The sequence below is a fragment of the Streptopelia decaocto genome (assembly GCF_964273445.1).
Source record: "Streptopelia decaocto genome assembly, chromosome: 8".
NCBI lineage: Eukaryota > Metazoa > Chordata > Aves > Columbiformes > Columbidae > Streptopelia > Streptopelia decaocto.
The window spans coordinates 7,481,156-7,725,475 of NC_138662.1; the positions used below are offsets into that span (position 1 = coordinate 7,481,156).

Below are 244,320 nucleotides of genomic sequence, written 5' to 3' on the forward strand. Positions count from 1 at the left end.
ACGGCCCCCAACGCCTTGTGTCTGCAGGATCCCAAACGACCCCCCCCGTGCCTCCCTCCGGTCCCCGCTTCCCCCCCCGCAGCTGCATGCCTGCAGGGCCGGCTCTGCCCGCGGCTGCCGCCGGCGCCCCGTGCGCCCTGTGCCCCCGCACTGTATCTCTGGCAAATAAAGACCCCGCTGAGGACAAACTGAGACAGCACCAGCGCCGCCTGCCCTGTCTCTCTGTAGGGCCTCGTGTGCCGGCAGCTGCCTCGCACGCCGGTGGCACATGGCGCAGCTCTCGCCAGGGCTGAGCGAGGCGGGGCGGCCCGGCCTTGCTGGAGCCGACATTACTGCCCAGGCGGTGCGGGCAGCGGGGTCCTGCGGCAGCTCGTCCCGCCAGGAAGGTACTTGGCAGCCCGGCCGCCATCGTTAGGCTTCAGGGTACACGGGTGCGGCGGGCGGCAGGACCCGGGGGCGCGGCCCCGCCCAAGGACACGCCCCCCGGGGCCCGGCCCCTGCTCCTGGCTATAGAGCCGAAGCGCGGGTCCCAGCGCTCGCCTAGTGAGGTCACTTCCGGAGCGGGCCGGAAGCGGCAGGCGGGCGGCCGGGTTTGAATCGCACGGCGCCGCGCGGTGGCCCTGTCCCGGCCCGGGCTCTGGTCCCGGTCCGCTCGCCATGCCCATCCGCGCGCACTGCACCATCTGCTCCGACTTCTTCGACAACGAGCGGGACGTGGCGGCCGTGCCGTGCGGGCACACCTTCCACCGCGCCTGGTGAGCGGCCGCCGCCTCCCAGGGCAGCGGGGCGGGCGGGGACTCGGGACGGGCCCGGCGGCCGTTGGTTGGGGCAGAGGGAGCAGCGCCGTAGGGCTGCGGGGTCCCACAGCGGGGCGAGGCGGTGCCGGCGCCCGCAGCCGTCCCGGGCGGCAGCCCCCTCCCCGGCGGCTCTGCCCTGGCTGTGCCCGTGCCCTCTGGGCCCCGCTCGGGCCCGGTCCCTGAGGAGTCGCCTCCTCCCCACCACCTGCAGAGCCCCCGCCCACGGTGGCAGCGATTCCCCCTCGAGCGGGGTTACTGGAGCTGCCACTCTGCTACCTGTGGCCCCCTCCCTGCGGTCCCTCCCCGCTCCGGTGCTGGCGGTTCGTCCCTGCATAGGGTGTTTGTCTGGAAGCATCGGGGCTGAGTTATGAGTGGAGCCCCCCATGCAGTTTCATGCTTTTTGCTGGAGCTGTTTAGCAAGTGTTCGTGCTGGAAGGAAATTGTTCTGAGGAAATCAGTCCTGTGCAGGGGGAGGGGGCTGGCATTTGCCTGTTTCCTTGGCCATCTCCCTTGGAGACGGGCCACCACTGGCTGGTGCCATGGTCACCCCTGAGCCAGTGGCAGAGATGGGACTTGCTGCCCTCTGACAGCAGTGGAGGAGGCAGAGCTTGCATGGGTAACCTGCCAGCTCCAGACTGCTGCCCTGCTCCAAAAATAAACGGTGCTGAGTGTGATGTGATGGTTTAGTTGAAAAATGCATTAGTAGCTCCCCTGGGGAGCCCGACAGGTTTCATTCATCATCTCAGAGCAGAGACTGGCCCGATGTCACTCACGCTGCAGGGCGGTTTGGTGTCGATGGCACCCGTTGGAGCTGACCAGACCGGGGAGCTCTCAACTGTTGCATCCTGATATAGCAGCTCTTGTGCTGCTCGGCATGTGGATCCGTTCACTTCTGTGAAGCTACAGTTGTTCAAAGACTCTCTCAGGGACATCTGAGCTTTGTAAAAAGTCTGCCCTGGTGAAGATAAGCTGGCACGCTAAATTCAGCTGGGAATTGTCTTGGAGGCGAAGGTAGAGTGCATGCGCTGGAATGCGGTGTTCCCGTTAGCTGCAGCTCTGGACTAAATGTTTGTGTTTCTGTTTTAAGTTGGTAAGAAGGATTTACTGTAGTTTTTCTTTTCCTTTCTCAGTCTCTTCCAGTGGTTTGATACAGCACCAAGCCGGACTTGCCCACAATGCAGAATCCAGGTAAAACCATAAACTCTGTGCACCTCTGTGTTTCTGTGGTGTGATGGTCTGCTCAGGCGCACTGAGGAACTGTGGTCTGGGCCTGTGGTGACACAAGGAAAAGGTTCATGGTGTGAAGTGAGATAACTTTCCCCGAAAATACGTCTCCAATGGCTTAGAGGGTGCACTCCCCTCCCTTCAGCCACCCCTCTGATCAGAGGGCTGGTCTGAGGGCACCCTGTTGCTGTCTGTGTTGTAGTTCCTCTAGAAAGGGTCTCTGCTTTCTGTGGCTTTTATTTAGGCTGGGTAAGTGTTGACATACTGATAGAAAGGACTGGAAGAGATTAATCGGGACACCAGACTTGTGTTTCTGGAGTATCCTGCTGCTCGCCATCAGGAAGCCTCCCGCTCTGCTGCACATGGGCCTTATAATGGAGTCCTTGCTTTGCAGCGCGCAGCCCTTCATTGCGAAAAGCAAAGGCTGGGGAGGGAAGGATGTGCCCATCTGCTGAGATGGAAAGCCAAGGCTTGGTGATCCAGTGGCCTGAACTTCTTTAAAGTCCTTTGTGTCACCAGCCTTGATGCCAGCAATAGGTCTTGGTGAGTGGCAGCTGCAGGAGATGTTGCCTTATGCTCAGATGTAGGTTTTTAGCCAGCTGCAGCTTGGACTTGTTCTGTGTTCATGCGTTTTTCTTCCTGTCAAGGTCTTGGCCCTTGTTCCTTTCCTGACTTGTTGATTCCCTCTGTTCTTCGCTACCTCTTACCTCTCTGGGTTACCATGGAGTTATCGCGAAATAACATCTTATGTAGCAGTAACTATGCAATTAGCTGGTGTCATGACTGTATATAATACTTAAAACACAAAGCTGTAGCTGCATGGGGGAGGTGTGGAGAGCTATCAAATTCAATTACAGCACCTTCTGCCTGCAGAAAGCAGCACGTACTTCTGTCTTAGGATCTGGCATCGTGTTAGCTCAGCGTCAGCTGCTCCGGCCTTGGCTGCCAGAGAACAGACTGCGCTTGATTCAGAAATGCCTGAATCCTTCTGCTGCAGCTCAGGAGCTTGGCTGGAGCTGCGGTCCTGAAACTCAGTGGGGGGTCTGCTGCTGAGCCAAAGCAGGGCATCACCACTAATGGCCTCAAGTGTGTGATCTGACTTGCCTTTTGTGGTTTTGTGACAAGGTGGTACCTTCTTCCCCTCCGTCTGTCATCTGTAGCTGCTGTGTTTCCATATCTGTGCCCACCAACCTCTTCTGTCTCCTGTGTTTAGGTCAGCAAAAGACACATCATCAACAAGCTGTTTTTTGATGTGGCACTGGAGGAGCAGACAGCACCAGATGCAGAGACCTTGCAGGTAATGTGACTGGGTGGTTCTTCTGTTGTGTGGTGCTTCAGCATCTTGGAAGCGTGGCCTGGGCTACCAGTTCTCTGCCAGCAGCTGCTTCCTGAGCTGGTGCTTGCTGCGCTGTGCTCATCATTCAGACCTGAAGCATATCAGTGTCTCCTGCCTGTCGCTGTTCTCTCTCTTGGTCCTGGCCCACTCTCACCTCTGTGACAAGGAAGTCTCCGTGTGGTGGGTTAGTTTCCCCTGACCAAATCTTGTGTGGTGACTTAAGAGGACACCTCTATTTCACTGCTCTTCTGGTTCTCACCTTGCCTGGAAACCACCTGAACCAGCATCAAATAAACAACCAACTGTTGCCTCTCCCTTGAGCCTTAAAGCCTTGGGGAAAATCCCAAATGCAATGAATTGCTGCCAGCGTCTGTGGCTGGGTTGTGTGTGAGCCCTGCAAACCCCTTGGGAAAGGAGGGTTGTTGGAGGAAGCACCACCTCCTCACTTCTGTGCAGGCAGGTTTGCACGTACGGTAAGGAAACGGGGCAGGGTGGTGATAAAATCTTGGTTTCCCAAGCGAAAAGAGGACAGGGACTGTCTGAAGCTGCACCAGTGGGGGTGGACAGTGCGGAGGCTGTGTCCTCGGGGTGGACTGGGCTCAACCTGCTGTGCTGGGTGATGTTCTCCAAGTGCCACCTTTAAGTGCAGAGAGCTGGGGGTACGCAGGGATGAATGCAGAGTGGCTGTTCCATGTTCTCCTCCTTTGGTTAGTGCAAATGAAGCACAGCTCCTTATGTCTTGGAGTTGTCTGTTCCAAAAAAAAGTAATGGGTTGACCTTGGTATAATGGGATGCTTGTACCCTCTTGTGTTTAGAATCAGCATGTGCAGTGATTACCATAATTAGCAGTTGCCATGACAATGCTATATGTATATCCCATGTTTTTAAAATAAAGCCAGCCAGACTATAATGTCAGTAGCACTGTCATTCTTGAAGACTGCTAATAAAGAAACCAAAGGCCAAAGTATGCATGCTGGGGAAATGCAAAAGCATCTCTGGGCACTTGAAGCTGTGTACCCCAGAAGCACAGCAATGGCTGGAGCGGATAAACGTTGCTTTTAGTGCATATTCAGGTCTGTTCTCACAAGTGTAAATAGATGAGTGAATCAGAAATAGGTTGACGGGAGAAAATTGCCCCAGAAAAAACTTTCTGTTCCCTCTTCCCCCACCCCAGGACCCGAGCTGGCTTCCCCCAGCCTCCCCCTCCAGGCAGGCTGTGCTGGTGAGCTGATCCCTTGCTCAAGGGCCGGATTGTGGAGCCGCTCCTGCACATCAGGCTTGATGGTAACTCATCATGCTCCTGCAGAGTTTGTTGTATGGTTGTCTGAACATCTAGCCCTGAGAATGCAGCTTTTCTAATGCTGTGGTCACTATCTAAGGGGAAAAACTCAAATATTTTTTGTATAGATTAGCGCACTTTGTAAGGGTATTTACTGCCACACGCACTGATTCAGGTTGCTGCTGGGCTGATGCTGTTTTGTCACCAGTCACACACATGTTGTGTGCTGCCTTGTTTCTGGAGAACATGGGTGCGCATCATAGGTGGGATTTAATTTCCATCTAGACTGGAGTTCTGTCTGCAATGGAGTTTCTGGTTCTGGCCTGGGCAGCAGTTCAGCAAAGCAAACATGCAGTGGGCCATTCCCGGTCTCTTTAGAACCTGAGAAAAGAGTTGGTGACATCCTCAGCCAGAAGTGACTTCACCTGAAAAAGCCCCCGAATCCAGGGTTTGTTGCCAAACCCTGCCTGTACCTCTGAGATCCTGGGCGTCACGTGGCACTTGGCTCCGCAATCAGCTGGAGCTGTGTCTGTGCAGATGTCCTGAAGTGAGTGTTTGGCCTCCTGCCTTGGAAAGGTCAGGCTGGGGCAAAAGGATGTGCTTTGTGGTGCTGGAAAGCAAGAGTGCGTAGCTGTGGTCTGCTTGTCATCTTGGCGAGACAAATTTGGGGTACCTCTCTGAGAACCAGGCTTCTGTGCCCAGTTCTAAGTTGTGGGAAGAGCTTCCTCAGAATCCAAAACCTCTTCCTGGGGCTGTAGAACTATCTGAATTATCTTTTGGATAATAATTGTCTTTGGCACTATCCCTCACTCTTGCTTTTGCTCCTAAGTGTTCGCAGTCAAAGGGGCATTGGGGCTGCTTTGTGTCCCACCACACTGGGCATCGGTTTTGACTAAAACACTGGAGGGAACTCAGTTCCCTGGAGCAGCTGCAGAGCACAGGCTGAATGCTGTGACATGTCCAAGCGTTCCTGGGTGCTGAGCTTGGGTTATCCTGGATTGCTCTTAAAGGTCATCCTCAGCAATCAGAACAGTCTCCATGTGGCTGTTCCCAGAGCAGGAAAACTGTGAGTTTTGGGGTGAGGCTGTCTGGAACCTGACACTTCCAGCTGTTTGTGATCTTCGGAATGGAGAGTCCTTATTCCAAAGGAGACTAGGAGACTTTGGCTTGTTCAGCTTAGCAAAAAGGAGGCAGGAGGAGGAGGAGGATTCCTGCCTGTAAACCTGCTGAGGAGGGTAGGAACCTGGGAGGACAGCTGTCTGTGGTCCAGATAAACTCCTTTGATCTTGGGAAAATGTGGTCTTCTAACTCAGGCTGGCAGAGAGTGAAAATTTGGGGCAGCCTTTGGGAGCCGTGCTGGAGGATGAGGGATTTCAGATTAAGTTGATGAATGAGGTAATGTTACATAGATGCCCGTGGTAGCCCAGGATTTCTTTGCTTTCATGCTAATTAGCACATCTGGTGAGCTCACTAATCGTTCCTGAATAGGACTCTGATGCAAACACTCCAGAATAGTTCCTGCAGCAGAGTTAATTCCATGTCAGGCCTCCAGCTGTTGTGCCCCCGGGGGCAAATCCAAGTCCGCTCTGCTAGGCTTTGCATTTTGTCTCTTCTGCTTACTGAGCTTTACATCCCGTATTCTCTTTCATGCCTTTATTGTCACAAGCAGAGCCTCACTCTGCTCCCATCAGCTCCATGGTCACTGTCAGTGCTATTCTCAGCTCTGATTTGCATGTTATGTTCCGGGTTGCACAGATTTGTGTGCTCTGCTTCAGTACAGTGTTGGCATTTTATTGTGGTTTTATTCCACTGCAGTTCCTGCCTGACTCGTTACGTGCTTTCCTCTGCAGTTCTCTAACACAGTTTAAGTCATCTTCTGTTGACTCTTTCCTGCATATATTTCTCCCTCTATTTAAATATATATATATACACACACACATATTTATTGCCCTTTTTTGTAACCGTTCCGTACTCCCTTTGGCTATTTGCCAGTATTCATAAGTCACATCACTTAATTATCTATAATTCAAGCTATGGGGCATTTGCTGCTTCTTTCTGGTCCTTAAGGAAGGTGTTAGAAACATCTGACCTTCCCAGACCCTCGTGGCATCCAGGAGATTTTATGTGCCCTTAGGTTGGTTCAGGTTGGTTTATCACCGATCTGTTTATGACCATTCGACTGAGCTGTTACTCATATCAGCATCCTGAACTGCAGTGACTGTAGCGTCCATCAGAGTGCCAGCTGGTGCCTTTGCTAGTACACTTCCTTACCTTTTTCAGGCACTTGGACCTGCCCACCTGTCTCCCACCTGCACCCAAATAAAGTTCACTTCAGTTCAAAGCAACCCTCAGTCCCGTTAGTCTGGCAACATCCCTGCCTTATTGCCTTGTTTAGGTAAAACGTTATAAAAATTGTTCCTGTCTGATTTCCTGTGTTTCCCTGAGAGCCTTCCAAAATTATTCAGCTAAAACAAGATGACTGACAGTGTGAGAAACACAAGGTTGACAAGGCTAAGACGAAACTGGGATCTTCTCTTCTCCCCTGAAGGATGCCAGTTGGAGGTGCTCTTTGCATTCCCACTGATAGTACTTGCTTGTAACTTGGTTCTTGCTGTTACTGTGGGCCCTTCTTAGCACCTGGCCAGTGCAAATGTCCTTCTGAGAAACTTCTCAGCTCCTTTTAAGACCTGGTGAAAGCTCCCGCAGGGCATTTCCTAATGGCGTTTTCTGTGTTGTGTTTCAGAATGAACTGGACAAGGTGAAGGCTCAGCTCTCTGTGAAAGGTGAGTTCCAGCTGCCAGTGGGGGGTCAGCAGGTCCTGGGCTCTGCCTGTGCCAGGCTGCTCGGCTGGGCTTCAGGAGCCCTGCACAGAGCCCAGCCCTTGCTGGAGCCCAGCCCTTGCTGGAGCCAAAGGCGTGATGCCGGCTGCAAACTCTTGTGCTGGAGCAGCTTTTTCTGAGGTGAAACCACCTAAAGCTGTACAAAGCTTGAGTGACAGAACCAGAACCTGCAGCCTGGCCTAGCTCTGCTGTAGCTGGGGAGCTCACTGCAAGTTTAGAGACATATATGCGATTTTTTTTTTCTGCCCCTCTTCCTAATTGCAAGCTACAAAAGTGCAGAGCACAGCTATATCTGGAGCAGGCTTGCTGAAAGCAAAACCCTTGGTTTGCTTACTGGGAAACTCACAGCTGCACATGGCAAAGGCTCATTCCTTCTGACAGATGAGGGCGTAAAAGCAGTGCCCAAAAGCAGCAGTGGGGAGACTTTGGATTTGTTTGGCTGTTGCAGTGCCACATGTGCGCGCGAAGAGCAGACCGAGTTCAGAGTATGCGCACTTCCATTTTCCCATCTTTAATTTTAGAGGATGTTTGAGGGAGGCAGGAAAAGCAAAAGCCCTGGAGACTTGTCGATGGGTTTTAAGCATCGTCTGTAGGCAGCCTGTCATCAGAACATGAGTCATGAGCAGCGAAAGGAAAATGTCAGTCTGAGTGACAGAAATCCAAAGACACACTAGCAGAAGGGGGAAAAGAAATTCTTTAAAGAATGCTGGGGGCTCGCCCACGCCCTGAGAGTCGTCTTTCCTCTGCTTTCCCTGCGTGCACGAGACAGACATGAATAGCCAGGAGATTGAGGATTCAGTAGTTAGCTTGAGAGCAGAATTGGATGGTCTGCATGTCTCTATTCTGAGGTGTGTTCTCTTGCCAGCTTGGTTGAGTTTAGTGACTTGGTAGAGAGCCAAATCTTCTGGGAAAGGTGGCTGGGACTCTTGCTAGGATGTTATCCAAGAAAAACTGCTTGAAGGCCTGCTCAGCTTCTCAGCTGCTGGTGAGTAGAGGTTGGATTTGACATCCCCTGTCCCATTCTCTTTCCATAGAAATGAGTAGCTCCTTCCCACCTCCTGCCTCCTTTGCTGTGGGCACTCTGCTCTCTGGTGGTTCTTGTGTATAAATTCTTCACTTGAGGATGTGCTCTGTGCTGTAGAGGAGCTGTGTAATTACCAGTCTCTGAGCAGCTTTCAAATGCCTCTGGAGGTGCAGAGCTGCGATCAGCCCCAGCAGGCACTGTGGGAGGCACTGAATGAGCTGCAAACTCATTCCTGCAGCACGGGGAGGTTTGACTTCTGCCATCTGCCTCTGGGCAGCTGGGAACGGAGGAGGGGGAAGCCCTGACTCTTTTGGTGGCTGTGGAGTCCCTGCAAACGCAGGGGAACGTCTCCAGGGTGTGCTGCCTCTGGTGAAGAAGGGTTATTCAGATCGATGGAGAAAAAAAATGCTTTGCTAAGAAAGAAGTATATCTCTGTTTCCCTTGCCACCTGTGTGCTTCTGCTGGGATCTGCTCTTCTTCCCCAGTCCCACGTGGCTGTTTTACTGGCTGATCGAGCAGCAAAGCTGCACTTCAGGTAGTGCTTCCTTGGGACGTGCTGGCACAGTTTGAAAATGGGTGGTTTGCAAGGAGGAACAGCTTTTTGGAAAGGCCTTGACTGGTTCTCTGCTATCATCAGGCTGGAGCCATGGACAATTTTAGCAAAGATGCTGAGCTGAAGACTTCACCCTGCTCTCAGCAGGGTTAGGCTGAGGAGTTATTGCTTTCCCTCATTGCTCAACTGCTTTGAGCTTTCCAGTAATGCTGGCTGTTCCCTGCTTAGGTCTGTCAGCTCCTGATGCTGATGGTTGCTTTATGAGCTGTTCTTCCCTTGCCTCAACAAAACAAATTGAAATCTGGTGCTGTTTTCCATCACCTTCTCTCCGGTGGTCAGAGGCATGTGCTTGGTTCCTGGTTTGCCTGTGTGCAGAGGAACAGCAGGACTCCAAGTTTTGTGACCTGCAAAAAGTGGGTGCTCTGGGGAATCTACGTAAGCTGTCGTGTGTTCTGCAAAGCCCCCACCTGAGCTCTGCTTTGCTGCCTCTTGCTGTAGGTGCAGCAGCGAGGTGGGTCACTGTACGCAGCCGCCCAAAGGGCTTCCCTGCACATCAGGCTTCATGGGGAGAGCATGGGCTGGGGGCTCAGCTCTCCAGCTCTGCATGAGCTTGGTGTAACCAGAGAGAAACGTTTTCCTTGTGCCAGCCTGGCTTTGAGAGCAGGCAAGAGTTAAGATGCATCAGCTTAGTGTTAGCAGGGCTGGCACTGGAAAGCTATTAAAGGGAACTTTTTATCTTTAGTAAAGAAAATCTTGAAGCCTGCTGGCACTGGGAGAAGCAGTTGCTCAGCACAGACTCTGGTGCAGACAGCACTCGGGGAAATGGCTCCATGGGAACAACCAGCTCCGGCAGCCTGGAGCCCGAGACTGCAAGCAGTGGCTATTTGTTGTGCTTCTGCTGCGATGGGGCAGCTGAAGTCTGGGTTGCTGGGCCATGACCTTTTTTTTGTTCTCTTTTCCAGAGAAAGAAAAGCGGGAATGCCAGGCCATTGTGGATGGGCTGAGGGACACTCTGGATGTGCGCAATGCCACCATAGAGTCGCTCCAGAAGGTGCTGGGAGAGACAGAGATGCTGTGCTCCTCCCTCAAGGTACCCTTCCCATCCCCAGCAGGACTTCAGCACCAACTGTTGCACAGTTTTGTTGAAGGTCTCTGCAAGCCTTGCTAATAAAGAGATTGTGCTGGTGGGATTTTGGATCTGGTGCCTCGAGCCTCGTGTCTCCTCGATCTCCATGTGACAGGAGGGCAGTGAAGCTGGGTTTTCATTTTGGGTTTATTCGTCTGAAGCAAATGGTGTTGCTGGTCTCAAGGTCCTGAGCACGCTCCACTGGGGGGTGATTTGGAGGCAGAAAAGCCAGGCTTGTGGCTCACATACAAGTGGTTTATGCTGAAGGCAGAGGTGGCCATGAGGGGGAGAGATGCCAGCCCAGCCTGGGGGCTGCTGGCCAAGCCTCGCTAGTGAAGCGGCAGTGCTGATCATAAAGGTAACAGCACGAACCGAGAGCAGGAACTGGCCCCAGCGCCCCATTGCCGAAACACTGGCTCCCTGCGGTAGAATGTTCTTCTGAAATGGGTTTAGGCCAGACGGGATTCAAGGAAAATTAGTTCCTTAGTTAGATTGGAGGAGAAATCAAACTGAAATATATGGAGGGGGAGTTGCAAGCTTCAGCTGAGTGGGATTTGATCCAGCTAACTCTCCTGTCTCTGTTCTGTTGCCAGGGTTTTCCTTCGGTTAGGTTAGTAATGTGTGAAGTCCAGGGATCAAATATTCCTGTTGTGTTTCAGCACACAGTGACTCAGGGTGTAGTCACGTACTGAGCGTAAACAGCAAGTGGAAGAGGGGAAGAGCAGGAGCTGCTTTGTTGAGATGTCCTGTAGTGAGCAGAGTGACTGTGCCTGGGCGGTGGGCTGGGCAGTCCCTGCTGTGTGCTGGTGACACACCTGTCACAGGAAGATGGGTCCAGGCGGGGGGTTGTGGGCTGCAGGCTGAAAAGTGGGGAAGGGATCATCTGCCTTTCGCAAGGTCTCTGTTCCATGGAGTATGGGAGAATCATAGAATAGTTTGGGTTGAAGGGACCTTCCAAGCTTATCCAGTCCAACCCCTGCCATGAGCAGGGACATCTTCACCCAGATAGGGCTGCTCAGAGCCCCATCCAGCCTGGCCTGGGATGTCTCCAGGGATGGGGCATCCACCACCTCTCTGGGCAACCTGGGCCAGGCTCTCACCACCCTCAGTGTAAAAAAATTTCTTCCTCATGACCAGCCTGAATCTCCCTTTCTTTAGTTTAAAACCATCACCCCTTGTCCTGTTACAACAGGCCCTGCTCAGAAGTGTGTCCCCATCTTTCTTATAGGCTCCTTTTAAACACTAAAAGGTGGTAATAGCCTAAACTACATCGTGTTCCTTGACCTGCAAGGCCAGGTGGCCCCATGAGAGCTTGTAGATAGGTTGTGGGGTTGTCCTTCTGTGTGTCACCTGCTGCTGTCTCTTCCTGAAAGGAACCAGTCTGGGAGGTCTGCCTGACACCAGCAATGTGCTGCTGTCACAAGGCAGAAGGAAAGATATAGTAAGGAATTAATGCCGGACAGGCCTTGCTGTGAGCCAGTACAACTTAACTTTGCCTGCCCACAGGATTATATCTAACCTGCTTGGGTGTAAAGGCAGCTTGGGCCATGCCAGAGATGTTCTGGGTGTACCAGGCAGGGTACTTCTGATGCTCCCTACTCCTGCGGAAACAATTGTGATGGTGGAAGCTGGTGCTTGCTGCTCAACTCAGCTTTTCTGTGCTTGGCTTCCCTGCCTTGGTATCTCAGGAGGAGGCTCTGTGCTTATCTTGCCAGTTGCAAAACCCTCCATATATGCTTAAGTCCTTTTAATGAAAGCTGGGCAGAAGGGTTAGGGACCTCTAGGTGTCTTTTCTGTGGTGTACAGGGTTTCCCAGCTGAATGCCAAGCACTGTCTTATGCTGCGTCATTAAAGATTAAAGCACTAAACGTCTGCAGTGAAAACAGAGGCTTAGCTGTCTGTGACACCAGTCAAGCCCACAGACTGTGAGCCGTTCCCATCTTCTGCTCGCACCATCAGCTGCTGCTGAACCTTCGTGTTAGAGTTTGCTGCCTTTCAGGCTCTCTGAGGCCGGGTACTCTACTCCAGCCCGGCACAAAATGCTGCTGTGGGGACCTGAAGTGTCGAGAGCTCTGGTTAGCAAGAGCTAAAGATGAGCTCTGCTTAAGTGGGAGTAACACGTGAGCCTGCAATGTTGTCCCTCTGCAAAGCCCCAGCAGTTTCACACGTTTGGTTTCTGTGGCAGGAAGTGGATAAAATCCTTTAACTTCTGTGTGGAAGAGAGATTTCCGAGGCGATGGCCCTTGGCCAGGCCTCTCCCTGGGGTCAGCACTGTGCTGAAACCAGGCCCAGAGCCTTCCGAAGGTGCTGTGTGAGGCACACGCAAACCTACAAAACACAGGTGCATTGGAATGGTGCTGATTGGGACCAGCTTTCCTTTATTCTGCCACACTGCAGATCAGTGCTTTCTCAGCCCAGTCGAGGTTCTCTGTCACTGCTGCCTGCTACTGGGGAGCCTGGAAAGATGAGAGAAGTGCCCGGGTGGGTGTCTGGTCTCCCAGAAGAGACCTACTCAGCATTCCTATTTATTTAAGCAGCTAATAGCAAGGAGAACTGGGAGGCTAAAGCAGAGGGATCAGCTGTATGTAGAGGAGAGAGCAATTTCAAGGTTTGCTTGCTGGGGACTCCTTTGCTTGTTGAAAAACTGTCGCTGTGGTCAGGGTGCTGCACAGCCCCCAGCCACTCTCAGCAGCAAGGAGGCTGTGATTCCGTTTCAGTGCCAGACTCATGATGCGATTAGCACTGAGACCCTGCTGCGCTTGCAGGGAGCAGAGCTTGGGGTGCAGTGGGGAGGGAGCTAAACTTGCTGTAATCCTGGGCTGCTGAGGTGGTGATAGCGTTAAGAGCCAGTGTATGCTCCCAGCTGCCCGCAGTGCGCATAAGCCAGGATGTTTCTCTAACAATCCCTGGAGCCTTCCTAACGGTCTGCATATGCTTGCTTCTCTGCAGAAGCAGATGAAATTCCTGGAGCAGCAGCAGGAGGATAACAGAAGTTCAAAGGAGGAGGCCCGCCGCCTGCGGAACAAGCTGAGAAGCATGGAGCGGTGAGACCCTGGGCCTTGTGGGCTGGGCTGTGTGCCTCTCCCCACGTCGGAGGGGGGTGGTCCTGCAGTGTCAAGCCCCACACGCTGGGTCATCTTACCCCATAAGGTTGGAAACTGCTGCATTAGCAGGGCTGTCCTTGCCTGTCCGTGCTATTGCCCTGCCATGTTTCCAGACGCTGCTCTAGGGAGAGCAGCTTAGGGAAGCAGCAGTAAGGTATGCTGCTGTGTGCACGCTGGCCTCCTCTCTGATGCTTTGAGTGTGGCTACGGGTCATTCCTGTTATTAGGGGATGCTGGGGCAGAATCCCAGCCCAGGAACAGTCACTATAGGGCCCAAGATGTTCACCTCACGTGCAGTACATGTGTACAGCTGCCCCTTCACTGTCCATGTAGCTCTACTCTTCCCTAGAAAAAGCCCTGCTTGTGGCAGGGCAGTTGTCTCTCTGTTTCCCCACACAACATCCAGCATGCCTGCAGCAGAATCTTTGTCTGCACCAGCTCCTTGGGGGGAAGTGGAGCTCCAGGCTCTTACCTAGCTCTGTTTGTGACTCATGAACTGAGGATACTTTTTTTTTTTTTGTGCAGGATTGAGCTGTTGCTTCAGAGCCAGCGCCCTGAAGTGGAGGAGATGATCAGAGAGATGGGAGTCGGGCAAGCAGCAGTGGAACAGCTTGCGATCTATTGTGTGTCGCTGAAAAAGTAGGTGCTGCGGGCCTGGCACAGCTGGCTCATGCTGTCCTGGGGTCCCCAGGGAGAACCCTCTGCCGAGGACCAGCAGGCGCATGGGCTCTGTGGAGCTCTCACCGCCTGCTTGGGCCTCTGCCGGGTTTTGCCTGACAGATCCTGGGGACCTAGATTGGAGCCTGTCACACTGAACTGTTCCTCTTGTCACTGGTGACATGCGTGTCACCATGGGAACTATCTCCGGAGCTGTCAGTGCACCTATGAGGTGATGATTATTATTCCCTCCCTTCTCTTCTTGTGCCTGAGGGGAAATGAAGGAATGAGGGGCTCCAGGTCATACCCTCTGCTCCATCGCTCTGCAGCTGCAGCCTTGGGCATTCTCTGGCATGGCCAATCTGCAGCACTGCCCTCCCCTACCTGGGAATCCATCTGATCCTGCTGGGCAAGGCCACAGCTTCTGTGAGGCTGGTCTGATGGCAGCTGAATAATTGCAGCTTCAATACAAAGCTGTAATGAGGCGAGTGTCCCTGCGGTGTAATTGGGAATGAATGTGCATGGCCAATAGTGTGAAGTCTGAAAAGTCACTTAAGCAAAGCTGCCAGCATGGAGGCTGCCCTGTTGTCTGTCTGTCTTTTCCATTAGCAACTGGAACGTCTCTAGATCTGGTTTCCATTTTGCTGGTGGATTCTATTTGTGCCCTGTTCTCAGACATGGTATCCCTTGTGGTATTTTTTCTCCCCCATGGTTTAGCGCAATGTTTGACACACTTGGTCCGTGTTGGTACACTCAGCTCTGTTCCTTGAAGAGCTTTGTGTCTCCTGTTTGTGGTTTTTTTTGTGTTTTTTTTTTTTGTTTTGTTTTCTGGTGGCTCTGCAGTTGTAGAGCTTCAAATTAAGGGTCTTGCCTTGTCTCTGAGTTGTTCTGGCTCAATCCTTCTGCAAACAACCCGACTCCTCTGGTCTCTTTGCAGGGAATATGAAAACTTGAAGGAGGCTCGGAAGATCTCTGGTGAGATGACAGAGAAGCTGAAGAAGGAGCTGTTGTCTGTCAATAACAAGGTAAAGGGAGAATGCAACTTGTCAGGGTGACATCTGGTCTGTAGGTCCCTGTCAATAACTGTGCCTCAGGCTGTCTGCAGTGACTCCTCCCATGATGAGCGGTGGGTGGTGTGGGTGGTGTGGAGGTGTCAGGCTGGGGTTTCTGGGTCAGTCTGTGGTGCTGCGGTGAGTACAGCCTCTGGGGACGCTGGTGGGGCAGCATGTGCCGAGCCAGCCGCAGTTCGTCAGGGAGCCGGGACTGGAAGGCAGGAGCAGGCAGGTGCTCTACCACTTCCACTGGCTTCTGGAAGCAGCACTGCCTTCATCCTGCCACACTGCCGAGTGTGAGCTGCCAGCCCCTCCTGCTGCAGAATCAAGCCCCTAGGAAATGTGCTAAGGGGTTTGGAGCCAGCTCCAGTTGAGCGGCGCTTAGCCTTGGCCTGGTACAACTGAGTCACACCCATCCTTGTGCCTTCAGCCAACTCAGCTGGGCCAGGGCTCCTGCATGATGCTGTGCCGAGGCAGGCGATGTTCCCAAAGTGTGGTGAGGATGTGCAGGTGGCTCTGCACAGAGCCTGCCTGGGCTGGTCCCAACCTGGCACAGAGCTGGGAGGTACAGACATGGCTCTAGTGCTGTGCTCCAGCTGCTCTAGCCCTGCCTGGCCTCGGTTAGCTCATGTCAGGAGGCACTTTCTGTCAGTTCTAGTACCTAGTCCCCATGAGAAGTGTGTATGTGTAACTCGCTCTCCAAGCCGCAGGGGTTCACTGGGGCATCCCTGTGTCCAGGTTCACAAAGTGGGAGACTGTGGGTGGATTTAGCCTCTTTTTGTTACTTGACCATAGCTTGGCCATAGCTCCCTCAAATGGAGAAGGAGGTTCTGGGATTGCTTTGCTGCTCTCCAAGGCAGTTAACCCCCTGCACGAGGTGCTGTTGCTGGAACCAGCCTGAGGCCATGCCCAGCTGCAATCACCAGTTTGTGTCCGGAGGATGCGAGTCAGTGCACTCGGGCTGTGGGCTCAGCTGACGAGAGCTGACTGTACCGATACGCTGTGGGCTGGCCCAGACTCCTGCACCACAAACGTCTCTGATGTGGTAGCGGTCCACTCCTTGACCCCTGCTCCTGGCGTGCTTCCCCTTGTGAATCAGGCCTGTCCCTGTGCCAGCACTGCTGATGCACAACCAGCCTCCGGCCTGTGGTTTGGAGTTCCTGCACTCTGGTGCGTCCAAAGTCCTGCAGGAATTCAGAATGCAGCCACCAAGTGTTCGAGCAGGGAAAAGCTGCCATCATCAAGCATAGATGCTCAGGAAATGCTACAGCAGGAAGATTTGTGTTGGGTGAGCAGCCCTGGAGATCCCTCTGCAGGCAGCTGGAGGAAATGGGCAGGTATTTGGTTGCTCTGAGAGAGGAGAGGTTGGTCAGACAGGAAAATTGAGACCCTAAACAGAGGCAAGCAGCTTGTGCTGCAGCCCATTCTGCTCTCCCTGGGGATCTCTGCCCTCCCTGAGCTCTGTGTTGTAACTGGCACTCTGCTGTTTGGGGGGGTTCATTCTGCAGCTCCAGAAAACCGCTTCAGAATTGGAGAAGACAGAGGAGGAGTTAAAAAGCACCCAGAAGGATCTGAAAAATGCGGACAAGGAGATCTTGGTGAGAACGTTGTTCCTCAGTCTGCAGTAACTGGCAGCTGGCCACAGCCTGCTGCTGCAAAGCCAGGGGTTCTGCTGGCTTCTGCTCACTGACTGGCTTACCCAGCCCACCTCACCTCTCCAACTTGCTCCACCTGATGCTGATTTACAGAAAAGGGGCAAAGTATCTGCAACTAAATATTTCCTTATCTTGCTGTCTGCTTTCCCTTTTCCCTCCAGAGTTTGAAGAAGAAGATAGACATCCTGCAGGACACTCTGAAGGTCCCATCTGTAACCAGAGAGACACTCAGTCGGCTGGTGTTTGAAAGGTTAGTGACATGCATCCTCAAAGGCCAAGGATGGAGATGGCAAGTCCAAAGTAGGAGCTTTGCGGGGGAAGCAGAGACATGCTCATCTGGCAGGCATCGCAGTAGCATGGTCATTTTACTCCTTGTATTCTATTTTGTGAGATTTTTTTTTTATTGATTGGTTGGGTTTTTTTTTTGTTGCTGACAAGGTGGTGGTTGGTTTAGTTAGAAAAAGTGTGTGTTTTGGAGGGTTTGGGTCAAGATGGGATGGAAGAACAGACTAGGTTTTGACAAACTCTTTGTCACTGTGTCCTGCCAGAGAAATATCCCTAAAGCTGCTCCTCTGATTGCCTCAGAGTTGGCCTTCCAGTGAGCATGTCCTGGTGTATGGGCATCAGGGATCTTAGCCAGGCAGAAGAACCCAGCCTGAAAAATGGCATCTTTTACATTTTTATCGAGCCATTCCTTGCGAGGAACCTGTGCTGTTACCCCAGTACAGCAAACTGGGTCGTGTACACAGAGCAGCAGCATGCCAGGGCATTGTTCTGGATGCTGCTGTTGTAGCACAGGCCGTTTGAGGGTGAACAGCAGTTTGGGACACTGACTGTAAACTCTGGGATTCAGATTGTCTTTTCTTTGACCTGTAAGCAGAATGGGGCTCTGATCCTGGTCCCACTGCTGTCTCACAACTCAAATCGCGCAGCTCTGTCTTCCTCTCACCTGCTGGGTGGCAGGTGGTGGCCTCCCGATGGCTGATGCTTTGCCTGGCCTTGCAGCCCTGCTCCCGTGGAACTGCGGCAACCAAAGCTCCATCGCCCGGCCCACAGTGATGAGATCAATCTAGATGCTACTTTTGATGTGGACACCCCTGAACATCAGCCCTGCAGATGTCTCTGCAGCCCTGCAAAAAGGCCGAAGCTGGATAAAAAAACGTGAGTTTTTCCTCATCTTTCTGCTTCTAAAGGAGATCAAAGTCTCGCTTCTTTGGAAGCTGCTGTGTGACATCAGACGGCTCTCCAGCTGCCTGATGTCGTGCTGCAAGTTTTGTCATCATTTGCTTGGCCTTGTCTGTCCTTGCCAGCTCCACTCAAACAATAAATCTCTGCTGATTTGCTCCTTGGGCTTCTTACAGGCCTCCTGTGGTAAATCTGGCGAAGAAAGTTCTGAAGGAAACAATGGAGGTAAAAGGGCTAATCTCGATTTCTGCATCACCTCTTTGATTCTGCTGTTAATAAGCCTGGGACAAAGGACCCATTTTCTCTGTGTTGGAGGTGCTGTGACTATAGACTGGCCCATCTACAGAACTGCAGTACATTCTTCAAAGTTCTTTGCTAAACAGTCTCCTAGAAACACTGAATTGCTGCCTCAGGCCTCCTGGAGCCGGGCAGGAGAGGGAGTGTGGGGACACATGTCCTGTTTATCCTGCCTTGGGTGCTTGGCAAACACATGGAGCTGACCCCAGGGGCTGGGGGGTGAGCTGGGGTCTATTCTCCCAGCCTTGCTGGGTGCAATGTCCTACCTCCCAGGGTGGGAGGCTGGAAGCTGCTGTTCTCTGGCCTGACATGAGATCAGCAGTAACCATTACCCTAAATAGCTGTCTGTGTTATTAGTGCTCCCTCTATGTGGACTAAATTCAGCAGATCATGCTGGTTAAAGGGCTTTTCTCATTATTTTGTGGGACAGAACTGGGCAGATGATCTGGAGGATGATGCTCTTAAAGGACTCCTGCCAGGATTCATCAGGAACTCTGTTATCTCCAAGAAGCCATCTTCGGGCAGCTTGCTGGCTCCCCCCAAGAACACAGGCACTGTAAGTGTGACCATCCAGTTGGTGAGCGTGTTGAGGGCTGGCACTGCACACCGCTGTCCTGAAGTGACCCTGCAGGAGGAAGCAAATGAGGCTTTTACCTTGCCACGTAGCAGTGTGTGGAAAATAAATCTTGGAACATGACCTGGCTACTTCCCAGTCCCGCAGAGCTCCAGGGATGACAGATGCTCATTCCCTTTTTGGCAGCAGACTAAATGGCCATCCATGTCGCATTCCTCCATCTCCTTGGAGCTTTGGGTGTTTTCCTCTTGTTCCTCAATCCCAGTGATAAAACGCTAAGCCCTTCTGCTCCATGGAAGGCCTGCTTACTTCAGAAAGTGCCCAAGATACCCCAACTTTGCTAGTATCCTTGGGTCTGCCTTTTTCTGAAAGTGAGGGCTTAGTACAAGTACAGAGTGTTTCCAGGTGCTTGTAACCCCTCTCCAGAAGCTGTGGCCTGCAAGGCTGCCGCTTCCCCATAACCAGCATGAGGAGACATAGCCAAGGCTCTGTGCTGCTGCTCCAGACTCATTTCTTTCTCTCTTCTAGGTGAGGATGGGGTATGATGGCTTGGGCGGCAGAACAAAGTTCATACAGCCTGTATCCTTTCCTGCAGCTCACATGGCAGTACTGATGCTGTGGGTCCTCTTTCGTCTTGGCCATCTTGGGGAGTCCTTCTCTGCAGCCAACAAAAAATGGGCTGGGATCCTAATGTAACCATCAGATTTCTCTCTATCTGGCTCTGAACAAGCCTGAGCCCAGCGAAGGCTTCAAGGACCTGAACTTGCTGAGAGCATTATCAGAGGTGGCTCACTTAGGGGAGCACATCAACTGGAAACCAGTACCCTTTGCAGGGACTGCCCGTGCCCTTGGGAGCAGCAGCGCAGCCTCCTGGCCCTGTGCCTGCCAGCCCCTGCAGCCGAAGGCCCCATTCCTGCAGGAGGCTGCTGCTCTGCTGTGCCTGTGCTGGTGGGCAGCCCTGCGGTGGGCGAGGAACTGAGGGCTGAGCTCGCCCAGCGCAGAGGGAGCTGCTCGATTCCTGCTCCTCACACTGAAACAGTGTCCTCTCCCCACAGAGGCTGCTTCTCACCCGCCTTCCCTGGGCGGGACTGTCAGAGGGATGTGCGCTGCACGTGTGGCTCTAGCACTGCTCTAGCTCCTGGTGCTGCTTTTGAGGTGTTTTTTGCACTTTTTCTAGAAACCAGGAGGCTGAAGCAGAGAAGAAACAATCAGCTGGAATGTGTGACTTGCTGGGAAGCTCTGGGCTGCTGCTTCCATGGCCTCATTGTGGCAGGGTGGAGGTATCCAGTGGCAGGGAGATGCCTGAACCAGATCTCTGGGGCCAGATGTGCCCGTGCTGCCAGCCTGAGGGGACTGGAAGGGTAGACGGCTGTCCCAGGGCTGCCTGGCACATGGCTGGTAGAGGAGCAGCTTGTTTCTCTAATCCTGAGCGCTGCAGCATGCTAGTTTGTGTCATGCTGCAGCTCTGCTGCCCTGGCCTGCACCTGCTGGGCAATGCTGCAGCAGGCAGCTGGTTCAGACCTGTTACAGTTCAGTCATGTTTAGTTTCTGGGACTTCTGTGTCTCTGAAGGTTTATTCAATGCCATGTGAGTTAAAGAGGACTTGTTGCTCCCAGGGCTCTTCCCTGGGGGTTGCTCTGCCTTGGGAGGCTGCAGGCTCAGGCTGCCGTGCCTTTCCCTGACTGGTATCCTTGCTCACACACGCCAGGTGCATCTTGAAGCGCTGGTAGATGCTTAAATGCTGTTTTGTGTGCAAGGAGTATCACAGAAGTGGGAAGCATTCCTTGACTCATGGGCAGGAGCCATGTCTGAGCTCTGCTGTGAGCTGGGAGACAAAGCCCAGCCTGTCCTGCAGGGAGTTTTAATTTGGGTGCAGGTGCATGGCCGGGGCCCAGGGCTGTGGGCCAGGTCAGTCTGCAGCAGGTATTGGATCACTTGCGTCGCCACGGCCTTGGTCTATAAATTCCTTGACAGTTTTACCTCCAGACAAACCTGGCAGAAATCCGCCCGTTAGCAGTGAGGAACAAGAAGAAGGTCTCCAGGCCTGTGTCTGCAGCTCCCTCCGCATCGTCCTCCAGCAGCAGCCAGGCCAGACTGGACAGTTTCCTGCAGTAAGAGCACCTGGGAGCGGCTGGGCAGCGGCTGCAGGGCTGAGCGCGGAGCCCAGAGCCTGGCATGGGGCAACGCGCAACCACCGCTGTGCAGGGGCTGTTTACAAAGCACTGATGCTGTGTTGTAGGAGAGATGAGCTGCCCTGGGGAGAATCCTGGCCCTGCAGCAAGCTGACAGGAGACCAAGCCTCTGCCTAATGCTTGGACCAATTTACCCCCCTCGTTTTACTCCTCCTTTCTCCTATTTTCATGCAGAATAAACAGGTTTTTCGCACCTTCTGGCATGCTCACAGCTGTGCAGTTGCTGTTGGGCTCTCTGACGTGCAGTTCTACCTGATTTCTTGGATGCAGCTGTGAGCTGGAGATGCAGGAAGGGGATCTGGGATCTCAGTCTGGAGCAAGAGCCCAGAGAAGGGACCTGGACCAGCTCTACACCTGGTGTGAATAGTTCCAAGAAAGTTTCCTGGAGGAAGATGCGCAGAGGAGAGAGCAGTGCTGGCCTGCATTGCTGCAGGGTGGTTGTATATTCATCATCAAATTGAACACCTTGCCTCTGTAGGCCTGTGTGGGCTGGGGAGACCCACACCAAACCTGGGGGATGTTCTGCCTTGCCCTGGTTTGGGCCATGAAGATAACTGCAGTTTTGCAGCCTGGACACTGAAATCGCTGACCTGGCAAAGAAGGTGTTGGGGGTGACTCCCTGCCCTGCTTGGAAACAGGGAGATGTCACTTCTGTTCTTGGCATGTGTTGGTGTGGAGCTTGTTTGTATGGATTTCTACTTCTTTTTAATGAGATTGTAGGTGTTTTGTTCTTTTGTAACTTGCCTGCCTAGTGATCTGAGGGTTTGGAAGGGCCTGAAGAAGTGCTGGAGAATTACTTCCATCGGGGGAGGGGGATACTGGGGCTGAACCTGTCTGGGGTTCTTCAGCTGGAGATGTGGGACAGGAGGTCTCCTCTCGCCCCATGGCTGAAGTGGAGCTGTTCAAGCTGCAAGGAGCAGACTTGAGTGAGGTACCTTGCTACCAAACTTCGTACTGTACAGATTTGTGATGTTTCCAACTTCCAGCTGCTTCAGGCTGGAAGCCTCAGTACCTGGGTTGGCTAAAAACATGTCTTTAGGGAATAAAACATGCTGCTGTGCACACTTGTTAGCACAACTGGTTCCTGAGCATTTTTCTTCCTACAGTGGCTCGAGGTGGAAGGCTGAGCTCAGATGCTGAGCGTGGGGTGACGTATATGCCTGACCCTCCAGAAACCTTTGGTACGAGCTCTGGGGAAGCAGGTCCTGCTGCAGGGAAGGGCTGCAGTGGGGTGAAGCCGTGATGTAAACGATGCTGAACCCGGGGGCAAGGGCAATGCCTGCAGAACATGAGCTGCGTCTCGTCTGCAGCACTTGGGGCTGGCTGCTGGATGACAAGGAATGGGTGGAGAGTCCAGAGGAGCATGAGAAGGAGGTTCTGAGGGCTGGGAAATGGGGAGACTTTAACAGAGTTAATTGTGGAGAAGCCTGGGAGAGGCTCTGCAGGGAGCATGTTACTGACCCGCTTACGTGGTGCCGTTGTCCCTTCCCAGTAGGTACCTTGTGTGTGTAAAAAGGGCAGATGTTCTCTGGATCTCTTTGGCCAGAAGCAAGTTCAGGGAGACCCTTCTGAGAATGCAGTATAGATGATCCGTGTGGGGGACTGGTGAGGGACATGGGCTTCTGTGCTGGAGAGCTGGTGATGGATGGGACCCATGAAGGCAGAGCTGGTCCCAGCCTGCGGTGGAGGGATGGAGAAGGGTTTTGGGGCTGTCCTGCCCCAGTCCTGGTTGGGACACCTGTTGGAGCCAGGGGGAAGGTATTTGCTCAATGCAGCCTGGTCCCCTGCTCAGCAACAGCCCTGCACCTGGGGTCCTACCTGCCCGTGAAGCTCAGCATAGCCAGTGTCCCCTTCCCACAGGGACAGCAGCGCCTGCCTGGGCTGGCATCTTCATGTTCAGCTTCTGCTGGGTCTGTTGCCCCCTGTTATTTAATCTGATTTATTTTAAAATATAAACTTATCCTGGGCCAAAAAGTTATCCTGCTCAAACTCTGCTCAGCAAAGGACCTTTGTTTCAGTGTCCCTTGCTGTTGGCTCTGCCCGCTGTGTGCGAGGGTGGTGATATCCTCCATCTCCCACCATCTCCTGAGCTGCTGTCACCTGAGCTGCTCTTCTGGGTTTCGGCAACAAGGTGAGTTGAAGGCCAGGGCTTGTGCCAGGCTGGACTGTGAGCTGGAGTCTGCTGCTGGCTGTGCAAACTGCTCCTGAGCGTGCGGTGGGTGTTCTGAGTCTGCTGTGCTTGGGAGAAAAACAAACATCTGTTCTGACCATCTCGCCTGTCCTGCTCCCCTTCCATCCATTCCTGCGTTCTCCACCTTTCTGTGCACTTGCTGCTTTTGGAAGTTGCTCCTGTTGTGGTTTTGTTCTGTTTTATTGCACTTATACAGTGCCCCTGCCCAGAACTGCAGCCTTTTTGCTCTTGTTTGGTGGTGGTTTCAGCTCCTCAGAAGCTGCTTTCCCCTGTGTTACACATTATCCCCCCTCTGCCCTGGAGCAGGACCCCAGTGCCCCAGCACGGCTGCTCCCTGGGCTGACATCGGTGGGAAGGGGCAGAGGGGCCGTGTCGTGGGGCAGCTGCAGCTGGTTCCTGTTTCTGTGCAACCAGAGGTGAGACGGGACCCAGTGTCACATTTATTTTAGGATTTAGCATGTGTGTGTGTTGACTCACAGCCAACAAAACGCAGCTGCTGGTGTTGGGTGTCGGGGTAGCTCCCGGGGGATCCTGTCTCTGCCCCCTCCGGGCCTTTTCCTGGCTGTGGGGTGACCTCCAGTGGGAGCTTGTGCTGCTATTAACAGGAGCTTTAATTAGTGCCTTCTCTCATTAAGTACAGGTGATGTGTAGTTGAGCTGTAATTGCATCTGTGCACTCTGACATCATCAGGCTGCCGGTGACCTCATGTGGAGGAGGCACGTCTGTTGGCCGAGCGCTGTGTGACCTAATGGGGACGGGAGGTGCTGGTTGGCTGGGCTCTCTGTGACCTTCCCTGGGGAAGCTGGGTGGTCATTGGCTGAGCCTGCACCTTAGGGAGAGCCTGTGAGCCCATTGGTTGGGCCCTGTGACATCACGGTAAAGAAATGATAGTCACTGGCTGAGCGCTGTGTGACGTTGTGGGTCTGTCACCTCATCTGAGAGCCTGTGACCTCACACCAGAGCCTGTGTGCTAACCCACCGGGCACTGTGTGACCTCACAGGGAGCTGCGTGCACAGTGCCTGGCTGTGAGTGACCTGCAAGGACAATGCGTGACCTCATGAGCTAGCAGGGTGCTCATTGGCCAGCAGTGTGTGATATCACAGGGCTGCCTGTGACCTCCTAGGGAGCAGGACATCCATTGGCTGGCAAGGTGTGGCATCCCAAGGCAGTTCATGACTTCAGAAGGGTGTGGGACATTCATTGGCTGGCAGGGTGTGATGTCCTGAGGCTGCCCATGACCTCATGGGGGAGGAAGGAGCTCATTGGCTGTCAGACTGTGAGCACCCAGGCAGGGCGTGACGTCCTGCAGCAGCATGTGCTCATTGGTTGTCAGGGTGTAACCTCATGCAGAAGCAGATGCTGATTGGCTGTCATGGTGTGACCTCACGGGAGACTGGATGCTCATTGGCTGTCAGGATTTGAGCTCGCGGGGCGCCGCCTGGCGGACGCGGAGGTTGCAAAGCGCGGATTGGCCGGTGGGCTCGGCGGGGCGGGGCCATCCAGCGCGCCCGCCGCCGTCTCGCGCTGCCATTGGCTGCTCCTGCGCACGCCCGCGGGGCGGAGGGCACGTGCCGCCCGCACCAGGCCGGGGCGGGTGGGGAGGGGGGACGATGGAGGGCGGGGCAGCGGGCGGCGATTGGCTGGGCGGCGCGCGTGCCCGCGGCTCGAGCGGGCGGGTGCGGGGGGCGGCGCATGCGCGGGGCCGGCGGGGCAGGCGGCGATGGCGGCGCGGGGCTGATGGCGGCGGAGGCGGCGCTGCGCTGAGGGAGCGGTCCCGCCCGGCCCGCCATGGGCAACGAGGCCAGCCTGGAGGGCGGCGGCGACGACGGGCAGCTGCCGCCCGCCGCCGCCGCCGCCGCTGCCGCCGGGGCCCCGCCGCCGCCCGCCGCCTCCAAGCCGCCTTCAGCACCGGGCGGCGGCGGACAGCTCCCGGGCAGCGCGCCCGGGCCCGGGCCCAGGTCAGAGCGCGGGGCGCGGTGGGAGCAGCGGCGGGTGCGGGGGCAGATGGGCTTCGGGGCGGGGGTGCGGGCAGAGCCGGGTGCTGGTGCGTTGGGCGCGGGGGTCCGGGTACAACAGGCGCGTGCAGGGTTTTGGGGGGCAGGCAGGAGCTGCCGGTGTGCGGGCAGGGAGGGGCTGCAAGGGGTGCGAACTGTGGGGGACCACGGTGCGGCAGTTTGGGGTGCGGGCAGACACGGGGGGTAGACGGAGGCACACAAGGCATGTCACTGCTGGGGGTGCAGTCCCAGGGCAGGGAGCAGCTCAGAAACATCAATGGGTGCTGGGGGAAGGCAGGGGTGTGGTTTAGGGTGAGATAGGGACAGCATACCCTCGGCGGGCAGCACAGAAAAGGGGGTGCTGCCTGGTGGGTGAGGGTCCAGCAGTGAGGGCTGGGGCCGCACAGGGTGACTGGGGTCTGGAGGAGGGAGGATGTCTTTTGGGGTTAAGGAGCCTCGGCCATGCACAGCAGGAGCGGGAGGAGGGGAGATCCTGGTTGGGGATGGGGCCCAGAGGATAGTGAGGAGCAGCCAGGGCTTGGAGGAGATTTTGGGATGCAGCCTGGAGGAAAAGGGGGGTGCAGAAGAGGGTGACCGGGGCTCTGGATCTGCAGGGCTGTGATGAATGGCGGGTGGTAAGCGGAAAGCTGGGGAGCAGGCTGGGGGTCTGGTCAGGGTGGGAGGACGGTGCCCAGTGGCACTGGGGTCTGCGGGCATCCTGACCGTGGCCACCCCAACTGGAGCCAGCACCAATGGGAATGGCCATTATGTAACAGGAGGGACGTGCAGCCCTGCTAGGAGTCACCGGTGCAAAACCTTGCGGGGAACCACGCTGAGCTGCGCTCCCTCTGCCAGGCAGCACCAGCCAGCAGGGAGCTGCTTCAGGAGCAGGCGTGGGGTTGGAGATATTCCTTTAAAAAAAGCTGATCCGAAAATATCACCCCATCTGGAAAAATAAATGCAAGGAGCACAAAGTTGCACCAATGGATGCGGGGGACTCAGTGGCAGCTTGCCCACGGCGTGCGGCTGAGGCGGCAGTGTTTCGGACTCTCCACCTCGCCCGTGCAGCGATGAGCTCTGCTTGTGTTGTTGGTCGCGTTACTTCCAACAGAGAAAACGTGAGCAGGAACCTGGACGGGAGGCTGCGGTCTCGCCTGGCGGTGCTTTCCTCTAGGTCCCAGCCAGCCAGCTGCAATCGCTGCTTGCAGGCTGCCCATTAGCGTCCAGATGGGATTCAGGGACCCTACAGGGCATCTGAGCTGCTGACAGGCTTTTCTTTTGTAAAACCTCTGTTAGCTTTTACGTAGAGAGTGTGAAAAAATACCCCTGAGTAAAATCATGCCTGTTTTCCTTTATGTTTTTCCAGTTCCCCTTGCTCAAGAGTCACTGACCCCTCCGCTTTAGAATCTGCCAGTGGGAACTTGTTCGTAGGTTGCTCCTAACAATTTAAATTAAATACCCACATGGCTATTTAGGCTGGCTTAACAAGATCAGCTGATGGAGCTGTGCAGATCTGCTGCCTGTCTCTGTTTTGATGCTGCCACGGGGCTCTCCCGTTGCTTCCCCAGGTCTGGGTTTGCTGCCGGATCCTGGGGCTGGGGATCCCGGGGGCTGTGGGGATCCTGGAGCACATGAGGCGGGCAGGATGGAGCAACACAGCCCTGCAGTGCTGCCCATCCTCGCTCCTCCTGCCAGAAACGCTGCGTTGATGTGTCAGGCCGTGCCCAAGCCCTCGCACACTGAGCTGATGCTCCTGCCCCTCCTGGGGAGCTGATTCTGGGGAGCTGCCCTCCCTTGCAATTAATTAATGCAATTAAAGAGCTGGGCCACACGGGGCTCTGCGGGCTGACGGCACAGGCTGCCGCGGAGCGATGGTGGAATGGGGAAGGTGCTGATCTGTACTGGTGTTTAAGAAATGAGTGTAGGAGGAGTGTGGGGGGCTGAGATAACGTTTAGGGATTTTAATTCAAGGTAAAAAAGTGGAAATGAAGGAAAAAAACGGGCCTCAAGAAGAAAGTCGTCTTTGTGAGATCCAGGAGTGGGCACATAAGATAGACCAGATGTTGTAAAAGGTTTAGCAAAGCGCGGCTTGTGCTGACTGAGCAGCGGGTGTGTGGTGCAAAAGTACGGCTCCAGAAATCCCATATAGCAAGGCAAGAAGAAGTGAATTTCTCTCATTACTTGGACAGGTTAGTTTTGTTTTTTTCTCTGAATTAAGTAACCTAAATCTGCATGCAAGTCAATGAAATCCATAGTAATATTACTTATCTGTGTAATTTTTCACAGCTTGCTCTGTGTCATAAGATATTTAGACTATTGCCCTGTGTATGAGGTACACTGGATTTTGGGGTCTTGTGTTTAAGTTCATAATAATTGTGTTCAAGAAACTGTGCATGCACTGTGGAGACTTTAGAGAGTAAAAAACGTCTTGTAAAAGTAGCATCTTCTCACCAGGTTGTGATATCTCCTGATATTTATGAACTTTGTTTTTCTGCTGGCTGCTTTGTGCGAGGTGCGGCGGTGCGGGAGGAAGGAGGTGTGTGCGGTGCTGGCCTTCTGGCAGGTGCAGCTCTGAAAAAGGCCAAGGTGGTGTGGGCCTGCACCGGGCGAGATGTTTTCAGTGCAGGTGGGAAGATCTTAGCCTGTGCACGGTGCTGCCCAAATCCTGGCTGGGAGGGCCGTGCCTGGCTCTGGTACCTGGGCAGGGTGATGCTGTCAGGGCGGGAGGGAAGGGTTGCTCCCATCTGCCTGGACAAAGGGACCCATTGTCACCTGAGAGGAGAGAAAATATGGAGTGTTGTTAACCTGTAGGATCAAAGGAACAGAAATTGGTTGTGGATGTGTTCGGACTGAAACTTTCCAGCTGCCTGACAGTGTGGTTCTGGTTCGCTCCTCCAAAAAGAAGGGACAGAAGGGACAAGATAATTTTAGGGTCCAGCTTGATGGACTGGTGAAAAGGGTTTGGATGGCAGAGAGGAGATGATGCCAAGTTTAGAAACGTAGCTTCGGGCACAGAGCTTTAGGTGGCTGGTTTTCCTGGTATCCTGAAGAGAGACTTTATTGCTGTTTTTGATCACATTTGTCTGTACCTGATTTATGGCCGATTCATTCAGGTTTTCGTTCTGTCTGCTGCTCAGCTGTGGAGCTCCTAGAAGGCTTTTTTTGATGCCTGGATGCATGAGCTAAAGCTGAAGGACAGCAGAGGCGAAGAGGGTCTGTCTCCTGGGGGGCATTGAGTATCAGCCACGAATGCCTGGGCTGTCGGTGGGAGCCGTGGTGCGTTTGGTGTGGCTGTTCCTCGCAGCCTGGGAGACACACATTGCAAACAGCTGGGCTGGCTGCAGGGCTCCGGGGCCAGGAGAAAGCTTTCTCCCATGGCACCCTGGCAGAGGCCACTGGGACCTTTGCTTTTTGTGCTAAACAAGCCACTTTAGTCAATACCCCTGAATTTCTCAAGCCTCCAGGTCAGCACGCTATGAGCTGGAGTGACCACGATGGGAAGATTCCAGCACTGAGTGGTAGCAGCTCCCACCTGTGCTGTGAGTGCTTCTCTGAAACCTTCACTTGGCTTGGGACGGCAAGTCAAGTGTCCGTCCTGTTTACCCTGCTGTACATTTAGCATCAGTCTGTCTGGCAGTCAGAGAAATCGGAGGATATGAAAGAGCGTAGTAGAAAGAGGACTGAAAGAAGCACACCTCCAAATTAGAGAAAATAGCTCAAGTTTGGAAAAAATGTTAATAGTTCAGATGCTCTATTCTGCCCTTTTGATAGCTCACTTGTGTTTACTGGGTATTGGCCTGTTTTCTTGCCATAAGCACCACAGCAATAATATTATAGGTAATAAGTATATACATAAAGTAACTTAAAAAAAAATTTGCCCATTTCTTTTTAAATAGGCACTTTCCACCAGATTGCAGAAATGAGCAGTCAATGTCCATTTTCTTATGACTGTGCCAGAAATAAAGCCATAAAATGAGACTGTGTGATGGAAAAATAGCCTATACACAGGGCTCACAGCTGCGTAGAAACCAAGCTCCAGAAGCCAAGCTCTGTATTTGTTTCCATGCACTGCCATCCCCAAAGAGACTGAGCAGGACTGTGCGGAGACGGTGGTGCCATCAGAGTCATCACTGGGAAACCTTTTCCTCAAATATTAAAATAGCTTTTTCTTGGCCTTTTGCTGAATCGCAAAGCTTGCCACGCACCTGTGCTTAGTAAACATTGGTTTATTTACTATAAGACATTTGGAGGGTCAGAGGGAGCTGAGGCTGGGTTTAAGTGAGGAGGGAAAGAACAGGTATGCAACATTTCGAGCTCATAAAACCTGTGTGAGCAAAATAAAAGGTAAAAGGAGGAGTACAAAATGGCTTACTTGACAGATCAAGTCAAAATATTTGCTGTGTTAGATATCCCACTGGGCTTCAGTTCGTCTTCCTCTCCCGTGATGGGCAGGCGCTGTCAGCTGCAAAGTGTCTTCCCTTTAGCAAGAGGTATTTTCCATACTTTTGATGGCTATGACAGCAGCCGTTAGGCCACTGAATTTAGACAGCACGATTCTGGGTGCTTAAGTAACTCCTAAACCTCTTCTGTGAACACGCTCATCAATATTCTAAATGTTTGGCATCAAATATTAATGCCTTTATTTCCAAAACAAATACACAGATTTGCAATCCGCTGCAGAGGTTGGGGTTTCTCGCTGCTGAAACCAGCCTGGATGCTGTGCTGACTTCTTGCCTCTTTACTGTGCGCGTTTGCTGCGAGGGGCTCCTGGATGTGCTGATGCCATCCATTCCACTCAGGAATAAAAATGTAGAAGATTTTGGAGGGGTTGGTTTGCTTTGCTCTGTTGGCTCGTGCTGTTGGAAGGTTTGGAGTAGTCTCTAGCTCCTTCCCGTGTGGTTTGCAGCTGTGGCAGGGACATTTTTGTGCGCTACAGGCCCGAGAGCTGGTGCTCGGCCTCTTCTGCTGATGCTCAGCAATGCCACAGCTCTGGTGACCGCGTCCGCGGGGACCGATGGGTCCCTGCACGCCACAGGTCCTGCTGGTGCTGCATGCCTCTCCAGCATGCCTGAGAAAAGCCGTTTCTTTGCTCTGCGAACTGAGCATGGATTTGATGCTTTCCATCATGTTCCCAATTATTGCAAACAGGTATTCAGTGCTGTGGTATATTCCTGCAGTTTATACTGGTTTGGGGAATACTCGATATGCATCTGGACGTGTACCCACCAGAACAGACCCGCCTGCCTGTCGGTGCAGCCCTTGTCGCCAACTCCCTGGCCTGACAGCACGATGGCACACCGTCGGCCGAGGGTGTTTTTCTAGTAATCCTGTTGCAAGACCAGACTCATGTCCGATGGAACAACCTATCCTTGGTACCATCTCAAGGCATATCAGGGATAAGAGGGTCACTAGGGGCAGTCAACATGGCTTCACCAAGGGGAAGTCGTGCTTGACCAACCTCATTGACTCTTATGAGGACATAACAAGATGGAAGGATGATGGCAGAGCGGTGGATGTGGTCTACCTTGACTTGAGTAAGGCATTTGACACAGTCTCCCACAGCATCCTTACAGCTAAACTGAAGGAGTGCGGTCTGGATGACCAGGTAGTGAGGTGGACTGCGAACTGGCTGAAGGGAAGAAGCCAGAGGGTCATGGTCAGTGGCACGGAGTCTAGTTGGAGGCCTGTATCTAGTGGAGTGCCTCAGGGGTCAGTACTGGGGCCGGTATTATTCAATATATTCATCAGTGATTTGGACGAGAGAATAGAGTGTACTATCAGCAAGTTTGCTGATGACACCAAGCTGGGAGGAGTGGCTGACACGCCAGAAGGCTGTGCTGCCATCCAGAGACCTGGACAGGCTGGAGAGTTGGGCAGGGAGAAATTTAATTAAATATAACAAGGGCAAGTGTAGAGTCTTGCATCTGGGTAAGAACAACCCCAGCTTCCATTATAAATTGGGGAATGACCTATTAGAGAGCAGCGTAGGGGAAAGGGACCTGGGGGTCCTGATGGACAGCAGGATGACCATGAGCCAGCACAGTGCCCTTGTGGCCAGGAAGGCCAATGGCATCCTGGGGTGTATTAGAAGGGGGGTGGTCAGTAGGTCCAGAGAGGTCCTCCTTCCCCTCTGCTCTGCCCTGGTGAGACCACATCTGGAATATTGTGTCCAGTTGTGGCCCCTCAGTTCCAAAAGGACAGGGAACTGCTGGAGAGAGTCCAGCGCAGGGCAACAAAGATGATTAAGCGAGTGGAGCATCTCCCTATGAGGAAAGACTGAGGGAGCTGAGGCTCTTTAGCCTGGAGGAGACTGAGGGGTGACCTCATTAATGTTTACAGATATATAAAGAGTGAGTGTCAGGAGGATGGAGCCAGGCTCTTCTCGGTGACAACCAATGATAGGACAAGGGGTAATGTGTTCAAACTGGAACACAAGAGGTTCTGCTTAAATTTGAGAAGAAACTTCTTCTCAGTGAGGGTAACAGACACTGGAACAGGCTGCCCAGTGGGGTTGTGGAGTCTCCTTCTCTGGAGACATTCAAAACCTGCCTGGACACCTTCCTGTGTAACCTCATCTGGGTGTTCCTGCTCCGGCAGGGGGATTGGACTGGATGATCTTCTGAGGTCCCTTCCAATCCCTAACATTCTGTGGTTCTGGCATACAAGATGCACCTTCAGAAGGAGGGGACAGGCAGTCAGGGTGCAAAAGCATTTCCTAGAGCCAGGTAGCTCAGTTTGGACAAACAGGCTACACAGCAATGGCGTTCTGTTTTTTGCTAAATGTGGAAATAAGATGATCACATCATCTCTGCTTATGAGAGCTGCTGCTCCTGGATGCTGTTTGGGGTTTTTTATGGCTGGTGAGTGACAGCAAGTGCCGATGGTCATCCCGGTCCCACACATCATAAACTGTTATGAGTGTTGCACGTATTTTCTTTGGATTGAGATGGTTGCTGTTGAGCCATCAATGTGTTTTCAAATGTCTGTTTGAATGACAGATTTGTTATTTTTGCATCAGTCCATGGGCACGACTGTTCTTATGAACAGGTTTTTTTTGTCTTTTCTAGTGCCTGGAGGTGCTGAGCTTCAGCGTGACCCCGAAGCGCTGCTGTGCAGCCTGTCAGTCATGGTGGGCATGCCGTACCGTTTCTCGTGTCACTGACACTGAAAAGTTTTTATAAATGTAGTGAGCTGGCTCCTTCTGAGAACACCCAGCTCCTCCAACGAGCTGTTTAGGAGCCTACAAGGAGGAGTGGTTTCATTGCATCCTATAGACACTGGGCTGTGATTTATAGTGAGGGTGGAAGGTGTGTTTCTGGGGGGCTCCTCACCCCTGCTCTGCTCATATTTAATGTTAAAGATGACTTAACTGTGCTGGTGATGGCATCTCGCTGACTCTTGGCCTCTTTATAGCTTAGTGCTGTGGGTTTGATACCGAGATAGACCTGAGCCCCATAACAGACTGGATGGGGCAGGAGACAGCAGCTCCCTGCCCAGGCTGAACTCCTCAGGGGCAGAGGAACATCATCCACCAAGGCAAGAAAAGCTGCTGCTGAATGCAGTTTTATTGTTTTTCCTCTCTTTGTAAAGTGACATAGTTTGGCTTAAGACAAAAAGTGACAGCGTGCCATCCAGCCTAACTTCTGGCACTGGCTGGTAAGGATGGTCACGATGGCTAACAAAGGTAAAATGAAATCTGGAGTTTAGAGGTCCAAGCTGGCCAAATGGCAACGAGATGTATAAACAGTGAGCACAAATAAGAGTAGCAGCAGTTTACCAGAGGGTGTGATGGGATATATGCTTACATGAAGCTTAAATAAAAGCTTCACCTCCTAAAATATTTCGTCTCCCTCAGCCCAAAACTGTAGTTTCTGTGAGGTACAGCAGATTAGCTGTTCATACTGGTTTATTCCCTCTGAAGATGTGATTAAGCAGCTTGGTGCGTTCTCTTTTGTCAAGAATGATTTAGTTGTGTTTTTAGGTCATTGTCTATAGCGGGAAAACACGAGTATAATTAATGCAGTAAAGTGTATTAGGCATCTTCTAAAAAGAGCTACAGCAAAAAAACCCTTCTCCTGCCCCGTCTGTTTCTTGACTATCAGAGACCCTAGACCTTTCTCCTGTCCCTGTCCTCAGTGTCCCCTGCAGCAGCAATCCTGCTTGAAAACCTGTTGCTCCCAGGTGGCCTCAGCAGCCTGATCTTGTCTTCCTCTTGCTCCCTGACATGAGGAAGAGCCTTTACGTCAGAGCAACCGAGTCGAACATCTCCACTTGGACACCATCGGTGCCTGTCCAAGAGCCAGGTGACTGTAATGGCGTGTGTAGGGTGCCAGTGGGCAAAGGGAGGAGCACAGGAGCGGAGGAGACCTCGGGGCCATTACCCACTCATAGACAGCATTCGTCACCCCATCGTATAGTCCCGCTATCAAGGTAACGACTAAGATCTTAAATGAGATACTCTCCTATGCAAAGCCAAAATGGATTTGCCTGTGGTACTCCACATGTTTGAGACATGCAGATGTAGTTTAACTTCCATATGTCTTCTGAGGGACAACAGCATCTTTCAGCCCGGGTGTGTTCGCAAACTTGGACTTGGGCCATCCTGTCCAGCTGGTTTTGCAGCAGGGAGCAGTGGTGTCTGGGATGTTCACCCATTTCTGCTTCTGCAGCCAGATGATGGGGCACATTGCATGGCTGGGACACAGCAGGGGCATGTGGGTCAGGACTTGAAGCTGAGCCTTTGGAGATGATGTGGTGGTCCTATGCTTGGCCACCATGCTCCTCTCCTCTGTGTTTGCAGCCAGGCGGCGGGTGGTACAGGAGGGAAGGAAGGGACTTCTCATGGACACCAAGTCTTCTCACTGCAGCACAGTTACACAGTGACTGCCCGAGTTGCAGCAAGCTCTGCCCAGGCTCTTGTGACCCATGAGAAGCTCTTTCCTTCCTCCCTGAAGACTGTTGAGGCCATCCCTGTGTTTCTCAGTGTTCTCTCGTTCTCTGTGAACGGCTTCTGTGCTGGGTTGTGACTCCTGCTTGGGATGTACTGCAGCTTCACCCCCACCCTGTGAGGTGCAGGCTGCCATCTCCAGCCTGTCCCACCTGCAGCCATCCAGACTTGCACTTTCTGAGCATGCTTGTCTGCTCCCCATGAGAACAGTATCTCCTGCACTCTTCTTGGAGGGTTTCCCCTATTTTTGATGGTTATAATACAATCTAGAGCAGGCAGATGCTGCGTGGCTCAAAGGGAAGATGCATCCATGCTGCTTGAGAAATGCTGCTGAATTCTGAGCAGGTGTGACTGACCATTCTTCTCTTGTCTCTGGGACCTGCTGGGGGCCATGGTTTCTCAGACGTGACAAAGCAGTTTCCCACACAGCTTTCAGGTGAGGATTTGACAGCTCCTCTGAAGGCCACAGAAAAAAAAAATCACCTCGGACCAAAATGTTGCCCGGTGCCGATGTGACAAAGTTCTGTGTTGACGTGCCCTCCTCTGCCCGCCCCAGAGGCACACGTATCTGTGCAGGTATTACAGGGCAGGGAGACTTTCAGAGGCCAAACGTCAATAACCGAGAGTAGCTTTTGAACCTTTTTTCTTTCTTTTTTTTTCTTCTTCCCTGCCAGTGTACTATTGCATTTTAGCCTGTTTTGATTCTTTCCTGGCAGTGGGGCTCACAGGTTTCTCCAGTTGCCGAGAGGGACGTAAGGCTGATGCTGAGCTCTGAGCCTGGCTCCAGCGGACATTGCTTTGTAGGTCCAGTGCTCTTCTGAGGACCATGGCATCATAAATGTGTGGATTTATTTTGGAATTTGGCTTTATTGATGGATTTTGAGCTCTGTTAGGAGTCGCTTGGAGTACACGACCTCTTCTGACATGGTCTCAGGGTGCTCCATCCTCAGAAGTTGTACGTGAGCAGGAAGGTAATGTTAGACGTGTCTTCTTCAGCTATTAAATGAATTCAGAGGGGTCCTGCCCTTCTCCCCAGCCCAGCTGACACCCAAATGGGTCTACCATGGACTCCCCAGTATGAGAAAGAGTCTGTCGGTAGCTTGCGCCCTTCCTTCCTCAGTCTAGATGTGAGGAGTACAAAGAGATTTTGCCATATTTAATGTCTGCAAAAGGATGAATTTGTGTGTGGGAATTACTTTCAAAGACTGACATGTTGTAGCTGTTAACTGCTTTTTAAATTTTTTTAACCAGAAAAAAAACAGATTGCAGCCTGGGAAAACAGCATGTTGGGTTTTTTTTTTCTTTGATCTAAAGAAAACATTTCAGTTATAGATATGTGAAGTTATGAGTTATAAAATAGGAACAGTTGAAATTTGGAAACGTGTAAGTTCTTAAGGGACTTGGTAATTTGCCTTGCTCTTGTGAAAAAAAGCAAATCAGCTGAAAATACAAAGCTTGTGAAAGGCTTGGGGAAAATGCAATGCTGAACTACGTCTTTTTGCACGTTGATTCCAAACTGTACTTTTTCCTTTGATAAAACATGAAATTACTTTTAATTTATTTTGTTCCAATCCTGGTTACATAAACTATTATTTGATCGTACAGCTGGACTGAAAAACTGTAGGAGGTCTCACATTTAGGATTTTGCTGCCTCTTTCTCATTAAGCCTACAGACTGATTTCTTTAAATGCACCTATTAATCTTCTTGGGGAGACAAATTGTTGTTTCGTTTGGTTTCTTCTTTCTTTTTTTTTTTCTTTTTAGAACACTAACCTCCCAGTTAAGTGCCAGGGTGAACCCTGATGGTTTGAAGCCTTTCCAGGTACGTCTGTGCTGCAGTTGGGCCACACGATGCTGACACGTCTTGTCCTGGCCAGGCTGGGTTTGGCTGAATTAGCTTAAACACCCGAGGTGGTCCCAGCCTAAATCGTTCTCGTTGTGCTCAGTAAAGACCTCCAAGTCTACAGGATGGAGCAATACATTTTTTTCCATTTTAGTTTTGCAGTTTGCTTTTTCAGTAGCTTGCCCATGGTAACTGCTGTTGTGTTATTGACTCCTGGTTCGGGACTTGTTGTGGGGCTCCAAGTTTGGGACCATTAATGTGGTCCTTGTAGGGCCAGCAGTAGTATGCAGTGAACCATGTGTTGTCCTTGGAGCACGCAGATCTTCCCCATATTTCCTCTGAGGTGCATCAGCCGTGTTGTCCTCTGCCCACTGACAGTAAGCCACCATATTTTGGGTTTCCTTTGACCTGTTCCCAGCAAGTTTCACCGAACAGACCAGGTAGGTTTTGGTAGCTATCCTTTGGACTGCTACCCTTGAGGACCTTCTCTGCTCTCCTCTGCTCCCCTGCTGGGAATGGCTTGGAGGAGGGTGAGGAAACCGCTGCCAGGATGCTTCCAAAACACATCCCTGGGCTGCGTCTGCTCCAAAATGAACCTGCGAGATGTCTGCAGCAGATAGTGCCGGAGCACATTGTACCGGGGCTTTCCGTAAATGCTCCCGGCGCCGATGTACGTGAGGAGCAATGCGGATTCTGCTGACACGGCTGTACATCACTCCATGCTCCTCGGGGTCTGCCCCGGCTGTCCCTCGGTATTTAGGGCAGCACTGTACTCCCAAGGAGTGGAAATTTCCAAGCCTTCTCTTTTTCCCCACCTGTCTGCAGGTCATTGTGGAATTTTGCTTGGGAATCCTGTAGCTGGGGGTGAAAGAGGTTGTTTCCATTGATAGGGAGCAGTGCTGGTCCTGAAGGGCACCCAGCCTGGCCCCCTCCCTCTGCTGAGGTCCCACTGCCTGGGGTTGGGCACTAGAGGGGACATCTGGTCCCTTACTGTCCTTTGAACCTGTTTTGGGGGTGGTTTGCAGAGCTGGTAAAGCCCGTTTACCACTTTATTATATGAGGTTTTGTCTGGTTACATGACAACTATGACAGACCATCAGTTCTTGTTTGAGTGGAGAAGACAGTCCATATTACTATGTTAAATGCCGTTGGTTACCTTAACCTGGCAAAAATAAGGCATCTAGAAACATAACTCTGGGAGAGAACTGTAAACCACTCTGTGAAATATCTCCTTAGACGTCCCTTTTATACTTCATTTTATCTGCCTTTCTCATCTTGGAGTGCCTCCTGGCTGCCCTGGTTAATGGGTTAGGATATGGTTCCTGTTGGCTGTACAACTCGGTTTCATCCAATGCATGTCAGTAGTTACCAATATAATTTTAATTTATTATTAACTAACTCGGTTTCATCCAATGCATGTCAGTAGTTACCAATATAATTTTAATTTATTATTAACTAAAAATACAGTCCCAGACACTCTGGATTAACAAATTATTGTGCCTTTCTTTTTTCTTTGAAATGTGCAAACAAAATCAGCTAGCTGCTTTGGGGAGTTATGAGAAACGCTTTCTACTTATCAACATATCTAAAATGTGGCTCACTTATCAAGTCGGCTTCTCAGCCTTAAATTTTACCTGCTTCCATTTCTGCCAAGTCAAACCTTTCAATGGAACCTCGAGGACAGATACATCAAATATGCAGATGCATCAGTCTCTTTGGGGACAAATGTTCTGGTTTGAGGTATGTGTGGCAGGGAAACGCGCACAGGGACAAGGCGCCTCAGAGAATTGCAGACGCTGGAGAAGTGTTTTCCTTTGATCCTATACAGAATTTGGCAGGGGAATTTCAGACTCTCCTGTTTCAAAAGTACATTTAAACTGAACAGCTTGAAATATTGAAGTTGATGTTGTCTCTTACTGTATTGGTAATGTATTATTCTTTGGGTTGGCTTTATCTTTCCTGTTGTGAATAAGAAGTTTTACACGCAAAAACGTTTATTAATTCTGAGTTTGGTTTGCTGTTTGCATTTGGGCTTCTGATTCACATCTCTGAAACCCAGGAAATACAAATCTAAGACACACACACAACTATATTCAGCCTGTCCTGGCAGGGCAGTTGTTTGGCAGCCCCAGGCGCTTGCAACCACGGTCTTGTCTCTAATAACAGATGTTATCGGACCATATGTGCTGGTATGGAGAACGTCAGGGATGGAGAAGCTTCTGCAGCTGAGAAGTGTTTCCCACCAATGCAACCTGATGTGAAATTTTCATCCAGGGGTATCTGGCCATGTTGGACACCATGAGGGTGGGGAAGCACTGGAACAGCTGCCCAGAGATGCTGTGGATGCCCCATCCCTGAAGTGTTCAAGGGCAGGTTGGACAGGGATTTGAGCAGCCTGGTCTAGTGGAAGGTGTCCCTGCCCATGGCAGAGGGTGAAACTGGGTAGAACTATGAATGTCTCCTCCTTGCAGGAAAGTGTGGCCTCATCAGTTTTACTGTGTACCCCTCTACGTGCGCAGTACTTGGAGCTCCTCGGGGAGGACGTGAGTTGATCCCTCTTTCCTCAGGCCCTGTCCAGATGATCTTCTCTTGATTCCTCTTCTACACCTTAGATGTCAGCTCTCCTGCCAATCTGAGGCGACAACAGAAAAAAAATTAAGGACCTAAATGGCTTGTGGAAGAGTTAGACGGACAATTATGGGATGGCCCAAATGCTGTGAGGTGAAAGGACACAATTGCAGGATGGATAAAAATGCTACAATTTTTCACACGTGCAAAAAAGAAAAATCCATGAGGTCTCATGTTTCATTTACCCAAGCTCAAAGAGGGTGCAGAGCCAGGATTTTTCTGTTGCTGCAGTCACCAGGAGCTGTTTGTCTCTCTGCAGTGTGGTTGTCTGATTTCCTCTCCTGGAAATTGCAGTTTTAACTGAGTTTTTCTTTCCTTTTTCTAAAAATACAAGCTGGTTTCTTTCTGGTATGTCATTACCGCCTCATTTTTAACAACACTTCTCTTTCTGATGGATCTTCCTATTTTTTATGCCTGGAATGAACGTTGTTCCTTGTTCCGGGCTGAGTTTGGTTGACTCAAGCTGTCACGGAGATGGATAATGATATATTTTTTTTGCATCAGCTTTTAATTTTGAAGCATGGGTGGAACTCATCCAAAAAAGGGGCCATGCAGTTTTCCCAGCTTCTTAATGGTCAGAAGCAAATTTCTTGCGGCCAGGGGTTTCGTAGGAGCACAGGGGTCCGCCAGTGGTGTGGACAGAACTGTGAATGCTGTCCTGGTGGAGCCAGACCCCTGGGGTTGACCCCCTTTACCCACCAGCCCAAACCACCCTCAGTGTTGGGGCACTCACCCGCAGCTGCAGAAACCCCTCCGGCTCCTGGACCAAATCAAGCCTAAAACTCAAAAGGGAGCCTTGCAAAACCAGACCTTTGTGCCACTTGCCATGGGGGAAAAAAGCCAGAAGCGAGTCAAGGGAACGGGCTGCCTCTGCTCTTCTCTTTGATTTGCTTTCCAGAATGCATTTTTTCCCAAAATAACTTAATTGTCTGGATTTTTTTTTGTAGATCATTCTATATTTGTAGATGAGCATTACATTGACATTTTCTGGGGACTTTCCAAAATGGCTTGAAGAATTCTTTGCTGAGTGGCAGTACCTCATTTAGAGCCCATCACCATGGTTGTCTTCTCTTCTGTGCGTTATTCCACATTCCTTGACCTTGGATTCCACCTGCTGGAGCATTTTGAGGCACCCATTTCAGGAGCGCCTTCTCAAGCTCTTTGCATTCGGTTTTAGCTTTGAATGCTCTGAATAAATTAGCATGTCTCAGCAAACTTGTCCCTTGATTATTCCCCTCCTTCCCAGGCCATTTATGAACATATCGCATGGCAGGGTCCTGCAACTCTGCTTGTGAAAACCTCTATCCTCGGTGTCCGCAATTGTGGTCAGCTATTAACCCACAAGAAGGTTTCCCCTTATTTTACCACCTTTTACTTATTTTTTTCCTTCTTTCTTTCTAGCTTTTTATCTGAACATTTGTCCTCCTGAGGCAATTTTTCAGACTAATCCTGTATATGAAACAGTTGTGGTATGGGAACCTTCATCAGTTTCTCCATAGCAAACAGCATGGCAAAGGCTGGATTTATCTTTTCTTTTACAGTCTTGCGTTCCTTAAATATTTATGTTGCATTTCAATTTTCTTTCAGTTTTCCAGATTCCTTGGCAGATTGCCTATTTCTAAAGTTTTAGATTTTCTTTTTTTTCCCAATTTATGAATTGTTCTTTAAGGGATTTCTTTGTATGCTTTATTAAGTTTTTGAATTTAATTTGCCAAAATATGCTGGGTTTTTGTTGTGTTTTTTCCTCATCTAGATACAATTTTTATGTTTTAAAGGTTTTCCTTTTACTCCTGTAGCCTTATTTGCGCCACTCTTTAATTATATTACCTTGTTATGGCCACGTCTTAAACCTTTTATTGATAGTGTACATTGTGCTGGAGGCCCTAATGTGCTAACAGATGCCATGGAAATTTCCCTTTCTTACCCTTCCATCTGCTGCTTTTAATTTCTCTTTATCAAAATTTCTCACTTTTACTGATTTCTTTTTCCCCCACCCTCCCCATTAAATCTGAGCAGTGTAGTAGTCATGTGTATTTGTGTCTTTTTTCCAGTCCTGCAAACAGATTGAAGCTGAGTCTCTTATGGTCACCGTTACAGAAAGTTTCTATCGTCAGTTTTGGCACCTGGGAGCAGGCGCTGTGCCTGTCACAGGACTCTCTAGAGGGACTTTTAAAATTATAGATCTACAAAATAAGCGTTCGTGAACCATGCGCCATAAAAATTCCTTTGCTTGATGCCGTGGTTTATCTTGTGGCTTTGTTGGCATTTCATAAGTACAGTACAGTAATTCATGCTTTACTGGGGTAAAGGTCTTTAGTTAAATGTGACCACGGCAATCAGCAATTTTACTGCTTAATTGCTAAAGCTCGGTTATAAGATGTAAGTGGAGGGAGGTGGAGGGGAGAGGTTGCTCCTTGGCTGGGGTACTTTACCCATCATACTTGTCCTTTCTGGTGCCTGCATTATTTTCAAGACTGTCACAACCCTTTATAAAGTATATGATGTTTAACGTACATAAATGACTCGTTCACAGCAGTCACTTGGGCTGGGGAAGAACATGGAGGCCACACATCGAATAGGTGGGTAGAAACCTGATTCAAGAGATGGTTCCAGCTCACCCCTCCCTGGGACTTCTGGGGACCTTTATCCCCATTTCAGCTGCCCTTTCACTACGTGCTCCTGGTGTCGGTTGCAGGGCTGTATCTCGGTGGCAGGGCTCTTCATCATTTAGATCATAGAATGATTTCAAAGCTCATCCAGTCCAACCCCCGCCATGAGCAGGGCCATCTTCACCCAGATCAGGTTTCTCAGAGCCCCGTCCAGCCTGGCCTGCGATGCCTCCAGGGATGGGGCATCCACCACCTGGGCAACCTGGGCCAGGGTCTCACCACTCTCGCAGAGCTTCCAAGTCCTGCAGTGAGGAGGAGAGAATCTCTGCAGGCAACTTCACCGTCCTGCCTGCAGCATCCCCCAGGCACGGCCACCCCCAGCGCTCATCTCAGTTAACGTGGAGTTTGGTGCACTCGGCGCAGGGACACTTAATGACCCCGCAGCCAGGCAGACTGCTGAGCATCCCCCTTTCGGCAGCATCCTGGGGGACAGCAGAGGGGGTGCTGGTGCCTCCCCTCCTTCCCCCTCTCCTTGATGGCCCCGAGGCTGCTCTTCCCCTGCACTCATGGTCCAAAGCTGACCTACCAACCGCACCCGTGCGCTGGAAGAGCTACTGTTCCTCCTTGCTTCATATCTTCCAGGTACTTCCTCAGTGCCCAAAGAGATGCAGGCACTGGATCAGAAATCCAGTGGACATTTCTAATAGCTCGGCGTTCACCTCGGGGATGGCGTGTCTGCAGGCGCAGTGGAGTTGGGCTCCTGCTTCGCATCTGCATCCCGGCTCTCAGCATCTTGCCGTACTGCTCCTCGTACGCCATGCAGCTAATTGCATCACGATCTAGAAGCAGCTCCTGCTCTCTCTCTGGAAGATTTACATGTAGTTTTCTGCTGTAGCAGAGGAAATAGATTTTCCTTGACACCAAGGCAGAATGGATATCAGACACCCCACTTATCCTCGAGAGATTTTAATGCTTTGAAGTTCAAGATTGTAAATGTTCTCAGCGACAGTTAAATCACTTGAAAAGGAGACACGTTCAAATCTTTCAACCTTCAGTGTGCCTGCTCCTGTAAAGCTATCTCAGAAGAAATCTTTTGATATATATTGGACTGAGATAATCACCTGCAGGTTCTTCTGTCATGCCAGCTGCTGGAGGCTCTGAGGGGCTTGGCCAAGATCCTGACAGCAGTGGGTGCACATTTTGGGCATTGGCAGCTGAAAGAGCATCTCCCCAGGGCAACACGTGGGGGTCTGCAGGTCACTCAGTGACTTTCTGGCCTGTCAAGGCTTGTGGGAGGGGGGCAAAAGTCTCCCCTGACTCCAGTTCAGGTCTTGGGCTTCAGAGGGGCTGCTCTGGACCCTATGGGGACCAGTTGCAGATGTTCACCATGGTCTCCATAGGGTGACCAGTAGATGTCAGACCTTGGGATTCTCTGGGGAGAAGTTTGGGGTTGCTGGGCTGGTGGGTGTGAGCGGCCCTTGCTCTGGTTTTATGGCACAAAGCACCTGAAGGGAAATTGTTCTTAACTCTACTAGGGCCAAGTTAGGTGCAAATTAAGTATTTATTTGCCATATGGCAAAATTAGAATAGAATAGAATAGAATAGAATAGAATAGAATAGAATAGAATAGAATAGAATAGAATAGAATAGAATAGAATAGAATAGAATAGAATAGAATAGAATAGAATAGAATAGAATAGTTTGTTTGGAAGGGACCTGCAACAATCATCTATTCCAAACGTAACTGATCATGATTCACGAACACTTACAGAAAGGCAGTGTACAGGAATGTAAATAAGCAAGTAAATGCTTATTTAGAGCTTAAATCAGTCATAAATCCTGCTTTCGGTACATGGGATTCATCTAATAAGATGGCAGATGCTTCTTGACAACCTTGCTTCATACAGCAGCGTGAGTGACATTGGTGGGTTATCCTGTTGCTGATTCTCGGTTGAACCATGCGTGATGTTAATAAGATGGAAAATAACTGGTTTGTGGTGGACTGAGGCTCTTCCTAATCTTGCCTTTGCAGAATAATGAGTCATGCCCCTATAGTGTGGATGTAAACTGGAAAATGTCTGGTCCTTGTTATGTTTCCATGAATTGTGTAGACCTCTGCATTTTAAACGAAGGAGAAGCTGGCAGCAGTGCCCAGTGTGTTATCTTCTGCAAAACCAGGGGCCAGAGGAAGAATCCGGCAGACCGTGTGTCCCAGTGCTGCCTGCCCCATGGCAGCGCCGTGCTGGGATGCGGTTCCTCAGGGGAAGGTCATTTGGCAGGTACGTTAAGGGCAAGTGGCTTATGCCACTGCCTGCATGGTAGCTCCCCGTTCAACTCCAGCCCCAGGGGGGTTTAGCAGGGAGGCAGAGGACTTGAGGGTGTCACGTTCCTCTGTATTTATGAGAACAGGTATGTGGGTGGAGGTTAGGGGCCCAAATGATTGCCCAGGAGCTCCAGCATTCCATTCAGCATCAGGAGATGGGTGTTAGGGACACCTCGGTCATGGGAAAAATGCCTGACAGAAGTTGCATCTTATTTGATGGGTGGGGATAGAGCAGCCTTGGAGCAAAAGCTGCGGGAGAATGGGGTTTTTCCACTGCTCACAAAAGCGAGGCATTAACCACCGCGGCCATTCACGAGAGTGCTTGTGTTGGCATCTAACAAAATGCTCCCTGACAGTTTCTAGTCACCATTTCATATTTTCTGTTTTGTTTTCAGCTGTGTGACATTTGCTGTTTTTAAACCATCCAGTACACACATTTCCAGCACGAACTTCTTCCTGCATGGACAGAAATGTAATTAAGTCGAGGGCACTTGTATTTAAGCAGGTGCTGATTTTTAATTCTGTAACTGTTTCCTTTTTAGTCAAAGCAGAATCCAATACAGGATTCCCTGTGTAGCACGTTTAGAGCTACGAAGCTGCCACTGATAAAACTCCCAAGCTGGGTGAATGTTTCAGTAGGAGATTTTCAGAGCACGTAGCTGAAACCGGAGGCCCTCCCCATCAGACACATCTTTTTCTGTTTATTTATTAAAAGGTTGCATGTCCTATTTTCTAGCCTGACTTGCTGATAGGCAGCATATACCAGCTAATGTTTGATATTATCCCATGCAGTTCCTATGCTGACCCACAAGCATTAGGAATTATGATTTTCTGAGTCAAAGCCAGTGCCATTTTGACATAGAGTGCAGCTCCCCTTTTCCTTAGCTACCTCTTTTCTTCTAAATAGGTTATATTCAGTGATTCTTAAAATCAGTCATGTGGATGTTCACATCAGGTTTCAGTCGAACCAAGTAGGTCAAATCTCTGCTCGTAGCTGAGCAGCTCTAATTCTTGTTCGTTAACCCAGCCTCCCTCTTTTGGGTGTGAGCATCTACACATCTTCTGTCTTTTTGTGCTTTCTCTTGATTTATTTGCTTCTCATACACTTGGTTTTACTGCAGGTAATCAGGCATTTGTTTTCCCTTATTTTTTCTACTAATAGAAAAGACTTGCTTGTCCCCATTTTGCTTATTTTTGATATGGATGTGAAGCTACGAGCTCCCTTCCATGGACAAATCCAGCTCTTCTCTGTGAAGCCTGAGCAGGGCATGTTCTGTGTGAAATGATGGCAATGGTGCCATTTGTTTTCATGTTCTTTTTATACACTATAATGTAGTAATTAGATCAGTTGCCCAGCGAGCAGAAGACCCATTTAAATATCCACCAGGCAGAGAAAGGGATGCAATCCTTGTTTCCCAGCTGCATAAATGGGCTGCAGCTCCCGAAGGATTTACTTGGCTCAGAGATGCCAAGCCCCCCGTGGATGTGAGTGCTGCCAGGGTTTGGTGACAGCTGAGCACATGGATGTGGCTGCCGTGTTCAAGGGGGCAACGTGAAATTAGGAGAAAACCATTAAATTAGGAGAAAACCAATGCACATGCGCTCTTGAACTTCTCCACAAACTGTGCCTGAACAAGACCGAGTTACCAGCCATGTGTGTAGATTTTGCATAATGTCATTATTATTTGTTTTATAGCAAAGATTTTAATGGTGTTGGCATTTACCTTGTGATGGTTATTGCTTCCCAGTTAGCATTGTGTATGAAAAGGGACCCGTTGACACCTCTTGGGATGCTGGCTCCAAGCTTGTCTGTAAAATTTAGTGGCACCAATGAACTTACCTGAGTTAAATTAGAGCAATTCCCTTCCGCAGGCACTGCCTTCACCTGGGAATTCCCAAGTAAAAAGGCCGTACCAGCTTACTGGAGCAGGATTGTAAACCAATACTCTGTCACTGTATCACTTTCATCTCTCCTGAAGCTGCCGGCATCTTTTCACTGATACAGCCATGCCATCAGAAGTTAGGTTTAGGACAAACCATCTTTTTCTGAAATTAAACATTAACCAACAGTCTAACATTTGTTTTGGCTGTAAATAGGATTCTGTTTTTAAAGCCTTTCCAATTCCTGTTATTTTAAAGAAGAAAAAATGTTTACAGAAGGGAAAAAAGTCAGACATAAAAAATCCAAAGTGCTGGTGACACCTTACACTGCTGAGCTTGATTTTGAGGAGAATGGCTTTGACCCTTGGTTTTCATTATGCTGTTCATTCTTCTGATCATCTCAGTCAGTTGTTCTCCCAGCCTGCCACGACGTTGGCACCAGCCCTAAATAGAAAGGCTGGTTTCATATCTGTGCTTGTTCCCGGGTGGAACACGGGAAGTTCTGTGCTTTTTTAATCAGGAGAACTGTCTGACAGAGAAGTGGACCTGGGTACAGATTAATCTGTCAGGGTGATTTTTAGCTCTGGGGTACGTGGCAAACAACCTTTGCAGTTCAGCCTTCTCCCTTGCCCGGAGCTGAGGGTTAATTTTTGTGGGTGTTTTGCAATTCTTCATGTCGGAGACAGGCAGACGCTTCTTTCACTGAACCAACCAGTCTGGCTGTGGTGAGGTTTGATGCTGTGTCAGCTTCATGGTGGAAAATTGAGGGAGTTCTGGAAAGCAAGAAGAAAGCCATCGTTTTTCAATTTAAAAATAAAATAAATAAGGAAGCAAATGGCAACCTGCCGGTGGTTGTGGGCAGATTAATAGAACTGCCTGTCTGACCTTGTCTCGATAAAGCCTTAATAGACAGAATATAATAAATGGCAACCTCAACGGTATAATTGTTAATGAGCTTAGTCAAATGCACTCAATATTCTTTACTTGGACAATATTATAACTCTCTTGGTATCTGTGAGAATGCTGCTGAATTTGGACCTGCGGAGGTGTTTGAGCAATTTCACAATTACGGTGGTGCAAAGTCAATAAGGCAGGTAAAATCCTGCCTTATTAAGATATCCCAATTTGATTGTTAATGAGTGACCTAGTGGCACTGGGAGGAATGCCTTTGGAACTGGTTAGCAGCCCAGTGCTAGTTAATATTTTTATCAGTGATGAAGAGGGCTGTAGTGAAAAACTGGGACGAGATGGAGTTTGGACTTGAGTAACAACAACGAAAGGGTTTGTAGATGGGTACGAGACATGAACATTGGAGCATCCTGGTAAAGCAAGCCACAAGCGTGGGCCTGCATCTGACTCAACATGACTGTTCTCATGTTCTTTCCTGGGGCAGCTCTCTTGTATTTAGTTACCGCATTTGACAGGCCAGATGATTCCTTCTGGGCTTAAAATTTCATGGACACATTCAACTGGTGCAAGTGAGAGACAGCCTAGCCCGTGTCATGGGGCAGCTGAGGCATCTCGGATAATTATAAAATGAATAAACGCGTTAAAAAAGAGTGAAACTGCTGCTGGGAGCGGGATGGAGATGGTGCACGGCGTTCCTTTGCACCTGAAAAGGTGAAGGAAGGCAGGAAGAAGCTCCATCCTGGGCTGGAAAAATTCACTCTTTGTATAAGAAAGGTACTTAAGCCAGGCTGCTAGTACAACTGATACCAGCTGTAAAAATAAGTGATAGCTACTAATATACTACTGAACACTTCTGCTGCAGGTAGCTGCTCTATGTTTTTTCCATTTTTCACTGAGCTGGAAAGTGAAACTGGGGTTTCATGCTATTTCTGTGGTCAGACCTGGTCAGAATTCCTACTTGGCAGTAAACATTTTTTATTGGTATCAAATAGGAAAAAAATAAATTGAATTTTGAAATTTGCAGTGGAACAGCCATTCTTCTATTCCAAACAACAGTTATTTGACCATATATACATGAATTTCTTCAAATAATGTTATTTCAATGTTACATAATACACCATTAGGATAGTGTGTTTGCTAGAACATGAATACCGTTTCCATAAGAATTAAATTTAAGGAGAGAAAGTGCATTTTGCTTTCCGACAGTACTTTCTCCCGCTGTCTAGGACTGTGCTCTCCCATCTGCACGAGCTACGATGCCGCACGTTTTACGGGGCAGCAGCTTTGCAGCCCTCTGCATCCAGGGGCAAATCCCGATTCCAGCTCAGGGGTGTCAGTGCCCACGATGGGGGAGCAGCACGTGCAAACAGCCCCGGTTGCAGGTGTCTGGCTGCAGGGCCAGGTGCAGTTTGCTCTTTAGTCTGGAACAGATCGGTTACTCCCTTATTGCTTTGCTTTATTATTATTGTGCGATGCCTCCTTCGGAGAAGTGGGTTTCAATTTGCAGCTGAACAGTATTCCCAAAGTGCTATTTTAATATTTATTTTCGTCTGGCTTACTATTACTGTGGCAACATGCACTTTGAATTTCATTAGTTTTATGCATTTACGTTCCCTTTTTAAACCTTCGTAAGGTCAGACCCTGCTTGGGTAAATCAACAATTTATTAAATTTGAGATTCTGAGTAATTTTTTCCTTAAACAGCTGTAGATCACAGGTAATGGGGGCATTAGGGCTTCTGCCTTTTTGAGAAATATTTGTGGGCCTTTCTGATAAACAGGTGCACCAGATTATTCTGTAATTAGATAAACATCTTGCGTGGCAGATCCGTTCTCCTGCACTCACGGTCTGTCAGCAGCACGTCGTGGGGTACCTGCGCTGCAGTACTGCGGGGGGTGGGCCGGGCAGGATCTCGTGCTCTGCAGCACAAGAACTCAAAGCTCTGGCAGCCGTGGCTGCTCCAGAGCTCCCTGGAGCACTCGACCCTCTCCTTGAGCGCTGGGGGGGCCGGGATCACATGCTGCAGGGTGCTGAGCATCCCACACGGGCTCCAGGACGGCTGCTGAGCAGCAGCAGGTGCAATGCCAACCCCAGGGGTCCTCCTTCTGCAGAGCTGAGGTTTCACAGGCAGGTTTCGTAGCCTCATCCTGGTGACCTGACGCATCCCAGCTGGTTTTCTGCCCAGTGAAGATTCGCATCACCCAGAAGAGTGTTCAGCTGGGGCCAGCCACCCCACACAAGCCCCTGTTCCCCACAGTTCTCCTTTTAGTAATGATTCCTAAAGCAAACCTGATGTCCTCTCTCTTAATTTCCCACTGCTGTGGCCTCCGGGAAACCAGCCCTCAGTTGCTTTCACCTGTGACTCGCTCAGGGGCAGCTTGACAGTCGGAAAGTATAAGTAGTTGTGCTGCCTCCTTTGAGAGGGCTCCTCCTTCAGCAGACAGGGCTCCTTGCTGCCTTTTTGTTTCACAGCAACTCATAAAAGGAGGTGATAAGAAGACGGTTTAGCACACGTGGGCTGTCTCCCTGCAGAAAGGGCCCTACAGCCTGCAGCCCAGGGTTGCTGCTGCCTCTTGGAGTGCTGGTTTGTACTGGAGAAGTGCTGACGGGGAGCCCATGGCTGGCAGGACACTGGGCTGCTCCAGACTCCTCATTCACGTTTTCTGTATGACTTTCTGACTAAAGTTCAACTCGGAAAATGCTGAATAATTCAATTACATCTCTGCTGCTGGCTTATATAAGAGGAAGCTGAAATTGTGCCTTGTTTCATAAGGTAAAGTGTATCTTTCTGCTGATCTGAACAGCTTTTCTGGTTTGCAGCGTGGCTTTACTGTGTCTCCTTGGCTAAGCTGGGGCTTCAGGGGTGAAGAGGGACCTTAACATACTTTCTGCATTGACTGGTGTCATTTGAATGTACTAAATCTGGCTTATTCTGTATATTTTTTTATGGTGTTTCAGCACGCTAAGGAGACCAGAGCAGCTGGATCAGGCTGGGGCCCAGCGGTCACCATCCCCCTCCCTCGCCCAGACTGCACCCAGCACCCAGAGCCCCAGGGAGATGAGGGGCCGGGGCCAGCCTGGAGCGGCGGCAGAGGGACCACGAAGGATGCTGCAGGTGGACAGCAGGAGCCAGGGCTCGGGAAGGTCTCCCTCGGTGTCACCGGACCGGGGCAGCACCCCTACCTCTCCCTACTCGCTACCGCAGATCGCCCCCCTCCCCAGCAGCACGCTCTGCCCCATCTGCAAGACGACAGAGCTCACCTCCTCCCCTGGCCAGCCCAACTTCAACGCCTGCACCCAGTGTCACAGCAAGGTCTGCAACCAGTGTGGCTTCAACCCCAACCCGCACCTCACCCAGGTAACGCCTCCTCTTCCTCAAGCAGCCTTCCTGGACGGTTCGGGTCGGTGGTGGGGTGACCACCACCAAGGTTTATAGGGAGTGGTTGTTGCTTTCTCCAAGCACAGAAGTTGCACCTTTGCCCTTGGCAGCTGCATTGGCCAAGAGCAAGGGCTCTTCTGGTTAATCATGGGATAATTGTGATAATGTGAGCTATAATGAAGTGAGAGAAGTAAATTAGTTAAAGGGAAATGGTAGACCACCAGAGAGGTTTAGTCTCTGTTGCTGGGACCCCAGGATGCTTGGCTGAGGTGACTTCTACATACACAAAACTGCTGTGATGTTGAAGGACTAAACAACATGAGGGGAGCAGAGGGGTTGCTGGCAACTCTGAGGTGTTGAGCATCTTAAACCTGACTCATCCCAGGGGATGATGTTTTGGTGGCAGATGAATTTCAGACAGCACTGGGCTTGGTGGCAGGAGAACTGTGAGGATCTGTGTGTGAGATGGTGGCTCACCGGGGAGCGATTCGCACTGTGCGGGGTGTGTGATGTGGATGGGCTGGGCTCCTGGGGGCGGATCTGGCAGTGAGGAGGGTGCTGGGGCTGGCTGGGGTGCAGGGCTCCCCGTGCCCATCTGTCAGGTCTGAGACTTCCACGCAGGGTGGGAAGGGACACGGATGCTGCTTTTGTACCTTAGTAAAGAGCTACTTACCTCTGCAAAGATCAGCATAAAGTATCAGATCTTAATAAAGGGCCCTGAGGTGGGAATTTGGGCTCCTGCAAGGAAATGCTATGGGTCGCTTTTCTGTTTCACTTTTTAATTGATTTGCTAAACGTTTATTTTGTTGGCCAAGCCTTACATTGAAAGTTGACCAACTACTCTGAATAGTAGCAGTTAAACAGCAAATAAACAAACAAAAATGCACCAGTTGCTCAGGTTCTGGTCAGTTGGGACCTGTCTCCTCTGCCTGCGGTGTCCCCTGCCCCGAGTCTCTCTTGCAGATACCTACATTAAAATGTGTGTGTGCACAGAGTCTCTGCTTTGCATCTCTAGGTGTTCTCTTTGTATCTCTAGGCATATATGTGCTCTGAAATGTGATTGACTGCGGAGCATTTTTAAACATTAAATCAAAAAAATTGAAACTGGGATGAAAGAGATATGTTGTGGTTTTTTTTTTTTTTTTCTGAGCTTAATATACATTTCAACACCCAGCACCCTTATGACTTGTAAGTAGGTCACTGAGGGAGGTGGGGATGAGAACAGTTGTCCAAGATCGCTGTTTGCAGCGTGTTGGCAGCCGGTGTGACGGGCGGGCTGGGGAGCAGCGGGGGTTGCTGCCGCCATGAGGTGTGACTGGCTTTCCTCAGCAAAATCCCGGTGCTGCTTCTCTAGAGCTCTGTGAAAAGGCGTCTGCAGCAGCCTGGTGGGGCTAAAAAGGGTTCATGGGAGGCAGCTTGGAGGTTGGTCACTTTCTTGGTGGTAGGATCCAGGTTGGGAAGGACCTCCAGAGGTCCCCTAGTCCAGCTCAAAGCAGAGATCAGGTGTGGGAGCTCTGGGCTTTCTCCTCTTGGTTCTCAAACTGCCAAGGATGGACCTACTTGGTCCCACCTGCTCCACTGCTTGTCCATCCTCATCCATCCAGTCTGGTCCCTCAAACCCATGGTGTGCTGCAGGGTGGCTGCACAGTGTTGCCAAAGGGGTGGTTTGTGGGGTTATATTTTCCATTTGCATTTTCTTATGAATATATTTTCATGTGAATAGTTGATATTTCTACTTTTGCACTGCAGTAGATACAGACTCGTAACTTCTCTTTCTGCTTTCAAGGCTTTCTAGCAGGGTTAAATCACAAAAAAAAAAATCACGTTTTCTAAGAAAACCAAACCCAAGAAAACCAAAATTGTGTTTTACTTGGTACCTCCTCTCCTGGGCAGTCTGTGGGACTGCCAGAGACCGCATGTGTGGTGAGGTGTGAGCTCCGGTACTTGTCTGGCATAACACAGCCATGTGCATTGACTTCCAATACCCTTTTGGGAGCCCGGGGTTTATATAAGCTTGATGCTTCTGATACATGTATGTACTTTTAATATATATATTATAGAATAGCTTTTAAAATAAACAATTTTTATATATCTAAATAAAATAAGAACAGGCTTAGTGTATGAGCTGTAGTTCATCACGCTCCATCCTGCCACTTACAAGTAGCAAAAGCAGATTTTTCCGAGGAGGGTTAACCGTACTCCCTAACAAAACACCCTGACTTGATAATTAGGTGATACCTTCTGCTCAGAAGCATATATATTCCTTTGAAAAATTATTTATCTTTGTCTTATATTTATTTTATTCTTTTTCATGTGGGTTTGATGATCATTTTATCTTAAAGGCAAGTAATGAATTTCTATCATGACAAAGCATTTAGCCTCTATGGCATCTTGAGTAGATCGCTTGTTGAGAGGAAAAGAAAAAAAGAAACTTTTTTTTTTTTTACTTGCTGTCTTTTTATTCCTTTGAGCACCAGCTCATTCTTGTTTCACAAGACTGGGCAAACAGAAGTTCCTGTCTGATGTCGGCGTCACTCAATATTTTACATGTAGATAATCATATTCTTCTCTCTGTTCATCTCCACGCTCTGAAATAACCACTGTCATCGTTTTCAATTTGGTCGTGTGCTGGCAGGCCGGTTTTCTCGTTCATTCACTTATTCCTGAAGGTCAGTGCTCTTGCCATAGATGGTTATTTTAAGCAAGAGGAAATGTGCAGCAGGGAGCTGTAATGGCACCATTAAAGACAAGAAGTTATGAAATAGCATGGTAAAATCTAACAGTTCGCTTATGCTCCTATGCAGGAAATGGGATTTTTGAATGGAGATGTGTTATTTTAAATGCAAAACTGCAGCCTTAACGTTCTAGTAGGATTTTTAATTTCTCATTAAAACTTTTTTTCTAGTTTTCATCTGTGTTGTCTTTGAGGGGTTTTTTGGGCAGCTTGTTCTGCAGGACCGTACCAGCAATTCTGTCATCTCCTCTGGGGGGAAAATAGCTCAGTTTCAAGCCAGTACAATAGGTTTAGAAAATCCTCTTTTTGTACATCTTTCACTTTGTAATGCTGCTCCTGTGGCTTTCGCCTGACTGATCCTGCAGCATGTTCATCTGATTGGATTTGCTGTGTTTGGTATCACAAGGAGCAACCTGCAGGCAGCCTTTCTGTTCTTGGCGGATTTGAAGTGCCACTGCACATGGCTAATGTGAGAAATTAATTTCTTCTTCAGTGTCCTCTTAAAATTTTGGGGGCTTCTTTTAATTCGTTTCCTCCCCATCCTAAGTGCTAAACCTAAAAAATTTAGAACTTGGTTTTGATTTTGATCAAGAGCACTGGTACAGCATTAGAATATGTGCTTTAGTTAGTGCTGAAATGAAACTCAAAGTGTCTGGCTGCCTATAGGTTTGCTTGGAACTGTCTGGGGGTTATATAAAAACCTTTGCATTCTTCCTTACCTTTTTGTTGTGCTTTTTTTCAATTTGAAATTGTGTTCATCAGATGCAGTTTCATAAGTAGTCAGACGCATGCAATAGAGATTTTTTCCCCCCACAACCCTGAATAAAAGGAGCATATTTATACAAAATTACTTTCTTTTTGAAGTCCCTGCTTTTGTCCCCAAGCCATTTTGAATGTATTTGCTATATTTATGAATGTATGAAGTGGTAATACTTGTTAAACTTCATTTCTGGTCCATGTTTTTAGCTCTTCTTAGGGCGACTGAGGACATTATTTGTACTTTCTTGCATTATGAATATCGCGTAATATGAAAAGATTAAATATTTTAAATATCTGATAATAAATCTGTTGTCTACGAGCTCTGTGCCATGTGAGATCATCACCAACATTTGATCAGACCTTCAGCAAGTGAAACGTAAAAAGTCTCAGGAAAGATTAAAAACTTGCTGGTTGGTTTCCCAACAGCTGTCAGGGTGGTTTGTCAGGAGAGGAAAAAGATCTCTTGGCAGCTCTTCAGTTATCTGTAGCAGGAGGATATATCCACTAAAGGAATCTCAAGTTTTTAGGTAAATTCTTAAATTTTATAAATGGAAAATAGGCCATCAGCTGAGGAGACGAGAGTGAAGTAGTATGAATGAACAGTATGGGGCCATATTTGTCCTCTCGTAATGTAACAGTAGATAGTTTTCTGCTCAATACTGTAAGAAAATCCAGGTAAAGTGGAACGAAGGAGTTCAGGGCAGCCGAGGGGTGACCGGTGCTCAGCAGAGCATCTGCGGGAGGAGCAGGGCAGGGGTGGCCTCTGTCCAAGCCTTCTCCAGCCCATCTCCACCAGCATCGCCTCATTCTGTTAGCAAATGACTTTAAAAAAAGACTGGATGTCCTGGGAATTGTGGAGTTGTTCGTATGCTGCTTTTCCCGAGAGCCCATTTCTCATGTGGTTCATTGTTTCAGTTTTATTTCTTGCAGTGTGTTAGTGTCCGATTTTCAGTAAAACCTGCTATTTCTGTGAATTAACAGCCCAGTCTGAAGTATTTATGCCTCAGGAGGCTTTGGCTTGACGAGTGACCGCTGGTTCAGTGGCCCCACGAGCAAAGGGCTGTGCTTAGGGGTGCCAGAGGGGTTGTTAGTTCTACATTAAAACCATGGCCATTATTAATACAGTAAATCTCCAGTCTTCTTCTTTCATCCCTCACCTCCTGCCTGTTGTTCACTGAACATCCAAACGTTTACAGGTTTCTGATGTCTTCTGTGTAAGTGAGGGCAAAATCCCTGTTGACATGAGCTGTTTCACCCCAGGTCTAATCGGTGCCAAAACAGTTTTGGGGGGAGTTGCTGGGCTCAGCTCCCTGTGGTCTGGGTAGCCCTGAAGTCATTGGAGCACGACTGTAATTTATGTTTCTGTAATTTATGTGGCTCAAAGCCATGTTTTACAGTATGTTGTGTGCTGACAGGCTGCCCTGTTGTTCCTGGGTGCTGATGTGGTGGTTTCTGGGACTCTGTGTCCAGCAAGCTCGGGGGCCATCAAGGGTGAGCATGGTGTGAAAAAGGGTGAATATACTGCTTGCCAATAGATAATTAAACATGATTTTTATGAGACATTTAATCTTCCCTGCCTTTTTAAACAACTAAAGCAGTCCTTCTCCTCCCTGGCTCTTCACTGAGAAGCTGTGGGGTGATGCTGGTGTGGTGTCTCCTAAATTTCCAAGGTTTCTCTGGATGCAGCAGCTCCAAGGTTGGTTTAGTGCTTTGCAGCGGGTCTGACGGCAGAGGAGGAGCCATGAAATTACATTTACGTGGTCTCTTCTCTTGCTGAATGGCAAACCTAACAAGGTTTCCTCCTGCCCTTGGGACCTCGTTGGCTATTCATTTTCCTGGCCGTGAAGCAACCTCCAGCCTCAGCTCCTGGCAGACGTGCAGCATCACATCTCAAAGACGTGTCATCGTGCTTGTGCAGAAATGCAAGGCTATGTTTAGATATTGTAGTTCCCTCTCCCCTTAAAGAATGAGTGCTGGATCTCAAAAAGCAGATCCTATAGTGGGATAATTTTTAACAATAAGTGTTTCTCTGGTCTGGCATCCCCTGTGGATTTTTCCCCCCAGGTGTCATGCTTGTGGTGGCTGTGCAAGACGAGCGGGTAGCTGGGGAGGTAGGGCTGTGGGGCTGGCTCTGTAAGCAGCGGTTCTCTCTGCTGTGCAGCTTTCAGCAGGTTCGGGAGCATGTATTTTCCTCCTGTGATCAAGTCAAAACCCAGGACGCCTCTGGGCAGGCAGGATTAGTGTGCTGCCGTGGTGTTAGACAGCTCTTTGCGTCTGTGTGTGCCAATGTTGCACCCTGCATCCATCAAGACCCCGGAGCTGCTGAGTCAAGTTGCCCATTTCAGGATGATTTGTCTTTCGAGATCATCCTTCTTCATGATATAGCTATAAAAATAAATCTGTTGTTAGCGTTACGTTGCAGATCCGGGAGAAATTTTCCATTGGATCAGGCTGCGCAATGGGAGAGAAACGCAAGTTTTATTCCAGTTCACGGTTTGTTTTTAGCAGAGCTTCAGCCAGCAGTGACCTGCATGCGCAGCGTGTGATGCTGTTCGCAGGAGCTCAGCACAGCTGCTGATTTATCATGAGGATGCTGCGACTGGGGCTGCCTCTGCCCTGCGCAGCGCCCTCGGCGCAGGGACGCTTGTCCCGGGCTGTGACCATGGGGCAGCTCCTGTCCCCAGGTTTGGGGCTGGCATGCAGCAGGGGCTGCCCAGGACCAGTGCTTCAGCAGGGGTGTGCCTGCCTGGAGCAGCCTTCCTGCTCCCTTCGAGAGCACCTTGTGCTGTGAGCATGCTGGAAAAGATAGGTGCTAAAAATATGCTTTTTGTGATTGCAGTGGATATTCTGTATATTTTTATGATGAGAAAATATTGATAGGAACCGATGTATCGCCGTGGGCCAACAGATTGCATGTCTGTATGTGTATTTCCTGCATTTTAGCCTTTCCTCACCATTACTCTTTGCCTTTTAATATCCTTATCCCTATACTGTGTATCCCAGCCCTTGTTTCATCCTGTGTCTGCAGGGAAGGATACTTCTACTTTCTCTTGGGTGGACTGTTTATTTCTGCTCTATCTTTTTTCAATAGTATGATTAGCACTGAATAAAGCATCTAATATGAAGCTAGAGAGTAGTATACTTGCTGAGGCTTTCTACATATAAGTGGCTTGCTTGCCTTTTCAGCCCCCTACTACAGCCCAAGCAGGGGCTTCTCTCAGCCTTCTGCAGCGACATGAGACTTGTCTGTTGGACAGATCGCAATTTAAGTTAGAGCCAACAACAACAAAAAAAAGCTTGTGAGTAATTCTGGCTGTTCCTCCCGGTATGCCGCCTTTCTCTGCGCTCCGTGTGCATGATTCAAATAATGCAAAATTCACTTGCGGAAAATGTCAAAAAAATATCCTGGCTAAACAGTTCCCGGTGACTGACAGGGCTGGTGTTGCTCATGGTGGCTCCCTGTGCTGACGGATGGCTCCGATGAGCCGCGGCAGCAGGGACCTGACTGTGGGGACGCATTAGCGTCCACAGTGACGTCTTAAATTGTTCGGAAGGGATGTGAGAGTGTGGCTTCCCACACACCAGAGTGATGCTGTGGTGGAGAGGGGTGAAAAAAACAACTGCAAGTAAGGATGAATGCTCCTGAGGGATGGGAAGCCGCCTGCTTTCTTCTTGGCATCTTCTGTCACTTGATAAATACCATGACCAGTGAGCTGCACACAGAGCCACCACCGCCCTGTGCTGTCCTCCCTTTGGTACATGGAGTGACAACAAGCTGTTTGCTTGGATGGGACATGCTTTTCCTCCAGCTCTCAGCTCGCCTATCACTATAATTAAAAAGAAAAGCAAGCCAAGGACAGGAAACTGCTGTCCAGCTCTCCAAAGCAGAGTGGGGTTCCAAGTCAGAGGCTCCCCGTGTTTTTGAAAGCTTGGCTGTGGCTGCTGCTTGCTTTCTGTTCCCTCCTCTGGACGTCCCTGGGCAGAGGAATAAGATAATTTACAGCCTGTGGTGCTGGATGGAGCTATTCTGCTCATGTGGATGCTGCTCAAGGTTTTCCTACCTGTCGAGCACGTGAAATCTCGCACGTGATTAAGTGTCCTTCTGGATCCTGCTCACTGCATACAAAATATCCCAAAGCACAGCCGTTGTGCAGGGCTTTATAGTCCTCACTTTATGGTCCTGTTCGCAATGGGTGCCTGGTGGTAAAACGCTGCTTTTGGGGAGCGGTTGCGAGGAAACTTCAAGTGCTTTCAGTGCCTCAATGGGGATTGAATTAATTCCAGCTGAATTAATTCCTATTTACCATCTTGCTACAAGCAGCAGGGAGCAGGGTGGTTATAATGGGGGGCGTCAGATGCTCCCCTGTGGCAGAGCTCTGGAGCAGGAGGAGATGCCTTGGCTGGTAACGATGGATGAGGCTTGTCTGGTCCTTAAAGACAGCAGTGCTTCGCAGAGTTGCTGACATCTCAGCAGTGTGTCTTTTGGCCTGAATTTTATCCCATCACTGTTGCATGGCCTCCTATCACCAGAAACCCAACTTGCTTCTTCCTAACATGGCCATGGCCACGTTTAGGTACTGAGAGGGATTTACGTAGTGTGGCAGACTGAAAAGTATCAGATTTCTGAAAACAGCCCTGTGAATGCAGTAAGGTGTTTGTGGGACAGCAGTTTTTGCCTGCTGAGGTGTTCTTCACCACCTTAATTCCAGCTCATACAGCCTTGCTCCTGGACCTCACCCTCCTGTTGTACCCAGCGCCTCATCTCAGAGATGTAATATGGACCTGTGCTCCTGGAAAGCTCTTATCTGAGGGAGTGTGGAGCTAATTGGACTGTGAAATCGAGTTATTTTAACTCTGATTGAAATGCTGTTTTATCTGGGCTGTGTAGCTTTTTATCATGAACAGCTGAAGGGTGGGATGTTTCAGTTCTGGAGTCTGTTCGTGGTGTGAATAGGCTGTGCTGTTGGCTTGGTGTCCTGCCCCAGGTGACATCAAAGCCAAGGGGCTGGAATGGCTCAACAGGGAAAGATGTGGTCTGAGTGTGGAGCAGACTATGTGGCAGGTCTGTGGGTTTAAAGGTTTGTCAAAATGAGTTAAGGCATAGATATAACATGGACATAACATGACACTAAAAGAGCTGAAAGTCAGTTTTGAAGACTGAAGGGCCAGTGTGTCCTTCCCTTGCCCCTTGCCCACTTTGCCCACCTCCTGCATCTTAACTGAGCCTCAACTGCTTGTGCAGCAGCCCTGCTGCCCAGCCATGGCTCACAAACCCCTTCAAGATGGGAAGAAGACTTAACAATGACTTTTTGCTCCCTCCCCACCTGCTCTGTCACCCCCTGGCTGTGTCTGAGCCATGGGGTTATACTGGCCAGACCCTTGAGCTGGAGAGGCCCGAGCTGTGGGCAGGACAGACATGTCTGTCAGTCCTGTAGAGAAGTTTTGGTGCCCACCTACCCCCAGCCACCCTCTCGCCATTCTAATGAGCATGGTACAGTATTCCTGTTAGATGGAAACAGAAGCACAACCGCTCGGGCTCGTACGTTTGGCAAAGCCTAGATTATTCTGAATCATCCCACATCCTTATCAGAGCGCTGCAGACGGCGCTTGCATCAGTCACAGCGCAGGCTGGCCGCATCGGTGGCAGCACTCGGCCCGTTTTAATTGCCACAAGCTAGCAGCTATTTGAACCCCTGTCCCCAAAGAGCAAAAGAGCTTGTCACTGCGCGTAACTCAGCAAGAAGCGCAGGCTCAGCAAGTGTTCCCTAATAAACACCCGATAAGGATGCAAATGTATAGGGGCACGTGTATAGTGCAGCAACCAGCTGGATGTGCCAGAGTGGGGACACTGCTGGGCTTGGCTCCAGGGTTGGGAACTCCCCTTGGGATTTTAGTTTAAGGGTTTTTTTGCCTCTCTTAATTGTAAAATACGCCACTGCCTGGAGACACAGGCAAGGGGTGAGCTGCAGGGTTGAGCTGCTGTAAGGGAAGCTGGAAAGTCCATGTCCCTGCAGCTCCTCGGGTGAGTTTTTCCTCCAAAACCAGCTTCATGGTGGTGCTGGGTGAGGCATTTGTTCTGCTCAGCCCTTCTTGTGCTGTCAGACGTTCTGCATGTTCTTTCTTCCCTGGGAGACAACCCATGTTTCTCCTGATCAGCCGAAAGGCACTGCTGCTCCTTCCCACTGTGGACAGACTATGATGCCTGGTAGATAAAATACCAGGTCTAGTGGAAAGGTCTGGCTAAAAAATAGTGGTCTGTGCTAAAATTACCCCGAGGACAAGTTGAATTACCTGAATTTCTGGATTCCTCAGGAACAATGAGCATGCTTATTGTGGGGAGAGGCTTGTGCTTGGGCACATGTGCCTCCCTTTTGCCTGCAATGGGCAGTGTGTACTCTACATATTGTGAAACCTTTTAAGCTTTGAGAAGCAAATACCCTTGGTGTTTGGCGGAGCACACTGTGCTAATGCAGGACCAGTGGTGCTGGGGCAGAGGAGGGGTCCATCCCTAAAGGTGAAGCACAGTTAGTTTATGAGTTCTCATACCCAGACATGCTGCTTTCATCTGGTCTTGAGCAACCTGCCCAAAGGACTTTAGTCAGACTAGGACATGAATCCTGATGCTTGGGGTTTTTTTTTTTTGTTTGTTTGGTTTTTGGTGTGGTTTTCTTTCTGTGTGTGTGTGTCTTTCCTCTGAGTCCCAAGTCAATACTGAGATGTGGGGCCAGCCCAGCTGATGCCCTGAAATTTGTTTTTACAAACTCTACCTTATGTTCTGACCTGCCATATTAATTTTCCAAATGATATGATTGTGGCTTTCAAATTGGAGAGCGCTTTGAGAAACATCACCAAGCAGGCACGCTGCTGCTGCCATCTGTCTTTGAGCTGCTTCTGAGATCCCATTACTAGCTCTCAGCAGACGATCGTTATTGCTTTATTGAATTAAGAAGAAAAAAAGCCAAGTGACTTCTGAAATTTTGTTTTCCGTAACTAATTCCAGGTGCTGAATTCTCGTTGACACCTAGGGGATGTGTTGAAATAATGCCTTATGCAGATCTTGGTTGTAAAGTTTTCACGGGTCTGCCAAGAAAAGCCCCATGATCTGATAGTTTGAAGAATGTATTATCTGGAGGGCTTCAAGCAGCCCCATGACCCCTGCATGAAGTAGTCTCAGAGCTGTGCCATCCCAACCAAGAGCCAACATTTGGCGCTATATTACTCTATGTAAAAAGTGAAGGCTTCATTGCCCTCCTGATGGGTTTGGCTAGCTCAGGCTGTTGTTCCAAGTCCCCCATCTTCTCCAGCTGACCACTTTTCCCGTGTCCCCCTGGGAAGTGCAGGTCCTAGTACAGCAAGGCCCTCTCCCTGGGTGAGTAGGTTGCTGTTCACCAACGAGCAGCATCCCCCAAGGTGCTGTTGTCCATGTACCATGTGCCATTTTACAACCCAACACCTGCTGCACACTGTGGTTCAGACCCGCTGCTTCTCCTCCTTCCACAGAGTGCCTGGAGCCAGCCCAGGCTTGGGGGTTCACACCAACAGATGAGTCTGTGGGCAGGTAAAAGCTTATGGGAAGGTGGTATTTATTCAGATGCAAAATGTTTCCTCCTCCTGATGCACAGGTCCTGCTGCTTCCCTCTTGCCAGCCAATCCATCCCTTTTCTGCCCAATTTAAGGCAGTTTGGGCCTGATTGCTCACGGTCAGCGCAGCTCCCACTGCTCAGCTGGAGGTTTTGCTGCACAGCACTCGAAAATCAGGAGCAAGACCTCCTGATTGCACTGGAGTCTCCTGGGTTTGAAGCTGGGGCAGAGTGACAGGATTTATTGTTTCTCTCCAAAAGCAGTTTCTAATTGACATTGGAGCAAATCAAAGAGGGGGTGAAATCAGCTTGAACTGCGTGGTTTTCTCCTCCGTGGTGTTCTGTCTGTGGGGATGGACATGCTGCGGTGCCGGTCCCCCGGACCAGCGTGCTCTGTGGCGGCAGCATTGGCGGACAGGACCCAGCGTGGAGGTGCTGGAGGCGTTTGGCACCTGCAGACAATGTATTGAGCTGTAGGGCTCGAGTAAGAAATGCTTTTATAGAAACTGTGTGCCTTCTCAAAAATATCCTGCCAGAGGCATAGGGTGGCTGCCTGGAGGTAGCTCTGTCACAGCTGTGATGCTTTAATCGAAAATACACTATTTACAAGTAAGAGAAGCTTTTTTTTTTCTTTGCCTGACAAGTTAGTTTGAGATTTCATTAAACACTGGCCCGTTCCTGCAGACAGAGTTGTCACCTGTGATGGTGTGGACGGATGCCCTCGTCAAGGAGCTCTTAAATACTTTGTTCAAATGGACTACCTGATTTATTCCTGTGGTATTTATTGCTTGGGTTGCATGCACCAGTGTCTGATACATCTCCATCTCTCTTGCCATCTTCTCTTTGCAGCCACCGGTGCAAGAGACATTTCTGTAGCTAATTGCTGTCTCGGCAAGGGCGACACTCCCTGTGTACTATGGGGTACGACAGCCAGCTGTGTGGGCAATAAGGGGCTAAAGGCAACCTTAAAATAGCAGTTGGCAGTGGCGTGTTTGCACAAAAAGGGTTCTTGTCAGAGAATTCTTGCATGGTGGGCCTTGTGGGGTTGTGGTTTTTTTTTTTTTTTTTTTGGTAGGGGCTTTTGTGTTGACTCAAAGCTGCTGTCATTTGGAGATATTTCAAAGAAAAGCTAAGCAGCTCAACAATGTAGAGGAATAATTTGCTTCTGCAGTATTTTTTGTATTAACTGAGCAATTTCTATCTGAAATTTTTTCTCTTCTGTAATGGTTTCTAGTTTTGCAACCAAGGACTCAGCCCCTTGTTTGAGCAGAATGAAACCAGCTTTCATGGTGACCTTGCCCAAGACTTGAAATTGGGCTGAGAGGTCCTGGGCCAGTTGCTCTATGATGACCCTTTGGACCCCATCAGGAGGGCTCTCCTGATTGGGTATCTTCAGATTTTGGCTCGGGTGATGATAGTAAGAGGCAGCCTTGCTGACAGCAGGACCCCTTCTGATGATGTCTTTCTGGGTCCACCAGTTTAGATCTCTGTGGCAATAATGACTTCAGATCAGCAAGCAAAAAATCCTGATTTTAATCTTACTTTGTATTTGTCCATGTTAGTAATTTTTTTTGAAGACACGTTGATTGCTGTTGTAGACTGGCTTGCAATTAAGTGTCCCCTGCTTAGAGGTTACATAATGGCTATAAAAACTCCATTAACAGTGGTACAGCTTTACAGTTGTCTGTTCAAATTCTAATTGTTTACAGATTTTTGTGTTGGAATTGATGTTTTACTTAGTAGATGATGACTTCAAGCTGAGTCCAGGTGTGTTGGGATGGGGATAGGAATTCCAACACAGAAAGATTCAGATTGGATATTAGGAAAAATTTCTTCACTGAAAGGATTGAACAGGCTGCCCAGGGAGGTGGTGGAGTCACCACCCCTGGAGGGGTTTAAAAGACATGTAGATTGTGGCACTTAGGGACATGATTTAGTGCCAGCATTAGGTTAACAGTTGGACTCGATCTTGAGGGTCTCTTCCAACCAAAATGATTCTATTATTCTAAAGCCTATTCTAATCTACTAAAATAGGTATTAATAGCTGGTAACTGAACAGACTGTTTCTGGTGTTCATAGCCCACATTTGTAGGACCATTTCAGGCTGCCTGAGCAGCTCCTAAAAATGCACAGAAACTGTACCTGGAAATGCAGAAAACCATTATTTGTGTCTAAAAGACATGGAGCCCCAAGGGGAGATCAAGACCAAGAGTCATGCAGCATGAAGGTGGTGGCTGGCCACCTCTAAGAGACAGTTTACGCATTGTGGCCTTGATGCTGGGACATGCTTGCCTGGGCACAGGCTGGTTTTAATGGACAAAATTGCTGCTGTTCAGTGTTTGTGTTCTGTAGAATGGCAGGTAACGCATTTGGACTGCAAGGAAGATTGAGGTTAATATTTTGGGAACATTTTCTAGTCGTTAGGGTGGTTAAGCCAAAGCCCCTTCCCCCTTTTGCTGCCCAGCCTGTAAATCCACAACTGGTGGGAAGTTTTAAAGACCAAATTAGACAAACACCTGCCAGCAGCCACGCAGGCTGGTTTGGTCCTGCCTGGGGGCAAGGGCAGAGCCAAAGCCTTCCAGAGGCCCTTGCGGCTCGCTCTTCTTGCTGCTGCTGAACACCAGGGTGAAATCCCGAAGCCTTTAATGTGGGTATGTCGGAACAAAGCAGTGGCATAAATAAAAATCAGATGCAGGAGCATCTACTGGAAAGAGCAGGGCAGGGAAGGGCAGCATTAGGTGCCCAGGCTGGAGGGAACCCACCCAGTGCCTCTCATCTGCATCTCTGAGAGTCATAAAGATGCTTAAAGTTTATTTTATGGCACTGAGCCCCGTGAGAAAGAATTCTGTGTGTGTTTGGGGTTGCTGGAGGTGGTTCCTGCCCATCGATGTGTGGTTGGTACAACAGGTTTCCCAGAGCAGTGCTTGGTGCTGTGGTTCGTTACCCCTCGGCATGGGAAGGGGCTGCCTGGGATGGCTTTGTTGTGGGTTTAGGATTAACCCTCCTTCTGGACACCTTCCGGGTCCCTTTCCTACCCCAGTGTGGTGAGTCCTGGCTGGACGGGACTTTCCATCCCACCACAATGCTCCTTCCCTTGCCGTGCTGGCCCTGCAGACCTCCATCCTCAGTGCCCTGTGTCCTGCTGGGCTTCGCTGCGGCTCTTAAACTCCATCGTGATGACTTGATGGGATTCCTGGGGAATCCAGTGCAGTCAGCTCCTGAGGAGGGACACCCAGCAACGTGTCTCAGGATTGTGGCATCTGCTCACTTCTCCTTTGCTGCAGCCATAGATTGGTGTTTCATAGATTGTGTGGCTAGCTGGATTATAAATTATTCATGGGAGGGAACTTATCGTGTTTATCTGGAATAATTGGGCAATTAAATCTGCTTAGGTATGTAAAAAGATTGTGCAATGGCTTGTCTATATTCAGGCCTTAAATTCTACAAGAGCATTTATTACATATTTAATCCAGAATTAAAAAAAAAAAAAGACAGAAAATACATTCTGCTTGGATGCATTGATCCACTCCAATGTGTTCATTTGCAGAAGTTGTTCATTCCAGTGGCTTCACTCATAAATACATATTGGACCAGGATAAATGAGACCAAACTTGGCTCCTTCAGTCTGGAGAAAACATGAAGCTATTACACCTGGCCTGTGACTGTCTCTGAAAATACTGAGAGTTATTTATGTTAGCACCAGGATTGTCTTTATTGTTTGAAAACTTCTGTCCTAGCTGTTTTCTACTGGGTCAGAGGATTGTGATCCTCTATACCCTGACTGCTGCTGTGCCATACTCTGATGTTGGTGCTGCCACAGAAATGCAAAGTTTGGGGCATAAAGGGACCTTTGGATATTCCAGGCTGTTTAGTTGAGTCCCTGAGCTGCAGCTGGTATCTCTTATAGCTGTAATTGTCTGGGAGGGTTCCCAAAGGAGCCAGAAAGTCATGGGCCAGGCTGCATCGGGGCCCTCTTGTAACTGAATAAATGTGGTGCCATGCAGTAAATGAATGATGATTTTATTCTGTGTTGCTGATAGGAAACTGGGCTGCTTTTCAATTAATCTGTTACAAGTCTATTTATCAAAAGCAGTCTATGCTTTTTATAGCATTATAGCTTTGAATTGCATCTCTGCTGTATGCGGTGGCCACTTTGCACCCAGAGAAACCCCACGGCCTCATGTATTTCTCTGCCTTGAGCAGGAGGTAGTGGTGAATGGAAAGTTTTGAGCTCCCCTGCTCCCTCCCAGGCTTCTATTTTAGTCCTACAGAAGACAATAAGTGAGCAGGACCGGAGGCTCCTGTTACTTGGGACGTCTGTCCTTCGGCAGCAGCAAAAGGCAAAGCGAGGCATCCGGCTGTCCTTGCCCGAGAGGGCTCCTGGGGATGTCCCACGTCACGGAGCAGGAGGGACCTGGGGCTGCACTTAAAGCACATTGGCATGCAAAGCTCGAGAGGTTAAAACCTTTGGGGAGCTCTTTGGTCCCCCTGATGAAGCCCAAGGGACAGCACCCTGAGCGTGTGCAGCCGTCCAAGCCTTTCATGTGCCTCTGCGGCCGGGGAACAAAGACTGTCTAAACAGGAGCTAGTCAGGCAGCAAATTGCACAAGAAACCTTCCCTAATGAACTGGAAGGACTTGTCCCTTCGCCTGGGGCGGCAGCGCTGCTTAGCTAGGCACTGCCTAGCTTTGGCGAGGGGGACCCGCTCTCCGGGGGGGCAGAGGAGCAGCACTGGGTCTGTCACTGGAGAGGTTTCCTCCTGCCCATCCATTTCCCTCTGCCAGCACGGGCGAGCGGTGAAGGAGGGGATCCTTGTGCTTCCCGAGGAGCTGACAGCTCGATTGGCACCGTGGCCATGCAGGATGCCATGGGGGAATCGCTGTCCCAGGGGTGACGGCAGACCAAGGTTAGTGGCAAAGCTCTGCAGCGTGCAGTTATTTTCTTGGAACATTTGCTGCATCTCTGTCGGTGGCTGCATGGTGTGGGTAAAGATCATCCCAATAGTGGGGTGCAGGAGCTGGAGGCTGCCTTGAAAACCCAGAGCATCTGCAGAGCCTCGGGTGGGTTAATGCCTCCTGACACGCTTTGGGGAGAGGAGATGACCTGCTCCAGCAGCCTGTGGTTAGTTGGGGGAGTGCTAACTAGAGAGAAGGAAACTGGTTAAGAAGTGACTAATAGGATGAAATGGCACTGTCTTATTCCACAGCTCGATTCTCTGAACAAACATGGTTTCCCATCTGTTGTTTGCGGTGAAAGGAGATGAGTTTGGGGGTTGGTTCTTCTCGCTCGCCAGCAAACGAGCAAGTTGATTATTTTCTGGCAAGAGTTAGCAGGATGATTACTGATGGCTTCGGTGGTTTCCCCTCCTGGGCAGAGTGCTAAGGGCTAGATTCTATTTGTATTGAGATGTTTGAAGATAAAGATGAGCATAAGGTGGCCTTTCTCAGAAGTGCCTCATTGACCAGTTCCCTTGTCAATTAAGTGCCAAATCCTCCTAATTGCACAGTCCCTCCGGAGCCCTGGGTTGTCCTCGAACTGTGCTTTAGATTTGGACCAGGAAGCTTCAGCCCACGCTCACAGCGTGTTTGCATCCGCCTCCTCTCCACCTGGGTGCAGGCATCAATTTTGGTGATGTCTTGACGAGCAGCATGGCCACGGACAGCTCCTGCACCCTGAGCTGCTCCTGCTCCTATGGAGGTGCCTTGGGAGATGATGTCTGTTCTCTGATCAGACCCTGGCCGTGCACCACATTGCAGCTTCCACAGGATACTGTGCAGGCTTTTCCTTGCATCTCCACGCCGGCTTTGTGCTGATCCCAACCACTGCGGCTGCTTTTCCTGCCCCCAGCACTTTCCTGTGTTGCTACAGGAGAAAACAGCAGTGGTTCTGCTTTAAAAAACAACCCAAACACTTCAGAATAAGGCATATATTTGCTGTACGCTCCACCAACTGGTCTGAGATGGTGTGGGAAGCCTTCTCCAGGTGGTACTCTTCCAGGATCTGCTGAGCTCTCCCTGCTCTCCTGCAACCGTTCCCAGCTCCCGCCGCGGTTGCTGTTCCCTCTGTTCTCTAGCTGGGGGCTGCCTTCTGGCACCGCCTCTGCTCTTGGATCGGGATGTGGCTTTAATTGCGGGGTACGTGTCTGTGGCAGATTTCAGCGTGACGATGTGAAAGGCAAGATGCACCCCCCGGAGAGCTCCTCAGGAGCAGATCTGGGAGGCACGGAGGGGAAGGGATGTTTCGCTGACTGGCTGATTTCACGAGATGATGGTTCTTTGTCTGAGTGGTTGAAGGCGCCTAAGGACACTGGCAGGCAGGTCATGGGCAGCTCTGCGGAGAGGCCAGGCTGCTGCACGGCTCCTCCAGGGTAAGCCAGTCGCACCCATTAATGAAACCCTTCTTCATCCAGTCAGCCTCTTGGCACGGAGCCTCTCTATGAGCTGATTAACGCAGTACTTCGGTTACTCAACTACAGCTTTGGGTATTTTTGTACTCGTTTAGTTCAGTCTGTACTGGTGGCTGCAAAAGGCAGAGGAGGGAGCTGTGACCATGGCCTTGGGGTGCATCTGCTGGGGGTTGACTTCATGAGGGGTGGCTCTGGGGCAGACCCCCTCTCGGAGTCAAAGAGTTCCTGCTGAGGGTTTGCTGTCTTGCTCTTCCCAAATGTGTTTTCTTCCAAGATCTCCAGTTTTGCAGAATATGAAATATGCATTTTAGGCAACTTGGAGGAAACCCACACTCCTTTTCTCTTCTGATTTCCCGTGAACTTGTCTTCTGTTTTTTCAGCTTGCTGTGCACCCTGTTTTCTCATGCCAGAGGAGGAGGATGGGTTGTATCTTCTGCTGAACAAAGCTCATTTGCTCTGTTCTGTTCAAAGTGGTCTACCTAGGATGAGATTGACCATGCTTGACTTGAGATGACCTGGGACCTGTTTTTCCCAGCCCAAAATAATCACCAAAACCAAGTCAGATGAACTGTTCTCCTGAAGTGCTGAATGACCTCCATATGTGAGGCAGGGTCTCATAGCTGGCAAGGTGGGATGGCTTTGACTGCCGTGAGGTGTTGTAAATGGGCAGAGCTGATGAAGAACCATTCAGTCTAAAGTCTTAAAAATGATTATCTAGTGCTCTCCTGTTCTTTTCAGTTTTTTTATTTTCATGTAGTAGGATAACATCCTGGGTGGCCTCCAAATGGCCCAAAATAACCAACCCTCAGCAAAACCAAAATTATTCTTCCTTATAATCCTAATTGTTGGCTTGAAGAGACCTCACACGCTCAGTTAAGAAGTCTTTCTGCTTACAGCTCATTTTAAAGTTTTTCCTGTCTACTGCGAAGGCTGAACTCTATACTTAGCTTACTTTGAGAGCTGTATTGTCTTACCTCAGGAGAACAAAACAGCCTGCACATTACCAGCACTCCCTTGCATCTCCTGGTAACAAATCCAGGGGACGGACTGTTTCCACATATTTCCTAAAATAGGTGGCGTTAGAATAACTTCAGAAGCCTTCTAAGCTCAAGCTGTCTCTGTTGTTTCAGATCATTTTTATCTGGGTGCTTTTCATGGTGGTTTTCTCAAGGGGTCGATAAGCTGCGGTGCACAGGGATGCTTTTTGTCCCCGCCACACGCCCGTGCAAACCCCTGCTCTCTGCAGAGAGTCAGGATCTGACCCGCCATGCATGTGCCCGCCTGTAATTCTTCTCGCTGCTTAGAGGGATTTCACAGGAATGCTCTGGAGTGTTGCAGGGGGCTGTGGTGGGAAGGGGGAGGCTGGTGGTACTGGTTGCATTGGGTACAGTGTACGGGCCTGGGGCAGCTCGGGTCTTGAGTGCCGGCATACCATGTGTCAGTAAAGACAGGATGATCCAAACACCCTATAGATGAAAAGCCTGCAAGCTTTACCTCCCTGAGTCTTCTGCTGAGCCCAACAGCATGTGTATAATTTGCTTTAATGGTTAGAAACATCTGCTGTTAAAAGTGATGCTTAATATATTTGGCTTCCATTTCCAGTCATTAGTTCTTTTTATGCCTTTTTCTGCCTAATTAAGAACCTTTTAGTACCTGATATTGTTTCCCCGAATCGTAATCAAGTCACTTCTTAATCTTCTCTTTGATAAACGAAGAAGATCAACCCAGTTAATTCTCTCATTTCAGACATTTTTCTGCATCCCTAGCATCACTCTTACAGATCCGGTCTATATCTCCCACAGTGTTTTACTAATCTCCTTAAAATGCCAGTGTGGAACCGTGGAGGGGTCTGGAAGGAGTCCCTGGGCGCTGGAAGGAGGGGGCTGAGCCACCTCCTCACTCCCACCTCCAGCTCCGGAGCGAGCGCAGCTTTGCCAGGCAGCAGAGACTCGTCTTCATCGGTACTCATCATTTTACCGAAATCTGCCGTGTGTGAGTGGTGTTAGCCACAGTGAGATACTGAAGTTGTGGTGAATCCTCGTTGTCTTCCAGCTCAGACAGGTAACTAGTCTGAAATCCATTTAGCATATTCACTATTCATATTTTATAGTGTGCGCTTTTTTTTTTTGTCAGCATGTCATGCGTTACTAGGTCAAAACACCTTTCCGACATCAAGGATATTGCTTCTGTGCATTACTAATATCAAATGTGCAGAGAATAAAATCAGGTTTGCTTGGTGTGACCTATTTTCCCTAAAACCACGTTAACTGGCGTGTATGCGTGCCCTTCAGTTCTCTGCTGCCAGAATCCAGCGCTGTCTTTCTGTTTTGGACAGATGTCTGGCTCTGCCCTTCAGGCCGTACCTCTGCCTTCTTGGCTATAGAAGCAGAAGACTTCAAGTCTTCTAAAATTTCCTCTTAAAAATGAACATCAGCATGCAGCAGTTTTCTTAGCTTTCTTGGATCTCTTGGATGCAAAATTGCTCAGATCTGCCAAATTTAAATATCTTCTGGTGCTGGTAGATGTTGCTGAATGTTCTTCTCAATTGCTAATAAGTTGGAAATGCTTCATCCTCGTAATGAGTGTTATCCTGCTTCTTCCCAACTGTTCGATGACAGTAATTACAGCACATTCACCATATCTGTCTCATTAACAGCTTCACCATCTCCACCCAGCGATGGACCCATGTCCTTTCTAGGGTGGCCTTTGTCCCAAATGCCCTCAATCGATCCTTCTTACTGCTTCTGAGAAACTTCTTCCTGAAGTTCCTTTGTTTTTCGTGTGGGTTTAAGCATTTTGAGCCTCCTTGGTTGACATCGGTTTGCTGAGCTCTGTTTTTTGAATTTATATTTCTGATGGTGCCTTCTGGTTTGCACAGCAGCCACCTTCACTTTTAGCCAGTCTCATTTGCTCTTCATTGAGGCACCAGTTTGGTTTCAGACTTATTGTCCACGTCCCCATTTTTTTTGTATTTTTCAGTATTTCCTCCAGTCAGATTCCCAGGGCTGAAGGCAATTAGCATGCTCGAGCAGCCAGTCTCAGGGTATTAAAGAGAACGCAGCTTTACCCCAGCATTCCCACAAGGTGAGCTGGAACTAGAATTTTCAATAATCAGGGTTTTTTCTCTTCTTACTGATGGACATTTCATTTTGCTAGTTACCCAGACTGTTAGCTGTGCTGAGAAAAACAAATTATTCTTTTCCCATTCTTGCCCCTATTTCTGTTCTGTTTTCTGAGCATTTTCCCGCTGTATGGTGAATCTGCAGGCAAGCAGAGGAGCATTTAGAGGATGGTGACACAAGCCAACTGAATAGTCCTCTGTTTCCTGTATTTCTGCGTCTTATTTTCCCAGTTCTCCACCAAATAAAAACTTTCAGGGGTTGGATTAGTAAAGATTTATGCCCAGGCTTTTCCATCCTCCTTTCTCTTTCCTGGGGGAAGGATCTTTGGCAGGATGACTTGACCCCTCCTCTTTACTGTGTTCCCTCCAGGATCCTTTAAGTTGTCTTTGATCTGTGTAATCCACGCATTGTGTCATCAGTTGCATCAGCAGAGGCTGGTCAGGCAATTTGTGATAATCCCAACTATTAATAAATTTACATTTCAAATGCTTGCTTGGGTAGCAGCCCCGCTGTATTCCTTGCAGCTCTCTCCTGCTCCTCAGCACAGTCATTTCTCAGTTGTTCCTCAACAAGACACCAAGAGCAATTTGATGGTTTCCATCCCACCTGAAAGCCCTCTGGCTTTTTTCTGTCTCGGTCGCATAAGCCATGTTTATTGTGGAGAGTGAGAAACCTTCGATGACCACGTTGCTCTCCAGCCCCTGAGCTTGGGAAGATTCTGGTGGGCTTGTCCATGAGTTGTGTGCAGTTTCCATGGCCACAGCACCTGGGGCTGGTACCTCTGGGTGCCCAAGGAGCCGTTCTCCTGCAAAGCCAGAGCTGTTGAGTATTCACCAGCAGTGCCCACTTCTCGTTAAAGCTGGCAAACAGTCAGGGGTGATCAATTGAATTCCCTCAATATTTTGCTTGATTGCTTTAAAATTTATGCAGGAGAGTGGCAAAGTATTTTTCCCAGTCCAGAAAATAAGCTAAATCTTGTGCCAGGCTGCAATAAACACAGACTGCACAAAAACAGGAGTGTGGAGCGTGTTCTTTGCTACGTATATGGTGGTTGTGGTCCCCTAAAATCTAGATGGAAACAGCCCCCACGTGGGTCTTGGAATATCTCCTCTTCCCCTGATTTCTACCTCACTGGAGGGTCTTAAATTGTGGGTAAGGAGATTATACAGAGAAGGAAGATTTGTATTTCTTGAATACTGGGAACTTTGTGGGGAGAGGTAACCTGAATAGAAGGGATTGGTTCTCCCTTAATCGGAGCTGATGGGGACGGCAGGCAAAGCTGATGGGATTTTGGGAGACGCTCTCCTGAAATAGAATAGTGGGAAGAAATTCTAGGAGGTGTGAAAGCAAAAATAATGCAAGGAATTCTGTATGTCAGAAGACAGACAGCAAGACCATAACAAATTAAAAACTAAAGCATTATTTCAGGAGCTAAATATAACATGGCTCATTTGGAGCAGCTTGGAGAACCAACAATGTAATGCAAAATTTCTGGGAAAAAAATCAAGGCTGTTTTTCACTGGGCTCCGAGTGAAATACTGGAGCAGAGGCTGGTGGGGGATAGTGGTGTGGGAGCTCGGCACACACAGCAAAGGCTGAGAAAAAGACAGAGCTGATGCGCAACAAGGCTTGTGAGGTGATGGGAAGAACTTTGCTGGAGATGAAGGCAACATGGAGCTCTCTGCAACCTGGCGGGGCACACAGGGGCTGGGCAGGTGCCCTTTGGTTTTAATCCATCTTTCCTAGTTGATCTGAATTTCCTCTGTTTCAATGAGTTTATTATTTGATGGCTTTATGAGCATGCTCCTGGGGAGGAGACCTGTGCGGAGGGGTTCAGGGCACATCGGTCTCCCTTCCCGGCACTCACCATCCTGTCTCATCAGAGGAGCTGCCAAAACACCCAACTGCATCTCTGCCAACAGCTCCTGTGAGGCAAAAAAAGGTTAAAATGTGCCTGTGGTTGCAGTATAGGGGTAAAAACACAGCGGGCAGGTTATGAGTCAGTTGTGCAGAACCAAAAGGCCAGGCAGACCTGGAGACATGGGGCTGGGCAAGGAGACGGGGCAGTCGATGTCTCTGCGGTGGGATTATGTCGAGTCTCAGACGTGATCTGTAACACTGGGGTAAGGAAACAGCTCCAGCAATGAAAGGCAGGAAAATCTGCATCTCATGCAGCCCCAGGAGGGTGCAGGGGCTGGGAGCTGTTGGGTGCTCTGGGTCTGCTTGTCCTGGATGCTGCTCTGGTTTCTGGCATCGCTCTGGTTCTTTTTGCCACCTTAGTTGCTGGTCCTGGAGAAATCTTTTGCAGGCAGACCTGGCTGTCCTGCTGGCTGGGCTATATATTAATATTTGTACAGCTGCTGAGCATCCTGGGGATTCCTTGTATGGGAAGATACACAGCTTTCATACAGCCTCTTTAATTAACTTAATTCAGACATTAATATGTCACAGGTAACATCTCTCAAGGGAAGAAGTCTTTCATTTATCATCACTTAGCTAGGGAGCATTGTATTTTTCATTTGCATTCAAAAGTTCATAGTGTCGAGAGTGAAAATTACCTGTTTACTCCCTGGTCGGCACTTTGCCTGCCCAGCAGCGCAGATGCATTGTACAAGGAGAACCCGCCCCACACTGTCCCTTATGGGCTGCAGAGCCAAATTTTCGGGTGGGATATCACAGCCACCGCACTGATTCCCAAAAAACCATCTCTGCCAGCCCCAGGGAAACATTGGGCATCTGATGGTGTTTTTTCCCCGGGAAGTACCCGGTGGCAGCGTGCTGGCACTGGGGAGCATCGCAGTTGTACGCAGGCATTATAGCAGCATCTCTCTGTGGAGTGGCCCCTCCTGCCAGCCTTCTGCTCCTGTCTGAGGGGCCTTGGCTCTGGTCACCAAGCAGGAGCACAAAGAAATGTGCTTTAGGGAGATGGTGGAGCTGGGAGCCCTTGGAAAGACCCTTCTGCCCTGGGGGAGGCGCGAAACGGGCTGGCTGACAGCAGAGCCTCGTGGCAGCAGGAGCTTCACAGCAGAAGCCTTGGGAGCAAAGCAAAGCTAATTAAAGCTTTTGGACTGACGTGTTGTGCCGTGGCTACCTGTGACAGACAGGGGGGGTCTGTTTGCCATGACTGTGAGATATTTTTCATGAAGAATGTGGTGCTGAAATGTGTTTTTTCAGGGGTTGGTGAATTGTTGCTCTAGCTATGTGGGGTTTGTTTAGGGGAACTTAAGGGTGTGCTGGGGCTGCTGGCCATAGCCTGCCCACCACTCACTACCCATGTCCTCTCCTTGTCTCGCAGGTACAGGAATGGTTGTGCTTGAACTGCCAGATGCAGCGGGCGCTGGGGATGGACATGACCACCGCTCCTCGCTCCAAGAGCCAGCAGCAGCTCCACTCCCCTTCACCGTCCCCCTCCCACTCCCCGGCCAAGCACCCACCGGGTGCGGATAAAACCCCTCCAGCTGCCCGTGCCCAGCCTCCCGAGCAACCCAAACCTCACGCCGCCACGCCGCAGAGGGAACCGCATGGCCAAGGCCAGCTGAAACCTCAGGAGGTGGCCAGGTCCTCCCCGCAGCATCAGCAAGCCAAGCCTTCCTCCTCTGAGCAGAAAAAGACGGTGGGAGACCCTGGGGTGAAGCCTGCCGCCCCGGCCTCCGGTGCTGGAGCACAGGAGCAAGCCCAGGAGGGACTCACGGGGAAGCTCTTTGGCTTTGGGGCATCCCTCCTGACCCAGGCGAGCACGCTCATGTCGGTCCAGCCAGAGGCCCCACCTCCGAGCCAGCAGTCTCCTGGCAAAGTGCCTCCAAAAATTGTCTTCAGCGATGCCAGCAAAGAAGCTGGTCCCAAAGCTGCGGGGGCTCAGGGCCGGGCCGGTGCTGCGCCGACGGCAAAGCCGGGCAAGCCGGAGCAGGGTGTCAAGCCAAAGGAAGTGCCGAAAGTGAAGGTCTCATGCCCCCTCTGCAAGGCGGAGATCAACGTGGGCTCTGGTGAGCCCCCCAACTACAACACCTGCACGAGCTGCCGGCAGCAAGTCTGCAACATGTGTGGCTTCAACCCCACGCCTCACCTGGTGGAGGTAAGGGGGCTGGCGGGGGCAGGCGCCTTCTGAACTGGGGTTTGGAGCTTCCTCCTTGCTTAAAATGGAGAAAAGATGGTGCATTTTCCTTCAAAGGAAAAGCCTGTAAGAAGCTGCTGAAGCCTGGTCTCTGCCAGGTGAAGCCAGAGTGTTGGAGGTTGTGGTCCTTCATCTCTTGAAGGAGATGGATTTCGTATCTATACACTGATTTCATGCTAGTTTCACAAGAGGAGTGGAGCGAGGGGTGGCCATTGTTTGGAGCACCCCCAGCAGTGCCTGCTGCTCCACAGAGGTGTCCAAGGAGTCAGTGGGCAGGGTGAGGAAATAGAAACAGGTCGTGTAGGTGCCAGAGTTACCAACAAGCATCCTCCTCCTGGTGCTGCAGAGGGACACCTGGCCAGGCCTGGGAGGAGGCTGGTGGAGAGTGTTCTGCAGCTCCTGCATCCTTGGGTGGTGAGGCTGTCAGGGAGCTGACATGGAGTGGGAAGGTGGCAGGACCTCAACAAGAGGATTTCAAGTCAGCTAAGGGCACATGATGTCCTATTGGATTTTGCTGCCCTCCCCGGATGGAAGGACCCTGTGCCATGGTGCCTGGGACAGGACCGGGGAGTGGCTGAGCGGAGGGGGGATGTGGACATACCCAGGGTGTCATTCTGATGTGAATTGGCTGGGGATGGTGCAGCCTGCTGAGATGGAGTGAAAGGAGAAGAGAAGGAGGCTGAGATGGTCTCTGAATTGTGATGCCCGCCCAGATGATCTTCCCAAGCACTAAAAAGGCACCTTATCCAGCTCCAGCCACTGATGCCTGGAGAAGAGAGGGGTGCAAATGGGGCTCAGCTGGAGCATCATCCTACTCCCCCTTGCTAGGCAGAGAGGGAGATCTTCCACACTTTAGACAGGTTAAAGTCTAGACCCTCAGTCCCTCCTCTCAGGTGATTTGAGACCATTATGAGAGGCTGCACAGGGCTTTTTTCTGAAAGTGCTGCATCTCGCAGCCAGTAAGGCACAAAACCAAAATCATCAGCACAAGGAAAAGTTAATGGGAACTTTAAATGACCAGAAGTAGGATTGCTAATCTTGGCTCTGTTCCACAGTAGGTAATTACATTTTATGTCCCTAGCTCCTCCCTGCAGTTTCAATTACACCCAGTAATTTTCTCCTCTTCCTGAAGCTGCTGCTGTTTGTGACAGAGGAGAGCCGCTTTCCCGGCATGGTACACAGCGTGTGCGGAGGTGTAAAGCTGTCAGATGGCCACCTCCTTGTACATAATGCTGGTTTTGACTGAAATGCTCTGCTTGTTGCTCCTACCGCTGCCTCCTTCCCACACTGAGGGCTTGGGTGAGAAGAGAAGGTGTCCAGGGGTTGTGTGGTCCCTTGGGTAGGGCTGAAGCCCCATGTTGTCCTGTCCTTGGGCAATGATGTGTTTCCAGGCTTCAGAAACCTCATGGGTTGATGTAATGGCTTTAATGTGCTCCCCTTGGCACCTGCCTGTTAATTAATTAATTAGAGAATTAATTTGGGGTCAGGTTGTGCCTGATAACATGGTACTCTCTGCAGGTTCCATGGAAAGGTGACCTCTCCCCAGTGCTTGTCTCTAGGGTCGCTATCTGACACCTCGGATTAAAATTCAGATTTTGAAGGCTGGACTCTGTCTTGGCTCCCTCATCTCTTGAGTAAATGCTTTTAGACACCCTTGGCAAACTCACCCTTGCACCTGTGTCCATCTTAGGGTTTCTTGCTGCTGCTCAGCACTGTGATATCCATGTGCTTTAACACGGAGTGAAGCCCCACAGTGAGGTCTCACCTGGGCTTTGTGATGTCTTGGTTTTTGTTTCCCTTTGCAGAGAGTCATTATGCAGCTCAGAATGGATGCCTTGGCTTACGGGGTTTATTTCCGTAAGAGTTGAGGAAGAAATGCAGCACCTGAGCTGTGAATGTTCTTGATGGAAAATTTCTGAGGAAAGAGAAACATTGCAAGATCTGTTATTGCATTCAGGCTTTAGGTTTGCTTGATTTGAGAAAATTGCTCTGTGGTCTGATCCTCTTTTTGCCCACAGCTCACACAAGCTTGTTCCAAGCCCTGAGATTCACACAAATACCAGAACTTGCTCTTTGAAGTAGTGAGGCTTGATCCATTAATTGCTTTGTGAATTAGGCCCTTGACTGCTAACTGCCCTGGGAAGCTGTGTGTGAGCTGATGAGGAGATGTGAGCTGAGGTCAGGTGCGTGCAGAGGAGTTCGAGCTGGGGGGAGAGAGGCAGCATCCTCAGCACGGAACGCTGGAGCCTGGGCAAAACCTCCAGCCCGGCTTCAAACAGCCCGAGTTGCAGGGAGGGAGAGAGCATGGGCCACTGTGGCCTGGTTTTGGGAGGAAGGATGGAATTTTGCAGCAAAACAGCGCTAAAAGAATCTGTTTTCTGCAAATAGAGTTGTCATCACTGTGAGCAGCGGTAGCTTTGTCATGGTGTTGGAGGTGGGTTGCATGTGATTATAGTTTCACAGTAAAACTGTGTAACCATCTTGGGAGGGAAAGAAGCCCTAAATAATGTTCACATGCTCATATAGGATATGTATTTTCACTAACTAGGTCATCTTCACTGCCAGAAGCACTCATGGACTTGTGCTGAGGGAGACTGCTCTCACTGTGCTGGTGTGGGCTGTCACAGCTCAGTGGGAAACATCACCCGAACCAAGGCTGGTCCTTGTTGGGGGGCTGTGTGATCCCAGTAATGCAATGGGAGCCAGTGGCCACACTGGCAGCACCGCTTCCCCGGGGGAGCTCAAGCTTCTTGGTGGCATCATGCAAAATGCTGTGGGTGAAGGGCAACCTAACTCTCACTGACCCTGATCCTTCAGCATGGGCTCACCTCCAAATTCATCACGGCTGTTGAGGAATCATCCCTGCAAGTGGCTAAGGTGGATCTTGGAGGGAGTGTGTGGCCAGAGCAGGTCTTTGGGAAGGGGAGCTGCATGCTTGGAGAGACCTTGTGAGATGCATTAGCCTGCGGATGGAGGTGAGACCACGTCAGGGTGTTGCATGCTGCTGGAAGCAGAGCTCCTGCTGCACATCCATGTGTGCTTCTGCTGCGTGCGTGGGCCACCAGTGGGACGTGGCAGGTCCCAACTAGTTGGACACATGGAGGGGCACATCAAGAGGGGCAACTGGTCAAATCTCTGGGCTGCTCTCAGCAGCAAGGGGGTGTGGGAGATGTTGCTGTCTGGCAATTGCTGTTATGAAATAGGGAGAAGAAAACTGAGTGAAATGCAGGAAGTGGGGAGGGCTTTTACCCCTATCTACAGCCCTCTAAAGCTTCTGATTTCCCTGGAAAGATGCAATATTACTTACTCATGGTATTTTCGTCCCCCTCCCACTCCTGATCTAAAGATGGAGTTGGAGGCTCCAGGTCCTTGTCATCCCATCCCACCTTCTGCAACCACCTGGGGAGGCATCCAAGGAGCTACCTCCTCCCCAGCGCTTCATTCAGCCGAGCGCACTCAAACCTAGCAAAAGAGAAGAAAATACTAAAAGAGCTTCTTTTTCTGTGGACTCAAACAGCTGAGTTGTGTAGGTGCCAAGCCAGCAAAGGCAAAGGTGACTTACAGTTCCCTCGTTGTCTGTGCGCTCCCGTGGGCTGAGCACTTGGGTGCTCTGGTCCAGCTGAAGGTTGCTCCTAGAGCATCCCACCTGCAAGCAGCTGGGTGGTGCCTCCAAGCCCAGAGATCCAGGAGATCCATCAGCCGAGCTGGCTTTCCTTTAGCCCTGGGTCTCGGAGAGCTTCTGGGCATGGTCAGAAGATGGTGGTGAGGACTGGGAGCCTAGGACACTTGAAGAGTTCAGGTACAAGCATGGCATTTTGGCAGCACATCCCAGGAGAAGCACATGGGCTGTGGTAGCCCATGGCTCTGAAGGTTGTGAATGACTAGCAGAGAGGAAGCCCAAAAGTGTGCATGACCTCCACTTCTCTTGCTTGCCTGCCACGGTACACGTTACCCAGCTTTAAATAAGTTGTTTATGTGAATTGCCAGAACAGAAGTACAGGTGCCCGGAGCTTCCTCCCACCTCATCACACCTCCTCCAGGAGCCAGCTCCTGGGAACAGCACCATGAGCTGTTCCTACCAAGTCAGAGCTGGTGCTTTGGGGCTCTCCCAAATTCCCTGCAGCCTCAGCCTGGTGACATGCAGGCAGGGAAGAGGTTTCCATCAAGGTGCTGAGCGGTCTTACCTGGGGTGTAAGGAATCACAGCTGTTCACAGCCTGGTTTGCCAAAGGATCAAATGATCCGGCAAGAGCTGGCTTGGATTGTGATTGCCCTGCTCTGCACCATGCTCTCCCAGTAACCTTGATGGCCCCAGGGGTTTTGTATTGAGGCAGGAATGAACTATGCATGTTGTGTTACTAAATAAGCATGGCGGGATGCCCCTTTGCCGAATTAACTAGCCTGAAACAGGAGCTGTCATGAGTTTCATTGAAGAATGCTGCTGATCCCTGAGTGCCAGGTCCTGACCCCCAATGGGTGCCTCACCCTCTGGAGGGTCCTCTTACTGGTTTTTGATACCTACCAAACTGCATCCAGACCACAGAATTGCATTTTTTTTTTCTGTGTTATAAAAACCGTACTTTTTACAATGCTTGTGTTGTCGTGGACATGCTGTGTCTCACTGGTCAATGCTATTAGGTTCCTTTTTATGTGCCTATGAAGTATGTATATGTTATAACACGTGCATTGTCCTGCATGTGATATCACAAGTCAAGATGCAGGGGCAGCATGTGCTTGGGTCTTTCATGGAATGTGTTTCCCTTCCACTGCTCCCCTTGTACCTGCAGCCGGGTGCAAACACAGAGCTTGTGAATCGCTGTATCAAATACTTTCCAGAAAACACTGAGCTTCTCTTTCCGTCGTGGTCCAAGTTGTGCTGCTGGGCAAAACTGTGCCCTGAGCAGAACATCTCCTCGGGGCACGGTGCAGTGTGAGGTGCTGACGCCGCGGATGGGCTGATCCTGCCCTACTTGCAGGAGCCACTGCGGCAGCTCCTGTTCTCGGCTGCGGGGAGGGACGCCTGCGGAAAAGGGAGGTCAGTGAAATGGATAAAAACTCCGGCAGCCAAAGGATGGATTAGAGAAAGGGGGTGCCAAGGAAAGGGTTTGTGCTGAAATCGTTTTGGTGGTGGCACGTAAATTTCATAGAAGGGGCTAAAGCAAGCAGGGAGGAGCACTGGGCTCCTGCCCTCGCTGCCGTGGGAGCTGGTATCCACTAGCCCGTGTTGGACCTCTGGTGCACCATGTCCCCCAGCCCCTTTCCTGGGGTCTGTGCACTCCCTGGGGATGTAATTAGTCAGTAGCTGCTGTTCGCAAAGAGGATTAGCTGGGGTGAGAGCGTGCCGCCAGCTCAGTGCTGTCCCGGGCTGGCGTCTGGGGCCGTGCATGGCTCCCGGGCACCCCCACCTCCTTGCGGGGGCAAAGGTGGGATGGAGGTGCTGTAAGAAAAACCTTCATCCTGAGGTGCAGGCAGAGCCCGTGTTGGGGATCCGGCAGCTCGCTGCCCCCGAGAGCCCTGTGTCCTTCCTCCACATGATGCTTTGTGTGTGAAACCCTTCTCAAAGAGCCGCCTGCCTGCGGTGACAGGGCGGATGGGTGACAAGTGGAGACGGATGCTTAAAGTTTGCAGGCATTATTTTTCCTTAGGAATCCAGGTCCTCCTATTCCTACTGGGCTCAGAGGGCCAAAGGGTACTGATGGACATGCTCTGCAGCCTCTGGTGTAGCAGGCAGCAGCTGTTGTCGGTCACCCCTTTGACATTGTTTTTCCTGAAAACCAGAGTCCTGCAACGATGACTGGCAGGGTCCTCAGGGCTCAACTGGATGCTGACGACTGGGTCCCCTCTTGGGGGACAGGAGGAGGAGCGAGGTGCCACACTGAAGGGTGGGCAGGGTGTTGGACCCTGGAGTTTCCTGCAGGAGGAAGAGGGAGCTGGACATGAGAGCCATGGAGTGCAGCAATTGCTGGGTTTCTCCTGAATTTTTGTGTAGAAATCGTGACTTTTAAAAAATACCCCAACCCCAGGGGCATAAATATTCAGGTCAGTCACATAAACTTAAGTCAAACCAAGCGCGCTGCTAATGACAGGACGAGATGGAGTCAGCTTCGCCGCCATGAGCCCTCAAATCCCTTTATGGGATGGTAATTAACAGCTTGCTGTGACTCAGGAGTTTTCTGTGCTGCTTAACCCACTGTAATTAAGCCAGCTTCTGTGGCTGGGCTGGGCGATGCTGGGCTCCCTGCAGGCTCCCCTGTGAGCCCGGGGGCTGAAGTGGGGCTGGGGGTCAGGGTGATGTGTAACCTGGCAGATGAGTCTGAGACAAGCACGGTCCCATCAGATGGGGATGACACACAGTGCCCACAGGTGTCCCACCATTGCAGTCTGTGTTTCTGTGGCTATTGCAGCCCCTCCAGACCCTGCTGCTGTTTTTTCTGCAGAACACCGTTAGATTTTACCTCTGCAGACTCTTGTCTTCTGCTGCTTGTGTCTTTTGAGGTTCTAGGACTACTCCAAATGCTGGGGTTTGCCTTGCTGAGCCTGCTTTCAGCTTCCGGCTACTTAGAAAATTATGTTAAGAACTACTGTTTGTTTCTTTAATCAGGAAAAAAAAAAAAAAAAAGAAACAACAACAACAAACCACAAAAAACCACAAAGCTCCAGACTCCTTTCCTCCTTTAGATGCAATTATATTATTAGTAGACAAATGTCAGCCCTATGTGAACCCTGCTGATTAATTATTTTGGAGGAAGCCAATGCCCATGCCTGCAGATTGTTTTCAATGGTTCATAAAACCAAACTATAAATTCAGGGGGTGACAGTGGCTGAGCGAGGTAGGGGATTTCTGCCTTCCTCGCTTCTAAATGAAGATGTATTTGAAGTGAACGGTGCTTCCCCGATGCCAGGCTGGTTTTCCGGAGCATATTTGCTGTGCCCTAGGACTTGGAGCTGCTGCCTGTTGTGTTGCTGTGCTCCTGGGCTGGCAAGCTGCCTGGGCCGGCAGTGCCAAGGTGACAACAGCCGGGGTCACCGAGACCCCCAGGCCAGTGTTCTGCTAGAGACCATGTCTTGCCAGGAGCTGTAGCAGCATCGCCCACCACTGTTAGCAGCGACAGGAGCCCAGGGAAGGGAGGCTCTGCCCGTTCCTGCCGTGGTTCGGGCTGGAGCGCTGCTGGTATTGCATTAGGCAGCGGCGTGCATTTAGTTCTGCAGTAATTGATGGCGAAACGTCATCTGTACAATATTGATAATACTGTTTCCTAGAAAGCATCAAGGAATAGTTTAGTGAAATGCTTTTTGCCCATATAATGTGGATAGGTCTTCACGCCAGCTCCTGTTCCCTGTTAAGCTTTGATTGCTTTTCCCAGCAGACACTTATTTCAGTACGTGTTGCAAATCTGAATCTGACTGCTGATGGTGTTCTGTCCCTGAAACTTCCATGGCACAGACTCATCCTTCAGAAACCTGCCCGAGACGTCCTCGAGGAGATGGAGGGGACTGTGACCTTGCAGCAGGGCTGTGGAGAGACATACAGGGCTATCGCTGTGAGAGGATTTGATATTCCCACGAGTCGGGTGCTGTGAATATTAAAATTCAACAACCTGGGAAGGGCCTGAGTAACTTTCCATCTCCCAGCAGAGGTTTCATAGTTCAAAGCCACTCTGGGAAAGACTGAGAAAAGATCAATAACTGCCCTAATGCACCTTGTTAGGGACTTTCTTGACCTTGAGAAGCTTTGAAAAGAGCCACTGTTGTACATATGAAAGGCTGAAGGCAGCAAAAATAGGTGAAGTAGGAGCATGGAGAGGAAGTAGGACAAACCAAAGCTGCTGTAGTGCTCTATGGATATCAGAGGGGGTTTTATAAATATGTGCTGGAGAGCAAACAAACCCAGTTCATTCACAAAATTTGGGTGTACCTGGTTCTAGCACAGGATTTTCTGCCTTTGCTCTTTGAGTCAGACCCTTTGGTTTTTGAGTCCCTCAAGGAGACCCATGGGTCTCTGCTGATTTGGGCAGTGTCACTGAAGCCCCCTGCTGTACCAGCCTGCGAGTCGTCTTTGGAACTTGTCAGATGAGCCCCACTCACAGGGAGCTGGTGCAGACCTTGGCAGACACCTTGTTCAGGAGCTGGCAGGGGGGCAAAGTGAAGGGTCCCCATGGCATCCTCCTGAAGGTGTGCCAGGTACAGCAAAGAGCCTGGGATGCTGGAGGAAAGCAGGGTAGGAGGAATATGACATTAGAGGGGAGGCCTGGGGACTTTCAACGGGACAGAGAGATCCTGGACCCTCACTCCTGCTCCTGTTGCATCTTGCATGGAATGATCAGTGGCTAAGGAAGTTCTGGAGCAGTTTCCAGTGCAGGGACCAGCACCCAATCAGCAGGTCATCACCATCTGGCAGAGGTAGTGGTGGGATACAAAGATGATGAGGGATCTGGAGCATCTTTCTTATGAGACAGAGAGAGCTCGGTCTGTTCAGCCTGGAGAAGAGAAGGCTGAGGGGGAATCTCATCAATGTTTATAAATATCTCAGGGTGGGTGTTAAGAGGATGAGACCAGACTTTTCAGTGATGCCCAACAATAGGATAAGGGGCAACGGGCACAGGAGGTTCCCTCTGCATATGATGAAAAACTTCTTTCCTTTGAGGGTAGCAGAGCCCTGGAAGTGGCTGCCCAGAGAGCTTGTGGAGTCTCCTTCTCTGGAGACATTCAAAACCTGTCTGGACAAGATCCTGTGTGATCTGCTCTGGTGAACCTGCTTTAGCAGGTATGTTGGACTGGATGATCTCCAGAGGTTCCTTCCAGCCCCAACCATTCTGTGATTCTGTGTGGGATCAGAGGAATCTGAGCTGGGGATGCTCCGTGGCCTCCAAACATACTATGTAGGATGACAGACTGCTGCTCAGCTTGGCAGGATGACTTGTTGGGGACTGGTGTTGGACACAGTAGCCTTGACTCTCGAATCCAGGCTGCTCTGTGAGGTGCGTGGGCTCCTGTGTCACCAGCAGCCCCTGCCCTGGAGATGGAGAACATCTCCCTATGGCAGATACAAGTCTTACCAAAACAAGAAGGTCAGAGGGGACCTTTGGAGCAATGTGCTCTGAGCAGCACCATGGGGACAGACAGTGGATGCACACGGTTTCTGGGCAGGTACCAGCAGCAGACAGAGAGGCTGGTGGGACTGTATCAATCAGTTTCAGTCTGAAGGTGCAGTGAGCAGAGAGAGAAATGGCTCTTTTTGTTGGAGATGGTGAGAGGATTCAGATGCTCAGCTCCTATTCCCACCCCCTGGGAGGTGGCACAGATTATCCTGATGTGCGCACAGGCCATTATACAACCTGGAGCTTGCTGCTTCCTTTTTCTTCTTATAATGCGCCATGTTAGTGCTCTATTTGGGAATGTGTTGGGACACTTAATCGAGCATTTAATTGACTTTGTAACACTGGCTTTCTGAGTGGGTTGAGGGGGAGGCAGAAGAGATGCTTGGTTTTCCAGCTGCAATGGGAACATCTTGGGCTGACTTTGTTGGTGTTGATCTGCCTTCCAAAGCAGCAGTTTCTCCTGGCAATCCCAGTGGTCTTTTGCAGTTCTGTCCCACAGTCTTTAGTATCTGTAAAGGTCCATGGAACAAAATTAGAATGAGGAGAGAGTGAGACCACTGTCAGTGAAGTGTGTGAACGTGCAAGGGAAGAAGCCAGCGACGGTGCTAATGATGGCATTACCAGCTGGATTTGCACGTGTTGGGCATGGGCATCAGTAGTTCAGGCCAGGCTCTTGTATCCATTTCCACATCAGAGCTGTTGCTGGTAAAGCCCAAGGTCAGGGCAGGCCTGTGGGGGTAGTGCAGCCTCCTGGCGTTGGAGACACATTGGTCCTGGGCTGCTAAAGCAAGTGCAAACTTGCATGGTGGTCAGGTTTGCAGCCTTCTCCAAGGGCCAACAGGACCCAAAAGGCAGTTTTATGGTATTTTTGGTTCAGCATTCAGTCCTTGCCATGTGCTGGGATGCTGTGCTGGTTGTCTCTTGCTACTTAGTTGAAAGGGAGATATTTCACAGGGGTGGTTGGATTTCTGGAGGTGTGAGATCCTCGCAGAACCAGGTGCCCACATGACACCTCAGGGCAGGTGATGGCTGGCAAAACTGTGGATGCTAGAAAATGTATTATTTTCTAATTTATTTAGACTTATTTTCTGCTTTCCCAAAGGAAATTCTTGGGTTGACACCTGGGAACCTGCACCCCACTGTGCAGAGGAGTTGGGTACCAAACCTTTACAGGCATTTTGCCCCCCCAGGGGCTTCAGCTGCTTCTCTTTCTGTTTAAAAACCTTTGCACACCTGCTGTCAGGGCATCCGGGCTATTCGATCTCGTGGACCCTGACTTCCTCCGTGTGTGTTTTATCCACAGAGTAGAAGAGGAAAAGACACATCCCTGCATTTTCCACTCCCTGTTCATTTCCCAGCTTTCGGTGAACCTGTTCAGTGCAGAACATGATCTCTGCCCCTGCTATTTAAACTGAAACAGCTTTGTTTTCCCATGTTGCTGCTTATTGTTGTTGTTGTTGGTTTGGTTTTGTTTTGTTTCTGTCGCATGTGAGCAGTGGCAGCTGCTCTGCTGGGCAGAGCAAAAGCCATACTGCAGCTTCCTTGCTGCTAAGACAGGATTTCTTATAATGCCTGATGCTTCCATAGTCTCATTTTTCACATCAGGCTGGAAACCAGCTCCTTTCCAATAATCAGAAGTGTAGGAGGGATTAGTGAGGAGGCGCAGTTATTAATGTAAGTGATTGTAATTATAAGAAAAAGCATTAACATAGATGCTTGTCCTTGATCCTACACTGATCGCACTCTTTTGCATCTTTGATTTTTATCCCATTTCTGCTCTCATGAGTGAGTGGAAAGGCTTGTCCGGTGCTTGGGCTGCTGCTTGTTGACATTGTTGGTGATCTGTGAGCTGGTGCCTGTGTTCGGGGCCAGGGGAGCCCCCATCTCTCCTCCTGCATCTGCCTTTGCTCCCTGTTATTTCTGGCACCACAAAGTCTGACCTGCAAAACATTGGTGACAACTCTGCTGCAGTGTCCAGGTGAGGGGGGTGCTCCCTGTCCCCACCATCCATCCCGCACCGCGTGGCCATGACAGAGTTTGGGGGGCCCTGGGGGTGCGAAGCCGGTGCCTGCAATGGCCTCGTGTCCCACCTCCCCCAGGGTCAAGATGTGACTTTGTGGGGGCAGGCAGCCGCTTTCCTTCCTACCCGCTCACCCTGCTCCTGCTCTGGCCTTACCCATAAGTAAATGAGGTTAGCCCAGGATGCACTGCAGAAGGGTCTGATCACGTAGGCAATATTTAGAAGCCCTGGGGAATAAAACACTCCATCAAATTGTGATCACTCCCTGAGAAAGTGGGGAATTTGTAGAAAGCGTCCCTTGAGGAGCTCACCAAGCAGGGCAGGGTGCCAGGGGCCACGCTGGGGACGGCTCCAGGGCTGTGTCTGCTTTCTAAGGATATTGATTGCTCTAATAGAAAATGTATTTCTCTCTAAAAATTTTCCCATTGTGCAAACACCAGCACCAAAGAGCAGAAAATAATGACCCTGGGGACAGCTTCTGCCGTCCTGTTTGGCTCCTCTTAGGCTTGCCAGCTGTATCATGTGCTACCATAGGTACATTTGGGTAATATCCTCCTGTGGGGTCTGGTGCATCACAGGCTGTTGGTGAAACAGTTCAAGGTTTTGTTGCATCCAGATTATCTGTAGAGTTATTTGGTGATTTGCTAGGATCATTTCTGAAGAATTCCTTGGTTTTAGCCCATTATCCTTTTCTCCCTAGTTCAGCTGGATCTGGCTGTAGGTGGGAAATGTCTCCGTCCCCCAGCACGGGCACGGAGGGAATGCCGGCGCCTTGCCCTGTCCCATGTTCCCCCACACATCTGCTTGGGGACAGTCACCTCCAGCATCGGGGGTGACAATGGGGGTGCTGCCTGCAAGTGGCATCAGTGTGGGTGCTCTGTCACCCAGTTAATTTTCATTTTAAATCCCTCAAATTTTAACAGTGATCCCAGCCAGGCATAAGAAACTGGATGAGAAATGGGCCACAAAATGTTAGTTTAAAGGGGAGTGTAGCTGCGGTTTTGCCGTGCCCTCTGGAGACTGTGAGTGGGAGCTGACGTGCCTGTCCTCTTGGAAGAGGACATCCAAAATTATTTATTGTTTTTACTTCACCAAGGGTTTCTAAATATGTTGCTTGAAATGGCACCTAGAGAAGTGAGATCTTCTAGAAAGGATGCAAAAGTAAGCAAGCCGCTAAAGGGAATGCTGTCACATTCTCTCTGCATTAAAGAGCCCTCCTTTTGGGTGGGTAAGAGGTTGGTTTATGTCCCTGGTGGTCCATAGTCTCCTGCTCTCCCTGGTGTGGTCCCAGCAGAACATGAACACCCTTCTCTGCCAGCACCAGCTGCCACGGGAGCTGCGGTTCCCGGGGAGCCCAGAGCTGATGTGCCCCTGCCCGCGCCTCGGGGAGCGAGGGACAGACCAGCTTGCAAAGCTCTGCCTGGGGAGCCTCCTGCGCTGGCGGGAGGGAATAAGGAACTTATTGTTAAAAAATGGCCCAAATTCTCTGTATAGCAGAAAGAAATTGGTGGGGGTTGGGGGGGAGGAGCAGATGTGTAGCCCGGTGCTTGACTCGCCACCCAGAAGAAATGCTTTTCCCTGCTGATGCTATTCCTAGAGCTGAAATTAAAAGCTGTTTAGGAGCTCCTGGAAACGATTCCCCAACAAAGCAAACTGTTTCAGCTAATTAAGAACCTGATGCAAAAGCCTCAGGTAATACTTTGTAACTTAAACAACTTTCTGGGGTGTTTGGAAGAGAAAGAATTACAAAGGCGCAGCTGCTGGCATTGTATTTTCTCTGTCGATGGAGGCAGAGACCTGGGGGATGTGGCTGGGGTTATTGCAGGCTCCCCTTCCCTGCCCTGTGGTGCCTCATCCCACTGGTCACGGTGAACATGACACCGGCTGAAGGTGACAGCAGAGTGGCTTGGGCTTCACGGCTTTTGTCAGGTCCCGTGTGGGTGGCGTCTGCCTTGCAAAGCCCTTGACATCACGTCCCGAGCAGCCATGTTAGGGGGTACAGTCTCTGGGGGACAAGGGGGCTGTGCTGGCACTGGGCACGGGGCTGCACAGGGCAGGTGGGGCATAAACCGTCTTCTCAACACGCCCTGGAGCCCCAGGTCAGGACTAAGCGCTGCTGGACCCATCCCTGCCTGCTGCTGCCGTGGTCCCTATCTCTGCAGGGCATCAGGGAGGAGGGAAAGCCAGGGTGCTCTGCAGAGGATCCCCTGCATTTCAGGCAGGGAAGATCCTGGGCAGCAGCCCTGAGAGATGTTCAGGCTCAGCCATGCAGAAACCTACAGTGGTGTCAGGGCAGGGGACAGTCCCAGCTGCCCCAGCCCTGCCGGCAGGAGCTGCTAGAGCCGAGGCAGCTTCTCGTGAGGGCTGAAAGCCTCTGCCAGGGCTCTGCCTCCATTTGCTGAGGATTATCTCTGTTCTGTTTGTGCCTCACCAAGGCCATGCTGACCCAATGCCAGCTGTCCCTGCCAAGTGGTGCTTGGGCACCAAGACAGGCTTCTCCCCACCTCTGCTCCCGATGGTTGCAGGTCCCCCACCAGTAAACCCTTGAGCTGTCTCAAAGCTCATCCTGGTTATGACCATCAAAATGCACCAAACCCTCACAGCAGAGCATGGGGCTTTATTGCAAAAGCTTTCACTTCGATTCTGCTTTGCCTCCTTATCTTCCCACTGCCATCTGCTCTGCCTGCTAAAATAAGGAGCGTGCTGAGGACGAGGTGTGCTGTGCGCGGGGGGACCCTCCGCTGGGCATCTTCTGCTGTGGTCTGGGGGAAGCTGCTGCAGCCAGGGGTAGGATTTGTCTGCTCTGGTTTTTGGTGTCTGTACCAGGCTGAGCTGGCAGTGGGGGCACCTGTCCACGGTGATGGAGAGAGCGGTACCCACATCGGGTGGCTCCTTGCAGGGGACTTGGCTCCCCACCCTGGGGATGCTCATCTCACTCCTGAAGCAGGTGATGATTTGATGAGACCAGCTGCCCAAATTTTAGCCAGTGAAATGAAATAAAGCTTAAGAGACCTTAAGTGGAGAAGGGCCAAGTCCTGCATGCCTTTCTTGTCCCTCAGTGCTCTGTCCCTGGCGCTCTTTGCAGAGGAGTGACCATGGACAGGACCTTCACCACCTTCTTCCTTGGTGTGATGAAGCATCTCAAAGGGAGATTTTTCTGAGGGCCCCTTTGCACCCAACAGAGCAAATGCCCAGGACAGGTGGTCGGTGCCCTGCAGCAGAAGTGGCACAGCAGAGCAGGGCCCTGTGTTCACTTTTACATTTCTCACAACACAAAACTAGAAAGAAAAGCAAGGCTGGGAAGTGGGGAGATGTTTTGCAGAGTTAGCTTGGGGACTTCATTGCCCCAAGTTACTTGAAGCAAACAGTACAGCAAAATGCTGGAGCCCAGAGGGAGGATTTGGGGAAAGTGGAGACACCTTTGGGAGTGATAAGAAGGCTTCTTTAATTCAGAGATCTGCTTTGGGATCTTCAGATGGCATCTTTGAATGCTTTGTGTTTTCCCATCCCACAGCTAGAGGCTTTCGGCCATTGTTTGTGCTGTGACTTGCAGGTAACTAACAGGCAGATCTCTGACATGAGTTTGGTGGGTGTTTTTTTTTGTTAGGATATTTTAAATTGAAGCACAAAGAGCACTTGGTTCCCAAGCCTGTTGAAGCAGAAAAGCATCAATTTCATTGGTGTTTGGTTGACTCGGAGAACAAATACTCTCAAAAAAACCCCTCTAGTTTGGCAAAGAAATGAGGTATTGTGTTGGTAAAAACCCCTGAACGCGTGACCATGGGTGTCAGGACAGGACCTGTGGGTTTGACTGTGGCTGTGTCCTGACTGGGGCCGCGTCTGGGATGAGTGTGGCGGGGGGGCAGGGGGGCTGCGGCGGATCCCAGGCACTGCTGGGAGCAAACACCCTCGCGTCTGCAAAGGAGCTGTGAAATTCCCAGCTTTACATAATTTCCTGATTTACTCGGAGTTGTTAAGCATGACCAACAGTCATCTGCTTGCCGAGAGCAAATAGGACATCAGGAAAAGAAGAGCAAACTGGAGCTAGGCAGCAGTATTTTTAACAGATCGGGGGTTTTCTTCAGGCTGGAAGTCAGATGAGTGTTGCCAGCCTTCAGAGGGGCAGGTTTCCTTCGGGACTGGCCCGGAACTACTCTTAAAGCAGAGCTTTTTAAATTACTTAAAGGGTTTGCATGGGGTGGTTCCTCCTGAGGCTTCAGAGAGCGAAGAGGTCCCACATGCATCCATCTGTCTTTGCAAAAAGGGCAGCTGGGAAAGGAAACGCCTTCAGAGATCCATATTTAACTCAGCAAAGATCCATGTGATTATTTTTCTTTAAAGCAACCATTTTATGTGGACTTCACCATTTCATTTCATTTTGGCTTCTCAGCTTCATTCTTGCTGCGTTTACTCTTGAGATGCAAAATCTCAGTTCTTCCACCCCGGTGCCTGTAGCCAGTTCCCATCTCCTGGCTGTGGAGAGACCTGTCACCACTGGTGGGAACATCTTTCCAGGTTGGGGTCACCATCAAATCACCACCCGGCAGCTGGGGGACTATCAGCTCTTTTAAAAATAAGTTTAAGTTAAAAGGGTTTTGAAAATAAACTTAAGTTTTATAACAGGTCTTAAAGATGATGAAAATTATATTGGACCTGCCAAGCCACATGCCACCTCTGTAGGCAACTCATGGGTTCTCCAAGTGTGCCCTTATGGCCCAGATTTTAGGAGTTTGATGGAGTCAGGAGTCTCATGGGATGAGCACAGGGAGGGGGACGCTCTCCAGACAGGGAGGTCTGGGAGCTGCTGGGTTTACTGTGGGCACAAGGTGAGGGGACGGAAGAGTGCAAGGCACGAGCGTGGAAAGATGCTGATGGTTATAATTAGGGAGTAAAATGGCTCATCTGTCTCTGTTGTAACAACCTGTGTTTCTAGAATGTTTCTCAGCCTTTTCCTGTAATAGTTTATTGACCTGCACAGGAGAATGAAAGATTATGAGAGTTAATTTTTCAGGCTTATCACTTGATTTATTCTATAAAGGTAGTTCATTTAATTAAAATATTTCTGCTGCTGAAATCAGGACTGATAATCTTGAAGCCTGGAACAGGGTATATGGGCTTGTTTTGAAGCAACAGTCATTGAATGGGGTCAGACAGCATTGCCCACAGAAACCAAAGTTTCCAGTTCTCTAGGAACACATGTATTTCAGGGCAAAAATCCTGGCAGAGGCCATAGACATAGGAACAGAACAGGATGGAGAAAGAGAGAAGGGGAAGGGGCTGAGATCAGTGGGGTCACAAGGTACCTGAGATGCCTGCAGGTGTCTATGCATCACTTGACTGCTCTCCACCCAAAGGTGAAGCCCTCGGCCTTTGGCATCTTATTTTCCAAGTGCTGAACAGCCCTGAAAGCCGTGAGGTGACCTCCCGCTTGCTGGCAGGGCCTAGAAGAGCTGAGGACAACTGCCAGCAGATGTCCCCTCTGGTGGGGCATCTACCCAACATGCAAGGGCCATGGGAAGGCAGATTGGGTAGGTCTCAGCAGTGGAGCCCTGGGTACCCTCAGCCATTTCCACATGGGGTTTTCAGTCTCTGCTTATGTAGGGTTGTCTCCCGGGAAAGTATTATAATTCTTTTTAAAGTTTTGGAAGCATTATATAACTGTGCAGGTACTGCTGGACATCAGTTTGGGATGTCCTCAGCTTCCAAGCTGTACAGCAGTTGGCTCCCCAAGGTGCTTTGAAAATAATCCATCATGATAATGAAATAGATTCAAACCCTATTTGCTGCTGCTGGACTGGTTTGGAGATGAGGGGACTGGGGACTGAGCAGCTCGTAATGGGAAGGAAGCTGGAGCTCTTGAAGATGCAGATTTTCTTCTGGTTTGGAAGCGAGTGGCTGCTGCCTGATAGACACCCAGGACTCTTTGCAATTTAAAATAGAGCAATCAGACAGCTTGAATCTGCTTTTATCAGATGCAGAAAATTGCTAGTTGATATTTTAGTCAACACTCTAGTGCCTATGAAAAATGAAGGTTTTGATTAAATAAAACTTTTCTGATAAACTTAGCTTTTCTTGGATTTTCTTCTGTTGCAAAAATTAATACAATGTTATATTTGTTTTCTGTAAAGTTTGGCCAGGTTTCTCTTAGCAAACATTATTTTGCTGCGAACTTGAATCTTCTATATACGAGTTCAAACGGTTCCTGAAGAGACATGGTTATTTGATCAAACATATGTGAAATAGCAGCACGGCTATGAGAAACACTTTGTGTCTGCACTGTGCCCATGCACCAAGGGGAGTTGGGATCCGTGATTACCCAGGTCTGGACTGTGCTGGACCCGACATGCACCTCCTGGGCTTTCTTGCAGGATTATTATCATGCAGCTGGCGTTCGGAGATCCTCTTGCTGCTGTTAACCTTGGCTGAGAAATACATCCCGATAATGGGGATTGTTACAGATAAGGCTGGCTGGCAGGCTGATAAATCTCGTTAAGGAGTACTACATCACAGAGTAAATTACAATGCACGGCTGGATCGATTCAAACAAAAATGAACAATATATTACTTCTTTATCGGTAGGGGAAAAACAGGCTCCTGCTGCTGTGCCGTTGGGTTTTGGTGCTGGATGCGGAGCTGGGTGTGATGTTAGCACAGGGCTGGCTGAGAAGATGCGGTTTCTCAGCGGGTGCATCCTGGCAGTGCTGGAGCAGGGACCCGGAGGGGTCCTTGGGGAGGGTGAACTGGGAGCGACTGGTGTGTCTGTGGGCGAGAGGGGCCAGGGAGCCAGGGGACAATGGCAGACAAGAGCCATGTCCTCTCTTCTGCGTGGTTACATGATGGTCATCGCAGACTGGTCTGTAACGACTGTAAATGACCCAGACAGCTTTATAAACGTCATGTTGGAGCAAAATGGGGAAGTGGGAGATAGTCTTCCTTGGGACAGCCATAGCTAATCTTTGAAAACCAGACCAAACCCTCTGCTGCTTTAATACTCTTGGCTGGATTTTATTGTGAAGAGAAAATCTTCTTAATTCTTCATCCATTTGGATCCAGTCTCTCGGAACTGAGCTGGTAGTTAATTTAGCTTTTCTCCAAGATAAAACAGAGAGAAATAGTAAGGCTCAGTGAAAAGGAAAACAAAAAGCACTTTCAGCATCTGAGACTTGCTCTCTTGTTCCTCTTATTTTCTTACTCTTTGTGATTTTCCTTTTCCTTAAATATGCAGCACTGTGCTCACGTTTCCTCCCGCAATGGCACCCTCAGGTGCCCAGCGTGGGCGGGTTGTTTCTTCCACTTTTGGAATAGATGCTCCATCTCAAGCCTGTCGTAGGCCAGAGGCAGCTTTGTCTCCACCTTCTCACTGGAGAAGGGGTCATCGGGTAATGGTCAAGGTGGCAGAAGATGCGTAGTGGTGTCCAGTAGCCAAGGAAAAAAAGGGAGCACATCCAGATTGGAAATAGCAAGAAATGAGTATCAAAACTGCTGCCCAGCAGTGGGGACCATGTGAAGTAAGAGTGTCTTTTATCTGAACCAAAGTGCAGAGGGGATGAGCTGGTGCACGTGGTGGTGGGTGAACTTGGCGGGTCAGAGTGAGGATGGGCATTTCTGGTGGTCACATCTGGCCCCGAAACTAGGCTTGTCTTCTCCAAATAGTAGCACAGAGGATGTCCCATGTCCTACCTAAGAGTGCTTGGCTTCCATGTGTCAACTCCATGTGTCACCTTCATGACATGTCAAGGCAAACCTGCTTGTGTTCATCTCCACCGGCATTGCCATGCTGGGAGCTGGCGTCCCTGCCTCCCGTCCCTGATGGCAGCTGGTGCGTCGCTGGATGTCTGTGTCACTGCAGAGGTGTGGCAGGGACACGGATGCTCCGCAGGCCGTTTCCAGGGTGATGGATGCTCACCCGCAGCGCTGGACATCAGTCCCGTGGCTTGGACAAAAACCCAAAGCATCCAAGTGCTCTCCTCAATATCCTACTGATTTTTTAAAATGTTTCTATCTAATGAACTGGAAGGAAATATGTTGAGTGGGGAGGGATGTCTATATATACTCTGCAAAAGCACCAGTTTCCAAATTTTGGACAGCTGTGTACCCTTTTTTAGCAGCCCCTTCACACAGCCCACACAGCACCCAGGCTCTCACAATCGGGTTGGTTTGGAAATACGCTTTCTTGATTGCAAAATAGTTTCAATCTTTTAACTTAGAAACATTCTTGCCATTTGAAAAGATCCTTTTTTTTTTTTTTTAAGCTCCAAAAATACAGAAGGTTCTTCCTGCCGCAGCAGCTGCCCTGATTTTGGAGGTGGTGCAAGGTGGGCAGGGATGAGCTGGGGGGTCTGGCTGGTGGCTATGGCCGCACAGGGGGCATTATTCTGGGGTCCCAGCTGGACCCTCCGAACTGGTCACCCGGTTGGCCCCTTGGCATTCAAGTCAGGTGTTTGAAGGCAAGCTTGTTTCCCAGCTCTGGTGAATAAAATCGTTTGGGCGTGACAGTGAAATAACAATATGGAAAAGCGGTCTAAGCTTGAGTGTAACCCCACAATTCCTAATAAGGTGGGAGAGATGCTGGCCTTTTCTTCTAGCCTCCATCAAGCCAGTTTTGGGCAGGAGCCTTGCTGGAGGCCCTGGCACAGCCCAGGGGGCAGAGCAGAGCAACACATGTCCCTTTCCGTGGGTCAGCACACCAAAAAGCCCATCGGTTCTCTGCAGATCTCTGTTTCTGCCGCAGCTGGGGCTGCCCAGGACGACCATGCCCGACCCTGGGGCACAGCTGCTGGGTTTGCAGTGGGCGAGAAGTCACAGGTGGCCCAGGCTGGCCGTGCTGGTGGAAACCGCATCTGCAGCTCTTCACAGCCGCATTCTCCCCGCTGGGCTGTTCGCCGGCCATCGGCTCTGCAGTGGAATAAGCTGACTTGGCAAGAGCACAGCAATTCCTCGAAGGCGAGCGGAGGGGAGCGTCACTATGACTCGTCAGTCAAAGACTTTCAGCTGGAATAATCCTCCGCTGCAGTGTTGGACTGTAGGCTCGGGGGCTGTTTTCTCTGGCCTCTGGGCTGTGTCACGGAGGGCTGATGCATCCCTGCTGTGGCCAGTAGCAAGGGAGGAGAAAAATCAGCATCTCCCCTGTGGCTGTGGTGGAGCCGGGGCTGGGAGCTGCTGCTGCCCGCGTCCTTCCCTCCCGGCACGGCTGATGGCAGCCCCAGCGCTCAGCCACCGTCTGCAGCTCCTCCCACCTTCTCTTTCTGTGTGTTTTTTCCAGCCGGGAGAGGTCCCAGCACAGAGAAGGAAGAGGGATGAAGCAGAGCAGATGGGAGGCAGAGAACAAGCCCTGCAAGGCAGAGCTCATCCCAGTGAGCTCTTTACTCTGCGCTGCTTTTAATCACATTATTGAGGTGTGAAGGCCACCGATACATCACACGTATCTAAAATAGAGCTGGGGAGGGACTGTCGGCTCCATCAGCCTGAGAGAGGCCACAGGAACAGAATAGGCTGAAGCACATCACTGGGTTACTTAGTCAAATGCTAAATTTAGCAAGGTATTGAAATAACTGTGGTGGTTTTCAGCTGGGCTAATCTCTGAACCGTGGTTGCACTATACTTGCCTGGTTGATGGTAATGAAGTCAATTAGTGTGGAGCAGGCGGCCAAGGAATCTCAGCTGTCTGTGGGAAGCACGTGTGGTCCTTTCCCTGGGGACGGTGCTGGGAGTTGCGGCGTCACATCAGGCAGTGCCGGCTCTTTGCTGCCCGCACCAGCCCCACTGGGCAGCCCCTCTGGAGAACAGGAGGCTGAGGGGAGACCTTCTCACTGTCTACAACTGCCTGAAAGGAGGTTATAGTATAGAAGGCGTTGGTCTCTTCTCCCAAGTAACAAATGACAGGACGAGAGGAAATGGCCTCAAGTTGCACCAGGGGACGTTTAGATTGGATATGAGAAAAATTTTCTTCACCACAAGGGCTGTCAAGCGTTGGAACAATCTGCCCAGAGAAGTGGTTGAGTCACCATCCCTGGAGGGGTTTAACAGACGTGGAGATGAGGTTCTTAGGGACATGGTTTAGTGGTGGACTTGGCAGTGTTGGGTTAATGGTTGGACTCAATTACCTTAAGGGTCTTTTCCAACTAAAATGATTTTATTATTATTTATATATATATATATACATACATAAATTTCAGAAGCAGCACGCATATGCTGGCATAAATGCAGTTAGCAAGTGCAGGTGCAGGCAGCTCTGCATCTAGCTTGAGTGGAATTTTGAGGATGTTCTTAGGGAAAAAAAAGGCACAATCAGGGCACTTCCTGCTCTGCCTGATCTCTGCCTGTCCCCAGGGCTGCTTCTGCCTGCCCTGGTCTCCCTTGGTCCCCTCCTGGCACTGGGACCACCCGAAACCTCTCTGGCCTCTCCCCACCGCAGGCACAGCTTCGACAAGCATCTCCTGCATTTGTTCCATCTCGCCTCCCGATCTCTGGCGCTTCCACTGTCGCGATGCATTTCCTCGTCCTCATCTCGAATCCCATCCCTGCCTCAGCGCCTGGAGAGATAAGGGCTGGGGAGGAAGTAAAACCAGGCCTGTGGTTATTTGCTGATGGCACACGAGGTTGCAAACGTGCTTTGCAAGCTTGCTGTGGTCGGGACTGTGATGTGCGTCGTCCCTTCTGTAGGTGAGCATCCTGGAGAAGCACTGGTTGTTGGGTTCAGCACACATGCCCTCGTCCCCCCCAAAACAGCAGTGGCTCGGTGGAAGGGGTTTGGCAGAGATGTGTGGTGCCTCCAGCTGTGGGGAGGTGGTCTGGAGGGGCCGGGAGAGCTCAGCTGAGGGAATGGGCGACACCGAGGGTGAGTGAGCAGCAGCCAGCGCTCAGGCAGTGGCATCCAAAAGGAATGAGCCCCGGGGAGCCTGCTGCCAGCCAGACCCCAGGCACTGCCCGAGATGGCTCTGAAACTGCCCCGGCATCCAGTGATCAAGCATGACTCAGTCCTTTTCCTTTAAAACTGTGCTGAAAGCCATCCCCAGTACAGACAGAGCTGGGGTGTTTGTAGCAGGAGGATGCTAAGTGCTTGGGAAGTGGGATCACACAGTGAGATGCTCCCATTGCTGCTGCGGGAGAGTGCGGGGAAGGTGGCTGGATGTCAGGAACACTCCAAAACAGGAGGTTTCCTTCAAGCAGGACTGAGAGGAGTGCTTGAGAAGTGATTTTTTTGAGGTTCTTGTTGTTAATTTGGATCTTGATTCAAATACCAGAAGTGTTTTCCATATTTTCCAGGCACCCATCTGTCACAGTGATGAGCCATGCACAGTACTTGTCAGCAAATAAATGAAATATTCTTGTGAGATTCAACGCATTTAATGCTGGGAAATGAGATCTGGCTTGTGAGATACTTATACCTCATGCTGCTTATCTAATTTTGCACAGATTTTTGTCCTGGTATTTTAATAGATATCATTTAAATTTTGTAAAATAATGCCACAGAACATAAATAACTGGGTGGAGTCCTAGGGTTGATATTGCAGGGAGCAGTTTGCATTGGGATGAAGACCACGGCTGTGCATCTGCCAGAAACCTGAGAGGTTACATCGAGGTCCTTGGGGGTGATGGGGACAGCGGGACTGGCAGCCAGGAGCTAACTGGGGAAGCTGGGAAGCCTCTGGCACCACTGTCTCCCACCAAGGCTCTCAGACCTCCGAGCTGCTGAACAGGAGGTTCATGTGCAACCACGATGCTGAAGCTCGCTGGCTCTGTCACTTAAAAAAAACCCAGCGGTGCTGGGGGATTCAGCATTTAATTAACTTGCCAAGCGGTAACGGTGACCAAAATTATGCTGGAAGACTTCTATTTTAGTTAATTACAGTTCTGTTGTTGCCCATTAGTAAATTAAAACAATTGCAGGGTAAATCCCAGCGGAGGCTGGCGAGCGCGGCTGTGGCCACCTGCCAGTGGATGCCAGAGCTCGGGGGGAGCCCGGCGCACCCCCCATGCACACAGACCCCAATGCTCGCCAACCTCACACCACATCCCCACATGTCACCCTGCGGGCCAGGCTGTGGCAAACCCTCCCTGGCCTAGGAGGCAGCACAGGCAGCCGTCGGCACAGAGCCTGCCGGCATCGTGGCCGCATCCTGTGTTTCCCCACACCGCTCACGTGGTGCGCAATTAATAACCGGAATAGTTGTTCCCGCACTGTTGCGATGCCTGGAACGCAGCCACTCACTCTCGGTCACTGGCCAGGGCTGCCCTGCCCCCGGGCTCCCTCCTGCCCCCAACAGAGCTCTTTTCTCTTGCTGGAAACCTGCTTTTCCCATAGCTCTGCAAATCCCAGTGGTTTGGGGGCATGGAAGGCTGGGAGCCCAGGGGTCAGGATGGTGACCGCCCAGGGGTGTAGGCTGGCTGGTTTCCTGCGCTCCCTGCCCTGCCAGTGCCTCGACATTGAAGACAGCATCTCAGGAATGGTTTAGTTTCATCCCTCTCTTTAATCATTGATGCTTTCCTTTGCCTGCAGCCCCCTCTGCATCCCAGCGGTGCTGCCCGTGCGCTGCTGGGCTTCCCAGTGCGCCAGTCTTCATGGGCCCCAGCTCCCATCACCTGTCCTTTACGTGGTTAAAGCCCCTGTGCCTGCACCGCAGTGCAGCAAACATAGGCGTCGAGCAAGCCCCCATCCCGTCCTGATCGAGACCGTGGTTTCCAGCATCTCAAAGCACAGGGACTCAGACAGGCGCTGCTGTGCCTTTGCTATAAGCTCCTTACCCACTTACTGCCCTGGTGAGGGGCACACCGACTTCCTGGCCATCCAACCGTTTGGACATGCAAAGCACTAAATACAGCCTAATTATTATTATCTTCATGGGATCTGGTTAATCTGGATGGGGATTTACAAGCTGTTAGCAAATCAGCTGGTCGTCACATGTTTGCATTTTTCTCAGGGGTGGCTTAATCCTGTTGGCCGCGTTGGCTGGGAAATGCCCAGGACCAAGTTACACGTCTGGAGGAGCTGCTCCCATGCCGGCCTGTCTGGGAGGCAGCAGAGGGGCTGCAGGAGAACCAAACACTAAGCTGAAAACGCTGCAGGACAGTGGGAGAGGATGGGTCATTTGTCACCGACGGAGCCTGGAACACTGGTGCAGGGCTGTGAGGTGCCTTGGACGCAGCGCCTGTGCTGAGCCCCAGGGTTTTAGCATCCAGCAGTGTGACAGTGTCAGTGCTAGGTGTTGGTTGGGCTGCAGAGGGCTCTTAAAGATGGGGACTGAGCACTTGGAGAGGTTTGCCAGGGATGTTCCTGCTGGGTACAGGTGGCCTTTCCTGCCTTCATCTCCCTGCAGCTGCCACGGGCAGATTTCACACCTTCCTCTGGGGGTGCAGGAGCTGGGCAGCTTGGAGCTCCTGCTGCTGGAGATGGTCACTGCAGCCAGCGCCGGGACGTGGCGGCAAACACTGCGATGGCGAACGCAGCTCCAGCACAGCCCATGCTCGCAGCATACACAGGGCTCTGCACGGTGCTGCTGCCGAGGCCGGGGGCTCTCCCACAGCTCGGGACAGAAAACCTTCCCCTGTTTTTTTGCCATCCGAGGCTGTAACCGCGTAGTGATGTTCTGTGGAGGTGCACAGGGTGTTGGACTGTTGGGAGGGTCTCCCCAGCATGGGACACCCCCAGGGTGCTGAAAGAAAAGCCCGACAGAGAAAATGCAAACTCAACATGTGGCAGTTTCTTGTCTGGGGTGTCTCCTGGGGCTTGGCCGGCACCTCTCTCAGCTTGGGAAGGCCGAGGGCCAGCTCCACCTGCCACATTCCCCGGTTCCTGCCTCCCCTCTGTGCCCCAGCCTTTCTGCAGGCTGTGAAGGACAAAGGCTATCTCAGAGCAGAGCTCCACAATCTTTTTGGCAGGGCTATTTTTACCAGAGATCGTTCCTTTCTCCCCTTCCCGGTGCAGTCCCATGAAGAGTGGAGCCATCACGTCTGCGAGAGCAGGGTGACACTGGAGTGGGTGACACCAGGGCAGCTGCCCAGCGGAACGGCTGCGGAGCCATGGGCAGGACTATCCCGAGGAAGGATGCTCAGACCGATCTGTAGAGCTATAGACGCCCATGGCTGGGGAGGGGCTGCTGGGGGAATGAGGGGTCTCCAGTCCAGTCTGCCATGCAGGACAGAGGAGCCATCAACACAAGGGACTTGGTCTAGCAAAGTCTTGAACCCTCTCCAAGGACAGAGACCACATGGTGACTGTCCTGGGCTGCACCACTGCCTCAGCCAAGGGGCTTTTCCTGATGTCCGCCCTGACCCTCTGATCATGCAAAGCCTGTATATCTGGACAAAGGACTGGATGATCTAGGAGCTAACACCTTTTGCAGGTGCCTTGCCATGGTGGTTGTCCCAGAGGGCAATGGCCAGAGTGTATGTGACTCCTGCCTCTCCATGGGCACAAGAGCCACCTCTTCAGATGGGACCTGACTGGCACTCAGTTTCCACACTTGGTGGCCAGCCTTGGCCTTCCATGGTCATCGTTGGCTTGTATTTGGCCCCAGTGGGGCAAAAGAGTCTGTGCCCATCCCCTTGTCCAGAGCTCCCAGCCACCATGGTCTGGCAGAGTGCGACAGCACAGGCATGGTCAGTGCCCCATCCAGGGAGTGTGTTGAGGGCCTGGACAGGGCCAGACAGGTTGTTTTGTGGGGACAGACGTTTTAGCACAGTCTGTAGTGATAGGACAAGGGGTGATGGTTTTAAACTAAAGGAGAGGCGATCAAGGCTGGACATGAGGAAGAAATTATTTACACTGACGGTGGTGAAATCCTGGCCCAGGTTGCCCAGAGCGGTGATGGATGCCCCATCCCTGGAGACATCCCAGGCCAGGCTGGATGCCTCCCCCTCAATGCCAGTGTTGGGAGAGAGCTCTGGTGAAGAAAAATGGGATTCCTCAAAGAAAAATGAAAGGCCGCGTGTTTCCATGAGGCAGAGATTCAATTTGTGTCATGCAATCACATTTCCCTCTGCAGTCTGAAATAATTACGGATTGGAGCGGGGCGAGGAGGTCTGATTCAGAGACACGGGGACAAGAACGAGTTCTGAAATAAAAAAAGACAAATGCAATCATTACAATACAATAGGCTGCACTTGCCCCTTAATTAGACTTTCTCTTTGATTAAGCAGTAATTAAATATTACCGTGCTGAAAGGGATTTTTTTTAATGCCCCTAGTATATTCCTAAGATGTTTGTGTGGGACCGGGGGCTGCTGTGGGGTGGTGGGAGGATGCTGCACGTGTGCCCCTTCCCTGCAGGAGAAGCATCTCTGCCCCTCGCTCCCCAGCCAGCGTGGGCTGGTGGCAGCTCCTGGCTCAGGTGGCTGCAGGAGTGAAGTACTGTCCATGGGGACACCCACTGCTCCTGGCCACCGCCAGCTGCAAAACATCGCCAGCATCTCCTCAAAACAGGGGGACTTCTGATTGCGGGTGCCAAGCCCATTGTGCTGCCGCCATCTCACAGGTGGGGTTTTTAGAGCCGTAGAGTAGAATCATGGAATCATTTAGGTTGGAGAAGACCCTTAAGGTAATCAAGTCCAACTGTTAACCTGACACCACCAAGTCCACCACTAACCCATGTCCCCAGGAACCTCATCTCCACATCTGTTCTACCCCTCCAGGGGCTGTGACTCCACCACTGCCCTGGGCAGCCTGTTCCAATGCCTGACAATCCTTTCCAGGAAGAAATTGTTCTTAATAACTGATCTAAATCTGCCGTGGTGTAACTTGAGGCCTTTTCCTTGAGACCATTTTGGTGAACCTCATCTTCTCCATGGAGACCATGACCTCTGTGGCTCCAGGAGACAGGGCTGGCTTGCAGCTCCAATCCCAGGCTGGTCCAGCTGAAGACCAAGCCCATGTCTCTAACAGCATGACAGCTCCTTGGGGCCAGCTGCCCCCTGAGATTGGCCACCCTGAGCTCCAGGAGCAACGGATCAGCAAAGAAGTCTGGGGAAAAGGAGTTGGAGCATAGCAGACTGTCAGCAGCAAAACTAAAAAGATTTAAGTTTATGAAACATCAAAAGGGAAGGAAATGTCAGGCCCCTATTCCTGGACATTCCTGGGTGGGTAAAAATAGCCCTTACATGACCCGGGGGGGGGAAAGTGCTTCAGATCTAATGCAGAGCCCCCGCCGCAGCCCCGCGGGCTCTCTGCCACTCACCGCCCCGCGTGCAAGCGGCTTTTTCCAGGTCATAAAACGATGGCTCTTGCTGAGAATTTCACTAGACAAGATTGTCTTGTTCTTTTCCTGCACAGCGTGTACTTTGAGTAATATCTTTGGGAAATTTTTGCGTACTTGTGTACCCAGTATTTTCTGATAACCTAGAAAAAAAGATCCTTAAGTATTATGATTATGCTATTAAACCTTTATTGTATTGAGGAAAGAGAAGCTGTGTGGAGCCAAAAAAGTGTTAAGCTACAGTAGCAATCTGCCTTCATTGTTTGATTTCATTTAAAATTGAAATATTGGCAAGACTGGAGATGAAGAGAGCTGGTGATACTGAGGTGTCATGGGGGAGAGTGTGAAATCCCTGTGCCATAGCCATCATCCCTCTGGCTGAACATCACCGAGGCCTGGACAGGGGTAGGTCTGAGCTGGACGGTTAGTCTCTTCTAGATGGTTTGTATGATTCAGCTGCAATGCTGCACACCCCTCCACAGCCCATGCCAGCGTTATGACACTTGCCTGCTCACCGCCCGGCATCGCCGAAGCCAGTTATCTGCTTTATGTGGGCTGAGTCCTTTGCGCCATCACTGCGTGTCCCATCAGCAGATCTCAATGACACCCCCACCGGGCCAAATCTCATGGAGTTTGAAGAGAACTTTCCTTTCTCTGTTTTGCAGAAAAATGAATGGCTGTGCTTGAACTGCCAAACTCAGCGCCTGCTCGAAGGCAGCCTTGGTGACCCAGCCCCCATGCCTCTGCCTGCCCCAAAGCAACCACCCCCCGGCTCCCCCCGGCACCAGCCGCCAGCTGCCAGCCAGCACCAGAGAGCACCGGCACCCGCCGAACCGGCGGCACCCCCGGAGCGGCAGCCCTCACCTGCGCGGAGCCTGCGGGCTGCTGAACCCAGCCGGGCCCCCAGCCCTGCCCCGCCGGAGAAGAAGCCCCCGGCACCGTCAGAGGAAAAAGCGCTGCCCAAAGCTGCTCCGAAACCTTCCAGAGCTCCCGAGAGCACCGCCACACCAAAGGGGAAGAGCGAGACCCCCAAAGCGGAGGGGGAGAGCAAGGAAAGCCGGGCACTCCCTGAGGCACCGCGGGCGAAGGAGCAAGAGGTGAGTTCTGGGGGCGCGTGTCCCCGTGTCCCCGCCCGAGCAGCCCTGGGGCTGTGTGTCCCCAGGGCTGGTGCAGTGCTGAGCCCTGTCTGCGCCAACAGCGATGCTCAGATGGGGGGTTGTTCCGAGTCGGAGCAGAAACCGTGTCCTGGAGGCCGCTTGCCACAGGAAAGGGTGAGCTGCAAACTGCTGTCTCAGCAGTTTCACACTGCTCGGGAACTTCTACAGCAGCATGCTGGAGTTTGCCTGCTCTTTATTAGGATTAGATCAATTTGGGCATAATGCGATAGTTCATGTAATCTTTAGCCTTTGGATTTGTTTTAAATAATATAAGGGCAGCTGAATTTGTTGTTAAATGGAAAACTCATTTCAGAACATGTTGTGTTGCAGCAGTTGGCATTTTTCAAGCTCCTCATCCCACCATTTTTAAAATTCAGTATGGTTTGGGCAAACATTTGGCTGCACTAGGATAGTTTTCCCCTAAGAGCAACCATCCCAGCAGCAGCCAACAACCCCCCTTTGGGCAGGGGACATGGCAGGAGGCCCCCACCAGCTGGGGGGCAGCTGCCCCTGGGGAAGAGGCTGTTCTATCCTTGTCTGCTGGCACTTCCGAAATCAAATAAGGTCCCTGGTGGCTCCCTGGGGTGACAGGTCCTGCCCGTCTCATCAGAGCAAAGTGTGACAGGGCTTTCCCCAGGGCTCGGAAGCTTGCCCCCACCCTGCCTAATTGTAACATCAATTAAAAGGGCCTGTTTATTTCTGCTGGCATCTAAGGAGGGTCCTGGGGGCTGCCCTGCTTCTGAAGGCAGGCCTGTCAGTCAGGGAAATTAAAGCTCGTTAAAGATCCCCACAGTTGCAGCTGCTGAAGCTCATGTTCCCTCAGTGCCACTGTGCCAGCCTGGCCAGGTGCAGGGGTGCAAGGGCTGCCCGCTCCCCAGAACCCTCCCCAGTTACCAGTGCCTGGGCTTGTCCTGGTGCAGGTAGCTGCCTGGGATGAGCGACAGCTCTGCCTGTGCTCCCCTGCCCCAGCAAAGGGCACACAGCCATCGGTACCCCAGCTTAACGACAGGGCTCAGCCACCTCGAGTCTCTGAGTAGTGAGTAGTAAAAAAATGGATATTGCCATTAGACAGCCTTCTCCTGCTAGCTGCTGGAGAGATAAGGCTGACAGGGCCCAGTTTTTTAAACATATTGATGAGTCCCACAATGCCTGCACCCTGGGGACATTTGCTGTGCCATCCCCTGCACGCAGAGCGCCCCATCACCTGCCTTCGTTAGCGCACAGACAAATTGCTGACAAGCCATTGGGAGTTACACGGGGCAGCCCCCAGCCTCCCAACGCCGCCCAGACCTTCTGCGTGCTCCCCAGGGGAGGATTAGGTGGGGGAGCAGGGGTAGCAGCTCCGAAGCCGCGCAGGTCTGACACTGTGCTCTGCCCTGCCCACAGGAGGGGAGCAAGCCGTACCCCCCGGACCTGTCCCGCAGCCCCCAGAGCCTCAGTGACACCGGCTACTCCTCTGATGGCATCTCCAGCTCGCACAGCGAGATCACCGGCCTGGTGCAGCAGGAGGAGGAGAAGCTGAGTGGCACTGGGCTGGCCGGGCAGAGCCCCCCCAGCCCCTCCGAGCTCACCAAGCTGGAGAGCAGCATGCGGCCCCTCCTGGAAGGCCGGGGTCCCCCACCGGAGCCCGCTGAGCACGGCAAGGGTGGCCCGGAGCCACGGGAGGAGCAGCGGCAGCGGCCACGATACCTCTCCATCACCCCTGAAGCCTTTGACTCGGATGAGGAGCTGGAGGACATCTTGGAGGAAGATGAGGACTCACTGGAGTGGGAGAACCAGCGGGAGCGGCGGGAGAGCACGGAGTCCTCGGATGAGTTTGGCAGCAAGCTACGGCATGACTACGTGGAGGACAGCAGCGAGGGGGGCTTCTCTCCGGTGCCCCCCCGGCCCAAGGGCCGGGAGGCAGAGGTGAGCGATGAGGAGTTCATGCGGAGGCAGATCATGGAGATGAGTGCAGAGGAGGACAACCTCGAGGAGGAGGAGGAGGAAGGCTACGGGCGTGCCAAGTACAGCATCCCCAAAGCCGGGCAGAAGGCTGAGGCAGAGAAAGGCAAAGAGCCAGCGTCGGCCAAGCGGCGCCTGCCACACAGCCCTGGCAGCCTCTACAAGGAGGAGAGGAAGGAGCTGGAGGTGGCAGAGGGCGACGACCTGAACACGGCCCAAGGCGGACTGCGTCGCTTCAAGACCATCGAGCTGAACAGCACAACTGGCTATGGCCGGGAGATGGAGATGGGGCAGGAGGCAGACGCCAGCCTGGACCGGGAGCCCGAGCTGGAGATGGAGAGCCTGACGGGCTCCCCCGAGGAACGCTCCCGCGGCGAGTACTCCTCCACCCTGCCCGCCACAACGCCCAGCTACACCTCAGGCACCTCGCCCACCTCCATTTCCTCCCTGGAGGAGGACAGTGACAGCAGCCCCAGCCGCCGGCAGCGGCTGGAGGAGGTGAAGCAGCAGAGGAAGGCTCGCCACCGCTCACATGGCCCCTTGCTGCCCACCATCGAGGACTCATCGGAGGAGGAGGAGCTGCGGGAGGAAGAGGAGCTGCTGCGGGAGCAGGAGAAGATGCGGGAGGTGGAGCAGCAGCGCATCCGGAGCACGGCGCGCAAGACCAAGCGTGACAAGGAGGAGCTGAGGGCCCAGCGGAGGAGGGAGCGCTCCAAAACCCCCCCCAGCAACCTCTCCCCCATCGAGGACGCTTCCCCCACCGAGGAGCTGCGGCAGGCGGCAGAGATGGAGGAGCTGCACCGCTCCTCCTGCTCCGAGTACTCGCCCTCCATTGACTCAGAGGCCGAGAGCTTCGAGGCTGTGGCCTCCAAGCTGTACAAGTCGGGCAGTGAGTACAACCTGCCCACCTTCATGTCGCTGTACTCCCCGACAGAGAAGGGGGAGAGCGGCCCCACCCAGCCCGCCAGCAAGCCCCTCAAAAGCGCCGAGGAAGCCTATGAGGAAATGATGAGGAAGGCAGAGATGATGCAGAAGCAGCAGGTCCAGCAGGCCCAGCCAGCTGTTTCCTATGGCAGCGCCTACCAGCAGGTCGGCTACCGCGGCAGCGAGGGCCAGAACGGCTTTGAGTACCAGTACGGTGAGGAGTACCAGTATGAGGGCGGTCCCGCGCGCCCCTCCCAGCCCAGCTACCCCAGCCCCCTGCCAAAGGCAGAAGCCGTGTATGAGGAGATCCTGCAGACCTCACAGAGCATCTCCAGGATGCGCAGGTCCTCCTCCTTTGACCTGGCCCTGGAACAGGGAGAGAAGGTGAAGGGGCAGGAGGAGGCGTACCAGGAGAAGCACTTCCTCAATGCCGAGAGCGCCTATGCTGACCTACTAAAGCAGAACGGGGGTCCCCTCACCCCCGGCACCAGCCCCACACAGCTCTCTGCTCCTGTCTCCTTCGCCACCTCTGACAGCAGCACAGGCAAGGCCATTCCCGATGTTCGGGTAACCCAGCATTTTGCGAAAGAGGGGCAAGACCCAGCCAAGCTCCAGAGCTCCCCGGCAGTGCCCAGCTTGGCATCCAAGGCTGCCACCACTCCTTACACCTACGGCAAAGTTACCAGCACGGTGACAACAGCGGCGGGTGGCCCTGGGAGCACATTGCAGAGCTATGGCTCCCCAGCTCCAGAGGCCCCATCTGTAGCCAGCAGAAGCTACAGCCCAGTGAAGAGCACAGTCAGCTATGGCTCACAGACAGAGGACCCTGGCAGAAGCAAGGCGTCGGTGGAGATCAGCGTGCAGACAGCCAGGGAGAAGCTCCCGGCCACGAGCGACAGCAAGCCCCCACCGCCCAAGATGCACCCCTTCTTCAAGAGCTCCAGCACTCCACTCTCACCCACCTCCCCCACGCAGAGTCCCACCCGTGCCGCCAAGGCCACTGCAGAGTTTTCCACGCAGACACAGAGCCCCCTCCTCCCCTATGAGGGTCCCACTGCCGCAGCTGCCAGCCCTGCCACCTCCTCCCCCATGGTGGCGCAGGGGACACAGACACCGCACCGGGCAGGCTCACCACGCCTGGCCCGGCAGCCCTCCTCACAGGATTCCCCCTTCATGGTGATCACGCTGGCAGCTGACGCAGCCAGCCAAACCAAGCCAGCCAGCTCCAGCTCCTTGACGTCCCCCACCTCATCCCCCACCAGGACGAGCCGGCAGCTGCCAGCACATGGCTACAGCCCGGCACCGGAGCAGCCGCTGGGAGCCTACGTCAGGGCACAGCCGGTGAAGGAGCAGGCCCAGAAGACGCCTGCTGTGACTTCAGCCGCTGACAGCATCGCAGGGCTGTACGGCTGGGGAGCACTCCCTGCGGAAAACATCTCCCTGTGCCGCATCTCCTCCATCCCCGGCACATCCCGGGTTGAGCCAGGGCCCAAGGCATCGGGCACTAATGCCGTGGACTTACGGACTGCGCTGAAGTCCGCCCCCATCATCATCACGGACCAAGGCATGGATCTCACCTCCTTGGCCACCGAGGCCAGGAAGTACTGCCTGACCTTGGATCACATCCCCAGCCGGCAGTCCACGGCCATCCAGCCCCTGATCATCAACCTCAATGCCCAGGAACAGCCCCACGCCATCATTGCAGCAGCCAGCACCGCCGGCCTGGCCATCGCCTCCCCCATGCTCCTCTCACAGTCCAAGCAGCCCGTGGTGTATGGAGACCCTTTCCAGAGCCGGGTGGACTTCGGGCAGGGCACTGGGAGCCCGGTGTGCTTGGCGCAGGTGAAGCAGGTGGAGCAGGGTGTCCAGACGGCCGCTGTCAGAGCCAGCGGGGTGGCCGGCAGCAAGCCTGAGCCCGCTGCTGCCCCGCAGACCAAGTTTGCAAGATACGGGGTGCCAGGCCAGGTGGTGAAGAAGGACATGCTTATCACACAGAGCAGCGGGGCGCAGAATGTCGGCGGCCTCCCGCAGCCCTTCCCACCAGAGTCAGGCTCAGAGCTGTACCGGGCGGTGCCAGTGGAGCTGAAGAGCCAGAGCCCGCTCCTTGCCATGGGCAGCAAGAAGTCCCAGGTGATGATGGTGCAGATGGAGGAAGCGGCAGCCAGCCCTGTGACCAAAGTGCTGAAGGAGGAGCTGCCAGCTAATGTGCTGGACCTGACAGGTGTGAAGCCGGAGAGCCAGGTGGCCTGTTGTGACATGGTCTACAAGTTCCCCTTTGGTGGCAGCTGCACCGGTGCTTTTAACCCCACCTCCAAGATGCCGGAGAAGAAAGCTGGGGAAGCGGTGGTGCCCGGCCTGAAAGCCAGTGTTCCCCTCTACGGCAGCAGAGAGCCGGAGCTGCCAGAGACCTTCCCCTACCGGGAGCAGCCAGCCCCGGCACCCGCGCTCTATGAGGAGCAGAAGTTTTACCCCACTGGCACCTTCGGACGCCTCTACTCCTCCATGTCCGACACGAACCTCTCTGAAATCGGGATGAGCTACTACCCCACGAAGGGGGATCAGCCCTTCCCCTCCCCGGCACGTGACGCTGCTGTGGACCTCAGCACTATGAAGCATTCCTACAGCGTGGGCTTCGCCGAGGGGGGTTACCTGGGCCAGGGGCTGCAGTATGGCTCCTTCTCCGACCTCCGCCAGCCAGGGGAGCTGCTGGGCCACTCGCTCCCCATGCGGAGGTACAGTTCGGTCTCCAATATCTACTCCGACTACCGCTTCTCGCCCCGGGGGGACCTGGCCAGCTTCCAGGAGTCCAGCCTGGCCCACTACAGTGCTACCACCGCGCGCGAGATCAGCCGCATGTGCGCTGCCCTCAACTCCATGGACCAGTACGGGGGCCGGCATGCCAACGGCCCCGACCTGCTGCCCTACGGCCCCAGTGCTGGGCCAGGGGGTGCGGGGGGGCTGGCAGCTCAGCAGCAGGGCCCCGCGCCCCCTAAACCCAGCAGGGTGTACAACCCCTCCTTCCCCGAGGCACAGCAGGGCTTCGGCAACCTGGTGCAGTACAACGTCCCTGGCGTCCGCCTGGGCACTGTCCGGCAGATGTTCCCTTCCACCGCCACCGTGCGAGCTGCCGACGGGATGATCTACTCCACCATCAACACGCCCATCGCCTCCACGCTGCCCATCACCACCCAGCCGGCCTCAGTGCTGCGGCCCATGCTGCGCGGGCTCTACAGACCCTATGGCCCGGGCAGTGTGGCGGCGGTGCCGCTGGCCAGCCTGGCCCGGCTGCCGCTTATCTCCCCCCGCGTCCCGCTGGCAGCACAGGGCCTCTACCGCTACCCGGCCCCCAGCCGGCCGGCGGCCTCGCTGATGGAGACACCCGTCTACCTGGGCAAGCCTGTCAGCACAGCACCAGCAGGCACCAGCCCTGCTACCAAAGCCCCCACTGCCCCCTCCAGCGGCTTGCAGAGAGCGGAGCCGGCAGGGGCTGCTCCCCGCGCTGAGGGTCCGGCAGCACCGGTGGCCGGCAAGGAGGGTGGGCAGGTGACCACAGCAGCCAAGGCAGCGGTGGATGGGGCTCAGAGAGAGGAGCGGGAGCGGGAGGAGGAGCGGCAACGCAAGCAGCAGGAGCATGTGCTGCAGCTGGAGCGGGAGCGCGTGGAGCTGGAGAAGCTGCGGCAGCTGCGGCTGCAGGAGGAGCTGGAGCGGGAACGCGCGGAGCTGCAGCGGCACCGGGAAAAGGAGCAGCTGCTGGTGCAGCGGGAGCTGCAGGAGCTGCAGTGCATCAAGCAGCAGGTGCTGCAGCAGCAGCAGGAGGAGCGGCACGCGCAGCTGGCGCTGCAGCGGGAGCAGCTCGCCCAGCAGCGCCTGCAGCTCGAGCACATCCACCAGCTCCAGCACCAGCTGCAGCAGCAACTGGAGGAGCAGAAGCGCCAGAAAAGCGTCTTCCCAGCTGAGCCCACTGCCCGCCCGCCCGAGGGGCCCGTCGAGCTGCCACGGGGCCCACCGCACAACGGGCAGGCATGGCCCCCGCCGGGACAGGCACTGCCAGAGGGAGCCACTGGCCCCCGTTACCCCACGCCGCAGCGGCCCCTCAGCAGCTCGGCCTCAGACATGTCGCTGCAGGCCGAGGAGTCCTGGGAGCCCAGCCGGGGCATGAAGAAGAGGAACTCAATGCCACGGCTGCGGGATGCTTATGAGAAGGATGCGGCACGGGAGGCCTTTGCGGCGAGGAAGACGGCAGACAGCAGCGTGCAGACGGATGAGGAGGACGGTGAGGAGCGGTACCTGCTGTCACGGCGGCGGCGGGTGCGGCGCAGTGCTGACTGCAGCGTGCAGACAGACGAGGAGGACAGCGGGGAGTGGGAGCAGCCTGTGCGGCGCCGGCGCTCCCGGCCATCGCGGCACACCGAGGCCGGTACTGAGGGCAAGACGGAGGGGACGGCCCGCGGCACAGCCAGTGTGGGCATCCAGACCATCAGCGACTGCTCAGTGCAGACAGAGCCTGACCAGCTCCTCCGCGTCTCCCCCTCCATCCACATCACCACCCATGACCCCCGGGTGGAGATCGTCAAGTACATCTCAGCCCCGGAGAAGACGCAGCGAGGCGAGAGCCTGGCCTGCCAGACGGAGCCGGAGCCGGCCCCCCAGCCCGGCGTGGTGGTCCCCCAGCTGACTGTGCCCACCACCATCCCCCCCTACTCCACCAACATCCAGATGGTGGGTACGGGCCCCCTGGACCCCCATGCTGTCCGGCAGCAAACCCTGGGCAAGTTCGAGAAGAAGAAGCCAGATCCCCTGGAAATCGGCTACCAGTCCCATCTGCCGGCCGAGTCCCTCTCCCAGCTGGTGACCCGCCAGCCGCCCCGCTCTCCTCAGGTCCTCTATTCGCCCGTCTCCCCCCTGTCCCCCCACCGTCTCCTGGAGTCCTCCTTTGCCACCAGTGAGCGGCTGAACAAGGCTCACGTGCCCCCACAGAAGCACTTCACCGACTCGGCCCAGCGCCAGCAGACGCTGCCGCGCCCCATCAAGACCATGCAGCGCTCCCTCTCCGACCCCAAGCCCATCAGCCCCACCGCTGAGGAGGCCGGCAAGGACAGGTTCTCCCTCTACCAGCACCCGCTGCTTCCCAGCACCCAGGTATGTCAGTGCAGAGAACAACTTTTCCCTTGGCGAACAGCTCCAGGAGGCACCTCGGGACATTTCAGTTTCATTAGCGCTGCAGCAATTGATATTTTAAAAAGCTGGCTTCCCACAGCAGCCAGCAGGCACAGGAGCGGCAGCCGGAGGGAGGCCCTGGAGCTCCACCAGCTGCAGGACCTGCTGCTGGGTGGCAGGATCGGGGCTGTCCCTTGTCCCCTGCCCCAGCCGCGTTCCCCTCCTCTCCCGAGGCGCAGCTGCTGCGCACGGCTCTCTTTTGGCTTACGGCAGCTCTCACTCCACCTTTGTCCCCACGCATCAAAGTTGCCTTTGGCTGCCAAATGCCCCACAAAGAGCCCTGGGGCAATTGTTGGGGCAGCAGCAGCCCCGGCTGCTCCCCCGAGCCCTGCCGCTGAGTGCCTGAGGACGCAGAGCAGTTTTTGTGGCAGGCGGCAGCACGCACGTGGCCAACCCGGCGCTTGGCTGGCTTCCACCCCGGTAATTACTCACGGAAAGCGCCCTGCCTGTTACTTCCATCCTATTTATTGCGCTTTTACATAAATGCCACTTCCCTGGTGCATGGGGGAACATGTGCACAGGGGGCTGTCTCGTTGCAGCCCCGGGGCACAGGAGAAGCTCCGCGATGCTCAGGGGGGACATGAGGGGACACCCATTCTCAGCCCTGACCAGGTTTTCTTGGCTTTGCAGGTTGGGGGGCTGCAGTCAAGCCCGCTGGCGCGCAAGGTGAAGCGGACGCTGCCCAGCCCACCGCCTGAGGAGCCCCACGTCCCCCTGGCCAGCCCGGCCACCCCCCAGCTCTACCTGAGCAGCCTGGCCCCCAAGGCCACAGCGCCGGTCACCAAGGCCAGCCTGCTGAAGGAGCTGGACCGCGACCTGAAGCTGGTGGAGCATGAGGCCACCAAGCTGCGGAAGAAGCAGGCAGAGCTGGACGAGGAGGAGAAGGAGATCGATGCCAAGCTGAAGTACCTGGAGCTGGGCATCACCCAGCGCAAGGAGTCGCTGCTGAAGGACCGGGGGGGTGGGCGGGACCACCCCTACCTGCGTGGCCCCGGGGACCGCCGCGACTACCTGTCCGACAGCGACCTACACAGCTTGCGCCTCGCCGCCTACGACAGCACTGCCCTGCGCCCCGCGCCCACCGGCCAGTACCCTGACTTTGCCGCCCCTGTTGCCTCCTATGGCGCCTACCCGTACCCTGCTCCCCCTGGCCCCCCCGCCTTCCCACCACCACGCCTACAGCCCCCACAATACCCCGCGGCCAGCACCACACAGGATGGCTTGCCAGCGGCCCCGCTGCCCACCTTTGCTTCTCCCGGCGCCTTCCCGGCCCCTGGTGCCACGTACCCGGAGCTGGGCACACCAAGCCAGCCAGGCTACCGGCCCCAAAACCCCTATCAAACCCCCAGCGCCTTCGCCGGGGTGGCCGCTGTGCCAGCAACACAGCCCTCCCTCTTCCAGAGCCTGGCCGAGGTCACTGGCGGGCACCAGAAGCCACGGCAGACCTCGCTTGCTGACCTGGAGCAGAAGATCCCCACCAACTACGAGGTTATCGGCACGGCCACCAGCTCCTCTGCCGTCCCCGACGTCACCTTCAGTGCCACGACAGCGAGTGGTGGCTACGAGCAGTACAAGGTACCCGAGGCCCGGCCAGCCGAGAGAGCTGGTGCAGCACAGGGCCCCTCGGCCAGCTTCTCATCCGAGTCCCTCTACACCAGCCTGGAGCAGAACATCCCCCGGAACTACGTGATGATCGAGGACATCAGCGAGCTCACCAAGGAGAGCCCAGCAGTGGAGGGGCAGAAAGCAGAGCCGGTGAGCACAGGCACTGACAGCCGCCATGGCAGAGAGAAGAGCGATTTGGGGGATGCTGAGGGCTCCAGCCGGCCCTGCTGCTATGCCAAAGCTGAGGAGGAGTCTGAGGAGGATGTCTACGACCACCACGGCCCGGACCACCGAGGGAAGAACAGCTACCACCGGGGCACTGAGAGCAATGGCCGGGTGTTGGGGAGCTCTGCTGGCTCGTCCTACTACTATGGGGACAGCGAGTACCGGCACTCCTCACGGGCTGACAAGCACAGCTCCAGTGCAGCACTGCCAAAGCATTCCTCCAAGAACCTGGCACCTGCTGTTGTCTCCTCGAAGCGCAGCAAGCACAGGAAGCAAGGCATGGAGCAAAAGATCTCCAAGTTTTCTCCCATCGAAGAAGCCAAAGATGTGGAGTCAGACCTGGCCTCCTACGCAGTGACAACCTCGGTCGGTGGGAGCAATGTGGCCTCCAGGGCCAAGAAGCTGCAGGAGGAGATCACCTATGGCCTGAAGAAGAATGTCTACGAGCAGCAGAAGTACTACGGCGTCTCCAACCGGGATCTGGTGGACGAGGAGGAGCGGGTCTACTCTGCCGGCAGCAGAACCCGCTCCTCCAGCTACGGGGTGGAAAAGCCCTCTGGCCGGGAGGCGGGCAGCCGGAGCAAGTCCTATGAGCGGGAGGGCATGGAGCGCTCCCAGAAAGGCGGCTCCAAGCCCTCGTCCCTCAGCATGAGCCAGAGTCGGGGGCGGGCGCCCATCCGCACGCAGCCCTCGGAGGAGGAGAGTCCTGTCAGCCCCCTGGGGAAGACAGTGGGGGGGTCACGCAGTGTGGGAGGGCCCGGCTCCCAGTCGGCAGGGGATCCCTGCTCCCAGTTCTGCTCCAGCCACTCGTTGCCTGATGTGCAAGAGCACATCAAAGATGTGCCAAGGAGTCACTCGTACAAGCACGAGGAGGGCTACGGCATGGACGATGCCCATTGCGTTGTCTCGGACAGCGAAGGTAACGGCTCCCCGTGGTGAGCACCCCAGAGCATGGCGCTTCCCCGGGGCATGCCCCTCCGCTCGTACGCAGAGACACTCTCACCGCCTCAGTTTGCTTGACATGTGCCTTCCTCCCCCTGCCCTGGGTGTTCGGTGTTAGCCGGTCCCGTGCTGTGTCCCTTCCCCAGCGGCGCGGGCTGTCCCCCACTCGCATGTCCGCTGCTTGCCTCTCCCACCTCATTGCATGGCTTCACCCGGGGGGCCTCAAGTGAGAGACTGACTGTGGTTTGTTTTTGGTTTCCGAAGCCTATCATTTGGGTCAGGAGGAGACAGACTGGTTTGATAAGCCCAGGGAGGCACGGGCGGAGAGGGCCAGGCACTATGGCGGCCATTCTTCTTCGCAGAAGAGACCCCCGGTTAAGCACACCTACCATGACTACGACGAGCCCCCCGACGAGGACCCGTGGCAGCACGACGACTACCCCCAGCACCGTGAGCACCGGCACCATGGAGAGTACGGGCGCCATGCCAGCACATCCCGGCATGCCGGCGACGAGCCCCCACGGCGCTCGGGCAAGCAGCACCCGCGGGAACCAGGCCGCCATGAGCCCCGTGGCCATGGGCCATCAGCCGCCCCCAAGAAGGCGCAGCAGCCTGAACCCCGCGTGCCTGCACCCTACGGCCCAGGCTCTGCTGAGTACGCCCCACCATCCCGCCCCGCTGCACACCACCATGGCGCCGAGACCCCCAAAGCGCAGAAGCCCCCCCAGCCACATGGGCCGGCCACCCCAGCACCGAAGCCAGAGCCTGTCGCACACCCGCAGCAGCCGGCAGGCAGGCAGCAGCAGGCAGGGCAGCAGCCAGCCGGCAGGCAGCAGCCGGCAGCACGGCAGGCTGCCCAGCCGGGGAGCTCGGCACAGCCTGAGGCCCGGGGTAGGACCCAGGGACCCCCATCGTCCCGGCCACCGCAGCAGCAGCAGCCGGGGCCAGCCCAGGCGGTGGGGAAGGCGCCGGCCACGCTCCATGCACAGCCGGGTGGGCACACAGCACCGGCGGTAAGTACGGGCTTGGCAGGGAAAGGGGTGGGGGGAGGAACCATGGGGCAAGGTGGATCTCACTTGTCTGCCCACCCCTGCATGCTGCGGGAGCAGCCATCCCCTTGAGGGAATGTGGGGGGGACATCCCTGTGCCCTGGATCCCTCCCTGCTGCTTTTGGGGCTGCGGGGCCATTTTCCTACAGCATTTGGGGGTTTTGGTGTCACCTCCCAGCCCAGGTCCCCCCAGAGGCTGCTCTGCTGGGTGGGTGAGCCCTGAGAGCTGTTTTCTTCATTCCAGCCAAAAGCGGAGCAGACAGACACATCCAAACCTGCAGCGAAAGTGCCACAGCAGCCGGGGAGAGCGCCCATGGCACAGCCCCTGGGAGCAGCAGGTCAGTGGGCCCAGGGACATAGTGCCATCCTCCCCCGTGCCAGCTGCCTGGCACCCCAGGGACTCAGCTGAAGCCCCCGCCAGGCCCATTCCTGCTAATGGTGGCTTCCTTCATCCTGCAGCAGACAGCAAGGCTGGTCCAAGGGCAGCCGGGCTGCGTGGTCCTGCCGGCCCGGCAACAGGACAGCCCGGAACGGAAGGAGAGAGCGTTTTCTCCAAAATCCTGCCAGGGGGGGCAGCAGAACAAGCAGGCAAACTGACTGAAGGTGAGGGCTGCTCCCAGGGACTGGGACAGCTCAGTGATGCTCTCCTGCACTCAGATGGGGTTGGGTGCCGCAGGGGTGGCCAGGTGCAGATGGCAGGATGTGGCGCTCCTGCAGTTTGGGGCAAATGCAGCGGTTTGGGAGATGGGGAGGTGGGGGGCCAGCGTGGCTGCTCCACGCTGATGCCTTTCTCACTTCCCTGCAGCGGTGTCGGCTTTCGGCAAGAAGTTCACTTCGTTCTGGTGAGAGAACGGCACAAGGTGAGTGCAGCCAGCACCAGGTGCTGCGCCAGGGGCTCTTCCCGCACTGGCTGCAGCTGACACCCTCCCACTCCCTCCTGCTGCAGGAGTTTGGGAAGCAAGTGGAGACTGAGTCGTTGCCGTGGAAAAACCTATGAAGACGCCAGTGAATTCAGCACACGGCGCCGGACTCTGGGTATAACAGTGAGTGTCGTAGGGCAGGGCCACATACTGGTCCCCTCCATCGCACCGATCCCCTCCATCACATGAGTCCCCTCTGCTGTGCCATCCCTGGGCTCCCATGGCACCCCTGTCCCCCCTGGCACCTGCTGAGCCCAGTTCTGCCTCACTCCCAGCCCCCGGGGCAAGAAGGACACAGTGCAGCCCCATCGCCTTCATGCTGTCCGTCCCCATCCTCTTCATGCTGTCCCCATCCTCATCCCCAAGTGCCAGCCCCAAGCCAAGGCATGGGGGCTCAGCCTTGTTCCCTGGTCCCGGCAGCACTGCGTGGGCTGATGCCATGTGGAGGCTGGTGCAGACCCTGGGTTTGCAGGGAAGGTTTGGGCGGCCCCAGCTCTGCTCCAGGAACCCGTCCAGCGCGGGGGCGGGCAGCAGCTGCTCCCCCAGCAGCACATCTTGGCTCGCCGCCACCCATTCGCTCGGGCTGGCACTGCCGCTCGGCAGGGTCCCCTCCGTGGAGGCATCACTGCTCGGACTAATGCCTGTCTCTGTCTCTCACAAGCTTTTGAAAGCAGGGCGATCCCTGGATGCTGGACCAAACGGCGGCCGAATGGGGGCCCGGCGGATGCCCTGGGGTGGGTGCCCCCCACGCCTGCAAGCAGCTCCGGCACGGCACGCGGCAAGCCCCAGCACCGGGTGGGCGGTGCACCTTCTGCCCCATGGCCGCCCCGAGGGGATGGGCCTGATCTGGGCAATCGGGTCAGGCCTCGTAGGTGGGCTGTGGCCCTTTCTCAAGATTATACACAGAGTTGCTCCTTCCAAACTCCAGCTCTGGTCTCTTCATAGGTTTTCCCCGCCCCAAGCTGAGGGCTGGGTGCTGTGGGCACCGCTTCTCCTTCCCAGCCCCATCCACCCCATGGGGTCGTCCCTGCGCCCCCTGCACTGCGGCCCGCTCCCGGCCCCCTGGGGAGCCCCGGAGCGCGTCAGCTAGGACCTAACACTGTTTCACCACTGAAATACGAGGCCATAGGACTCTGACAGGCGGCACGGCCGGCCTTTGCCGACGCGGCCATGTGTCCCGGCCCACGGCGCTGCCCCAAAGCCATTGGAAGCATCGAACGGGCCGCGCTCGGCCTCGCCACGCAGCCAGCGCGCCCGCCGCCGGGCACCCCTTTTCTTTCAAGAACAGCCTTAATCATCCCATTTTGATTTCTGTGTATACCTCATCCACACCGGGGGGGACACGGGGTGTCGTCAGGGGGGTCCTTTTTTCACAGTTTCTCTGGGTTTATTTTATTTTGCTTTCGGGGCTTTTCTTTTTTTACCTTTATACCAAATCCTCTTTCCTCTTTGCTTTGTGCGATGAGTTAGCACACGGGCTGTCGTCTGTAGAAGCAATAGAGTGCAGGAGGCTACAAAAGAGCACAAATCCCGTGGAACAAGATCAGGAGAGCTTTGCCTCCGGCAGAATCCTTCCTCTTACTGTGCAATCCAAGTCCTTCTCAAGCCATTTTGCGGGGACGGCCAGCGCGGTGGCCAAAGCCCACTCGCCCTGCCAGGAAGGAGTTCCTGGGGGGGAGGCAGCCCGAGGAGGGGGCTTGCCAGCGTACAGCCGTGTGCCTCCCACGCTCTGCCGCCTCCCCGCGCCGGCAGCACCCCCCTGGTGCCCCCTGCGGCGGGTGGCAGCTGCCCCCTCGCCCGCCTGATGTTCTATGCAAGGAAATACCACGACTCCAGAACAAGACCTGTGAATAGCTACTCAGTTCAGTGTCGCGCCTAAGGGTTTCATCGCAAAGTGTGCTGCCGAGCGACCCGAGAACTACTCTTTATCCACCACCCGTGCGTATGAATTCGTGGCATGTTCGACCCACGGAGGGCCACTTTGCCAAAGGGCAGCCCTAGTGCCCGTGACCGTCTGTCCCGTCGTAAAGCATGGCTTGCAACTTCTCTGCACGGTTCCACCCGCCTTTCAGTGCTTGCTGTTCTTTGCCTGGACTTTTCTTTTTTTCTTTTCCATCAGTCCATTGCTGTACTGAAAGCTCTTTGCAGATTTGTGCACTTGTTATCGAGGACCCGGTCGCCGTGGGAAGCCCACGCTCCGTGGCAGGTCCCTCGCGGGGGGCTCTGCCTGTGCCCAAGGCGGGGAGGGCTGGGGGGAGCGCAGTGCTCCCGTGGGGCAGCCCCACCGCGGAGAGCCCTGGCCCGCGCACACCTGCCGCCTCTCCCACGGATGACAAGTGCATAGCCCACGGGTGCCTCCTCCGGGCCCCCGGCCCCCGCCACTCCTCGCGCTGTAAATACTTGTACAGTGTGTAAATCGCAGGCGGGACCGAGAGCCCCGCTGGGGCCTGTCTCGCATCCGCCACCTCGCCTCTGTGCCCGCCGGGACCGGGGGCGTGTGGCCCACCTTGTGGGGCCGGGCCCCCAGCCCGAACTGTGGCAGTGCTGGCCGGGGCCGGAGGGCGCAAAGGCGAAGGGCTGAGCGCGGCCGGGCGCCGTGTCCAGCGGTCAGCGCGATGCCGGGTGCGCTCCCTCCGAACATTGTGACGGTGTGCGTGTCTGCTGTGCTCTGTGCCACCCGTAGTGACCCCGTACCGTGCCGTACCGTGCCGTACCGTGCCGTACCGTGCCGCCCCCGCCGCTGTGTCGTGACTCCCTCCCAGAAGCTGCCCCCTCACCAGGTGTTTCTGTGGGAACAGAATAAAAAGGACTTGACACAAACCACGGACTGGCCCCGATTCCTGCCTGCGGCAAGGGGGCGGGACCCAGACCCCCGGCATGAGGGGGATGTCCGGGCTGCGAGCCCCGTGGGGCTGGTCGGCACCAAGTGCTGGTGGGCTCTGCCGCCCACACCCGGCGGCTCTGTGAGCTCCGATACCCCCGGCCTGTGTACGGAGCCACCGCGCTGCAGCCACCTGCCCGGGAAACCGCTCCGGAGCGGCCCAGAGGCTGCGGTGCCGCACCCTGGCTCCGGGCTACCGCTCCAAACGGGGCCGCGGATGAACCGGTGTCTCGGCTGGGCCGAGCCGAGCCGAGCCGTCCTCCAGCGGCGCCACCCGCGCCCACCAGGGGGCGCCGCAACTCGGTCGGGGGGCCGAGCGTCGCAGCCAATGGGAGGCGCCGCAAGCCGCCGGGCCCGCCCCTCCTTCCCGGAAGTGCCGGCGCTGGCCACACCGCCCCCGCCGCCACGACATGGAGCCGCCGGTGAGAGGCTGAGGGAGAGCGGGGGTGCCCTGGCGTCACTGTTCCCGGTGCCCGCCCCGGGAGCACCGTCCGGGCACCACCCTTGCCCTGGCCCTGCACCCCGATACCCTGTAGCTGCCCCCGGCACCTTCCCAATCCCCCCGGTGCCCTGGTGACTGCCCCAGCTCCGCGCCCCGGTGCTGCCCCAGTGCCCTCGTACGTCCCCGGTACCCCAGTAACTGCCCCCAGTGCCCCCTCTGATTCCCGCCATGTGCCCTGGTGCGCCGCTAACTGCCCCCTGTGCCCCGCTGCTCCCCGGTTCCTGCCCCACCGCCGCCGCAGCCACCCCGGCGGGTTCCGCAGGTGCCGACGAGCACGGAGGAGATGGCGGAGCTTTACCGGGAACTGAGCCGGCACCCGACGCTCAGCGCCGCCTGCATCGGCCCCGACGTCACCACCCAGTACGGGGGCAAGTACTGCAGCCTCTACACCGGTACGGATGGGGTGTCTCTCCGGGGGGGTCTGTGCCCGCCTGCGGGGACACAGCGCGTGTCCTCACCCAGCTCCTCTCAGAGTGGTCACAGCGGGACCTGGCGCGGGCCGAGAACGTCAAGTTTTGCCGCCAGTACCTGATCTTCCACGACGGGGCCTCTGTCGTCTACTCGGGGCCCGCCGGCACCTGTTCTGAGATCAAGGATGAGTGAGTCTGGTCCTGTCCCCATGCCAGCATCCCCTTGGTGTGCTGGTGGCGGGGGCTGACGGGCACCCACCCTCCTGCAGGCTGCTGAGCCGGGAGTCCCCCAGCGGGGCGCTGAAGGCTGTCCTGCGCAAGGTCCCCAGCAAGGAGAAGGAGAAGCAGTTTCTGGAGGTGAGGGGGGGCCTGGGTGCTTTCTGGGACTCACAGCCAGGTCCACACTGTAGCTCGTGGCCGCCCCGGCATCTCTGTCCCCAGGTCTGGGATCAGAACCGCAAGGTGAAGAGCATCGATCTGACGGTGCTGGACAAGCATGGCAGTGTCTATGATGATGGTGAGGGGCCGGGGGATGCTGGGGGGGATGTGGGGTCTTGGGGAGACAGGGAGCCGGTGCCTGACCCTCTGCTGCAGACCAATTTGGCTGCCTGGCCTGGTCACACTCGGAGACCCACCTGCTCTACGTGGCGGAGAAGAAGCGTCCCAAGGCCGAGTCGTTCTTCCAGAGCAAAGCCCCAGAGCTGAGCACCTCTGATGAGGACACAGGGTACCCCAAGAAGGAGGATGTGCCCCTCAAGGTGGGGTTTCCCCTCCCTGAGCCAGTGGGGGCCAGCAGGAGTGGCCATGGGGCTGACAGAATTGTGCCACAGGGCGAGCTTTTTATGTACCATGAGGACTGGGGGGAGACACTGACCACCCGCAGCGTGCCCGTCCTCTGTGTCCTGGACATCGAGAGCAGCAACATCTCGGTGCTGGAGGGCGTCCCAGAGCACCTCTCCCCTGGCCAGGTCACAACAGGGTGCCCTGGGGAACCAAAACAGGGAGGTTTTGGGGGTCAGTGGCAGGGTGAGCTGCTCACTCCCCTCCACCCCGCAGGCTTTCTGGTCCCCTGGTGACACTGGCGTGGTGTTCGTGGGCTGGTGGCACAAGCCCTTCCGCCTGGGGCTGCGGCACTGCACCAACCGCCGGTGAGTCCCTGAGGGGCACCCGACAGCCCAGTCCATCCCCCTGGCCCTGCTGTGACACCTGTCTCTGTCCCCAGCTCAGCGCTCTTCTACGTGGACCTGACGGGCGGGAGATGCGGTGAGTGACACGTATCCTGGTCCTGCCAGCAGCCCAGATCCACACAGCCCCTCACCGTCCCCTCATGCCCCTGCAGAGCTGCTCTCTGAGGACACCAGGGCTGTGTGGTCCCCACGGCTCAGCCCCGACCGCTGCCGCATCGTCTACCTGGAGAACGAGGCCCTAGGTCCCCACCAGCAGTGCAGCCGCCTCCGCATGGTGAGCAGCACCAGGGGGCACTGGGGAGGTGGTGGGGTGTCCGTGCTGGGTTGGGGGCTTGGAGGAGGGCGGTGGTGCCCCCTCCCCAGGCTGCAATGGGGGCTGAGACTCTGCAAAACTCACCTTGTGAATGTCTCCCGCAGTACGACTGGTACACCAAGCACACCAGCATGGTGCTGGAGGTCGTGCCACGGCAGACATGGGGTGAGTACAGCCTTGGGGGTGGTGAGGGGTGCACAGAGCAGTGCTGAGCACCCCCACTCTCATTACAGGCTCTTTCCCGGGCATCTACTGCAGCGCTCTGCCAGGGTTGTGCTGGGCAGCTGACAGCTGCAGGCTGGTGCTGGACACGGCCCAGCGCAGCCAGCAGGTGAGGGCTGCCATGCTGGGATGGCAGGAGGGCACGTGGGGGGACCGAGCTGTGTCAGGACTCTGCTGGACTCTGTCCTTATGCCCCTAGGATGTGTTCGTGGTGGACACGGTGACGGGTGCCACGACCTCGCTGACGGCCGGTGAGTGGCAGGTCATCAGGGCCATGGCAGTGTTGGTGCTGGCAAGGGGATCAGGCCTGGAGGTCTGACCCCCCTTCTTCCCCAGATGCTCCCCAGGGAAGCTGGTCTGTCCTCACCATCGACCGGGACCTCTTGGTGGCCAGGTTCTCCACCCCGAGCTGCCCCCCTACACTGGTAAGGTGTCGCCTCCCTCCCCAGTGCCCACCAGTCCCTCGGTGCTGGAACTGACCCTTGTACCCACGCAGAAAGTGGCCGTCCTGCCCAGCGCTGGCCAGGAGGCACAGGTGCGGTGGGTCTGCCTGCAGGATGCGCCCCCTGTGCCCGGCATCAGCTGGAGCATCCGCACCCTGCGGCCCCCGCTGGAGCAGGAGCACCCCCAGTACGGTGAGTGCCGGGGGGGCAGCCTGGGCTCTGCTGCCCCTGCTGAGCTCTGACCCCCCCACCCCACCTTTGCAGGGGGCCTGGACTTTGATGCCATCCTGCTGTGCCCAAGCGAGAGCCTCACCTCCCAGAAGCCCCCCTTGGTTGTGATGCCCCATGGTAAGAGCTTGTCCCTGCCCCAACGTAGCCCCTGCCCTGGCTAGGCAGCATCACCCCCCCTTTACCTTTGCCCTTCGCAGGGGGTCCCCACTCCGTCTTCACAGCTGGGTGGATGCTGTACCCGGCAGCGCTGTGCCGCTTGGGCTTCGCTGTGCTGCTGGGTGAGTGGCACCAGGGCCCGGGCACTGCTGGGTGTGCAGTGCCTGTGGTGGGGCCATGGTGGGGGAAGGAAGGCTCTCATGCTGCCCCCCTGCAGTGAATTACCGTGGCTCACTGGGCTTTGGCCAGGACAGCGTGGCCTCCCTGCCGGGCAACGTGGGCACGCAGGATGTGTGCGATGTGCAGGTATGGCCATGGCATGTGGTCCTGACCCCAGGGTGCCTCATGCTCCTGTGGGTGCCCCAAGGAGGGAAAGTGGGGCCAACCTGACTCAGCGGGTGTCCCCCCCACCATGGCGGCAGTTCTGCGTGGAGCGGGTGCTGCAGGAGGAGCCGCTGGATGCCGGCCGGGTGGCACTGGTGGGCGGCTCGCATGGGGGCTTCCTGGCTTGCCACCTCCTTGGCCAATACCCCAACACCTACCATGCCTGCGTGGTCCGCAACCCTGTGGTGAACATTGCCTCCATGGTGGCCACCACTGACATCCCTGACTGGTGAGTACCCTTGTCACCATGCCCCCACCACCCTAACCCCACACGAACCCCCGTACCTCTTGCCTGCAGGTGCCTGACAGAGACAGGGCTATCCTATGCACCCGACGCCCTGCCAGACCCAGCCCAGTGGACGGACATGCTGCTCAAGTCACCCATGCGCTATGTTGACCAGGTACGGCCCTGTCCTTGTCCCTCTCCCTGCTGGCAGTGCCAGCGCTGAGGCTCTGCTGCTCCCGCAGGTCCGTGCGCCTGTGCTGCTGATGCTGGGGGAGGACGACCGGCGTGTGCCTCCCAAGCAGGGGCTGGAGTATTACCGTGCCCTCAAGGCCCGAGGGATCCCCACCCGGTGAGTGGGTTGCTGGGTGCCCGGGTTGGGGGCATGGGCACAGCACTAAGCCCTCTGTCCCCTCCAGGCTGCTCTGGTACCCGGGAAACAACCATGCGCTGGCCGGTGTCGAGGCCGAAGCTGACGGCTTTATGAACATGGTGCTGTGGCTGCTCAAGCACCTGCAGTGCTAATGTGCCCCCATTGCTGCTGCCCCCCAATAAACAGTGTAGCTCAGCATCCTGGTGTCTCCCGTAGTGGTGTCAGTGCCAGTGCCACCTCCGCTCCCAGTGCACCTGGGGCTCACAGCCAGCGGACCCGTCTCCCGTGGGACTCGGCGCCAGGGCTGCAGTGTGCCACGGCGGAGGGTGGGACCTCCCAGCGGCTGCGGGGAGGGCAGGCAGCGCCGGGCAGGCCCCTGACGCCAGCTGCTCGCACATGCCTTGGCAGCTTGCTGTGCTGCCAAGCAGCCAGTGCCAGCGGCCCAGCACGGTGGAGCAAGGCCCCATGGATTCGGCAACTGAGCAGGGTGCGAAGGTGGGCAGGGGAGCCTGAGGGGCTGTGTGGATGGGTGCAGCCACCTTTCGGAGGTGGGTGTAGGCAGAGGGGTGAGCTTTCCCCCCACCAGCGTGCCTCTGCCCCTGCCCAGGTGGCCGGCAGCCCTGCTACCTGCTGCTGGGAGCTGAGACAGTTCCCAGCTGTCACCCATACCACCTTTGGCACTGCCACAGGGGGACAGACATCCTGCTCTGCACCGGTGAGTGGTGGGCACAGCAACTTGGTGCTCTCTGCCAGCAGATGCGGTGCAGGCAGCTGGTGATGGTGAGTAAGCAGCTAGAGCGGTTGTATTGCTAGCTTGGGTTAAACCACGACAGCGGGTCAGCACTCTGCACTGGCCTTTGGTTCTGCTTGATTTCCACCACATACAGAATGGCTGAAAAGCCAGAGCTGCTCGTTTTCTACCCCAGCAGCCAGGGAGCCTCTGAGCCTTTCTGCTTTTTTCCTCTCTTTTCTCTCTCTGGGATCAGCTTTGGCACCAGGTACTGTTTTCCTGGGACTGGCTGCTCAGTGGTAGACAGAGTTGGTGAGGAATTGCCTTGACTATTTTTTATTTCCTCTTACATATATATTTACTAGTAGTGTTTTTTATTTTATCTCAATCCAAGTTTCTGCCTTCCCTTTTGATTCTCTCCCCTGTTGGGGGTGGATGAGGGAAGGGGTGAGTGAGCGGCGATAGCGGTTGTATTGCTGGCTCAGGTTAAACCATGACAGCGATCAACACTCTGCACTGGCCTTTGGTTCTGCTTGATTTCCACCACGTACAGAAGGGGCTGCTCCGGCCAGCTGCAGCTGCAGCCGCTGCGCTGGGCTGGGACAGCCTGTGCCTGCAAAGCCTGCAGAGCTGGGCATCAACAGGGCCAGCACAACTAAAAAACATCCCTGGAGAGTGACACAGAGGCCAGGGTGGGCACAAGGCTGCTGGCAAGGGCCTCCTGCGCCCTGTCTGCATGGCCAGGGACAAGGCCCCGTGCTGGTGACCTTCATGCACAAATGCTTCTGCACACACGGCCCTTCAAGGGCTCCAGCAGTGGTGATGGCCTGGTGGCTTTTTCCCAAACTTCTGACCACACAGGAGGGTGGATGTTGAAATGCTGATCACCTGTAAAGGGAAAAGAGGTGTATCTGCTCAGGAGGTACAGAAACTTGGAGCATTTGGCCTTTCCCAAACTGGGAGCGGCATTTGCAAGAGCAGCTACAGCCTCCTTCTGAGTGCCAAAAATGTTAAGGGTCAGGTCCGTGTGCCCGTGGCACACCTAAGCAATGCACACTGGGGGATAACAGAGCCCCCGTGCTCCAGCGGTTCTCCATGAGCACCCTCAGAGCCGTCCCCGTGCAGCCTCGGCCCAGCCATGAGGTCACAGTGGGGCTGTGAGGTCACAGAGCCACACGGTGCCGCGGCAGCCATATGAACGGACCGCGCAGCTCCCCACCCTCACTGCAGCAGCAGCAGCGGCAGCAGCGGCAGCGAAAGCAGCAGCGGCAGCAGCGGCAGCGAAAGCAGTGTGGTGCGAGCGCGGGTGCCATGGCCCTCGCCCAGCGCCTTCTCCCCCTCCTCCTCCTCTGGGTGGCCCTGCATGCCAGGACTGCCCAGGCTGCTCCGTGGCGAGCGCGGGGAGCGGGTAAGTGGGTGGCACTGGTGCAGCCTTTCACGGCCAGCAGGCTCCTCTCCCCAAGAAGAGGGCAGGATAGCTTTTCCTCCAGGGCTCTGCGAGGGTTTCCTCTGTGTGTTGATCCTTCTGCTCCTTGAGGAGTGTTGCACGTGGCCTGGGGAGAGTGTTTGCAGAGCTGCCAGGAGCCAGCCAAGAGGTCACCAGGCCCCTCTGCAGCTTTAGGAAGCTCGACCTATGTCTGGCTCCCGTGTAGTTACCTGAGCCCTTCCAGTGCCCGTGGTTCACTAAGGCAGCAAGTGGATGCAACCTTGTCACAGGAAGATATCCATCTGTGCTTGCTTCTAGATGGGGGTGGTGGCCCTGATCAATCCTCTCGTCTGGCTGTTGGCTTGGAGCCCTTGGGTCGTCCTGGTCGTAAGTTCTCAACGTCCCTTTCCTTGAAGGAAGAAACGTTGATAGTGTTTCAGTGGGGGGAAGGAGCGTTTCCCTTTTAATCTTGTCTCCGTGGGTAAGGCAAGTCGCTCTTTCTGTGACCAAAGCAGAGACATAGAGGAGAGCAGAACGGGACCGGGCCGGGCTCAGGGCTGTGTCCCGGGGCGCTTTCCCTTGGGAAAGTGTCTTTGCCAGCCCCTCAGAGCCTGAGCTGCTGCCGGTGCCAGCTGCCAAGCCAGCGGCTTGTTGGGGTTGAGGTAGAGCAGCTGTGAGCTCCAGGGAGTCCTTTCTCCCGGCAGCTCCACGCGTGGTTCGTTTGTCCCAGTACGGTGCCGCTGCAGGCACGTGGTAACTCTTTGCCGCATGTTCCGAGTGGGAGGGAGGGACGAGTGCCGTGGAGAAATCCCCGCTTTGATGTTGCACTCCCTGCCGCTCCGAGCTGAAGAAGTGACTTGCACTGTGTCACGGAGCTGTTCTGTCCTGCGCTTGTTTGCAGCCGTGCCTGTCGGCCAAGGTGATCCAGGTTCCCGTCCGGGTTCCAGGATGGAGGCTTTGGGAGATGCCGTGGGTACGTCATGGCTTTTTCCTCCCTTTTGAGCTGCCAGCTCCAAGCCCAAGGGTCCTCCAGCTGGACACCTCTCGGGTGTGGGGACAGAGACCTGCACGTGTGTGCCCTCTCCTCACTGCAGCTGCGATTCGGTTCTGCTGATGCAGATCACTGTAGATGACAGAGGCTTCTTTGGGTGTTTGGTTACAGATGTGCCCGTAGGAAGGACTTTTCCAGCTCCTCGCCTGGATGCTGGGCCACAGCCTGGCTGGCGTCGCAGGGGTGAGTAGTCTGTCTCTGCTAACCTCACAAGTTGTCCGTTGTTTTTGCGTAATGTCTTGACATAAAATTAAACCTCATACTTTCTGTTAAGGTCTTCCAAGACCAGAATATCAAGCTGAAGGAGGAAAAAAGCCCCCAAAGGCATCTGAATTCAGGAAGCAAATTCTGAAGAAATGGCAGGGAGGACGCGGTGGGTCTATTTCACTCCGCATTAGACATGAGACAGGACAGCCAAGGGATGCAGACACACATCTGGACACGCTGTGTCCCGCACAGTGGGAAGGGGCTGGTCAGAGCCCCGCAGTGATGCTGGCTTTCACTCCTTGCAGGCTCTGGCGAGACACAGAGATGGTGCAGAGCCTCTGCTGCCAGCTGTGGTTCCAGCCAAGAGCCAGGGGCAGCTGCTGCCCCCGTTTCACCATTAGGGCTCAGAGCTGGTTTGTGCAGGTGTCAGGACACAGATTGGAGGGCCTGGTGTGTGCTGAACTTGTGTTCAGCTCACATGTAGCACTGCTTCCCACAGGGCCGGATCAAGGCGGGATCAAGGTCCCAAGTAATGCTGGTTGCCCTTTCCTGTGCTGGGAATCGGGTGGAGATGCTGATTCCGCTGCCTTTTTGGATTGAGCTCAGTTTCCTGTCTGCAGGCCGATAGCGGGGCTGGGACGAATGCGGCCATGGCTGGTGCTCAGGGGGAAGGGCGTGAGGGCCTTGCGGAGGAGCCTTCTCAGAAGGGCTGTTTCCCTGGCTGCAGCTTCTCCCTGTCCGCCCTGCAGGAGGCATTTAGCGTCACTTGCCAGTTTGCCCGAGATGCACTGCGTGCAGTGGGAACCAGGAGGTCGTCTGCAATTTCCTGGTCTCCCAGCAGGTCAGGCGTGGCTGTTTGCAGTGGTGACGAGGCGCAGTCCTGAAAGCCCAGGCCTTGTTTCTGTTACTTTTTGGTGCCTTTGAGAAGTGTTGCCTCCCACAGATGCCATCTCCCTGATGGGAAGGCTTCCATCTGATCCAGCTGTCGCCCTTTTTTTCTCAAGATACGGACCGCAAGGCTGTGCAGAAGGAGGCGTTTCCAGAAGGAAGCAGCCGCTCACTGCCAGTCCCTGGTGGAAAACTGGAGGGGATGCGGGACACCGGCCGGCCAGGTAACTGCTGTCCCGTGATCAGCCGGTGTCACCCATCGGGACTGGGCTGTGGCAGCAGGCTCTTCCCCCAGTGCCTGCTCTTGCACGTCACGTCAGCAGCCAAAGCTGAAAGTGTTTTGAGTTGGGGGCATCTGGGCCCCATTCCAGAGATGGTGGGAAATGGGACCCTCTTACAAATGTAGCTCCCGCTGTAGCTGCAGCCCAGATCTTGCCGTGAGTCCCCAGAGGCACAAGAGCAGCACAGAGCGGGATCCTTCCCGTGAGCTGGGTCCAGAGTGATGCTCTGACTGCCAGACTGGGCTTAGAGGGAACCTGCATCCTCTGTGCCCGAGCTGTGCTGATGCTTGACCTGTCGTCTCTGGATTTTGGCAGTGCCGCCCAAGCCAGGAGAAGTCCACCGCAGCGGAGTATATGAATTTTTTCAAACGGACTCAGGTACTGATCAGTCCCACTGGGGGTCCCTAAAGGAGACATGTCCTGAAACCTGGGAGCACCTGCAGCAGTGCCCATTCCGGAGAAATGGCAGAAGGGGAGAGCGAGGCTCAAGTGTCTGCTGAAGGCCTGACTCCGTCCCCTCGGGTGGGGGTGGCACTCCCTGCTGCAGGGACGGGCTTTGTCCGCGTCCCCTGAAGGAGCGAACGGCGAAGCTGCTGCGCTCCACCCCGTGCTGTCCTTGTGGCCCTCTGAGTTTTGTCGGTGGGACACCCTGTCCCAAAGGGTGGGATGGTGCCTCCAGGCACCAGCACTGGGGGCAACAGAGAACTTGCTGGCTATATCAAAGGTGCTGCAGGCTTACCAGTGGTGCACAGAACAGACTAAAGTCCAGAATTGCTCCCGCAGATGCGACCGACAAGAGACGCGCAGGTGTTTCCGAAGTCCAGGGGAAAGCAGATGTTTCCAATTCTCAAGAGGACGAACTTCCTCTCTGCCCCCAAGATGTGCGAAAGAGCTGTATGATAAACACAGCACTAACCATCACTTTAGTGCCACTTGGAATAGGATTGGCAGTGGTGGCCTTCCTGTTCTGGCGGCGGAGGAAGGCAAAAAAGTGAGTTATTGATTCCCCATCACCCCAACTGCTTCCTTAGGTAGCTGTTTGTAGCCACCAAGCCTTTCTGGTCAGGCTGCTGTGAAGGGGCGAGTTAGTGGTTGGCCAAAGAGTTCTGCTGATGTTCGCGCTGCTGTTGGGTGCCTGAATTGGCCTCTTAATTCCTGGGCCACCTCCTCGGAGCCTGTTCTGGCTGGAGCCAGAGTGAGCTCCGTCTGACCCCGCCTGGCCAAGAGCAGCCCCAGGAGCGACAGGCACAGGCAAAGCCAGGGCAGGACGAGAAGGAGCGGGGATGAGATAGCCCTAGAAGGCGAGATGCGCACTGTCACGGCTCCTGAGGGGGATCCTGCCCGGAGGAATCCCCCTGCTCGGCGGTGCCCTGAGGTGCAGGTGTCCACCTCGGCCAAGGGGAGCCAGCAGCTCAGCCGTGGTGTGAGCCGCGCCAGCTCTGGGCCGTGCTGCGGAGGAGAGTCCCTGTGTCCCGCCTGCAGCTCAGGCCTCAGCAGGCTCCATGGCTCCATCCACAGAGAGCAGGACGGAGCTTTTGGAGCCGATGAGGAATCCGGAGGCCGCTCCCCACGCCTGGACCGCTGGGACACTGGCCCGGACAGCTGGCATTGCGAGGAAGACATCCACGAGAGCTGGATCCCACCCCAGGAGCCGCCACTCCCGCCTCCCAAACCATCACGCCCGCGGAGCCCACGGCCCCCACGGCCCCCCAGCCCGGTGACCCCGATGAGGAGGGACCAGCACGGCGGCTACTGGCCCCAGGCTGAAGAAGACTTTGAGCGCCCGGCCTCCCCACGGCCCCCCCGGCCCCCGCGTCCTCCCAGCCCGGCCGTGGCCACCCCACCGAGGATGACCCGTCAAAGTGGCTTCCGGCCCCCAAGCAGACAGGACTTCCAGCGCCCACCAACACCACGGTCTCCTCAGCCCCCGAGCCGGTCTCCTCAGCCCCCGAGCCGGACTCCGTATCCCCCGAGCCGGTCTCCGCTACCGCCAAGCCGGCCCCCACGTCCTCCGAGCCGGTCCCTGCATCCCCCGAGCCAGTCCCCGCGTCCTCCCAGCCGATCCCAGCTCGCCATGATGCAGCAGGACCCACGAGGTGGCAACCGGCACCCGCCACCCCCTCGTCCCCCACCACCCCAGCCCTTCGGCAGGGGCTGAAGGAGCCCTCCAGGGCAGCGCTTGGGGTGCAATGGCAGAGCCCCCACCAATTGATTTGGGGATCAGCCCTTTCTATCCAAATAAAGAGGGACTGAGCTGTCACACAAGTGTCCGAGTGCTACCAACAGCAAACCCCGCCAGGCACCAGCGCTGGCTGATCTCCAGGCCCAGGCACAGCCCTGGCTGCCCACGGCGTGGGCAGGAGCCAGGCACGGGGCTCCCCCCACCAGCGGCGGGGCCCAGAGGGGCTGGGTGAGCCCCGGCATGGCCAGCAACAGACAGAGACGCCAACCTGAGCGGCGCACGGTGCGGGAGGCGGTGCTGGGCGCCTGGTCTGGGCAGTCACACGGCCTGCGGAAGGTCCGTGGGGTGAGGGAACGTTTGTTGCAGTGGCGTCCTCTGGCCGTGGACGTCCTCCAGTGGGATACCCAGCAAAAGAGGGAAGGCATCAAGAGCACCTCCAGGAACACAAGCCTGATAAGCAGCTGTACTGGAGGCATAGCAAAGGTCCTCCCTGGTTACATTTTATTGTGGTTTGATCACAATACATGACCATCTCTTGCTTACAGAGATTCTTTATACTGTTAGATTTCCCAGGGCACTGTTGTTGACTGAGTCAGTTTTAAATCTTCTTAATGAGGTGAATGTTTTGTAATTTAAGTGAAAACTACTTCTGTACTTGTTTAGAAGAGCTCCCCTCAGTGCTAATGTTACACAGTGTTCTAAATTCATTAGACACTTGGATGCTTCCAAATACCATGTGGATTGGGTCAACTCTCTACAGCTACCCGAAAGGAGGTTGTAGCATGGAAGGTGTTGGTCTCTTCTCCCAAGTAACAAATGACAGGGTGAGAGAAAATGGCCTCAAGTTGCACCAGGGAAGGTTCAGACTGGATGTGAGAAAACATTTCTTCCTGGAAAGGGCTGTTGGGCATTGGAACAGGCTGCCCACGGCAGTGGTGGAGTCACCAGCACTGGGGGGGTTTGAATAGCACACAGATGAGGCTCTTAGGGACATGGTTTAGTGCCGGATTTAGGTTATGGTTGGACTTGATCTTAAAGATCTGCTTCAACCTAAATGATTCTATGAAAACAAAATTAAAAGAAAAATTAATAATCTAAAAATCTAATAAAGGGAGAGTCCACAGGAGTACCTGCAGGGTCTCTGAAAATGGGGGAGGTGCAACCCCCCCTCTAGATCCTGTTCCCCAGCCTCAGGTGGTCCCTCCTCCCATCCGCATCAGTTGAGGTACTCAGAGGGTAAAATTCTTGCCCCAGGGCTACAGACATATCCCTGCTGCCACTCCCGGTACCTGTTACATATTCATTATTTTCTCCCGCCCAGCCTACTCATTAAACATATCACTATGGCTGTGCCTCATGTGATTCGTTGTTGCGCTACAGCCGATACTGAACACGCTCGCTTCCCGCCACGATGTATCGTTTTTCCCGCCAGGAGCACTGTATCCGTGCAGCTCCTTATGCGCCTGCGCTGAGCTCTGCTGCTGGGCAGAGGAGTTCTTGTTACAGAGCAGCAGGGGAGAGTCTGCGGAGGTTTTAGCCAACAGACAGAAAGCAATATCTTGAAACAAAGCCATTACTAATAAAATGAAGTAAGAACAAACCAATCAGCAGTGTGAATCGTGACATCGCTTTTTTTTTTTAAAGATGCTATAATTATTAATTGAAAGAGCATTACCAAAACAGGTGCATTGTCAGTGGCAAGCGTCAACCCCACCAGACACCGACACTGGCTGATCTCCAGGCCCGGGCACAGCCCTGGCTGCCCACGGCGTGGGCAGGAGCCAGGCACGGGGCTCCCCCCACCAGCGGCGGGGCCCAGAGGGGCTGGGTGAGCCCCGGCATGGCCAGCAACAGACAGAGACGCCAACCTGAGCGGCGCATGGTGCGGGAGGCGGTGCTGGGCGCCTGGTCTGGGCAGTCACACGGCCTGCGGAAGGTCCGTGGGGTGAGGGAACGTTTGTTGCAGTGGCGTCCTCTGGCCATGGACGTCCTCCAGTGGGATACCCAGCAAAAGAGGGAAGGCATCAAGAGCACCTCCAGGAACACAAGCCTGACAAGCAGATGCACTGGAGGCACAACAAAGGTCTTCCCTGGTTAATGGGCCCTTGATGGGCCTTAATTCATGGCCATGACCAGCTGGGGGTGCTGCAAAGTATGGACCCCATTGTGGGTGGGCGCTGATGCCCCCTGTTAAGATGCTCCCTGAGCGAGGTTTTTACTGTGCACACAACCTGGGAAGAGGAGGTCAGTGTGCCCAGGACTTCAAACCTCCATCAGAGTGGGTAGGCTGTCCTGGCTGGGAAGGGGCTGCTCCGGCCAGCTGCAGCTGCAGCCGCTGCGGTGGGCTGGGACAGCCTGTGCCTGCAAAGCCTGCAGAGCTGGGCATCAACAGGGCCAGCACAACTAAAAAACATCCCTGGAGAGTGACACAGAAGCCAGGGTGGGCACAAGACTGCTGGCAAGGGCCTCCTGCGCCCTGTCTGCATGGCCAGGGACAAGGCCCCGTGCTGGTGACCTTCATGCACAAATGCTTCTGCACACACGGCCCTTCAAGGGCTCCAGCAGTGGTGATGGGCTGGTGGCTTTTTCCCAAACTTCTGACCACACAGGAGGGTGGATGTTGAAATGCTGATCACCTGTAAAGGGAAAAAAGGTGTATCTTCTCAGGAGGTACAGAAACTTGGAGCATTTGGCCTTTCCCAAACTGGGAGCGGCATTTGCAAGAGCAGCTACAGCCTCCTTCTGAGTGCCAAAAATGTTAAGGGTCAGGTCCGTGTGCCCGTGGCACACCTAAGCAATGCACACTGGGGGATAACAGAGCCCCCGTGCTCCAGCGGTTCTCCATGAGCACCCTCAGAGCCGTCCCCGTGCAGCCTCGGCCCAGCCATGAGGTCACAGTGGGGCTGTGAGGTCACAGAGCCACACGGTGCCGCGGCAGCCATATGAACGGACCGCGCAGCTCCCCACCCTCACTGCAGCAGCAGCAGCGGCAGCAGCGGCAGCGAAAGCAGCAGCGGCAGCAGCGGCAGCGAAAGCAGTGTGGTGCGAGCGCGGGTGCCATGGCCCTCGCCCAGCGCCTTCTCCCCCTCCTCCTCCTCTGGGTGGCCCTGCATGCCAGGACTGCCCAGGCTGCTCCGTGGCGAGCGCGGGGAGCGGGTAAGTGGGTGGCACTGGTGCAGCCTTTCACGGCCAGCAGGCTCCTCTCCCCAAGAAGAGGGCAGGATAGCTTTTCCTCCAGGGCTCTGCGAGGGTTTCCTCTGTGTGTTGATCCTTCTGCTCCTTGAGGAGTGTTGCACGTGGCCTGGGGAGAGTGTTTGCAGAGCTGCCAGGAGCCAGCCAAAGGTCACCGGGCCCCTCTGCAGCTTTAGGAAGCTCGACCTATGTCTGGCTCCCGTGTAGTTACCTGAGCCCCTTCCAGTGCCCGTGGTTCACTAAGGCAGCAAGTGGATGCAACCTTGTCACAGGAAGATATCCATCTGTGCTTGCTTCTAGATGGGGGTGGTGGCCCTGATCAATCCTCTCATCTGGCTGTTGGCTTGGAGCCCTTGGGTCGTCCTGGTCGTAAGTTCTCAGCGTCCCTTTCCTTGAAGGAAGAAACGTTGATAATGTTTCAGTGGGGGGAAGGAGCGTTTCCCTTTTAATCTTGTCTCCGTGGGTAAGGCAAGTCGCTCTTTCTGTGACCAAAGCAGAGACATAGAGGAGAGCAGAGCGGGACCGGGCCGGGCTCAGGGATGTGTCCCGGGGCGCTTTCCCTTGGGAAAGTGTCTTTGCCAGCCCCTCAGAGCCTGAGCTGCTGCTGGTGCCAGCTGCCAAGCCAGCGGCTTGTTGGGGTTGAGGTAGAGCAGCTGTGAGCTCCAGGGAGTCCTTTCTCCCGGCAGCTCCACGCGTGGTTCGTTTGTCCCAGTACGGTGCCGCTGCAGGCACGTGGTAACTCTTTGACGCATGTCCCGAGTGGGAGGGAGGGACGAGTGCCGTGGAGAAATCCCCGCTTTGATGTTGCACTCCCTGCCGCTCCGAGCTGAAGAAGTGACTTGCACTGTGTCACGGAGCTGTTCTGTCCTGCGCTTGTTTGCAGCCGTGCCTGTCGGCCAAGGTGATCCAGGTTCCCGTCCGGGTTCCAGGATGGAGGCTTTGGGAGATGCCGTGGGTACGTCATGGCTTTTTCCTCCCTTTTGAGCTGCCAGCTCCAAGCCCAAGGGTCCTCCAGCTGGACACCTCTCGGGTGTGGGGACGGAGACCTGCACGTGTGTGCCCTCTCCTCACTGCAGCTGCGATTCGGTTCAGCTGATGCAGATCACTGTAGATGACAGAGGCTTCTTTGGGTGTTTGGTTACAGATGTGCCCGTAGGAAGGACTTTTCCAGCTCCTCGCCTGGATGCTGGGCCACAGCCTGGCTGGCGTCGCAGGGGTGAGTAGTCTGTCTCTGCTGACCTCACAAGCTGTCCGTTGTTTTTGCGTAATGTCTTGACATAAAATTGAACCTCATACTTTCTGTTAAGGTCTTCCAAGACCAGAGTATCAAGCTGAAGGAGGAAAAAAGCCCCCAAAGGCATCTGAATTCAGGAAGCAAATTCTGAAGAAATGGCAGGGAGGACGCGGTGGGTCTATTTCACTCCGCATTAGACATGAGACAGGACAGCCAAGGGATGCAGACACACATCTGGACACGCTGTGGCCCGCACAGTGGGAAGGGGCTGGTCAGAGCCCCGCAGTGATGCTGGCTTTCACTCCTTGCAGGCTCTGGCGAGACACAGAGATGGTGCAGAGCCTCTGCTGCCAGCTGTGGTTCCAGCCAAGAGCCAGGGGCAGCTGCTGCCCCCGTTTCACCATTAGGGCTCAGAGCTGGTTTGTGCAGGTGTCAGGACACAGATTGGAGGGCCTGGTGTGTGCTGAACTTGTGTTCAGCTCACATGCAGCACTGCTTGCCCACAGGGTCGGTTCAAGGCGGGACTGAGGTTCCAAGGCTGTTTGGAGTGGTGACGAGGCGCAGTCCTGAAAGCCCAGGCCTTGTTTCTATTCCTTTTTGGTGCCTTTGAGAAGTGTTGCCTCCCACAGATGCCATCTCCCTGATGGGAAGGCTTCCATCTGATCCAGCTGTCCCCCTTTCTTTCTCAAGATACGGACCGCAAGGCTGTGCAGAAGGAGGCGTTTCCAGAAGGAAGCAGCCGCTCACTGCCAGTCCCTGGTGGAAAACTGGAGGGGATGCGGGACACCGGCCGGCCAGGTAACTGCTGTCCCGTGATCAGCCGGTGTCACCCATCGGGACTGGGCTGTGGCAGCAGGCTCTTCCCCCAGTGCCCACTCTTGCACGTCACGTCAGCAGCCAAAGCTGAAAGTGTTTTGAGTTGGGGGCATCTGGGCCCCATTCCAGAGATGGTGGGAAATGGGACTCTCTTACGAATGTAGCTCCCGCTGTAGCTGCAGCCCAGATCTTGCCGTGAGTCCCCAGAGGCACAAGAGCAGCACAGAGCGGGATCCTTCCCGTGAGCTGGGTCCAGAGTGATGCTCTGACTGCCAGGCTGGGCTTAGAGGGAACCTGCATCCTCTGTGCCCGAGCTGTGCTGATGCTTGACCTGTCGTCTCTGGATTTTGGCAGTGCCGCCCAAGCCAGGAGAAGTCCACCGCAGCGGAGTTTATGAATTTTTTCAAACGGACTCAGGTACTGATCAGTCCCACTGGGGGTCCCTAAAGGAGACATGTCCTGAAATCTGGGAGCACCTGCAGCAGTGCCCATTCCGGAGAAAAGGCTGAAGGGGAGAGCGAGGCTCAAGTGTCTGCTGAAGGCCTGACTCCGTCCCCTCGGGTGGGGGTGGCACTCCCTGCTGCAGGGACGGGCTTTGTCCGCGTCCCCTGAAGGAGCGAACGGCGAAGCTGCTGCGCTCCACCCCGTGCTGTCCTTGTGGCCCTCTGAGTTTTGTCGGTGGGACACCCTGTCCCAAAGGGTGGGATGGTGCCTCCAGGCACCAGCACTGGGGGCAACAGAGAACTTGCTGGCTATATCAAAGGTGCTGCAGGCTTACCAGTGGTGCACAGAACAGACTAAAGTCCAGAATTGCTCCCGCAGATGCGACCGACAAGAGACGTGCAGGTGTTTCCGAAGTCCAGGGGAAAGCAGATGTTTCCAATTCTCAAGAGGACGAACTTCCTCTCTGCCCCCAAGATGTGCGAAAGAGCTGTATGATAAACACAGCACTAACCATCACTTTAGTGCCACTTGGAATAGGATTGGCAGTGGTGGCCTTCCTGTTCTGGCGGCGGAGGAAGGCAAAAAAGTGAGTTATTGATTTCCCATCACCCCAACTGCTTCCTTAGGTAGCTGTTTGTAGCCACCAAGCCTTTCTGGTCAGGCTGCTGTGAAGGGGCGAGTTAGTGGTTGGCCAAAGAGTTCTGCTGAGGTTCGCGCTGCTGTTGGGTGCCTGAATTGGCCTCTTAATTCCTGGGCCACCTCCTCGGGAGCCTGTTCTGGCTGGATTCAGAGTGAGCTCCGGCTGACCCCGCCTGGCCAAGAGCAGCCCCAGGAGCAACAGGCACAGGCAAAGCCAGGGCAGGACGAGAAGGAGCAGGGCTGAGATCGCCCTAGAAGGCGAGATGCGCACTGTCACGGCTCCTGAGGGGGATCCTGCCCGGAGGAATCCCCCTGCTCGGCGGTGCCCTGAGGTGCAGGTGTCCACCTCGGCCAAGGGGAGCCAGCAGCTCAGCCGTGGTGTGAGCCGCGCCAGCTCTGGGCCGTGCTGCGGAGGAGAGTCCCTGTATCCCGCCTGCAGCTCGGGCCTCAGCAGGCTCCATGGCTCCATCCACAGAGAGCAGGACGGAGCTTTTGGAGCTCATGAGGAATCTGGAGGCCGCTCCCCACGCCTGGACCGCTGGGACACTGGCCCGGACAGCTGGCATTGCGAGGAAGACATCCACGAGAGCTGGATCCCACCCCAGGAGCCGCCACTCCCGCCTCCCAAACCATCACGCCCGCGGAGCCCACGGCCCCCACGGCCCCCCAGCCCGGTGACCCCGATGAGGAGGGACCAGCACGGCGGCTACTGGCCCCAGGCCGAAGAAGACTTTGAGCGCCCGGCCTCCCCACGGCCCCCCCGGCCCCCGCGTCCTCCCAGCCCGGCCGTGGCCACCCCACCGAGGATGACCCGTCAAAGTGGCTTCCGGCCCCCAAGCAGACAGGACTTCCAGCGCCCACCGACACCACGGTCTCCTCAGCCCCCGAGCCGGTCTCCTCAGCCGCCGAGCCGGCCCCCACGTCCTCCGAGCCGGTCCCCACATCCCCCGAGCCAGTCCCCCCGTTCCCCTGGCCGGTCCCAGCTCGCCATGATGCAGCAGGACCCATGAGGTGGCAACCGGCACCCGCCACCCCCTCGTCCCCCACCACCCCAGCCCTTCGGCAGGGGCTGAAGGAGCCCCCCAGGGCAGCGCTTGGGGTGCAATGGCAGAGCCCCCACCAATTGATTTGGGGATCAGCCCTTTCTATCCAAATAAAGAGGGACTGAGCTGTCACACAAGTGTCCGAGTGCTACCAACAGCAAACCCCGCCAGGCACCAGCGCTGGCTGATCTCCAGGCCCAGGCACAGCCCTGGCTGCCCACGGCGTGGGCAGGAGCCAGGCACGGGGCTCCCCCCACCAGCGGCGGGGCCCAGAGGGGCTGGGTGAGCCCCGGCATGGCCAGCAACAGACAGAGACGCCAACCTGAGCGGCGCACGGTGCGGGAGGCGGTGATGGGCGCCTGGTCTGGGCAGTCACACGGCCTGCGGAGGGTCCGTGGGGTGAGGGAACGTTTGTTGCAGTGGCGTCCTCTGGCCATGGACGTCTTCCAGTGGGATACCCAGCAAAAGAGGGAAGGCATCAAGAGCACCTCCAGGAGCAGAAGCCTGAAAAGTGGATGCACTGGGGGCATAACAAAGGTCATCCCTGGTTAATGGGTCCTTGATGGGCCCTAATTGATGGCCATGACCAGCTAGGGAGGCAGCAAAGTATCTCCACATGTGGGTGCTGAGTCCCCTGTTAAGATGATCCCTGAGCAAGGTTTTTACTGTCTTGGGATTAACCAAGTGGTGATCACCCCCTGCTCTATCAGCAAGTGGACGGACTGGCTGAGCCATTCCTAAGAGTTGTGCTGTGCTGCAAGGCTGTGCCCTCTGGTCGGGGAAGCAAGACACACGTTTACAAACAAGGCCATTCATTAGCACCAATAAGGCAGTTTTGGGGGGTACAACAGTAAGCACGTGGCCTTTTAGACTAAAAGGAGGCCGGGCCTGATGTTCGTTCTGAGGCCTTTGCTTAGATCATGGTTGCTATTGCCAACAGCATGTGAAAGTGTTGAAGGCTTCAACGCGTCTCCCCGAGCAGCGTGGATGATGTTTTTTTCTCCAGTGCTTTGCCAGGATTTCCTCTGTGTGCGAAAGCTCTCCTGGTCAGAAAGCCCCGAGGCGCCGTATGTCGGTCCATCCACTCCTCGAGGGGTGTTGCACACGGCTGGGAAGAGTGTCTGCAGAGCTGCCAGGAGCCAGCCAGGAGGTCACCAGGCATGTCTGCTGTTCATAACACTGGTGCTCTAAATCACCAGGGCAAAGGAGAGCACACAAGGAAATTATCCCCTGCTCGCCTTGCTCTTAGGTGCCATCCTGGGCTTCTCCCAGAGGCCAGGCACCCTAGGCTAGACCAGCCTTTGGTTAGATGCAATCCACCTGTTGAGACAACAGCAGGACTGGGGGCTTTTTCCCCTTGGGTGTCACAGACTCCTTGACGTCTGTCTAACTTTCAGTGTCTGACTTTAGACGTTTGAGCTACACCAGCTGGGGTGCTGCACAAACATTGGGAGGTTTTTCCTGTAAGGCTGTGGTCTCCTCCTAACACAGACACATAAAACAATCATAAGCTTTGCACCCTTGGAGGGTGCAGTGAGGACAAAGGAGGGCTCAAAGAACTGTGCTGAATATAGCTATTAGCCTTGTAGGTGTCTGTGCTGGTTTGACTGAAAATGACTTAATTTTCTTCATGCAGTTAGAAACCCTTCTTTCTCATAGATGGCATGGTCCTTATTTGGACTTAGTTTGAGAAGAAGATGATAACACCCTCTCACAGAGTTAATGTTTTCAATTGCTCTGGTCTGAGAGGCAAGGACACTCTGAGGGCTCTGCCCACAGGTGTGAGGCATCGAGGAAGGGGGGAATGGATGGGGCAGAGCTTGGCTGACACCCAGACTGATCAGTGAGAGTATTGCATCCCATTAGCGTCATGCTTCATATATAAGGAAAGTCGGGACCTTCCAGGTGGTTTGCATGGTCTCTGTCGCTCTCTCAGGTGTTCTCACTCTTGCTTGCTCTGGGGCACAGCCAGGGGAGTTTTTGGTGTGGGACGTTTAGCTTGGCTTTTTGCCATTTTGCAGAAGCCTCTGAGCCTTTCTGCTTTCTTCTTCTCTTTTCTCTCTCTGGGATCACCTTTGGCACCAGGTACTGTTTTCCTGGGACTGGCTGCTCAGTGGTAGACAGAGTTGGTGAGGAATCGCCTTGACTATTTTTTATTTCTTCTTATATATATTTATTAGTAGTGTTTTTTGTTTTATCTCAATCCAAGTTTCTGCCTTCCCTTTTGATTCCCCTGTTAGGGGTCGATGAGGGAAGGAGTGAGTGAGCGGCTATAGCAGTTGTATTGCTGGCTCAGGTTAAACCACAAGAGCGGGTCAGCACTCTGCACTGGCCCTTGGTTCTGCTTGATTTCCACCACATACAGAACGGCCAAAAAGCCAGAGCTGCTCGTTTTCTAGCCCAGCAGCCAGAGAGCCCCTGGTGGCTGGGAAGGGGCTGCTCCGGCCAACTGCAGCTGCAGCCGCTGCGGTGGGCTGGGACAGCCTGTGCCTGCAAAGCCTGCGGAGCTGGGCATCAACAGGGCCAGCACAACTAAAAAACATCCCTGGAGAGTGACACAGAGGTCAGGGTGGGCACAAGGCTGCTGGCAAGGGCCTCCTGCAGCCAGTCTGCATGGCCAGGGACAAGGCCCCGTGCTGGTGACCTTTATGCACAAATGCTTCTGCACACACGGCCCTTCAAGGGCTCCAGCAGTGGTGATGGGCTGGTGGCTTTTTCCCAAACTTCTGACCACACAGGAGGGTGGATGTTGAAATGCTGATCACTTGTAAAGGGAAAAGAGGTGTATCTGCTCAGGAGGTACAGAAACTTGGAGCATTTGGCCTTTCCCAAACTGGGAGCGGCATTTGCAAGAGCAGCTACAGCCTCCTTCTGAGTGCCAAAAATGTTAAGGGTCAGGTCCGTGTGCCCGTGGCACACCTAAGCAATGCACACTGGGGGATAACAGAGCCCCCGTGCTCCAGCGGTTCTCCATGAGCACCCTCAGAGCCGTCCCCGTGCAGCCTCGGCCCAGCCATGAGGTCACAGTGGGGCTGTGAGGTCACAGAGCCACACGGTGCCGCGGCAGCCATATGAACGGACCGCGCAGCTCCCCACCCTCACTGCAGCAGCAGCAGCGGCAGCAGCGGCAGCGAAAGCAGCAGCGGCAGCAGCGGCAGCGAAAGCAGTGTGGTGCGAGCGCGGGTGCCATGGCCCTCGCCCAGCGCCTTCTCCCCCTCCTCCTCCTCTGGGTGGCCCTGCATGCCAGGACTGCCCAGGCTGCTCCGTGGCGAGCGCGGGGAGCGGGTAAGTGGGTGGCACTGGTGCAGCCTTTCACGGCCAGCAGGCTCCTCTCCCCAAGAAGAGGGCAGGATAGCTTTTCCTCCAGGGCTCTGCGAGGGTTTCCTCTGTGTGTTGATCCTTCTGCTCCTTGAGGAGTGTTGCACGTGGCCTGGGGAGAGTGTTTGCAGAGCTGCCAGGAGCCAGCCAAGAGGTCACCGGCCCCTCTGCAGCTTTAGGAAGCTCGACCTCCGTCTGGCTCCCGTGTAGTTACCTGAGCCCTTCCAGTGCCCGTGGTTCACTAAGGCAGCAAGTGGATGCAACCTTGTCACAGGAAGATATCCATCTGTGCTTGCTTCTAGATGGGGGTGGTGGCCCTGATCAATCCTCTCGTCTGGCTGTTGGCTTGGAGCCCTTGGGTCGTCCTGGTCGTAAGTTCTCAACGTCCCTTTCCTTGAAGGAAGAAACGTTGATAGTGTTTCAGTGGGGGGAAGGAGCGTTTCCCTTTTAATCTTGTCTCCGTGGGTAAGGCAAGTGGCTCCTTCTGTGACCAAAGCAGAGACATAGAGGAGAGCAGAGCGGGACCGGGCCGGGCTCAGGGATGTGTCCCGGGGCGCTTTCCCTTGGGAAAGTGTCTTTGCCAGCCCCTCAGAGCCTGAGCTGCTGCCGGTGCCAGCTGCCAAGCCAGCGGCTTGTTTTGGTTGAGTTAGAGCAGCTGTGAGCTCCAGGGAGTCCTTTCTCCCGGCAGCTCCACGCGTGGTTCGTTTGTCCCAGTACGGTGCCACTGCAGGCACGTGGTAACTCTTTGACGCATGTTCCGAGTGGGAGGGAGGGACGAGTGCCGTGGAGAAATCCCCGCTTTGATGTTGCACTCCCTGCCGCTCCGAGCTGAAGAAGTGACTTGCACTGTGTCACGGAGCTGTTCTGTCCTGCGCTTGTTTGCAGCCGTGCCTGTCGGCCAAGGTGATCCAGGTTCCCGTCCGGGTTCCAGGATGGAGGCTTTGGGAGATGCCGTGGGTACGTCATGGCTTTTTCCTCCCTTTTGAGCTGCCAGCTCCAAGCCCAAGGGTCCTCCAGCTGGACACCTCTCAGGTGTGGGGTCAGAGACCTGCACGTGTGTGCCCTCTCCTCACTGCAGCTGCGATTCGGTTCAGCTGATGCAGATCACTGTAGATGACAGAGGCTTCTTTGGGTGTTTGGTTACAGATGTGCCCGTAGGAAGGACTTTTCCAGCTCCTCGCCTGGATGCTGGGCCACAGCCTGGCTGGCGTCGCAGGGGTGAGTAGTCTGTCTCTGCTGACCTCACAAGCTGTCCGTTGTTTTTCCGTAATGTCTTGACGTAAAATTGAACCTCATACTTTCTGTTAAGGTCTTCCAAGACCAGAGTATCAAGCTGAAGGAGGAAAAAAGCCCCCAGAAGCATCTGAATTCAGGAAGCAAATTCTGAAGAAATGGCAGGGAGGACGCGGTGGGTCTATTTCACTCCGCATTAGACATGAGACAGGACAGCCAAGGGATGCAGACACACATCTGGACACGCTGTGGCCCGCACAGTGGGAAGGGGCTGGTCAGAGCCCCGCAGTGATGCTGGCTTTCACTCCTTGCAGGCTCTGGCGAGACACAGAGATGGTGCAGAGCCTCTGCTGCCAGCTGTGGTTCCAGCCAAGAGCCAGGGGCAGCTGCTGCCCCCGTTTCACCATTAGGGCTCAGAGCTGGTTTGTGCAGGCGTCAGGACACAGATTGGAGGGCCTGGTGTGTGCTGAACTTGTGTTCAGCTCACATGTAGCACTGCTTGCCCACAGGGCCGGTTCAAGGCGGGATCGAGGTCCCAAGTAATGCTGGTTGCCCTTTCCTGTGCTGGGAATCGGGTGGAGATGCTGATTCCGCTGCCTTTTTGGATTGAGCTCAGTTTCCTGTCTGCAGGCCGATAGCGGGGCTGGGACGAATGCGGCCATGGCTGGTGCTCAGGGGGAAGGGCGTGAGGGCCTTGCGGAGGAGCCTTCTCAGAAGGGCTGTTTCCCTGGCTGCAGCTTCTCCCCGTCCGCCCTGCAGGAGGCATTTAGCGTCACTTGCCAGTTTGCCCGAGATGCACTGCGTGCAGTGGGAACCAGGAGGTCGTCTGCAATTTCCTGGTCTCCCAGCAGGTCAGGCGTGGCTGTTTGCAGTGGTGACGAGGCGCAGTCCTGAAAGCCCAGGCCTTGTTTCTATTCCTTTTTGGTGCCTTTGAGAAGTATTGCCTCCCACAGATGCCATCTCCCTGATGGGAAGGCTTCCATCTGATCCAGCTGTCCCCCTTTCTTTCTCAAGATACGGACCGCAAGGCTGTGCAGAAGGAGGCGTTTCCAGAAGGAAGCAGCCGCTCACTGCCAGTCCCTGGTGGAAAACTGGAGGGGATGCGGGACACCGGCCGGCCAGGTAACTGCTGTCCCGTGATCAGCCGGTGTCACCCATCGGGACTGGGCTGTGGCAGCAGGCTCTTCCCCCAGTGCCCGCTCTTGCACGTCACGTCAGCAGCCAAAGCTGAAAGTGTTTTGAGTTGGGGGCATCTGGGCCCCATTCCAGAGATGGTGGGAAATGGGACCCTCTTACGAATGTAGCTCCCGCTGTAGCTGCAGCCCAGATCTTGCCGTGAGTCCCCAGAGGCACAAGAGCAGCACAGAGCGGGATCCTTCCCGTGAGCTGGGTCCAGAGTGATGCTCTGACTGCCAGACTGGGCTTAGAGGGAACCTGCATCCTCTGTGCCCGAGCTGTGCTGATGCTTGACCTGTCGTCTCTGGTTTTTGGCAGTGCCGCCCAAGCCAGGAGAAGTCCACCGCAGCGGAGTATATGAATTTTTTCAAACGGACTCAGGTACTTTTCAGTCCCACTGGGAGTCCCTAAAGGAGACATGTCCTGAAATCTGGGAGCACCTGCAGCAGTGCCCATTCTGGAGAAAAGGCAGAAGGGGAGAGCGAGGCTCAAGTGTCTGCTGAAGGCCTGACTCCGTCCCCTCGGGTGGGGGTGGCACTCCCTGCTGCAGGGACGGGCTTTGTCCGCGTCCCCTGAAGGAGCGAACGGCGAAGCTGCTGCGCTCCACCCCGTGCTGTCCTTGTGGCCCTCTGAGTTTTGTCGGTGGGACACCCTGTCCCAAAGGGTGGGATGGTGCCTCCAGGCACCAGCACTGGGGGCAACAGAGAACTTGCTGGCTATATCAAAGGTGCTGCAGGCTTACCAGTGGTGCACAGAACAGACTAAAGTCCAGAATTGCTCCCGCAGATGCACCCAATGAGAGAAGCGCCGATCATTCCAATGCCGAGGGGAAAGGAGATGATTCCGAGGATGTAGTGACCGAACATGTTTCCTGTGCTAGCGATACCCGAAATACCTGTATGATAGTTGCAGCTGTAATCCTGCTTCTGATCCCAGTCTCAATAGTGGTGTACATCATTGCTCGGCAGCAAGTAATGTACCAAATGTAAGTTATTGATTTCCCCCTCCACTGCTTCCTTAGGTAGCTGTTTGTAGCCATGAAGATTTTCTGGTCAGGCTGCTGTGAAGTGGCGAGTTAGTGGTTGGCCAAAGAGTTCTGCTGAGGTTCGCGCTGCTGTTGGGTGCCTGAATTGGCCTCTTAATTCCTGGGCCACCTCCTCGGGAGCCTGTTCTGGCTGGATTCAGAGTGAGCTCCGGCTGACCCCGCCCGGCCAAGAGCAGCCCCAGGAGCGACAGGCACAGGCAAAGTCAGGGCAGGACGAGAAGGAGCGGGGCTGAGATCGCCCTAGAAGGCGAGATGCGCACTGTCACGGCTCCTGAGGGGGAACCTGCCCGGAGGAATCCCCCTGCTCGGCGGTGCCCTGAGGTGCAGGTGTCCACCTCGGCCAAAGGGAGCCAGCAGCTCAGCCGTGGTGTGAGCCGCGCCAGCTCTGGGCCGTGCTGCGGAGGAGAGTCCCTGTGTCCCGCCTGCAGCTCGGGCCTCAGCAGGCTCCTCTCTCCATAGGTTCGGTCCGGCAACAGGTATCGTAAAAAGTATTACCAACCTGTAGACCAGCGAACAACCGTTGAGTCCGGACAGCTGCACCAGGCGTCCCCAGCACCCCTTGTATTTGAACCTGATGCCAGCAGCCACTGCTCCTGCCTGGGAAACTGTCATGCTCGCCCTCCTCACAGCCCTCTAGCCTGTCCCCGGCCACTGTGCTGCAGCAAGACCAGCATGGTGGCCACCTTCCCTCGCATCACCCACCACCCAAATAAAGAGGGACTGAGCTGTCACACAAGTGTCCGAGTGCTACCAACAGCAAACCCCGCCAGGCACCAGCGCTGGCTGATCTCCAGGCCCGGGCACAGCCCTGGCTGCCCACGGCGTGGGCAGGAGCCAGGCACGGGGCTCCCCCCACCAGCGGCGGGGCCCAGAGGGGCTGGGTGAGCCCCGGCATGGCCAGCAACAGACAGAGACGCCAACCTGAGCGGCGCACGGTGCGGGAGGCGGTGCTGGGCGCCTGGTCTGGGCAGTCACACGGCCTGCGGAGGGTCCGTGGGGTGAGGGAACGTTTGTTGCACAACAACGGTCTTCCCTGGTTAATGGGTCCTCGATGGGCCCTAATTGATGGCCACGACCAGCTTGTGGTGCTCCAAAGTATGGACCCCATTGTGGGTGGGCGGTGAACCCCCTGTTAAGATGCTCCCCGAGCGAGGTTTTTACTGTGCAGACAACCTGGGAAGAGGAGGTCAGCATGCCCAGGACTGCAAACCTCCATCAGAGTGGGGTAGGCTGTCCTGGCTGGGCATGGCTGCTGAGGCCCAGCAGTGCCTGGGACAGGCCAGGAGGCCATCCAGCTCCTCTTCCCGCACCAGTGGGATCAGCCCCCAGCCTCCATGTCCCCAGAGCTCGGGGACATGGAATACACACACTGCTTCTCCTGCCGTGCCTGGAGCGTGGCCGCTGGTGGGTGGAAGACAACGCGGAGCCGCCACTGCTCTGGCTGTGAGTCAGGGAGCCCACGTGAGGCCCCAGCGCCGGCGCTGACGCCCGCCCGCATTCACACGCCAGGGCCGGCACCACACACACCCTGCCCTGCGATCCCGACCCACCACACGGCCCTGCAGGTAAGTGCCGGGAGGGGTTTCGAAGCTTCTTGTGACTGAGACTGAGGGTGTTTTGGGTGGTGTCCTGGCTTTTTGTACACAGCTTTGTTGTTGATTACTGTCCGAGGCGCCACAACACTGTACAAGGGGTTGTGGTGCTGCAGGGCAAGGCACCAGTGTTCCCTGTAACCTCTATGTCGTCCTGAATGCCCTTCCACGTTTCGTTTTGTTGTTGTTGTTTGGTTTTTGTTTTTTTTTTTTTTCCCCTGTAAAATCGTTGTGGTAATCCCCTCATTCTATGTGTAGAGGAAGATTTGCTTGTCTTAACTTTCTCAGAGTACAAACATGAGTTCTTCTGGCTTCTGATGAATTCATTTTCTTGCCTTCGGAGCTTTCCAGTGACCACACGGAGGAGCATACAGCGTGTAAGGAGAAATACAAACCAGGTAATTTCAAGTGGTGCATGTAAGCGCATGTGGGAGCACTGTCATTATTTCAGCAACGCGGATGGAAAAGAGGCAACAAAGGGCTCCAGGTGTGCGGGTGCGGGGCTGGCAGCAGCACCTGCGCCGAGCCAGGGCTGGCTGTGAGAGCCGGCAGCGAGGAGGGAAGCGCCAGAGCTGCGGCACAGGGCACACGGGCTGCCCCTGCTCCCTGCTCACCCCATGGGGGTGGTCACGCTGAGCCTGGGGAGCTGCCCTCCCTGTGGTGACATGTACTTGGTGGGCTTCCACCTGCCTGTGTTCAAGGATGCTGTAAAGAGCGAAAGGCTTGGTGTTTTGCTATGTCTCTGTTGCATTTCAACTGCATTTGACAGCAGGAAGGCAAGGAGATGAATAGCAGAATTATCCCACTGGCGGCGTTGCCTGAGGAGACTAGAGTAGGAATGGTGTCAAACCAAGCTGGCGTGGATCAGTTTTTATTGTCTCGCTGGAAGAAACTACCAGCTTTCACCATGGCCACAGCCCTTCAGGACATCTGCCTGTGGAACCAGCCGCTAGGACCAGCCTAAGACTTGTAGGTGTGCTTTAAGAAGTCTGTTTGGTTTGGTTTGGTTTGAGAGGAGGGCAGGGAGGGACTTAACATTTATGTTTCAAATAAAATGTAGAAAGGTTTGGTGTCAGCATATAAATTATAATGAAAGGTAAAAGTAGTTTCAAAGGGCAAAGGTTTAGGATTGTCTAGGTTTTGTTTTGAAGTCAAAACAACCTTATTTCACTTCATTTATCTTTTTTGTTGTTGTTTCAATCCCATTGAACAATTTCACTCAGATATATTTCAGCAGCTAAGATAAAGTTGTATATGGCAGTTATAAGCTTCACTTTCTAAACAATGGGGAGAATCTGACTCTGCACACAAATTTTATTCTAACATGTTAAAAAGACCTCACTGCAATTAAATTGTGATTTGCTGTGGGGAAAGCAAGATGAGATCTGTTGTTCCTGTCATTCCTCAATGAGCTCACGGTCAGACTGAAATGCCAGTGTATTATCATCCTTCCCTCATTATGAGGTATAATCAACTAAATCACTTTTAAAACATACAATAATTAAATGCCTATACTTATCCTTTGTTTAGATCTGATTTTCTTTCCAGAAGAGCCACAAAGGAATTAATTGTCCATAATCTAAGAGAAATCATGTATCCAGCTTCCTTAGTTACGTAAAGCCTGGCGACTGACAGGGCTTAGCTGTGCTGGAGGCACAGGAAGGCAGACGGGAGCAGATTCTGGCTGCTCCTGGATCCTCTTGTGCCACCCAGGTCTTATCAGAGCGGGATGCATTAGGCAAATGTGTTTCTGTTGCTGGTACAGCTGAGCACTTCGGTCATTCGGGTGGGCAAATGAACAGTTTTAAGGTAAATCGGTCTGAGAGCAGGAGGTTGACAGCACCTCCTGTGCCTCCAGTGTTCTATCTGCTCTTGCTTTGTGCGTGGGGGGACAGATCTGCCACTGCCCACCTGCTCGCTTTGCCTTGGGATGGCGCAAAGTCAGAGTACGGCAGCTCCTGCGACAGGTTCATGGCACAGGAAGAGCAACCGGCCTCGAACGTGCCAATGAACGTGGCCTTCACTAGGTGTTGGGAGCCCCAAAGACAAACCTCCTCATTTCACTCAGCAGTAAAATCTGTAGATATTTATAAATATTTTTATAAAATGGAACTCAGGGAGAAGATAAATATTTATGTTTAGCATAATTTTGTTCCTTTAGGCCTGGTATTTTAACTCTGCAGTCCTCGAAGAAATCTAAAGGATTTAGCTTACAAAAGCAAACGCTCTCGGAAGGTTTAAGCTGAGTAAACAGAGAGGCAAGAAAGACACTTAGATGTGCTGAAAACCACGGCTGAAGATACATAACTGCCCAGAAATTATGTTCGTTATTGTGTGTCTGAGAACGAGTTTGTCCAGGGTGTGGCGAGCTGGTTCCTGTGTTTCAACATGAGCTGTTGCTGACCCAGCAGAGAGCGCAGATGTGCTTCCTGCATTCCCTATCGGGTGCTCACAGTCTCACTTTGCCAGCGACTGTCACTCAGCGCTGCTGCCGCAGCTGCAGCATCACAGGCTGTACGTAACTCAGGCAAGGCTTGTGGGAGAGGCAAGAACTTTTATTAGACTAATTGATAGAGTTCAAGGCTTGTTTGTCCAAAAACTTGCCAGTTTTTCCAGGTGTGTCAGGTGGTTAAATAAAACGTGTTATCTGCCATTGTAGATGTCTTGCATGGAGTCACCATTGAGAATACTTTCAGAATGTTCTTAAAATACTGATTTTTTTTTCTCGCAATGCACGTAGGAGGTAGGTAAGCAGTTTCCTAGACTTAACCTTTAGAAGCGGTTCAAGAGGTTACGTAATTTTCCCAGATCCAAACAGCAAACCAGTGGCTAAACAGAGTTTCAAACTAAGGACCTCATGGCTTGAAGAACACTTGCAGCCTAGGAATGGAGAAAGTCTCCAGAATCACCAACATACCAAAAATGTGGGACCTCGACCCTTGTTCCAAAGGAGGGGTGTGGGGGGGGTCTATTTGTATCTAATTTCCTCTGTCTGACAACTGACACATGAAAAAGTTGTTCTGTTTTCAGAATGAAAATGGTTTTGCTTGTATGTTACACTGTCCTTCTGAAAATATCAACTGGACCTGTTTTGGATTTTGTATTGGAATATTTTCTGATCGATGTGATGATGTCTAGAAAACTGAAACTGCCTGAAGGAAAAGAAAGAGTTTTCCACCTGGCAAATTTAAAGGAAATACTTAGTTTTCAAACTGCTTGATTGAAAGTGTTTGGTTGAATGAACCAAAAGTCATATTGTAAGAAAAATTGTGGGTGTATAAATGTTTTCCTGTTGCACCCTGCATAGTGGAAACAACAGTTCAGGGCCCACAAAAATCTCCTTTTGCATCTCTCAGTACAATAGTGGTTTAGTTGAACGGTTGCATGAGAGGAGATGCAGTCACTGCAGGATGCCTGGACCTCAGTACGCAGAGGCAACTGTTCAGAACCACAACCACCACAAGAAAAAAAAAAGCATCGTCAGAATGAAACAGCCTCAAAACAAAATTTCTTGGGCAAGTCTAGCAAAACAAAAGGAAAAAATTGGATTTGGGGGATGTCAGAATGTTTTGTTTCCATGGCAAATACCAGTAAGAAATCTGGAATTGAAACTTAACATTTTTAATTCATAAACCTAAAGCTTGTGGGAATTTCCTTTTCCTGACAGCTTGGAAAGAATAGATGTTGAAGTGCAAATTCTTCAGTGAGACAAGGATCCCAGACCCTGCGGGGCTCTCCTATGAACTATTTCTACTATTTTCCCCGATTGGTACATTTTAAGTATAGGGATGTCAAAGGTACAGAGTAATTGTTCTGTTTTGTGAATGGAACAGGGCCTATTGAGTTACTCACCTCTGTGGTAAAGAGTTAATTAGACACCTTGGTAGTCGTAAAAAAACAACAATGTGAATGATCAAGTCAGACTTCTTTTCGTTTTACTTGTGATCAGACTTTTGTTTCTTAATAACCAAAGGCCAGCCCAGCAAGACTTACTCAGAGGAGAATTCACAGGAAGGTAAATGAATCACGATGTGAAACTCCCATTGCAATAGAGAAGTGATTTCAAAACTGAAGTGCCTAGAGATAGGCGCCGTGTTTGCAGAAAATCAAGTGTAAGACAGAAAAATAGAGAAGGTTGATCTGTTTCTAAATATGCTGTTTCTCCCCTTTTGAACAGGTACAGCAATGGAAGACTTGAATGGCCCATTCCCACATCTTACTGAAGAACAGCAAGGTAAGGGTAGCACACAAAGATCAAAGCTTCAGCTCATTCACAATACACACAACAGTGTTTGCTGGGGTGGCCACAAGTAAATGAAACTTGTTTCCTCTGAAAAGATACTCCATCCATCTCCTTGCTTGTGAAAGACACACCAGCAGCCAGTTCCCGGCTCTTCCACAGGGTTCTCATTAGGCCTTGGGCATGTACTTGTGGCAATTTAGATGCAAGGAGGAGATTTTGCTGTGTATTAAATGCCTCATAAGCTATCTCAGGATCTTGGTATCCAGCCCTTTGTGTCTTTGTGCCTATCTATAAAACAGCATGGTCAGAACAAGCACCTGATAAATAGCTAGAAATACTTCCCCTGCCTCTCTGAGACGATCGACATCAGTAACTTGTATGGACTATTGACATTTTTCTACCGCTTTCTGGCAGACTGAGTTGCCTTATGCAATACAGCAGTAGTCTCTACCCTGTACGCTAATATGCTGATGTTGGGCAGCCTGTTAGAGTCTGATGCCTGATGTTAGAGGCTGACTTTAGAATCTGATAGAGTCTGAGATCTGTCAGGACACCTACAGCGAGCACCACAGGAACGCTACCACACAACCCACTTCTGCTGCTCCACAGTGATTTGCTTGTTTTTCCTCCCAGGCGTCTTCCAGAGGAGTTTTACTGCTGATGCCAAGTACTTGGAGAACCATGAGAAAATGAACCAGTCCTTCTGGGAATCACTTGTAAAATGTTTAGCCACCACCAATCCACCTATTCTGAATACTGAAGAACAGAACAATGTAAGTTACTAGAGAAACATGCATCTTTTGTATGACGTGGTTATATGGATACTTTTGTACTTCTCTGATACACTTGGGGGAGAAAAAACCTACAGTCCAATTGTTTGATATCTAACACATGCTAAATGCTGTAAAAGGGCACTTAGATAAATGACACTCAGGCTCCTGCTTTTTACTTTATTGTTCTCCATGTGAAAAAGTAACTGGCTTTGTATAAATTCCTCAGGATCAGTTTAGCTCACTGTTTTCTAGGCAAGACCACTGGTAGTGACATTTGGCTGCAAGATACAGCATGTCCATTTTTAGACCCTATATTTCTCCAGCTCTTTAAATAGCCAACTATTAACTATTAACACACCTTTTTCCCAGTTGACGGCTCTGCTCTGAGTTGCTGAATGGAGTTTACATTCTCTTCCCATCTTTGGCATTACTCTTTGTCCATGATTTTCAGCTTGTATGGTGGGGGCAGGGAATTACTCTTCCCACAGATGGGGTGAGATACATTCATCTGTATAGCAGGATATGTTTTTACAGGCTGTATTTTATTGGAAGGACTATTTGTAAATATACTTCCTTTTCTTTCAGCTCCTCAAGAGCTGCAATGTCCTGCCTGGAGGCTGTGCAGCCTGTCTGAAAGCCATAGAGAAGAAAGGAGCCAGGGCAATGGCTGTTCTTTACCTCTTCATGAAGACAACCAACCCATCTGGGTATAGGCAGCTGCCCAGCTGCAAGGAAAAGGGTGAGTCCTACCTGGCTGCTCGTCAGCTATTTGATTGAAATTACTGCAGCGCCAGTGGGACTTGACACCAGCTTGAAAACTCTGATATATTCTTGGAAGTGACTATTGGTGAACAACTGAAATGTCTCGAAATACTGCTTAGAAAAGTCAGTTAGGTACTGTGATGATGGGAGTTGAAGATTTTTCTTTAGTTTGACTTGGCTTCTTTTGGGGAAAAAAAATCCTATTAGTTTAGGGAGAGAGGATGTCCTGGGATGACAATGCCAAAGACATTAAGACATTTTTCTGTCTTAAAGTGGTGCTGCAGTATTCCTGCCTAGCTGAATTCATGACACCCAGGATGCCTTTTTGCATGGGCTGTTATCCAGCCAGCCTGGACCATTCTGTGCTCTCATATTGCAAAGAAATCAAAAAATGATGAACGTATTTTTGCAAATGACCATAGAACACGTGTAACAGTAACTACAAGGAGTGGATAGAGGATGCCCCTCAGGGTGCTGAACCTGACAACAAGATACGACGTCTGCACTGTACTTCTCACTTGCGTGGTTGTGCAATAAGAAACCAAATGCAGTTCCACAGGGTCCATAGACTCATTGTCTTTAATAGGTCACTGCTGCATTCACTTAAGATGACCCTGAATTTAACTGGAGATCCTCAGGGAGATCCTGCTTCTGTTTCTGCCTTGATCAAATATGTTCATGAAGGGGTGGACCTCCCGTCCCGGGGAGCAGCCCAGCTTTGCTCGTCTGTCAGATTAGGGAAGCTGGTCACAGCAGGGACCCCCTTCCTGCTCCTGTACAGTGAGCAGCACTGCGCAGCTGGGGGAACTGTGTCCAGCTGCATTCGTCCAAATATTCCAGCTAATAATGAAGAGATGCACAGACCTGCTGGCCCTCAGAGCTGAACGTGAAGGTGTTAAGAACCAGCTGCAGCTCCAGCCTGCCAGGCCAGCGGCCGGCCAGAGCCCGGCGGCACCCGCGGGTTCGCGTCCCGCGTGGCTCTGCGGGCTCTGCTCTGAGCCGCCAGAGGGTGCTGGCACCGCGCACACGCGGGAACCGGCGCAGAGCGCGGGCTGGCGGGAGGAGCGGCCCCGGGAACGGTGAGCAGCTGAAGCGCCTTCCAGCTGCTATTGCTGCAGGGAGCGAGAATTTTCACAGGGGCAGCATTACGGGCAAATTAAAGGCCAGAATATGAAACTTCAGGCATCCACCACAACCATTTAAGAAAGTCTAAACAGTAGTGTATAAGATGCTTTCATTCGTAATGCTTTGTACTACTTGTGTGCAAAAACCACAGCTGAAATAAGACTAAGGGTCTTTAATAAAGCCTTGTGAAATCTGTTATTCTAATATTTTTTCTCTATGTATAAACCAGATGAAAAATTCAAACTCCTGAAGCGATTGGAAAGGAATCTCATGCTTTCACAAGGGGCAAAAAGAGCTGAAAACTCACCCCATGAGTCCATGGATGAAGATATACAAGGTAACAGGACTATTTTCTTTTTTCCTAACACACAATTTAGTCCGATTGCACATTCATGAGAGATTCACATCGGAGACTTGCAGAAATTCAGTAACAATTTTGCATAACTCTGAAAAAAAGTAAGAGAATATTCAAAAGGGAGAACACAGAAGATAATCAGTACCTTTAGATTCAGCAGCAGCAAAACAGTGGCTGCCTCTGCTCTTGTGACAGTTGGAGGTTTCAGAAATGTACAACCCTGCTGCAGGATTTCTTGCCAAATATAAGATCATAACTTCTATGATCTTCAGTGTATTTATGGACTAGACCGGGGTGTCAAAGTCATTTTCACCGGGGGCCACGTCAGCTTCGCCGTTGCCTTCAAAGGGGCGAATGTCATTTTAGGACTGTAAATGTAGGAGTAGTTATATTTATCCAGTCCTAAAATGACATTCGCCCCTTTGAAGGCAACGGCGAAGCTGACGTGGCCCCCGGTGAAAATGACTTTGACACCCCTGGTCTAGCTGAAGCCTGTGCCGTAGCAGGAAGCAAAGAGTATTCCATGTACAGTAGTAGCTGGCAATGCTATAGTACTTCTCTGTTATTTCTTATCAGCAAACATCAACAGTGTATCAAAAGTCACTTTGGCTGCCACTAGACCATTTTGATTTATGGAAAATGAGAGAGACTAAGAAGTGACAGGCAACATGGGAGTGATAATGCTGATATTGGCTTATTGTGTTGTGGAAGGTCACTAGCTGATTAAGATCGACTGAATTGCATTTAGAAATAATATTTTCAAACTAATTGGCAGTGCTGATGATGTATGTGTTTAAAATAAGAACTTTCTAATTATACCCCTTTATACACCATTATTATATTATGAGCAAACAACTACAGTGCTGTTGTTTCTGATACTGCTGGTGTATTTTTATTTAATATGAAGAAGAACCACTTTCTCTCTCCAGACAGCGATGAGGAAGATTTAGGAAAACAGAAGACTGAAGGCAAATTACTTGGAGGTAGGACAAAGTGACAATAGTATTGATTTTTACTAGAGACAACTAATATAAACCAACTTCCGAACAAAGGTATATTAACAGGTATAGACACAGCAAAAGGACCAGTCAGAATTTGGTGGTAGGAAGGGCATTTCCCACAAGATGAAGCTCAAGTAATACTGACACTCAGCTATAGCCTGTGGTTTGAGTTGAACCAGAACAGCAAAATCTGCTGTGGTGGGAGAAGTCCTGCTGCCTGGGTCTGCACAATTGCCATTGAAATGCAGCAAAAGAGTTTTGAAAATATCTAGCACAGCCACTAACAGGGTCTGCAGTCAGCCCTCAGTGCTGATCATCAGCAAGGACCTTAGGTCTCCTTCCTGAGGCTTTTCCTTTCCTTCCAAAGGAAAGATGGAAAATACGCACAATGCAGATAATGTCTTGTGTCAACCCACAGAAATAGCTATCAGCTTGTGGCATAGAACCATAGATGTAAAAAAGTAAAGGCTTTAATAATTTAATTAATGTCTTACGTTGATCTTAGCCCAGATGTAAGAGCAGATAATTTAAACTGACATTAGGTGATCTAACTCTACCCAACTCCAGCTATTGTGAGAGACGGAATATGGAGAGTTAATAATCCATTCATGTTTCCCATTTTCAAACTGTATAACTCACAACAGAGCTGCCCTCTCTGAGGAGTCAGTCGGTACCTACCTTGTCATTTTTACACAACCACAATTTCAACAGAGCTGCAGGGGCTAGGACTGGCAGCAAGGTATGGATACTTATTATGGATATTAATCTACATCATCTTTGTGTCATATTTTAGGGAAAGCAGCAGAGGTTGCTCCCTACAGACATTCAGGTAAGAGTTCCCAGATAATCTCATCCTGCTGGAAGACTGTAGCTGCAGTTTCTGCTTTCCGACATGCTTATACATTAAAAATAACTCTCTTGCTGTTAGTTCCTTGGTTTTTGGTTAGTCTGGTGTTGGGCCTGGGCATGGTGCAGAGCTTTTGTTGCAAGCTTCTCATGGTGGCTACTAATAGCAGGGCTACACCTGTACAAGGCGTTCTAGCAGATTAACCAAATTTTTTGTAGGTCTGCCTGGTTCTCACAAGATCAGCTGACAGCAGTTGTCATCCTTTTTAGGGGAAAACCCAGCAATTCTGTTGAGCAACTATTTGGTCTTTCCTGAAAAAGCTAGGCAGTTCTCAGCATTCCCCTCAGCCCTGCTGAACAGGGTTGCAAGACTGGGGGGAGCTGGAACCTGGTTCCTGCAAAACAGTGATACTCAGCTCTGGACGCTTTCCTCACTCGGCTCTGAGCACAGAGCACTCCCCAGGAGGAGATGTAGGTGAAAGCCAAGTGACCAGCAGCAGAGTATCCGTTGAGGGGCTTGCACAGACAGCCAAAGGCAAATTTCCTTTTATCAGGGACTGCTGAGCAGCACAGATGTAAAAAGCCCAGAGCAGGAAATTTTCAATGGCTTGATGGCATTACCGTCATCCCTCCCACTCTGAGGCCAACATGACATTCATCAGTTCAGAGGCAGACAGCCCAGCAGACCGGCCGCTTGGAGAGGTCACCTGCTCAACCACTTTTATTCTGTGGTTGGGCAAGGCTGCTGTGACTTGGGCTGTTTCAGCTGAGGACAGAGTTGGGAAGAAGAGAGAAGTCACAGCACAATCCCTAGGAGAGATCTTTGAGTGACCTATCCCCAGGGAGCTACATAAAATACCAGGGTAGAGAAATATATTGTAATACAATATTCTCCCCACCTTGACAGGGGCAGAAAGAGGATTACAGGACACTGAAAACATTTAGCTAGTGCAGGACGCTGTGCCTACTGCACTGGACAGGCACAAGTGATACACACCTGCAGCTCTGCTTGGTTCCAGCTTCAGTTCTAGCCACTGAACATTAACACAGAGGCCACTGATCTTCTACTCCCCAGCTATTTCAAAGACCCTTTGATCGCTGTGAATAGTCAGTTTTATTGTTTATTTAACATCTGTTCTTAGGCCCTCTTAACTTCTTTCATTTCCTGTCACTTTCAAGTGCTCTTGTGTCTATACTGAGTCACCAAATAGTGACTACTCGCTGTGCTTGCAAGTGTGCAGTGGTGGGAAACAACATATTTGTAGTTTTACCATCAGAAATAGTAAAACTAAGTTGCTTTTCAGAGATTACCAGAAGAGAAGATTCAACTGTGGATGGTAAGTACAAACAAGCAAGCAGAAGCTTTTCTTGTGGATGCTGTCTTTCAGGACTGAGTTTTGCTTAGCGATGCTATACCAGCTCCTTGATACCGAGATATTTTGTAATAAAAAAGCAGAAGTTTGAGAACAGTTATTAAAATGCACTGTAATGCTTTATTAGAAAGAATACTGTGCAAGTTGTTCCATGATACAAAGTTACAGTAGGACTCCTGCATTTAGGAGGCAGAATAATACAGAACAGACATTGAATTGATGTTCTGATAGATTCTGCATCTATAGATCATTCATACCACTGCACAGAGGAACATTTGTGAGTCAGAATTGTGCAGTGCTACATTAACATTAATAGTCCAATAAAAGAGTTTGTCCCCAAACCAGAACTTGATCAATCCAGAATGCTCAAAGAATCAAAAATTCAAAAATGTGACTCCAGTATCTGGTGACCCAGAACAGGATTTCTTGGCAAAGCTCAGTTGCTTCATGGTTCAAAAGCACAATAGCTAAGTCTGCAGCTCATCTGGAGTACACTTCCAGCACTCTCCTTTACATCCTTAGAGAAAATTAAATTCCCTGCCAGGCAGCGGTTGCCTGGCTGCACAGCCCAGCCTAAGTGAAACCAGCATCTAGAACTTGTGATGAATCAACTCCCTAAGGCAAACTGCAGCAGGCTGCCTAAGGGTCTCCTCAAGCCACCAACAAACAGAGGGAAAAACCTTCTGCCTTGAACACGCCATTGGAAATCTGGTAAAATATTAATCTCTTTCTGACTTTAGACAATACAATCAGAGAAATAACATAATTGGGCAACTCCTCTCACAATCAGTGTAGAGCAAAATGCTATTTAAACCTCTAAAAATACTCAGCTTGTTCTTATGCTGTTCTGTGTATTAGTATAGCTAGCTATAGGAGACTAATTGTCAGCTACAGTTCTTAATTTCAGGGGTGCAGAAATACTTCAACATCAGCCTTAAGCAGATTGACGGTACTCACACGCTTCGTGTTGATTAGATGGTCCTATTACTGTAGCTGTGATTGTGCAAAGCACCCCAGAATCAAACCGAAGCTCCCTTGTACTACTGCTTTACTCCCCCACTGTAATTCTGACGCTATTTGTTGTCCCAGACTAGACAGAAAATACACAGATTGCTTTAAAACAATTATGTATTGTTAATGCAACCATCTGATTATGCTTTTTTAAAAAGAAAAACAAACCCAAAATTTGTTCTTTTTGGGGTGATTTAAAAATTGCTAATTTGATCTTTCTGAAAGGCTTGCAGATCTTTCCTTTGAACAGACCGTTTTACACATATTCTGCTCTGAGAATCGATTTCAGATACAAAACGGGAAATCAACTTTAAACTCCTTAATTTCAGAGTTCCATGCCAATAAAAGTCATTTCTTTTTTTGTAGCATATGAGAACACTCGCCTCCGTCAGTGGGCAGTGCGGTGGATGGGCATACGGAAGGATGGTAACCTTTCTTTAAATTCAACTGATGTCCCTTCCAATCCCTAACATTCTGTGATTCTGTGATGTCAACCCTGTTGAATCTTAGTTCACGAGTAAGATTTCTGGTTCAAGCCTCCCCCCACTCGCTTTTTTGACATGAGTACTTTGTTGAACTGCATCAAGGTTTCTAGATGAAAGGTCCTCATAACAACTTGTGTACATGTATGTTTTGCCGTTGAGTCTGGTATATAAGACATGTCATGTGGAAATAGACTTTATTTGCTGGGTGATACACTGTACTGTAAGGTGTATTTGTAAGGGCCATGCCTACAGTTGTGACCTGATTTTCCCTCTCTATTTCAGATGAATTCTTTCATTTTGTCATTCTTTGCTTTGCAATTGGAGCTTTACTAATTTGTTACTACTACTACAAAGGTAAGGCAAGACTTCAACAGAAGGATAAATTGTTGTACACTAGAAAAATGAAAAAAGCCAAACATTTACTTTTTTGCCTTAGATTGGACTATTTCTCTTGGAACTGGTTTAATCACCTTTGCTTCCCTGGAAACCACTGGGATATACTTTGGTCTAGGTAAGTGCATCTACAGCAGTTAGCTCTGTATCCACACTGAGGCTGCAAGGTCACACAGTCATTAAACTACGCACGTCTACGAAACCGCTAGTGCTGAGATTCCATAAATCGTCACGTAACAATCCCGTAACACCTCATTCACATTTACGCAGCGTGGCAGGAGACAAACGCCTGAGTGACACTGAAGGGAAAGGTTGACTCATTTTTCGTTCTCAGTGATCATAAGACCCTGAGTCACCTCTTTCTGCAGCCATGGCTGAATGCTCAGTTGCCATGACAACATATAATTTTAGCAGCAAGGCATCTTCCCAGACACACTCTACAAGGTGCTGCGCACTCAGGCTGCCATTCGTCCCCCTGGGACTGAGGAGGGTGGACACCCTGCAGAAGAGCAGCTACTGAAACTGTTATTAAAACATGGGCATTTTTCACAATCCCTAGGGGTGGCATAGGAAAGATGCAACTAGCAGCAAGTTAAGGCTTCCCAACTCAAAACAGAAGTCTCCTTTGTAATCTTGTGCTAATATTTTTGGTAGATTGTGGACAGTTCTCTCAGGAATCAGCCTTGTCACTACTTTGTTATTAATGATATAGCAAAAATACTTGTTTAAACAGTAATCTTGTGTTCACTAATATTGCAATAATATTTGTTTTTTGCTGTTTTTCTATTTTTTGTTTTATGTTGCTGTCCGTCTCATCTTGACTAAATATGTTTGTTTTCACAATTAGTGTATAGAATTCGGAGCGTACTTGACAGTTTTGTTCCTCTGATCGACAAATTCAGGCCAAGAGGTAATAGTGATGATCTTACTGACTGCATGCTTGTGCCCTGGACCTTCCTGGGTACTTCGTTTTGGGCAAGTCTTAAGACTAACTTCTCTAAATTACAATTCCCTGTCTTCTTTTCTTAATTAAAAAAAAAAAAAAAAAAAAAAAAAATCACTGCAGTTCATTACAGCTGCTTCGGTATGAAAATTAATTATTCTTGACTCTTTCCATGTAGCAGAGCATTTTCACATTTTTAATACTCTGCCCTGTATGAGGTATTAACTATTTCCTCACAATGTCTGAATAAGAATTCTGTGGCTCAATTAAAAATCAGGGAGTGGGGGTAGGTTTCTCATTGGGTCTTCAGACTCCAGTCTCATCTTAATCTGTGTTCATGAACACAAAATATGAAGAATGCTGAAAAGCTGTGTAGATACCTGACAACTTGAAGCAGTCCTGACAGTGTCCCTTTTCTCCATCATGCAGGTATGAGGAAAGCTGCCTAGGAGGAGTATTTCAGGAGAGCTCCACAAAATCCTGCTGCCTGAATTTCTGCTATTAAAAGAACTGTTTCATGAGGCAAAGATAAAAACCTAATAGCTGATGTGAAATATTAAACCACAGAAAGACATCATTCCCGCAAAAACAAGGCTGAAACTGCGTTACAGCATCCCATTCTTTCTTCTGAAGTGTTGTGTGGCTCAGCAGAGCTCCTAAGACAATCTAGTTATAGGTTTATATTTAATTCCATTAAATATAAACACATTGTCCTTCCCTCACCCACGCAACTGTGTTAGTCTGCCTATGCTGTACCAAAATCAACAAAATGACCAATATTATCCTCAGCTGGTTCAGGATTAGGCTCTGGATGCTTCAATAGGAATCTTGGCAGCCACCGAGCCGCCTCCTCGTCACCCCTTGTGATGCTGCACACCAGCAAATACCAGCTGCTTGCTTACACAGTTGAGCCCCAACAGTGCAATAGCACTGGAGCAGATTAATTTATTGTGGCAGAACTCAATGCAGTGGGTGTATAATGATTTCACCCAGTGAAAGCTGGGTGAGATTTTACACACAGTGACATAATGGTGCAGTAATGAGACTATTAACAGCAGCAAATTTCATCTCTTCTGAGAGGAAAAATAAAGTGCTTGATTTGACTCAACCCCTAATGTTTTTCTTTCTTTGAGTAAAATAAAGTGCAACTTAGATATTCCTTTCATTTCATAAGGACATGTTACACATTATATATGTAGGGCTAATGCAATCATAAGCAGACTGCAAAAAAAAAAAAAAAAAAAGGTACACCTTTACATTTTTACTAAAATTTAATGTCTTCATACCTAAAGGAGGAAGGCATCAACTCAGACAGAAAGAGCTATAAAACATGAAATTGTAAGGAAATGTAGACTAAAAGTCATTAGCCCAAACAGCCCAGAGTTTTAGAGAAGCAATTTCAAACCTTGCTTAGAAAATCAACACACTTTTTAGTTGTACTTAATTTTAAATTTTAAGCACCAGTGTTGATCATTCTTGCATGTTGCAGTTCCATTTGTACATCAGAAATACCAGCAATCGTTTGCAGGCCTGTAGCAACACAGCACAGCAGTTACCAAACACATCAAGGATTAAATTAAGTAATAACAATGAATAGAAGTTATTTTGTTATATTTATGTTCTCATTTGCATGTACTATTTACATGTATTTGTAGAAACAGTCTGTTATACCAAAATACTGTATATTTTGTGTCGTTAGTCTGCAAATAAATTCTTGCTGAGACCAGTGTAGCATTGTTAATGTCAAATGGCTTTTGAGTGAACTGAAAACTCTGCATAGTCACCCTGCTCTGATGAAAACTGCTTTTTTAGTTTCTTCTGCTGTATTAATATCTTTCTGAAAGGTAATTTATGGAACAGTCAGGATAAGAAACTTATTTTAGTACGAAATCCTTTTAAATTTGGTACTCTGCAGTAAAAAAAAAAATTAAAAAAAATATATAAAAGACAAATATATATATATATATATATATATATATTTAAACAGAAGCTGCTTAAGGGTAAAATAAGCAAAGCATTTAAAAATAGCAAAATATTTTAAAAAAATCACCCAGTGGAACCCATGATGTGAGATTAACAGCTCACCCAACATAGAGCAGCTCACATGAGAAGAGTCAATCCTGTAGAAAAAAAGCAACTTACACGTTCAGCCGCATTCTCTCAGGTATCAGGGAGTTTCCTGCTGTTCTCTCAGATCCTTCTTCTTGAGTCCATCTCAGCAGTTTGAACATTCCTGCCTCTCGCCAAACAGCAATGCTCTCGTTCTGGTCTCACGTATCACCTTTGCTGCAGCATTGACCAAGCACTCAAGAACATGATTCAGGTTCCTATGAGAGCTTCAACCTCCTTAAACGAGGTCGTGCTCACTGAGCATGACCCTCCAAGTCCAGCAACTCCCCCCTGACCCACCACCCATTCCTGTAGCTCTGCTGGGCCTCCACCTCCCTCGCTTGGTTCCCCAGGACCTGCTACGTCTCCTTCGACATTATCTAGCACATGCGGTGCAGGGGGGGAAGAACTCTGTTTTCACCAAATTCCCTTCAAGACAGGATTAAAAAGAGAAGAGATTAAAAACCAGAAGGTTTTTTAAGCTGGTATTTTTATTAGAACTCTCTACATAAAGCACCTTTGCCTGCCTTAAACTTACAGTACTTCTCCGAACACTGCTTTTCTGTAACACAGCACAAGATGCTTCAAGCTACTCCGCATTTCTTGATTTGGACACTGCCACCTTAACAGCCTGCACAATGGCATCTTTATCAATGCCAAACATCTTCAGGAGCTCAGCTGACTTCCCGCTGCGTGGTACATGAGACACAGCCAAGCGATTGACTGTGATGCCAGGCTCGCCCACTACTGCAGCACACACCGCCTCTCCAATGCCACCTATGGAAAAAAAAGTCAAACATGACATACATCTGCATGCTTCCGCAGGCAACATAGAGATTGCATGTATATCTGATCCAAAGGTCCACGCAAGTTAAATCCTCAATTTACATGCTTCTGAGAAACATCAATCACAATGTATGTCTGAACTTGCCCATTTGAGAAATAAAAACAATTCCCCATTTCAGAGGCACTCTGATGACAAGCAGCCTGATATTTCCGAAGTACTTACAAACCGGCAGTGAGAACCACATATCTCTAAAGAGCACAGAACTGTCAGGCAGCCCTCACCACTTCTGCATCAGCCGCCAAAGGTCAGGTTTAAAAGTATGTTTAGACTGAAGAGTATTTACAAAGGTACTTAAAGAGCTGAAAGTCTTAATTCCCACCAAACTCAACAGCTTTTAAGAGCTCCATCTCTTCAAAATGCCTGCAAATGCCGCTAGGCACCTCTCTGACTTACGTAAAACATTCACAGCCTTTGCTTAGAGCTCAGCTCAGATAGAACCACTATCAGTCACAGGGACAAAGGATGGAATGGGAAACTGTGCAGTGGCAGGAGAGGCACTCTATGATCTGGTAGGAGAGACACTCTGGTACTGCACTTCAGGCAGGGTGTCTCCAGGAATGCAGGGCTTTCCACAGCTCCGAGCATGGTGTGGTTTAACCTGCCACACTCGGCCTCCAGACAGAGGCGCCTCCATGGATGCAGCTTTAAGCTCAGCTTGATACAGGCTTGCAATGCGTTAAGGCTTGTGATGTGTGTACACTTGACCTTCCTTGATTGCATCACACATAGAAAGCTGTGTCAGTGTAAATCACATGTTCATCACCTTAGAGTGTGATGATTTTGGCACCTTGCCAATCTGCAGTAAAATATTTGTCCAGAGCTGAAAGACAATCTAGAAAATGATGAGGCACAGTGATGCTATCACCGTTCATAGTTCGAACAGAAGTACAGTGTAACCAGCACTTACGGTAACACCAGCTCACTTCAGACACCTGGCAAGAGTGATGCTCACATTAAAGTAGGGTAATATTCTCATAATATCTACTAATTTTTATTAGTAGATAACTACAATATCTAATGCCATAGGTCATAGCTGCCTCTCTGCTAATTTCTCCATTTCCTCCAAAAGCAACAAGCCTGACATGCAATTCACAACAGCTGCTCTCTATTTACATATGGTCTCACCTTCACAGCACGTATTTGCACAGCCAAGCCTCTAAAAACCCGTGCAAACAAGACATGTCAGAGAGCGAGCAGGAGCAGATTATGGAGTGAACTATAGTCGGCAGCTGGTCACGAGTGGTGTTCCCCAGGGCTCAGTACTGGAGCCAGTTCTGTTTAATCTCTTTAACAATGATCTGGATGGAAGTGATCGAGTGCACCCTCAGTAAGTTTGCAGATGACACCAGGTTGGGTGGGAGTTTTGATCTGCTGGAGGGCAGGAAGGCTAGAGGGACCTGGACTGGCTGGATCAATGAGCCAATGCCAATTGTATGAGGTTCAACAAGGCCAAGTGCTGGATCCTGCACTTGAGTGTTAATTGACAGCCAGCTGAACATGAGCCAGCGTGTGCCCAGGTGGCCAAAAAGGCCAACAGCATCCTGGCTTGTATCAGCACTAGTGTGGCCAGCAGGACCAGGGAAGTGATTGTCCCCCTGTACTCAGCACTGGTGAGGCCACACCTCAAATTCAAGCAACCTGGAACCTAGCTTTTGGACACAGGAAAAAATTAAGACACCTGCACAGCAATAGTCTGTTTTGCAATTTAACAAACCAGAGAGAAGCTGCTGTAAAGCCATTCTGAGACCATTCCATGCAGAATCACTGCACCGCAGCAGAAATTTGCTGTCTCACTGGGAACAAATGAATCAAGACGTCACTTGGACCAAGCACATGGAAGGGCACACAAGGCCATCAGTGCCATAACCATAACATCAATGAAAAAGGCTAAAACCACTCTTTTGTTTTATCTGAATGACAGCATCACGTCCCACTCTTGTCTCTCAGGTCAAGAGCAGCTGTGAGCTTCCAGCTCCTGAGGAACAACTGTGTGGGCTGTGACCTCCTGGACCCAGCTCACCTTCGTGGTAATGGTCCTCAACAGTGATGATTCTGCCTTTGGTTACTCTTGCATTTTCAAGTATTGTCTTCTTATCCAGAGGCTTTATAGTGAAAGGATCAATCACACGGATGAAGATTTTTTCTGCAGAAATAGAATGAAACGATTTGCAATGTGAATTTGGAGAAGGCAAGACAAGAGAAGTGGTACATGCAGCCCCTGCGATCTTTCGGAGACATTATGAAAACTGCGTACACTGACTCCCTGGTATCTGCACTTACGGCTTGTCTACCACAGAACCCAATCAACCCTGATTTTTTAATGTATTCTTTCTTCATGCACCTTCTGACACAGTAATATCCATCCATTCCACTGACACAACTCGAAGCAGAAAAGCCTTGGATAAGCAACTCCAGGTCATTTGGTCTGCCCGTCAGTGAACGAGTAATCCAAACAGCAGCATCACAGCTAAAAGCAAAATCTATTCACCAAGAAATCCTTTCTCATTCAGAGTGTCAATCACAATTTTTTTCCCAGACCTTTATTTTACCTTCAGGTTTATTGTCAAGTCAAACACAATTTCCTCCCACTTCTTCCATCTGCATGCATTCTGAATTCTTCACTGCAGGCTGCCCACCTGCCAGGTGTGCTTGTTTGAACTGCCCCAGCCCTGACTGTGGCACCCTTAAGGTTGGGATCAAAACCAGAATTTGACTTGTCATCACAAGGCAGGCTCAGATTGCTTACTAAAGCTTTATACAAATGGCAATTGTTTATAAAGAACAGCAAACTACATGAGGTTTGTCAGATCATGGCGAGCTGAACACTGAGTCAACTCTTACCATACATAAAGCCCTCTGTTAACAGTTTTGTGACTGAAGGCTCTTTAGTGGCCAACACAATTCAGGTATGAGACACTGCCTCTGCACCAAGGCATTATCTCTCCGTAGTTGGTTGTTCACACTTCAAGATGAGCAGATCATTGCAAAGCATGGTAGATGCAATAAAAAATAATAATAATTCTGCAATCACGAGTTTTAAAATGTCCTAAGTCTGATGGCTCATAAAGGTGAAGTCATGGTCAGGTGAAGGTCATAATAAAATTTTTGTCGACCTAGATATAGCACCCAAATCTACCCATAAACCACAGGCAACATTAATTAGGCATAGGCTACAGACTCACAGATGGATTTTCGATGGTTTATTTCTCTTCATATTTCATTGAAGGATTTTTACCTTTGTTGTGAGATGTCAGTACGTTTGAGCACTATCATAGAATTACCCCCTCCCACGCTAGTTAAAAGTTGATACTTTCATTCAAATCCACCAAGGTAGGAGCGATTCATTCCCACAGGAAGGCACTGCACAGCCACAGCGCCGTGCGGGAGCACACACAGCGCTGGGGCTCCGCTGACAAGCTGGATTTTATGAACTGGCCCCAGCCTGACGACACTTCCTTGTGCTGGTACCCAAGCCCACCCAGACAATGTGCCTGGGAAGGATCACTCCTGCAGATCACTCCTGCTTCTTACACACTCCCTCTAGGATTCTGCTTGCAGCGCACTTTCGGATGGATTAGCAATTCAAAGGAGACTTTGATCTGATCAGTTTGGCAATTTTCATGGCTACTAATGCTGCTAAGCTAACTAAACCTACTCAATTAGGCAAGATTGGCAGATATATGCTATGTTGCACTAAATCAGTTTAACCGGTGGCCATCTGTCTGTAACATTTTAATTACTGTTTACCAGTACCACGGGTGAGCAGTTAGGCTGAGTGGTATTGATTTCTTCACGTGTTAAATGATTAAAATGGAAAAAAAACCCCAAAAAACAAACTCTAAGATAATCACCTTTTCTCAGCTGCTCTGCTGCAGCCAGAGCCTCATGCAGAGTGACTCCCGCTCCAATCACAGTCGCTTGGTCATCTTTACTCTTCAGAACCACCTGCAAAAAAATGTTTCCATGTATTTTTAACATTAAATCTTATTGATATTTCTAAAATTTCTGGAGATTTTATTAAAAAGATCAAATTTTTGGCATTGGGATGCTTTAGAGGGAAAGGGGCTTTTACAGGAAGGACTTTGTATATTTTTTCTGATTCTATTTATCTGGGCAATATTTACCTTTGCCTGTCCAATATGGAAGTCTTCATTGTTGTTGTAAATGACAGGATTTTCAGGACGACTAGTTCTTATGAAACAAATGCCCTGTTTCCAAAGCAAACATGTTAAAGTTACAAAACCAGAAAGGTGTTGGCATTCCAGTTTGTAAATCCTATGAAAAAAATACAGCAAAACAACTTTTCTATCTGTCTGGTTTTCACTCTTCTGTGTTACCTCTGGTTTTACTGAGTAAATTCCCCCCTCTCCCTTAAGTCCTTTTTGAACAGCTGGTTGTTTCAGATATTATAATACAGTTAACCTCTTCTTAGAGCACATTGGTAACTTACACATCTTTTTTTTTCTGATTCCAAGATCTTAATTTCTCTTTTTTTTTCCTCTTTTGGAAATGGAGAATCCTACTCCCATTAATTAGACTCACAGAACTTTGCCATATATGTGCAAACTTTACTTGAGCAACTTTAAAGTAGAAGAAGAAATGCTCAGCTGAAAGCAAGGAAAAATGCTTTCCATCAGTTAATCTTCAGATGCTCTTCCAAGAGAAGTAACAAACCAGTACTTAAATCTAATCTCTCCTGCATGCTACCTTACACTCCTTTCCCTTTCCCCATTTTTTTTTCACAAATCATTCATCACGTTTGCTACATACCAAATTCCCACACTCTTTCACTTAAAAGCTGTACTAGCAAGGCTGAAATTTTTCAGATTATTTGCTCCTTTCTCAAGGTAAATTTCTGTGGCAGCCAAAAGAAGTAGCAATCAAAGAGATGATCTGACCCAATGCTACCAATGACATTTGACAAAATGTCAAATTAGCCAAAGGTAAGTGAGATCAGAAGCTCTGTCACAGCCATGCAGGAAGTCTTAGTTGTCTTCAGCCTCAGTCCAATTTAACTGCAATCCCTCACTGGCAACAGAGCCACAAAAAATATCAGTGAGACTGGCAGCTCATATAAGCACTAGCTCTCAGTACCTCCAAAAGATGTAGACTGTAAGTTTGCTAAAGACCAACAAGGGAGGTGCATTTGCCTTTATTTCTGAGCCAATTTAGACCCAAACTGCAATCACTGTGCAATCATTCACATCTCCTGAAATATGGCCCACAGCACACCAGACTGTTCATTCTGCACTAGCCTCGGCAGAACGTCTGCAACCTTTCCACGCACAGAAAACATCCCACTGCCATGCTGGAGCCTTTGAAAGAATTTATGTGGGTAGAGACGTGCAAGAAACATGCCAGAAGCAACAAAAGAAGTACAAAAAAAAGTATTTTCTGGCTCAGAAATACTGTGATGCAAACCTTGGTGTTGGCAGCTATTTCCACTGCTTTTTCTGTGGCTACAGCATCGCTGGGGTAAAACACGGTGGCATTGGGAACAGCCCGGAACATGGACAGATCCTCCAGTCCCATCTGAGAAGGCCCATCCTCACCTAAAATAATTCAACCAGGGTTACAAAAGATTAAGCGCACATTTTTGACAATCACTCAACATAGCAGTGAGGTTAAATGTAAACTAAAAAAAAAAAAAGTATGAAATCAGGCACACACGGGACATGCAAGTCTACCTGCTTGAGAAAAGAATCATCTTCTCCTTAAACTTGGAACCATCTTAACAGTAAATAAAGATAGAAAGAGACTAAAAAGAAAGAGAACTGGGGTTAAAAAGAAAAAATAGAAAATAATATATAACAATAAAACAACACAAAGGAAGACAACTAAAGTAGGAAGGGTACAGATACAGAAAGAGGGTCACAAAATATCTGAGCATCTTCAGATTTATATGTACTGAGGCTGCACAAGCAAAATTTATACTTGTCAATAGTGTTCCTCTAGATTTAAACTCCTGGAAATGTGAAGGGAGAATTGTGTGTGTTTCATTAGAAATGGAGAGTACTTTGTACAACTACTCTCACATTCTTTGGCTGACTTCAAGATTAAATGAAGGGTATGTATTTTTCAATATTATGAAAAGTCTTTTAAAGAGCAACAGGACATCCACATTGTTAATTTAACAACTCAAGGTCCTTATGGCATAAACTGCAGATCTATAAACAGAATAATTAGCCAGAACATGTGCTAGATGCCATGATTTTCCACAAAGAAACAACCAACACAACACCCCCCGCCCCCAATGACCTTATGTAAGGGCACTTTGGGAATGGCACCGTTCCAAACCAACCATGCAATGAGTTCTGAGCCCCGTCGTGTCACAGCCTGCAGAGCAGAAGCGGGCAATAAACCTTCCCACATGCACCCACTACCTGTTACTCAAGAAGGACGGGTTCACGAGGAAGGAGGAGAGTATTTTCTTAAGAGCAGCACAAAACTCTGAAGAACTTTAAACATGTTAAAGAAATCAATAATTGAACTCTGCCACTACACATTACTAACAAAGTAACTACAAACCAGGGAAAGAGCATCTCGGCCTTCAGTCAAGACATGAAAAAAATGCTCAATATCACAGTTTCTAAATCTGTTTGTGCTCTGACCAAGTCAGTGGGACCTCAGTGACCATTTTCCTTTCCTAAAATGCAACCAAACAACGTATACAAGGAAGAAAAGTGAAACGATGAAGAACAATTAACAAGTTCTTGAATTAGAATGTTACCCAAGGTAAAGAGAGTACTCGTGTTTGTCCTGCTTTTGCTAATGTGGTGCCAATAATACCAGCATTCGTAGTTTGTACTAGTAGTTTACAGACCAGCACTTGAGTTCAGCCCCAAGTGCATCTTTATGAGAATCCTGATTTATGTGTTTTTAAAGTAATACAGATCAAAGGAGAGTAATTTTAAATTACATCTGCAAAACCTACATCTATATCTTAATAAAAAATGTGAGTGCTTAATATGAATGGTATTAAATGTCTAGAATATAAAACTGGTTGTCTGAACAACTGATATTTCTATTTGACACACGTACACTATGATTTCTTCCCCTATATGTTAGTTTGGAAAAGGCAGATTTTCCATTTTTCTCTCATAACCTTGAAAAAACATTTAATGTTTCATCAGATGTTTTGGTCCATCAGCAACTATTGGTCGAGGAGTGAACTTAGAAAAGTTCAGAAGGTCACTGTAATTTCTCCTAAATTTAATGGGTCCAAATTTCAATGCAGCAGAAGCCCAGGTCCACCTAGAACTGCATAAAACCAGTTTTCACCACAGATCCAGTTAGGATTCTGAATTCCATGCAGGTCCAAAGTTCTAATAGGAAGTACACTTAATTCATACCCTTCCATTTAAAATTGAATTTTGTAAGTGCTGAAATCAGTTGCAAAACTTCGGTTTCAGATTCTTTTTTTTGAAAATCAGAGTTGAGGCCTGAATTAGATTTGTAAATCAAACAACTTCATAACCCTAAGTATGCACTTCACAATCACAGCTCCCAGCAGAACATTTTGGGCGCTGAAAATTGAAACTTGGAAGTGTAGTTCTAGGAGACAATTCAGGTAGCCCAAAGCAGTTTTATCTTCTTAAATGAGCAAAGACCAAAGCTAATTGGCTTTTGCACCAACACCCTTTGCTGCTTGCTAAAAGACTTAAACTGGATTGAGCTGGACTATGATGAGGTGGGATGATTGATTTTAAAAAGAAAAGAGGCTTGTAACAGAATCCCTCCCTTAATGACATACACAAGCCATAATCTGCTATACTCTACTTAGAGCCTCCACTACTAAAGCACACTCTATACCTCAGCTTGAGGTTCTGGATGAGACTACACACACTCATGAAGCATCTGTAAATCTTTACCAATATTACAAGTCAAACTATTTTGCTTCAAACAAAAAAACTCCAACTCTCTTCCAAACCACACCACAATAGCTAGCCAAAATATTACATGAACTGAAAAACTGACATATGCAAAGAGCCTTAATTTACTAGCCCTGTCAGACCACACTCACTTTCTTTTCCCCTATAAATACCAAGTAGTTTTTCAAGCATGAATGTCTACTGGCATCTTCCTTCTTGGTAGGCAAGTCTGTTCCTGTTTTCAAAGGTGATATCCATGCATTTCATTAAAAAGGCAAAACTCCCTTCCTCCCTCAAATCAAAATCAAACCCCAATATGATCTGACATGTACCAAACAGGATGGGAAGCAAAGACCAGAGAAGTTACTGCCAGTTTCCTGAATTATATAACAGCGTCACAGTTCCCATTTCATTAGTACTTTGAGGTTTCGGGGTTTTTTTAATCAACATACTAACTGCTCCAGTAGTAAGAAATACTGAGATAAATTGAAGCAATTATTTCAAATTGGTGATCTTCAAAGGAATAATAAAACTAAAATATTTATCCCTTGTAAAGTGTTTTTGAGATTGGTGAACAAGAGCAAGAATAATATGATTATTTTCTCATTTTAGGGACTGGAAAACAGAGGTACATTAAGCACACAACTATTCTCATCACAGCGGATGCCAACTGCAAAGATGGAATCCCAGGTCCTCATCTTCAGTCTAGTCCTTTGATATTGTTCTATGCCTGTACAGTAGAAAAGCTTGTAGGGAAAAGTCAAAAAGGGGAAAAAAAAGCAGTTAAGCTGATCAAGGTTTGAAATCTTTCTTATTCTGTCTAAATACGTGTCTGATAAAAGTGAATTGCAAATATGACTTCCTCCTATTGAAGTTGGCACTGCTGTACCATCACAGCTATGTTACTGATTGTCTCCACAAGGCATTACCAGTTTGACTGCTAGACACTTATCACTAAAAGGATGGGAACTGCTGATAAAGAAGCCAAGGTTGCCCTTACCGATAGAAACTCCGCAGTGCGATCCACAGAGATTGATGTTACTCTCGGAGATGGCAGCCATTCGGATCTGGTCAAAAGCCCGTGTGAAGAAGGTAGCAAAGGTGCTGGCAAAAGCAACGGTTCTGTCACGAGTGGCACAACCAACTGCGATGCTCACCTGAAAAGAGGGAGATTGCACAGGAACAGTGAATGCCTCATTTATCATTTTTTTCCAAGAGATCATCTATATGACTTCCTACCATAAAACCTTAGCAAGGAGCTCTCAATTAGGATTAAAAATTTATGTCCAGTCCTACTCCTAATTTTAGGCTTTTCCAAAAAAGAAAGGAGGCAACTCACTCTCCCCATATCTATCCTCCATTATCTCTGTTCCTCGCCTCAACTGCGAGCTGTTATTGTTGATCCTTGCTGGCAACTTCTTTTCTTGAACTGCTCCAAGCAGCTATTCACAGAGTTTTAAGACTCATACCCTTCCCTCTTTCTTTTCCTGGATCAAGGCTTACACTTTCAGTCCCAAGGACATGGTTTTACTATCTTAGAAAACAAAAATTATCATTATTAAGTGGGAATGGATTTACCTGTGTTATTTGGACTGATGTTCGCTAAAAGGGCCCTTCTTCAAGCAAGGTGGAAATTAGAACAAGGTCCTTAAATTGTTTATTGCTACAACTACCCCATACATTTATTTTACACAGAAACTGGTCTGCTCTTCATGGCAAAGTTCTCCCAAGCCAATGTAAATCCAAAATGCCTGACTCAAGCCCGTCAAATTGCCCTAGTATAAAATTTGCAAGAGACACTCTATGGGTTCTTTGGTTATAAGTCATTGAAGACAACAACAAATTTCTGCCTGAATTTCTCTTCAATTTAATTTGCTTCACTGAACCCATATAGGTGGCAACTGAAGACTTGGTCAAACAGATGAATTATCAACTTATTTTAGTCCTTTCTGTACAAATGCTATCAGGCTAAATGTATTAACTGTTTCTCTGTCCTCATCTTTATAGCCCAGCCTAGGGTAGAACTCACTGTCACATTGTGACATTCCAACTCCTGTGAACTAAAAAAAAAAACCTTTAAAAGTCTTTTCAGAGTTAAAACACTACAAATCACACTGTGGAAAATATTGCTGTTGTTTACATGCTGCCATGTCCTTGTGTTCTGCTGAAACACAGATAACATGATCACAAAAATAAAAAAAAGGGGGATTTAGGAAAGAATGATTAGAAGCCTATTGTATCATATCTATAAGCTTTTGCCATAGCCTAGGTTTTTCCCTAAGAAGTGAGCAAGTTAAACAAAATATTCATGAACAGACATGTGAAAAGCAATTATTAAAACCTCACTCTGAAAACTCAAGACTGAATGGTCTCAGATCCTGCTGTGTAATACTAGTAATTCATAAAACCAAGAGACCAGTTACCATGTTCTGTTCAGCAATGTAGCATTCAATGTAGCGACTGGGATGTTCTTTCTTAAAAAGCTCTGAGAAGGTGGAGTTCTTTGTGTCTCCATCCAAAGCAATCACTCGATCATTAGCATGGCCCAGTTTTGCAAGTGCAACACCATAAGCTTTGCGGGTAGCCCACTAGGAAAAGAAAAATACAGCAGTACTGTTACAACTTTATGTTTTTAGAAGCTTTTTCCCCCACATTTTTTTCTCCCATGAGTGCATATACATACAATTAAAGAAGAATAAAAAACAAACACGCAACCAAAAACATTTTAAATGTCAGTGGTATTGAAAATATGTATGAGAACAGTGACATACAGAAGAATAAACAAAAAAAACCCAAAATACAGTGAAGCGTCAGGACATACAAATCAGCAACTCCCTACCAATCCAGCTAGAGGATTCTGAAAACCTTAGATTCCAGTCATGGAAATTCACTGAACCTCATGTATTTTCTTTAATTTTAAATACACATAAAATAGTTTGGGTAATTGATAATCATAAAAAAATGAAGAAGAGTGATTTGGGTCTTTACATTTTAATATATCCTTTCAATACTCTGTGAGTTGAATGTCTGTGTGTCACAGCACAGAGGGAGGTGTTTACCAGGATACTCAAAATAGGAGAAAAGAGGTGGGTAGTTGAAATCATGACAAGGGATAACATAAACCCTCCTGCCACCCATTAAACAGTCTCACACTTTGAAGATACCTGACAGTGAAAAAGAGAGTACCTTTTCTCCCACTTTGTAAGTTGGTGGAGATGGCATCTTGATGTTTCTGATGTTTACTACAGGTGCATCTTCTTCCGGGAGGGCTGGAGAAAGCTTTTTCTTAGTTTGGATTTTGTCATCTATTTCCTGAATGACTTGTTCAGCCATGTTCTTTGGAAGGGGCTTTCCATGCCAGCTTTCCTTGTCTTCAACACCTGCATATTTAAAATTACATTGCAAATAAGAAAAATATAAAAGTATTTTTTAGCTGAAGATTTTACCTAGGTAAAAGTGCATCATTTCCACTGTAATCAATTACAATGGTAATCAATTGCATTAAGATAGCCATGTTTAAATACGGAAGAGAAATAGTCAAGTCCCATATATTCCAAACTAGTGATGAAATTCCAGAACCTTCTACTGAAATTGTTTTTAAATTGGCCTGGTCTGTAAGTGCAGCAAGATGTAAACATTAAATCAGTGTGAACAGTTAACATAAAATTTTGGCAGTTAGGCCTAAATAAACAAACTCAGCTAAGCCTCAAACAACAGTTAACCAAGCTATCTAATTCAAACAAGACCTGAAGTTTTACAGCTTTATTTTAATAGCTTCTGATGACTCTTTATCTTTGTGCATCTGGCACTAACAGCAAATTACCTCGCTGGCTGGTATGCTGCTTTTCACTGAGTAAGTCACCAAGAATAATAATTTTTTCTTGCTTACTCAATGAAAAGGAATGAAGATATTCACTCCTGTTATTAATACTATTATCCATTCTATGGATGCAGTTCTCAGTAGCCAGCACACATTTCACTTGCAAGAGCAAATATGACTTTCTTAACACTAACACTGTTGAGAAGTATGAAGAGTTTGAAAGACTTTCTGTGTGCCACTGCTCAAATGTGTAGGTACACATCTGCCCCCTTGACAATGACATTTTGGTAAGTTTCATACCACATGAAAACTACAAAGGGATCTTAGAGGCATCATGAACTCCAAAATTCAAAATCATGCTAACCTATGAAATTATTTCTATGGACCACTATATCCTGTATGTAAATGAATTACACATCAGATCATATAAAATCACCTGTAGTATGACCAGGTAGCTTATACACCACATCTCAAGCAGCTTTGTCAAAACTGTAAATGCAGCATCCCTCCCCATTTTCTGTGCATTTATGCTGCCTGGCTGCTAACAAGCAGACCCAGTTATCTGCAATACAAGGAGCATGGAGCTTCTGTGACAAAGTTACTCGCTTCTCTGTCTCAGAGTAGTCTCTGTGAGTCTAAGGATCAAGAGCAAGCCAAGAAGGATGCCCGATTTTGCTAGGGCAATTATCAAGACCAAGTGTATGGTCCAATGTTCCCCTGTCTCTGGTAATCTTCTAGACTAAAAAAGACTTTTTAGAAGGGTAACAACTCGAGTACAGCTGACAGCAGAGGAAAACCTGCTCTGCAACTGGGGATCTGTAAAAGCCTCGTCAACGTGGAAGCGCATCTGGCTGGATCATGTGAAGAATAACATGAAGATCTGAGAGCCACATCTCTGCCTGCTCCAAAGGAGCATCAGTGTAATGTCCTCCATAAGAAAATGCAACAAAAAACAATAAGGTGAAATTCTGAGTTTTCAGATTGTATGGTAGTATGATCAAGTCAAAAAGATGACAGGATACCAAACTTTATCTAATGTATGAAATGTTACACTTTGTATTTTTGTAATGATTGTACCTTTATTGTAGCACAAAGAAGAGATGTTTTATTACCTGATATGCCTTTGCCTTTAAAGGTCTTTGCAATGATAGCCGTTGGCTGATGTTTGGCCTGGCCAAAGGCTTTGCAAAGTTCCTCCACGCTGTGTCCATCCACGATGATAGCATGCCAGCTGAGAACACAAACACATCAACTGTTTATACAGGGGTTTAGCATGTGACACTCTCAGGTAGTTTGCAATAACAACAACAAACACTACCTTCATGCCAATGCAGTGTCTTTCTAAGAGAACCAAAGTATGCCAGAAACATTAACTAGCATTTGAGACTGTAAAATATCATAGTCCCTTTTTTATAATGCAAAATGAGTCACAGAGGGATTAACAGCTACTAGCAAAATTCACAGCCCACAGATAACTAAGTTATCCTAGATGTCTTCATTTTTAATCAAAAGAGCAAATCAAACATCTAGAAATCAATTTTAAAACTGACAGTTAAAGTCGACTAAAATAATAAAACTGCTCCATCATAATTTGCATGGCTGCTGTTGCATCTGACAGATTTTTTTGTCATGGATTGTTCCATCTACATAGAAAGGTACATTTCTAAACTAAATGAAAGCTAAAACATGAAGAATTCTCTTAGGAGTAATAGCTTCCATGCCCTTTTTTCTGACCTACTTGCCCTGACTGTACATTTGGTCACACAAACAGTTATAAAATCTGTATATAATGTGATAGAAACTACTTTAAGCTCCTCTGACAAATTTATCTGAGTAAGCAGTCCTTTTATTTTTTCTTGAAACAAAAAATTCTGCAACTTCTAATATTCATGCTGTACAAATACAGACAACCAATATTTGGCATTAAGAAAGACCGTCTTTCTTGGTAATGGTATCCTTTAAGAGCCAAAAACTGATTTTAAAAATTCTGAAAAGCCATCAAAACACACAGTTTCAAACACGAGACTATACTGAACTTCTTCCAACCACATACCCGAAGGCTTCACAGCGTTTCTGGTAGATCTCGACATGATGCTGCAGAGGAGCAGGGTCACTTTGCCCAAGACGGTTAACATCAAATATAGCAACAAGATTATCAAGTTTGTAAAACCCAGCAAAAGCCATGGCCTCCCAAACAGAGCCTTCAGATAACTCTCCATCTCCAAGCAGACAATACACTCTATAGCTAGAAGAACAAATAAATAAATAAATTTTTACATGTAAGCACAATTAAATCAAAAGCAAAATCCCTTTAACAATTCAGAGTGACAATTCAATGCTTTTTCTATGCCAAACTCAACTCCCATTGCTCAACGCGTTGACCTCAGACAACCTTACATAACCTTAGACAAATTAAATTATAATACTTTTGAGCCATTAAAATGAAAAAATAAGAGGATAAATACTGTACTCCTTTTCAAACCTTTGTCTCAATAAATATCAGGTCTTAGGCCTCCTATTGCAAGGCTTGAATGAACAGGCCCATTAAACACTGTCACTGTGACTCAGCAGGATCACTAACAATGCAGGAACAGTGACTGTCTGCTTCCTCATTCTAACCAGCTACTCCCTGGAAGGGTGGCCAACAATTTAATTTCAGGGAACTATAAACTGGGGATGAACTCAACTACAGATTAAAGTAGGTTGCATATGCAAATTCAGAATTCAGGAAAGAGATAACCAGCATGACGTGACTTTGTAGCCTACTTCTCCAAACACTAAAGCTTTTTATTTAGGTAAAACTCAGGAGGAGCACTGCCTGATCTCTGTAGGATTCAGCCATTTTATTTATTTTCTATTATCACTCTCTTTTTTTTTTTTTTTCAATGACAAAGCTTTATAAATGTTTAATATTAAAAAAGAATAGTAAATTAGCCTTCCAATATATAACTTTAAAACAAAATAATCAAGATGCCTTTTAGCAATTTTATTAGACATTAAGCTATAATAGACTTTTGATCTGAATTCCACCTGCCTTCAGCTAAATCTGAACTCCTCCCACATAAGTTGCTCCCAGTACTGCACACAAGACCACCTTTTTCTTCTGCCATGTAAGCATTCGTTAGATTTTTTCCACACGTAGCATCTGCTAAACTCAATTAAAATCAGCAAGTCATCTTTCACAGAAATGATTTCAAGCCACTGAAGTGTAGGACACATTAACTGGGCAGCCTATGCTCAAATGTACTAGAACTGTCACATAAAATATATCAACTGCATCAGGCTATTTTCCTCCTCACACAGATTTGCCTTCAGACATCTAGTTTTCTTGCCCACAAAACAAATGGCAGCAGCAGTCATTTTTGTCTCTATGGAGTCGAGTGCCTTTCTGATTACATTTTGAAGCTCTGTTTCATGATTCAACGGTGTTATTACTAACCATAACAGTCCCTTATCTAGATAGGTGTTGTCTGTTATTTGTCACCTGACTTGGAAGAGATACATCTCTAGTTTGCATGTCCTCCTAACGGGATACATACAAGTCTCAACATGGCTCTCAATTACTCTCTGGAAATTAGAGGCTGTTCCAACAACTTATTGTCTTCTCTGTCCAGGAACATGACCTTGCAATGCTGTCAGGGCACAAAAGGAACACACATATGCACTAATTCTTGCTAGTCTTTAAATCCTTGGTAGTTTCACTGGTGATGGCTTTGTAATTATCAGGCTAGTAATCTATCATTTGAAACCTGAATTTGAAATGAGATTTGGGAATGAAGAATAGAATAAAGGAGGGTTTTTTCCTGATTGAGATAAGAATATACCTTATTTTCCTAAGATATTCCCATTGAATGCCTATAGTGATGAAATATGAAGATGGAATTACCTGGCTCTGTCAAAGAATTTCCCAGTGTATGCCATTCCACATGCAGCACCAAGACCCTGACCAAGGGATCCAGTAGCCACATCAGTGAACACTTGTCTCTGAGAATAAAAAGGCAACAATTATTTTAGAGTGAAAAAACAGAAGAACTATATTCCAGTGGCAGGAAATGGCTTAGCATACATCAAAATTCAACTTATCGGCCGTAACAATATAGTGCAAGTCCCTCCAAATCTTGCCCTGTTCCCCTTCTTTCCCTGCAACACATGTACCTCAGTGATCAGTGTCACAAGCTAACTAGGCTCTGACAGGGAATGATACCTAAGGCCCTGGAATTTCTCAGCTACACCCTGGATGGCAACACTTAAGAACTGGCAATTTTGTATAAAAAAGAATCAGTTGAAACAAATAGCTGGGAATGGAAAGACCAACGAGGTGACCAAACCGGACATAAACTCTTGAAATATGGCAAGGCTTCCTAAAGGTTAAGAAAAGCCATGCTGGAACATTAAATAAACCTTTTTAACATGGAAAATATTGACATACAGGACTGTAGGGGCATTTTACTGCAACAATAAAGGTCATTTTCGCATGATCATTCAAATACATACATTGATTCAGAAGTGAAGCCATAAATATCATCATCCTTCTTCTAAGTCTTTATCTTTCCCTGTACCATAGCTGGCAACCAAGAATTGCTGCAAAATACACGCATTTCTTGTTTTACAGAAAACATCATCTTATATCAAAGGTTATGAGCACTCACTGGTACTGGGTGTCCTTCTAATACAGAATCAATTTTCCTTAGGTTCAACAATTCTGCATCTTGTAGAAAGCCAGCTTCTGCCCAAACAGAATATAAAATCGGTGCTGCGTGACCCTAGAGAGAAACATACATTTTAAGCAAATCACAAGTTTCACAGTATCCTAGTGACAAGGCAAAATTCTACAAAGGTGACGAACCCTGGAATCAGGTTCTTATGTCCATTAAAAAGGGACTGAGTTATAAAACACTTTTATAATGTAATGCTGATGCCTGTTGTCAAGATATCCATGTCCTTGCTTAAGGCACCCCAGATGGCTATGGTTCAGATGGAAAGACTCTTGAGGGCTATATTTAGCATGTCCTCAAGACAATCAACACGGAAGAGTAAGAAGGTCTCAGCCATGCAGGTCCAATTTCAAAAAGTAGTTTTGGTATCCAAATAAACCACCTTGATTCAATTTGCTTGGGTACCAGTTTCAAGAACAGAGCACTGTTAACTAAAGCAGTAAGCAGATGGACGAGGAAGTGTTATCCCTCTAGAATTTCTTCAATATATATGTATTCAAGGTAAGATACAGTGAGTGACAACATGCAAAATTTTAAGCTTGATATCCTTAGATCCTTCCAGCCAGGTCCAACTGGGCAACCGCAAAGTAGTAGTCATCTTCCACCCATGGAGTCAGTAGGAGTCAAAAAAAGCATGCAGAGGTTTGAAGCTATTTAGCAACTCTGGGCAGAAACCTTGAGTAATTACAGAGGTAAAGCAGTGACTCTTACTGCTTTACCACCTCAGCATTTGAAACACTAATGGCTGGTCCAGATTGTGGTTTTATGCGCTTTCTGAACCACGGCGGCTTCAGAAGTAGTATTGACTCTCATATCATGCTGGCACAGGGGGAATGCAAACTACCCACCGGCCCACCATAACTACTTCATATAATGCTGTCTGAAAAGCTGACAGTAATTAGTGCACATTGTGACGTGACTGCAGGTATAACAGCATGGCCGCATTTAACAAGTAGAGCACAAAAGCTAACTATGACTTACTCATTAGAAAACTGGTTATGCCAAAATAAAACAGATGTTAATAGTTTTTGATAGATTTTATAGACAATAATAACAATTATTATTTAATACTAGAACAACTTAACAGTCAAGTTAAGACTAATCAAGACTCATTATACAGACACTTTTTGATTATTTTTTGAGTGTCCTGGTTTTGGCTGGGATAGACTTAATTTTCTTCCTAGTAGTTGGTTTAATGCTGTGGTTTGGATTTACTATGAGAATAATGTTGGTAACACACCGATGTTCTAGTTGTTGCCAAGCAGTGCTTATACTAAGGCAAGGACTTTTTTATATTTGTCTTTCTGAACCAGACAAATTCCAAGCTCTCACATTTTCCAATAGACTTCTGTGCAGATGCAAGCATAAGTACGCGTAAGTCAAGGAAGACAAATCAATTTAATTTACAGACATACAGCTCTTTATAGCAGACTGCAAAAGCACAGCATAACAGTTATGAATTTACCTTTGAAAGAACAAACCGGTCGTTGCTGGCGTTTCTGGGATCTTGCACTTTGTACCTCATGGTATGGAAAAACAGCACAGACATAATCTCTGCTGCACTGCAACATGATGTAGGGTGGCTACAAGTCAAGACAGACCCAAGATTACCACTTCTCATTATTTTTTGCTCAGGACCATATTTTTAAAATACCACTTTACCAGTCCCTACTCCTCAGCATTAAAATACACAGTTTAAGTGCTTTTGATAACCCATCCCATCTACCATTACCCCAATGCCAATTAGTTGTACTTTGAAACCAAGGAAGCCGCCTTATCTAGTTAAAGTGGATGTTAAAAGATAGACCCTGGTGACAGCTCAAGGACACATCTTTTAGAGCTCTCTGTTCTCCATGCCAAGGAACAGCACCCGAATTCGTGACTGTGAAGCACAAGAAGTCATTTGACCCTGTGCCTGAAATCATCCTCCTGCTGATGGCAGAATTTCACACTGATGCAGAGGATACAAAGCTTTCCACAGTACTCTGGGCCACTCACTGAGCAGAGGAATTAAAAGCGTGGCATTGTGACTTGTTCAGACCCTGTTGCATAGGCAGGGACTGGTAACCCAAGATTAACTTTTGAGGAAAGTTATGGAACTCTTAGAACTGTGTAACGTAAGTACCATTTTATTTTACCATGTTAGAGCTGCTAGAACTAGAATTCTGATTTCTAAAGAAGGCATTAAATAATAAAATTCTTGTATTTCATCTTCTGCTGAAACTAGACACAGAAACTGTCTCCAGTAAACACCCAAAATCCTCATTTGCTTCATCTTTGGCTAAGAGAGGAACCAACATTTCCTACATTTACATTTATATTAGTTTGAAATATTGAGCCAGTTGAGTTATCAAGTATTTGTAAGTATCTGGGATAGTCTCTCCCACTGGACTATCTGGGATGACTTTTGTAACAACTTTCAACAGCACCACAAATTAATACTTCAACTATAACTTGCCTTAGAAATACACAGGCCCATTTCAGAAGCAACTATGCCATACAGTACCAACAAGCCAAAAAAAAAAGTTACATGAAAAGGCTCATTTTCAAGTGCAAATATTGAATTATTCCAAGACAAGGTATATATTTCATTTCAAGTGTAATAGAAGGGCATGTAACTGCTTTTATTTATCTAAATTACTGTAAATTAAATTATGATCAGTGTAGTTCTTATGCACCTTGACAGGATGGCACTACTTGACCACTTGGGTGCACCAGCCTTGGCACTACTTGACCACTTGGGTGCACCAGCCTTGGCTTTTCACTTGCAATAAAGCTCAAAAGGGATAAGGAGGCTCTTAAAAAAACCTTTATTGAGTGCAGAAAGTAGCATTTTTCAGATTTTACTGGTGTAAACAGGATCGTTCTTTATAACAATGGTTGCTACTGAAGTACAGGAAAGTGAATGATGAACAGCAAGATGATTACAGCTGCAGAAATCTGCACCAGCTTTGAAAACAACTTGCAGTCCCACTTCACTTTCTCATCTACCAACATTTATTTTCAATCTTCAACATAATACTCTTAAAATATTTAACCCTAACGGTAAAAGAAGACAAATCTACTATGAAAGTGTCACATTTTGTTTCCCACATGTACATTTACCATGCATGTTAGGATTAGACAACACTTTCACACTAGAACTTCAATGATAATATTCCCTTCTGGTAGTAATAGACCTTCCCTCCCAACATCCCCAACAGTGCTGTAATAAGAGAATAAAAACATGCAAAACACTAGCAACATATGATTTATGGTTAGTGTTCATCCCTTAGTAAGTACTCACACAGATGGAACCAAAAGAATTAGCTTTAAACCATGGTTCAAACATATTAGTAAATATTTATATATTTTAGTTAATCAATAAGCCTTACATGCTTGTTTAAAGCTTTCATTCCTGTAATTTTATTAACTTTATACTTAACCATACTTCTATGAATTCCTGGTCTTGGTAAAAAAAGTTTTAAACAACCTAAAATGGTAGCATGTGGAAATAAAAAAAAGGTAAAAATTTTAATAAATTACCTGGAAATTGGAACAAAAAAAATTCTTATTAAAACTACAGGTTAATTAAATGACTTCCTACTAACAGAAATAACACAAAATTTAACTATGTATGGGATACCAGAAAACATTCTAAAAATCAACCACATAATGTTTTTTATATATAGCCATCTTAACTACCTCTACTGGTCTTCTATTAGCTCACACTTTTCTAACGAGTTCTGTTAAAAGAATTTCTTGTTAAGCCTAATGAAGTCTATTTAGAGTACTTGTACATGGAGAGAAAAAAACACAACCAAGTCATAACCACTGTTCTCACACAAAAATCTTTCAGATTTTGCTCCTGACTGACGATCAACCTAGAACTTGGTGGTCATGGTCTGATCAACATGCTTCTCTGCCAGAGAAATACAGCCCTTCAGTAGGAAATCCAACCAAAGTCCATTAGAACACTGAAATCCTGGATTCACACAAATCAAGAGTAAAATAATTACTTCAAAATAGTTTTTTGTGGTGTTTTGGTTTTTTTTTTTTTTAAATTACTCTGCATCAATTTATATTAGCTGAACCTACATGTATCCACACATTTTAACTAAAAAGAATAGTGGTGGAATGTTACATGGAATACTGAGTGAAAGACAAAAGCTAAAAAATTGAAGGAGAAAATAATCTGCAAGGAGGGATCAAACCACATGTTATGAAACTTAACTGCCTCTTAAGAAACTTTTGCAACTTCCACTTTTAAGAATCTACTCATTTAATTCTAGGAAGCCAGGCACTGTTTCAAAACTGCAGAAATTTATCATGAGTTACAAGAGACTCTACCGGTTTTGATGAAAATGTCTGCACTACTTATCTAAAAGAAAAACTTCTTCCACACCCAAAAGCAAGTATGTTCAATCTTCACAACTAAATCAAATTTTTCCGCACCTAAGGCATTTTAAGCACAAATTTATTTTTCCAGTTCACTGATTTTTTCCACTACGGCTGGAAAGTCCTCAAAGTGACACGTTTGAACATCTTCAGGATCAGAAAACCCGATCTTTTAGCTCTTGTCCAGACAAAGGTTGTACTTTCTTTAACAAATGTTAGTACAGGTAAAGACTGCAAGAGCCGGCCTGTCAGATCTACCAGAGAACCACTTGCATTGCAAAATATGCCACAGTTTACAGAAATTACTTCCTTGACAGAAGTAGGCAGGTCCTGTTATGTTTGAAGTGGTTTTATTGCAAGTATTTCCTTCAGTTTGACAAACTACACCTTTAATAAACACAAATTTCCTTGACAAAGTCAATGCAAGCATGACAGTTTTTTTATTAACTGTAATATTCTATTTAACTTGCATTCAAACATCTTTCTACATTCTTAGTGTATGCTAGCAATTGAAGCAAAGTTTACTGCCTCGTTCAGATTTTGGAAAACACATTGATAACACATAGCTGTTTTAGAAATGTATATAACTTGCCTAACACTGCAAAAGACTCTGAACGTCTTTGCCTTTTACGCACACTACTACACCACCATCTTGGTAACCAAATCTAATTAATTATGAAAATATACGACCTGTCAACAGAACCTTCCCTCCAGAGCCCATCTTTCATAATCTGCTCATCCAGGTTGTGTAATAATTTCAGACTCTATACAACTCCAGTGCTAGAATAATCTGGTGATTAATGAAATGCAAGAGGTACTCAGTGTTGTATCATATATGATCCAGGAATCAAAAGCTCGAGTCAAACTACTTTTACTGTTCCTTCATCAGTATAGGGAGAATGGTTTTTACTGTTGAATTTCATCGACCACAGAAGAGAAGCAAAGGCTGGAGCAAAATCCTTATTCTTTAACAGCACATCAGACAAAACAGAGAAATAATTTTATCTGTAGATAAGACAACTGATACCATACAGGTCTGTGGCCCGCTTAAAATACACACTAGAAGCTCAAGACTGAAGCCCAAGCTCTACTAAGCAGATTTAGCACAATTTTTCTTGCCTACAGTTTCACACAGGCTTGTGTAACGCTGCCTGTACATTGTAGCTTGGAAACAAAAAAGAATTAAAAGAGCAGTTGACGGGTATCCTGTACTTCTCTCTCCAGAATGGATCAAACAAGCCATGGCTTTGTAAAAACCCCCTCCTATTGCTCCGTGTGTCCCAACATTCCATTTTACAAGGAGAACCAAAGCAGCGTTTTCATTTGCTGAATGCAAAAGGAACGAGTAAAGGTCGGTTTCTGTGCATTTTGAGAAAGAGCCATGTGAGGCAGCCCATGTCAGGCAGACGTGGGTGGAAAGTGTAAGGCAATTCAAACGAGAAGTTTTAAATATTTTACACATCTCCTTTTCCTACACAAACCTCAGTTTCCAAAGTATTCCTTATTTTTTTTTTTTTATTTTTTTAACAGCACAGTCAATTTCGAAGAAATTCAAAGGAGGAAATTGCAAAAAGATGTGATACATTAAAAAAAAAAGGCCAGCACTCTACATGGAAGCACTCAAATGCATTATTGAAGCAGAAAAATGGCTTTAATTTTACATGAGTAAAAGCGGATTGTTTGCAGAGATTTTTTTCCATAGGTAAAGCACGATCAAAGGCAGGATAACCCTGGAATCTGCACACATCAGAGCCTACAGTAAATCCTGTCCAGAGGCCTGAATAAACTGCCCAGTTGAGACTGCGGGCATTTCACAGATAATCCCACTTGGGCTCACTTGAAATTCTGTGCAGAATTAGTTCCAACTGACGGGCACGAAATGAAAAAGAAAACGCTTGTGCCTCAGGCACAAATTCTTTGGTTTTCAATCCTGCATCAACTTAACATTCCCGGGCTCTCTCCGCAGCCACAACACCCGCCGGGCCCGGGGACCGGGCGGCTCTGCCCGCGGGACCCCGCACCTCGCCCGCGGCCGCCATTTCCAGTGTGGCACCTCCACATGGAGCAGCTCCGGGTGTGGAGGCACAGGGGGTCTGGCCGTGACACCCGCGGTTCCATCCCTCCCCCGCATCCCGCGCAGCGCACGGCCCGCCCCGGGGCCGCCTCAGCCCGCCCGCCTCAGGCACGGGTGGGCGCCCGGCATCCCGCCCGCCGTTCTGCACAACGGGAACACAGACCGAAGGGGAACTCTGCCCTCGGGAGGCGCCGATGTGACCCCCGGCAGCGGTTAACGGGCTGAGGGAGCCGGCGCAGCCCCTCCCGGCACCACCCGCCTCGGCCTCGCCGCTGAACGGATGCGGGGCCCGGGATGCTGGAGCGCGGGGCCGGTGTGCGGCCGGGGCGCAGCCCGCCCGCCTCACTCACCCGGACCCGGCCGCGCTCGTGGCCTTGATGGAGCTGATGCGGAGCCGGTTGGCCGTGTCCTTCAGGGCCTGCAGGGTCTGCTGGTCGGGCTTGTGGTAATCTTCCATAGGGGCGAGACGGGAGGGCCGCGGCGGCAGCGGCGCTCGGGCGGCGGTGGCACCTGGGCTGGGCAGGGACGGCGGCGCTCCGCGGGCTGTGGGCAGCACGCCTCAGCCGGGCCGTGCGCGGGGGGCGGAGAGATGGGGAGAGAGAGGGGGCCGCCCCGCGCTCCGCCTCCCGCCTGCGCCGGCCCCGGCCGCGCACGGCGCCGCGGCAGCACGGGCGGGGCCGGCCGCGGCTCCCCCTGCTGGCGCGCGGAGGCGGCGCTGGGCGCCCGCCCGTGGCCGCGCGCAGGCGCCATTTCCTCCGCGCCCGGCAGCCGCTGAGCGGGAGGAGGCGGCCCAGGCGCTGGAAAGGGGTCTTGCTTCCGTTTTTCCACCGTTCGATCCCTGTTCGGTGTGATTGCAGAGGGTTTGCACCTCAAGCTTGTTCCTGTCTGCAAAACAATGTCACTACATGCAGCGTCTCCTAAAACTAACCTTGTTCCTCTACACCGTCAGGAGAAACATTAACAGAATTACCCTGTTCCTTGCTTCCTTTCAAGAAATCATTCCTGTTTCTGTAATACATGTGTAAAAAATTGGCAAATACAGACACTTCTGCATAAAACATTGACTTTACCAGCCATCAAACAGGCATTACATTTTCTCTAGCAATTCTGAGCACACTGACATTAAAGCTCCAGACTTAACTAGGTAAGTTAAATATTGCATATTTGTTCTAGAAATCCCGAGCAGCGCTAGAAGTCACAATCTGGGGGAAAAAAAAAAAAAAAGACGTTAAAGAGACGAAATCAAATGCTTCACATCCTGCCTCTGAAAGCTGGTATTCCTGCAGTGCACTCCCCCTGTATTTCAGTGTTCTATCCACAATTTTAAAATGCTAATATATTTTAAAATCTATTTTAAATGTGAAGTGCTACATCTGGTGAACTAGTGATGTCATCTAATTTCAGAAGACACCAGTGACATGTACAGATTACAGTAAAACCCCTGCACTTGTGCCTCAGGGCTCTGAAGACTTTGGGTTTCAGAACTGAAAGAAGGCACCTGTATTTACAGAGTAGCCATCCGTGCTCACTTGGCAAATTGCAGCTAAAAAGTAAATCATGAAACTCCTAGCAAGATAAGATAAAACTTTATTCCATAAACTAGCCAAGTTACAGGAAGAAATAAAAGCAGACACCATTCCCTTAGGTTAACTGTTTTCTTAGCCTGCTCCACCAGCTGTCTTTTCAAAAATCTTTTAAATAAATCCTCAGAAGAAAAACTAGACTGAAAGTAGGCTCTGTGTCAGGAAGGAGGAAAAAAACTGAGCCAAACAACCTAGCTCGACAGTAGCAAAGTGCAGAGTTCAACTTAGAGAGCATTATACATAGGTTAGTTGCTGAAAATGGTATTTGCTCTGCTCCAATTTATATTCTCCTTTAAATAATTATGTAGGGCAACTACCTTATTTTCCTTTTGCAGAACAAGTTTCCCAAATCTTTTCATTTCAGTAATACACTTTGAAGTAATACGGACAATAAAACTGGCTTATGGAAGAGCCTGATGAGAATCATGTAAGCTTTAGTTTAAATTTATGAACTCTGAAGACATGAACTCTAATGCCAAGAGCTTCCAATGGCAGAGTGACTCACCCTTAGAGCAGAGAGCCAAGAAATGAAGCTGTTAGTGCACTTCAAGGGTCATTGTGCAGATCTGCTACTGTCTCAAGGTACAGAAAGACACATCTTATACCTTGTAACATGCTATGTCTAAATGGCAACTTAGAAATTAAATAATACTTGATATCTAAAAACAGCTAGTCGTGTAGGAAATCACAGCAAAGAGATCCTAGCTGAGGAAACAGAAAAAGAACTGCCAGACATGGTGGAGACAATCTACAGCCATCCTTAGTAGCTGTTTCCCCACAATACTCCTGTTGAAATCCACTTTGGTTCAACAATATATGGACTTCTTTTGTTCCCCTGGAGCTACGATGCCCAAAGGAATACATTCAGTAGGGGGACTATGAAAGATCTCAAGAGTTACAAGTAGCATCTACAAGACAGTTACTAGTTTAGGGCTCCTGCTTTTCAGATTTTCAACCAAAACATCTACCTTAACTATTGGAGAAGTAACAGTATATTCAAACTTTAAGTTCCCCATAAAAGATCCTTAACTGAATCTTATATATGCTATATATACCAGCAAGTACCTTGCTAGGGATCTGGTTGTGCCATAGCCTCAAATAGGCCTAAAACCAGTCTGATTTCGTAGAGTGAGGGTTACTAACCTCTCTGAACAAGTTACATACATTTTCCTCTTCTCCTTTGTCCATCCTTGCATCCTTTCCACTACCTCTTGGCCTTTTTCAAGGCAACACCACATTTGATTCTGTCTGTAGCCATGTGCTCAGAAGGTAAGTCTGAAGTAGCTTGAGCCAGAAGTACCATCTTGGATCAAATCTCCTGATCATCCCTGCTTACTGTGCTTTGCCTTGCACTGCAGAGCAGTCTCAGAGCTCATGAACTGGATTCCTTTCAAATAAAGATGAAACAGAAGATTCAGTCTGAGAAAGCAGCTAATATGCCCCAGCCATTAGTGACTATTTAGTCCAACAGGACAGACAAGAGCTAGCAGAATTCAGAAACACATATAGAACAGATGTTGAGTCTTCAGCACTGTGTCGTGTGCTCTATAAACCTGCTATACTGGAATCTCCTACCTACTAATGTAGACAAAGCCACAGAACCATGTTACTGGCACAGTGGCATATATTAGCTTGAGCTCTGCTCTGCGCTTACTGAGCAGTTGTTAAAATACTGGCTGCGCTAGGGAAGTGAATGGCATTTTTTCTATCACCCCTGCTGTTTAAACAGATGTTGACATCTGGCTCAACCATAATCTGAGTGACATGGATGACTTCATGTCAGTTGAGCAAGGTTAGGCGGGATAACTTGGTCTATCCTAATCTGTGGTTTAGAAGAGGTGCATGAAATAAATTCTTCAAATGAGGTCTAGCATAAGTGAAATAATAGCTATGATGCCAAACTGCACAGTAGTTAGCATTGACTGAAGATCCATTAAGAAAACACAGCTGTAAAGCCTTCCAATTTCAGCTGCAGACAATAACTTTCCAAAAACTTCCAAACCACATTTGATTCAGGAAACAAAAATCTTATTTTAGAGATACGGGTACTTCATCTTTCTGGACGGCTAGTAGTATCTATAAACACAGTAGAATAATATCATAATGGAAACAGGTATCATGAGAACAGTCAAGTAATTTCTACACTATATTTTCCCTTCAAATATATTAATTTAATCCATGTTTTATGTACATACAGTGTGATTAAGATGTAAGCATTGCCAGGCTGTTACTGTTTCTCTCTGCATACATCGTCGCTAGCGGCAAAGTGAGATAACAGTCAACTAGAATAGAGTTCGGTCACTCCCTACTCCTTACTCAATGTCATTTGTTTTCCCTCATAATTCTTTTAAAAGTACAGTGACTAGATTGTAGCCTCAATTTTGGCTTTATTGGTCCAGGCTGATTTCATTTTTTGGCTGAAGAGTAAAGCCTGTGATCAAGTCCCTGTGATTACAGTGAAGATGTGCTCTTGAATCTTCATTGTAAGGATGGCTCCCTAACAAACTGTCTCCCAAGTGTACTGTAGCAGTAGCAATCAAATCAACTGCCTCTCAGGCTGGACATATGGTGCTTTCTTTTTTCCCCTCCTGTAAGAAAATAAGGGGGATGATCTGGATAAGACCAGTATTACTATGGCTCACAACTTACTTTGTTTCCTCCATTGTTATTTGGTTGGTAAAAAGACTTTAAGATAGACTTAGCTTAGGTAATGTCATCGTGAGATTACTGCCCGCAACTCACCCTCCTTTCCCTGAATCCTCATGCTGCATCACTGAGTGCTTACTTACAGTATTGTGTTGTTAAACAGCAGCTCAAGCGTACAAAGGATGAAATTCCACCTTGTGTGACACTTCGATCTAGTGAAGGGGCATGTTATTTCTGCAACTTTGACAAAGTGTGATGGACTGTGAAGCAATAGCTAAAGTCATGGTATACATTTTGTACAACAGTCAACATTTCTTCCACATTCATGGCATTTTCCTCTGAAACCATGTACAACATGATTAAAACAAGGATGCAAATGTATGGACAAAGAGCCTTGCTTCAGTATATATAATCACATCTTGTTAGCTTCAGTATTAACTACTAGACTAGACAGCTTCTTGAATACAGGACAACTGGATTTTTCCATCCCCTTCTCCACGTATTTCAGAGACAGGGCATTATGTGCAGCAGAAGCATGGAGGCTGAGCTGTGTCTGTCATGTGCTGAGATACTGCCAAAATGCATTGCTGACATAAGTATTAATAGATGCAACCCTGTTTACCAGAGCAGGAGCTGCAGGCACTCAGCACTGCTGAATTTCAGGCCATTTAGTTACCATGGGGCTGCATGCCCAATTTTGCCTTAAACACTGTTCTCAAAAGAAATTCCAAAACAAAAGTCTAGCAAGAACACCGAGTGTTTAGGTAGCTCATCACCTACAAAATCCAAACAACAGTGAGTAAAGAAAATGAGCGGAGGCATGGGAGGAGACCAGGGTTTCATTTCATTTGCAAGATACCTTAAGACAGACAACTTATGCTGTGGAATTCCAATCATTGTAGCCTAATTTATAGGAACACAGTATATTCTCAGAACAATTCTGGTGCTGCAACTTTTCCAGAGATTCGGTCCATAGTGTCACATCTTACTCAAAATAAATTCAGTTCTTTTGTCAGCAATAGCAAGTGGTTTTAGTTAAGCGCAAGTGTACACTCAAGTAAACACCCTGTGAAAAGAATATTCAGCAGGCTGTGAAATAATGATCAGCTCTGCAGTTCCCACTGGAGCATGAAAGACACTATAAACATCCTTTAGTTTCCATAGAACAGCAGTTGTCTCTGCTACGCAGGCTACAAACAACTATACCCAGCAACCTGGAAAATGCAAGGTTCTCATGCAGCACCTGATCCAGAAACGTCCAGACAGGGAAATGAACCCACCTTTGAAGTCCATAAGAGCAAGATACAAGAAAAAGATCTATGCAGAATATATTCATAGTTCAACTCAGCTGTAATCTTCCCCTCAGATACAGCTGACAAAGTAATCTGCAAAAGGCAAAATGTTTATGGAAAGCTTTGTAAGAGAACAGACCATCTTTGATCTCCAGGTAGTCAAATGTTGGGTAATTTAAAAATCATAGTAATTTTATATAACCTCTAAATAAAATGTCGTTTAGTAAAAAAGACTAGAAAACAACCCAAAATTTGTAAAGTTCCCAAAATATTATGGCAACTTTATGATACATGAAAAATGTTCAGAGTTAACCAAATAGGCCAAATAATTTGAGACAAGTTTTATACAAAGAGACTCTTAAATCTCTGACATGTAGCCTATTACAGAAAAAACAAATCATTGCATGTCTTACACAATTAAGATGAATTCACCATGACTGATTTTGGTAATTGCTCTGCTGTTTGGTGATATTTAGGGAAGTATTTCTGCTAGCAGTACAACAAGATGACAATATTTAAACTGAAGTTTGTAACACTAATAAAACAATATTTGTGGGTATTCAGATTAGTTTAATTTAGCCAATTGCTAGTATTAATATCATTTACAACATTTTTGTAAATTTACAACCTGAATTTTCACTTGTTGCTGTTTCTTCATATTATCTATTAACATAAATACTAAATACTCATGTAGTAAGAGCTGGAAGCATTTGCCTGCACCTATGTTTGAAAGACCTACTGAACACATAAATGTTCCACAGTCATTGCATCACATTTACTTTCTCTATTTGATTCTTAATAATCCATCTTCCATAACCCTCTTCAAACAAGCTGGGAAGTTATTAGTTGCTTGAAAATCTGTGTAAATGAATATTCAAATAACTGAATTTGTTAAAATTAAAAGAATAAAGTTATAATTAACTTATGCTAATAGAAATCTCTGAAACAGCATTGCTTTCATAGGTTATATAAATTTAGAAGGAAGGTAGGAGGGCCAACTATAATGACCAAATAAAGCAGGATTTATTTGTGCTGTAATCCATACAGAAAGAAAGAGACAGAAAGACATTTTCTTCAGCTTGTTCCCTGCAACATGACAGACTTTGACTATTCTTGCTCTTTGAAATAACAGCTGCATTAGAGGCCCTTAAAGAAGGGAACTGTTCAAGAATGGATGAGCTGGAGTTATGCCAAAGCATTATCTAATTATGCAGACCATTATGCATCACCAGCACATCCTTCCACATGTGCAAAAATACAGGGACTTCAGTTATACACAAAACAGATTGTTCAGCTAGTCTTCAGTAATAACATTATTTAGCTGCTAACAAATTTAAAGTAAAAAAACAAACCAAAACCAAGCAAACAAAAGAATAAAAAAAGTCTGCATTTTCTGTGCAACATAACATCAAGAATTGCAAGAAATAATGATATGTGCTGCATGGGAACAGGCACAGTAGTGAGATCAGGCTCTTTTTAATCTCAAATTAAGCTACAGATAGAGCTGCACCATGGGCCCAGGCTCAGTCACGCTGTAGTATGCTATTGACATTACCTTCACATCTTTTATCTTAGCAGTTTCCTTCAAACAGCTATCCTTTTGTCTGCAGAATATTGATTTATGTTTATTTTAAAGCCCTTATTAGAATTATTGCACATGTTTCTCATGTGCAAGCCTTTATGTTTTCTGTAAGGGCTTCTGTTGTGGCAGGATTTTCTTATTCACTCACTGGAAAGCAGTTTTCTCCTTATAATGGGTGCCCTGTCTTCCATCTTGAAGGCTACACCAGGAGCAGCGCTTGCTGTAAACCACAACAGATTCTGTCCACATCCCAATCCTCTAGGCTTTGATTTCACAGTTGTATCTCAATTCTTGTGGTAAGTTAAGATAGCAGAAGCTTCCTTTACAGCAATTCTGTTACATGGGAGAACTGTCCCCAGAGAACAAAAGCTAATTTATTTGATACTTAAAAAGTCAACTACAGAAGGCACTTAGCATTATCCATAAACCTCAAGTCTACGTGAGAAAGTCAGATGGATAACCTGCTAAGTCTTTCCCATCCCTCTTACGAACCACAAGAACTTAAAGCCATATGCTCTAAATTAAGACCACATAGAGTTTGCCTACATGAGACAGGCTGGAATATCTTTGCTCTGTAGGTACTCTGAAAGCTTCTTGAATTATTTATGAGGAGAAAAGAAACACAACTTGTGCATTTACATCACATACCTGCATATTTTCAAGTAAGGCCTAAGGGCAAGTGCTTTCATTTCAGCCAGCATATAAAGCAAGCTTATTCTTTTGTGGTTTTATTTCCCAAGGTTGATTTTGTAAAACAGAGCTTCTTGAATTTTAAAGAATGGATTATGGTAGAAATACTTTTAAAGGTCTACTTGAAATGAAAGGTAAAGGCCAATTAGCTATGAGCAGCCTTGTTCTATGCAAGAAATTTTAAGCTGTAATGTGAGGCCATCAAGCAAAGATTAAAAAATAGGTACTGCTATGAATTGGTCAACTCCATTATGCTCCTTCATACCTGGATGTTAAAAAAATGCATAGCAGACCTGGCAAATGATGTATTGCTACCTCAAGAATTAAAGCAGAGAAGCTACACCTAACCAGTCTGGTTTTGAACACACCCTGAGATATTTTGTGTTCTTACAGGCAAACCACATTTGAGCTTTGGGAGGTCCTGAAGATGACATACAGCAATAAGAGAACCCAAACTAACTTAAATTCTTCTGTGCTTCAAGAAATACCTTCAGGCCACACTTGTCTCTCTACAATATTCCCTTCCCTTGTTCACATCTCAGGAATCCTCTATTCATTGGTCTTTTCCCTTTCATTTTATTGCAAGTGCTCTTTCAAAAATACAGCAACTGATAATATTATTAATTCGCTGCCCTCTTTCCCCAATGCTTTTTGACCCTTATTAGGAGTCTCATATGAAGAAGGATTCTAAGAGGGAGTGAAAAATTGTTGCATAACTGACAAGGATGAACGTTACAGTTAATGGCCATATTTCAGTTACAAGTCTATCACTGAAGTTTAATTCTCATAAATTAGTAGGTCAGATCAAAAGTAAATCCCTCAATCATAAAATCTGGAAGACAGAAAAAAGCTGATTCACATTTGAAGTTGTATAAAAAAGTTCCACTGAAAATAATGTCCAAAATTGTTTAACATGTTATAATTTCTTATCTTTTGAATTTCAGATTAGGTCACTAAGAAAAATTTAGCTATACTAAAGACAGTGTTTAGTGATTTGACTGCATCCTGTTCATAAATGGAGTTGTTTTCATTGTTTTAATTCATAAATTACAGGTTTCTTATCCTCTATGCTAATGTTACCTCCCCAGTATGTTGTATATCAAGAACGAAGTTTAGTTGAAACCTTACCAAATACATGAGTCCACTGAGTTCAATTAATTTGGCCCATGAACACAAGCTCCAACTTTGTTTAAAAAGCCAGTTGTTATTTTGTTCTGCAAGCCTGCAAAGAAAATTTGAATTTGAGTGGCTTAGTTTTAGGAAGCCTAAATTCTACCTAGTGCTCCATCACCATCGCAGTAGGGACTGACTTTATACTCTCATGCACTCTCAGAAAACATGACTGTAGAGCACATACTAGCAAGAGAGAAAATGCCAAGAAGATTTTGGTCCGCGTACATTTTTTGTACAGTGCCTGGTTTAGCTGCAGCTACACGCAGTCATTCAGAAGTATTATTTCCAAACCAAAGGGGAGAACTTCATAGGAATAACAGTAACCAGGAATACCTGGATCCAGCGAAGACAAAGAGGTTAACAGCATCAACAATGAAAGAAATAACTTCCTCAGTATTGACCAAATAGGCTAACACATCTAACATAGAATTTAAATTCTAGGCCTTACCTGTCTTCACTTTTTCTCAATTATCTTACAGTAAATCCATGACTTCTATATCTGTTTTGTATGGTCGTCTTCTAGGATAACTTGCTTTTGTATATAGACCAGGAGCCAGTTCAACATTAATTACTAGAGCAACCAACACCATTCCCCAGTGGCCTCTCCTTGCCATTTGGTATCCTCACAATCTCCAACTCATGCATATTTAGAATGGGAATAAGCATCTAGCTAAGATTACAGGACTTTGGTATAAGGTTTTGTTTAATTTCAAGACCTATTCCAACAGAACTTCTGCTACTGTTTTCCTCATCAGCTTCCCTATTTTACTTTGTGAAATTTGGATCACGAAGTTGCAGAATACCAATCAGATATGGTAAGAGGACAACTGCGATTTCCAGCATCTATGATCAAAGACCAACACTGGATTGAGTATCATATGCCATGTCTAGATGTATGAGAGGGGACACCATTAAAAAAAAAAAGTGATAAGGCGCTAAAACTAGTTACAGTTGTACTTACAAGACAGTCAACTTGCAGCTGCATTTCTTCATGTGAAAGGAAATTGGTCTGTTTATCAAATTCAAAATGCAAGCTTGCTTACAGCCATCCAGAGGATAGCCAGAAGCTGTTACAAGTGACAGATGATATTCTCAACTGTCTGTCAAGCATGCATGCTGCATTTTCTTTAGTGAACAAATGTAATTTGCTTTTGCCCCCAGTATGAAGTAAGGAGTTTGAGTTTCTTCTCTGGAAAATATTAACCCTAAATAAAGTTTGAACTTACCCTTCTAGCAGGCTACTAGAGCTCCAGAAATAAAAGGAAACATTAGAAGATTTTAGGAGGTGCTGAAACATTTGTTTTGAAGTTTTATTACAAAAATATATTTGCAAACATACAAAATTTTGGATGAGAAAATGCTCATTCTTAAACATTTATGCAATAACTTAATAATTGCAAACATACACAGGTGCTATAAAATCCATACCATACCAAAAACGTTAATGATGCAGTATCTACATTTATTTACTTACAATTACTGTCATTCCGGTTTCCAGAAATCTTTCCTGAAGCTCCCCCCTTTCCCATGGTCTTTGTAATGAAAGAACATGCAAATGGATACAACTGCTGCATCCACAAAAGTGATAAAACTCAGAAATTACCAAAAGCACATAATGTACATAAAAACCTAATGAGCCATATGCCCATACACTGAATAGATAAAAATAAATACACCACCAAATTAGAGATACTGCATTTTTTTCTGACTTGAAGTGAAAGGAAGATATTGCATCTTAACATTTTTGTAACATTGCCAGACAAAACTGAGGTGATACATATTGCACATATTCTTTCTGTTAAGATATGCTGTACAAAGCAACCCAAATACCTGGCAAAAAGGTGGCTGATTTGTTTAGAATACTTTTAAAAACAAGAAGTCCCAAATGAAAGTTTGTTTTCAAACATAATTTCAGAAATTATGTCAGTGACTACACATGGCATAATGGGTTTCAAAAATATAGCAAAATGAAGCAATTAGAAATGCAAGCAAAAACTGAGATACATCCAGCAGTGAGTGTTTAAATATTATATTGAGTATTTATACACAGAATTAAACATTTAATATGAAATCAAGATGAATCACTTTAATTTTTTTCAACTTTATTCAATCATTCTGCAATCACCTTCTTTAATTTGGAAAGATCTACTGTTTCTAAGTTAATAGCTGTTAGGCACCTTTCATATAAACTTCTCATCATTAAATAACAGCAGATAAAATCTAACTACGTAACTGTGAATTTTGATTTTCCTAAACAATTCAGCAGCTGTAGCTTTTAAAACTGTTTTTGATTAGGTCTGAGTTTGGTTGGTTTGTTTTGTGTGTGGTTGTTTTATTTAACCAATTTAACGCTAGCCACAAAACACATGCTTAATAATGCAATTAATTTGGGGAGTATAGTCTAAACTAGTAATCTTTTAATTCTCAGAACTAATAGGTAAAATACCATTAAACCTGTAGTTTTAGAAAAACAAACAAACAAACCACAAAACCAAACCCAAACCAAAACCAACTTGAAAATGGTCACAATCATTTCCTGTGATGAGCCGTGGTAACTTTCCACACACTAGTTATCTCTACATGCGGATAACACAAATCGAGCACTTCAACAGGCTGGTAATTTTAGATTTATACAAAAAGCTAAAATAATCAGGAAAAACCCCCAAACTTGTTAGATAACACAGTCCATATTAAAAAAATTCAAATCTTACACTGTAGTTAAGCTTGAGTTTTATAATGCAACTTTTCATTGAAGAGATTTATCTGTTAAACCCACTGCCCTGGCACTTGTCATAAATCCCTACAGTGTCTTGGCTGGTTCCAGTGTCTGGTGGCTACATGTAGTGAGGTTGGAGCAAACATGCAGGTGCTCCAGATGAACAGGTTTGCTTGTTGTAAAAATGCCTGCCTAGTAATTAAGATTTCAACTTATGTTTCTCTTCCAATTCGTTTTGAAAGCTGGGGGGGAAGAAGTAAACCAATAATGTATTGCTACTAGTACATTACAAAAAGTAAAACAAGGATCTGCCAACTGCTTGCGGGGGTTCCTGGAGAGCTGGAAACAAGTGAAGGGCAATTCAACGTAGAGTCAAACTCTTGTAACAGCATTGCTGCTCTAAACAGAATTACTTTTGTCAACTGTCAACTCAAAATACAACTCTTCCCTATCATTTCTATAGATCTTTGGATATGTCTGTATTTGGCAAAAGTACAAATACACACTGTCAGCTTCAGATATTTCTATTCTTAGCAACTTCAATCAAATCTTCCTTTGAAGAAACTGAAGCTGTCCATAAGAAGTGAGAAGTTATGGACTTCATCTTTGCTAAATCCAGATAAAAAGCAACTCCCTATTTGGTTTAGGCTGCCCATTTTTGTTCAGAGGAACTCCTCATTGGTTTGTCCCATTTAGTGAAACTACTTCTAAAAACCCCAACAAATTCGTTTAGAACTTAGATCTAATTTGAGCCTCATTGTTTATGTGCACACACAGTATTACAACTCTACAATTTCTGTAGGAAGTTCCTATCTTCCCTAACAAGGCTGAGTTTATATTGCTGCATTCAGATGCTACCATTAAAGCCAATATATTTCTTGATGAATGTGCATGACATTAGCATCTTTCCCTGAATCTTGCACATTTTTCTAACAAAACAATATATATTTTAACTGGAAACACTGAACTCAAATGCTAAGAAGAGCTTTTCAGAAGGCAGGTAGTGCTAAACAAAATATATTTTCCACTAAAAAGCTATGAAAAAAACCTAAAACAGATCAAATGCATAAAAATGTAAATATTTGTTGTATCTAAAACATACTCATTTGTGAATAAGTCACAATTAAAGCTCAATTACTAGTTTCCAATGAAGTGACCATGCACCTTGACTACCTCATCATTAACTAATCCTTAGGATATATATACATACATATATGTTGTAAGGAGCCAAACAATTTTTTTTCTTCATGTTTCAATAGTGCTTGATGGAAAAGAAAGCAGCAGTGCATCGTAACTCACTACAGATTATCTTCTTACCCAATAAACCAAGACTTTTCTAATGGAAAAGATCCTTTAAAACTACTATTGCTGGAGAAAGTTGGAACCTGAAGTCTTATTAATTACCTTTGCATGCCCTTAAGAAATAAACACAAACCATGGGTAAACCAACACAGCAGCATAAGAAACTAATTTTCTGATTTCAAATGAGAAAGTATCCAGTTAAATTCTTACACTAGTGAATAGTGAATTACTAAATCACATACAAGAAGTGATAACATTTTAATTAGATAAACTTCAGACTATGAAATGTGCACTATCAATGTGGGGAGAGGGCAACAGAAGCAAAGTGTTTGTTCCCCATCTGCATAGTTTTCAACACTGCAGTTCCAACACAACTGAGGAATGAAAGCCAACTATGACATGGTCCATCCTTAAGCTAAAAGGGAGACAAAGTATTTAAATCATAGCAAACCCTGCTGAATAGCAACAGGTCTTCCAGTGGTGGTCTCCTAACTATAAATTTAAACCAAGAGAACTTAAACATGCAACAGAACTACTCTGTTGCTTAAAAGAGCAATGATACAACCACTGAGGATTTTGCATATTTCAAATTTTGCCTTTTTAGAGAAAATGGTCTTACTCACTTGGATACCTGTTTAATGTCAGCGACACAGAAGCAAATAAGATTAATAGAATTATTTAAAAGATGAATTTATGTGCATTAGCTAGAGACTGTAAATGTATTGAGCAAATCACATTTTTACAAGGCCTGGCTTCCAGATCTGTTCCTTCTCCACACCTGCCAACTTAATCACAAGGCATTTCGCTCTCCTTTTCTCAGTCCTCCCAACTGGAAGTAGGTTCCCACAACTGAATTTTGTTCTGGTGTGGTGTAGTGTACTATGTATTTGCTGGTTTAAACAGTATTGAGTCTGTAATCCTTGAACAGTGAACACATCTAGAAATGAAAGCCAGAGCAAACATTTGCACATTTACTTAATGCTAATGAGAGTTCAAATGCAAATTAAGTCCCCTCCCCAATAAAAACAAAGGTTTGCTGGTGATGATCACAGTGAAAACCTAGATCACTTCTGAGAACATTACTTTCTTAAGTATTTAAGGAATAGTCTTTCCTAACAGGTTCAAATTCAAGACGTTGAAAACTAAATATTCTTTTACAAAAATATTAGTTTTATAGACGAGGCATAATTGTTTTTAAAATGGATATATTTTAAGTAGGTTTAGCTTCAATTATAGCTTAATGTTGTCTGTATTCTTGGTTAGGACTTGCAAGTAGACTTCATGAATAGTGCTGAGGAAACGGGAATCATTCTGCAGAAAACAAAACAAAACAAAAACACACATTAGAAACATTAGTAAAAGTATACAAAACAATTCAAATCTAATGCCATTTAAGTTGTGCATAAGGATTCCTTATAGTGCTAGCTAGCCAAGAGTTCAGAGCAGCAAATGTGAACTAGCTGTGTACTTGTACAAAAGGCAACACTTTTTGGACAACATACAGACTTTGAACCACAGAGCTGGTAAGACTGCTGAAGAGATCACTAAGCAGACTGGATGCTCAAACAAAACAGCGGTCAATTGGTCAGCCTTGGCCACATAATTTCACTTCCCTCCAGATTCCAAACCTTAGTCTTAGACACAGAGTTACATGCTGTGTACAGGCTCCCAAATCAAGTCTGCATGAGTGTCAGAAGTAATGTTACTTCTGTCTGTCAGACCAGCCTGAAAGGTATTGCAGTGTGTTGTACAATGGTTCTCATGTCAAAGCTTGACTGAGAAGTGAATTAGTTTAATCTGTAGACAATATTCGGCGATTACAAGACCTGTGCGGCACATTTGGTATCCTGCTTGGGGTGCTGTGCAAGTACTGCCATGCTGAAGGGTGTGCCTGTTTTGGTCTTCATTCAGCTATCTCTCTATACAAACAGAACACTGGAGACAAGTATTTTAATCAGCTCTCTAAAGTCACCGCATTGATGTTTGTCACACTACTGTGTGAGCATCAATGTGCTATGTCTTTAGTAAGACTTGTGGCAGTTAAGCTCAGTTTCGAGACTTACAAGTAAGCCAGTTTAAGTCTTCAAAGAGGAAAAACCCATACACACCAAGACACAAAAAGGTTATGCAAAAAGGAACATAGAAAAATTGGGCAACCCAGCTAATGATGGGGCCCTGTAGTGGCCCTTTTTGGTCCTAACAAATTTATTGCTGGGAAGATATTGTTACTTTTAGACTCGCATTTTGGGTGTAAGCTGTACTAACATCAGCATGGAGGGGGCAAGAGAATCCTGAGTTAACAAAGAACAGTTTGGCACTCATGGCAACTTCACCATGACATTAGATGTCAAAACGATCTCAAAGCATGGCTACTCCCCACATCAGAGATTTCATTCAACTGAACTTTTTAGTCCCTAGAAATAGCAGAGCAAGACCCTTGCAATTTCCATTTCAAAGACACATACTTCAGTGAAAGATCAGGAACAGTTCTAGTGAACTGAAATAGGAAAGCTTTCTTTGGGAAAGCAGGGATACTTAAAAAGACAACAAAACCAACCCTCCCATCCCCATACTAGGGCTTCTACTAGTGCAACTTTTTCCTCATTTGTTCACAAATTCATATGGATGTGAAAGGACACAGCCAATGTACAGCTCTGTCCGTCTAAGTCTTCCATCTCACAACCAAAACAGGCCAGCTGCATCATACTGTGAGTGTGGAGTAATCTACTCCTTCCAACAGAAAGGAACAACTGTTGTAATGTTTCACGGCAAAAGGAGTTATAGGGGTACAGAATTTCTCAGTACTGGCTACTGTCCTTGGAACCCCGTCCCTCAGGAATTGAGCTCTGTAAAGACAAGACCTTTATTAGATGTATCAGTGCTTCCTGAAGCTGAGACCTGCTGAGAACAGTAGGAGGTATAGTCTGAATTTCTGATGTTCCAAGTGTTAAAGGCGAAGAAGAATTGGCTTTATTCTCCACTTCAGTAGCTTTTGTAGCTGATTGCTGAAAAACACTAGGAGACAAGAGGACCGAAGGTGTTACTGTAGTTGTGGCTGTAACAAACTGTGGAGGTGCAACCTGTAAAAGAACAGAAGTATAATAAGCACCATGTCCAGTAAGAATGGAGAGATGAGTATAAAAAAACAGATGAAAAAAAAAAAAGAATTCTAATAATTATTATTCAGTCAGATATTACGGGATAGCTGCTCTTAATGAAGAAATATCTACCTATGAAGATTAATATAAATATTAATTCTCTTCTTAAAAACTGAAGAAGGTACCAGTCTTCAATATTCTTGTATGCAGATTCCTTCCTACTCATGTGGTTGCTACCTTCCAGAATTTTTTGAAACATAAGACAGAGAATAAAAGATGAGCTTTTCATGTAGGTAATCAAGGAGACAGTGATTGATTTGCAAATTATTCTTTTCCTTAGGAGTTTACAGAAGAGCTAGTCCTGCTTTCCACACTCTTGCTTCTATGGTCTCCAACAAATACACTTATAATTTGATGTAAAGTATCTCAAAGATATTTAAAATGACTGATGAAGTATAATTAAAGCATTGGAATACAGTGAAATACTCTCATTCTAAGTACATTTTCTCATCCGAGAAGAGGGGACAGGAATATTTTGAGGGCCGTATTCCCACCTCATTCTTCTACAGATCTGTGTCCATTTCATTACAGAAACCCACATATTGGTTTTACCACTTTCAAACATAAATTGGAAATGTAAAGGAACATTACATATGCATAACGTGAACGTGAATAAACATCAGCTTTGAGCAACTCTGGTATCTCCTGATAACTGCAATTATTAGTCAGAATAATAATCTACACCTTACTCAGGCTTCCAGAACAACCAACATGGTGAAAAAAATACAACCGAAAAAAACAATCTCACTCAAAAGAAAGCAAGACTAAATGGGATATGTAAAGATGTTTGATATGTCAGCAGAACAAGTTCCTCTTGGATAATCAAAAATGTTCAGGAGAAAAAGAACTGCAAAGCCATCTAAAGTTAATGCCTATATAACAACAACAACGGAACTAGCAAACTGATTTTGTTATAGTCAAAACTGTGAAGACTTACAGTGTGGTATTTCAGCTGAAGACAACGTGTTTAAACCAACAAGTGCAGTTTACCATACAACACACACACATTTCTTCAAATCCCAAAATCCATGTAAAATGCATTTATTTAGATAATTATTTACTAACTATGCCATGAACAGACGGTACAGCATATCTTAGAGCAGGCCAGTAGCTAAAAGAGCATTTTACTTTAAGCAGGACCATTTTTATTGCCTTCACAATCAGATCTGGGTATGCTACTGAAACTGCAAGTTGGACAAGAATGATGCAATTTAACAGATTTGAAAGAGGAGGGGGTGGGTAAAGTGGAATTAAATTACAGATGGTATCCTGAAAAGAATACATAACAAAAAAGCCATTAAAAACAATAATTGAAGACTTGACTATTACCAGTTATTTAACTGCAACCTGAAATTTTATATTGTCATTATTTTGAACAGTTATTCAAAGGCAGTGCCAATAAAGTTAAATCTGTATTTAGATCACTAAAACTTGCTACTAGGAAGTTCTGCAGTGACAAATGCTTGTTATACTTTTCTATCTTCCACTTCTTTTTTTTCTGCTTGGTATCTTTTTCCTTTTTTCAGGAAAACTGAGAGAGACACTAAGGCAAGGGCTGTGTTTTATGCCTCTGGGGTGCTAAAGGCAGGGCTAAGGCTAATAGACCCTACTGCAATATTTTAGCATCGGTACTGCTGGCTTACAAGACAAAACCAACAGTTGAAATGGTGCAAACTCAATACAAGACTGCAGATCCAAAAATGTGCACTCATTTCTGCATTAGCAGCAACAATACAAGGCACTGTACAACAAAAAGTATATTCATTGATGACAGCCTACAGAAACTCCCCCTTGCTGCAATACAGCTTGTTTCTACTTCATAACAGCGCTTTAAATACGGGTGGTGGGCAATGACTATTTGAGATACCAACTACTTACCACAGTTGTATTTCTTAAAAAAGGAGGAAGAGTTTACAACAAACAATTAGCAGAAGTAGTTATTCACTTACCTGACTTGCTTTGGACAAAGTCTTCGGCTGTGGAAATACTTCTGATTCCTTGTTTTGTTGTACAGTCTAAGTTAAAAGGAAAGTAGAATTCACAAGTTAGCATTCACAGCTCAATTTCCAGTTGTAGTTTTCTGTTTTTATCAAAGCACAAGAATGCAAATTTCAACAGATTTTACAGGCAATTTAAACCATTTTGTAAAACTGAGATAATGGCAAGTTGGAAAAAGAGGAAAGATTTGAATTTATGTTTTATGCTTTCAATATTGCAGCAAAACTGTAAAGCCAAAACATTTCTGAAGAAAGGCTACTACAGTTGCCCACCCCTCCCGAACATTAACAGTGAAACTGGGAACAAAACAAATGCTACAAAGTGAAGCGTTCAGTACCTTGTAGACAATTTGGTAAACTGCCAGGAAAGTTAATTCTGTGTTTCTTTCTAGGAGTTTTACCTCATCACCTCCAGAAAAATTAAATGCTGTTTTCTGCTAGAGTTTCACAAGTATTTTATACTTTTACAAACAGCATCCAGATACTTATTTGGTCAGATTTCAAGACTATAATATAATAAAATTCAAGTATTACAAAATATTAGAAAACACAATAAAAGCAATGTAGATAAGGTACTTCAGTAAATTCCTGTGGCATTCTTGGAAGGCTTGTTATAGCCATTTGGAATCCTCTTTCTCTACAGACAGGTCTGTCACTGACAGCAGATGCTAATGATATGAAATTAACAGAAATGGATTTCTAAGCAGTTCAATCAATCACACAGTAGAAGTCATTAATTATTTTTAAAAGGCTAATATATAACAGCACATTTTCCAAGGGAAAAATACACATAAGTCTAAAAACAATCTAAAGCTTCAGAATACCTGAAGGGGAGAGATTATCTTGCTGTTCAGGGCTGAGGGCTTACTGTGAGATTCTTTGAAGCTTTCTGGTGTTGCAAGCTGGCCAACCGAGGCAGAGATGTTTGGTGTTAAGGAAGCCTTAGTGAGAGGCTGCTGTTGCGTTTGGTCATGCTGTGGGGTCAACCTGAATTTCTGGAGAAGATCAGCACTTGGATGGGATGTATTTGAGACAGTTCCTGTATTTGTTGATGCCAAGGGTGCTATAAGCTGGCTTTGGCCAGCCATTAGATTTTGTGGAGCGTGGTTCACTTCAGATGGCGGCTGATTCAGTGGTGGGGATATGTGCTTGGCAGCTTGCTGCATAACTTGCATTATACTGTTGTTTTGTTTTAGGCCAGGAAGCAACTGAGCAGGGGCAGCTTCCACTGTCGAGGCTGAATTAAGAATAGGGCTTAAACGAACTGAATAGCTTGAAACATTTTTTACATCAGGCTGGGAAACTGAAGCTGGAGGTATTAGCATAGGTGGTAAACATTCCTGCTGATTCAAAGGATTGGCACTGGTTATAACGCTTGGACTTTCTGATTTCCCGAGTGATTTTTTTATTACTATTGACTGGTCAAAGGAAAAAGGCAAGAGTAAACTGTGCTGCTCTCTGGCAGAGGTGTCAGTCTGCAACTTTTCCAGTCTCTCTGCATTGGGATGTGGAGCTGCGGGCTGTTCCTTTGGTACAGACGTTCCAAACAGTTCCTCCAAAGTCAGATGCTTCTGCCTTGACTGAAATGTCTAGAAAGAAAGGAAAAGGAAGCTTTCAGTTTAGAAATATACTTACCACTGTGCATCTCACACGATCTATCACAATTTCAAGAAAACTATGAAAGACAGCTAGGTCAAAAGTATTTAAAATACAATTTGGATACAAAAGTGTGCCCTATTTACAGGAGTTTTGAAATCAACTTCATTTACAAGGAACATTCCATCTATGAAAATTTTTCCTTTACAACCTCCTATGGACAGACTGCGCAAGCAGGAAAGAAGGGGGCAGGCTACGGATTCTGCCATTAAGGTGGCAAATGCCATCACCCATCAACCCTAACTGCACAAGGCACTGCGTGGGCGGGGTGGGAAGAACATACATGTTGAACAAAATCCACACACAGTTGGAAATAATTAAATGGCCTAAAAGATGGGAAAGGAACAGAGAAACCTGAAGGTGCACAACTGCAATACATGCCTAGACAGTTCCTCTCACTCTTTTCATTAACGATGCAGTACATGTTACAATAGGTGAAAGAATCTGTATTAACCTAAACATATGTATATATATCTCTTTGAAAAGTGTGTATATATACACACAGAGTTAAAACTACCAGTCCTTTAGTCTCTCCCAAAAATACAAATCTAGCCTACAGGACTGACGTTGTTAGAAAAACCTGATCTTAAGGATACCATCTTCTTAATATTTTGCTAAAAATGTTTAAAAATGTGTTTTACTAAAGGGAAAATAAACATCTATTCTCACCCTTAATCTCTTTTTTTTTTTTTCCTTTTTTTTTTTTTTTAATAGGTTGCACAGGACAAGAAGTTATGTAAAACAGCTGGACTAAAATACAACATTCTGTTCGGAAGACTGAATGGCCTGCAGCACAATTCCTGCGTACTCCGATGGTATGTCTAAACAAAGATGCTATTTTACAATGACAACTACTGTACCATGACATTGTTACGCTTGCTCTAATTTTACTAGCACAGATAACAGCAGTGAAGCTGTGTCTGTACAGGTAGCATGCAAGAAACCTAACAGAAAAACCTTGGGCTTGAAATCATATTGATTTCTGCACAGATTACTGATCTCTACTGCCACTCTTATTATTAATTTTTAGTTAGTTTAAAGTCAGGCACACTTTCATTTTGCAGCTGAGACATTCTATAGTTTATAAATGTTGTTAATTATGCTAAAACTTCTTCCTAGAAAGTTGTTCTTACTTTTCACCACTGATCTTACTGTTCTGGAGACCTGTCCTTCAACTGTAAAGATTTTGTTAAGAGAAAAATCCCTATTCTCTCTCTTTTCAAACTCAGTTTTTCCCTTCAGTATGATGAATTGACTAGCTTTCCTTTATTAAGTTTATTCAAGTAATAAACAAGAAATCTCTACCATGCTCTGATCCAAGTCAGACTAGTCCCTTACATGGATACAGTCTCAAACATGAAGTTAATTTCCAACTTGAAGTATAAAACACATCTTTTGCCTGTCCCATTTCTGGCTGAGGTGTATTTTGAGCATATCATCGACTCAGTGTATTATGAAGACCGTTATCAGCAGTGGCTGAAAAAAGGCAACATGACCACTTTACTTCACGGGAAAAGTGCTGCTCAGAGGGTTTCTCCAGAAATCATTTCAGATACATCAAAACATGAATTAACAGTCTGAGCTGGCACTATAAAGTTTAATTTCAGTGTTCTGATTCAGTTTTGCTGATTGCTGGCACAAAAGCATTCCACACTACAACTGATTTTCATTTTGAACTGCCAAGATAAAAAACTTGAACTTCAGAATATCACAGAGAAGACATTTATTTTTATTCCCAAATCTGTGGTATCTTCAGCATGAAATGAAGTTAGTCAATCAACATACAAGTGTGACATTTTGGAGGGAGTTTAGGAATCTCACCATGCTTATCATATGTACACTTTTTAAATTTCACAGGTCACCTGTTTCAATTACATGAAAAATGTATTTTTACAGTTCAAATGGAACGTCTGTCCAGTAGTTTCCAAGTTGTTCACACTATTAAAAATGTGATTAAGAACAAACACAGCTGTGATATATTGGAACCAAGTTAATTAGCTTTACAGAATTATTATCATTTACGTTATCCAATTAGTTTTTTCCAGTATCTCTGCAGCTATTACTAAAATAGCTCAGAGTTTAAAATATGCCATTTCACCTATTCTATAAATCAACTGTTTCCCTTTTGTTACTTCAGAGCAATTCGTTAGAATCTTATCTTTCCAATTTTTCCTTTACTAGTTACTGGATTTCTGTTCAGCAGTTCCATGCACTGTCAGGAGGGCACTTGAACTGACTGTGCAGTCTACAGGGAGTGACCCAAAAGAAAGCACCTGCTTTTAAAACAAAGCCTGAGGCAACACTTCTGCCTGATCTCCAGAGCAGGCGTGCAGCAGGCAGAGCTGGCTGCCAGGGGTCAGTCTATCACTTATGCTGATCCAAAAGCAGAGGTGCTACACCAAGAGGACAGAGTGGGCTGCGATGGCAAATCATCCCAGCAAACTCCCCACCCCTCGTTTTAGTGCATTAACTGTTACTACCCCGTCCCCTAAACCAGATCCCTGCCGCCCATACGCTAGTTCTAACCTGTAGTGGAAATTACTTACTGCTACTACCAAGTAAGTAGTTTACAAGTACTAAGTGCAAGGCTGCACACATTTTCTTAGGGCATTTCAGACACAGCGGTTTATTATACCAGAAACACAGCAGTAAGCCACAGCAAGATGGGAAGCACGCGTGCAGCTCTCCTCCCTGCACTGGGGTGTTTTCTGAGGAGAGCCACTACCAACCTTCCTGTGCCCGCTGGGCAGCACTGTAAGGAGGCCAGAGTTTCTCAGGTATTATAGGGAACTGAGTTATTGCAAATGTTTTTAAATGTACCTCTAAAGAGTCTTGTATGAATCTACAGCTTCCCTGTGCTGAAATCTTTAGTAGACATCAAAGCCCGATACTGAACTATTGCTACCTATTCCAGCTACTTCAACGATGATACTCAGCATTTTGTAACAAGTTTCCCATGGTTCAAATAAAACATTTACAGGGTATTTCAAAAAGATGGACCACACATGTTACAATTACACAAAAATTTACAAACAGTTTAATATTCTATCATTTATAGATGTTCTATGTTCCCTCCACCTGCTGTATGGACTGTGAGTTTCCTTCATGGGCGGTTTGTGATTGCAGAGATATAGTGACTTCAAACTGGGCCCAGCTTTATGAAATACCCTGTACATGAAACAGAGGTTATTTTCACTAGAATTCTTACTGTGGTTTAAACTCTACTTACAGGAGTAACACCAAGCTTTAGAATTTGTAGACATCTGAATACACACTGATGATACATGTTGTATCTAACACTTACCTGAAACAGATCTCAACACCAGTGTTAAGTTTGAGCAACATACCTCCTCAACAACACTGAAATATTGATTTATTTTTTACAATATTTCTCTTCCCACAGAGGAAGGAATACACTGTCAAAAAGTTCTTAACACAGGAAAAAAGAAAACAAAACAAAAAAAAAAAACCCAGAACAACCAACCAAACACCCCAAACAACACTCCCCCCAGCCTCAACACAAGAAACTGAAGCAAACCAACATAAAACCACACACACTTTTCCCATAATCTAAGGATGAAGGAATCAGCCAAGCTGACTGATATTACCAGTCATGCAAACAGAGGTCTAATGCAAGCTACAGAAGTGTGGGAGAAGATATGTAGACACATTTTTGGTTATGCCAAAGAGAATTTGGTGCTGCCACAACTGAAGCACTTTCCATTTCTTGCCTAGTAACTGCAGGTTTAAGTTAGCAGGACTCTAGCTATAGCTTTGAAAGCAGCAGAGATAAACCTTGAGTACGTGTCTCAAACGCCTAGACTGCACCACAGTATACAGCTGACTGATGTCATACTCAGTCCAATAATGTGTCAGAGGTAATTATTTCATGCTTCCTGGCGCTGCAAATCATCCTGGATGTTACCACAGACTGATTTCTTCCAGAATCCACGTTAGCCCATTTATACATACTTGGATATTCACAGCAGTATGACATAGCATCTTATTTTTAAATGTTAAGTCAAAAGATAGAATTTAGGATCTTGAAAGACTTCAAACTCACCAGTTTATTTAAATCGGTAATACATTCAGTAGGCAACACTGCAGGCATTCTAAGAAAAAAATACTTCGGTACCAAACCAAAGTAATAAATGAAAAAACCCTAGCACCTGATTTAGGTTTGGAAGAAACATACCTGCTCTTGCACTTGTAATGAAGTTTTTTGATCTGAAACCTCTGTGCTTTCTGGCTTTGGAGGATTTGCATTTTGTTGCATTCCAGAACTTGATACAATACTTAAGTCACTGATCTGATTCTGAAAAAAAAAGAAACAAAACATATGAGTTTTAAGTCTATGTTTATCCACAATCCCATTTATATGTCACTTTGTCTGAAATACAGACAATGTATAGAGTATTGATTTTTGTAAGACACTGTGGAATTCACAAATTTTAGGAAGTAACAATCATACCAAGACATCCACCATCTGGTAGGTATTCATAAAGCTGTCATTCTTTATTATGAAAGAAAAAAAAAAGACAACTGGCTTCATAAATTTTGCCACGAGAAAGATTTTTTCTTTTAAGTAAGCTTTTCACATTCCTTATCTGCATTAGCAGCTAATGAGGAAGCTTTCTATAGTTCATTAAATCAGGAACCCAAACTAGAAACAACTTCCAAAAAAATTCCTGACAGAAATCATTCTAAGGAGCTGGAATGAAAGCTTGTCATTGAGTTACTTCCACCAGATTTAGTTAACCACGTACATGTATCTTCAGAAGGTGTTAATTTGTTTTTCTGTGAACAAGGCAAAAAACAGACAAGAGAGTTCCATTGGAACAGAATGTTTACAGATCGAGTTGATTTCCTTCTTTAATAAATATATACATAAACAAAACCAGAAATTGTATTACTGATTAAATCCCCAGTGAAAAAGCCCAAACAGGAGAATAGTCTTGTTTTCAATACGTAAACTCCACCTCATGCACATGATATAGTGAACGTTAGCACCAACACATGATGATTGCTCTGGTCACTTAGAGCAGCAACATATGAGTTAAACTTTTTAGTAACAAGTTAAAAAACAACCTGAGCTTTATTATTCTTTTCAATTTCTAGCTGAATGCAATAAAAACAAAATCAAGACTATTTATTGTGATTTAGGGATAGAGGCGAAAAGCAACTTTTCACACCTTTCTGACTTTTAGCTACTAACTTGAAGGTCAAAACTCCTTGTGCCTGAAATGCTGGATGCCTTGTGGTCACAAAACCAGGCAAAGCAGTTTTCTTTTCACTAGAGGATGTTTCCATGCTCATACTGAAACACACACACAAAACATGACACTGCAAAAAGCATCCATTCACTTCATTAAAAATTTATTCAGAATTCATTCATTTTCACATATGGACTTGATGTAGTGAGTACTTGAGGGATTAAGCTGATTTGGAATGCTACATTAAATCACTCAGACCTTCATAAATCTCTTTTTCACTCTACCCCCTTCTCATGCTGACACTCTGCCAATCTCATGTGGGCTGCACACACGGATTACTGTATGATCCATCTGGAATGTACCAGGCAGATAAGTACTTTCTGCTCCTAAACACAAATTCATGTGTAATTACTGAGTGACATAAAATAATTGGGAAAAAAAAAAAGTCAAGACAGGAAGGGTCTCTCTGGAAGCCATCCTCAAAACAAGTTGGTTACCTAATCATGTTAACACCGACAAACCCTGGCTACAAGGAGTTCCAAAATTAATGTGTCAGGGGGTTGTTTCTAAAGCTAAGGTGGTCAACAGAATGTTCTCCAAAAAAGTTTTCTTTAATTGTGACCAACATTGCTCAATTCTGTGTACCTGGCAACTTCTACATAACTACATTTATAGCAGGCTACGGGATTATGTTCAACAGATTCAGTTTACAGTTCACATATACACCAAAAGGAAATAATTATTCCAGTTTCACTAGTGTTCTAAAAGCATCAAGAAACACACAGACACACAACAACAATTCAAGATCAAGACACAAGACACCAAATTACATAGTAGCTCATGTGTAGCCTGTGCCCTGCATACTTCCCTGTTTTATTACAGGCACCACAGATGTTGCCTGACCACCGCAAAGCTCGCACACCATTGCCTGGTAATCAGTATTTACAGTTTCATCCATGATGCTTAGGAACTTTGTTTCTAGCAAATGCTTTGCAGTATTCTCACATGAAAAAGATCTGAAAATTAAGAGAGAAGCTGGAATGTCCTTTCTGAGTCATTTTTAAGAGCCATCTGTTGGAAATACGTATTATCCAATATTGCAAGGACAAAGAGGGAGAAAGGCTTCATCACACCCTAAGAGGGCAGTACTGAAACAATGAGTTCTTGTGGTATGGTTTTATTTTTCCTTCCCAAAAAGCCTGCAATTTCTTTAAGTGTTTCAATTGATACAACATTGAAAGATGAGTCATTCAGGTTTTGATGCTTCTTTCTGTGCTCTCACAAAAGCTGCTACTTCCACAACGTTGGCCCTCAAAGAGACCTTCTCCCCAAACAGCACTGATGCTCAGAGAATCAGAAGCAACTGATTTTTTAAAAAATCTGTATTTAAAGCATTAAAAACCCCACATTACTAATTTTCATAGACTAGTTTCTAGCCTAGGTCAAATATATTGTATAGTTTGTCACATTCATCTGTCCTCAGTCTAGGTCAGAAAGTGACAAGTTGACTCATACAAACTTCATCCATGTGTTCATTCTTTTCTCCTCATCCCACATTGTGCTGTAACAATCCAGAACCCTACAAAGACTCAAATCCCAACTACTCAAGGGAACTCTGCTGCACAAGCAACTGCTGCAAGGAGTCAAGCCCCATCCTAGTGTGTCAACTCTTCTACCAGCACAGCCACAAACGCCACACCACATCTCTGCAGTGTGATACTTACACATTACTTCACTAATTGCACATTCTCATATTATCATATCTGGGGAGAGGCATGTTCAGAATCTGTTTTCTTTTTTTGGATTTCCCACATATTACCCTTATATGTGTCCTGTAGGTATGAATTTGGTCCTCAGGACTATATTAAGTAATTCTTTCCTAAGAGAACTCATATTCTCCATCATATAAACTTGTGAATTTAGCACTAGCAAAAGATACCGAACTCAACCTTCTGAAATCAATTAATTTATTAAAAGGATAGACACATAGACAGGACAGAAGTATTAAACTGAGGAACAGCAGGATAGCAGAACAGTATTGTTATACTTAGTCTACAGCTATTAAAAATATGCTTCACGGGGTCTACATATGCACTGAATGTCTAAATCTCCAATACCACAAGACTTCTATTTTTCTAAGAAGAGACAGACAGTGTTGGGTACTATTTTTATTTGCTATTCCCAGAGACAAAATTTTCTCACAGCAGTAGAAGTCATTGTAAAATGGGTCTATCAGGCTACATTTCAAGTTGGATCACACGATCAGTATTCAATCTGTCTTGCTTGAAATCAGAGGCTGTTTCCTAGTACAGTGTACTTGAGGGAGGGAATGTGCCATCAGTGTGAAAACAAGGCTACTGAAACAATGGCAGAGAATGTCTGCTCTTTAAAACACAGCTGATGTGTTAAAACCTAGTTTCCAGATAGGCTTTCTTAAAAATGAAAAATAATGAAAAATAGGCAAAGAATTGCCCACTAAGGTAATAATTACAGAATTAAAACTTATTAATTAATGCAACGTGCAAATCCTAAACTGTTGTAAAACAATTTTTTCCCACATTATCCCTTCTCTCTAAGTTATTCTGCACCTATGCTTGTATCACAGACACAGGATAGTTCACCAAGTTTCTGGGCCTCTGTTATGTTACTCAACATGCCAAAGCATTTTAGTGTGGAGCTCCATGAATGCTCTTGATTGTGGCATGAATCACAGCAGACCTCCTCCACTGACTTTCAGGACAGAGGAAAAAACTGAAAAACCAAAGTGTCAGCCACTATAAGGAATATTTACAATAACCGAACTTCCGAGATCATAAAACCAGACATGTTCCGCAGTTCATTCTTCTACAGTGTTACATATATACCTATTTGTTCAGGTTTCCTTTTATAATTATCTCACAAAACAAGACAGCTGATGAGTACTGAGATTAAGCAGCCCATGTACCTCTTCTATAAAATATTTTGTTGTTTCTGCATATCCAGGTATCTGGTTTTAAAACTGTATTTTTTCTCCCCAGAAGGTAGCAATTCAAACATAAGAATATACAGGCCAGTTAAATTATGGGTTAGGTGCACTACTTTACAATCTTGGGTTGGAGTATACTGCACAGGACAATTTAATACATAAGAATGATTCTCTATCATCTCTCCAAAATCACAGGGCATGCTGTTTCAGTGGACTCCATATGGTGTCCTAAGCCCTTATGAATAAGTAGAAGTAGCATTCCTATTTGTTTGTAAGGTTGGGGGGGAGGGGGGGGAAGATATTTCCTTACTCGTTCATATTCATCCTTGGCTTTACTGAGCATTTCCAGGATGTCAATGGGCCTGTTTTCATTGCAGCCATTGGTTCTGTTGGGACTTTTTCTGTCCTGGGAAACTTGCTGTGATCTTTGAGCTTCTTGCTCTACCACTCTGTAACAGGAAAGGAGAAACAGGATTTTAAAATTTACTCTGGAGTCAACATCTTGAAAAAAGCAGTAAAGAAAAATGTACACCCAGCATATTAGCAAATTTAGTTCTGTCTGTATGAAAACCTAGCACCATAGTTACACAAGTTTTCATTTGCTATGAGGTTTATACAAGTCAAACTGTCAAATGGTCTGTACAATTTATCTCCAAACCAGACAGCTCTGGTCTGTCTCTCACAAAGTCTGCCTGCAGTAAACACTACTTCTGTAAAACTGTCATATTTAGACATTTTTACAATAAAATAGTGGACATTCAAGCATGCATTATACAAAGAGCGCATGTATTGTACCATAGACTGAGTAAAATATCTTTTTCACTCTTTTCTTCCTAACATGCATTTTTTTCCATATTTAGCCAAATCAAGCCATGTTATTCAACAAAATCAATCATAAAACATTTCTAATTTATGATGAGGTCCATCATTACAAAACAACACAAAGACACCAGGAAAGAATAGAGCTGGCTCGCACCAGGCATCTCAAGTCAGTCTGCAAGGAGGCTCTGCGCAAGTTACCCCTTTCTACCCCACCTAAGGCTCTGGAAACAAGAGCAAAACATTTTCTTCTCTAGCTGCCCTGTAGTCATTCCAGTCACCTGCAGGACTACAACACATCTTCTCCTACAGCCTTTGGTGCCTACGGTACATTCACCACTTCTACTCCACCCCTACCTGCCTTAAGTATCAAAACATTTCAGTTTAAAAGACAGTTAAGATATGCAAGAGGATGATGTGTCCCTGGTACATTTCATTAATAAAAGGAAAGGCAGCCTATATTTCTACTCCTAATCCATACGCAGTTCACAAGATATACATGGCTGTGCAATGCGCTAAAGCTTATCCTCTTGAAATAAACACACACTAGCCTGTAATCCCTTCTTTTTTAAGCCTGCATTAATCAAATATGTTAAGAAAAAACAAGGACTGTAAACAGGGCAGAGCTGTGGACCTGGCACGTCACTTGAGAACTCTCATGCTGTGGAACTGCTGGCTGCTGGGGAAGCCAAGAGGTGCCATCATAACAATCACAGAGAGCGTCAATCATTCCAGCCTCCAGTTTCTTTGGGTCAGTTAGGATTCAGGAGTAACTCTAGATTTCATAAGACAGTAGAGTAATTCAATATTTCTATGCACCTCTATGTTGCCATTTCCCAGGAAATAAACAGTTCTAGTCTTGGAAGTTTCTTCCCCGTGTTCTAGCAACCAAGCCTCTTTACTTCACTAGAGATAAGTTGTGTTTATTTGAAGAAGGGTTGGATTTGGCTTTTAGCAATTCAATGCTGCTTTCAAAATTACCTTGAAAATTTTTCATAATACAAGCTGCTTATTTAACCAGCTTCTCATGCTGAGTAAAGCACTCTCTGTTTGCAAGCAAGCACTCACCTGCACACATAATAGGGAGGCCAATCTACACTCCGACAGTTTCTAAGAGCTGCAGCATGTGCTGGTTTGGATAAAGCAGCTCAATCCTGTGCAAATGTTTCTATGGAAACACCCTGAGAACATTTTGTTCTAACACCCCACGCGGTCATACAGTCCTGACTTAGGACTTGTTTAAACTCAACTCCAAAACTAGGGATGAGAAAGGGCAAAGAACCAGAGCACTTTGCTGAGATTTTAAGTGTCAGCATAATAGCATCAGCAAAAATAAGTACTTCAGTTAAAGGGAAAAGCCTGGACAGCTGAAGTTCCGCATGTGCTGCCTGACAGGTGAAGCAAAGGCTTCAATCTTGTGACCCTCCTTCTGCTCTTAACTAGTTGGTCCAGAAGGTTTCAACAAACCATCTTCCCATTAAAATAGTACTACTTGGTCTAATAGCAAAACATCTTCAAGGAGTACATCTGCTTCACAGAAATGTTTCACAAAGATTTCTGAAAAATATTTCTTAATATTTTTCTGTTCTCTGTTATGAAATTTGTTTTTTCTTCAGAGCTCACTTTTTTAAAGGAATAACAATTAAATTATCTTCTCCCATAGATAATTGTCTAATAGCTCTTCATCTTCCATCTTGCACGGGTTACATTCAGATGGTGGTGATGGGGTAACTTTGAAACAGTTTACTCCCAAAACTCTGAGATAATCTCCCACTTCCAGCTTGCTGCCTGCATCTCAGAAGCCAGTCTGGGTCTGACTGTTGAAACCAAGTAAAACAAGCCTAATAAACCAACCTAAAAATAAAAAACCCTACGAACGTACATGTCAGAATGCAGTAGGTTCACAAAGATTTGAAAGCCCCTCGTTTCTGTCCTACTTCTAGAAAGCTCATCCCTCATAAATAATCATCTTGACTTAACTTGACCCAAATTAATTCCTTCTAAAGTTAGCAGTTTGATGACTCCCATTATTTTTTTTTCATTTCAGAAAATTCTATTTATTTTTTTTTTTCCAAAACCAAGGTGTTCTGTAAATTGAACAGCTTTAGTGGGGAAAAAAGTAAACTAATGCGAATCTGTACACTGAGCATGTTCTGTGTGCAATTCAGGGTTAAACCTTTTTTAAGCAAGGCCTGCTGTTTCTTTCCATTGTATCAGATAGTGGAAGAGGCACAACATTCCTGCAGTGACAGTTTGCTGAAGAATATCTGCAGTTATAGCATTGAAAATATACCTGGCACAACCCCACGGAATGGGGGTGGGGAGCAGAGAGAATGTGAGAAGTGAAGCCTGTGATTACAAAGCCCACAAACACTAATTTACATTTCTTTTGAAAGATAAGCCACCAAAATATAAGTGGATGGCCTGCAATCTTGTTAACGCAGTCTGGCACAATAAGGTCAAGTCAAACAGCAGGAAAGAGAATGCAAATCTCCTTGAAACCTTTTATGGTTATGTTTTTGAAGCTCTGAGGAACTACAAAGGCAGCACTCTTTCCTATCAGTGATAGAAAAATCCCCACCTAAACGAAAGGGTGCCAATCCAGATTTCTACCCCAGACAACAACAAAAACTGTGGAACAAAATTAATACTCCTGGAAGACAATGTAAATATTTATTCCAAAATAGTGATGGATCCTGATGAAGCCTGCTACCATGCGCCAAAATGCATATTTCCTTCTCCAAGATGCATTTTTTTTTTTTTAATTAAAAAGTATATTTTACATTTTAAGTTTCACCCCAGTTTCACCGCTGAGCCATGGCTGGACTGGTCTGTTACCTGGTTACACTTTTAAAGATCCTTGAAGTGTCTGCACCCATGATTTGTGCTGTAGTGACTAGACTAGTTTTGCCAGGTGACACTTAGCCCTGCAGTGCAGCTGTGCATGATGGAATAAGAATATGGTAGAGTCTGAAGGGTTCAGCTCTCTGTCCAATGCAAACATTAACCATGGCTTTAAATTAAAAAGTGCATTAAAAAAAAAATAAAAAAGAAAACCTTTCCCGGCTCTGTTTATAAAGCAGAGAGACAACAGATATTTTGTTTGATTTGGTAACAATTTCTGAGAGTCAGTTTCACACTACTTTTTTCATTAATCCTTACATTTGGACAAGCCAAATAACAGCAAAAAGTCCAATGTGGCTGGGGACAAGAAAAAAAGAAGTGGGAAACAGGAACTTCATAGGGTTATCAGCCCAAGAGAAAAGAAAAATAAGAATTTAGAAAGAGACCTTGATATCAAAGTCTGTCATTTGTGTTCTTACATTGCCTCTGTGGGGAAAAGCCAAAATAACCCAAAGCAAAGACCCCAGAACAAGAAATCAGAATTAATCTTAAAATGTCTACACTATGACTAGTTTCCATGTAGTCAAGTTTTGTCAGTGTTCAAGATGTCCCGATGTGTAAGACATGACACACTGCTTAAGACATGCAATAGAAAAGCAAGCTCAGGAAAGTAGAGTGTGATGGCGAAGAAAAGCAAAGCAGAGACCAAGGGATAAGAAGATATCCTGTGCAGTACATCTGCATCTTGCAATTTTGCATTTTTGCTAGCGTAGCTACCCTGTCATGCACGTCAAGCTTCTTCCTTTCATAAGAACATTGAAGATTTGCTTAAGTTAATTCTCACCCTTTTCTACCAGTAAAAAGCCTTGGCTTAATCTGCAAGACACCTCACCTGAAGGAAAGGTGCAAGAATACTCACAACATGTTTTAATGACTTTACACCACACTGCCAACTCAACTAGTTCCAGCCTTCTCCGACCTCTGTTGCTCCCTCAGACATCTGTACCCCCACCTGAAGCCTCCTGAGCTGTGGCACTGCAGCCGCCTCCAGCACAGGCTGACTGCATCGCTGCAGCTTCAACACGCTAACAAACCCGTGCTATTGCACACACAGCCTTTTAAGGCTCCTTTGCATTGAGATGACCTCAGAAATCCTCCCGCTGTGTGACATCTCTAGGAGCCCTTGCAACTACAAAATAAGAGCAAGTGACATGGCAGCTTTATAAACCAGATTTGTCTCCAAAGAGGAAAAAAAAAAAAACAGATTAAAAACAAAACAAAACAAAACAATCCAGAAATTAGCAACAAGCAGCTCCTAATACTTCATAGTTCTGTTTACACTCTTAACATCATGATAATTCTACAAGATTCCACCTACTTCTCCCACTGGTCTCCAATCTCTTCATTCCGGAATAATAACTAAGCCTTAAAAAAACCCCACAAGCCCAAATAAAACCCAGTCCATCACCCAAAAATCCACAAAACCAATGGCCATCATTTATTTAATTACACTTCCTGCATCAGAGGATCTTTTGCCAGCATCCCTATACAAAATAAAATATAAAATAGTGTTCACACTTGCTTTCTTTGGAGAATGCCAAGTTACACTCCAGCTGATTTTTTTTTACCGCTTAACTGAAAATTTTAATGCTGTAGTTTCTTAAAAAACAAAACTAACATTTTTATTACTAAGAAAATCTGGTAGCAGCAAGAAAGTAATATTTTTCTATTTAGGGAGTGTAAGAAAAAAACAACAAACACACAAAAATACATTTAATAGGTTCATTTCTTTTTTCTGTAATGCATAAAAGAATTACAGAATAAAAAGACCACAGTACTTACTTAGCCATGAGTTTTGCTATTCGATGACAGTCATTCTTGTCGTAAAACCAGATACTGTAAATTGACACTTGAAAATAGAAAAAAAAGGCAAGCGTAAGACAAAGGCTTTTTTTTTAAAAAAAAAGAAATCAAATCAATAGGAAGAAGGCAAAAAATAGCAGCCCATTAGATCTGCAACATATGAATTGCTGTCAATTTCCACTCAAATATGCTGTGTGTGACACACTATTTATAAAGTGATCAGAAATAGCACATGCAAACACAAATACAACTTCAGCCAGATTAAATACAAGAGCTACAAAACGTTGATACTGTTTGTAAATAAAAGTGGCAGGAAAATGAAGTTTTGACTACCAGATGCCTTCTCACTACAGTTGAAACCTTCTGTTTTGAATTACTGACTTTACCATTTAAATTCGGCTAAAGAATATGCTTTTTTTTTTCCCAAAGACTTATTTTTAAATTTGTCAATTTTTGAAGCTCAACAAAAATATTAAAGTTTGAGTTACAGTATGACAGTCCTCTGGCAGGGTGTCCCTCCAAATTCTTTTTGTAAGAGAAGTAATTGTATAGGAAAAAAACGGTACCAAAGCTCCAATCATACTGTCACATCCATGGAGCCACTTAAAAAGAGGTTCATATTGAACCCCACTCTTTCATAAAATCATAGAATTCCTGAAGGTATCAAGGACAAGCAATGAGGGCCAAAGGTTTCCAGCTCAGCAAGACACTAAGCCCCATTCTGGCTTTTGGAACAAGTAAAATTCCACTGAAAGTTGGCAGAGTTGGAGTCCGATCACTGAGCTGAAAGATATTCCATCAGAGGCAGCAACTTTGTCGGGGGGCCATGGACTATTTCTTCACCAGCAACCCCGCTTCAAAGAGGCCGTTTTTAACCCCCCAACTCCTGTCTCCACAGTTCTGTCAACACAACAAACCTGCCAAACTCTTTTTATATTTAACCCAACCCTCAAAGCAGGTTATTTTAAATCTTATTTTAAACCTTATGCATGTTACAATTAAAATATTTTCATTTCTGAAAAAAAAAAAACACTTTTAGCTTTTAAAACCTCATCTTTATACTGCAGTTCATTCCAATGTTTTTATAAAGTTGAAATCACTAACTGATTATAAAAATGACTTAAAGTGAAAGAATGTTTTTTAAAAAATACACAGCCTTTTCCAGTCCAATGTAGATTTTTATTTCAAAGTGAAATCCTCCACACCACTACTTCCTGGCTACTTCTTTAGCCATGTAGCATATTTTAACACCAAAGAAAAGCTCCTTTCCTGACTCCATTATCAGACAAACTGCCAAGGGAATAAAGCATCTTCAAAAGCATACTGGCTGAAGAAATGAAGATAAGGAACCTGTAATGATATCTTACTGGGACAAATGATAAAAGTCACACTCAACCCTACCAGAAACAGGCCTACACAAGACCAGAAGTAGATCCAAATCTTTGGTGTACAGACTACCAGGCTTTTTTCCCACTTTGTACTACTGGCAAGTCATCACAAGGAATCACTTCAAAACATTAACAGTATTACAAAGATGTAAAGCAGATTATGAACAAGTAAACTTGGGGCATTAATATCACATACGGTCTAAGTGGCTGGAATGTTTACCGTCCTCTTTTCAAAAGAGGACTCGTTTGTACTATCAGTTCAGCTCCCTTGCCCCAGAAGTGTGTGTGTCCTATATTTTGTACATGCAGGCAACTGTAGCTATGAACATCCTTTCCATCCAGCTGTTCTCCGCTGAATGCTGGGCCGTATCTTTAGCAATCAAGTAGAAGTAGTTTGTAATCATCATGAGCAATAAGTTTCAGCTGCATTCACACTGCATTTTGGCACACACAAAGTCAGGAGTAACCCATATCACAGAAAAATCAGGTTTCATAAAATTAGAAGGAGTCATAAGTTATCTTCATCTACATTCTTATCTGACATACGTCATTTTTTGTTTTGAGAAAACAAGAGCATCTTGGAAGTCTTCCCGCTCACATCTAGTAGCCAAATGACACCAAAAGACACCAAAAGGAAGGTCTTGGTCTTCTCCATTGTGCTCAGATTGCTTAATGGGGCAGGCAGTTACAGTTCCAATACTGCCTAATTAGTAGATCTGACTTAAGAGTGAGGATAGCAAAGCGCCACAGTGAGACAGAGGCCTCACTCTTTGGCAACATAAAATGAAGTTGCATCCCAAAGCTGTAGTTTCACTTCGGTTTCCACTTTAAGTAAGCAGAAGGCAGCAGTGTCACCACACTTACATTCATTCCCACCACTCTGCCATTAACTCATTCACCCCTAATTCACTCCTGTCCCTTATGGCATCTGGATACACTTTAGTTCAGAGCAGTTCCTTAATGTTGTTTGTGCATCAGCTTCACAAACCTGCCAACTCACACAAGAGAGGGCAGGGACCTGAAGCTGGTGGCAGCACAGTACCGCCAAACTGGTAAAATGTTCCTGAAAGCGTAGCCCAAGAACATGATGCCAGAAGTGTCCACAGGACCATTCCGCAGTGCCAGCTGCAGAGATTACAGACACCACTACTCTCTTGCCTTTTGCAATTTAGCCATTTGTGCAGATATAGCTTCATCTCATATGAAAAGATGATCTGTTTAAAAGTTACCTTAACTAGCTGGAATAGCTGACAGAAGAAGGTTTTATTTTACACTTCCAATTTAGATGTTCCTATACAATGACGTAGATCAACTGGGCACAGTAACCATTCAAACTCTCTGGAAAGAAAAGACTCGTACTTTGAAACCCATCCTATAAGGTAATAATAGAAATCAACCCGATCTCACTCCTATAAACACATATATGCATCATTTGCATATGGTATATGCAAATGGAGCTTAAGGCATAAAGCAATAAGCGTACGAAACAACCTCTCTCAGAGCTCCTATTTCTTCCAGTAGCAAGGTTAGCTGAAATTCCACCTCTTCTCAGTCACTCTGCTCTAATTTCTTCTTCACCGAGATTCACTGTTCTTATTTTCCTAAATTTAAATATTAGCCTGCCACAGATTATAGATCATTAAAACTAATTAAAAAAATCCCTCCTTTTCTTATTGCTTTGAATATCTAAAGCCATTTCACAAATACAGTTCACAGCACAATCCCACAAGCAGTTGCACTGGTGTAATTCAGTACATGGCAAAGAGCATCCAAGATCAGGAACACTTTAACGAACTGCCACCCCACAAACTATAATGTGGAAAGAGAGGGATTACTACTTTGTAACACTGAACCAGAGGGGAAAAGCCCTTCCAGTTAGAGTGCCATCTTTCAGGTCAAACAAAGTATTTTTAGAAATTAACAGCTTTCAATGATTCCTCCCCTCCTCCTGGCTTTCATGCTTCTTCTGCTATAAAGGTATCAAGAACAGGCTCCTTTCTTATCTCAGACTAAACCACTGGGTTAATGCACTTGCTGGAAAGCCATTCGCCTTCAGAGATACCTTGTACTTAATGCACTGCCAGCTGGGAACAAAGGTGATAATGACAGACTTTCCCTACCAGCAAAGATGTCTTGTTTTGACAACACTCAGGAGATTTTTCAAAGAATTTTAAAAGAGATTTGAAATAACGCAACTCATTTTGCTTTTGCTATTCTGAATACAAGTTTGTTTAATTAACGACAATACAAAGAGCCGAGAAGACAGCACTTTGTAACTGAGTTTTCCCTTAATATATAAACCTCTCCAAAACCCATTATTTTTGTTTTACTAACTCCTACCCTTGGAGAGGAATAAGAAGCAAGCAAGAAAAAACCAAAACCAAAACAAAAACCCCACACCAAACAAGGACAATTTATTTTAATACCCAAGTTTTATGCTTAGCATCTGCCTTTTCAGTGCCATGGAAATCAACCTGCCTGACCTCCCAAGTGAACTAGCTTGGATTAAAAAGCCTTTTAATCAAGACCAGCACCACCGATACAGAGGGAAAGTTATAAACGAGAAAGGCTTAGAAGAATACTTCTTGCAGACTTTAAGAGGTAAGTTGTCCATTGTTTAAAACTTTGATTAATTTTCTTCTATTATTAAGCAAACTATCAACTATCAGCTCCAAATTCTCACATTACAGATTGAAAGTACTGAAATCTCTCAGATTGGACTATTGTTATTGTTACTGGCAGTAACTGTTTGCATGTTTTTAAACAAAGTTTAACATACTTTTCACAAAGTACAGACAAAAGGAAACAAGCTTAGGTTCACTAAAGAAATAGGCAATGCATATTACAGATTACGCAATAATAAATAGATTAAGTATGAAGTATACTCTAAAAAATTCCTTTTAAGAGGAATTCTAAATTGAAGATATGTTACATTACCAAAATGAAAAGAAGTTGTTGGACTTAATTTCTTGATTTGCTCACATTTGGAGATATTTGCTTTTTTAAATTCTCTCTAACAATGAAAAGTAGAATACCTGTTTTTTCTGTTTACCACTGTAACTGCTGTAACGTCTCTCAGCTTCTTGTTCACATCCCCTGTCATGTTTGCTTTAGGATCTGATGCCTCATGAAAAAATGGTTTAAGTTTTCAGACAGTGTTATATAAAACTTTTGAAGCAGGCAACCTTTCTCAAAATTTGAGGTTTAAGTATTATTCTGGGGCTTGAACCATATTATGTACCTAGACAGTCTGGAGTTGAAAAGACTTCCCCATTAAGAGCTAAAATATTAAAAAGGTATTATTTTGGGGGGAAAACAAACAAACAAACAAACCCTCGACATGTCTTACATCTAACCAGAATAACAAATAATGAATTAACCCAAATGTCATCTATTTCACTTGCTGAACACCACAGAAGGTAGATATAAGGTACTGTATCACTTGGTCTAATCTCCTCCCAGAATACCAATGAAAGACTCCTTCATAACCCACCCTGTGAAAATGGGGGAAAACTCCCCCAACAACTATGCAAGGTAAGTCAGGCCTCCTTTCCCATGACAATAAAATGGCAATTGTTCTAAGAGTATGAAAAAGCCTTTGTCCAACTGCATAAAGGATCTCATGTCTACAGCTTTAAAGTAGTAAGTGCTGATATACACCAAACTAAAAATTCCCTTGTATATTAAAAATAAGTATTTGAACAAAGCAAAATATAAAAGAATGGTAAAACCCACCAAAAATATTGTGATCTAGCATGACAGGCAAATAATTCTTAAGAGCCTCTGGCCAACCAAAAATAACGTTTAGATACTGCTTACAAATTTTCTCATATAACTTGTTAGTGGCTCTGCATAGACTGCAGTACAGCACTTGATATACTCAGAAGAGCTCTCACACCATCTAAGCCAGAAATGCATAAAAGGGAATTCCCCTTAAGTCAAGACAGAATCCCAGAATAAAGTGAAAACATGGAGTTTACAAAACAGTAGTATCATAGTCAGTTATAAAGACTGTTGATATGGAACCTTCCCCAAATATGTGGTGGCACAATTTTGCTCTGATAATCTTCTGCTACCATCCCCTGGGGAAGCATAAACCACAATTTGTCATTGATCCTGTCACAACTTAATTATACAGGTGCAACATATGATTGAAAACCTAAAATCATATTTATTGATACTGTTATTTGGCAGAGACAATCAGGTAGTCTGAACCATTCCCCATCTGTAAGCTAAGGAAGGAGAATCATCAGTTCAGTCACTCTGCAGTCTTAGCAGGGTAATGTATTCATAAGAGTTTCTAATGGTCACAGTAGATTCCCTCAAGCACAATATAAAAAAACCCAACTCTTTAAGAAATAGGGCTGTTGCCAACACTCTGCAGAAGAGGTGGTCTTTCCTTGCACAACTGAGCAGTCCATCCTCTTTCCATCATTAAAGCATCTCAGAAGAACTTCATATTAAGGCATCAGACATGCACCACATTAGCTCTTAGAGACACAAATTACATTAAACATTGGCTTAAAACTCCTATTTAAATTAGTCCCCAAAACACAAAGGTTTTTCATGCCAGCAGGCAGCTAAGCAGAAGTGGACACCCTTCTGCACGAAAATAACTTGGACAAGAATCCCCTAATCTACCCATACAAATAAAACACATACATGTTGAAATTTGTCTGTAAATCCAAATCAATCCTGGCAGATTGTCTGATTGATTTTTTTCTTAAGTTTCACAAATACTATGCAGATAGAGGAAAACAGATTTAACACTGATTATTTCAAACTTGTTTTTTCCTAACTAATTCAGGGGAGAGGCATCAGGAAATTTGGGAAAACGCCTATAAGGAAGAAAATCCTAAACACAATAATCAAATGCAAAAAGTAAGGTAGTTAGCAGCACTGAAATTGTAAGGAATAAAAAGCTTAGATGCTGTTTTCTATGCTTTTAAGCTTGCATTTGAACAAAGTGAATGCTAGCAGAGCACACAAAAACTGATCTGCTGCTTGTTTGTGGCACTAATGACAGACTAACTACATGGAACATTTTCAATCTGCAATCAGTGTAGACTGTTCCTGGACGTGCTACCACCCTCTTCCAGGAGACACAACAGTAACAAAATAAATGACATTTTTCAACAAAAGTCTTGTAAAATTACAATAGGAAAGATAAGGAGGAAAAAAACCCTCTTGATTACTTCAGAATGCAATTATTTCCCATACCCAGCCTGTAATATTTTCCTTGCTCACCCTGGTATGAATTCCTTCCTTCCTCATACTCTTCTATGTCATCTCTATCCTAACTCCCATGGGCACAGATCTTACACAATAGTGCCCATAGGAAAGGGAGAGCTTTTATCAATGAGAGAAAAGCATTTAATTAGCTTTAGGGGTTTCTAACAAAGTCACACACAGTCTGCCTTCTCTGATTGCTTCCTTTAAGTGATCCTCTAGTCACTCCCACTAGAAAACATCACTGATAATTCCACAGCAGGTTCTGCTTCCTGATACCATCGGCAGTTCCAACAAACAAATGAATCAACTTCCTGCTTACCTCATGTCACCAATCTCACAGTTGCAATTCTTTGCTCTACCGTCACCCCATCAGCCATCCTACCCCCAACACCACCATCTACAGCTCCTGCTCCTTCGAAACCAAGCAACCTGTTTAAACATCCAACTCAAGGCAGTATTTTTCCCCTCTCTCAATTCCTGCCAGTCATTTACTTCCTAATCTCCTAGATTTCTCAACTTACTGACGAGTTCTGACTTTTTCCTCTTGATGACACTTACAGAAGGATGATTGCTACGACTATTAAACAGAGGAGACCACCTATCTTAAGCTGTTCTTTGTCACCATTATGGAATCTATCCTACTCCCCACAGATCCTAGAAGCTTTCCAAGGGTGAAAAAATAAGGCATTAACATTTGATTGTTCTTTTAGGAACACTGAGGTCTAGACTGCAGTGTTCCTATCTGTGACTCAAAGGGACATTCTGATAGGAAGCAGACATGGTATTGACAAAGTACTGTAGCACACAGGTTCTCCAAGGAATTCAGGGGAACCTGTCACTTGACAGCAACAAACGAGTTTCAAGAACTTTGCCTACTAGAGAGGACATAAAGTGACACTTTTGTATCAGGAGTACCATCTGCTCCATGGGGTGTCTTTTATTTATCTACTTAACCTAATGTGAATTTCATATATACATATATAGTCCTTAAAGAGAGGAGGAGGGAGGATAATTTCTATTTGAGCTCTTTGGAGTAACAGGAGTTTTAGCATGTTATCTAATTGGAATACAGTACACTGGGACTCTGAAGCTCAACTGATGGTCCAAAATACTACTAGATTTCAAAAAGCAGCAAGAAGATACTGACTGCTATTTTATCACTCATCTGTGTAACAACTATCCCAACACCCAGACTTGCTGGAGTCTCAATTCCAGGAAATGTAGTACAGACACCTGTCTCCTGAGTTTAAAACCTCTTGTGGAAAAAGAAACCTTCAACATGGAGCTGAGCAATTTTCTCAACTTCTTCAAGCAGCTACTGATTAATACTTAATTTTTCACTTGCAAAAGAGGAAGCCCTTAGAACTGTTCTTGGTGTTAAATACTTTCAAAATCAATTAATTTTCACTATTTTTTCATTGTTTTTAATTAATGCTATAACACTGTGTATGTTTAGATTAAACCTATCAAATCATTAATTAAAAAGAATATAGCAATATTTAACTTTGTTAGTATACCCTCTTTCTACCGAAAGCAGGTGGTCATCATAATATAATACCACAGCTATGTAATTCTGGCACAGTAGACAGAAAACATCAGATATTTCATTGGAATCGGGCCCATTACATTATACTTGAAACAGACATCACAGCAATCAGAAGTGGTCGAGGTTATAAAAGAAAACATGAAGTTTATACGGATTAAAGAAAGTTATACTCACAGCTAGCATTTCTGTAGAGAAGAAAAGGTTCATGGAGCTGAAACTCCAAATCTTTATTTACTGGTTCAACCAGGTTGTGCATGTTCAGTCGATTCACTATCGTAAAACCATGATAAGGAGAAGCTGACCTATTGTTTCAATTAACACAAAGACATGGATTAATACCTTGATCAACATACACAACTTTCTGAAACAGAGTTATGAATTAACCCTCAAATCTCCATTGCTTTATTAGCTGAAGTTTTAGCAGTCACCAAGTTCTAACAGTTGTTCTTCTATGCCATTTCTTGGCATGCCAACTAATTTTAGTTTAGAACTACACTTGCCTCCAAGTAGGATTAGGATTAACATTAGAGTTCTACACTGCTAAACTGCTGAATCAAAAATATGCCTCAAAAAACCCCCCACATCGATTCAAAAATACCAGGGCAGGTCCAGGATTACAATGAAAGTGTATTCCATACTTCATATAAGATAGCGTTGAGGCATTTCAAAATCTTTTATGAGAGGAGAAAAAACAAACCACTTACTGTGAACAGGTACAACAATTAAAAAAAGCTGTTATCTTAAATAATGTGAAATACACTTAAAAAGGAACCAGAAGCAGTAACTTCTTCCTAAAGGGAGACTCTCAAAATAAAGACTTAACCCGGTGTCTTCTAAGTAGATATTAATTTACTCAGAATTGCATTGCTTGGTGAAACAATTTTTTATTATCTAGATTTTTGCTATACACCAGGTGGAAAAAGAAAACATCAAGCTAGCAAGCACTGGAAGTTCAAGATAGTTTTAGATCTGTTTTCTCTTGCTGCATGAATGTCATGTCAGCATGCTCATCTGTGCCTGTGAGCAATCATATAATCAACACAGGAGCATAGCAAACTCAGGGTAAAAATCAGATATAATTAGCTAGTAAGTGTCAGGATTTCTGTCACGATGACACCACCTTTACTGAATGATCAACAACAAAATCTGTCAAGAGCTTGGGGGCAAACAATCCTTACCATCACAAGTTAGTCTTTTAATGCACCTAACAGAACTTATTTGAAATAATCGGCTAGTCGCAATGAAACTTTTTGCTTAGTTTTTTTGTTTTTCAGTTTGATTGGCTTTCTTACACTATTTCCAAGACTGAAGCTAAACCAAATTAGAGAGGAACCAGACACTAGTATCCCTTCATAGAGCCAGGATAAAATATTGCAATGACCTAGTCTGTAACAATCTATATCAAGATGGGTTAAGTCTGCATTATTTTTATTTCTTACATTCAAAAGAGTGTTTTTTCATTGTTAGATTTTTGATTTGCCTGCAATCTAAAACTTAAATCCATGATTGGTTTTATGTGCTGATTCTCCTCTCCCACTCCTTTCTTCCATCCCATATAATTGGAAATTTCTTTCCCGGAAAGCTTTTAGGAAACTTTGTCCATTTGCAAAACTGTTGGGAAATGGCAAAATTAAATTAGGACAGATTATTTGTCTCTGTATTGTTTTCACAATTAACTTTATGGATTTTAGGAAACAGAGGAAGATTCAGCGTTTACCAAACTCAATACATTAACAAATGCTACTGAATTACAAAATAAGCTCAATAAACTAGGTTTGTGTGGTACATATGCAGCATTCATCAACTTCTATGATTTTTCCAGCAGTACATTTAGGTGCTTTTGATAGAGGTATTCACCTATGTGCAGAGTCTCTTCTTTTCAAATGAGTGTATAGATGTAAATAGCTGGACAAATAAGTAGTTTACTGGATGCAGTAAAACTAGTATGAAAGCTACACATGAAGCCACCTGAGGTTAATTTTCTTAAGGAAGGAAAAAGAAAAAACCCCAGAAATAACACCTTACCTTTTGTACACAAATAAGGTCCCTTCTATGTCAGTTTTCTCCTACAAAAGACAGAAATTGCATTTAATGGGGTGCTTGTTCACAGAGCTATGCAGCTTTTGTATAGCATTTTAATTAGAGATATTTGCAATATCCTTATATTTCCCTGAGGTTTGACACCATAAGACTAAAAATGATCTATTATTATCAGAAACTACCTGTTTCTTCTTAGTAAGATCAGGCAATTAAACCCATTTCCAGAAAATTTTGTTTATGCTATCAATCTGATGATGTGATTTACAATATTCTACAACCTTCCTGTGCTGCGTCTGACCCGTCAGAGCTGCACACCTTTCTCACAGCTCCGTATTTTAAATACAGACAATCCATTTATCCGGAAATATCAGACAGATTACCTTCCACAGTTGTTATTTAAATGATGGCAATGACAAAACCATATAACTATGGACCGCGGCTCTGCTTCATAGTTCTGTTTTCAAAGGACCCTTTACCACACACTTCTGACCCACGAGCATAGAAAGCCGAGTGCAGTTCCAGCGCCACATAAGTCAGCACGAAGTTCCACATATTTCTGTTTTCACAGTTTTGTGATTAAACCGGTGGTCAAGCAAAAACTGATTTAATGCAACAACAAACACTAACATTTCTCAAATACTGCTCTTCCTGAATTAGGGTTCTTTTCAACACGCATGAGCAACAACAACAAATTACAACGTACAAAAAAAAAAAAAAAAAAAAAGCTAACCCAGCAACGGCCACCAAGAGCACAGGAAACCTCGATCCCCTCAGCTGCCCGGTCGCGGGTTCCCCGCGCAGGGGCCGGCGGCCTCGGGTCCCGGGCCAGGCCCAGGCTCGGCCCCGCTCGCCGCTCCGCCGGGACCAGCGCCCTTGGGGCCGACACCCCCGCGGGGGAAGGGACCCGACCCTCAAACTGCTCCTCGGCCGAGAGCAGCCCCTGCAGAGGCGCCGGGCCAGGCAGCTGCTGGGCCGAGGGCACGGGCGACCGCAGCCCCGGCCCCGCCACAGCCGGCGCCCGCGAACGCCCCGCTCGGGGCCGCGCCGCCACCGCCCCCCGGCCCGGCCGTGCGGAGAGCTGGGCCCGCTCCCCGGACTTACCCACTCGTTGGCCTTCGGGCTGAAGCTGTAGAGCGCTACCTGGCCGGTCACATCGGCGATGCTGGTGATGTACGGGTCGTGCTGCTTGAGGGCCGCCAGGCTGATCTCCTGCCCCGCTCTGCTCACCGCCTCCATCTTGGCTCCCGGCAGCCACTCGCGGGGGAGGGCAAGAACCAACCGCGCGGTGTCACCGGCGCGCCCGTCCCCGCCGCCGGCCGGAACGCCGAGCCCCGTGCCTGCCGTTCCGCCCGGCGGTTCCGCGTCACGGCAGCTGCCGGCCCTGCCAGTCCGGGTCAGCGACAGCGTCCGCCCCTCCCTCGGGATCCGGAGCCCCCTCCCCGGGCCGGGGGGCTCCCCGCTCCCCCACCTCGCGGCTCCCGAGGCCGCCCTGTGGCAGAGGCTGCCGGGGCCTTGCTGCGTCGTGGAGTTTGGGTACCGGCCGTGCCCAAGGCAGCCCCCCGCCCCTGCCGACACGCGTGGGGTTGGGCATCACACACCGCCGCTGCAGAGGGGTTCGTGGTTTGTGGCACCGCGGTGTGAGCCACAGGTCAGCGGCTGGGCGGAAAACCGGCTCCAAGGGGCTCAGCTCGACATGTGGCTGCCGGGCTGGGTTGTGTCCCTGAGCTAGGTTGTGTCCCCCCGGGCTGGGTTGTGTCCCTAGGCTGGGTTGTCCCCCCGGGCTGGGTTGTGTCCCTAGGTTGGGTTGTGTCCCCGGGCTGGGTTGTGTCCTTAGGCTGGGTTGTCCCCCCGGGCTGGGTTGTGTCCCTAGGTTGGGTTGTCCCCCCGGGCTGGGTTGTGTCCCTAGGCTGGGTTGTCCCCCCGGGCTGGGTTGTGTCCCTAGGTTGGGTTGTGTCCCTGGGCTGGGTTGTGTCCCTAGGCTGGGTTGTCCCCCCGGGCTGGGTTGTGTCCCTAGGCTGGGTTGTGTCCCCGGGGTGGGTTGTGTCCCCTGGTGCCGCCGGGCACGGGCGGAGCGGACGGTGGGCTCTGCAGGGCTGTGCCTGCAGCAGCCGCAGGGCTCGGCCAGGCTCCCGTGTCGGAGCTGGCACAGCGGAGCGGTGACCTCCACGCTGCCCCGCTGCCGAGTGCCCAAAGCCACCGACCGTGTCCGTGCCCTGCCCGGCAGAGCTGTGCTCCTGCTCTGCCGCCTCCGCCTCCCCGGCTGTGGCTCCATCCGGGAGGGCTCTGTCAGACATGGTGTCGCTCCGGTTCAGCTCCCGTAACGCTGTGAGGGCAGGACTTCCAGTCCTTTGTCGAAGGGATCCATCCTGTCAGCCACCTTCGCTCCCTGTACTGACTCCTCTTGAGCATGTTGCGTGAGATTTTCATTTGGCTTCTTCCAACTCGTGTCTCCACGTCTGGCTGTGTAATGAAGAGAAATAGCTTCTTCGTTTCCATGAAACAAATTAAGCTAAAGATCCCTGTATTCTGTGTATTGTTTACACTGTAAGAGGTCATTATTTTTATTGTTATTATTTATTTACTGACTTCAGTAATACAAAGGCTTCTGAGTTTACCGCAGGCTGGCAAATAAAGTGCGATGAGCTGGGTCACAGGCTGGAGGAATTATCTTCCACTACTTTGGAGGTGATGCTGTTTGTTCATGTGTTTGTCAGTATCTGGTATCCAATATTACTCAGTCTACAGTGGGACATAGAATTTTCAATATTTTAAAAGAATTTTAGAATTAAATACTTCATTTTTCTCTGGTACTGTAAAAATATGAACTGTCCTATGTAGTATATACGTAAGTTTATGGGAATAAGGGCAAGGTAACATGCAGTGCACTGCTCTTTGTTCCCATGTGTTTTTTTTAATGATTAGTGGATTTTAGGAATAGGAAAGAATGGAATATTTATTAGGATCAAGGCACGAATGACCTCCAAGATAAGATCAGTGAGATTCAACTATGTAGTGTTTTGTGCAACCTGACAGGAAAAAACAGGGTTGTAAATTTCTAAACAAAACCATGTTTGTGGCAAGTGTCTGACCTGTCTGAGAACGTAAACAATTTATGCTAAGCTCTGTATTGCCACAGGTCATGTTCTTCTGGACATACTTCTGATTCTAATACAGTTTTACAGTAGAATCCTCTCTCATGATGGCAGATATTTAGTGCACAAGCTATGAGCAAGGATCCAGCAGTTGCATGTTTTCACAAAAAGTCTTTCTGCCAATCAATGGAAATATCACGTTCCAGCATAATATGATTTTTTTAAATTAGAAAACTAAAGCTTTTTGGAATGAGTATTAATTTACCTATTTTGATGTCAAACAGTTCCAGTAAAAAACAAAAAATCATTTCTGAGGAAAAAAAGTAACCTGGACACAACACTCTAGTGTACTACATGGCAGTAACTCACCCCTGAATCCCAACACCTAAGCACCAGTAAAAAAAAAAAAAAAAGGAAAAAAAGAAAAATCCTACAGAATGTCTCAGAGCTCCATAAATCTTCCATCTCCTTCTAATGGTTTTACTGCAGCAGGGCCCAATCTAATCCATAAAATTTGGGTTTTCACTCATTCTGTTAGTAAAGTACACAAAACTGTTTCCATCAAGGGCAAACAATGACAATTATTATTATGTCAAATATACTTTAATGTAAAATGTCTCATTATTCAGTAACACTTCATATTAGGAAAAGATAGGATGTGGAAGTTTAAGTTTGAAAACAGTGTTTCATAAAGAGACAATCAACATTCTAAGGGCTCAAATGAAACAGAAAGAAAATGACAAAAACCTTTTTAGAGCTGGTTTTAAATGGCATCTTAAACATCTGGTCCAAAATGCTCCTTCCTGCAAGATTACTGTTAAGCAAAGGTGTCTTTCAAAGTAAAAAACTACTTGGTAAAGGGCAGCCTGCTGCTGTGTGAGATCTCAAGTGTGAGAACTCCTTGGCTTCACCATGAATTACAAGTGAAGCATGAGGAGCACCGATAAAAAAGAGAAGCAGTGGTTTCTGGTTATGGATTGTTTTCCTTCTTCATCTGCTAATTCTAGTTCTGCATTTTAGTGAATTTATTCTCCCTGCCCTTCTTCACTGTTTTTGCCTTGGAATAAAATATTTTCTATCAGAAATGAGTCATATGGCCTGCCATCTGCTTCCTCAACCTTGAAGTACACCAAAGTGGGTAGTGTACTTAGACTCAAGCTGTGACCTCAGCGTAAACTGAAACATTGGTTGTATCCATTCAGGCTTGTTCTGTGCTTATTGCATATTGGAAATCTCTTTGTCCTCCCTTGAAGCTGTGCAGCAGTTACTGCTGGGGAATGTTCCTCTGTCACTCTCTGCTCCTGACTCTTGCACTGAACCAGGCAGCACTGGGATGATGGACATAATGCCCTTTTGGTGTTTTCTCTGTGGGTGGGGCAGGTTCCATTTGTGTTTCAACAATTGAAGAGAATATTATGTTCTATATTTCAGTTATTCATCTGAGGTTTTAGAGGACGGAATATGATGATTTATTACCCTAAGTGCTATTGTCTATTTGATATATGTTAATATTAAGGTAGGTGAAATACCCAAGGCTCTCTTTTACACCTTCGGTTGCCTGTGATAGCGTGGCTGGGTCTCTTCATTTATGTCTGCTCCGCTGTTTGCAGTTACATTATACAAACTCTTTTTCTGACTCTTGTTTATCATGCAGCAGATTACTTATGTATTCCCAAAGCTTATTTGGGCTGCAGTCACTCCTTTCAGACTTCATACAGTTTGCAGTCACTTTGTTTCTCCCTTGTTAGCTGAATATCATCAGGAAATATATATTGCTGCTGTTAAGATGATGGAGAAGTGCAGTAAGCGTTCCCAGTCAGTGCATTTTCTGTTATTACTGGAAGTTGAATTAGGGTCCAGTGGAGTCCAGCAAATCTGAGTGACTCATCAAGCTCATATTCTCTCTTTGCTGTTTTTCACTCGAAACAATTGCCAGAAGTTTCTGGTTTCATGAAATATTTTGCAAATGACACAGTTTTTATTGGTTTGCTTACAAATGTTTTCTATTGAATTGTAATAGCAGGCAATTCCCGGGCTATTGATTAATAATTGCATTATTATCTGTACCTTAAATTTCAGTCATAATGGCAGTAATTCTACAGATTGTTTATTCGGGCTTAGTCCTAGCTAGGGCAAATTGCCCTGATGATAACTTTCTTAATCAATGATTTAATTAGCTTTTATTTAGCATTTTAATTATCTGAGCAAGCTTGCAAATGTTTAGCCTGTCTTTTTTGTGAGAGACACAAATTTCTCTATTATTTTAAAGTGGTTAAAACAACAAAGGGTGGGGGAATGCTAGAATTTTGCAAGGATTGCCATTTTATTTCACAGGAGGCATTACCTGAGCATTTAATATGCTTGTTATTTATTACAGTGTTTACTTCAGTTGTATTCTTTGCTCTGCTGTGATTGTACATTTGCTGTTTGCTGACAGTTCCTGATATTCAGTCTCCTTGCTGTACCTCACTGTACAAATAGTCCTTCCTGTGGTGATTCTCCAGGCAGATAAAAGATAACGGAAAACTGCAACACTTGGAGATTATGACCCATCTCTTTGTAAACAAGATTTGTAAAATTCTCACCTTTTGAGGATTAGCACAGAAATGGCCTTGCATGCTACTCAACAGCAGTATACACCCTATTATATACTTAAAGAAAGTTACTTTTCCTGGCAATTATTCTGCTCTTCGGGAGTGCTGCGTGAATCACGAGCCTTTCACAGGTCTCCCCACTTGCAGTGTGCTCTTTCTGCACAAAAATTCTGCATCCACAGGTACCTTGGTGCATATTCACGGTGACAGATATTTATTTTGAGCTGTGAAAAAATCTTTTTCCACCCTTAGATGGAAAGTTTTCTGAATTGTTATACATTGCAGTGCTACAGGGCAGGAAAAATTACCTTTTTACCTGAGAGTTTTTAAAATGTGGATATTCTGCAGTATCTGTTGGTCACCAAATCAGTTTCCTTTTATCTTTCTTCCCCGGCTACAGAACTGAACTTGATAAAACACTTACTGATTGTCATCAGGATAAAATCCCACCAGATGTACCACTAATATCCTTTCCTTGGATTTTTAGTAGTTAATTCCATGACAAATTTGACAATTCATAGTGTCCTGCTCGAGTGGTAACACTAAAAAGGCATCCCAGACAAAGTGAGGAGATTGCGGAGGAAAAGCTAGAGGAATGGCAAAGGTATTAGAGCACATGCCTTGCAAGACAAAACAAAATAAATTATGTTGCTGGGTGAAAAGAAGGAGAAATCTTAAAAAATAACTTGGCACTTTACATATGTGATGTGTAAAAGGTTGTTTTACAGAAATCGGTTCTCCACGCTTACTGGCAAAAGGACAAAAAGAAATTAGGTTAATGTACAGCAAAAATAATGAGGCTGGATCCTACCAATCCCGATCAGTAGGAATTATTAAGCAGCATAACAGGTTACTGAAGGATGTTATGGTGTCTCCTTCCCTGTTGTTTTTTAGGTTCAGATGATACAATCTATCAGGGATGATCGTTACATACTTGTTCTTGCCTCTGTGCAGAGCCTTTTAGTTAAGACAATGATTCCATCTTGCTATTGTGTCTTTTCTCTCCAACCTTTCTCGGGAGAGCGGTACCCCTTCACTTCTGTCAAGTCAGTTGTTCAGGTCAGAATTGTGAAATAATTCAACCATGTGTTTCCACAGTTCTTCACACCAAAGGTGACAGTTTCTGGCCTAGGTTTTGGCAACAGGTTGTTTTTTGTTGTGTGTCACTACATCTGCAAATACAGTGTGGATGGATACAAAGCAGTGGTCATCTAAACAATTAAAATCCACAGGATAGGTTGGTGTATAAAGCAGCTCCTCATTTTGGAGGATCATCACATTGAAGTGACAAGGTATAGGAAAAGAGTTCTGGGTCTGTGACTTACCCAGCTCTAGGTATGGGATTGTTTCCTATTTCTGTGCTGTACTTAAAATAGAAATAATACATAACTACTTTATAGAGTTTCTGAGTTTTTCAGATATTGCAATACTGAAATCTGAATTTAACTATAAATTATGTTGGTCTTATTTTGTCATGTAATCGTTGCAGTCCTGATTCTATAAAAGGAATGGATGACTTTTTTTTTTTCCCTATACAAATGGTAAAATGTTATAGAAAATGTGAAGCAGGAAGCATTAAAAGCAACAGTTAATTACTGAAATAACATAATTTAATAAAACACAAGGAAAATGACATTAAAAAACCCCATCTAGTTATTTATGTGTTCACTACCATTTTGGACATGAGTATTATCAACAGTTGTGTTCTTCCTAAGAGATGCTAAAAAGACATTGAACAAATCAAAGACATTCAATTACACTTACAATTTAATAAGACCAAGAGAATGAAAATACTCAATTCGATTTATACAGTAAAGCTGTTCCCACAACAACAGTGCCAGAGGTTGAAATAGGTCACAGGCAGCCCTCCTTGCATTGCTCAAGAACATTAGAAGGATTAATCATTTATGGATTATCTCCTAGAAACAATGATCTGGCGCAGACATGTAATCCAATCTCCTCTGTCTTTCTAACCTGGTTTGCCGTTTCACAGGGGATTGTGGAAGGGTGGCAGTTTTTTCTAGGAAGACATTGCCTGCCAACTTGAAACGTGAATTGCTGGAATTTGCATCAAAATATGACAGCTCCTCTCTGATGAAGGTAGGTAGTGAAATTAGACAGGTAACTTTTTTTAAACTAGAGCACAGAGGTTTGGTTCAGAAATTATGTCATGTTCACCCTTAGTTATTATCTGTCACTGAACAGAGTAAAGGGAAAGTTTATCATTGACATAAATCAGAACCAGAGAGAAAACATTACTCCTGGAACTCTGCATTTTTCAAAAATATCCAGTAATGTTTTCTGTCTGACAAATTTGTCCAAAAATTTAAGTGCTTCTTATTTTTGTATACAAGCCTTTCAGTGATCACAGCGTCTGTAAGTACATTAGACGTAGGTGTACAGCCTGGCTTTTATTGATTTATGTACTTCATGTAATATATAGGGCTTTGCACATACATTTTATCCAGTTTAGTCATATTTTATTCAACAGTAGATACAAGGCCTGCTGCTGAGTGTGTTAGAACTGTACTAATTTCACTACTGGAAATGAACTCTATTGCAAATCTCTATTGTGGCAAATTAGCAACTGGGCAAAATATTGCAGAAGCGAAGGTGAACCATCAGGGATTCTCTATTGCTTGTTTCATTTTACATGTAGTTTCTGTTTTATTGGTATAATAACATTAGGAAAAGCAATATGCAATTACAATCACAAGGAAGAGTAGCCTGTTCTCCTGAGTCTTATTGTACAGACTATAGACTGCACAGATCAAAAAAATTACAATTAGATTAGCAAGATTGTGCAGCGTACAAAACCGATAAATATATCAGGAATAATTGTGCATCAGTGGTAGATACCTTGAGCAAGCTACTTTAGTAGAACCATGTCACTTTTAAACTCAGCCAGTTTTTAATTATTCAGTCATCTGCCTTAAACATACTGTGACGGTTTTTATGGCATTATTGTGTGTTTACATTTTTGTTTTCTTGTAAGCATCCTTTTGTATCCCAAGCCACTTTTGATGTCTCTATGTATCTAAACCCTTAAATATGGAAACTATAACATACATTTTATAATGTGTGTTTATACGCTGCTTTATTTCTGCAGCCTTGCTGTAAAATAGCAAGTTAAAATTCCTTTTAAATATTTTTAGCTAGTCCTCTTGCAAAATATGCATATCAGAGCAATCATCTTTAAAATAGGTTTGATAAATTATTTATGACCAAATGTGTATTTTCAATAGGCTTTTCCTGAGGTGGCACAGTACTAATAAAGAAGATGCAATACAATTCTCAGAATAAATATCATCTAGAGCTTTTCAGACATGACTGAGAACAAATACAATGTAAAACAATGTAGCCGGGTGATTTGGGCTGCTTTTCATGCTTCTTAGGTTGTGCAGTGTCAAGAGGAACGGGGATTGGTGAACTTGCATTCATTTCATCGGTTATTAAACCACTTCAGCTCTCTGTACCTTAGTTTTCCCAGACATAAAATGAGTACAATGTATTTCCTCACCATTATAAATGTCATTGAAACATTTTTTTGAAGAATAATGTAAACAGTAGGTGTTTTGAGGGTATTTCACTCCTCCAGGGAAGGAGTGATGGTCACTGATCTACCACAAGAGCTTGTCTGGAGGTGCGGGCACAGCTGCATCGGCTGCTGCTGACCTAGCGCTGCAGTCCTGCCAAAGGAGCAGGTGCAGGGCGGCTCTGCTCTGGTAGGGTGGGTTCCTCAGGCCCCTCGCTGCCCCCAACACCTTCTCTGGGTGCTCAGCTGCCTGCTGGGGCTGGGCTGCAAACAGAAAGATAAGGCACAGCACTGGGTGACTCTTAATGCAGGCACATGCATCTCTTGCTCTTTGCTTTGTCAGCTTGCTCCAGGGTGTATTGTGTCCAAGAGTATTCAGTGACATAACCACGTGGATTTAATGTCTGTTGTGTGATAAATTGTGCCCCTAACAGTTGCAGTCGAGTATATGTAACGTGTTTCTGCTGTGAACTGAAACGCTGAGGCAGACCCACCTGGTCTGGGATGGGGTGGCGTTCCCCCAGGGGGTGAGGAAGACAGGCTAAGAAAAGTGGCAAGGAGTCACCATACTGGTGAAGAGGGAAGCTCAATTACATCATGACTAGGTAAACAAACTGGATGAGATCCCAACCTCTTATTTGGCTTCTTTTCACCAAAGAAGTTCTGGCTGATGCAGAATTCCTTTCCTGTTGTCTCTCAGAACAGAGCCAGAAAGCTGTCTGAGGGAGATCCTCTGGGGAGCCCTATGGTTAGGATGTGCGAGGAACGGCCCAGGAATGGCGTTCCAAGTGAAGGCGTTAACACACAATGGTGTGGAAATTTGCAACCAAACTGTGGCACAGAACTTGGCATAAGAAACTGCTGCAGTTCAGGCAGCCTCGAGGGCTGTGACAGAAGTGCAATTGCCACCTTTAATTTTGGGACTTTGTGGTGTTTGAAAACAAGTGATCAGATAGTAGGGAATTGTATAAGAACACAAGCAGTTAACATTTTATTTAACTAATTTTGTATGGGTTGTGTGCAGTTATGTGTGTAAAGCAAAATGGCAGTCAACTGGTAAAATATTCTCTACAAAATTCTGTGTACGGATTTACTGAGTTTTCACTTTGAAAACAATTATAACTTCAGAGATCAATCTACAAATTAGATTGCTTACCTTGGATTGTTTTCAGAAGAAAAAGACCTAACTAGTATGCTGTTTGTTGAAACCATCCTCTGCATTCATACAGTAATCTTTCCCGTGTGGTATTTCACAATAAAATTACTTTTACCCTGTGGAATTAGTATACTGAAATGATGAATCCAAAGAGCTTGTGTAGGGGTGATACATTTTGTCAGGTAAGTGGTTGAAGAGCTGATGAACAGCTCTCCAGCAGATTGTAATAATCGCAAATAATTATTTAAACACTTCCTGAGTGCCAGTTTGCATGGCAGGCTCTGACAGGGTCTTTCAAAACTCAAAACTCTCACTGTCAATATGGTGACTGTTGCACATTTTCAAAGTTATTACCTCTTCTAAAGTCTATATAAGTTATATGATTTTCAAACGAAGTAAATTTAACAGACTGTGAGAGCTGCAGTGTAAATAATGCACATACACAAAAACAGCCAAAGGGCCCCATCTCTTCTCGCTTTTCCTTCTGGCGTGAAGCCTTCCAGAGCTGGCCAGTCCAGCTGGAGCTCTAAACCCCGTCCCTGCCCAACTGCCCAGCGCCTCTGCCTGTGCCTGCCATGTGTGTCTGATGACAGCTGACACAGAAATCAGTGATGGGCAGCTCAAACTTGCCATGTTTGCCTTTCCTCTGTCCCGTATGCATGTGTGTACCTGACGCTGGTCAGACACAGCGTGTTTTTAGGAGCTTTGACACTTGCATGACAAGACAGACTTGCCCACAAAGAGAACTGAGTTCCAGAAGTGATGAACTATCCTACAGGGCAGGAATGACCAGAGTCCACTGTTTACCCTAACAGGAAAAAATTCCAAACCAGTTACCAAAAAACAACAACAAAAAGCCTTTGTAAAATGTTTTCTCCCTGAGACAAAACTGACATTCGTGTTGCCTTTTTTTGGATTAAGAAATACTCTGATCGGCTCCGTTTTCATGATGGACTTGTCAGCTGAATAATTCGTGAGTGGTTGTGTCTGGGAGGGAAGCTGGACACGGAGGGAGAGCTGTTGGGGTACCTGTGGTGTGTGGAAGGGGAGCGTGGGACTGACCAAGGGGGACGGCGAGCTGCTCCTCCTGCCCTTGGCTTTAGCTCTCAGTAGCGAGCGTGTCCGCACAGGAGCAGCAGGAGGGGCAGGGGAGCTCAGGCTGGAGGAAGGTCTTCGCAGGCAAAGAAGGTTGTGTCTTTGCTATGTGTTTGTGTGGGAAGGGGACTGTGTGACTTCAGTAGTATCATGGGCATATGCTTTTGGTAAGATTACCTCATTATATTTTTTTTTTCTGTTTGTTTGTTTGTTTGTTTGTTTGACTTGATCTTAAATTCCAGCTGTAATGGGGAGCTGGCCAAGTACGCTTTGTGAACTTTTGATATTTAGCACTTCAGGGTCACCATGTGATTCATGAGCTTCTTTGACACAAGAGCTGGGCAATGCTGTTGGCTTACAAACAGCTGTGGGGAATGCTTAAGTTAAAAAAGCAATAATCTGTTATTCTTGCTCCTCTAGAAAATATCCAAAAGATTGCTCTGTAATATCAGGGTTTTTACATTTATTCAGCTATTTCTTTTATGAGCCCTAACCTACTTCATGGTGCTTGTTTAATGGTCACACTTCTGCAAAGTGCTCTCCATGGCTTAGTGGCAACATGCCAGCTGCTGAGGGGCTTGAAGGGTCATAACTCTTTGTTGGTTTTTAAATGATGAGAGACCTACTAAGTGGAATCCACTGCAAGTGAAAGCAAGTAACAGAAACACTGGCTTTACCACATGGGCTGCCAGTACAATTGCCCTTTATCAAACACTTCTGAAAAGAAAAAGATAAATGTATAATAATTAAGGTAATTGTACAAATGTATTTTGTTTATTGCCATCATGTCAGCAGAGCAGAGAGAGAGACTTACTAAACTTACTCCAACTCCCATTAGTTTTTTATGACCTTGACAAAAAATCAGAGAGGAAGATAAAGACATCGTCTATATTCAATCTCTTTAAGTTGATTTTTCATTTGCATCTCTAGACAGAAATTAATAATTAATGTTTGCAAAACCATATTCTGGTATATGGGCTATTTGCCAACTGTTCACTGAGGTTATTACTTACGATATCTCTTAATTGTACTTTTAAATGACATTGTAGTGTTCTTGAAAGGCTCCCAAAGCCATCAAGCATTCTCCAGTGGATATACTAATGAGGCTTATAATGGGACATCAAGATGAATTTATTCTTTTAATTTGTACATTAAAAAGTAATTTTTGATAGTTTGTTACCTGTTTCTCATTAAAAACAATCTAATAATAGAAAATGTTTTTACTGTAATATCTTGGTGATTTGTATGTAGCCAAAGGAATACAGTAGCAGCAGGGAAAAATGCAACTAACATGTATATCTGTAGCGAGAGCTTCTGTTAGTTCATGGACGTTTGAGCCTTCTACATTCTCTTTGAGGCCCATTTTTTCCTCATATTTCAGCTGCAACTGTCTTTTTTTGCACTTCCACCGAGCTTATGGAAGAGTGGAGCATTTCAAATCTCCATAAACTATTTTTCTGATGGGAAACTTTGCAAATGCGTGAGGCTGTGAGGGGCTTCCCTCCCCTATGGAACCCGGGGCAGCTGTTACCGTCCCTGCTCTGGATGCGCCCGACCCGGCGGGACCCCAGCGGTGGGCTGGGCAGGGCTGGCGGGGCTGCGCTCCCAGCAAGTCCACGCTCATGACTGTGGCCACCCCTGCGAATGCTCACGGGTGCTCACATCAGTGTTATTTAAGGGAACATCTAAATTTGTTGCCTGACTAGTCAGTAACTGAGGTGTGTGACTGTTTGAAAATGCTCATTTTGTGACCTTCGGCTTGCATCCGGGACCTATTTCAGTCCTAACCTTTGGCTGGTATCTTGGTTTCTGACTCAGGCTCTTGACCTTTGGTATTTAGCCTGATTGCTGGTCTTTGGGTGCCAGATTGCCTCTTGTCCCAGGCTTGGATTCTAGTTTTGGATATTAGCTCTGGCTGCTTATTGCAGTTTGGCACTTAAATCTCACTTGTGCTTTTGGAATGCTCCACTTAGGTCACTAAACATACTTCTCACATTTCTTTTCAGCCTTTATGTAAACGAGTCCAAACTCTTGTAATTGTAACATCTTTATTCTAAACGCATCCTTTCTCTCCTGGGTCTTTAAACTGAGGATGCAGAGCTGTTTGGACACTCCTCCAGGAAACCTTGATTCCTGCTCGCCATGGGTAGTCACTTGGTGGCCTTTGTGCTCGCAGGGACCTGTGGGGATGGCTCCTGGCCTCTGTGCAGTTGGCTGGGTGCCCGGCAGCAGAGCCTCAGCCCCAGGTGGCCACAGGACGTCTGCGTTGTGGCTGGACGTTCCAAAAACCAAACTGAGTGCAAGCCTGATAAATTCCAGCATCCTGTTTGCTACAAATCTGTTGCTGAGACACTGACCTGTAAATTGGCTTGTTTGACCAAACGTGTCAGAATGGAAAACTCCCCATAAATTCAAATGAAATCAGTTAATTTCCTTCTAAGACATTTTATATGAAATGACAGCAAAATCATATTTAAGGAAAAAAAAAGCAACCCCCAACATGTCTGTATTTTTTTCAGTAAAAGCACCACAAGATTCTGTTGGTTTTGAAGGTCAGATGGCAAGCTTCATGTTCACAGACGTGACAACATGCTCACGTGTGTTTGTTTCCCTGGCTTTACAGGGACTGTTCACGTGAATAACTGCTCCTGCAGAGTGAATAAAGGCACTTGCAATCTGGTCTCAGCTGGAAACTTATTTCTGAAGCCAGTTCACTCCCTTCATAAAGCACAGATTCTTTATTTTATCTTGTTTTCTGTCTAGTTCAAATGATTTGAGATCTTTGGGTTGACTGCTACTCCATTCCAATTCGCTTCCTACGGGAAGAGACGTACATTTCAGAGCTCTTAATTCTTTCTGGACACATATTTGGAATAGAGATATTCTTTTTGTCTGGGAGGAGAAGGGTAATTGCTGCCTGCCTGGACATCAGTTAATTAGCAGTCTCCTCACCAGTGGACGCCTGGCTAAATTCACTCCTTTGCTGAGTAATTTATTAAATAAGTACAAGACTATTCAGGCAGCCCTAATAGTATTTTATAACAGAGCACTAATTACTTGGTTGGTACATCTAATGGCAAAAAGGGTTGTAAGGAAATACATGGCATATATTTTCAGTTGCTTACAAATGTTTATCTCACACTTTCCTTTTGCATCACAGAGCTCAGTGAATTAGATCCAGTTGTTCCACAAGTGAGGATGCAGCATAATTTCAGAGGAGATATCAAATATCATTTTCTTTCACGGTTAACTTCATCTTGGCCTTCGCAGGAATGCAGCATAACATGTCACACAGGAGTCACTGTCACAGCCTTAGCAGGGCTGCTTAGATAGGGAGAATCAGCTCCCCTAAGTGCTGATGCTGTGTGGTGGCTTGGGAGGTGTGCGGGGGAACGGCACGACAAACCTCTGCTCGCCTGCCCTCGCACATCTTCTGCCGTGCGGCTGCCCATTAACATGCCACTGGGATCTGCCCGGATCACTTGGGAGCTGTCAAGTGGATAAGACAAGCTTTTTGGGGAATGCACTAAGATAATTACAGGGAGATGAAGTTAAACTGGGTACATGTGCTGCACCGAGTGCTGTGAGCAAAGGAGGCTTTATTCCGTGGTACGGGGACCAGATGGGCTCGGTGACTGTTCCTTCGGTTTCTGGGGGAGAATTCAGTACATATGGTCTGGAATCAACGCCTCGTTTTGTCAGTTCGAGTCATACCACCACAGTCTCCTTCCTCCCTCCCTCCAAATAATAATTTTTGTGTTGTTTTGTAAACAGAAAACCTACAGGTGAGTGCGAGCAGGTATGTGTTAAGGCCATGGTTTGAAATTTGCCAGCTCTTCGTCTCTTTTGCTGAACCACCCCTGGAGTCCAAAAGCCCGAGTCCCCTTCTTCTCTTTCCTGCAGGGTAGAGACAGCTGTTATTTTGAAAAGAGAGGCTCTGTGCCATAGTCGTTCTTCTCAGCAATTAGAAAAAAGCACAAGCTTTCTGTTACTCTAATGCCTTATCAGATGATTTGCTGTTTATGTAATATACTACTGTATAAATTGTGAAAACGGAAGGTCAGTAGATTTGATGGTTAGCTCTAACCCTGTTCTTTTAGGACCAATCCTTGCAACACATCTAAGGTATCTTAGTACACAAAAGGTATACACGGGTATTTCGTAGCCATCACTTAATGAGTAACACCAGTGGTCAGTGTTAATGCTGGGAAATGCTGAAGCACACTCCAGTTTTCGGGTACTTCTTTCCTACATGGTTCCTACATAAGTGAACACACGAGTGTTAAAACATTGTTCTCCACAGCATTGTGGTTCATCTGTCACAGCCTTTCTGCAGGGAAAATCAGGATTAGATCCATATCTTAGTATATTGAGTAATTTAAGGTTTTGAAGAAGATTTTATAGCAAAATCAAAGCAAAGTAATAGCAAAATTTGAAGAGAGCCCTTTTTGCAAAGTAGTAAGTAAAAAAGCAAATGTAATATCATAAAACTGGGGACCTGGCTTGGTAACTGTAGATTAAATGTATATGTCTTTACTTCATGATATGGCCATAGAAGAATTTAAAAGCTCCTGTAGTCCATCTGTTAAAATAATTTAC

General features: G+C 48.2%; 9 protein-coding genes and 1 long non-coding RNA gene across 14 annotated transcripts; 8 read left to right on the forward strand and 2 right to left on the reverse strand.

Moving 5' to 3' along the window:
• The first annotated feature begins 568 nt into the window (after positions 1–568).
• On the forward strand, positions 569–21,962 carry TRAIP (TRAF interacting protein). The gene is made up of 15 exons (XM_082060078.1): positions 569–755; positions 1,928–1,985; positions 3,235–3,318; positions 7,380–7,419; positions 10,016–10,143; positions 13,129–13,223; positions 13,808–13,921; positions 14,877–14,964; positions 16,500–16,589; positions 16,808–16,896; positions 17,652–17,807; positions 18,008–18,056; positions 18,559–18,684; positions 19,231–19,281; positions 20,689–21,962. Exons 1-15 carry the CDS (start codon positions 658–660, stop codon positions 20,815–20,817), a joined length of 1,395 nt encoding a protein of 464 aa, XP_081916204.1. The 5' UTR covers positions 569–657; the 3' UTR covers positions 20,818–21,962.
• A 2,912-nt stretch (positions 21,963–24,874) lies between these two features.
• Positions 24,875–116,628, forward strand: BSN (bassoon presynaptic cytomatrix protein; the record flags this gene model as incomplete). Its single annotated transcript, XM_082060003.1, has 12 exons — positions 24,875–25,044; positions 49,178–49,577; positions 73,495–74,271; positions 102,282–102,713; positions 104,160–110,780; positions 111,489–113,607; positions 113,895–114,643; positions 114,924–115,017; positions 115,139–115,282; positions 115,485–115,539; positions 115,626–115,722; positions 116,261–116,628. 10 exons carry the CDS (start codon positions 24,875–24,877, stop codon positions 115,523–115,525), a joined length of 11,547 nt encoding a protein of 3,848 aa, XP_081916129.1. The 3' UTR covers positions 115,526–115,539; positions 115,626–115,722; positions 116,261–116,628.
• Positions 116,629–118,845: 2,217 nt separating this feature from the next.
• Positions 118,846–123,115, forward strand: LOC309443194 (acylamino-acid-releasing enzyme-like). 2 transcript variants are annotated; one of them, XM_082059935.1, is made up of 22 exons: positions 118,846–118,902; positions 119,245–119,374; positions 119,455–119,581; positions 119,662–119,749; positions 119,834–119,909; positions 119,987–120,150; positions 120,223–120,360; positions 120,449–120,540; positions 120,615–120,655; positions 120,732–120,853; positions 120,997–121,057; positions 121,126–121,223; positions 121,314–121,365; positions 121,451–121,539; positions 121,611–121,749; positions 121,822–121,905; positions 121,986–122,066; positions 122,162–122,250; positions 122,367–122,557; positions 122,627–122,729; positions 122,797–122,903; positions 122,971–123,115. In XM_082059935.1, exons 1-22 carry the CDS (start codon positions 118,891–118,893, stop codon positions 123,074–123,076), a joined length of 2,190 nt encoding a protein of 729 aa, XP_081916061.1. In that variant the 5' UTR covers positions 118,846–118,890; the 3' UTR covers positions 123,077–123,115. The 2 variants fall into 2 exon arrangements, with proteins under 2 accessions (XP_081916061.1, XP_081916060.1); XM_082059934.1 differs by having other exon boundaries at positions 118,883–118,902; positions 119,224–119,374.
• Positions 123,116–125,397: 2,282 nt separating this feature from the next.
• Positions 125,398–126,273, forward strand: LOC309443246. Its single transcript, XR_014184762.1, has 3 exons — positions 125,398–125,467; positions 125,982–126,053; positions 126,243–126,273. It is a non-coding gene; the product is annotated as an uncharacterized lncRNA (long non-coding RNA).
• A 138-nt stretch (positions 126,274–126,411) lies between these two features.
• Positions 126,412–129,951, forward strand: LOC309443201 (uncharacterized protein). Its single transcript, XM_082059941.1, has 5 exons — positions 126,412–126,504; positions 127,343–127,450; positions 127,823–127,885; positions 128,291–128,498; positions 129,026–129,951. Exons 2-5 carry the CDS (start codon positions 127,429–127,431, stop codon positions 129,663–129,665), a joined length of 933 nt encoding a protein of 310 aa, XP_081916067.1. The 5' UTR covers positions 126,412–126,504; positions 127,343–127,428; the 3' UTR covers positions 129,666–129,951.
• Positions 129,952–133,762: 3,811 nt separating this feature from the next.
• On the forward strand, positions 133,763–135,482 carry LOC309443285 (uncharacterized protein). The gene is made up of 5 exons (XM_082060059.1): positions 133,763–133,836; positions 134,026–134,097; positions 134,189–134,287; positions 134,806–134,913; positions 135,286–135,482. Exons 1-5 carry the CDS (start codon positions 133,812–133,814, stop codon positions 135,438–135,440), a joined length of 459 nt encoding a protein of 152 aa, XP_081916185.1. The 5' UTR covers positions 133,763–133,811; the 3' UTR covers positions 135,441–135,482.
• A 5,200-nt stretch (positions 135,483–140,682) lies between these two features.
• LOC309443207 (uncharacterized protein) lies at positions 140,683–144,541 on the forward strand. The gene is made up of 8 exons (XM_082059950.1): positions 140,683–140,746; positions 141,261–141,332; positions 141,522–141,593; positions 141,685–141,783; positions 142,623–142,730; positions 143,103–143,165; positions 143,571–143,769; positions 144,289–144,541. The coding sequence occupies exons 2-8, from the start codon at positions 141,308–141,310 to the stop codon at positions 144,332–144,334; spliced, it is 612 nt and encodes a 203-aa protein (XP_081916076.1). The 5' UTR covers positions 140,683–140,746; positions 141,261–141,307; the 3' UTR covers positions 144,335–144,541.
• Positions 144,542–145,743: 1,202 nt separating this feature from the next.
• On the forward strand, positions 145,744–160,633 carry TMEM40 (transmembrane protein 40). Of its 4 annotated transcripts, none has more exons than XM_082060004.1 (13): positions 145,744–145,819; positions 149,599–149,655; positions 150,298–150,437; positions 151,023–151,176; positions 152,554–152,661; positions 153,609–153,662; positions 154,474–154,509; positions 155,831–155,863; positions 157,277–157,336; positions 157,678–157,749; positions 157,832–157,906; positions 158,636–158,698; positions 159,161–160,633. In XM_082060004.1, the coding sequence occupies exons 2-13, from the start codon at positions 149,607–149,609 to the stop codon at positions 159,178–159,180; spliced, it is 864 nt and encodes a 287-aa protein (XP_081916130.1). In that variant the 5' UTR covers positions 145,744–145,819; positions 149,599–149,606; the 3' UTR covers positions 159,181–160,633. The 4 variants fall into 4 exon arrangements, with proteins under 4 accessions (XP_081916130.1, XP_081916131.1, XP_081916132.1 ...); XM_082060005.1 differs by lacking the exon at positions 145,744–145,819 and adding an exon at positions 148,011–148,037 and having other exon boundaries at positions 159,161–160,632; XM_082060006.1 differs by lacking the exon at positions 145,744–145,819 and adding an exon at positions 149,428–149,436 and having other exon boundaries at positions 159,161–160,632.
• Positions 160,634–161,317: 684 nt separating this feature from the next.
• Positions 161,318–185,124, reverse strand: TKT (transketolase). Its single transcript, XM_082060039.1, has 14 exons — positions 184,895–185,124; positions 179,559–179,676; positions 178,028–178,141; positions 177,265–177,362; positions 175,432–175,623; positions 174,491–174,609; positions 172,745–172,938; positions 171,982–172,146; positions 170,559–170,715; positions 167,109–167,239; positions 165,812–165,895; positions 165,539–165,632; positions 163,708–163,830; positions 161,318–161,617 (listed from the first exon to the last, which is right to left on the reverse strand). Exons 1-14 carry the CDS (start codon positions 184,999–185,001, stop codon positions 161,430–161,432), a joined length of 1,884 nt encoding a protein of 627 aa, XP_081916165.1. The 5' UTR covers positions 185,002–185,124; the 3' UTR covers positions 161,318–161,429.
• A 13,361-nt stretch (positions 185,125–198,485) lies between these two features.
• On the reverse strand, positions 198,486–229,499 carry DCP1A (decapping mRNA 1A). The gene is made up of 10 exons (XM_082060440.1): positions 229,351–229,499; positions 228,235–228,275; positions 226,384–226,511; positions 218,023–218,089; positions 212,828–212,966; positions 208,535–208,654; positions 203,508–204,272; positions 202,636–202,701; positions 200,390–200,608; positions 198,486–198,839 (listed from the first exon to the last, which is right to left on the reverse strand). The coding sequence occupies exons 1-10, from the start codon at positions 229,483–229,485 to the stop codon at positions 198,759–198,761; spliced, it is 1,761 nt and encodes a 586-aa protein (XP_081916566.1). The 5' UTR covers positions 229,486–229,499; the 3' UTR covers positions 198,486–198,758.
• Between the last annotated feature and the right edge of the window lie 14,821 nt (positions 229,500–244,320).

Excerpts from the sequence above, each read along its gene's own strand:
- TRAIP (XM_082060078.1), top strand. The coding sequence starts at position 658 with ATGCCCATCCGCGCGCACTGCACCATCTGCTCCGACTTCTTCGACAAC. Across the intron at positions 3,319-7,379 it reads CAGATGCAGAGACCTTGCAG|AATGAACTGGACAAGGTGAA; the intron begins GTAATGTGACTG and ends GTTGTGTTTCAG. Across the intron at positions 18,685-19,230 it reads CCCCCAAGAACACAGGCACT|GTGAGGATGGGGTATGATGG; the intron begins GTAAGTGTGACC and ends TCTCTCTTCTAG.
- TMEM40 (XM_082060004.1), top strand. The coding sequence starts at position 149,607 with ATGGAAGACTTGAATGGCCCATTCCCACATCTTACTGAAGAACAGCAA. Across the intron at positions 157,337-157,677 it reads GATGGGCATACGGAAGGATG|ATGAATTCTTTCATTTTGTC; the intron begins GTAACCTTTCTT and ends TCTCTATTTCAG. Across the intron at positions 158,699-159,160 it reads CGACAAATTCAGGCCAAGAG|GTATGAGGAAAGCTGCCTAG; the intron begins GTAATAGTGATG and ends TCCATCATGCAG.
- LOC309443207 (XM_082059950.1), top strand. The coding sequence starts at position 141,308 with ATGGAGGCTTTGGGAGATGCCGTGG. Across the intron at positions 141,784-142,622 it reads GAAATGGCAGGGAGGACGCG|ATACGGACCGCAAGGCTGTG; the intron begins GTGGGTCTATTT and ends TTCTTTCTCAAG. Across the intron at positions 142,731-143,102 it reads GCGGGACACCGGCCGGCCAG|TGCCGCCCAAGCCAGGAGAA; the intron begins GTAACTGCTGTC and ends GGTTTTTGGCAG.
- LOC309443201 (XM_082059941.1), top strand. The coding sequence starts at position 127,429 with ATGCGGGACACCGGCCGGCCAG. Across the intron at positions 127,451-127,822 it reads GCGGGACACCGGCCGGCCAG|TGCCGCCCAAGCCAGGAGAA; the intron begins GTAACTGCTGTC and ends GGATTTTGGCAG. Across the intron at positions 127,886-128,290 it reads ATTTTTTCAAACGGACTCAG|ATGCGACCGACAAGAGACGC; the intron begins GTACTGATCAGT and ends TTGCTCCCGCAG.
- LOC309443285 (XM_082060059.1), top strand. The coding sequence starts at position 133,812 with ATGGAGGCTTTGGGAGATGCCGTGG. Across the intron at positions 133,837-134,025 it reads GGCTTTGGGAGATGCCGTGG|ATGTGCCCGTAGGAAGGACT; the intron begins GTACGTCATGGC and ends GTTTGGTTACAG. Across the intron at positions 134,288-134,805 it reads GAAATGGCAGGGAGGACGCG|ATACGGACCGCAAGGCTGTG; the intron begins GTGGGTCTATTT and ends TTCTTTCTCAAG.
- DCP1A (XM_082060440.1), bottom strand. The coding sequence starts at position 229,485 with ATGGAGGCGGTGAGCAGAGCGGGGCAGGAGATCAGCCTGGCGGCCCTC. Across the intron at positions 218,090-226,383 it reads TCTCTACAGAAATGCTAGCT|TGTCAATTTACAGTATCTGG; the intron begins GTGAGTATAACT and ends TCTATTTTCAAG. Across the intron at positions 208,655-212,827 it reads CCAAGGATGAATATGAACGA|AATCAGATCAGTGACTTAAG; the intron begins GTAAGGAAATAT and ends TTTTTTTTTCAG.
- TKT (XM_082060039.1), bottom strand. The coding sequence starts at position 185,001 with ATGGAAGATTACCACAAGCCCGACCAGCAGACCCTGCAGGCCCTGAAG. Across the intron at positions 178,142-179,558 it reads ACCGGTTTGTTCTTTCAAAG|GGTCACGCAGCACCGATTTT; the intron begins GTAAATTCATAA and ends GTTTCTCTCTAG. Across the intron at positions 167,240-170,558 it reads GCACTGCGGAGTTTCTATCG|GTGAGGATGGGCCTTCTCAG; the intron begins GTAAGGGCAACC and ends GAATTATTTTAG.
- LOC309443194 (XM_082059934.1), top strand. Across the intron at positions 120,151-120,222 it reads AGGAGGATGTGCCCCTCAAG|GGCGAGCTTTTTATGTACCA; the intron begins GTGGGGTTTCCC and ends ATTGTGCCACAG. Across the intron at positions 121,058-121,125 it reads CGTGCCACGGCAGACATGGG|GCTCTTTCCCGGGCATCTAC; the intron begins GTGAGTACAGCC and ends CTCTCATTACAG.